Source organism: Molossus molossus, unplaced genomic scaffold, assembly GCF_014108415.1.
Source record: "Molossus molossus isolate mMolMol1 unplaced genomic scaffold, mMolMol1.p scaffold_m16_p_18, whole genome shotgun sequence".
NCBI lineage: Eukaryota > Metazoa > Chordata > Mammalia > Chiroptera > Molossidae > Molossus > Molossus molossus.
Genome location: NW_023425353.1, coordinates 55357624 through 55645981, shown reverse-complemented (window position 1 = coordinate 55645981; position 288358 = coordinate 55357624). Strand labels below are relative to the sequence as shown.

The following is a 288358-nucleotide window of genomic DNA, read 5'->3' as shown; positions in this document are numbered from 1 at the left end:
CTCTTCCGAGGTGTGCTTCATATGAAAGTATACTTTATTTATGTTTGTCTACGGCTTTTAATTCATCTGACATGGATTTTGGTCTATACTTGTGAAATAAAAATCCAAATTCATTTTATTTCCAAATTAGTGACCAGTTGTTTCAATATGGAATAAAAATTGTTTTTACCTTCCTCATTAGTTTGCAATGATCTTTTATTATACGTTACATTCTGATGCGGAGAAGTACCTATTTTGGGGCTACAGTTTTCTTTTTACTTAAATCCAGCTACTTTTGTATAAGTACCGAGATGTTGTAATTATAGCTGTGTAATATATTTTACTATCTTTATTAGTCATTACTCATTTCCCTGCTGTCTTCTCTCAACAATTGCATTAGTGCTTAAATTGCATCAAACCTACACATTACAATGGGAAAGAATCGATGTGTTGAGCTTATTAGGATTCACCTTTCTTGCTAAAGTCATTCCTAGGGACTCTTTATACGTTGACATTATACATGTTCCTATTCTTCAGCTGTATTTTCCAACTGGTTATTGCTGTTATATGGGAAAGTGTAATATAAATATAAATGGTTAAAAAATGTTTGACTTTACAGCTGTCCACTTTCTGATTATATTTTGAAGTAAAAACATATAAAGCTATTTCATGGTGTTCCATGTACTCTAATAGCCTTTCCAGGTAGCTCAGAATAAATAAATGGAGACATCCTAGAATTGAAATAAAGGCAGGGAGGGAGGGGATAAGGGACAGAGAGAAAGGTATGCAAGGAGCTGGGCCTGGGGTAGGAATCAGAGGGCCCCACCCCACAGTGCTGGTGCGGGTCACAGACACCCTAACAACAGACAGCTTGGGTGCATCCTCTTCTCTCTTTTAGACATAATCTCTCATGCATTTCAACTTTGCTTGTGGGTGTCTCTGACTGGTCCTAGACATCACTAGCCCCGACGTCACAGTCTTCCCTTAGCCGACTGACACTCGTTGGTTAGAACAGGTTTGTATTTGAGCCGGATAATAAAAGATAGTATCAGGACGCCAGCTTGTCAGTGATGCTGAAGACAGGCCTGGCAGGTCGGACTGGTTAGTGTAAACCAACACAGAAGGAAGACCGAGCCCTGCGCAGGGTCTCCCCTTGTGTTCGAGGAAGGAAAGCCCCAACCATTTGACATACTCACTTAACAAGAAAAAAGAAACAGAGAGAAGCTGAGTGCATGAGATTGAAATGAAACTCCTTCTTCTTTTTGGAGCTGGGAGTCGACTGGTGCCCCAGGGTGGCAGAACCTCATTCTGAGGACGAGGGTACACGTGTGCTCTGTGCCGGCCATCAGAACCTTTCAGTCCTTGCTCTTCAATGCCATTAGTACTAAGTTAGAACTCAAAGGAGTTGATCGTCTTCTAGAAGAATAACTGAAAGTGTTTCACTGGTTGAGGAGATGATGATCTTTCCCGAAGATGTCCTGTAAGGTAAAAGGAAACAGGAGTCCCCGCGCACGTGAAGGAGAAATAGAGAATAAATTAAAAAAAACAAACAAACACACAACAAATCCCTGAGAACTGCCAGGGTGACCCTGGGGTTCCCATGTTTTCTGCAACATTTGTGAGCTATTTGCTGCTTCCCAGTTGCTTCATCTACATGACAAGCCAAGGCTGCCGAGGTGAGGTGCCAGGCTCTCTTTATTTCAGTTGAACTTGTTTTCATCACAAGCACAAAGCAAGTGTGTTTGTGAGCTGTTTTCTTAGGAAGGAGAGGAGCGTCCGTGTCGAGGTGGAGAGGGGTAGGTTAGGAGACAGCCGGGTATCTCTTTATCTTGCCCCCAGCGTGTTCCCCGGCCATAAACACGCTGTGTGGGGGTTTAACTAGTCTGAAGTGAGCATGTTGACAAAGAGAAGAAATACATGATGGATTTTTATTCTTTTGAGAAGAGGGAATGGGGCTTTAAGTATCTGCCCATCTCAGGGGAGAAAAATGGAGAGTTTTATATTTTTCATGCTGCCTTCAATTAGTGTCAAAAATTCTCAGCAGTTTCTGGCTATCTGGAGGCTGGCATTGTGTTCTTGTAACCCACAGTCACTACCACCCACTAGAAATCCCTGCAGTAATAGTTGTATTGTTTCATAGCGCTAAAAATTAAGAAAAATATTTTATTTTTTAGAGAGAGAGAAACATCAGTCAGTTGCCTCCTGTATGTACCCTGCCTGGCAATCGAACCCACAGCCTAGGTATGTGCCCTGACTGGGAATCAAACCCACAACCTTTTGATGTACGGGATGTTGCTGTAACCAACTGAGCCACCAGGCCAGGGCTAAGGGAACTTGTTCTTAAATGTTCCTACAGTTTTTTTCCCTGCCCTTGAGAACATCAGTGTTTAGTGTAGAAGTTACAAGATTAGATATTGGGGAATCACTGGTGATCACCACGAACTAATCTTTTATTCACTCACATGTATTTATTGAGTGTCTACTGTATGCCACAGTGGCAGGCACAGTAGTTTTAAATAGTTTAAATTTAAATAGAAAATAGCCCCAGTAGCTAGTGGTCAGAGCTGGAGGGCTGGGGAGTCAGAGGGAAAAGCATCAGTGACCCTGTAACACCAGTGGTGATGAGTGTGCTGAAGAAGGAGGCGGGGCAGTCGGGGAGAGGGGTGGGCATGGTGGGGATGAGAATCTTCAGGGAAGGCCCCTTGGAGAAACGATTTTAGATCACCCAGAGCCCTCGACAAAGGTAGGAAGGATGTGTGAGAGAAATAGTGTGAGGACACTCCCTGCATCTCTGGGTAATTAATTGCCTTTGTTTTTAATGAAATGCAAGAGGAAGGTGGCTTCTACTTATGAATTAGAAAAAAAAAATGCCCCAAAACATTCAGTGCTCATTCTTAGTTGTTGTTGTTTTTTTAAATACGTTTTTAGAGAGAGAGGAAGGAAGAGAAACATCGATGTGAGAGAGAGAGACATCGATCAGCTGCCTCCTGCACGCCCCCTCCTGGGGATCAAGCCCACAACCCAGGCATGTGCCCTGACCGGGAATCGAACCAGGACCTCTCAGTCCATGGGACGACCCTCGATCCACTGAGCCACACCGGCCAGGCTGTTTTTACTTTCAAATGTAAAGGCCTTTCATAATTTTGGTCAATGGTGTGGATCTAGGTTCCCTAGAAGCAGAACCTGAGATTTTTGTGCACGTGATTTTGGGGGGATTGCTGTCAGGAGAAGAGGAGGGGAGCAAGGTGAGCAGGGTGTAGTCACAACCACAGGAGCTCTGGGACATGAATTGCACCTTGCAGCCGGTCCCACCTTGGGGTGAGGGGGCTGGTCTTTTGTACCCTTCCCTGTGCCCATCAATCAGCCATTGATCATGGGCTGCCCTGTGAAGGTGAATTGGGTGTGTGACTTCCTGGGGGGGCGGTAATTCCTCTGGGATAAGTGAGCAGTGGTGGCCCCTTAATAGCCAACATTCCTAAGGGCTGGCGGGTGGGAGCCACTGCCTGGTGCAGGGAGGTGGGTGGGCACCTACAGCGTCTGCAGCTGCGCTAGCCCTACAGCGTGTTCATGCCTGAGTAGCTTTAGAGAGAATTGGGGCAGAAACAGAGAACTCCTGAGTACACGGCTGCCCTGATCACCCAGCACATTCTGATGATTATGAGCTCAGCTGGTAGGCTGTTTTCATGAACCGTGGATTTACCTGGCATCAGGTCTGTGTGTTTGGAATCTTGCCAAGCAAGACCCATTTCTTTAGAAGACTCCATCCCTGCAAATTACATTGTTTGGGCAAATGCTGGAGACAACATCGCAAGGGGTCCTGCAGAAGCTGAACTGCAACCCCGGAGAAGCCAGAGGCTGCCGAGGTTTCCCTGAGACATTCACGCGGCTGGAGAGGGAGAAGCCGAGGCGCAGCGGCGCTGTGGAGGGAGCTGTGCGGGGTTCTGCCCCCCGAGGCTGGCCTCCCAGCAGAGCGGGCTCACCTTGGCGCCACTGTCGGCCATCTGATTTAACCTCGAAGTACTGATGCTGCCCGTGAGCAGGTGACCTCAGAGCATTTGTTGTAGTCTTCGCAGCCATCGGGGAGGCTGGGCTGGTGGTGGCCACGCAGGCGCCCACGGCAGGGAGGACCGCCGGGCGCATTTTGGGATGTAGGCAAGGCCCCTCTTGGCTCGGGCACTCAGGGTGGGCACTAGGCGTCTGCTAGAGCTTTGTGGTGCCTGTTGGATGCCTTTGCAGTCAGGGTCGTGTTACCATTGGCTTTCCTATTTTTATTTTATTTTTGTTAATTTTTTTGTTTATCCTCACCAGAGGTTTTTTTTTCCATTGATTTTTAGAGAGAGTGGAAGGGAGGGGCTGGTCGGGGGGCGGGGAGAAACATTGATGTGAGAGAGACACATCAATTGGTTGCCTCCCGCATGCTCCCCAACTGGGGCTGGGGATCGAACGTGCATCCCAGGTACGTGCCCCGATTGGGATTGAATCCGTGACCTGAAGGCTGACACTCTAACCGCTGAGCCACACCAACCAGGGCAACTTTCCTACTTTTAAATTAGAGGAAAGCCAAGTCCAGTTTGAATTTCCTAAAGGAAGAAAAGTTTGTACCGTAATTGGCTTTACCCCAACATCACTCTTCTTGTTTGGAATCTTACAAAGTTATTTTTCAGATCACACTGTCTATGGGGCTATCAGAGAAAAGCTCCCTCATTTATTGCCAGCTGCGGGAACACTGTGTAACTTTATTTTGTCCAGTTGGGGTGCTGACTGGCTTAACAATTAGGGCAGAGCTAAACTGAGGCTGCTTTGCTTGGGTACTGATGCCCGTTGTTGGGTCTGAGTCCTGCTCCATTTCCTCTGCATGATCTTGTGAGCTTTGCTTTATTCCATGATTCAGATGACACCCCTACACCTGTCTGAGCCACCGCTCAAAAAGATTGAGGATGTAGAGGATTGTTTCAGTTCTTACTAACTAGCTGTGTAACCTTGGGCTGACTGCTTACCCTCTCTGGGGTACAGTTGCATCTGAAAATTGAGGGTGGCGAGCTACTGGCTCTTTCATTTCTAATATGCAAAGATTTTCACTCACACAGCCTTTGTGTCTAGAACATGGATCCTTCTTAGAATTTTCCTTTGCATTCTCCTTAGGTTGGATTGTTGGCCTTAATTTTGTTTACAAAGGATACATATTTCAACATAAGCAATTTTCCCCCCATAAAGCCAATTAATCATGTAAATGACCATGCCTTGAATATTTATGGAAAGTTCTTCCTCAGTTTGGTGTACCTAAATCTCAGATAAATAGCACAGTGGGCCCTGGCCGGTTTGGCTTAGCGGTTAGAGCGTCGGCCTGCAGTCCAGAGAGACCGTGGTTTGGTTCCCGCTAAGGGCACGTGCCTTGGTTGCAGTTTGTACCCGGCCCCATTTGGGTTGTGTGGAAGGCAGCCACTGGATGTGTCCCTTTCGCATCGATGTTTCTTTGTCTCTCTTCCTCTCTGTCCCTTACACTCTATCTGAACAAAAAATGGAAAAATGTCCTCGGGTGAGGATAAAAAATTATAGCACAGTGGAACTATTTATTTATCTCTTCTCAAGTCAACTTTGGTAATATGTATCTTTCATAGACTCCATCTGTTTTATTTAAGTTGTCTTATTTCTTAGCATGAAATTATTCATAATATTCTCTATTATTATTTTCCATAAACTGCCTCAGTGTTTTTCAACTGTGTCATCTCTTCTGACTGTGAATGAAAACTATATATTTTTGGGACACATTTTCTCTCTCAATGTTTAACTTGCTATTTAATTATATGTTGCACATGAAGGTCGCCTTTTTTAAATCCTCACCCAAGGATATGTTTTTATTGATTTTAGAGAGAGAGGGAGAGGGAGGAGGGAGGAGAGAAGAAGGGAGAGAGAGAGAAAAAGATTTTTCCCATTATCTGAGGATATTTTTTCATTGCTTCTTAGATAGTGAAAGGGAGGGAGGGAGAGAAAGGGAGCGAGGGGGACAGAAACATCAATGTGAGAGAGACACATCAATTGATTGCCTCCCGCACGACCTCAAGAAGGGCTGGGGATTGAGCCTGCAACCCAGTACATGCTCTTGATGGAGAATTGAACCCGTGACCACGGGTCGATGCTCTAACCACTGAGAAACTGGCCAAGGTGAAGTCAAAATCATTTAAAAACCACTTTCTAAAGAACCCACAGGGTCTTTGCCTCCTCTGTTCTGTACAATTATAGGTGGTAGAGGTGTCTGCTTGCCCCTCATAGCATCTGATCAATGAGGGACGGGAAGGTTCAGGGTTCAGGGTGGGTCAGCTACTCCTAAGGTCTCTACATTGTCTGAGATCCGTCCAAACCAAGGCACGAAGATGAAGAAATGTGCTCAGTCTTTCCAGAAAAAGATGGAGGGTTTACTTTTAGGTGATTTCTCAGCCTCCCCTGGAGGGATGGCTGGAGCGCGGGAAGCTCCAGCTGGCCCAGGGTTTGAGTGTTGTGTGCAGGGCGACGGAGGCTCGGGGGCTGGCGGAGGCCCTTGGGTGCTGTGACCAGCTGCAGACTGGTCCCCCGGGGGTGTGCTTCGCTGCTCCCCTTCCAAATGAACACATCCAGAGAACCAACCTGGACGGCACCGGGTAAAGCAAAACTCAGCCAGATCGAGGCTATTGCGAATCTCTGAGCTGCAGCAGACAGTTGGGATTATAGATCCAGGTCATAGGAAACACAGCCGGCCCACGAGCCCTGCCCTCTTGGAATTTTACTGAGTGAGTGGTGGCCCCCGCCCCCCAGGGAGGAGATCCGAGCTGGGAGTGTTGGGAGGAAATATTGAACCCAGGGGCGAGACGGAAGATCAGCTGTCCCCGGGGAAGCTCGGTCGGAGCAAACCAGCATCCAGAGTCGCAAAGGGCAGCACCAGGGACAGGGCGGCACCTGGAGAGGTGGCCCAGCGGTGGCAGCAGACCGCAGGCAAAGAAGGAGCATCAGGGCTTCGGTGGCAGGAGGGTCGGAAGTGGGGAGAAGCGTTCCTCTGGAGGAGAAGGTGGGAGGGACGGTGGTTGTGTGGTCACCGGAATGTCGGAGGCCTCACCAGCCCTGGGAGCCAATGAGGCCGCATTAGTATTAATGCTCAGCTTGGGGTCCCAGGGGCTCCACCTGCCCACACAGGACCGCAGCCGGTGTCCTCGGAATGCTCAGGGCGGGATGTCACCTGTGTTCGGGTACAGCGTGGCTCCTGTTTTTCCTTAGTCATGATGCCAGTCCTCTCACTCCCTCCCCTTGCTGTCCCTGGCTGTCAGTGTGTCCCCAGGGCTCCACATTGTCGCCCCAGCGGGGCCCTGGGGCCTGTACTGCTTGTTACCTGGGTCCCAGCGCCTCCCACAGGCCTTTGAAACACAGCTCCCTCTCATCCATCCTTAACCCCATGCTCCAAGGGCTGGAAGGACGGGCACAGCTGCCACGCCCTCCCCTCTGCTGTCATCACCTCCTATGCTTGTTAAGCCCTCCCAGGTTTCCACCGGTGCTCATGCACAAAACACCCCCTCCTTCCCCTCGACCACCCCCTTGCCTGCCCATTTGGCAACGTGTGCACGTAGGCAACACGGAGAAATAAACCCCACCGGGCCAAAGCCAACCCTGGATTGCAGTTTGGATGTTGTGGGGTCACCTGCCGCACTTCCGAGCTTAATCAAACGGATGTATACCAGTCCAAGGACCTTCTGGTCTCTCCCCTGCCGTCTGCAGAGTTTGGTTTGCTAACCACTTTGGTGAAGCAAGAGACAGTCTATAGCAATAAAATAAAACAAAAGTTACCTGACTCCAGAGCTAGCCTCTTATCTGCTCCATACACAGGTCCCAGCAGGGTGAGCCTTTTGAACTCTTGTGGCAAAAAGTTATCTTCAGTGGCAGAGTGGACACACAGCCTGTAGGGGACGTTACCAGTAGACACCCCGATACCTAGGCCAGAGTTTCTGCACATGCCTAATAAATGAGACCGAGGACCGGGGATTAGGATGTTTAATTGTTATGATCTATACCTTTGTTAACTACTTACTGTTGATGTAGGGACACCGTAGGGGTTACCAGCCTAGATCATGTTAGGTTGAACCATATGAAATTTCCATTTTTTGTAGGCCAACGTGGGTAGAACTGTCAGCAATCTCACACGATGACATTGACTCGATTTCGTGAGTCATTGGAGATGGATTGGTCTTGGGCTACCTGGTCAGGCTGACTGGGTAGGTGCCCAGATAGTGCTGCCTATGGTCAGCCTAATGGCACTCGGGGTGCTGTGGACCTCGGGAGACAAGGCTGTTCCTGGAGACGAGCCCAGGGCCCCGTGGGTGTAAATGTTCCTTCTCTCTCTCATGTTTGCTCTCCTTGACCAAGCACCAGGTATTCAGTCTCCTGATTTTATTCTCTTACCTTTAAAGAAGAAAACTTTGCTCTAGACTAAGAATTTAAAGGTGTGTGTGTGTGTGTGTGTGTGTGGCGGTAAGGGGGAGGAGGGCTTGTGGAAGAGAGATAACAATATTTGCATCTTGCCCTGGCTGGTTTGGCTCAGTGGTTACAGCGTCGGCCCTCGGACCAGAGTGTCCCAGGTTTGGGTCCTGCTTAGGGCATGTACTGAGGTTGCAGTTTGTCCCCAGCCCTGGTTGGGGTTGTGTGGGTGGCGACCAGTTGATGTGTCTCTCTCACATCGATGTTTCTCTCTCTCTCTCTCTTCCCCCCTCTCTCCCTCCTACTCTACCTGAAGATAAATGCAAAACAAACATACAAACAAATGTCTTTGGGTGAGGATAAAACAAACAAACAAACAAAAAATATTTGCATCTTGAGGTTTTTACCCCAGCACTCCCAAGTGGTTTGAAGCAGACAGAAGCCAGTTATGTTGGGGAGGTGGAGGTCTGAGTTCTCACTCTGGCCCCAGACCGCAGAGGTGTTGAATGAGTTTGTGAGTGCCTGGGCAGTGGACCGAGCCTGCCTGATGGCGCTGAGCCCGCCTGAAGGTGCTGAGCCCGCCTGACGGTGCTGAGCTTGCCTGACGGTGCTAAGCCTGCCTGATGGTGCTCTGCCTGCCTGATGGCGCTGAGTGTGCCTGATGGTGCTGAGCCCGCCTGACGGCACTGAGCCTGCCTGATGGTGCTGAGCCTGCCTGATGGTGCTGAGCCCGCCTGACGGTGCTAAGCCTGCCTGATGGTGCTGGGCCTGCCTGATGGCGCTGAGCGTGCCTGATGGTGCTGAGCCCGCCTGACGGCGCTGAGCCCGCCTGATGGCGGTGAGCCTGCCTGATGGTGGTGAGTGTGCCTGATGGTGGTGAGTGTGCCTGATGGAGCTGAGCCCGCCTGATGGCGGTGAGCCTGCCTGATGGTGATGAGTGTGCCTGATGGTGGTGAGTGTGCCTGATGGTGGTGAGCGTGCCTGATGGTGCTGAGCCTGCCTGATGGTGGTGAGCCTGCCTGATGGTGGTGAGTGTGCCTGATGGTGCTGAGCCTGCCTGATGGTGGTGAGTGTGCCTGATGGCGGTGAGTGTGCCTGATGGTGGTGAGTGTGCCTGATGGTGGTGAGTGTGCCTGATGGCGGTGAGTGTGCTTGATGGTGCTGAGCCTGCCTGATGGTGGTGAGTGTGCCTGATGGTGCTGAGCCTGCCTGATGGTGCTGAGCGGGCCTGATGGTGCTGAGCCTGCCTGATGGTGCTGAGCCTGCCTGATGGTGCTGAGCCTGCCTGACGGTGGTGAGTGTGCCTGATGGTGGTGAGCGTGCCTGATGGTGGTGAGCGTGCCTGATGGTGCTGAGCCTGCCTGATGGTGCTGAGCCTGCCTGATGGTGGTGAGTGTGCCTGATGGTGCTGAGCCTGCCTGATGGTGCTGAGCCTGCTTGATGGTGCTGAGTCTGCCTGATGGTGGTGAGTGTGCCTGATGGTGCTGAGCCTGCCTGATGGTGCTGAGCCTGCTTGATGGTGCTGAGTCTGCCTGATGGTGGTGAGTGTGCCTGATGGTGCTGAGCCTGCCTGATGGTGGTGAGTGTGCCTGATGGTGCTGAGCCTGCCTGATGGCGGTGAGTGTGCCTGATGGCGGTGAGTGTGCCTGATGGCGGTGAGCCTGCCTGATGGTGGTGAGTGTGCCTGATGGTGGTGAGTGTGCCTGATGGTGGTGAGTGTGCCTGATGGTGGTGAGTGTGCCTGATGGTGCTGAGCCTGCCTGATGGTGCTGAGCCTGCCTGATGGTGGTGAGTGTGCCTGATGGTGCTGAGCCTGCCTGATGGCGGTGAGTGTGCCTGATGGCGGTGAGTGTGCCTGATGGCGGTGAGCCTGCCTGATGGTGGTGAGTGTGCCTGATGGCGCTGAGCCTGCCTGATGGTGGTGAGTGTGCCTGATGGTGGTGAGTGTGCCTGATGGTGCTGAGCCTGCCTGATGGTGGTGAGTGTGCCTGATGGTGGTGTGGCGGAGGCCGAGCCGCTCCATCTTCACATCCTTTGTGTCTGTGCCCTGAGATGGGGGCCAGGCTTGTAGAGCCTCTCCTGGGTCAGGGAAGGGGTGTTCCCAGATTGTTCCTCTAACCGGCAGGAATCAGGGCTGGTTGTGAGGTTGGGTCTGCTGACACTGGCTGCACTCAGCCACCCCAGGGGGCATTTTCCTTTGGGCCGTGACTCTGGCTCCGTGGGCCCAGTCATCGGCCGTCACACCCAAACTCCACAGTTTCACTGTGTGGGACCTGGCGGCCAGTGGTCTCATCATGTTTGCCTCTCTGTCCTCCTAGGTCACCACTCAACGTGCGAGCCCCCAGAGTGCCTGTCCTGTTCACCGAGTATTGCCCTTGGCCTCCCTAACATCCCTTCCCGGACCTTCCTCTGGGACCTTCCCGATCCCCCTTCCACGCCACACTCTCTCTGAGCACTCTCTCGTCTTCCTGGTTCTCCCTGGAAAATCCTCTCTCCTCTCCCTTCCCTGGACTAGAGATTTCTTTTCAGTTTCCTTAGCCTGACAAGCATGTATTGAGGGTTTCACTCTAAGGAGCACGTTAGGAATGACAAAAGAGAACATTGTTTCTTCGTACACTTGCACTTGAAGGTCACCTTCAGTTCTTCCGGGAGGAAGCCGGCAGTGTTACTCCTGTGGCCCTCGGTCTCGGCATCCACTCTCTCCGGCAAAAATGGAGGCAGATCACAGAGAGCAGGAGAAGAAAAGGAATCACAGACGTTCCTAAATAGTTTCACGAAGACGTGATTGCTAAGCTCGTAACTCATGGCATGTGGGAAGATCGGAGCCACCACCGGTCACCTCTCCCTTCCTCTCTCTCTAAAAAAAAAAATCAATAAAAACATATTTAAAAATTAACAAAACAAAACAACAAAGCAAACAAACAGAAAACTCAACATTCTGGATTAATACGCTTGGCCAAATTGCCCATCCCGGCACAGCTGTAGTTTTTCAAATGCACTTAAAAAGTTACTTGCAACTTCTTTTTAAAGGAAGCCTAGAAGGCAGACTCCTACACGTAGGACGTGACATGGATCTCGTGGGGCAACTTTAATAACTCGCAGCCCAGCCTCATGGGCAAACGGATCCGCACGTCCTGTCATTTTCTTATCTCCTTTCGTGACCCGGACAGAAATGGCAACTGAACTGCTTTTTGCTTCATCTACTTTATTCTGGCTGAACACAGTTGATCAGGAAACACAAGGTCTTGTTTTACTCACTCGGTTTATCTGGAAATGCAGTGAGAATGAACACATTCTCAGTGCTAAAGCTCTGAGTGTTAAGGTGGCCTTGATTCCTTTCCTTCCTTTTTAAAAAAATGTGTTTTTATTGATTTTTAGGGAGAAAGAAGGGAGAGGGAGAGTGAGGTAGAAACATCGATGAGAGAGACATCGATCGGCTGCCTCCTGCACGCCCCCTGCTGGGGATCGAACCCGGGCATGTGCCCTGACCAGGAATCGGATTGGTGACCTCTTGGTGCGTGGGACAACGTTCAGCCACCGAGCCATACTGTCTGGGTATCTTTTCCTTTTTTTAATAATGAGAGAAAAAACCTTTTAGAGAAGGAAGTTTCTAGAAGTAGACTGAAAGCTTCAACTTTAAAAAAAAAAACCCAGGGTAAGAACATCTCGGTCAGAGCTTGAAGTGCCCACCGTGTCACGTTCTCAGCGAGGGCTGAGAGGCCAGGTGAGGCTGTGCACGGTGCGGTTCTACCGCATCAACAGGGCGCACCACCACCAGAATGAAACGCTCCTGCAAGAGGGCGTTAAGGTCGTGCGGACAGGATTGGTAACTGGCGATTACTGTGCCGGGGTGTCAGGTGCCCTAAGCACATTGTAACTGTTTTCTCATTTGCTCTTCACAAAAGCCCCGGGGGGAGAGTGTTAGCCCCCCTACTTCATAGACGAAAAGGCAGGTGTGAGCACTGTGCCAGGTTCACACGAGAAGTCGGCGGCCGCGCCAGGATGCCAAGCCAGGCCCGTCTCACACGCTGGGACCATGACCTCGTCACAGATTGCCTCGCCTGGAGTGGGGCGAACGTCAGGCTGAGAAAACCTGAGGTGGATGAGATGAGGGTTCTTTAAAGTTCCAGAGTGTTCTGACCTCTCGTTGGTATTTCCTGGGCAGCAAACCCTGGGCCTTTGATCTCAGTTGTAGATTCTTGAAGGCCACCTCACTTTAGGGCAGGAGGCGCTGGGTTCTCGGGGCCAGGCTTTGCTAGAATGGGCTCCTGATGTGTGGCCCAGCCTGGGGGTCCCTGGGAGGCCTAGGGGGGCCCCCTCAGGCCCAGCACAGACTGCATTCTCGCCATGGTCTCTCACAGAGGGGACTGGGTTAGGCCTGAAGTGTAAGGGCTCCATCCCTTCAAGCAGATCCTCAAAGATCACCCTTATAAACGCTAACGGAATCAGTCACCTTCGGTAGAGTTGTGCTGCAGGCCAGAGGGCTCTTTGAACTCACGTTGACTAACACCGCACTGTCATTTCCCTCTTGCAGGACATCGCGGCCTGTGTGACCATCCACTGAAGTATCTCAGCTCGAGAATCATGGAGCGGAAGCTGCAGGGCGCCTGGCTGCCCGCTGGCCGAGGACACCTGGAGAGACCGTTCCCGGGCCCCTGCGGCGCCGCGGTGCCCGAGCTCAGCCCCCGGAACGGCCTCCACTGCGCCCATGCTGACAGCGGTGTCCTGAAGCCCAGGGTGGTGACCGTGGTGAAGCCGGGGGCGCACCCCCTGCGGAAGATCACCCTGCTCCTCAATCGGCGCTCGGTGCAGACCTTCGAGCAGCTCTTAGCGGACATCTCGGAGGCCTTGGGCTTCCCCAGGTGGAAGAACGACCGCGTGAGGAAACTCTTCAACCTCAAGGGCAGGGAAGTCCGGAGTGTCTCTGACTTCTTCCGGGAAGGGGACGCTTTCATAGCCACGGGCAAGGAGCCGTTGACCTTGAAGAACATTCAGGTGGCCATGGAAGAACTGTACCCCACCAAAGCCCGGGCCCTGACGCTGACCCAGCACAACAGGGTCCCTTCTCCGAGGCTGAGAAGCAGGCTTTACAGCAAGGCTCCGAAAGGGGGCCACCACTGTGGGGACACCGAGATGGCCAAGACCTGCAGTGAGGCTGCTGGGTCCCAGGCAGCCCTCGGACGTCAGGGGAAGGCCCCTGTGGAGCCGGCGCAGGAGGACAGGGTGAGGGGCCAGACGTGGGTGAGGGGGAAGCGGGAGCCCGAGCCCGGTAGCCGGCTGCCCGGGGAAGCCGCGTTCGAGAGGCATGCCAGCGGAGACAAGCACCTGGGGGTGGCGACCGAGAGGACCTCAGGGGACCTGATCAGGTGTGAGAAGTGTCAGAGGGAGAGGGAGCTCCGGGAGGGCCTGCAGAGGGAGCCGCTGTCCCTGGGGACCCGCGAGCTGCACATGGGCACGTGCCAGCGGTACGACAGGGAGAAGCTGGCGAGGACCAGGAGCTGCAGGAGGTCCCCCGAGGCCCACCCTCCGGCTGGGGAGGAAGGGGGCAAGGGTGATGGCCTTCGGAGCAGTCCCAGGAACCCCGCTCAGGAGCTGAAGAGACCCAGCAAGGGCACGGACAAGAAAGAGGACAGAGACCCCGCAGGTCAGGAAGGTCAGCCACAAGGAGCAGCTAAGACTAAGAAGGACGTCATGGAAGCTCAGCCCGTCAGAGAGGAGGGGCCGAGGGACGGGAAGAAAGACCCCAGGAGCAAGGCTGGGGGCTGGTTCCCCAGGGAGAACCCGGCCGACTCGGAGAAGCTGCCCAGGGCCCGCGGGGAAGAGCTGGAGGCAGAGAAGGAGAAGAGGCCATGTGCATCCGGTGGGAGAAAGATGCTTCCCAGAGAGGACCAGCCCACCAGGGTGGAAAAGGAGCCCAAGATGAGGACCGGGGAAAGCAAGCCAGAGAAGCCTGGCGGCGGGAAGCGGCGGCCCGCCGGCATCATCTCAGCCAGCGTGGAGAAGCGGTACGACACCGGCCGGGTCATCGGGGACGGGAACTTCGCCATCGTGAAGGAGTGCTGGCACCGGGAGACCCGGCAGGCCTACGCCATGAAGGTCATCGCCAAGTCCAAGCTCAAGGGCAAGGAGGACATGGTTGACAGTGAGATCTTAATCATCCAGAGCCTTTCTCATCCCAACATCGTGAAGCTGCACGAAGTGTACGAAACGGACTCGGAAATCTACCTGATCATGGAGTACGTGCAGGGCGGGGACCTGTTCGATGCCATCATAGAGCACGTGAAGTTCCCAGAGCGGGACGCGGCCCGCATGCTCACGGACCTGTGCAAGGCTCTCGTCCACATGCACGACAAGAGCATCGTCCACCGGGACCTCAAGCCGGAGAACCTGCTGGTAAGCCCGACCGCGCCGCCTCCTGCTGTCTCCTTTCCAGGCCGGGCAGCACCTCTATGCTGTTTTAACCTACTTGTCCCGGTACTTAAAACTTTGGTGGTTGTCCTGGCTGGTTTGGCTCAGCCATCGGCCTGCGGACCAGAGAGTCCCGGGTTCGGTTCCCTCTAGGGGCACGTACCAAAAAAAACCCACAAACTTTGGTTGTCGTTCATAAGTTGCTGACATACATTGGTTTTTGAGGAGATTATTGAAAAAGGAACCTTCCGATTTAAATAAAATGGAGTGTGTTTCCGCATCCCTGGGAGAAGAATACCGTCACCTCGACATTGACCAGGTGGACTCATTTCTTGAGCAGGTGCAGAAACTCTGGCCTAGGTGTCGAGGTGTCTTCTGGTAGCAGCAATTTCCCCTGCAGGCTTTGTGTCCACTCTCCCACTGAAATCACCCCCGACTGTTTGAAGATAACTTTTTTTTTGGTTAATCCTCACCCAGGGATATTTTTTCCATCGATTTTTAATTTTTTAGAGAGAGTGGAAGGAAGGGAGGGAGGGAGAGCGAGGAGAGAGAAACATCTATGCGAGAGAGACACATCAATTGGTTGCCTCCTGCACATGCCCACTGGGGGCCAGGGATGGACCTTGTAGTCCAGGCACATACTCTTGACCAGGAATTGAACCTGTGACCCTTTGGTACACAGGCTGATGCTCTAACCACTGAGCAAACTGTCCAGGGCCACTATTTTTTTTTTTATCCTCACCCGAGGACATTTTCCCATTTTTTATTCAGACAGAGCAGGAGGGAGAGAGAGAAAAAAAACATTGACGTGAAAGGGACACATCTAGTGGCTGCCATCTGCACGACCAACCAGGGCCGGGGACAAACTGCAACCGAGGTACATGCCCTTAGCGGGAACCGAACCTGGGTCTCTCTGGACTGCAGGCCGACGCTCTAACTGCTGAGCCAAACCGGCCAGGGCTACTTTATTGTTTTTTTTTAAAAATTGAATTCATTGGGGTGACATTGGATAATAAAATGATATAGGTTTAATCAGATAACCTACTTTGAACCCTGGCTTTCTTCGTTGCCTGCTCTAGGGTAAGGCTTTTACCTCTCTGGGCTGAGTTTCTCATCTGTCAAAGGGACATGATAGCAGTACCTGTCTTGGAAGGTAGAATGAGGACGGAGCACAGGAAGCAGAGAAGCAGCCCTGAAGGCTGGGAGCCGGCCTGGCATTCCCTGAGCTGTGGTGCTCTCCTGTCCGACGTGAGCTGTTCCACAGAACAACATCTGACGGGCACTCTGACCATGATGGATCGGGACAAGTGCAAGATAGAAAAAAGGTGGTCCAAACCACACACATGGCCACATCTCCCCCTCGGGCTGCCAGGAGGGACACCTTACTTCTAGACAAGAGTCACTGAGATGCCCAGTCACAGAATTACTCTCTTATCCTGACAGCATTTGATTCAGAGCAAAATCCTGCTTTTTTGAACCCTTCCCCAAATCATCGAATAGCCCAATTCTTACAATAATTTCCTTAACACCCTCTTCCCAACGGTGTGTGTCTTCCCTTGTTGCAAATGAGTCGGTAAGCCTGGTGTGTTCCTGAGCCCCAAGTGTGTTCCTGGTGGTCTTGCGAGGATGGCGTACTTACAGAGTCACCCTCCCGCTCCCTCCGCCCACTTTCTTCTTCACAGCCCTGGTCACCCGCGGATGCAGCCTCTATTCCGTCTTCTGTTTTCCTTCTCCTCTTGTTGGGAAGAAAGTTCTGGGACAGTAGGAGCTTTGTGTTATTCAGATCGTACCCCGAAACCTGGAACAGTTCTGTCACACGGCGGATGTTCATTAGATGTTAGCTGGATGCGTGAATGAGCGCAGACAGGTCGTGCTCCCGGGAGTAGCCAGCTTCCCATCAGAGGCGGCTGCCATCATTGTTATCACAGCAGAACCCAGCTGATACGAAGGTGGGGGTCATGACTAAGCCCTTGAAGCCAGGTCGCCGTAGATAAAGTGACAGCGAATGGAGACAGTGATCTCGGTGGGACACCTCTTTCTTCTTCGGTGGGGGATTCAGTCTGTTTCCTTTCGTTTCCATGGCTGTGGACCTAGCCGGGAAACATTATCCCCATGCACCCCTCTGTTCGTAAACTGCTCCCGCAAGGAGAATGAGACGATGAGTGAGTCAAGCTAATTATCTGGTGAAGTGATAATTACTTTTTTTTTTTTTCTTTTGGCCCAAGTTCGTGGAATCTCAGGACTTGGGTTGCCTCAGTCGTCTGCATTACCATCAAATAACTCTTCTTTGAAATATGTCGTTTTTAATGAGCTGCGTGTCCTCCTCTTGCTTTTTGTTTCTGTCTTCTGGGTCTGAGCCTAAGTAATGTCCATGTGATGTGCTGTCCGTCGCTTATCACAGCCACTGGGAATGGCAACAGAGCGGGTTCTCAGTGACGTCCCCCCAACTGTCTCAGCAGGAGACGGTCTGCCTAGAGGCGCAGGCTGGTCTCGTGAGCCGACACGGCGGGCGTGCGCCTCCTAAAACGTGGTCACAGCTGCACAGCTGCCCAGGGTGTGGAATGACATCGTGCACCCTGCAGGATCGCTTTCTGCTGGGGACGGTCCTCTGAGCTCGCCCTTTTCCAACAAGGTCCTGGAGCCAGTCTGTGGAGCTGACCCCTCTCCTGAGCAATGGGGACCCTCCCGTGGGCTAAGGGACTGACTTGTCCGCGATGTTTAAAACAGACAAAGTCAGCCACGGGTCAGACTGGGGAGAAGTTCCCTCCGGGAAGTAGCGAACCGCAAGGTGTGCGTTTCGTGTGGACAAGCTGACTGCCTCGGAGAAGCCACTGGGCAGCTCTTCGTGGGTTTCGGTGTCAGTAAATATGTGTTTTTAGTGCCCTGAAGGGCAGGGAAGCGTGTTTCTGTGTCATATTATATGTGTGTGTGTATGTTGTATGTGTGTATGTGTTCTAAGAGAGACAGAGGCAAAATGGCAGAGTAGCTATAATTTTTCAGTCTGAATACACGAGGTGTTTATGTGGACTAGGTAAAAGTCTTTTCTCCCCTGTGGATAATTTTGCCAGCATTTATCAAAATGAATAGACCCGTCACATTTATGAACTATTCGTCCTTTTCCTGGGTCAGTAAAGTTCAACATATTATTATATCAGAAGTCTAAGTGCTACCTAATGTCAGCGCGTTTCAGTTTTCTAGAAAGATCTGGATGGTGTTGGATTTAACAACGGGCTCATTGTCTGGGTTTAGAAAGCTGTCTTCCCTATTTTGCTGATAATGATAATGATATTGAAAACTCGCTAGGTCGTCTAAGGTTTAATCTTCGTACATATCACCATGGTGACGACTGTCCGTCAGTTAATATGCTCTAATTTAGTGTTCTGCACTGGGGTTGAGCTTTGTATTATCAGAGTACTTGTTTCTTCCTTGAATAGATGGTTACTGTCTTTGTGAAGGTCTGTATTTGCTGAGCTTGGGGAAATGATTACGTGAGAACTAACTCTTGATTACATGGCTGATTGCAGTTGTTGCTGCTCTTAGAGACTTTCTGAATGTACTAAGAGCTCTTCATGACCACAGCAAGCTTATTAGGCTGTTTTAATAAAAAACATTTGTATCTGATAATTGGGCCCTGGATTAAAATTGTAGGTCTGTATTACTGGATTTATTTCTACAGATTGCATTTCCTGATAAGACGCTAGCCCTCCTTCTCCCTTCGGGTCATCTGGACTCCTGAGATCTTGCAAAATAAGTTTTAATTATGAGAATTTCCAGCTTGCAGAAATGTCCGTGTTAATTACTTCTCTGCCAGCGTGTGCTCCTCGGTGGGGGTGGGGTGTGCTGCGCTGTTGACTGGGCCCTGGGAGGAGGGAGGAAGCAGACAGGAGCCGGACAGCTGATGACCCGCCCAGCCCACACAGGATGGGAAGTGCACGGGCCAGGTTATTTATTGGCCAAAAACCCAAGGTACTCCAGACAGCAAAGAAAGCTCAGTGAGTTATGGGGCGGAGAGAGACGGAAGAGATGCCACACAGGAGCAAGGTCATTTGAGAAAATCTGTCCCAGAATAAGGGACTGTGAGGGACATGTTCCCACTCTGGCGACAGGGCGGACAGGAATGAGACGTGGGCAGGCACCGCAGCTCAGGAGGGCTTGCAGCAGAGACCCCCGGAACCCAGGCCACATGGTGGTGGGGAGTGTGGACACAGGTCACAGCTTGGTCAGGGACACAGGTTGTACCCTCTTCGGCCCTCTGGTTGGTTGGAGGAAGGAACAGACTTTTCTAGATTTTTAACTGCTGAATGTGACTAGGGCAGGGCAGTGACCAATGTCCCCAAGGTGGCAAGGAGAACCTAGAAGAATAGAACATGGCCAAGCACACCCCTTGCCCATCCTTTCTCTGAAATACAGTTGTTCATTCATCGTGTTCATTTTAATCCCGTAAGTTTGAGTTCCAGTTCTGCTTGGATGTACAAGGAGGACTCTGGTCGGGGCTGCGTTCGTCTGCGGTTCTGCGGTGCGTGGTCCTCCGTGGTCAGCGTGGCTTCCTTCCTACCAGCTCCACTTCCCGTCTCTTTCCCTTAGCTTCTGAGACAGGTGTCCACGTCCCCCACGGTCCACGCACGCACACATGCGTTTACATGCCCGTGACATTCGTTAAAAAATTGGTGACAACTATGAAGCCTAACTCATTAAGGTACACTTCATAAAATCAAGAAACATGCATTTCACCAATAACACAGAATCACTAAGAAAAGAACATGTTGTGGCCTTTAGAGCGATAGTGATCAGGTCAGCCAAGGGACAGGTTCATGAGACAGAACTCATCTGGACAATGTCAGGCTGAGTTCTGTCAGGAAACGTCACAGTGAGGACTTCAGGGTTACATCGGAGAGAGTGGCCCCAGAAGCCAAGTTAGCTGTTTCTGGGGAAAGAAAAAGTACCTGTATAATCAGTGAACCCGAGTATTGTCCACATAGCCAGAAGTGTCGGGAAATTTCTTCATGTCTTCGAAATTCTGGATACCGGGTCATCTCCATAACTGAGGTTTTCTTTCCTGTCAGTTTCTTTGGGAATAGTCACCTCCGATATGTCTGATAATTTACTCTCTGCAGTCAATGATCACAACAAAGATGACTGTAAGGCATGATTCATACTTACCAACCTTGTTGAATATCTTCTAAAACTGTGTCTTCATTTCCCCAAGGAGCCCTGCCGTTCAGCTCATTGTAAAGGTAAATAGCAATCTCTTGATCTCTAAATACCTTGGTCACCTTCCCAAGAGGGTGATTTCCTTCCGGTGAGCCATTTGAAGGTCTATGTTTACGTTTCTTCAAACTCTTTATTTTCAAAATGCCCTTCGTTTGAGGAAGCAACTCAGTAAATCTCTTCAACAAGTTTCCAAGGCCTTAGGTCTAGTTGTCTAATTGCATTAACACGAAACCCCCTGGTTCTGTTTCGACTTCTTCCCGACGTCGTGTATGTTAGGGGTTCGGTCAGGGTGAGGGGAGGAAGAAGGGGAGACTGAAGCAGAGTAGAGAGAGTGAGCAGAGAAACAGAGGGGAACTCAGCTGGGGCCCTCACTTCTTCCACTGTTTATACATCAACCCTCACCAAGTTGATTGCAGGTTCCGACGGAGCCTTCTGACGGACTTCTGCGTGGACGTGGACGTGCTGTTAAGGGCTTGGTGTCCTGTGCAGGCTCATTGTCTTTCCCAGCAGTGAGCCGGGAGCAGGGCCGTAAGGTATGAGGCCGTCACCTGTGTCTGTATCCAAGGGAGCAGGATGAGGTGAGGGCTGAGAAGGGGACAGGGACGGGCAGAGGATCCCCTTGCCCCTTCCAGCTGCAGGAGCACTGCCCGACTAAATCAGGCGGGAGAAACCGGCACTGCTCAGACTGCCCTGTACACGGAGTCACCGGGATGCCAATCAGGAGGTCTGCAAGGGGCCTGCGATGCAGCATTGCTGACAAGCCCCCAGCTGGCGCCGACGGTCTGCAGAGCACACTTTGAGGAGCAAGGGCCCAAACAGTACGACGTCTAGTGATCTCATGGGACAAGCAGCCTGGAGACGGGCCATTCCGGGGGTGGTCAATCGAGCAGGTCAAAGATGTCAAGACAGTTTTTGCAGTTTCCCTCATGACCCCAAAATGTCTCCCATACTTCAAGCATCACCTTGTCCCATTCATATAAAAGGCAGGAGTTTCTGCTGTGGCTGGGCCCACCTTCCGTGCTGCATGGCTGCTGAGGGCTGGGTAGAATCTGGGTTCTGCGGGCAAGGAAGGAAGTCGTGGGAAGGCACCATCAGTGACTTCCCTGCAAGTCGAAGTGAGCCTGAGAACCGCTGTGCTTGGCGTCGGGCGCGAGCCCGTCTGCTTGTCTGTCTCCGAGGTGGTACAGACTCCTGTGTCCTCAGGGCGGGCTGGGCAGGGAGGTGATGGCCGAGGGGTGTGTGGGCCCGATGGTGGACTTGTTGCCTGTTTACCTTTGTCTGCCAGCCAGTCGGGGAGGTGCTTCGATTGTTTGTTTAGGTCTCAGGCGGCCCGGTGGTTAGTACGGTTCTGTGGCCGAGGCATTTTTCTGCCCCAGGGCTTATACTTCGGCCTGTATTTTAGGCTTATCTTGACCCTTCTACCAGGTACAGTGGGTGAGGCACAGGACACTTTCAGACACATATTTTCCAAGATAGGACACTTCTGAGATGTTCATTTGTGTTTTCTCGTGGGGGCTCTAGCCAGTGGCCAGGCCTTTTGGTGCCTCCTCCCTGAAGGTTGGGGACAGAAGTCGAATTGCCTGCCAGCTGTTTCTCAAGGTCACTGAGGACAGTGGACCTCGTGGAGTGGGAGGGGAGGCGACGACTCTGCCCACACGGAGCCTCGCCTGGGTTCCCTCAGCCTGTCAGCGTGGGGATGACTTGGGGCCAGCAGGCTTCTGCTCAGGCCTTGGGCCATTTCTGGGGTGGCCTGCCACCTCCTCCCTCACTCCTCTCCTTATCTCCATTTGGGGCCATAGGGGTGCTTTCAGGGGTTCTGGGGGACTGCTTGGAGGGTGAACCTGGGAGATGGCAGTCTTCAGGAGACCGGGGATAAGAGGTATCTGGCTGGTTCTCTTGGATCTTTCCTAGCCCCTGACTCCACAGAAAGGTCTGTTGACCTCCTATCCGATGGGACAAGGCGTCTCTCCAAAGCTTTTCCTTCCTCCTGGTCCGTCATCATATACACAGACCGTACTATCCCCAACTTAAAGCAAAAGCAAACCCTGTTTTCTCCACATGCCCCTTCAGGGACGGCCTCATTTTTATGATCTCCACACGCGTACATGCACACACACATACATGCACACACGCGCGCGCACACATGCACAGACACATGCATGCACACATGCACGCACACACGCGCACGCACACACACACGCCTGAAAGAGGTGTCTCTATTCACCCTTTGCAGTTTTCCACGTGTCATTCTGTCTTGAGCTCCAGCCAGGCTCTTGTCCCCACACTGCACCGAAACCACCCTTGTCCACCAGAAAGGCAGGGTCACCACTGACCCAGGGGCTCGGAGGGTCAGGAACCCCAGTCACCCTCGAGTCTTCTCTTTCCTCATCCTCACATTCAATCCGTTCTCGAGTCTGGTCTTTACCCTTAGAGCGACACTTCTTCACACCTGCACTGCACTGCCCAGCACCAAGCCACTGTCCCCTCCTGCCAAGACTGTGGCAGTCACCACCTCGCAGGTCCTTCCTCTTCATCTGAAGCCTGAGTGCCCGTCTCCAGCTGTCAGTCAGAACCTGCGAGTCCTCTGTCCAGAGCTGTCATTGGTTTCCTGTTACACTTAGAATAGAGGCCAAGTTCATTTCCATGGCCCAGGAGTCCTGCATGATGTGGCCTCTGCCTTCTTCTCCAAGTCCCACTCCAACCACCCCTCACTCATTCCACGCTGCCCCATTTGCTGTTCCTCCTCAGGCCACACATGCCCCTGGACCTTGGCACTTCTATTTCCTTCACCTGAAAAGCTCGCTGCTCAGATTTTAATATGGCTCACCCCTGATTTTTTTCAAATGTTACTTTCTCAGCAAATACTTTAACTATTCTATTTAAAATACTTCCCCCCACCCACCCTCACACAGCTGGTGGCTTAGTGGATTGTGCATCATCCCTTGGACTGAGACGTCCCAGTTCAATTCCCAGTCAGGACACATGCCCAGGTTGTGGGCTTGACCCCTAGTAGGGAGCATGCAGGAGGTAGCCAGTCGATGTTTCTCACATCTATATTTCTATCGCTCTCTCCCTAAAAAAATCAATAAAAACATGTAAACAACATACCATCCCCAGCCACTGTCCAGTAGAATGTTCTGTGATGAGGATATTGTCCTATATCTATTGGTTTCTAAGATCAGTTTGGTCCCAGTACGGGAGCCACTTGCTCTATGAACATTTGAAATGTACCTTGGGTGTCTGAGGACCTGAATTTTACATATTATTTAAAAAGAAATAACAAATGTGGTTAGTGAATACCATCTAGGCAACAGTCTTTATCCCACATTTTATTTTTTTTAACACTTATCATACCTGAAATTGCATATTTTTTGAAAGAGAGTTTCATAAAATCAAGGAGTTTATCTGTTTCATTCACTAATCTATTTTTTGTACCGAGGACAGTGCCTGGCACATGGTAGGCATCTAAATAATATTTGTTGAGTGATTATAAGATGTTAAAAAAAACAACTGGCGTGATATGTAGACTCCAAAGGCATGTCACAGGCCTGTTATGTGACAGGTCTCAGAGAAGATTTTGTCTGTACTGATTTTTCCAGTCATTGTTTGTATTACAGTGTATTTGCTGTAGAAATGTAAATTGGTTTCAGGCTTTTTGATGTGAATTGGTTTCTAAGATCAGTTTGGTCCTCATAGCCAGTTGAAAATGGAGCCGTGGAGGAAAAGGCCAGAAGAACCAAGCAGGATCAAGTAATAAATAAGCCTTACCCACATCAAAGAATCTTTCTTAGGGCGACTCTTGCTGTTTGGGCTGTATTCTGCTGCCATCTTGTGTTCAGAGATGATAACTACAAGATCTGTACAGTGCTGTACCAGTGAAGGAGAGAAGGGAGGCTAAGTGTTGGGAAAACAATGGCTCCTCTTGAAGCTGTGCGACGATCCAGATGTTACCTGGGTTCCTGTGTAAATAATCAAGACCACCTGGATTCAAAGCAGGGTACTCTGGTGGCTGGAAACGGGGTGATGGATGCAGATGGGTTGCCGGTCATGACAGTTCTGTGCCAATTAGTCTCTAGCACCCTTTCAGTTAGAGGTCATTGAAAACAGCCTCTGAAGGACCCTGGTCCTGAGCAGGGAGTTTACAGGGACCAGAAACTAGAGGAACGGAGATATGGGTGAAGGCAAGGCAGGCGTGTGCCCTGGGGCTAGGGGCGGCCCTCAACCAAACCTGGCCCCGGGAGGTGTAGGGGAGGGGGGCGCGCGCACACACACACACACACACACGACACACACCTTTCCCCTTTCCCCTCCTGGGTTCTGGGACTGGGGCCCTGGAAATTGTACCCACAAAAGACAGGTTAACAAGAAAACAACAGTTTATTTACATGCTGCGCATACATGCAGTCGAAAACTCAGTGGTGGCAACTCAAAGGGGTGGTTAGAAGTTGGGGCACATATAGCTTCTTAAAGTATTTTTTCTTTATTGATTTTAGAGACAGAGGAAGGGAGAGGGAGAGAGAGAGAGAAACACTGATGAGAGAGAACATTGACCAGCTGCATCCTGCATGCCCCCCACTGGGGATTGGGCCTACAACCTGGGCATGTGCCCTGACCAGGAATTGAACCGGCGACCTCTTGGTGCCTGGGTCGATGCTCAACCACTGAGCCTCACTGGCTGGGTGCATATAGCACCTTAGGAAAGAAAAACAAACTCTCAGAAGTGACAAAACAAAGTAAAAGGGTCTTAGGCTTTTGGGGGTGGCAAGCTGGGGGGGCTAGCTGCGAGGGAGAAACCAGAAGAAGATGAGTTGTTTTAGTCGTTAGTTATGCAGCTTCCTCTCTCCGTGCGTCTCAGTGCTGCTAGAAGTCTCTGGTGGTTTAGGGTGATCTCCCCTTCCTGGTGCAGGGCGGGCACCTGCCTCACCAGCAATGTTACATCCGGGTTTAGGTGGAGAGGAAGAGGTCAGGGCCCCTTTCCCATGTCTGCTGTTTCTCGTGTCTTCCAGACAAAAGGGTTAATATGTCAGAGTAACATAATTCGGGCTGGCATGCTTTCTGGGAAAGGGACATCAAAATGGGATATTCAGTGGGATCGTGGCTGCCTTGATGGCCACCCAGCGCCTGGTCAGCTGAGGGGCCCGAGGTCCACCACCTTGATCAAATCACAGCTGGTGCGCGGGCACTTCTGGGCATTCTGTGTTGAAAGAGGCTTTGCTGGAGTGGGGATGATCCAGAACTTCACTGCCTCGCCCTGGGGTCTCGTGGAGATGCGGTCCTGGTTCAGTTCACCGAGGGCAGCCCCAGAGCGCTCGTGAGCTCCGGGTGCTGCTGCGGGCTGAGGCGCTGCACTTGCGCAGGACGGAGACCAGGTCCTGCGAGACCCGCTGGAGGATCCCCAGGGTGAACTCAGCGAAGCCGTAGGCAACCTGGGGGACATGGCACTCGTTCCCCATCTTTGGAAGAGGTGTGTCCTCACTCACTGCCACCCCGGAGGGCAGATTTGGAAATGGGGGAGGGTAGGGGTACAATTCTGAGTCAGCACAGGGGTGGGCCGGCGGCTGGGAGAGCTTTGAGATGACCCTCAGAGGCGAACGGTCGTCCAGGGGGGAGGCTGTTTTCCACAGTTTCCTGTGTGGGTGGTGAACTGGATGGTTTCAGAAGTTCCACCCGTTCTGGGAGGAGGCATTATTCCAGGAGGCTGTCACTCCGTTGGCTTCAAGGGTTCAGATGGGAATGGTTCTGACTGTCCTGCGGTCGAGCACGTGAGGTCCTTGTTGAAAAAACAGCACGGGACGAAACGCACAGTCAGAGCCTGCGGAGGTGGCGAGTACCCGGAGCCCGGGCACGTGGACAGCACTGAGGGCTGTTACCCAACTCCTGACGCCACACGCTGGAGGCGCAGGAATAGAAAACCCACCCACTTTCCCGACGGGGCAGACAACTCCGTGCATCTTAGCCACCCCCACGGTCTGTCCCTGGTGCCCTTGGTCCCAAAACTCAGAGAGAAGAGCTAAACTGAAGAGGCAAGAAACAGCACACTGTTTTAGAAAGGCCCTACAATGGGGAATTGGGGATTTGCAAAATGGATCCATCAGCATCTGGACGTTGAACATAATACATATTCAAAGTAAAACCCAGCCCCCACCACGCGTAAACTGCAGGACCTCCGTGGAGCCTGGTTTTGGAATCGGGGGGTTTCTGTGAGGAGGGGAGTTTTGTTATTTCACATAGGAGTACATGTTTATTTTGGTGCGTCAAGTCAGCCAAATGCTTCTAATGCTGATCATTTGTTTGGAAATATTTGCAAATATTTGTGAGGGACCAATTTTTTCAACGATCACCCAGAAGATGTTATTAATGTAGACGCCCCATCTGGAAACTGTAGGCAGCACACTGTTGGTTTTGTTTGTTTGTTTGTCCTTCTCTTCCAAACTCGATTTTCTAATTAAATTATTCTAATAATCATCTCCCTTGTCTGCTTTCAGGCCGTGGTCGCCTCCACTCGCACACCGCGGCAGAATCGCATTTTTGTTTTCCGACTTTCCCTTTGGTTGGGTTAATCATGGAGACATTGATTCGATTGGCCGAGGTGCCTCAGACTCAGTAATTAAGACATATTCCGCTTACAGAGATGTAAGCTCACTGGCAGGAGCCGGAGCAAGTCGTGTGGGGAGAATGGGGAGTGGATGCTCCCCTGCCTTTTGGGGTGTGGCTGTGCCCATGGCTGTGATGGGGCACAGGGGGAACCAGAGTGCTCCCCACTGTCCCCCGCACCCCAAGTGCAGGTGGGACCTGGGGGAACCTCGGCCCAGTTTTGTTAGCGATGTGAGAACACGTGGCTGGAGACAGGTAGAGAATTTCTCCTGTAGCTCTGGTGGCCCAGACGAGTCTCTCCCGTGGATGATAACCTCCAGGCCCAGCCCAGTACCTTCGCCATCAGGCTGCTTTCCCTGCTCGGGCGCCGCTGGTCTGAGCGTCCGCGTCTGTGATGAGGTCGGTCAGGTAAGAGCTGGGGAAGGGACGGAGCTTTGACCGCAGACGATGACCAGGGCCCTGCCTGATAAGGAGGCTCCGGTTGGAATGAGGGGCTCCTGGAAGTGCAGCAGGGAGGCAGCAACCCCGGCTTCCTGTGCTGGCCTTCGGAGGGGCACTGTTCTGGGGTGAAAGAATGTGGTTTACTTAACAAACACTGTGTTGTGCTTTTTAGGTGCCAGGCACTGTGGAGTGCACCTTACAAATACTAGTCCATTCAGTCCTCCTCCTAGTCCCATAAGGTTGCTCACACCCCATTTTACAGATGAGGGCACGGAGGTACACAGCGCGCGTTACTCGACCAGTTGCCCAGTAAATGGCCAGCTGGAGTCTGGACCCCGACAGGTGGGATTTGAGTCTGTGCTTGTCACTGGTACATGACACCGAATATTCCAGCTGTTTCCTTCGCAAGGGATGGGGAGGCCTCCAAGAGAGCCAAAGGCAGGTGTACCCGAGGCAAACCTGGACCAGCAGGAGGCAGAGCCAGTGAATTTTACCACGTTGTTACAAAAAGAGCTTTTGCTACAAATTCCTCAGGCTATGCAGGGTCCAGAGGGGCACCGATGTGCCTTTTACCTGCTGTAAGATACGCTAGGTTTGCTCCGTCATTGTTTCCTTTATTTCTTTATGTGAAATAGATCTTAAGCCTTATTATTTTTGCTTGGCAGTCTAAATACTTGCTAAGCTCACCTCTTCAGATTTATTTCTTTTAGGTTAAGATCCAGTTTTTCCCAACAATGGTCTTGCATGCAGATACCCTGAGGGTGAAGGACAGGGCAGATGAACTTGGCAGTGGGAAGGGGTTGACCAGAGATCAGAAAGCCAGCCAGCTGGGCTCATGGGAAGGGGGGAGACTGGTCGGGTGGGACCTGTTTTGATGAGAACATGGGAGAGCAGTCAGTTCTCTGTGTTCACTTCAGAGTGAGGGTAGCTGTCTTTTCTGTTTGAAAATATGACTAGTCTACCCTTCCTAAAATGCGGTTGAAGTGGGATCTAAAGGAACAACCAGACAATTTCTTTCACCTTCATGCAAAAATATTAAGCATTGGAACCCAGTGCTCGCTTCAGCAGCACATACACTAAAACTGGAACGATACAGAGAGGATCAGCAGGGTCCCTGAGCAAGGTTGACACGCAAGAAGCGTTCCATGTTTAAAAAAAAAAAGAATTAGAACCCAGCTTATCAATTCCAATATGTAAGAGGATGTCTCAGTTCAATAGCATTAACTTTTTAAAAGATGTATTATGTGTAAACGAGGATGACCACCTTAGACTGTTGTAAAAATGGAAGTTTTAAATGGATGTTTTAAAAATGAAAGTTCGCCCTGGCCGGTAGGCCTGCAGAGCAGAGAGACCCGGGTTCGGTTCCCGCTAAAGGCAGGTACCTTGGTTGTAGTTTGTCCCCGGGTTCGGTTCCCACTAAAGGCAGGTACCTTGGTTGTAGTTTGTCCCCGGTCCCAGTTGGGGTCGTGTGGGTGGTGGCCAGTCGATGTGTCTCTCTCACATCCATGTTTCTCTCTCTCTCTTCCTCCCTCTCTCCCTCCTGCTCTATCTGAAGATAAATGCAAAAAAAAAGTCCTCGGGTGAGGATAAAAAATAAATAAGTAAAAAATGAAAGTCCCACATCAAGTCCCACATCCTGGGAACCCCCTCTGTGCCCCCGGTAGTCAGGGACTGTTGGTTGCTCTAGGGCTAACACTTTGCAGAGTAGATTACAGACATCCAATGGAACTCCTATTTACTGGAAATTGTCAGTGTGCCCCCTACACCCCCTTTTTTAACAAATGAGAAAATAGAGGCTCAGATTGGTAAAGAAATTGTCCAAGGCCATCCAGGTGTAATCTTGGAACTGAAATGCAAGACTCCTGGTTTGTTTGATTCTTAACTCACCCCTTTCCCTTCATCCCCCCAGTTAGGACCTGTATTTAACATCCCTCCCTTCTTTGTCTACTTCTTCATCCTAATTCCTCCCCCACCCCCACACCTGCCCAGACTTCGCATTGCCCACAGGCCTTTTCTCGTCCTCACTGAAACTCTCTGTACTTGAAGTAGCATGGGTCCTTGTTCTAGGTCTGCGGCCCCGCAGCACCCCCTGGTGGTGGCAGTGCTCTGTATTTGCACCGTCTGGGAAGGTAGCCGCTAGTCACCGAGGGCCCTGGAGCACTGGAAGTTGGGTAGAGCCTCTGAGGAACTGAACTGTAATTCAGTAGCCACCTGTGGCAGGAGGCGTATAGCTAGCTCATTAGTGCTTCACTTGAGAATGCGAGCGCCTGTCACCGAGATCGAACCGGGTTCATCAGTGTTGGGCTCCAGTGTGAGCGCGTGTCGGTTCCGCGTCTGTGATCCTGACCTGTCGGGCTTGTTGTCTCACTAGTTTCCCTTCTTTGGTCTCATCCTGCTTTTCGTGGTTTGGGGATTTTGGTTTCTTACAGGTTCAGAGGAATGAGGACAAATCTATGACCTTGAAGCTGGCTGACTTCGGCCTTGCAAAGCACGTGGTGAGGCCAGTGTTCACTGTGTGTGGGACCCCGACTTACGTTGCACCTGAGATTCTTTCCGAGAAAGGTAAGTGTGACGTGTTGCTCTGGGGACTCGTGCTCACTCACTCACTGATGTTTCATTGTTCACTATTTCCGGTTCACACTTTCCGATGCGGAGCGGTCAGAGCTCCCAGAGTGGCGCTGAGCTGGCACTTTGGTGTTCGTGGAGATGTTTTTTTTTTTTATCCTCACCCGAGGACATTTTTTCCATTTTTTGTTCAGGTAGAATGGGAGGGAGAGAGAGGAAGAGAGAGAGAGAGAAACATCGATGCAAAAGGGACACATCGAGTGGCTGCCACCTGCACGACCCAACCATGGCCGGGGACAAACTGCAGCTGTGGTACATGCCTTTATGGGAACCGAACCCGGGTCTCTCTGGACCACAGGCTGACGCTCTAACCACTGAGCCAAACCGGCCAGGGCCATGGAAATGTTTGAAGCAGTTCTCCTCGAGTCAGGCGTGAGAACTTTGTGCAGATCAGGGCTGCCCTCATTACAGAGACGGGATCACAGCTCGTGCCACACGTGACTCACCCCGTGTGCTACCCAGCCCCGAACTAACCTGTCCCCTGTTCACTGTGCATCCATTGATCGTGCACCTGGACGTCACAGCCATGTCAGATAAGAGTTTCCAAATGTCTACTTATAATTTCTGGGCTTATTTCATCACAGACCAGTAGTCCAGTGGCAGTGGTCTGAGGTCCTCACTTCGAGTGACCCTGGCGCGGACCCCATGCTGTAGGAGTTGGCGGTCACGTGTTTGGACGTGGCTCTGCTTGCTGAGAGCCGAGGTCCTCTGTGACCCAGAGCAGTGGTTCTGCACTGTCTCCCTCCTTGGATCCAGCCTGGTCTCAGCGGCGCTGTGTCTCTGCCTCCGCTGCACAGGTTACGGGCTGGAGGTGGACCTGTGGGCCGCGGGCGTGATCCTCTACATCCTGCTGTGTGGCTTCCCGCCGTTCCGCAGCCTGGAGCGGGACCAGGACGAGCTCTTCAGCATCATCCAGCAGGGCCACTTCGAGTTCCTGGCCCCTTACTGGGACAGTATCTCTGAGGGTGAGACTTGGGGCTTTCAAGCTCGGGAATGGGGGGTGTGCAGCGGAGCCCATGCTGGGTTCTGGCTGTGAGCAGGTCTAGGTCAGGTGTGGGATAGGACTGCGGGGCTCACTCCTGCACCCGGCACGGAGGTGGACTGTCGACATGCGCTGCATCCTTCATTTCCCGCTCCGTCAGTCTGTGCCTCAGAACACGACCGGCTTTGAGATGTGATGAGTCACCAGAGCCTCTTCTGTAGGCAAATACAGAATATCAGAAGGGACAAGAATGTCAAAAACATATGGCCCTCATCTGTAAAGATCAAAACCACCTCATGCACAGAGACACATTTGTGAGTTGAATAGACTAGAGATGCTTGTTTTGCTTGAGAAAAACCAGGGGTCTTGTAGGGCAGACAGGGGCTCTGCATGCAAAGGCGCGAGGGTCTCCTTTTCGACCCTTTCAAATGGAATCTTTCCCTGGTTTTTCCCGATTTGCCTGTTCTACTCGCTGCCCTTGTGAGATGGAGAACTAGATAATTGGGGACTTTGAGTCTTGAGCCTAAAAAGTAGAATAGGAATGATAATCCCCCCCCAGTTTCCCCCAGACTTGTCACTTGAGATTAGTGACTGAACTGCCCTCATCCCCAGCCTCTGCCTCTTCTCTGGGGTCGGGGATGCGGGACAGGAAAAGCGTCATCTCCCCGCTTGAATCGGGAGCAAGAGGCGTGGTTTGCTGCAGGCGGAGTGAGGGTGTGGAGCTGGTCGAGAGCATAAAGATTACAGGTCATTTTAGAAACCCTCTGCAGCCCTGCCCTTGCATCTGGGCATGGTGGCCTCTGCTCTGGCTACACCCCTCTCCACAGAGTGAGGAGGCTGTGGGGCCACGGGGGTGTCCCCAGAGGCCGGTCTTCCCTCCTAGACCATTTCATCAGGACCCCAGACTTCCCTTCCCAAGTGGCCCAGCCTCACTTCTGACGCTGGTGCGGCCTCCTTTCCTAATGCTGCAGGGAGGCCGAGGACGGACTTCGTCTCGGGGGTGTGGAGAGAGAGTGGGCATGTTGGCGGGGCGTCCAGCGTCCACACATGTACACAAGAGTCCGAGAATTCCCAGTCTAAACCTGCGCCTGGAGCCCTTTGAGGACCCGAGGGGGCGATGCTGGTTGGGTGGGCACCGGGTGCCACGCGGGAAGAATTTCCTGTCTTACTTTCTCCTTCTCTCCCTCCAACAGCTGCCAAAGATCTGGTGAGCCGGTTGCTGGTGGTAGACCCCAAAAAACGCTACACGGCCCACCAAGTCCTTAAGCACCCCTGGATTGAAACTGCTGGGAAGGCCAGGGCCGCAAACCTGCAGGAGGGGTCCCCCGGCAGCGAGGGCCCCGTCCAGGGCCAGCACGCGCGGGCTGCAGAGCAGGCACCCGAGTCCCCGCCCCCGGCCCCCCTCCAGCCCCCGTCTGCTCCAGGACACAGGGAAGAAGTTTAGGAGAAACACAATGGAAAGGACTTCTTCACACAACTGGAGAATCAGGCGAAGGAGAGATGCTCAGTCTATTTTAAAAAATAAACTCGAGTCTTAATGTTAAATGTTGTAACATATTTTTAGATGTGTATATTTGAAGCCTTTAATACATGTTTTTTTTGGGGGGGGGAGGAGGGAAAGACTTGTTATCAGTGAGGACTTTTCGGTAATGATGTGTTTTGCTTCCTCTTGTAATCCAGTTCATGGTATACATTGTGAGTGGCGCTTCGCGGGGTCTCAGCGCCCCCGTGAGGCGAACGCGTGAATCAGAGTCTGTGTGTTAATAAAACGCGCTCCGAATGACGCACGTGGCCCTGTTCTGATTGCTTCCTAGTGCGGGTGGAGAGCCAGGGAACCATAGCAACCTGTGCCTCCCGAAGCCAGTACCGCCACGCATACCTGTTGTGATGGACACGGGAGGAACCACAAGGTCTGTTTATCGAGGATGTGCTGGTCTCAGTCACTAGCATTGGAGTCGTAGCTGAAAATCAGAATTGGTGCCGTCTGAAGAGTGGAAGACGAAATCATTGATTCCTTCTTGCCCTCTTGATGCCCATTCACCCTGCTTCTCAGCCAGTGGTCCCCGAGCCGAGGGACTTCTGCCTGAAGTTAGGCACCCAGGCTGCGGCCCCCTTAAGGTCTTCAGACCGCGGGGGAGCCGCTTAGTGTCTGCGTGTGTCAGACGTGCAGTAAGGGGTTGCACGCGGGCTCCCAGGAGCTCACCGTGTTCACGCCCGTTCCCACTGCAGGGCAGACACACGGAGGGCACAGAGGGCAGCTCCCTGGTTACTTCAGTCCAGGTTTCTGTGCCGAAATGCTGGTGTCCCCAGATGACTCGGGAAGTGTGCATGAGCCGAGAACAAAACATGATGCTGTGATTTACCTAGCTGACCTTTCTGGGTTACAGGCAACCTGGTCAGTAGGGTACAGGATCAGTCACGAAGTGGGGGTTTCTCAGCCCTCCCCTCCCTTCCCTGCGGTGCTGAAGTCCTCTGGCTGGGGGCGGGGCGGAGTGGGTCAGCCAGGAGCACTGGGGAGTGGAGGAGAAGGAGTTGTTTCGACGTTGGAGAACTCGTGCAAAGAGGCTCTGAAGAGATTAGAGACACTAACTGCGGAAATGACGGCCACTCCTGGGGGAGCCCAGGGAAGGGGTTGGGGTGATTAGAGCCTAGATGGAGGAGAAACCCCTTGTCGTGGGCACTCAGTGTGCCGCCCAGATCCCGCTTCAACACTGAAGGGGATGGGCTGCTGGGTGCCAACGGCTGACAGTCCTGAGCGGTCACCGTCCACGGGAATGTCTTTAGCTGGGAAGAGTCCGCTCACCCGCAATCATGACGCCCTCTCCCAGGGCAGGTCACATCCGATGACTGGTCCACACAGGGTGTGATCAGCGGGGTCAATGCCGATGGGCTGTTGTTCTCATAGGGTTGGCTGAGCCCTGGGTTGAGACAACATTACAGCCCAACCTCTCTGGCGCCCAGTCCTGCTTCTTTCCCGTCTCTTCCAGAGGGGATGACCTGGGGCCACTCTTTGGCATGCTAACCTTGACCTTGGAGTTGGCTTCCCAGGGAACAGAGCCCGTGACCCAGCCCCTCGAAATGTGGAACTGCTGGAAGGGGTGCTTTAGCCTTGGGGGCTTGGAAGAAGGGCCCCGGGGAGCTGGGGCTCACACGCGCAGTGCTGCCGCCCAGCGGGCAGCACAGTGATGCTCGTTCGGAAACCACGGAAAGAGGTGAAAGTAGCTGGAGTTGCTCCTGGAGCCAGTTTCGTGATAAAGTCACCACAGGCTGACATCCAAACGAGAGCCTTCGGTCTTCAGGTTAGTAGCACTGAATTCTGTGGACCACTCTGTTTTTGAATCATTTCTCCTGTTGACTTCTGTGATCCCACATTTTTCGGGGTTTCTTCCTGCATCCCTGTCTTCTTCTTTGGGTCTCCTGTCCAGGTTCACTCTTCTTCCACTTGCTAAAAGTTGTCATTCCATCGTTAGTCACTAGGGAAGCGCAAATCAAAACCACAGCACAATAGCGCCATACACCGAACAGAAGGCTAAAATGACACGTCTGTGATGAAGAGACTGAGCATACCAAGTATTGGCGAGGATGAGGAGCAACTGGAATTTACGTACATGGCTGCTGGGGATGTAAAACGGTCTCCCCCCTCTGGAGAATGACTGGGCAGGCCCTTTATCATCCTCACCCGAGGACATTTTTTTTTTTTTTTCATTTTTTGTTCAGATAGAGCGGGAGGGAGAGAGAGGAAGAGAGAGAGACAGAAACATCGATGTGAAAGGGACACATCGAGTGGTCACCACCCGCACAACCAACCAGGGCCGGGGACAAACTGCAACCGAGGTACATGCCCCTAGCGGGAACCGAACCCGGGTCCCTCCGGACCGCAGGTCGATGCTCTAACCGCTGAGCCAAACCGGCCAGGGCTGGGCAGGCCCTTTAAAAGTTAAACATGTACCTACCCTATGATCTGGCCATTCTAGGAGATTTTTACAAGAGAAATCAAAGTATCTGTCCTCACAAATATTGTACACAAATATTCACAGGTGCTCTATTTGTGGTAGCCCCAGAGTGAAAACAGCCTGGGGGTCCCTAAATTGGCGGGTGGATAGACAATGAATACTATTTGGTAATAAAAAGGCTCAAACTCTCGATACATGCAACAGCATGGACAATACTCGAAGTAAGAGACCAAAAGGAGTTAGACCAAAAAAGTTTACATTCTGGATGATTCTATTTGTGTACAATTCTAGGCAATGAAAACCAATCTAGAGGGACAGAAAGCAGATCAGGGGTTGATTTAGCGAGGCAGGTGGGAGGGGTTACACGGGAAGACCAGGTAACTTTGGAGGCGGTGGATATGTTCATTACCTTGAAGGTAACACTGGATGCATGGGTGTAGGTATGCCAAACCTAACCAAAGTGTACACTTTCGTATGCGCAGATTACGGTGTGTCCATTACAACTCAAGGCAGCTGTTAAAAATACTACCCTTGCAGTACCTTCAGGACTCGGCCTCGACTTTGAGACCAGTGCCCTTCTGTTCCTCTGTTCTCTGTCGGCAGCTTCGCCTGCACTCCGTCCGTGTGCCTCTTCCTCCCTCCCCGCCACACTGTCTCCCGTCCAGGCTTCTCTTCTAGGCTCAGACCATCTGTCCGTCCACAAGTCGGCATCGGAAGTTCCTCCAGGGCAGTTTGCCATCAAGCCCACACCCACGCTCCTCCCCTGCTCCGTCTCGGGATGGTTCTGCTGAGCACACTTAAGACATGGGCGCCATCCTGGACACCCCTGTTCCCCATCTGCAAGCTGGTCCATCCCCACTGGTTTTACTTCCTCAATGGTTGTTTGAATCTATGCACTTGATGTCCTAGTTCCCCTCCTGGTGGACAGTAAGGTTGTTTCTCACTCATTCTTTGTTATGACAAGCACACTGCCCTTGCCACCCGATGCCCTTCTCCTGGTGCACACGTGGGGGCGTTTCTCTTCTTAGACATAGAATAGCTTCAACGTGACCAGAGAGCGCCACCTTGATTTTGTATTAATTTACCTTCTCACAAAAAACAGTTAAAGTTTCCTCCTTTCCATCACGGTTTCCCGCAAGGTTTTTCTTTGTCATTCCTAAAATGTTCATATCTGGATATAATCGAGAAGTAACAACACAGAAGCTGCCTTCTAAACTTTGAGAATTGTGTGGCTGTTCTGAAAACAATGGCCCAGGAGGGCGAGTCACAGCCCCACTGCACAGACAGGGAGGCTGCAGCTCAGAGCAGTGACCTGACTTGCCCACTGTCACTTGGATTATCCAAGACGCCGCTGCCAGGTGTGGACCCCAGCATCCGATGGAGGCTGTGGCTGTCGGGAAGCACCCTCTGGTTACTTAATGCAATGTATTCACTGGAATGAAGGCGGTGTGCAGTTTCATGTCTGTTATAATCACTAGTGGTCATTTAAGAGCACACACGAGGGGCCAGGCACGGTGCCAACTCCTTGATATTTTCTCAGTGAATCCCCCGACCACCGCATGGCATAGGTATTTCATCTCACCCCAGCATCTCTCGCATGAATGACCATAGCCAGAGTGAATTTTAATTTTAATTTAAGTTATTTATTTATTTATTTATTTATTTATTTATTTTATCCTCACCCGAGGACATTTTTCCATTTTTTGTTCAGGTAGAGTGGGAGGGAGAGAGAGGAACAGAGAGAGAGAGAGAAACATCGATGTGAAAGGAACACATCGAGTGGCTGCCACCCGCACAACCGACCAGGGCCGGGGACAAACTGCAACCGAGGTACGCGCCCTTAGCGGGAACCGAACCCGGGTCTCTCAGGACCGCAGGCCGACGCTCTAACCGCTGAGCCAAACCGGCCAGGGCATAATTTTATTTTTTTTCTTTATTGATTTGAGAGAGAGAGGGAGAGATAGAAACATCGATGAGAGAGAACATCGATTGGCCGCCTCCTGCAAGCCCCCCACTGGGGATCGGGCCCACAACCTGGGCATGTGCCCTGACCAGGAATCGAACCGGCGACCTCTTGGTGCAGGGGTCAATGCTCAACCACTGAGCCACACCGGCCGACAGAGTGAATTTTTAAAACAAAAATGTAATCTCGTCCCCTCAGTTTACAATGACTACCCATGACCCTGAGAACACAACCCAACTCCTCACGGTGGCCTGGAGGTGCCGCGTCCACTGGCCCTCCCCACAGTGCCGATTTCATTCCCACCCCTCTCCTTGGCTGGCTCTGGGGTTGTCCCTCGGACACTTGTGTGGCTTCTCAAGTGTGCCAGCTCCTCTGGGGGCCTTTGTGCTGGCTGTTCCCTTTCTCCGGAATTACTTTCTTCAAGCTCTTTGAGGTCCGAGGTCAAATGCTGCCGCCTCAGGGAAGCGGCCTCCTGGAGGCGCTGTCCCATGTCCCTGCTTCATTCCCTTCAACGCACTTCTCTTTACCTGGGCCGATCTTGCTAATTTTGTCTGTGTAGTTAGTTTTCTGTGCCCGCCCCTCCCCTCCACCCCCACTGCTGAATGTCAGCGCCAGGAGGGCAGAGACCTTCTCTGTCTTGTTCCTTAGGTCTCATCAGTGTTTACAACTGTGCCTGGACCATTTTAGACTCATAATAAAAATGTGTTGCATGAATGAAGAAATCCCTGGTTTACTGAGGAGGACACTGAGGTCACCCAGGTAGTAAAAGGCAGAGCTGAGCTCTGAACCCATAGTCACCAAAGGCCATGCATGGCTCCTCCCTCCACGGGACCTTGCCTGGGGAAGATAAAAGCACCCTCCTCCCCCTTTCTGTATCCTCATCCCAAGTGTTAGGACCTTGCCTTTGGCAAACACTAGAAACTGGGTTGCTGTGAAACTGAATCCTCATGGCTGTTTTCATTTATTCTAAGATGGGTGCTTTTTCATATTTTAGCATTTCTTCAATTAGAGTGCACTTCAAATTGACACGTACTTAATGGAGTTTCCTTTTCCCCTTGAAAGCTCTTGTTAACCTAGGGTGTATATTAGGCATGGTGTCCTGGAATCTGGAAATAAATCACAGTGCAAACTCTAATTATTTTCCAGAAAGCAATCATAGTTGGAATAAATGGTGGACATTTCTCATTCCCTTGGGTTGTATGCTTCCTGTTTTACACGGATACTGTACAAAGAAGCCTCAGATACGTATTTTGTTGTTAATGCTATATTGTTTTTCTCCTTGTCTTTTTTCCTGATAAGAGTGTGGGAATTGAATAATATGAGAATATAAAGATACATCGAGATTTGCTCTGACAAGTTTCATATCACTGACAATACCTGGAGCAGAAAATTTGACCTTAAGAAAAATTACATGGAGAAATCCAGCTGCTATTATGAAAACTGTGCAGCAGAGAAAATGAGGCTTTGCCTTTTGAGATACCTGTGTAATTTATGTCAACAGAAAGCCAATAACTTCATCATGATCTGAAGGGAAATTTCACTTGCGAGATCTTGGTCTCTCCTCTGACCTGACAGAAGGAAGCAGGCTATATAAGTTCTCAGCTCCAACTTCCCAAAAGAACTCTGGTGGGAGGTGGGGGTGGGGGACGCCCTGTGGCCCTGTGACAGCTCTTCCTTCACACCAGCTATCACCTAAGGCTGCCAGGCAGCTGACACAGAGAGAGTTATTCCAGAGCATCATGGAAGTAACTCTGGAAACAGAAAAATAGGATTTTAACGAGCATTCGTCCTGAGACCAAGGATGGCATTTGAAATTGACATGTTGAAATTGATATGTTTCTCCATCACATGTAGATTTATCCACTCTTTAAAAATTAAAAATCTAATCTTAATGTAAGTTGCCTAGTTAATCTTTTATTTATTTTTGTTAATTCTCACCCAAAGATATTTTTTTCCTATTGATTTTAGATAGAGTGGAGGGGAGGGAGGGGGAGAGAGAGATGGAGAGAGAAAGAGAGAAACATTGATGTGAGAGAGACACGTCGATTGATTGCCTTCCGCACGACCCAGGAATTGAACCTACAACCCAGGTATGTGCCCTTGACTGGAATTGAACCCGAGACCCTTCGATTCGAGGGCCAACCTTCTAACCACCAAGCGAAACCAGCCAGGGTTAGTCTTTTGACTTCTGTTTCTCTACCTGCATATGGCAGATATTTATATTAGTCTGAAACCACAGCTGTGCAACCATTATTGAATAATTTTATTTTCTGTCAAATGAATTATCTTTTGATTGTACTCACCCAGCTCTACTGTCCTGTGAAATGCCAAGTCACGGGTGCATCCTTCAGTGATCAGTTCCCATGGGCTTACTGTGGACATGCCCACAGCCCTGCAGCGGGTAGAGAAACAGAAGTCAAAAGACTAGCCCTGGCTGGTTTCGCTTGGTGGTTAGAAGGTTGCCCTCGAATCGAAGGGTCTCGGGTTCAATTCCAGTCAAAGGCACATACCTGGGTTGTAGGTTCAATTCCTGGGTCGTGTGGGAGGCAATCAATTGATGTGTCTCTCACATCGAAAAATATCCTCGAGTGAGGGTTTAAAAATATTATTTAATCTTGATTTGCTATGGCTTACTTCTTTTTTCTGTCTTGCCACGTGCCCTGAAACCAGCTTGAATTGAGGGGAAAAGAGGGGAAATGCAGGAAGGACAAACCATCGATTAATATCTCAAGATGTATCTCGCCACACAGAAGTAGAGCGTTGGACTCTCATGTCTGTGCTTCTAATATGCAGAGAGGGTGAGACTGCGGTTGATGGACAGATGTACGAAAGGAAGACTCCCGCCCCCTCATCCACCTCAGTCAGCAGCAGCAATTAAAATTGCTTCTCAGCCCAGATTCTGCTGGAAACATGGTCAACTGACAAAGCCTCACGAGCTAGAAAAATCACAACAGAAGTGACGGTGGCCCTGACCTGCAGGACGTCTCTTAGCCTCATTTTCCTTATTTCTTTGAGGCTCAACTGCTCACTTTCTGGCCATGGCCCTGGGCGGCCCTGCACTTTTGTACTCATTAAAAAACAAAAACACTTTTTCAAGACAATCTCCATTCCCCAAAATGCGTTGAACAAAGTTTGATTCTATTTTTATAAAAGGCCCAGCTTTTGCCCAAGGGCACCAATAAGGCACTCTCATTATGAAGGGAGCCGAGCCTCCCAATTGGAGGGCGATTCCGGTATTGAGCTTCCTTCTTCAGACTCGACCTCAGGGGTAGAAGGCCACGCCAGGGAACAGCAGAAGGCTGGCCCCCTGCCTGGCATCAGAGGGCCCGGGCCTTTGTAGGGGTGTGTGTGTGTGTGGGGGGGGCAGTGGCTTTCAAGCTGCCTGGCTTGGCTTTTTCAGCCTCATAAAAATCGTTCAAGGGTTGAGTGTCACTGTTTTCTCCGCTCTGCCGACTCTCTTGAAAATGACAGAAGCGAATAAGCCAGTCAGAAAGACAAGTGCCACATGATTTCACGTATATGTGGACCCTAATGAATAAAATAAACCGACAACAAAAGAGAAACGGACTCAGAGAGAGAACAGACTGACAGCTGTCAGAGGACAGGGGGCTGGGGGACTGGGTGAAAAAGGTGAAGGGATTAAAAAAAACACTTCGGCCCTGACCGGTTTGGCTCAGTGGTTAGAGCGTCGGTCTGTGGTCCAGAGAGACGCGGGTTCGATTCCTGCTAAGGGCACGTACCTCGGTTGCAGTTTGTCCCCGGCCCTGGTTGGTGGTGCAGGTGGAAGCCACTCAATGTGTCCCTTTCACGTCCATGTTTTTTTTTTTCTCTCTGTCCCTCCCACTCTATCTGAACAAAAAATGGAAAAGTGTCCTCGGGTGAGGATAAAAAAAACAACACTTCAGAGACACAGACACCAGAATGGTGATGACCAGCGGGAAGGGGTGGGGGAGGGAGAAGAAGGTAAAGGGGTTAAATGGTGATGGAAGGGACTTGACTTTGCGTGGTGAACACACAATACAATATACAGATGATGTGCTATAGAATTAGACACGTGAAACCTATACAATTTTATTGCCCAATGTCACTCCGATAAATTCAATAGAAGTTAACGCAGAAAATGACAGAAGCACCATGGGACATTTTGTCCCACATTTGCTGCTTTTGAGTGTTTCCCCAGCGTTCCTGCACAGCCTTCCCTCCCGAGGGCTCTGCGTGACTGCCCGTGGTTTCCACTCATGATTTCCCCAGCTCGGGCCTTCTCTGCTCCCTCGGTTGCTCTCCAGCAGGACAAGTCGCAGTGGCTTCTGCACACACACCACCCTCAGCTCTGCTCTGTTCCGTCCTTAAGGCATTTGATCCATAGAGGCGTCTTTGCAAGGAGGACGAGCAGCCCACGCTACGCAGGAAGAGAGGGGCTCATGGCAAGGTTGTGGGGGGACGTCTCAAGGGAAAGGGTTCCTGAGAACCACTGGTCACCTGCACTGACTCTCCAGCCTCGCCCTCTCTCTGAGGCCCTGTGGCTCTCAGCTAGGCCTTGAACTCGCGTCCTCCTTTGTTAGTCTCCTGCACATAAGTTTGCTTCACACCAGCTTCCTGGGCCTCGTTCCCTCACGTTTGTGGGGTCCTGGTGCCCAGCCTGGCTCCTGTACCTCCATTACCTCGAAGCCCATCTCCTCAGAGCTAATTGGCTCAGTCTCTCAGGGATGCATTTCCAAATTCCTGGGGAAAACTCTGATTGGCTGAGCTTGGGTCAGGTGTCCACCTCTAGCCCAATCAGTGGTGTCTGGTTGTCTGACAGTGGGGGAGGTCCCATGGTACATGAGCTGCCCCTTTGGAGGACAGTGAGTTGGGGTTGATTTTCTAAGAAGGAGAGGGTGGGATTGGGCAGGAGATCGTTGGCATCTCTAGTGCCACCCTCCAGTGCCACTGTGTGCCTGCTGCCCATGGCTCTGGGGGCTTACTCCTGGTGAGCTTCCCTTCAAGGAAACATGATCCTCTTCTGATGATCTGGCTGCCTGGCTTCTCTGCCTTGGGTTCTGATGTCAACATATTGCTGAAGGCAACATATTGCCTTCCCCACACCAAGATGAAATATTAAACATTTTTCTATGTATATCCTTATTAAACATTTAAATAGTAAATATTTTATCCATCCAGAATTTATTTTGGTGCAAGGAGTTAGGGAATTTAGTTTTATTCCCCGCCCCCCCCCTCAAAGTGATTAGCTAGTTATCCTGAAGTAGTTTTTGACATCCTTTTTTTTTTTTTTTACGTTTTAAAGGATACCTTATTTATAATATACTACATTTTCTCATACATTGTCTATATCTAATTATATTAACCCATGTGCCAGAACCATCCTATTTTAATTACTCTGGGCTGTTTCTTTTGAACTGCAGAGTCATTCTGCACGTCCTGTGATTATTCTGATTGCTCAGCCTCATAGACCAGTCTGGCCACGTTCGCATGGTATCAGCCACTGGGCAGTCCCGTGAGAGTCAGTAGAGGTCTTCCTCTCTGTAGAGGGAGGCGTCTTCCCGTGGTAGTGCCTCCTTTGTGTTGGGCATTTTCCCCTCCACGTCATCTTCAGCAGACCAAAGCTGCCAGGGGTCAGGGTCCCCTCACCAGCCAGCCCAGCCACTTACAGCAGGAGGCATTCTAGCAGGGCCTGGATGCATGGACGGGCATGGTGCACGGTGGGCTCTGAGAAGCGAGGTCACCCTGCAGAGGACCCTACTCCATGGGGCGTTGGCAGCAGGTTGAAGGCATTCCTGTAGAGTTTTGCTTGTGGTTGACTGCAGCACCACTCACCCATCTCCAGCCACTTTGGTTTAGAGCCAGCGAGGTCCTGGGATCCAGTCACTTATTTTCCAGTTGGGTGGCCCTTCTTCGGAGTTCAGCCGATGGTGACAGGCTGACACTTCTTCTAGGGTCCCCTTCGTTTGCCATCTCAATTTTTAAAATTTTAGGCATGTGGTTGCTACTCTCTCTGGCTTAGAATTTTTGCCCCCAAGGTCATTCAGTTGTTTTTATGGAGATTTCAGAAATAAAAGGTGAGAATAAAATGCATCGACTTCTTTACCACTCGGATCCGAGGTTCTACAATTTTTGTAAGGGAGTGATGTGAATGTAAATGACCCCGTTCCTTAAAGGCAGTGTTTCTAAAGTGTGGGTCTGTAACAGATTGTACGATCTGCCCACAACCTGACCTCTCCTTGCCCATGTCCTGGCTTCTTGTACCCTCTGTGAGAGGACAGACTTCCTTACGCCGTTGGTGTTGGCCACGTGACTGACTTTGGCCAACAGAACATGAGGAGACATGGTGGGCGCAGAGGTCTGAGTGTGCTGGCCTGTTTCGCTGGGCTGTCTCACAGAAAGGGCATGCCCTGCTCAAAGATGAGAGACACGTGGAGCAGGTCTGATCCTGGCCTGTGGTCCGAAGCAGAGCGACCCTAACTGACCTGCACACCTGCACATTAGAAAAACAAATGGCTGCAGGTGTAAGCCATTGGGGTTTTGGGGTTGTTACACAGCACACCACGAGTTTTATATATTGGATCCCTTGTAGAGGAAGAAAACTCTAGCAAAGCTTCTGTGTTGAAATAATTTTATTCATTTATTCAATAAATAACAACCGTGTGAATGGGGGGGTAGAACGAGGGAGACAGACAGATTAGAAGTTAGAAGTAAATCATTTTATATAATATAATTTAAGTATTTCAAACAATACGAGATATATATTTCTTATCCTTATAATTCATACTCAACTATAAAATAAAACAAAATTACAAATTAACTTAAAAAAAAAGGCGACATCAATAATCTATACCAACTCAATGAGACGGACGATGTTTTACTCCTACCACATCGTCTCTGCATTGAAAAAATATATGCTCCCCACTGTTCTCAGATTCTGCTGGGGTAGGTGTGCAGCCCTGGGACACTCAGTTCTCTCCACTTTCCCACAAGTGCCATGGAACTCACAGCGGAGGTCGGCGGCCTCTACCTAGTGGAAATGCTTCCTTGAGAAGTCAGTTCACCTGTGCTCTGTGTCATTAACATGCCACAGTGAAACAGCAGCACCTGAAACAACCTCCCAGTCATATCCTAGCAAACGCAAAACGAAGGACGGTCTGGAATCAGGTCTGATGACTCGGCATCTGTCTGTATTAAGTTTTTAAGGTTATCATAAAAACGAAAACAGGGACAAGCAGCTCACAAATCTTGGAGAGCCCTTCGGATCCTCAGCGTCCTCGCCCAGGGTGGGACCCACCACACCGCAGCACGTGGAGCTGATGGTGTTCAAGAGAAACAAGCAGCCTTTTCACCGTCTGGGCAGCAGGTGGTGCTGTTGGCACTTGGAATCGCAATGGCGCCACAGTGAGTACTAGGTGCATTGGTGAGCTTTGGATAAAATTTGCTGGTGTTGTATTGCAATGTGTTTATTGGTTTTTAATCTTTTGAAAACACCCCTCTGCAATGACCTTATCTGGGCTGAGTCGGCCAAGGTTGTCCAGGCAGGTGACCAGGCTGTGGGTTGGTCTCTGGGACATGTTCTGTTTTGTCCTAGGCTGTGAAAGCGCCTCCCCTAGATGCAGGCGGTGGGCTTCTCCAAGCTGGTTTACTCCCAAGCTCACACCTGCAGGCTGGTGGGTTAATTCTGGTGCTAAGACAGGGGTGTGAGACCTTTGTGCTCTGGTCCTTGACCAGATGGTCAAGGAGTCTGCAAAAGTGCAGTTGTGGTGGTTTCACCTTTAGCAGCATGGAAACCCAGCTTGCATTTCTCTCGAGGGCCTGGCGGTCATCAGGTGCTTCCTGTTGAGTTTGCTGCGTGGTCTCCACCATTCTGAGCCCTGGTTTTCTCTCTAGCAACTCGGAACAGCAGCATCTTCCTAGGGCTGGTCACTTACAGGATTCCTCACTTACATGATTTACAGCGGAAGTCACCCGAGCGCCTCCGGGTAGCTAAAGTACAGACTCAACCAGAAAAGTTAAGGTGTAGAGATCTTACTCCTTCCTCAGTTGAACATCTAATTCCCAGGGAGGGCACATAAATGTAGTTCAGGAAGCACAGTGAATCGTACTCGAGATGAGACATTTTCTTTCCCAATCAGTGGGAAAAAAAAACAGAACAAAAGAACCCTAATGGATATGTTCCCCCACCACGGGGCCAACTCTGTGTCCTGCTGTGCCAGCATCGTGTCGGGGGCTGCTCATGGGGTCTGTTTGGCCCAGGTAATTCCTAGTGTTGAGAATGTTGGAGCTCATACTCTGGAGCAGTTCTCAACCTTCCTAATGCTGACCCTTTGATACAGCTCCTCATGTATGGGCGTATCTGCATGTGGGCGGACCCGCCTGGAGACAGACAGAGGAGCTGTCTCGGTTCCTAAGACCATCGGAAATACGTGTTTTCCCATGGTTGTAGGCGACCCCTGTGAAAGGGTCGTTTGACCCCCAAAGGGGCTGCGACCCACAGGTTGAGACCGCTGCTCTAGAATGAGAATGTTACAGTATTATTCAGTCTTCATTAACCTAACCCAAATCTGGGGCGTCCCAAAGTGTGGAAGTATCACTTTTTACAAATTGAAGATGTCTTTGATGACATATATATTTGCCTGTGTTTCCAGATTTTATGAACACCCCGTAGCAAGTATTGCTTTTTTTTTTAGGTGGAGGGCTATTTAACATACAGTGAAATACTTACGTATTCAGCTTGATCTTAAGTTTCAGCTCGATGAGTTGTGACAATCAAGTCATTGCTTTTTGAGAACAAAACTGACTACAGATCTAGTCTTAAGGGAGATGGAGTAACATGATTTGCATCTGAGGGGAAGAAAATCTCTCTGTTAAGGTCTGCCTGGAGAGGGAGAAAGACTGACTCCTCAGAGACCTGTCCGTTCTCCTGGGTGGGTGCTACCCTCTTTGATTTCTTGTCATGTTCTCCCACAGAGGGAGCAACCCTGATGGTGTCTCCCTGGAAAACCCACTGGACTACCTACAGCTGTGGGAGGGGATGCTCAGACCCACTTCGCTGAGATTTCAGAAGGCAGGGTGACCACACAGGCCCTGATTTTTGCCTCTAGGGGGTCCTCACTGACCATCTGGGAGCCATTTCCCCATCGTGGTCACACACCAGGCCTATTCATTCCCACCGCAGGGACTCTGGCTCCGGGCTTTAAATGATTGGGTTTAAATTTCTTACTTCCGGGTCTTTGTCTTTAGTCTGCTAGTGGCAGGTGTCTGCAAAGTCTGTTCCTGCCCTGTGGTCAGGGTGCTGTACACCTGAGATTAATCTAGGGTGTGCAGGCAGAATCACCATTCTTTATTTTCCAGTGCTGAAGTTTCATTCTGTGGTGTGGACAGAAAATTTCACCTCAGGTATTACTGTGGGCCTCTCTCCACCCTGGGGTTGTGCCAAGGTCCTGCGGTCATTCCAGAGGTTAAGCAAAGGGGAGGCCCCTCCAGTCACCAGTCATGGGCTCACCTTGGTTAATACTGAGATACTTTTTGTCCAGCCGATTGGGCCCATTCAGGGTCAGCTTGGAGCACCAGAAGTGTTCACGAGGCTGGGAGCTTTGGGTCCTTTGGTCTAGCCCCTTGACTCTAGTATCTCCTTGAGGTCTTGTGACCACCCCTGGAGTGCTGTCCCCACGACTCACAGACTCACAGTCATTCCCAACATCATAGACATGGGACTCAGATATTCCCGGCCCTGCATGCTTCTCTCCCCACTCCCCCTCTGAGACACCCGTTTCCTCACCAGGGAGCCTTACACACGACAGAAGACACACAGGCTTGGAACTTCAAGTGGCTTCTGCATCCTGGTCTGCAAAACATACCCCGAGGCAAAGAGTTACAAAGGCTACTTGCATGAACCCTGAGGGGATAAACAGAGCACCTCACAAACCACACATCTCAAAAACAGTATTCTGCCAACACTTTACAACACCCCTTGGGCCTGCTTTGGTTATGATGCTTTAGCGTACTCTCCCTTGCTCACTTTTCCAGAATGTTCTGTGTCCCCCTTGTCTGCTGGGATTTCTCTGGCACCATCAGGATTATCAGGACAGGAGCACTAGTGACTGTTTCTACCTGGAAGTGGTCACGTCCTGATCTGGGTTGAGCTGAGAGGACACATCCGGGCAGCAGCATCCGTCATCTCTGAAGCACCTGTGTCCAGAGACGTCCTTGTTCAGTTACCCTGTCCGTATTCTTGTTTACAGTAAGACTTTGGGGGTGAGCTGGGTATTGTCTTTTCACGTGGTTAAACACTGAGACGAGTGTTAATTTGAAAGCGGTTTGGAAAAGGCAGAAAGAGGCTCTGTGCGGTGCCCTGGCCCTGCGAACAGTTTGGCGGTGTAGACACTCGCTCCGGGCTGAGGACAGCAGGCTAAGGTGGCCCCGCTGTCCCAGCAGCCGCCAGCTGAGGCTCCCCCCGTCCTCATCTCCTTCCTTTTCCAAGTCGCTGAGGCGAGGGGACACGTGGGGGACAACCGCACACAGAGCTGCGTTCCACCCTGGGCTGGCACTTTCCACTGCGGCTTCTGGCTGCTTTGATGTCTCGTGCACCCTGACCAGCAGAGGAGTAAATTGCTTTATTCCAAATTGAACTGGGGTTTGGCAAAGTTTTCCTCATCATGCTCATGTCAGAAAAATCTTGACAATTAAACAAGAGTGAGCAGGAGGAAGAAAGAATTAAAGGCAAAGCGAAACTGACTTTTCTGAGCTCTTTTGGTGATTTTGCCGGTGCTTTTAGGCTCCACAGGCTGGCACATCTCCAAGGAGCCACCAGATGGCGCTGTTAGCAACATGCCGTGGGGCCTCTCCCAGGTGCGCCAGAGGTTATCAGGAAATCCATCCTGGTGGCCAGGGCACTGTGGTCCGGGCCTGGGACCTTAGCTTTCTGATGAGGGAGTGACCTGAGTTTCACAAGGCCCGGCCCCTGCTTCTTGATTGTGTACCTGAGGGATTTGAGTTGTATTGGCTTCTGATAAATGCTTTCCGTGACAATCTGGGTTTGGTATCTTTCTCATTTTCTGCCCTGCTAGGTTCAGTCTCTCAAAATGGGATCTTGCTACCTGATAAGAGAAGGATTGTGTCACTGTGACAAGATGTTCTTGCTGATGGCAACGAAGCTTCATGGATAAGCTCTAAAGTGTGCAGTCCTGCCCCTGCCCCTCACCTTGTCTGCCTAACTTACTTCCCCCCATCCCAGAGGTCAGAGGGAGAAACCTCTTATGTGGACAGACCAGGCCCAGCAGTGGGCTGGATCTTGGACAAAGGGATGGGCTGAGGCTGTCAGGTGGTGGGAGGATAGGTTGCTAATGGGAAAAGGCTCAGAAGCCACGTGATGCTGAAGGACAGGGCGAGGCTGTGGGAGGGGCTTAGGTACACACTTCTACCTAAGGGGAAAAGGGGTGCTTTTACACGCTGATAAGATCCATGTTGCTATGGGTGCCATAAAAGGCTGGAAACAGTGTCCGAAAGGTGAGAAAAGACTTGTCCTGTTGCTGCTTGAGATGTCCTGATTCATCAGATGGACAACTCCAGCCACAGGGAGCATGTCTTCCAGGCTGAGGCAGGACACACGCTGAGCTGCACTGGCTGGGCCAGGACCTCTGAGGGCTGGTGGGCTGGGGCACACTTGAGGGTGCAGAGCAGTCTGAGTTCATTTCTGCTGGAATTTTGTCTGTGAGAAAGAGACAGTTTGCTAGAATCTGAATGTCAGTTCTGGGGACAGTGAAATGTCGCTCTCAACAGCGAACAGCCCTAATGCCTGGCTCAGGGAAGCAGCAAGCGCGTAGGGCCGCCGAGCCCACGGCTGTCTGGAACCAGCTGTCATGAAGAGGCGATAGGATCGCAGACTGCGATGTTCAGACTGTACAGTTTTCCCCTAATAACAGGGTTGCTGACAGTTGCCAGGCCTGTACCACTCTAACCCTTTAAAATTGCTAAGGATCAGCCAACATTTTAAACTCAGAGAATTAAATTGTGTTAAATATGCCTAAGACACACTATTGGTTATGACTTCAGAAATGTACGTTTTCATATGTCAAGGAAGATCAATTTATTATAAAAAGAAATTCTCTCTGTATGATGAGAATGTGTTTTTACCTGTGCTCACCGCAAATATTTAGAGTTGGAGGTTGTGTGTGTGTGAGTCCAAAGTTTTGGGACTTTTCTTTTTTCTTTCTTTCTCTTTTAATCCTCACCAGAGGATATTTTTCTATTTATCTTCAAATAGAGTGGGAGGAGAGAGGGAGAAAAAGAGAAACATTGACATGAGAGGGACACATCGACTGGTTGCCTCCTGCACGACCCCTAACAGGACCAGGGACCAACCCCAGCCGAGGTGTGTGAGACGCATGTCTGCGTTGTGCACAGGACCAGTGGCTCTCATTACCTTTGGGCGGGCACTTGAGTCTACAGGACTCTTTCCTTTGCCTTCCTCAGTAACTTCTTATAGCCCAAACGCATCTTGAACGGGTCCACCTGTGCCTGGGTGGCCCTGCCCTACTCCACAGTGGGCTGCAGGCTCGCTTCCTCTGCGCAGCCACGCCCTGGGCAGACCTCTCCTTCCGAACCTGGACTGTCGCTCACCTTTCTTGGATGCTGGGCTTGGAGCCCTTGGAGACCTGTCTGACCTACCGCAGCTCTGAATCCCACATCCAGCCTACATGCGTGCGGGGTGCTAGGTTAATATTTTTTGGGGGTGGGGGCAGGAGCTGGGAGTAAAAAAGGAAGAAGGAAAGTTAGTTTTCCAAAAACTGGGAGGAGCCAGAGCTTCTGCTCATTCTGCTGTCAGGGTTCCCTGTGCCCTTTATTCTCACACGGCCTGAGACAGAGCAAGTCAGTTCCAAGTCCTCATCACTCTGGACACCTCAGATAATCAGTCTCCTGTGTCAGTGCCGATGCCGGCCTCATTCACCTTCCTCTGTGAGTGCTCTCGGGCCGATCAGCTGGTGAGACATCGGCTGATATTAATGGGGTAATAAAACACATGTTTACGAGCTGCAAAACCGTTTCCTCATAGTGGTGGTCCCATCCTGGAGGGCTTGTTTCAGGAGGTTGGTTCATGTTGCTGGAACGCCTTCACATTCCCTAGAAGTCAAGGTCCAATTCCAGCTGGGCCTCTTCTTGAGGCCTTTCTTCGGACCAGAACGCTCAAGGGAAATGCTGGCTCCGGCCCCCTTTAGGCGAATTACTTTTTTACTTTGACTCTTAGATTCTTCATCCATAAAATGAGTTGGCTTTTTAAAAGATTAACATGATAATATACAAAACGTCGAAGACGGGCACCACACATAATGTACTTCAAAAAACCCAACACCACCCTTCTGTTGTGGAACATTTCAGACATAGGACATTTCAGAGAAGACATATGCTTTCATGTACCCAAGACCCAGCTTTAAATGAGCAACATTTGCCAATTCTGTTTCATCTGTCCTCCCACTTTTTGCTGGAGAATCTCAAAGCAAATCCCAGATGACGTATCATTTCACCCTTGAGTACAGGTAGCGGCTTGTTGACAATGTTCACCCATCCTGTCCCTTTTCCATCCTCTGTAGAACCCTAGGCTCCTCTTGTTTCGGTTCGGTGTATTTACACCCAATCACGTAGCTCCGTAGGTGCTTCCTTTGTTTCCCAAGGGAAATGGCAAACGAGAGAGGATTGTGTTTTGCCTTGCCCTGTGTTCAGCGACGCACCTGTTGTGATAGTATTCGAGGGGCACACGTCACTGTGTTTCAACCAATAAATAATGAAGGGGGGTGGGTGCCACAGAAGGTCACTGAAGCCTGCCGAGGGTCAAGCAGTTGCCTTTGTGCTTGGAGAATGAATGAGGTCAGTTGTGAATAAAGTCAGCAGGGTTGCTGCTTATCATCCCATGTAGTCCTCAACTGTTGGTTACTGAATGGGGTAGCCCTGCCATATAAGAGAGAAATTGGAATCTCAGGGCCCAGGGAGCCCCGTCTTATAGGTAAGTGACATGACTAACTCTGGTTCACAAGTGGATAGAGGTCAGGCTGGTGGAAGCGCCCAAACCTCCAGCATTCTGTCTTTTATTTTGATTTACTTCTGTGCTCTGCAGAGTTTGGGCATTCTCGGAGAAGTCTTAGGAGCTGACTGAGGCCATGAAGTTGGTCCCAAGCAGGGGAGGCTCTGAGCCTCATCTCTGCTCCATTTTCCCATAAGATTTCACGTGAAGAAGAAAAGGGTTCCGTGACGAGGAGTTTGCAAACCACGGCTCCCCGGGATTCTGCACATCGCTCACGATGGTCTGCAGTTGCAGATAACCCCCCAAGCCCCATTCTGCTGTTTGATAAAGTGAGAAATAGGACTTAACACATTCTCTTTTGTTTACAAGATCATAGAAATACATCGAGAAAAGATTTAAACAGTATTGTTGTTTTTTTTTAACATGGAGAAAATGGCCGTGTGAGCCCAGTTCAATATTTCTAACCCCTTCGAGTCTCCGTTTCTGCCTGTGTAAAACAAGGATCGCCTCCAGTGGTGCAGTGTCCAAGTCACCACCTCCTTGGGCCGCCTGGTACCCGTGTCTCTGCTGGTCCCACATACTTCACCAGAGTCCCCCAGTGAGCACCCTGGAGAGTGTAACTCCAGATGTCTGCCTACTCTGCCGTCTGAGATTCCTCGGAAGCTGTGGGAGGTTGATCACCCTCATGCAGACACAGTGCCAAAGTGCAGAGAAGTTCATACCCAAGGGACAATTCTCAAGTCAAGAGAAATGAGAGTCCACTGCCAGTTCTCCTGTCTCTCATCCTCGGGTGGTACAGTTCTGAGATGCGGTCCATGCAGGGCCGCGGGGTCCACAGTGGGTCTGGGTCCGTCTTCCACACTGCTAGGAACTCACGGATACACCTTTTCCTGGAGTCAGTTCCATCAGCCAAGGAGCACGGCGCTGTACCTGAAGTCAAACAAAAGTGAGGTTGAGCCCGGCCAGTGTGGCTCAGTGGACTGAGCATCGTCCCATAAACTGAGAAGTCCTGGTTCGATCCCTGGTCAGGGCACCTGCCAGGGTTGCGGGTTTCGGGCTGGATCCCCAGTAGGGGGTGTGCAGGAGGCAGCCAATTGATGTTTCTCTCTCACGTCGATGTTTTTCTCTCTCCCTTCCTCTCTCTCTCTCTAAAAAAATCAATAAAAAAATATTAAAAACACAAACAAAAACAAAGTGAGGTTGATTTGTTTGCTGCCACTGGAGAACGCAACCACGGGCCACTGTAAGAGACTCCAGGGACACTTTTATAGGGTGTGGTTTTGTGCTGCGTAATTTTTAAAAGGATTGTAGGAAGTAAGTTTTTTCTTTTTCCTTTTTTCCCCTGAATTGGGGACAATCGGACAACTGGTATTTTAATGCTTTCTATCAAAATGGGCTCACTGTGTTAGAAAGAAAGTCCTGTTGGATAATTTTTGGGGTCGTCCGGTGTCCTTTGTGCTCATCCGTGATGATGGAGGGTCTAGCTTTTGTCTTGTTCTTTCTTCATTTATTTATTTTTATCCTCACCCGAGGGCACTTTTTTTTCGGTATTTTGTTCAGATAGAGTGGGAGGGAGAGAGAGAGAGAAACATCGACGTGAAAGGGACACATCGAGTGGCTGCCTCCCGCACGACCCATCCAGGGCCGGGGACAAACTGCAACCGAGGTATGTGCCCCTAGCGGGAACCGAACCCGGGTCTCTCTGGACCGCAGGCCGACGCTCCAACCGCTGAGCCAAACCAGCCAGGGCTAGTTTTCGTCTTGCTCTGTCCTAACTGGCCTTGTCTGATTATTTTTGGTATTTTACAGAAAGTTTTGGCTGTCAGCTGCCAGTTGCTAGGTTTCAAGCCCTTTACCCCGCCTGTGTTGGTTGTCCTTCATTTCCTGCATCTCCTCCCTTATTTCTGCTTGGGCTCACCCCTCAGTAACCTGCCTGTGCCTAAGCCTTTGCCCCCTGAGACCCCAAAGTAACACGACAGTCTTCAGCGACCAGACTCCCCGGGTCCTGGATTATCCTACAGAACCCAGAGCAGGTCTGGCTCTCAGAATGTCAAGATTTTGTCCTGATGCCATGGTAACTGTCACGTTCTGGGAGCCTGGACACACTGTCTCCTGCCGACCTCAGGCGTGTTCACTCATGAGTGAAGCTCACACACATTAAACGACAAGACAAAACATGACCACAGGAGCCTCTCACAGGTCTTTTCTGTCACCTGCTGAGAGTATTACCAGGAAGAAGTCCTCCCACCGCTAGGACCTTCGTCCTTCATTCACAGCTGATTAACAGGAGGTTTCCTTCATTTGCCCCACTGAGCTCTTAGTAGCCAGTGACCCGCAGTTGCATCTGGACACTTTAGTGTTGGATCATCCCCCATGTCCAGAGTGACAGACCAGCCACACAGTCCCAGTCACCCGACCGTCTCTACCCCTCAGTATCCGCAAGGGAGGGGTCCCAGGAGCCCCTATAGATTGCAGAATCGAGGGTGCTCAGGTCCCTTAGTCAGTCCTCTGTGTCCGCGGGTTCCTCGTTCTCGGACTCAGCCAACCGGATGGGAGTTGGACTCCGCCGACAGGGGACCGGGGGCTCCGAAGTCCACTGTTCTCCCTTGTGATAAGGCCAGGGCACGTCACAGCAACAGGACAGGCAGAAGCTCGGTGAGTGGGATTATTAGGACTATAATTTTAATAATTATTATATTTTACTTAAGTTTTTTTTCTTTATTGGTTTTAGAGAGAGAGGAAGGGAGAAGGAGAGAGAGAAACATCGATGAGAGAGAACATCGATTGGCTGCCTCCTGCACGCCCCCCACTGGGGATTTGGCCCACAACCTGGGCATGTGCCCTGACTGGGAATCGAACCAGTGACCTCTTGGTATATGGGTCGATGCGCAACCACTGAGCCGCACCAGCTGGGCTATATTTTACTTTTTTAGTACAGTCTATATTTACAGAATAATTGAGGGGATAGAGAGTTCCATATACCCATTCTTCAACACCCCGCCCCCACCCCAAGCTCACAGTTTCCCTATTATTATCATCTTGTATTCATGTGGTATATTTGTTACAATCAGTGAATCAATACTGTCTGTTACTATTGACTATAATGAATAATTTACATTAAGGTTTACTCTTTGTGGTGCACTATGGGCTTTGACAAATGCCTACAGACAAGCACCCACCAATACAGTTTCCTGCAGTGCAGCTCACCACACTAACCATCGGTGCCTCTCCTATTGATGCCCCCACCCCCCTTGCTCTGTTTGGTAAGTAGATTGGGAAAGGCAGGACAATGTTCGATGATCCTGGACTATTGCCTAGAGTGGCTTTGTCTCTTGTTTCCTCAGGAAGGTTCCCTCTACCTGTGGTCACCCTGCAGGGCTATGGGGAGGGTCATCCCAAAGGAGACGGTGTGCGCAGTGCCCAGCACATGGTAGGGGGCTCCGTGCAGGTTCTCGGCTCTCCCCTCCCTCCAGTGCAGTTTGGCCGAGGCTTGACTGATGGGGAAAAGGGTGAGGCAGGCCTGGACACCCAGGTGGTTGTATTTGCTCTAGATAACTCTCTTCCCTGCCTGCATCCCTAGGGAGAAACAGCAGGCTGCTCTGGCCCTGGTTAGAGGAGAGATCTGGTGGAAAATTTAATTTTCTTTGTGAGTTTAAGGAAGTCAGAGGCCAAGACTTTCATTAATCACCACGAGAACCTCTGCAGCTCCATTGCTGTGGGTGTCACCTGTCCTGATCCATATCTTCCTGGGGCTGGACATTCAGAACAACCCAAATTAACCCCTCGCAATCGCTTCTGACCCACCCTGACGCCACCTGCTAACGGCTGGCTCCCTCCCCTGCCACCGTTCCCCTCTGACCTTGGAGTACTGCTTCCTTCATGCAGACTCAGTCCTCCGGGGCAGGATTCCACAACAGACACTTCTCTTTAGCACACGCTTTCACAGTGCTGATTGGAAGTGATGGGATAGATTAGTTAGGAAGCCTGGTTTGCCGCATGGAGACAGATCCTGGTCTAGCATGGTGCTTGCTTTTTGAACACAGGAGAAAAGTGTTGCCCACAACTCACATTCTTTGTTGGAGTGGCTCTGCCCTCGGTGTATCCTAACCGTGGTGGGTGGGTGAGGGCCCTGCAGAAAACAGATGGTACGTGCAGATATAATTTGGGAGAGCTTAAGGAAGAGGTGTTTGCAAAGGCGTCGATAGGATGAAAGGCACCAGCAAGGAGTGGTCAGGCACCACAGTAACCAAGTTGGTGGGCAGCCATTGCCTCTCATGATGGGCAAGGGGTGGGCATGGTCGTGGGAGCTTGGCAGGAGCTGCAGGTCTTGTGAGGGGCTGTCTGAAGAAGCTGTGACCTTGGTAGAAAAATACAGACCCTGTGTAGCAGGGAAGGAGCACAGAATAAACACGTAGCTTCCTGCCCCTCCCCTTCAGTTGCTTAATGGTACCAAATTGCCAAATCCAACCAGAAGCCAGAGAGCCAAAGAGGCTGGGTGATGCATTCTACAAAAGCTGGCCTTCTGGGGCCCAGGGCAGGGCAGGGAAGTGTGGACAAGAGCTGGGGAACGGCAGGGGGAGAGTTCCCAGCATATGTGATTGGGAACGGGAGAGAGGTGATAATGTGTGAAGTGACCAGGGCTAATAAATGTGCTGGTGGTGAAAGAAAGATGTGATATTAGTGCCCCACAACAGCCCTGTGAAGGAAAATCCTACGTGTGCTCCGTGATGTTTGATTTTGCAACTACTGGATAGACTCTACAGAACTTCTTAGTAAAATATTTATAGGAAAAACAACTCATGAATCTATAATTCTTGAAGCCCTACCTCTTGGCCACCTCCACCCCTGGCATTATATTTTTATTGTGCCCAAAACACATAACATAAAGTTACCCTCTTAACAGTTTTAACCATCTGTGGCAGTAATGTTAACTATATGCACATTGTTGTTAACAAAGAGCTTTAGGAGTTTTCCAACTTGCACTATTGAAACTTTTTTCTCATTTAACCACTTCCATTTTCCCTCTCCCCTAACCCTTGGCAACTACCAGTGTACTTTCTCTTTGTAGGATTTAATTATTCTGGGTGTCTCATGCAAGTGGAGTCATGTAGCGTTTGTCTGTGACTGGCTTATATCACTTAGCGTGATGCCCTGAAGGTTCATTCCTGTTAGAGCATACCTCATCTAAGCCCAGAGATCATTTGACCTCTTCCATTCCAATGTGGCCTTTTTAAAAAATGGATTTTTACAGAGGGAGGAAGGGAGAGGGAGAGAGAAACATTGATGAGAGAGAACATTGATTGGCCACCTCCTGCATGCCCCCCACTTGGGATCCGGCCCACAACCTGGGCATGTGCCCTGACCAGGAATTGAACTGGTGACCTCCTGGTGCCTGGGTTGATGTTCAACCACTGAGCTGCACTGGCCGGGCTCATTACTTTTTCTTACTGAATTGCTCTAGCTAGGATTTCCAGTATTACGTTGAGTAAAAGGGGCAAGAGTGGGCAAGTGAGTACTAGACTTATTGGGGTGATTGCTTTGTAAGTTATATAAATGTCTGACCATGTCGTACACCTGAAACTAACGTAATAGTCTATGTCAACTGTAACTGAAAAAAGAAATTCAAAAAAGGAATGTGTTGTTAAATTTCCACATATTTGAAGTGAACAGTTGTCCTACTGCTGTTGATTTCCAGTTCCATTCCATTGTGGCTGGGAAGATGCTTGGGTGATCCCACTCTGCTTAAACTGGTTAAGACTTGCTTTGTGGCCTACCCCGTGACCTTCTGGAGGACGTCTGTACGCTCGAGAAGCTTGTGTGTTCTGTTCAGCAGCGAGAAGATGCAGGGGACCTTCCAGGGGCACGGACAGCAAGTGCCCCCTCAGGCTCACGTACCGAGAGAGCACGTGGACAGAGGCAGGATTTCACACTGCGACCGTTCTTCCCATTTCATTTCTCCGTCCTGGGCCGAGGTGGGCCGTAGCCCCTCTCCTCACCCTACCTGATATAGGAGACACGTTTACTTTGTAATGCTTTGCATGTGTCCTCTGGCAAGATACCATAATTCCGCTCCGTCCTTTTATTTACCAGGTCGGGGCTGCTTACTTCACCTCACGTTGTCAGAGCCTAAGACTTTAGATGAGCACATTTCTTATTTCAATGAACAGTATTTACTGGACATATATGCAAAGTATATTTACAAAGAATATATTTTGACCAGAAGGTGATGATTTTTCATTTTTAGATCATCCATGAAGTTTGACACCATTTTACGTTTCATTATCACATCCACGAGGGACCCGAGAGGTGAAAAGTGAGAAGCTAAAACTCAGATGGACCTAAAATTCAAATAAGCTTGGCAAGTAAGAGGCTCCTTATTATTTTTTATATGTTGTCCCCTTCTACCTAGTGTTTGCATTATTTGACTCATTTAAATAGGACACATTTCCCTGAAAGTAGTCATAATTTGCAGTGATGTCATTAGTAAGTTTCTAATTGATTTTGGATGATGAGAGCCAGGCGGTATCACCGATCAATTCTGACGGCCGTGGATGCATGACTCCTTTTCCGTCTGGAGGAGGGTAAGGAGGAGCAGGGCCTCAGGTGTTCTTCCATCCTTACCTCCACCTGCTTTCCTGCAGGTAGACAGGACACTGCCAGAGGCAGCTGGGCTGATCCATCTGTCCCGCATTCCCCTCCTGCCCGGCCGGTTCATGTAAGTGGTGCACTGTCGCCGCTGACTTTGTGGTGTTACAGCTGACTGGTCCCCGCCATTCTGGCTGCTGCAGGTGTCCTGCCAGCAGCCAAAGCAAACACGAATGAACATTTGTGCATGTTATCCTAGCACAATTATAATGCAGATAATCATTGTTTTTCTTAAGGACGTGTCCAGGACAATATGGGTCAGTTTGAGAGGTTTTTTTTTTGGCTACGTTAAGAAATCAGACCTCATGCCGAAACTCTGCCAGCAAGCAATTCTCCAAACGCAGTTTAAATTGGGTGTCTGTTGAGATCTGCTAAACTTCTATGCTCCCGTGAAGATAAGGTTTGCGATGCTACATTGTGATAATCTGTGTTCAATGGTCATCTAATCCAGTTAAAAGTCTCTGTTTTCCATTTGCTACTATATAAACTTGTAATGAATGGTTGAACGCTGATATTATGCAGCGAGAGCATTCACGCAGGGCTGAGGGGTTTCCTGAGACATTGGACTTTCAGTGCCCAAACCAGAAAATTCCCAGGCAAATCAGGACTAGTTGGTCAAGCTGGACCCCTCAACACATGGACTCACAATTCAAGTTCGGCAAAATCCTCACCCTGAAACGCGGGCTTCTGAGTTCATGCTGACTCAGCTGCTGTGGTCCATTGGATGACTCCATTCTTCTCCCACTGGAGGGTTCAGTGGACTCACACCACAATCAGACGTGGAAACAAACACCCACGGCTTCAGTTCTCTCACTACAGGTTCAGCTTTGCTCCAGAGCATCCTCCCATGCTAAGTACGGGTCTTCCAGGGCTGCAGGCCGGGCTTCCTTCTCCCTTGTTGGGCACGGACGCCCCTCCCTCAAGTCCTCCTCTGGGCCGAAACAGCAATTTCCCTGCTCTCTTTCCAGGCCCAGTAGATGTGTTGCAGCAGAGGAACTGGCTTAAGGGTCCATGAATCAGGAAACACTTAGACAAGTTTAACTCATTATATTCCCTCAATGGACCGCGATACATTTTTGCTCTTTACTGGTACTACATTCAAATAGAACAATGTGGGACAAAGACATCAATTGCTTGTATTGTATAGCTGGATGGCTCTTGTGGAAGGAAGTTAAGACCAAGGAAGATTAGGACGGAGGTTTTGGGAGGTCCTTTGATCTCGCAGCCGAAGCTGCCTGCCCTGTGAGCCAGCTCCCCCTCCTGCCTGTGTTTCTGCATCTGGGAAGCAGACACAGGGCTCCTCCTTTGCACTGCCTGTTGCGAAAGCGTCTTGACCTTAGCAACATATCTGTTGTTATCGATACAGAACCCTCATCTCTCACCATCTGTGAATTGGTCATGTACGAGTGGGTTTAAACTTTCCTCCGATGGAATGAATACAAGAAAGTTTCACATTTTCCAGAGGATACTTTCACGAAGGCCATTTCTGTAAAAGGCACATTTTTACAGTTAGTGGAATTTATTATCCCAGTGGTGACAGTTAAAAATAGTTTCTGGGAGAGATGCACCTTTCTCTCTGCCATTCACTGCCCCATGGGTAAAATTGGAGATGTACAACTGGCATCTATTTTTCTGTTTTTTACGTATTTAGTGTTCTCTTTTGCAACACGCACCTTTCAGAGGAGATGGTATATGAGGTTTGGATGTAAGCATGACAAAAGCAATACTCTTAATGACTCCTGTTTTTCAAATGCAAATGTGACATACAGAACAAAGCCTGTTTTTTGTCCTCTTTGGTTCTAGAAGCATTTAATCCCCCTGGAAGTTTTTCTTCCTGCCTCAAAAGTTCAACATTTATAACTATAAGAATCATAGAGTGGTGATCATTAACTGCATATACTGCTTGAAAGCAACTATGTTTCCTCAACAGATTACCCCTTCCCCAAGTCAACTGTAGCATGTCCAGGGCACCGAAGTCCATGTCCAGTCAGTTAATTACCAGGAGAAACACAATTTTGGGGGAAACTTTATTCCTGGTCTTGTTCTCTTTGTATGAATATCCTTATTTTAAATTCAGGCTGGTGTACTGGTTTACTATTGCTACATAACAAGTCACTGCCACGTTAGATGTTTAAAACAAGACCAGTGTATTAGTTCATAGTTCTGTAGGCCAGGAGTCCAGTAAGGCTGAATTGTCTGCTCAGGGTCTCAAAGGCACATTCTTATCTGGATGCTCTGGGGGAAGAATCAGTTCCCACGTGTATACAGGTTGTTGGTAGAATTTAATTCCTTGTGGTTGTAGGACTGAGGTCTTGTTTTCTTGCCTGCTGTCAGCTGGGGGTTACTCTCAGCAACTAGAGATTGCTCTTAGGTCTTTCTCACATGGCCGCCTTGACTTCAAGTCAGCAGTGACATGTTGAATCCTTCTCATGTTTGAAGCCCTGACTTCTCCTTCTGCTATCAGCCAGAGAAAACTTTCTGTTTTTAAAGAACTCATGTGACTAAGTTAGGTCCATCTGGACCATCTCCTTTTCTTAAAGTCAACTGTGCCCCATACTATAACCTAATCACTTAAGTAATTTCTGATCATGGTCACAGCCTCCACCCACTCGCCAAGGGTTAGATTTATATAGGGGCAATTGTCATTTCAGGGTCATCTTAGAAGTCTGCCACCCATGACTGGTAGTAACTTAATGATAATATAGTGATTGGTTTCTTTGCACATTGAAAAGATCTCTTGAGTCTTGAATCTCATGATCAGCTACATGGAAGATTATAATGAGGAATAAAAATGTTTAATTTTTAGAAAATAGAAAAGCTACGGCACAATCATATTCTTTCCATAGAAAAAAGAAGGAATAAAAGAAAGGGAAGAGGGAAGAAAGACAAAATAAATTGCTGAAGGAGTGATATACTTTAGAACGCATAGACACAGACAACAGTATGGTGGTTCCCAGGAGGAAAGGGGATAGGAGGGAGGTAGTGAAGGGTAAAGGGGACCCAATATATGGAAGGAGAGTTGACTTAGGGTGGTATACACCCAATGCAATATGCAGATGATATAGAATTAGACACTTGAAACCTATATAATTTTATTAACCAATGTCACTCCCAATACATTGAATAATAAAAAAGCAAAAAAGCGCTGGCCGGTTTGGCTCAGTGGTTAAAGCGTCAGCCTGTGCATCAGAGAGTCCTGGGTTCAGTTCCCGCTAAGGGCACATACCTCAGTTGTAGTTTGTCCCCGTGTGGGTGGCAGCCACTTGATGTGTCTCTCTCACATTGATGTTTTTCTCTCTCCCTCCTACTTTATCTGAAGATAAATGCAAAAATATCCTCAGGTGAGGATTAAAAAAAAAAGAGCAAAAAAAAAAAAAAAAAAAAAAATCCCTGTAAAACCAAAACCAAAACAAAAAAATGTTATATTCCTCTATTTTAATTTATGCCCTTGGATTGTAACAAAAGCGAAGCATATCTACTTTGTACTCTGTGCTTGTCACGTTGAAGTGAAGACGGGTGAACATCTCTGCTCTCATTTCCAACTAGTGACCTTGGAAGTCACCTTCCGTGCTGCTCATAGGACCCTTCTTGACTGGAGAAGGGAGAGAAGGCGGCTTCAGTTTTCCCTGCTTTCGGCCACCTTGACGTGAGCCTGCTCTCAGCCCCTGGGGCGGAGGACCTCGGCCTCTCTCTCCACACTCCTTCCAAGTCCCTCAGCTTTCTAAACCCTCCCTTCCCCGTCCCCTTCACCTCCTGTCAATCATTCCATTTTGTTTCATGTTCCTTTTTTTTTGGATGAAATTCTGAAAGGCAAAATGTCCATCAAGGTAGAAGAGCTGAACGACAAAGCTTTTCTGGTGAGATAATCAGAGTTTTCACCGACAACAGAGGTTTAGCAAAATGCCTGGTCCCGCTCGCCTGTTACAGGACACAGTTCCTGTTCCCAGTGTGATGCCGCGTGCCCAGCCCTGGAACGGAGTTGGTTTGGGTTTATGTTGGGAATATGATGTCATTTTCTCTGTGCACAAGCTAGTTCAATGGCTATGCAAACACCGGGTTTCTTCTCCACGCCTGTGGTTTAGCTTCCTTGGACTTGGGATGCTGTTTTACTCACAGACAAGCTCAGCTTCTCAAAAAGTTGAGCCACGACTTGCACGTACCATCGGGTGATTCCATTACAATGGTCAATATTAATAAATCCATGATGTCCAGTTGCTATATTGTGAAAAAGGATGTATGATGCATAACAAACATGTAAAGGTATCACACAAGACTCCTAGTAAATATTATACGGCAGGAACCCACAGCCATGCCCTCGGAAACTCTGGGTGCTGAGTGCACCCTTCTCTGCCACTTGGGCGTCTTTAATAACACGTTTGACAAGCCTGTTCTAAGGGTTTCCCCTGTTGAAGGTGGCCCTTGTTGTCACGAGGCATCCTACATTGTGCCTACATTGTGTATTGTGAGATGTGGCCCTCGTGTGGTCACGCTGCGGGCCCCTGTGCCCGAGGCCGTTCCAGACACGGTGTTGGGAGGAATTTGCAGAGTTTGCAGCAGTTTGGGAGGGTTTTCTTCTTGGCTGACATTCAATGGGGAACTTTTTTTTTTTTTTTTGCTTGGGTTACAAGGAGGTCGATATCTCATTAACACTGATGACAGATTGTAGGGGCTCTAAGACAGCCTCGTGCCAAATCTGAATCAACCAATATGTTTATGAAATCATTTAATCCATAATCACAACACATAATGAAAAGGGTCGGTGGCTTGGCATTGGCATTGACAAAGCTGACACCGTGATATGTTTCTGAGTATTACAGATTCAGCGAACTGTGTAATCTATGAGTCATGGGGGGAAAAAAAAGATCCATCTAGAGCAGTTCTTGAAGCCTGTTGAGGCAGGTGACGTCTTTAATCAATCTGAATATAAAAATCACACGTAGCTGAGTTATTTTGTTATTCTGTGCAATGTTGTGTTTCCCTGGCTCTTAGTATTTTCCGAGAGATTTGAGAAGCAGAGGGGATATCACATTCTGTTCAGTTTTGCTGATTATAAATTTTTTATTTTCCAAAGATGCCAAAGATGAGCTCCAATTATTTTCTGTTGCCACTCAAGGGCAACAGAGCCGCGACTTTCAGTGTGCTTCTCGTATTGACCTTGAAAAAGGACTTGAGTTACCTTTCATCCGATAAACCGAGAGCCATAATTTGGCCCTAAATCTCACAGAACATCTGTGAGATTTCTATGGACTCTGGGGTTTCTCATCATTTTCCAGAGTGGAATGCAACCTCTCTCTGAACTCTGGCCACACTGATCTCTATTTCAATGGGTCATTAACTGTGTTCATAGCCATTTATCCCTTTATGGCTATCTTAGAAAGGATCCGTATATCAGCCTCCATAATAGTATAGCTGTGTTGTGTTTGGGACTGCAGGCCAAATTAATATATATTCAACAAATCCATGCCTACCGTGACCTTTAGTGTCTTTATCTGGAAGGTGATGCTAACAATATTAATTTTCGTGTTGGGCACGAGGATAAAATGGTCAGTAAGGATGAAGTACCAGCACATTGGTGCTCAGTTAATGTCAGTTCAAGTGCTTTCCCCCAATGAAAATACAGAGCCAGCAGGTTCAGGGCAGGGCGAAGGTGCTGGGGCATCACTGTATGCTCTCTTGGATCTTATAGATGTGGGGTGATGCCCAGAGCTAATCAAACCAAGGGTGTAAGCTTATAGGATGAGCCTCCAAAGAAGCAGACAAGTGTTGGCTGCATGTCATTGTTGTGTGGGTTACATATATATTTTCTCCTGCTATTCCGTATTCTTTAAAACCCACAGATGGAGGAAGAAAGGTATCCCTTTGTCTGTTAAATGTCAGCAGCTCCTGTGACCCTCGATGCATTGCTGTCTGCAGTAGCATTTTCCTATACAATCCTGTGGGAGTTTAGTATGAAAGGTAAGATGTGTGTGTTGAAAACGTTTTCTGTGAGTAGCTGGAGTTCACAGGGTTAATGGGCTTGGCACTGGTCCCAGTTCTAGGTTTTTACTATGTCTGCCTCCTCCCAATTTTTGTTATTATTTTTTTTTATCCTCACCCGAGGATATTTTTCCATTTTTTTTGTACAGATAGAGTGGGAGGGAGAGAGAGGAAGGGAGAGAGAGAGAGAAACATCGACGTGAAGGGACACATCGAGTGGCTGCCACCCGCACGACCAACCAGGGCCGGGGACAAACTGCAACCGAAGTACGTGCCCTTAGCAGGAACCGAACCCGGGTCTCTCCGGACCGCAGGCCGACGCTCTAACTGCTGAGCCAAACCGGCCAGGGCCCAACTTTTGTTATTTGTTATGTTTAGGATCTTTGAATGATTTGGGCTGTGGTTAGATGTGGCCAGGGGGCCTGAAGATAACACTTCACACACCTTAGTGTGACCTTGGTATTCACAGATACACCCCTTCCTGGCATCAGAGGCTTGCTTCAGCCCCATGACCTAGTCCTGGGGTCTATACAAATAGAAATATTAGATCTATATATATATATATACACACACACACACACACATATATATATTTTATTTATTTATTTTATTTTTTTATTACAAAGAAATACCTCCCCCATTATCCGTAGAGAAATGATGTGTACACAGATACGATAAGAATACTCATTGCAGCTCTGTTTATAATAGCCAATAAATAAAAAATGAAATGATTTATGACTTTCATTGAGATATCAGTTGTTTTGTACCCTCCCCCCCCAGACAATAACCCCACTTCACATGTCAGTGCAGGAGGAAGCTCTGAAGCTACGCCGGTCCTACAAACTTCCCTCAAGCATTTCCCCGAACATTTGAAATGGCCTCAAGTAAGTGGTCAGTGGCAGAGCCAGAGGGAAAAGGGCCACATCTGTAAGACACGGAATCTGCTCCTGTCCCAGGAGCCGCCGCAGCAATGGGAAACCATCTCAGGCCGTCTCTCCGCTGTTCTCAGGGATCAGTGGGCAGAGCAAGGCCTGCATTTGGGGACACTGCCTACAGCTGGGGGGAGGGGTCTGGAATCAAGCTAATATTTTCCACCTGCATTTCAGAATGTCCTGGAAGTCTTGGGTTTTCTTTTTAAAAATTATATGCATTCTGTATTTTACTCCATAAGCATCCATCTTTTATTTTATTTTATATTAATTAACTAACTAACTAACTAATTAATTAATTAATTAATTAAATCAATCCTCACCCGAGGACATTTTTCCATTTTTTGTTCAGATAGAGTGGGGGGAAGAGAGAGAGAGAAACATCGATGTGAAAGGGACACATCGAGTGGTTGCCACCCGCACGACCGACCCAACCAGGGCCGGGGACAACCTGCAACTGAGGTACGTGCCCTTAGCGGGAACTGAACCTGGGTCTCTCTGGGCCGCAGGTTGACGCTCTAACTACTGAGCCAAACTGGCCAGGGCCATCCTTTATTTTAATATTTAAGAAGTTTTAAGTTAATGCTATTAAGTTAAAATGGATGCCCAAGAAGCTTCGAAGAGTCATGGCCATCTGCCAGGGGTCAGTTACCCCGGTGGAAAGCCTGAAGTTGGGTGCAATTTCTCTTTACTGGGCGTATTCTCTGACACCCTAGCGTAGAAAGAGCTGCTCTGACGGTCCTGAAGCATTGGCATCTCTCAGCGAGGTGGGGGCTCCGGCTATGCAGAGTGTCAGGAGCAGAGGGAAGTCCCTAAGAGCAGATGAAGAGGGCAGATGGTGGGGGTACTCTCAGGAGAAGCACAGAGACAGCTTGGCACACTGAAGTGGCTGGGGTCCCACTGAGGGTCAGCCAACTCAGCTTTGTCACAGCGAGGTCATGGTCACAGGAAGAGAGTCTGACTCTGGGGAAGAAGGCAGGTGCAGTACAGATAAGAGGTGAGGATCAGGTAGCCATTCAAGCTTTAGCCATAGGGGAAAGAGGAGAAATAAGTCCTAGTCCAAGTACTGGGCTGTCTTAAAGACTGTGAGACAGCAGGGCTGCCTGTCAGTCACTTGGGGCCAGAGTAGAATTTCCTTCTTGGTTCCAGACACCTAGACGGGATAGGGAAAAGTCGGGTCAACAAGAGACCCTTGCAAAGGGGCAAGTGAGGATTCCATTCAGCCTTTGCCCAAGATCAATGGGTTTCTACTTTTCAATGACGAGCTTCAAAAGATGGTCTCCCAACTCCGTGGCATTCCCTGAACTTGTCTGGTTTTAGGAGGAGGATCAAGAATGGCACTAAAGCCCTGGACAGTACGGCTCAGCTGGTTGAGCATCATCCTGTACACCAAAGGGTTGCTGATTCGATTCCTGGTCAGGGCACCTGTCCGGGTTGTGGGTTCTGTCCCTGGTCAGGGTTCGTGCAGGAGGCAACCGATTGATGTTTCTATCTCTCTCTCTAGTTAAAAATTTTTTTTAAAAATTGATTTTAGAGAGAGGAAGGGAGAAGGAGAGAGAGATAGAAACATCGATGAGAGAGAACATTGATTGGCCGCCTCCTGCATGCCCCCACTGGGGATCAGGCCCATGACCTGGGCATGTGCCCTGACTGGGAATTGAACTGGCAACCTCCTGGTGCATGGATCAATGCTCAACCACTGAACCACACCAGCTGGGCTCTCTTTCTTAAAAAAAAAATCAATAAAAATGGATTAAAAAAAGAAAGAATGGCACGGGGACCGAGACCACAGATGGATGCTGTGTGCAGGGCTAAGGAGGGCCGGCAGAAAGGGGACAAAGAGGAAAGGAAATTAAATACTTAAAGCAAGAGCCTACTCTCAAAGGCAGAGGAGTTCGTGACTGATCACTAGCCAAGGAATAATGCAAGGATTACTCAGAATCGACTATGTTCCTGGCAGTTGTATTGTCAAAGGAAATCGTGAAGTTGGCCGAGCTCCCATAGTGTCAGCATGGGGTAGCGATGCAAGGTTTGGTTAAGACTCAAAATGTTCAGGCATAGACTTACTGTGCACAAGTCACACCCAGATGATCGATTCGAGGTTGAAAGTGGCTTCAGGATTTCTCAGAGCTTCATACTTCGTTAGAATGGCTTGTTCTCCCACGGAGATAGACCAGTCCTAATTTTCCACGATCCATGTTTGTTTTTGAACAGGAGTCCTGGTTCCCTTCTCTTTCACTACTTTTAATTTGGCACATAGTTCGACAACTACTGGTCAGAAAAAATGGGATGCAGGAGATAGGTAGGTAGAGGCTGAGGAATTTACGACGACGAAATTTCTTTGACATTGCATTATGGCAGGTGTTCATTTTACACGATAAAACGCGCAAAAGAACTCTTTTTGGATGTAAAATAAATATTCAAGAATTATGTCTAATGCCATGTGAAAAGGATTATATTCTGCACCTAACATTCCTGTCAGGTGGGAGAAGAGGTATCAGCAAAAGGAAACAGGAAGGCATTGTCCAGGGAGGAAAGAGGAATATTCACCAAGTGTGGAGGCTGCAAAGAGGAGGGGATTATAACAAGATGATATTTTCAAGGATTTCGAGAGGTCAAGTAATATGAGAAGAGAAAAATACTCACTAGAGGGTTCAGCACGGAGCTCTCTGATGACCATGGCAACAGCAGCTTTCTGGGAGGGGTGCGGATTGGAGTGGGTTAAAGAAAATGAAACGACTCTTTGGAGAATGTTCGCTACAGAGGACACAGAGAATTTACCTCTCTGGCTGCCAGTTGCCTCTCGGGCTGCCAGTTACGTCTCTGGCTTGGTACTCGATGTCCTTGGACTTGACACAACAGAACCTGAGGCTGCTTCCCTTTGGCTGTGAGATGTCTGCAGTGCTCAAAACTGGGACAACATGGGAGCTTCTCAGTTCAAAAAATGAATTCTTTGACTTAATTTTTAATAATAAAATGGCTGCATTTGACCTAGTGATCCCACTTCTAAGAAGCCTGAAACACCAATCAGAAAGAATAACATACCCCCATGTTCATAGCAGCACTATTTACAATAGCTAAGATCTGGAAACAGCCCAAGTCTCCATCAGTAGATGATTAGATAAAAAGCTGTGGTACATTCACACAGTGGAATACTATGCAACTGTAAAAAAAGAAAAATCTTTTACTCTTTGAAAGGACATGGAGGGACCTGGAGAGTCATATGCTAAGTAAAATAAGCGAATCAGAGAAAGACAAGTACCACGTGATCTCACGTATTTGTGGAATCTAATGAATAAAATAAACGAACAAAATAGATCCAGTGACATGGAAGTAGGGAACAGACTGATGAACCTTAGAGGGGAGGGGGAGGGGGAGGCAGGAAGACATAAACCAAAGAACTGATATGCATATATGCACAACCCATGGACACAGACAATAGTGTGCTGAAGTCCTGGGGGGGGGGGGGCGATGGTGAGGGCTGGGTGAAGGGGGTCAATGGGGGAAAAAGGGGGGACAGCCGCAATACTTTCAATAATAAAGATAAATTAAAAAGAAAGAAAGAAAATGGCTGCATAGGCCGCGCTTCTTGGCAGCGAGGGTCACAGCCTGTGCGTGGTGTCTGGTCCTTACAGCTTGGCCGTGAGGATGAGCCTGCGGACAGGGCGCGTCCCTGCAGGTGGCCACGCCCAGCAGGGGTTTAGCACAGTGTTTTCCAGGCTCTTACTCCTCATTGTCCCTTCCGGCGCCTGGTTGGACATTTGTTCCCTACTTGCTCCTCCCCCGTGAAATTTCTCAAACCACAGATATGCTGTGTGTCTGTTTATGTACTATCTGTATATCTCTGCTTATACATAAAATGAGTAAAAATTTCCCACTCCCCTAAAAATCATTTTTATGGCAAAATCACTCACGTGAGAATGCATGGTCTGAGCATAACAATTTTTTTTATCCTCTATAGTGGGGCTTAGCAATTTCTCCCCGCGAAGAGCTTGATAGTAAATAACCTGGGCTTTGCAGGCCACACGTGGTCTCTGGTCTCCGCCACCTGTTCTTTTCTTTCTTTTAAAAAAATGACTCTTTAAAAATATAAAAATGATTCCTAGCCTGCTGGTTGTGTACCAAAACGGGCTGTGGGCTGGTTGGACTCACATGCCATTGTTTGCCAGCTCCCTGGTTGGTAACAATAGAAAAGCTTAAATTTCAGAGTTTAAATATACTTAATTCGCAGGCTTCTGGCATGGCAGTTTGAAATATATGATTGTGTTACAGATTTAAAAGCCTACACAGAATTCATTCATTTGTATACCAAATAACGATCGACAACTTCTGGTGTACAAAAGGTAGGAGTAATTTTTGTATTATGGTGAAACAATCAAGTAAGGAACTAAGATTTAAAATGAGTCAAAACAACCAGCAGTGAACAGAACACACTGTGGGTGAAACTGGGGGCAGCCGCGAGGGGTTGCAGAGAGACCTGCTCAGGGCCGGGGTCAGATAGAGGTGGGTTTGTGTCTGCACTCACCTTGCTCTTCCTGCGCGACCTTGGACAAGTCCCTTAACCTTTTAGAGGCGCAGTGTCTTTCAGTGACAATAGGCCACCATTACAGGGTGCTGGGGGATGAACTGCAGTAGGAATGCCAAGTGCACCTTGAGCGATGACTTCCTTTTCCTTCCCTTTGAGGATGAGCGAACCGAGGGAGTTCACAGGAACGTCGTTATAATTTATGTCAGAAATGCACATGTATACCCATTTCCAAGACGGAGACGACAGTGGCGAGCTGTTTCTGTAATGAGGATGCTAATGAATTTAGGAAGTACGTACAGAGCAGCCGACAGTCGGCTTTGGGAGGTTTCAGGGGCACCTGGGAATGTTCACTGTTAGAGCATCCTGGTGATTCTGATGCAGGTGGTACTTTGAGAGATGCTGCCCTGTTATTAAACAGAAAGGCTTGGTTGAGGTTCCAAGACCCCAGAAACATTGCAGTTTTTCTATCAGGTTTCCTGAGACTTCAGAAGCAGAAAAAGAGGCAAAACGCCAGGGTCTACGGTCTGACCTGGATATCTAACTGGACTCTCTGTCCTGGGGTGACCAGTTTAAACAGGCTTCAAAATGAAACAAAGTCTGGCTTGATCTGGGACCAGGTGGACTTGACATCCTAGGTGCTTGGTCCCAGCGGGGAGAGGCCCCCCCGGCCCTCTGCATGGTTCTGGGAAGTCTGTCTAGTTTGGGGCAGGGTGTTGGACACCTGGCGATTCAGGGAATGGGATCAAAGTCAGGAGGGCAGAGATGACAAGAACTAAATGGGGTTTCAGGGTCTCAACTCAAGAACCCTGTATGTGGGGGGTAAGACAACCAGTTTCACTGTTCGCAAGCTGTCCTCATTTTTCAAATCTGTAAAATGGGTAATAATTCCTACTTTAGAGTGATGCTGTGAGGATGACTAGGTATCAGGTGTTTTAAGGACCCGGCATGGCATCTGCCTACTGTATATCCTTAACATACAGGTGATACAGGGCGGAGTTCTGGTTCCTACCGAACCTGAGGAACTCAGGGAATCAGGGTCAGAGCAGTCTGGCAAGGGCTGGGGGAAGTCCCCTCCTGAGCTGCGGAGGCAGCCAGGCGAATCCGGAACGTCCCTAATAGGGGTGTGTGACATTGTGCAATGGCTTCACTGCCTTGGACAAGAGACCCGGGGTCCGGGCAGCTGACTTTGCAGGTGGCCGGCTCATTCCCTGCTTGGTGAAGGCTTGGTGAAGTGGCTGTGCGGAGCGGGGCTTCAAGGTGCAGGCCAGCAGGGGTGACCTGCCTCACTCGGGACTGAGATTTCCTCCCGATTCCAGCCAGAACCACCGGTGTGTGGGGAGAGTCACTCTCAAAGACTCTGATTGTTTGGATTGGGGTGAAAGATGAGAATCTACATTTCACAGCATCATTTTCTCCTTCCCCAGGACCATCCTCCCCCCTCTGGCTTCCTCCCCTGTCCTGGAAGTAGGAAGAGAGATGACTGGAGCAGGAGTCCCACCCTTCCATGTCTGGGTATTTGGCAGTACGCTCTGTGGGATCATGGAAATCAATCTGGCATGAGCAAGCCAGCAACCACCCCAACAGAATCCCACCACCGTGTAACGCGGTCTCACGCCACGGGAAGCATCCCCAGTAGTCTCTGGTTTGCCCCTCAGAATCATGCTTCAGCTCAACTGCTCCTGCTCCGACCACACTCTTTTTATTTCATCCTCACCCGAGGACATTTTTCCATTTTTTGTTTAGATAGAGTGGGAGGAAGGGACAGCAAGGAAGAGAGAGAGAGAGAGAGAAACATCGATGTGAAAGGGACACATCGAGTGGCTGCCACCCGCACGACCAACCAGGGCCGGAGACAAACTGCAACCGAGGCACACGCCCTTAGTGGGAACCAAACCCGGGTCTCTCCGGACCTCAGGCCGACGCTCCAACCGCTGAGCCAAACGGGCCAGGGCGCGACCGCCCTCTTGAATATACCCAGGAGAAATCCCCTCACATTCCTCCTTTGACTTTGGGTCTGACTTTTTGCTGTGTCCCCCACCTCTCACTCCTAGCAAGTTGTGTTCCCCTCTACGTTGTCCTGCGTAGCACAGTCACCTGATGGACCCGAAGGTGGCCCCGTTGTAGGAAGAGTGGGTTTTCCACAGTGGTCAGTGGTTGGAGGCATGCTTGTGTGGCAACTGTTTTCTGGGGAACAGGGATTGAGAGCCATTGGCATAGAGCGGTGGGAAGAGAGAGACATCCAGAGCCCCGAAGTCGGAGTTGAACTGGAGGGGGGGGGTGGGAGGGAGAGAGAGAGAGAGAGAGAGAGGGAGAGAGAGGGTGAAGGAGAGATGGGCGACCATTCAGTGCTGCGAAAGAGCAAACTATTTCCACAAAAGCCTTCTTCACAGGAGTCCGTGGTTGCGAACAATTTCCAAGCCGAGTTAGTCTCCACATCTTACTTCCCTGGCGTCCTCGGGGCAGAGGGGCATGTCCCACGCGTGGCCTGACTCCATGCACCTGTGCGTTGGCTGGGTCGCACAGCATGCTGGGGCTTGCGCCAGTGGCTCTGGTGTCAGTGGGGAGGGTACGGGTGGGAATGAGCCTTTGGAATCCACTTGCTTTCCCTCTGGGGCACCGGAGACCAGCTCCGTGATTTTTCTCTCTTGTTCGCCAGTGAAAGCTCAATGTGTTCACGTTAATAGGATTTGTCTGGCTGAAACTGTTTCGTGCTGTCATTACAAATGTAAAATGACAGTTATTATTTACCAGTTTCACACTTAAACATACTCCTTACAAATGAATGTAAAGCTAATGTTGTATGAAGGTGGCATACTTCTAAAACTGGAGACGCACTGGTCTGTCCGTTCTTTTGCGATCTGCATGGTTTTGGAGGCATGAAGCAGGTGAATGCATTGCCCCAAATATGCTAACTTTCCACAGGCCTTTGAGTGAATCTCTGGTGTTTAAAAGAGGCTGTGTCCATTTGCTTTAAGTTTTTGCATAATGCAGTACGGACAGGCCAGTTTTTCAGGTCCTCTGGGTCAGTGTTGTTCAAAGTGTATCCTGGGGGCCATGCTAGTTGGCCACCTGTTTATGATCGGCCCATGGGGAGACAGGTATGCAAATGAGAGGATGTGTTTAGAATTTTGATAGCAGTTTAACATTGTGGCAACATCCAAGCAGTGACCAAGTCCTGTGTCCTTGAATGAAACATAGAGCAGTTCTGGTGATAAACTTCCTGGCGAGTCCATGTGGCACGAGCTGCAGAGAAGTCGTGGCCAGTAGGGCCATGCCAACATTTAGGAAAAGGCGTCCTGAGCTTACTGACGTGGCTTTAAACTCGCTTCTTCCATTTCTGTCAACATACCTCTGCGGGATGGGTTTACCTGCTAGGAGTCTATGAGTGTTATTAAAACAGAACACAGAAATCATTTAGATATTCTGTCTGGTTATTCCCTGTGAGTCGCAGTGTCAAGCCAATTTAGCAAATGCACTTGTCATGTAAGCCCTTTAAACGCTGATACACGTGGTGTTCACTCAAAATGTGCACTTTGGTGCTCAGTGTGAGGACTTGCTAACTCACACTTTTTAGTGTAGTGATGAGTGTGAAAGGACAAAAAGTTATGACTATATAATGATTATGCTCACTGGGTCTATGAACACTTTCATTGAATAATAAGCACAAATTTTGTTCTTTTCCTGTATCATATTCTGATTGTATTTATTGATGAATTGATGGATTTATTGATATGTAGTTTTGTACCTGCTGAATCTAATAATAAAAACCTTGGACTTATATTTGTATATAATTATTTTATTTTCATAGTAATTCATTTTTGTTATCTTTTATAAAGCTATAAGTCTGTGATGGATCGGGACATACAGAAAAAGTGGTTCTATGTAGAGTAGTTGTGTAGTAGAATTTCTCAAAATGAGTTCTGTGGAAACACATACATTCCAATAGCTTTGGGGGGATTTATGTAGATCCCCTGAAGCAGAATCTCTGGGAACAGGCTTGAAAATCAGCATTTAAACAAGCTTCCCAGGGTATGCTGAGTCTTACTGAAATTTGAGGACAGACCTGACTATAACACTAGCATTTACTATGTGATAAGCATGGCACTAGGTACTTTTGTATTTTAGGATGCTTGGAGGTTGGTGCAGAAAGCAAAGTAGTATCTTGGAAGTATCACACCCATCCCTGATTGCTTTTCTCTGAACTAATGATAAGGTCGTTTTCCAACTCTGGACAAGAACAGAATCCAGGTGCCCAATAGGACATTGTCTCAAACCATAATCTTGCAGTTTTCATCTTGTGACAGTGGACAATTCTCGATGCCCATCACAGTGGTCTATGGTCAGGTTAATTGACGAGTAATAGAGGAGAATGAGCGTGGTGATGTCATGTATTCATTAGTGTGATGTGCTCTTCTGCCTTGACAATCTCAAGGATTGACTCAAATCAACATTGTGGCCCTCTTGTGGCTTTTTTTGGACAGTTAACTGTTGAGAAATGGAAATATGTCTAAAACTGAATTTAATAATATCCCCTCCTCAGTCCAAACTGGGTCATCCTGTCAGATTTCTCACTTTTATATTAAAAAATCATTCCACCATCCTTGGATTTGGTTAGCAGTCTCCTATTTCAGTAGTTTTCAGAATTTTATTTTAGGAGTGAACCTTAAGATATGTTTAACCCAAGAGTGGTTTAACGTCCCATGACTATCTCCTAGTGGTAACCAGTTTTGGTAAATAATACTCTATTGGGAAAATAGACATTTCATTCATAGTCTTGAGTAATGAAGTCTAGTGTTAATCTTTAAAATTTCTCTCTCTCTTTTAGTTATTTACCCTTAACTTTACTTCTTCATAATTTTTTCTGTAACAACATTTTTTAAAATAAAGTTTTTATAAAAGGTTTCTAAAAATTTGTTTTGGAAATAGATTTACTTTCTATCTTGAGGGTACAAGTTCAGTATATATCAGTAAGGTCTTCTATTGCTCTATTTGCCGTTGGTCCAGCAGACTTTTGGTGTGTGATATGACTATCGAAGGACCAGAGCAGGGCCTGGTATAATAACACCACTATTATACACACATCAGAAGAGTATCAAAAAGACTGACAGTACTAAGTACAGGTGAGCAGTACGGCTTCTTCTACTCTTAAACACTGATGGTAGTAAATTGTGTGTAAATTAATATAAATATTTTGGAATGTTGTTTGGCAGCATTTGCTAAAGTCTATGACAGAGATTCTACTCTAGGTATATACCCAATAGAAATGTGCACATTCATGTACTAAAAATCAGTACAAAACTACTTCTAACAGTATTGTTCATAGTAACTCCAAGCAGCAAGCAACTCAAAAGTTCATCATCGTTGGACTAAATACATTGTGGTATATTTATTCTTTCCATGGAATGCTATATAGAAGTGAAAATGAATTATCTACACACATCAATATGGATAAATCTGACAAACAGTGTTAAGCTCAAGAAGCTAAACCCAGAAGAATATGTTAGGTATAATTTCATTTATATAAAATTCAGACACAGGCAAACGCATGTCTGGGGACAGAAATAATGATATCGGTTGCTTTTGAGGAGGAAAGGGGTTTCTAATTGGGGGCACATGAAGGTAATGTTCTATTTCTGAATCTTGTTGGTTGATAGCTAGGTGTATTCTTTTGTGATGAGCCATCAACCTGTACATGTTTAATTTTGACCTGTATACATCTGCTATAGTTCAATTGGAAAGATTATTTAAAAAAATAATTGACAGACATATCTGTTGGGTTTTTCCTAATCTGGGATAATCAGCCTTCTTTGTCAACTCTTCTGACTCACCCTTTTGTGTTTTCTTGCTTAAGGAACTAGGGAAGTGGAGGGGTCTCTGCCTATATTCCAAGAAAGTTGAGAATGGATGCTGCGGTTATATATAAAATAAACTGCCACATAGCTCCTTCTGGTAGGTCTGGGAGGACCATATAACCCAGGCAAAGAGGGCCAGGTTGTGATTAGTGGTCTCACTGAAAATTGGATGGACTTACAGAGCAAGTATAAGCCTTTGTCCCAGGTAGAGCAACGAAGTCCAGATAGGAGTGGTTGAAGGTCTGGGAGGTGAGCACTAATCTGGAAATGGGAGGTAAACCAGCAAGTCATGAGCCAGGCAGAGCAGGGATGGAGCTGGGCAAGGATGAGGTGATACATAAGGGTGAGTACTACCTCTTGGTAGGTGTATGGTTCCATTAATGGAGAAGAGCTTAGGATCGGGAGCTGGGAGAAGAAGCTGATCCAGTGGTACCTTCCACATTCTGCAAATGGTCTTAATGATATTTGTTCCAAGTTCAGGCTTCTGGATGAATAAAAACAAGTGCGTAAGCATTGCAGCTGGCATGCTACCCATTGAATGGAACACCTGGAGGTTCGCTGTCTTCTTCAAGGACTGAAAAGAAAGGTTTTTCTGGCAAGGTGCTTGTACCAACTGCTACCTATGGTGCAGTTAGAACTTAAAATAGCACAAGGCACTAGAGGAGGCGGGGGGTGGGGGTGTGTTGTATTGAAGTTCTGTTTTCTTTGAATTACTGTTAGGGCCACAATAAAACACAAGGGGGAAATGTTTTGCAAAAACCAGAAAATTCTAAAGTACTTTTTATTTCAGAACAATTCAGTTGTGCTAAAATTTCAAATCAGCAGATAGTTAGCTATTCTTCTTTACAAGTTCAATGACATAATTTCAGAATTAAAAAGGCTGACATGTCCTATATACATGCATTCCATCTCTTCACATAAAGATATAAGACATGTCGTTCAAGTCAATTTTATAAACATTTACCTGTTACCCCACTCCCTGGCAATGAACTAGCCATGGGGTCCAGGGCACCAGCATGACTTCATATAGTTTCTTTTGGTTCATCTAGATTATGATCTCAGCATTTCAAGCACATGATGTGTGTGTGTGTGTGTGTGTGTGTGTTTAATAGCATTGAAAATGAAAGATATGAGAACAGTAAACCTGTCTAAAGTCACTCAGGTAGGTAGGTATTGGCAGAACAAGAACTGGGATTCAGGTATTCTTGGTGTAGCCACTGAAGTCTTATTCACTGGATCAGACCCACATGAGGTCTTGCTCAGATACACTTGCTTAGTACTTAAATAATAAAATCACAGAAAATCATTGAACAGTCACTAGGCCAGGCAGATAATGACAGGGCACACTGACAGAAGCTCGTGTGACTTCTTTATTGGTGTTTAGACCTAATTTGGAGATAGCAAGAGAGCAATAGGAGCCCCTTTCTCTGACAGAGGTAGGGCAGGGCAGGCCAACAAACTACGATAGAGAGAGAAACAACCAGGGGCATTGGTCTGTCTGGTTCTCTTTTTATTTATTCTTGACAATTGTGATTTATGAATCCTGGTTCTTTTGTCCCATTATACAATGAAGCTATTGGCTTTGTGCCCTGACACCATAATTTTGTTCTAAGCTGTTCTGTCTATTTGTATGCATTTCCTGGCCATGTTTGCGCACCCGTTTGTCAGTTCCATAAATCATTATAGATAAGCAAATCCTTCTCTTAGCCTTTTGGAAAGATAACATGACCAATATTTTCTGAATGTTTTTTTCTAGTCTTTGAGGAGATAAAGGTGGTCCGCCTTGATGGTGCATCAGTGATTGAACAATAGCATGATTTATGAGGAGGGGCGGGGCTTGTTTATTGTAGCTTACCCCAAAAGACTTTTTGAATGTCTTCTTCTTGGAAGAACCATGGTGAATTGTAAGAAGACATGGTAAAGATTTTGGAAAAATCCTGATTTCTGCAGCAGTTTCTATACACCAAGGTGTGGTACAATGTGAAAGTTTAATACAGTCACTTGAATGATCTAGATATTCCTTTGGAAGGATGTGAATCTTACTTACATGTTTTCCTGTATATTAACATAGACTCCACCAACAAAGTCTCAACCAAGAAACCTGATCTTCATGCCCAGCTCATACTCCATTGTACTTTATTATTTTTGAAATTAATATAACTTTTATTTAATGAAAAAGCAATTCATTTTATTAGATTTACATAAATGAAAAAGTGACCCAAAACATCAACAACCTTACTATTTGCAGATCACTGTTAACTCCCTGATGAACATTCTTTCAGAACTTAAAAAAAATACATTTATATTTATAATTACTAAAATAAGGGATCATATCTTAATTTATTGTGTCCTGATTTTTCACTGAATAATACATAATAATCAGATTTTTATTTCCAAACCACACACCTACAGGATTATTTTATTTTATTTTTATTTATTTATTTATTTTTATCCTCACCCGAGGACATTTTTCCATTTTTTGTTCAGGTAGAGTGGGAGAGAGAGAGAGGAACAGAGAGAGAGAGAGAGAAACATCGACGTGAAAGGGACACATCGAGTGGCTGCCACCCGCACAACCAACCAGGGCCGGGGACAAACTGCAACCGAGGTACGCGCCTCTAGCAGGAACCGAACCCGGGTCTCTCAGGACCGCAGGCCGACGCTCCAACCGCCGAACCAAACCGGCCAGGGCTACAGGATTATTTTAAATGTAATATGGGTGTATTGTACTTTATTTAATCCTTTCCTTATTGTTGGATATTTAAGTTTGACTACGTCACTGTGAAAACTTTACCGTTATTAAAAATAGTGTTATAAGAACATTCCTGATCTAAATCTTAGTCTACTTTCTTAACAAATCCCCCTTAATAAATTGTAGAGAAGTTAATTAAACTCTCATGCTTCAGTTTTCGCATTGGTAAAATGCGACTTTTAACAGCATCTATCTCATGGGGACATTATGAGGATTAAAATAAATGTTCTGTGTGCATGTTGAGATCATTGCCTTTTACTTATTACTCCAGAGGTGTTGGCTATTAGTATTTTATTGCCATCCTTTATAATTTGTAATCCTACTCAGTTATTCTCATTGCCTTTGTTCACCTGGTTCCTCAGATGCTGTCAGAGTTCTCCCCTCTCCCAGCAGATCCTCTTCCATGGTAAAAATAGCCTGCTTCGGTGTAAGTCCAAGTCAGCCAAGTTCTCTGGGAGCCCTGGAAGGGGCCTGGCGATTGTAACTGTCACGGGTGCACCGCAGCCTCATACACATCAGCAGGGACTGAGCCACCAGGAGGACTTCCCAGTCAGCCCTCCACAAGACACACTGGGAAGGGTCAGTATTGGCGGTGCCCTGCTCGCTTTAGCTTCTCTCTCTGTAAGAGGAGAAAGACAGTGTGTTTGCAGAGCCCTGTTCTTCCTTGGTGCAGACTGCTCTTCCTAATCACAACCAAAAACATAGCCGGGGTGTAAACTGGAGGGCTGTTTTACCCCTAAACCCAGACCAGCCTTGTGCTTGTTTTGGAATCTCTTCATGCAAACTGCGGGAGTCGTGTCTGGGAGGTCACGGCACTTCTTACTGTGATTAGACTTGTTATGTTGAAAACAAACTGAACCTGGGGCCCAATCTGGCTCTAAAGTTGCTGCTGGAGGTGAAATAGTCTCTTACTCACACTCCTGGGATGACTTGTCAGAAACCTGGGGCTTTGATCTCCCCTCTGGTGTTCAAGATCTGCCGATGGTCTTCCTCCCAACCCTGAGGATCAATCAGCTTCACTCGGGTCTTTGTATTTTTACTTTAGATTTAGTTTCAGCACATGGAGGAATGTGGATGGCTTGCCAAGTCTTTGTTCAAGACCATATTTGAACTGAAAGACTTGGTTCCAAACCATAACATCAACCTGTTCTATCTGGACCTCTCTCTTCAAGCCACCAAATGGCTTGTGGTAAATCCTTCCTGTCTGAACAGAGGACCTCTGTCCTTCCTGTCTGTGTGTGTGTAGTCATCCCAGCCCCACCCTTCCTTACCAAGAGTTCTTTCTTGCGTGTGAACATTTAGTAATAGAAACAAAATAACCTCTCATTCTTCTACGTGTATGATCACATCATGCTGTTCTCCCACGGTAGATGGGTCAGATCCCACCTATAGGTCAATTATTGGTGATCAGGGGAACTGACAGTGGCAAACATGGCAATACCCAGGGGAATCGTGGCTACAGAGTGGTGAGTGGTGGGGGGTGGGAGAGAGGGAATTTTATGTAGCAGGTGGTAGTCCTTGGTTTGTCATCCCTTATTGGTATTACAGTGGGGATACTTAGGTAGGTAGGAGAACAAATGCTAGCTGGGTATCAGTCAGCTTTTGCAGCAGTAACAAACAACTCAGTTCTCAACAGAATAATACCAAACACTTATTTCCTTCTGACATTAAATGAAGGCTGAGGTTGGCTGTGAGTCTGGAGGGCTTTCCTGGGTTCAAGTCATCTTCTCATTCCAAGACTCAAGGAGTAGTCTGTATTCTCCATACTGTTCTCATGGAAGAAGGCAAGAGTGCAAGAGGCCACAATGAAGGGAATGAGCACATTCAAAATTTCTGCTCATAAGTGGGAAATATATCCATCCTCATTCTACTGACCCACCTCAATAATTTGGCCAGCATGTCAGTGGGGTAGTCTGGGAAACCTTCAAAGTCACACGGCAAAGACTGTTGATGAGTGATTCTCATCACTTATTGTGAGGGAGGGAGCCTGGAAGTGGGAGTGAATGGAAGTGAGGGCAGGACCACACATGCAGACTTCCCTTTCAAGGAACTTGGCATTTAAGGATATGGAGGTGTGGTAAACTGTGAGGGTAAATGGTAGATCAAGTTCCCTTCCCTTCCCTCCCCTCCCCTCCGCTCCCCTCCCCTCCCCTCCCCTCCGCTCCCCTCCCCTCCCCTCCCCTCCCCTCCCCTCCGCTCCCCTCCCCTCCCCTCCCCTCCCCTCCCCTCCCCTCCCCTCCCCTTCCCTTCCCTTCCCTTCCCTTCCTTTTCTCCCTCTCCCACTCCCCTCCCCCTCCTTCTCCTCCTTCTCCTCCTTCCTCCTCCTTCCTCCTCCTCCTCCTCTATTTTTTTTTTTTTTTTTAAATGGAATAGAGTAGACTTTTCTGCATTGAAGCCAAAAAGAAAATACAGGGAGATTATGATGAAATAGTTTAATACTTTTAGGCTATACTCTTTGAAAGATTATTTCCTGTGGCCACTTGTCATCTTATCAGTCTTCAACAGTTTATAAGTCAGGTACTACTTATTATCTTTGTTTTACCAATGAGGATAGCGAGGCTGATGTTATATAACTTGCTTAGTCACAGAGCAGAGTTGGTACTTCAGCCAGGTAGATTGACTATAAAGTCCTGGTTGTTTCTTATTTAATAAATGGAGATGAAAGAAACATGTCCTTCTCCACTGCCTCCTCTACCCCATCATCCAAGAAACTCAATGTGCATGTAGATGGTTCTTTTCATGTTCTGGAGCAGCTGGCAAATGTTTGAGGTCACTGAGAGGCACAGAGTGAGATCACCCTGCTCAAATGAGCATTTCGCCCTTCTAACTGACTCCAGGTGTGCTATAAGCATTGGGCAGCTTTGCAATGAAAACCCTGGGCCTTTGGTAAGGCTTTCTGCCTCTCTGCTAGATGTGGCCAAATCATCCAGAACTCTTGGCAATTGCATCCAGATGTTGCCTTTAGCTGCAAAACAAACAGAGTCTACCTCAGCCTCCCTCTCGATCCAACAGGAGAAGTTTTGGGTTTAGCGTACTTCTTGGTGGATTTGCTAACACATTTCTTTTTATTTGGGGCCAAATGTTTGCAAAGCAGAGTCTGCATTGTATTTGCCAAACATGGATAAGAACACAAAACAAAATTTGTGTTTACAAGCCCAACTAAATGCTTCTTATGCCTCAAAGTGCCTTTTGGAAACCACCCAGCTTTCTGAACAATTCTCCAAAATTGTGTATGCAAACGGTGTATATTTACAATTGTGTGAATGTCTTTAATTGCCTTTGATTACATGGCACACTCTGTTCTGCTCTCTTGAAACGAGGTTCTTTATATACCAATGGGTTTATATAATTGATAGGGGCTCCTGTGGAGTTGAATTTTGTCCAGCGAGATTTTCTAATTGGAGCTGGGGTGAAAGGAGAGGGAGAAGTAATGGAAGGGGACACCGACTTCTGAACAAATAAAAGTTCAAGTGTAAATTGTTACACCCCACCACTCTTTCCCCACACAACTCTGCAGGGGGAAATTAGCCAAGTTTGCTCTGGGTGGTGGACAGCCATAAACAGCATCTGGTGCTTCTTAGAGTCTTGTTGGGTAAATGTAAAGTTGAAAAGGGCCAACTATAGACAAGACAGAAGAATACGTGGGGGAAGTGTATTTCATACTTCCCATTCCCACCTCCGTGCTCCCCAGTATTCACCCTCACCATCCATGCTGGAGATGAGACTGAGCCAGCCTTATGAGGGACCCTGATCATCAGTTGGTGGTTAATTTATATATAAGTACATACAATATGGATACTTTGTAAAAGGGCTCATCTACTCATTTCTGATTCTATTTTCACTTAAAGTTTGGTTAGAATTCTTGACTAGATAGTCTCAAAACCAAATACTGTATGCTTTCATTTATATAGGGGATCTGCAAAACAGAACACAAGGGAATATTGTCTCTTGCCATCATCCAGTCTGGACTTCCTTTTCTTTCTTCGTCTGTGTTCTGCTGAGTGTAAATTGCTCCTCATGGCCGTCTCCATTTTTGTCTTTTGCAGGTATGTATATACTTGCTGGAAGTTTATTTTAACTACTGTCAAATGATTGGAAACATGCTTAGTGCTAAATCCATATTGTTGGGAAAAAAGTTTCTTCCCCTGTTTTGGGGGCCTCTGCTCTCTGCCTGAAGCCTGTGGCCACATGCTTGGGCTTTGCCAGTTTGTTCTGCGTCACACATGCCTTTTTTCTCTAAAATGATCCTGATTGGAGTCTGAGCTGAAAACCGGTCCCTTTGGGGTTGAATCAGGCACCAGAAAAGTTCCTGTGTAACATCACTAAACATCATTCTTGTTGCAGGTTAGAGGGTCCAACTGTTGAACTACTTCGTAATTGCATCTGCTATATAGTTTTTGAAGTCTGCAGGTTTCTGAGAATGTTGCCCTTTCATGGTTTAAGTCATTTTTTTTCTTTCTAAATGTGTCTTCCTGATTTTTAAAATCCTTGAAGAAGGGGAAGACAGGAAGCTAGGAAATTAACATCTCTCTCTATTTTCTATCTACTTTCCTGATGTTGGAAAGCAATCACTGAGCTAGGCCATGGGCTGGTAAAGTTTTTCTTCTTATTTGCAAAGTTGCTTCATCATCCCCAACCCCCGGAGCTAATTCTCAGTGATGTGCCTTTGCTCCTACCAACCCCTCTGCTTGAATGCTTCCTTCAACCCTTCCTTCCACAAGCCCCATCTCATCTATATTTCAAGCTCACGTCTCACTCTCCTCAAAAAGTCTCCTCGAAGTGTCCCATGCTCATATCATTTCACCCTCTTTTGAATTCCTAGACTATGATCTGTATAAACATAGCATACAGATGTCATTGCAGTCGCCTGCGCTGATTGGCGTGGCTCCCAGGTCTGCTGGGTTGAGATGCTGAAGTGAGGCTTCATCCAGGCTCATTGGGTGTAGGAATATATTGACAATGTCAGCCAAGGATATCAGGGATGGGAGTGGCCCTATGTTTGCCATACTTGTTCTACACCGTTAATATGGCAATTTTATACTTCCAGCTTTGTTTTTTAGTTACCTTTTAGAAACATCGTCTCTTCCTTCAGCTAAATTTTATACTCACTGAAGAAGAGGACCGTAGACTTGTCTGTAGCCACAGAGTTTGGTTTCTGGCACATAGAAGGTTTTCATCATTAATGATCTGTGCTAGATAAATAATATTTATAGACCCCTAAGGCTTCGCTGTTCTCCAGATAAATAAGAACTACTCTTGGAGCTTCTCTTGACTGTTTAACCCACAACCAGGCAGGAGGTATCAATTCAAGAATTACTGGCATGAAACATGGTTTTACAAAGTTGAAAGAAAGAAGGTGGGACTCCAGTTGACCCAGAAACATTAGACACACAGTCATTTACCAGGGGGATGTGAAAAAATTTTTTTCCATTGCAAACAATGATTTGCAAAAGAAAACCGCTAATTGAAGTGAACTTTAAGCTCAAACTGGATCCTTTAATGGAAAACCAATTATGAATTGCATCTTTATTAAATACATGTCCACAAACACTTACCAGATGAGGAATTTATTTCCTTCATTAAATGTAAATCCTAGGAGAGTTTGCATCATTGTTTCAGGGGAAAGACAAAGAATATGTTCAAAATCCAAACTTATTAAATAACATAGGACAAGGGTCAATAGCTGAATAAAAGATTTTATTATTTAATATTTTAATTCTCAAAGTTTATGATGTAGCATATGGGTGGCTGTGTCTTTGGGGGTGAATAAGTAGATAGATCATTACCACCAAGGCTTGGACATTAAAACTTGGATTGATCATCTAGTGGAAAGTATAGAAATTATCAGGATACTTTTCAAAATCAGCAGTCAAGAAGCTCAAGAAATCATAAAGATACATTTTTAGAATGAGACTCTCCAGAGAAGGAATTGACACTAGAGTTTAATACAGTCTAAAAGACACGCATAGCAGGTGTCTAATGTTGCCAAGCATCGTGCCAGGCACGGCATACCTACAAAGATGAATCGATGCCAAGTAACTAGAAAGAGGGTGTGTTTCGCTCAATATAATTATGGATGCATAGCTGCCACTATAACTGACTACTTCTAGGAACCTGAGGAGGTCGCTGACCTTTTCTGAGCTTCAGCTTCGTCATCGAATGACGCTGACTTTGAGAGCTGTGGCATGAACTAGGTGACACGCGATGATGTAGATTAAAGAAAGCTGAGACAGAGAAGCCGCTGGGCTAAGCCTTGGATGGGAGGTTGTCCACTGTGGGAAGCTGAAGGACTGTAAAATGTAGTGTGGATGTCCTTCTTGATATTAGTCAGAGATTTTCAGGGGGAAAAACCAACAGGAGACCTATCTACCTACCTACCTACCTACCTACCCACCTACCTACCATCTACCTGTCTCACACCCGTATGCCAGCATATACTTACATACATACACGCACACATAAATATACACACACACATACACATGCATATACATACATACACATGCATGCATACATACACTCATACATATACCCATACATACGTACAACCTTAGTAAAACCGTATTTATGGACAGTTTGTCAATGGTAGAATTGAAAAGAGAACTTGGTCTTTCTGCCTTTTCTTCCTAGTAATCTCCTTCCCTGACAACCTAGACTGTTCTTGCTCTGGCTTGAATATTCCATAATCTTAGCTTAAAGTTGAAGCGAATTTCAAAGTGATGTTATATTTCTGTTTATAGTAATGTGGAAAAAGAAGTAACTTCTGTTTTAGAAGTCCAACTGAAGGCAAACACATACAAACAGGAACATAAGAATGATTTTACATCTATGGATAAAACCATTTTAAATTTTCTTCTTTTTTTTGGTATGTGCCCCTAGCAGACACTGAACCCAGGACTCTCTGGTCCGCAGGCCCATGCTCCAAGCGCTGAGCCAAACCGGCCAGGGCAACACAACCATTTTAAAGGCAGGGAGAGAGGAATTGTCAGTTATGGCAGAGAAAATGTTCTTAAATTGTACATTACAACTTTTATGAAAGAAAACAGAAATGTGATCTGTTTACTGGGTCTTAATTTCTACGTAGTTTTAAACTGCTTTGGAAAAATAAACTTCCAAAAGCCAAAAGCAGGAAAGACATTTCTCAGCATTTACTACCTAGGCTGTTATATGATTCTACCTTTTGGAACAAACGGACTGTATTACAAATGTGGGTGAGTTTTACCTGAATTGCTAAAAATTGTCATAAGGCTTTATTTTAAAAATACCCATTTTAGTTTTTCTGAAAACATATAATATCACATATTAATCCCTTGCAAAACACAGAAGTTTCATTTTAAAAAATTTAATTATTTTTATTTATTTTTGTTACAGATGTTTCTCCTTTTCCCCCCATTGACACCCTCCTCCTAACCCCCCTTCCACCAGCATTGTTGTCTATGTCCACTGGTTACGCATATATGTATATAAGTTCTGTGATTTCTGAGGTTTGTCAGTCTGTACCCTAAGAAGACTAATTTTTAATGATCAGGAATTATAATGTACTATATGCATTGATTTTATACTATATCTTATATATGCATTGATTTTCTACTATATCTTATATATTTTAGAGTATTTTTAGGAGGATCCAAATGAAGAAAAAAGAGTTAAGTATTATTAAGTGTTCTCATATCAGGAGCTCATACTTTCCTTTCATTAGCTACATTAGTTATGAAAGAGAGGAAATTAGCCTGTTTTCCTTAGCATCTGGCATATGTTGTAATTTAGCCAAAGGAGCAGGTACTTGATCTTTTTCATGAGGGTTTAAGACTATTTCAGAAATGTAAGAAGAAAAGAAGGAAAAAAACCCCTAAACTTTCTGAATTTTCATCTTTACTGGTGGGCAAGCTCACCTGCATCCTTTCATGGGGATAAAGTCATTCATGGTGCAGATGAACACAGATGGAACTGTTCCTTTAGACCAGGGAGTGAGTTATGAGACACCTCCTTTTTCCATTACCTATTATTTTTCATAATGGTTGATTGATTCTTTTTTTTTAAATTAATTAATTTATTTTTGTTAAGATGTTTCTCCTTTTCCCCCCACTGATTCCCCCTTTCCCCTCCCTCCCCTTCCTGTCCCCTGCTTTGTTGTCCATGTCCATTGTTCATGCATACATGCATATAAGTTCTGTGGTTTATCTCTCTCCCCACCCCCTCTTCTGGGGATTGTCAGTCTGTACCCCACTTCCACGTCTCTGGGACTACCCCATTTCTCAGACTGTTATGTTCATTATATTCCACAAATAAGTGAGATCATATGATACTTGTCTTTCTCTGTTTGGCTTGTTTCACTTAGGATACTTTCCAGGTCCGTCCATGTTGTTTCAAAGGATAAGAGATCTTTCTTTCTTACAGCTGCATAGTACTCCATTGTGCATATGTAACCACAGCTTTTTTTATTCATTCATCTACTGATGGACATTTGGGTTGTTTTCAGATCTTAGCTATTGTAAATAGTGCTGCTACAAACATGGGGGTACATATATTCTTTCTGATTGGTGTTTCAGGCTTCTTAGGGTATATTCCTAGAAGTGGGATCACTTGGTCAAATGGAAGTTCAACTTTTAATTTTTTGAGGTAACACCATATTGTTTTCCATAGTGGCTGCATCAGTCTGCATTCCCACCAGCAGTGTACTAGAGTCCCCTTTTCTCCACACCCTCACCAACACTTGTTTGATGATTTATTGATGGCGGCCATTCTGACAGGTGTGAGGTGATACCTCATTGTTGTTTTAATTTGCATCTCTCTGATGATTAGTGACACTGAGCCTTTCTTCATATGTCTCTTTGCCATTTGTATGTCCTGTTTGGAGAAGTGTCTATTCAGTTCCTTTGCCCATTTTGTAATTGGGTTCTTTATCTTCCTTTTGTTGAGTTGTATGAGCACTCTCTATATATTGGAAATTAACCCCTTATCTGATATATCATTGGCTCGCCCATACAGTGGGTTGCCTTCCATTTTGATGATTGTATCTTTTGCTGTGCAGAAGATTTTGAGTTTGATGTAGTGCCATGTATTCATTTTCTCCTTTGTTTCTGTTGCCTTAGGTGATGTATCAGTGAAAATTTTGCTGTGTATGATGTCTGAAATTTTGTTGCCTATATTTTCTTCTAGGATTTTTATGGATTCATGAGTCACATTTAAGTCTTTTATCCATTTTGAGGTTATTCTTGTGTATGGTGTAAGTTGATGGTCTAGTTTCATTTTTTTTGCATGTAGCTGTTCAATTTTCCCTACACCATTTATTAAAGAGGCTGTCCTTACTCCACTGTATGCTCTTGCCTCCTTTGTCAAATATTAATTGGGCATATTGCCTTGGGTCCATTTCTGGGTTCTCTGTTCTGTTCCACTGGTCTATATGCCTGTTCTTGCGCCAGGCTGTTTTGATTACAGTCGCTTTGTAGTATAACCTGAAATCTGGTAATGTGATCCCTCTACTTTGCTCTTCTTTTGCAAGATTGCTGTGGCTATTTGAGGTCTTTTTTGGTTCCATATGAACTTTTGAAGTATTTGTTCTAGTTCTGTGAAGTATGTCGTTGGTATTTTGATGGGGATTGCATTAAATCTATACATTGCTTTGGGTAGTATGGACATTTTAATGATGTTAATTCTTCCAATCCATGAACAAGGTATGCGCTTTCACTTTTTTATATCTTCCTCTATTTCTTTTTTCAATGACCTGTAGTTTTTTGCGAATAGTCATTGATTCTTAATGAAATTATGGGTCAATCAGATAGAGAAATGAGGATTTGGGCACAGGACAGAAATAACCCCTTACTGTGGTGACTCAGTAGTTGAGGGGGATGGTCAGGGAGGAGTCTAGACGACCCCAGAATGCAGTGGTCCTCTGAGGGGTCGTAGTAAAAGCAACAGGGTGTGCTTGTAGTGAGCCCTCCACAAGGTCAGCTTAAATGTTGGCCTATCTGCCACTATTAACAGATCTAAAAGGACAACAAGGGGGCAGAAGAGTGTCTGCGAGGTCAGGAAAGGGGGTCATAAGCACCAGTGTTCTAGTCCTCGTGGCTACCATGTTGCTTTTGGAGCATCAGACACTGAGATCTGCCACAAACTCCTCTTTTCCTTGCATTACACAACCTGATGATTATAGTTTACATCCCCATGTGAATTTGCCGGTGTGGGAAAACATGTCTACCTGTGAATAGGAATGTTAATTTTTTGTAGCAGTCACCATTTATAGAATGTCTGCCATTGTTCCACTATTACATCAAGCATTTAATATGCATTATTCTAATTTATCCCACATTAACCTTACAAGGTAAGTATTTTGACTGTCCCCATTTCACAGATGAGGACATCAAGGCTCAGAGGAGTTAAATCACTACCCAGGATCGCACTTTTGTTAGGGGTAGAGCTGAGAGCCGAAACCAGTTGTGTTAATCTTCAAGGTGTGGGCTCTTCATAGGGTGAAGAGGGCTGCTGGTGGTTTTGGTACTCTGAGTTTTCATTATCCTGGTTATTCAGATGCTGATGAGGTTGATTAGTCTGAGTGAGTGCATGAGAGCTTGATCAACTTGGGAGCAGGACACAGCTGAGTTTCTGGTCTAGACAGATGACCAGCCTCTTTACCTCCAGCCATCTTTACCAGAGGAAACCCCAGCTTTGCCCTCTCTCTGTAGCTCCAACATCACACACCTACAGAGGGGGGATATGGCAGGCAAAGAAGAAAATCACCATGGGAGAATATCTGTAGTGCTCCTGGAGCAAGTGATAGTGGTTTAAGGGAAGTTTTGTAAGGAAAAAAAAGAAGTTATTTGTCCTCAAATCCACAAAACCTTCAAGTTCACAGTGAAACTATTTACTTTTAGAGATTTGACCATCTGCACCACAAAGAATACATCTGTGTGTGTGTGTGTGTGTTTATTATGACAAGGCATGTTCTTGAGAGAAGTTCCTGATGTCTAGGCTCCCTGTATTTAATATGTATACATATAAGTGGTTATTTATTTTGAGCGGGTAGAACACTGGTCAAAGGTTCTGGGTTGTCAGCCTTCAGGTTCCAAAATGCCCTGTTTGACTGCACGGGAATTTGAATGGCCTCTCCTTTGCCTGGGGCATGCTGCTTCTGTCCTTTGAGCCGGACTCCCTGGGAGCACGGCGCCCTGTCCTGCCTTGCATGTGACCCAGCACTGTGCCCTTGATGGTGAATAATTGGCTCTGCCAGTTGCTTTGTCTGAGGCTAAGTTACTTTTCACTGAGCAGTATTTGGTACACAGAGGGCACCTAGTAAATGCTGCTTGAAAGAATAAAATAACCAGAAGTTTCAGAGAAAGTGGGGGAGAGGAAATAATATAAGAAATGAAAATATAACATTTATCTGGCTCAAGAAAGACACAAGTTTCGGACTATAATTTCCTACCTGGTGCTAAGGAAGATACATTTAATATAGTTAGAGTCTGGTAAAATTTTAAGCCTTTAAGGGGAAAGAGGAAATCCTAAAACTTTTGGCAGAGAAAAAATAAATACTTCAAAAGGAATTAAAAAAAATTAGACTGACATTAGGCTTTGCATTAAGAACTAAGTGCTAAAAGGCAAATTGTATAACAGTCATTATTGGGACAAATAGGGAAATTTAAATAAGATCTGATGGTTAGATAGTAGAATTATGTCAATGTTAAATTTCTCAATCTTGATAACAATATAGTGGTTATGTAAATAAGTGGCTTTGTTTTCAGGAAATTCACGATGAAATATTTAGGGGTGAAGAAACATCTTGCCTATAATTTATTCTCAAATGGATGAAAAATAGAAATAAAATAAATAAATGTAGCAAAATATGACTTAGTAAATATGTATAAAGATTACATAGATGTTCTTTGTACCATCATTGCAAACTTTTTGGGAGTTCAAGATATTGTCAAAATGAAAAGTTAAAAAAATTATGATGAATAAAAGTAACTTGAGTTCAAAATACTATCATCAGAAAATAATGTTAATTAATTGCAAGAAAAAAATTAAGATATTGTTGCATGTCCAAAAAGAAATAATGAAATTTGTCATCCATCTTCTATGAAATACTTAGTGATATTAGGCAAATGACATGAAAAAGATATCCAAGACAGAGGCTTGGAAACGACACAACACGGGTGAAAGAAATTGAAGATGATCTAAATAAATGGAGAGACATACTGTGTTCATGGATTAGCAGAATAAACCTAGTAAAAATGCTAATTCTCTTGGAACTGATATATAGGCTTAATGAAATTCTTATCAGAATCCCAGAAAGATTTTTTGTAAATATAAACAAAATTATTCTAAAATTTATGTGGATAAAACTAGAACAGTTATATAATTTTGAAAAAGCAGAATAAAGTAAGAAGGATCAGTCTATCTAATTCCGTGTTTCCTGAATAGCTACAGTATTCAAGACAGTGCAGTACTGGCTGAGGGATCAATGGAGCAGAGTGAAGAAGTTAGAACTAGAGCCACAGAAATGTGCTCAACTGGCTTTTGACAAAGGTACAAAAGCAGTTCAATGGAGGTAAAGTAGTCTTTCCAACAAATAAAGCTAGAGCATTCATATATGTATAGGCAAAAAAATGAACCTGAACTTTTCTTACATCTTATGTAAATGTTAACTGAAAATGGAACATGTAAAATTAGAAAACTTCTTAAAAATCATAAAAGAAAAATTTTGAGCTCTAAGGCGGGGCAAAGAGTTCTTAGAGTTGATACATCAAAAACATAATACAGAAAAGAAAAAATTGGTAAATTGAATGCCATCAAAATTCAAACATTTGCTTGTAAAAGACATGTCAAAAGGATGAAAAGACAATATGCAGACTGGGAGAAAACATTTGAAAATCACATAGCTAATAAAGGGCAATTATCCAAAATACATAAAAAGCTCTCAAAACTCAACAGTAAAAAATAATCAGCAATTCAATTAGAAAATGGGCAAAAGACACAATGAGATATTTCATCAGAGGATATACAGATGGTACATAAACACATAAAGAGATGTTCCACATTATTAACTATTAGGGGAGTGTCAATAAAAACCACAATGAAACCTATCAGAATGACTAAAATAAAAGTAATGCCCACACCGAATACAAGGATGCAGAGACACTGTCACTCATATGTTTTGAATGGGAATATAAAAGGATACAGACACTCTGGAAAACAATTTGACAGTTTAAAAACACTAAAAATGCAACTACCTTTTGACCCAGCAATTGCACTCCTGGTGTTTTATCCCAGAGAAATAAAAAGTTATAGTCACACAAAAGCTGTACATGGATGTTTATAGAAGTGTTATTCATAATAGCCAAAAAGTGGAAATAATTCAGATGTCTTTCGATGAATGAATGGTAAACAAATGGAGGTGCACCCGTATCATAGAACACTACTCAGCAATAAAACGGAGCTATGGACGGATATATATATATCTATATATCTATATATCTATATCTATCTATCTATCTATCTATCTATCTATCTATCTATCTATCTATCTATCTATCTATCTATCTAGGAGAATGAATCTCCAGAAGACTGTGCTGATTGAAAAAAACCCGTCCTAAAAGGTTATACACTCTATGATTCCATTCATATAACGCTATCTAGATGATGGTAGAAATGGACAACAGATCAGTGGTTGCTAGGGGTTGAGGTGGACATGGGGCTGGAGGAAAGCGAGTGTGACTATGAAAGGGCAACAAGAAACATCCGTGTCATAATGGATGCTGCTGACTTTGTCACTGTCAACATTCTGGTTGTGGCATTGTGCTATGGTTTTGCAAGATGTATCACTGGGGAAACTGGGTAGAGAATATATGAGATTTTTCTGTATTATTTGTTACAACCGTGTGTGAATCTAATCTCAAAATAAAAAAACGTAATTGAAAAAACCCTCAAAAAGGCACTACTGGAAATTTTAGTGAGGCTATTCTACGTTGAAAGGACATAGACTCAAGGTAATGAGTCAAAGACAACAAAAGTTAATTTCTCACTTATGTAACAGTGTCAGGTGGGTTATTCCCCCCAGGATAAATCAGGATTGTGGTTCTTTCTGTTTTGTGGCTCCACCATCCACTAGGGTGTTGTTATAAGTAACGGAGGCTGGGTTGCTATATCCAGGTTAACACTGGTGGAAGGAGAAATGATGCATGGAGGTGACTCATGATCTCTGAAAGGCCTTGACCCAGAAATGGCTCGCATCTCTGCTAATATTATGTGATGAACGTGGCCACATCAGGCTCCACAGAGGACTGGGAAATGTAACTTTGGTGGAGAAGGCAGCTTCTGAGATACAACAATGGATGGGATGAACACATTTTATTGGACAGGTTTCTGCTTGAAATAAAAAAATATTCAAGCCATTTGGGAATATACAAAAGAAGAAAATGAATGCTATGGCATTGGTGTTCTTGTTCTATTCTTCCTATCCCCAGAGGTCACCACTATTAATGGTCTGTAATACTTCCTTCCAGACTTTTCCTAGGGATACATGATCATAGGTAAAGAGACCACCACAGAGAGACTCACCAAAATGAATGCATGCCTTACATAGCATCATGCAAATTTCTTTTTACTTAGCAATATTTCTTTCTATTTTTTCTCTGTCTCTGTTTCTCCTCTCACCCCTTTACTCTCTCTCTCTCTCTCTCTCTCTCTCTCTCTCTTTCCATTTTTTTAAAACATGTGCAATATATTTCATAGTAGGGATGTGCTGTGTTGTTTATATTGTTATAGAACCAATCCCCGTTAGCCATATATAGACTGTTCCCAATTTTATGCTATTACAAGTAGTACTTAGTTAAACAACTTTTGGGAAAAAGCTGTTTTTCCTTTTGGTATTTTTCCATTTACAAGATTCAGAAATAGAATTTCTGGGTCAAAGATCATTGGGTTAAAGTCCTTTAAGTTTCATTTTTTTCACTCTCGTCTCTTTTTCAGACGCCTTCATAAGTTTCTTGTCAGCTAAGTTTTCCTCTGCAAAGATTTACCAGATATACTGAGGCCAAAAGTCAAGTTTTATTTCTGTGTCTGGTTTGAATTTTGTTGTTTACTTTTTGGTGTTTATGACTGTCATATTGGTATGTATGTGGAAAAATAGACACAAGACCCTGTCTCATTCTTGGAAAATTGTAGGTTCTCATTCCCAGGGGAACACCGGGTGGAGGGGAGATTTTTCAGTGAAAGGCAGATCCCTGGATTGGTTACCCTGGACTCTGTTCTCAAGAGTGGTTGAGGTCATTGACACATGCAGTTCATGCTTCTTGACTTAGCAAAGTTTCAAAGAACTTAGCAGGTCCTTCCTGGGTGACCATTTCTTTTGAGTTCACAGGACAGATACTATATCTATTTCTTGAGTTTCTGGCTCAGCCCAGTTCCAGCTGCTGGTTTCAGGATGAGTAACATCTGCTCCTCTCTTAGTTCTGTATCTGTCATTAGTTTCATATTAAAACTTCTTATTGCTCAGTCCAGTCTGTGGATAATCCTGCTGTGGTCCTTCTGACTCCTCTTCTCTGGGAAATCTTTTTTCTTTCTCTTGTCTCCATCGTTTCTGACCTGGCCTCTTCATTATAAAAGCATCTTGGACTTTTATTCCCCACTGTGGGAGTTTATTTCTGTTTTAGAAGATTTTACTGGGTTCTGCCCTGCTCCCCAGGTGCCTTTTCTGTGGTTGACTTTCTCCATCTCCCCTCTTTTGTCCTGTCTCTTTTTCATCTGGTCTTTCTCTTATTGTGTGCTTTATGTTTGATTTCTTCTGTTTTACTATTATAGGGTAGCAGCGGTAGGGTTCTGGAAGCCCCCAGTGGGAGATGGAAGAGGTCTGGGTTAGCAGAAGGGGCTGATGGATCACTGTTGCGTAGGCAGCCTGAAGACACGAGCATGCAATCTGGAGCCAGAGTGGTATGGTCATACCAGGGCATGGGTGCATGCATGTGTGGTAGACAACAGCAGAGAGCTACTAAAGGAAACAGAAAATAAAAATTTGGATAGTTGAAGGTCAGAAATAAAGAAAAATATTGGGGGCTTCACAAAGGTCTAGAAGAAGAAGAATGGAGGAAAGTTTTCTGAAGAAGTTTTAAAAGTGTTGAGAATATTCTATTAAAAAAAAAAAAGTGGTGAAGACAGAAGCCAAACTATATGGAATTAAAGATGAAATAAGTAAAGAGTTGAAACTTAGGAATCAGATGGTCTCTGTTCAACTCCCAGTATCACCATCTAAGTGACAAAGGACCATCTTCTTTCTTAAGTTCTTCACCTGTGAAACGGATCGTGATAGTGCTCATCTTCTAGGGCTCTTGTGCGGATTAACCAAAACAATGCACGTGTATCAATCAGGATTCAGAGAAGCAGAAGTACTCTAAGTAATAGAGAAAACATTTTTATTATAAGGATTAGATCCTGCAATTGTAGAAACCGGTGGAGGAATCAATGCTGCTGTGGTCTCTTTATGTATTGTTGAGTCTAAAGCAGCAAAAGGCTGACCAGGTTGGCATTTAGAAAAGAAATCTGGGTGTGGTCAAGAGCAAAGCCAACTGGAACCCTTGAGGACAAACTGGAACACATATCTGTCTCTTCACCTACAAACTCAGTGCCGTGGCTGACATGCAGGAGAAACTGGTGCCCTTCACCAAGATGCCATTTATGCGTGTGGAAGCTGCAGGAGGAGACAGATCAGGAGTAGGAGGAACTAACGGTGACAATGCGAGCCAGCTGTCATGGGGCCTGTGCCTACTACTGACCTTCAGAGAATTAAAAATATGGTGGTTGCTTTACTCACACACTCCAAGGCTTATGCACAGTTTTTCTTCACTGACATGGATCTAGTTGAAGAAGGGAATTCTGGGAGATGTAGTTCCAGCATAGCTATGTTGTCACAGGGCAAAGCCTACAGAGCTACTATACCGTGTTAAAGACTGGGTGTCGAGTAAATGATAATAGGTGTTGACTAATGGTATGATTGAATTAAGGGTCTGCTGGAGGTGCATGTTTGAGATACAGGTGCTTACTCTGCAAGGGGAAAATCTTTGTGCTTCTTCTTGTCATAGTTGTGACCACCACCTCAAGCTGGCTCTCCCAGCTGCTGAGCAGAGCGCGTTCTCCCTCCCTGTGCACCAGGCTCCCCTCCTTAGGCCCTCCTGAGCCATTTTTTCCTTCTGAGAAGAGGCTCACTCTAATCACAGAAACTTAGTTTAAAGTAGGAAATTTATGGTTTTCATGGCAGGTGCTACAACCACCCACCTTTGGAGTTCTGGCTCGTCTGCCTGTGCTGACATCACTGACTCAGACTCTTTACCCAATTAGGGCAACCCCCCTCCCCTTGGCACCTTCCTCCCCTCTATCTCCCATAACCCTCCCAGCCTTGTTAAGAGAACGATAGGCTGTTTTCCCCCAGGAAACCACAACCATGTTCTCTGGGGGAACCTGCGGACACTCCATGTGTTCCCACGAAACACTGGTCTTCGCATATAAAATAAGAGTGTGCATAAGAAGTCAAGAATCTATAACAAGCCTTCTGATTTATCCCCTCCATGCCTCAGTTTATTTGTAGGAAAGATAACGTTGTCAGCCACCTTCCTCAAAAGGATATTCTGAGCTTTCACATCGGAGACTTGACATTTATTAAGTAGGATCCTATGAAAGCCCTGATTTAATCTCCGGAAAAAGGCTTTGAGTGTTTCAGACTTAAGGACCATATAAGCATAAAGAATTTTGCCCATAGCTCTGGAAGGAGGCGGCAGCCAGTCAACAGGGGTGTGGGCCAATCCTTGGTGCATTCTGTTTACAGTTGTATCTGGACAAGTTTAAATGGAGGATCAGAGGAGATTAGTATATAATACTCTGGTTTATTAACTATTCATATATTGAACAAAGATACTTTGAAAATATTTACTATATAATATAATAAACTTTTAGTTAACAGGTTAAAATAGGGCAGCAGCCTCTCAGTAGGATAGTACCACTTTTGGGGACAACAATAAAATTTTTACAGTCTTCTGTGTGTCAGTTTCTATACTACACCCTTTCATATAAATATTTCCTTTAATTCTCTCAATTCTTCTGGCAGGTATTAATATCTTTGAGGCTCAGAAAGGTTAAGCAATTTGTTGAAGGCCACAAGCCAGTAAGAAACTAAATCAGGATTTCCAACCTAGATTGTTTGTATTTTTTAAAAAAGTTTATGCTAGTCTGGCCCATGTGGCTCAGTGGTTGAACATCAACCTATGCATCAAGAGGTCACTGGTTTGATTCCCGGTCAGGGCACATGCCCGGGTTGTGGGCCCGATCCCCAGTGGGGGGCATGTAGGAGGCGGCCAATTGATGTTCTCTCTCATTGATGTTTCTATCACTCTCTCCCTCTCACTTCCTCTCTCTCGAAAATCAATAAAGGGAAAAAATGAATATCATTAAAAAGATAAATAAAAAATAAAAATAAAAAAGTCCATTCTTTTTTTCACTATATTATAAAAAACTAACAGTTGCCTTCTAGGTCAATAGCTGGATTTATAAGTATTTATTATTTATGTTCTTTTTTGTGATGAAGTGGTGATATAAGTAAAGATAAAACAATCTTTTGCAGACCATAGCTGTTATATTTTAGATTTCACAATCAGGTTAGGAGTCTACCTAGATTTATGGAAGAACAAATACTGTTGTTGCTATTCCTGTGCATTGTGAAACAGATTATACTCCTTGGAAGAAGGATGTGTAAGTGGGACCAATAACAGATAATTCTTGCCAAATACATGCAGTTCTGAACGAAGTTTCCAGGAACTGAAGAATACACATGTTAAAGAGGAGCCAGAAATATGATTAAAAACAACAACAGCAAAACCAAACCTACTTGTGCAGTAAAGTTCTGGTGTTTCAGGCCATTCCATGTCTGCTGTTTGGCTGGGGGTATACTTTCTATTTCTCTAAGAGTGAACTATCACCAAGAATCCCTCACTGTTTGTTTTCTGTAGTATTTCTAAAAGTAGTCTATCTGCTGTAATTATCCAACTCTCAAATCAGAAACCCAATAAAAATCACTTTGTGTTTGGCATAAAAGGAAGATGTTTATAAATGAAAGAGCATGCATTTCACTCACATCAACAGTCAGCCAAGGAGCTGAATTAGTGAGACTTTCAGAAGCAGGTGCCCAAATGACAATGTGAATAAAGCAGAGAGAAACTCCAGTTGGCTTGGCCACATTGCACAATTGAGTGTTTGAAGACATGTCCTTCTGAGATGCTGAAGATGGAATGGCGTCCTCTAGAAAGATACCAGGGCAGGAGCCTGGAGGGAGAAACCCTTAGAGCTACTCCAGTACCTACTTCTAAATGGAAGCTTCTCTTGGTAACTAAAGATGGTATTTTTGTTATGAATAATTAACTGTCATCTAAGTCCTTCTGCAGAGAGTAGGTCTTGTGTGCATTTGGGTGTACAAAGTGGACGAAGAAGCTGAAGAGAAGTAGTTTGCTATCAGGGAAGGAAGCAAGTTTGGAGCTTCTGGGGGCGAGGTGGGAGAAGACAGAGGAGCAGGGAAGAGGTGTGTGGGGCTGGACAGTGCGTTGGTGGAAACCCATATGCTAGGATTCCTCCTGGACCTCTTACTGACGTCACCAGGGCACGTCTACCAAACTCAGCACAGGATTTATGGGAGTGGATGTCTTATAAACAATGGTGAGAGGACTGAGTTTTTCATCTAGCCTGAGATAGGGCAGAAACAGAAACCGTTTTCAAGGGAGTAGGAACAGGAAGGCAAAGGGGATCCAGGAGAACATAAGTCTTTGGAATTTCTTGAGACTGTGATGGAGGCTTAACTAATTAATTAATTAGAGATTGGAGTTAATAAATTGATACAATGATTAAAACATAATCAATATTGGCTACACAATTTTCTTTAAAACATTTTTATTTTTCAGCTTTATTGAGATATAATTAACAAAATTGTAAGACATTTGTAGTGTACACTGTGATGATTTGATATACATATGCCTCAGGAAAGGATTAACACATCTAGTTAATTAACACATCCATCACCTCACATATTTATCTTTTTTCTTTTTCTATATTCTGTTTGTGTGTGTGTGTGTGTGTGTGTGTGCGAGAACATTTAAATTTTACTCTCTTAGCATGGTTCAATTATGCAATACAGTTTTATCAACTATAGTCACCATGTTATACATTAGATCCTCGGACCTTATTCATCTTATACTTGGAAGTTTGTACCCTTCAACCTCTTCCTGTTTTCCTTCCCCCAGCCCCTGTTTTCCTACCCCCACCCCCAAACCATTCTACTCTCTAAGTGTTTGACTCTGTAAAATATTCCTCGTCAGTGATAACATGCAGTATTTGTCTTTCTCCGTTTGACTTATTTCGCTTGGCATAATGCCCTCAACGTTCAAGCCTGTCAGAAATAGCAGGATTTTCTTCTTTCTCATGGTGAACAGTATCCCATTGTACATCACAATTTCTTTATCTGTTTATCCATTGATGGACCCTTAGGTTGTTCTCACATCTTGGTTATTGTGAATAATGCTTCAGTGAACATGGGAATACAGATATCTCTTTGATATCCTGTTCTCATTTCCTTTGGATGTATACCCAGCAGTGGGATTTCTGGATCACATATTAGTTCTATTTTAATTTTTTGAGGAACCTCCATGCTTTCCATAGAAACTTCACTATTTACATGGAGGCTTTAGACTTTTTCAGGCCATGAACTAGAGACTCCCGAGTAACCCTCTCTAGATTTCAAGAGTTGAAACGACCCCAGATGACACCTCTGTTTTTGAGAAAATTTCAGTTTCATCCCCAAACTAGTTATTGAACCTTTATAATTAGTGAAGAACTGTGTTGGGTACATGGGAAATAGAGAGATTCAGCTAAACATTCCACCAATGTGTGTTATTGAAACAATGAAAAAGATCAGTCCCTCCATTTAAGTTGCTTAAAATCGAGAGAGAGAGAGAGAGAGAGAGAGAGAGAGAGAGAGAGGAAGGAGAGAGAGAGAAGCAATCACATAGCTTAAAAGCAGAATGAGCCCTGGCTGGACAGAGACAGCCAGAGAGCAGTCAGTTATATTGGGATGTAGATTCAGAGAAGTTATTCTTGCCACATGCTTGATGTACACTTATAGATATGTTTCACTGGGTACTTATTATTTCATTCTTTAAACAACCCCATGACATGGGATTTATTTTTTTTTAATTTTATTTTTAACTTATTTATTTATTTTTTAATTACAGTAGACATTCAATATTATATTAGTTTCAGGTATATAGATATCATAGTGTTTAGGCCTTTATATAACTTATGAAGTGATTTCCCAATAAGTCTAGTACCCACCTGATGCCATGTGTAGTTATTATAATATTTTTGACTACATTCCCTATGCTGTGCTTTATATCCCATGACTATTTTGTAACTGCCAATTTGTAGTTCTTAATCCCTTCACCCCTTCACCCAGCCTCCCCAAACCCCGTCTCATCTGGCAGCATTATTTACAATAGCCAAAATATGGAAGCAACCTAGATAAAGATGCATTGATAAAGATGTGGTAATGAAATATTACTCAGCCATAAAAAAGAATGAAATCTTACTATTTGCAACAGCAGAGATGGACCTTAGAGGGTATTATGCTAAGTGAAATAAGTCAGACAAAGACAGAAAGACACCATATGATTTTACTTATATGTGGAATTGAAAAACCAAAGTAAATGAACAAACAAAACAGATGAACTCATAAAGAGAACAAACTGATATTGGTATTTATTTTACGGCTGAGGAAATGGGCTTTAAGTTCACACAGTGGGTAAGTCATGAGTCCAATCTGAGTGCAGAGCTCACACCTGTCACTACTCTGCATGGGGACTGGGACAATTTGTTAGAATGTCTGAGCAAAAGGCTCCCAGTCCCTCCTTCCGGATGCGAAGGCAAGTCTTACAGTTAATCTAAGACACAGACCTACTCAATACACCTTACTTTTAACATCATTCACAGCTTGAGACTTAAAGTCATAAAATGCAAACCATTCCTATTCTTCCCTCCCAGCCCCACCTGGCCTGAGCTGCCTCTAACAGCAGTAGAGGTGGAGAGGGGCAGGTGCACAGAGGGGCAGGTGCAGAGAGGGGCAGGTGCACAAAGGGGCCTTGTGGAGGCAGCCCTGCCATCAAATGCCCTTTAGGTTGTTTTTATGGAGGTGGTGATGGATCTGGAACATCACACCCTCACCTTGTGACTGGAGCTGGAGTTGCATGCCCTGCCAAGAACATGACAAAGCCCAATCTCTAGTCCAGGTCTTAACCTTGATCACTATCTTGGTGGGCTTTGCTGACTGATTGACCCTGCCAAGGCAGAGGTCATGGGAGATTGTGCTGCTCAGGACAGACAGGGCTGGGGATTTTTCTGACGATGCCAATACTCCATGGTCTTCTGAACTTATCACAAGATGGTGATTTCCTTCCTCTAGGCAATCCAGTGCAGCACTGTGACCTCAAGGAGATTAGAGGCTATTCACTGAAATAAAATTTAAAAATGATTTCCAGTCAAACATGAAGTGGTAGATGTCAATGGAGTGGTTCTGGTCGGCGCTGAGCAGTTTTAGAGCTGCTGAACTTGGTCGGGGTCACTGGAGAAGACCCCACTGCAGGGGCTGGGCTGGCTTTTTTTTTTTTAATCCTCACCCAAGGATATTTTTCCATTTTTTTGTACACATAGAGTGGGAGGGAGAGAGAGGAAGGGAGAGAGAGAGGGAAACATCGATGGGAAAAGGGACACATCGAGTGGCTGCCACCCGCACGACCAACCAGGGCCGGGGACAAACTGCAACCGAAGTACATGCCCTTAGCGGGAACCGAACCTGGGTCTCTTTGGACTGCAGGCCGACGCTCTAACCGCTGAGCCAAACTGGCCAGGGCTGGGCTGGCTTCTTTAGAATGGGGGAGCCAATGAGGGTTTTGAGCAGAGAACCAACAGGAGCAAAGTGATGCTTTAGAAAGTGATTCTGGCTTTGAGATGCTCCAAAAAGCCACCACCACCACCACCACCAAAAAAAAAAAAAAAAAAAAAAAAAGCTTTTGCAATGGTGGGGGAGCTGTGAGCACATGAGGTCAGGATGCTGCTGCCAAGCAGGCTGGCTGACCTTGCTGCACTGCCTGAGTCCCTCCCTAGTTGTTGCCCTACATGGATATAGACTCTGCCAGCCAGGCAAGGGCCTCTCTTGTTTCTAGCCTGCTTCCTCTCTTGTTCCTGAGAGTGTCTTCCATTCAGTGTTGGCTTTCTCAATACTAATTCTTCTTCCATCCCAGCCTCTATAGAATATGGATTTCACGCCATCCCAGAAGCCTCCTCTTGTTTTTGTTTACCCTAAATCACTCCAAGCATTATTTTTTTCTTTACTGATTTTAGAGAGAGAGAGAGGAAGGGAGAAGTAGAGAGAGAGAGGGAGAGAAACATCAATGAGAGAGAACATTGATTGGCTGCCTCCTGCATGCCCTCCACTGGGGATTTGGCCCACAACCTGGGCATGTGCTCTGGGAATCAAACGGGCAACTTCTTGGTGCTTGGGTTGACGATCAAGCATGGGTTGACGATCAACCATTAGCCTCACCGGCCAGACCCAAGCATTTTATATCCTCTTTATTCCCTGTAATCTTCTCTTGATTAGACATCTCTTTCCTCCATGCTTTGGCAATTACTATGGATCTGTCTTGAAATAAAACATAGTGTATTTCAAAGACAAATTGCATTTGGGGGTGGAAATGCTCATCATCTAACCACCTCCTTATCATTTTGCGCCAGAGCTCATCTTTGATCTGCTTCCTTATCACATAAAACCAGAGGTCACTGAGACCAATATTCACCCTTCCCCTCTAGGAGAAACAGAAATTGGGAGGAGAAAATAAATCATTTATATGCATCTCTTGAGGCTATGACATTGATAAGATACAAGAGAAGCATTATTTCCTTAAGGAGGCTGGATGATTTCTGCAGGAACTGAGTTGTAGTGCAGGGTGGTGGGTCAGTGGAGGAGGAAAGGATTAAAGAGATACAAGAAGAGAGAGGTTTATGGAGACCCCTTCCAGAGGCCTAGGCAATGAGACTTTGCTTCTTGTATAAAAAAACACAAAACAAAAACAAAAAACAAAACAAAACAAAAAAACAAGAAAAGAATAGCTTTGAAATCAAAGACCAAAAATCTGCTTAAGTCTTCATCAGGGCCCAGGATAAATTCCGCCTGAGAATGTGTGCGTGCGTGCAGTCCTCGGATGCAGTTCTACTGGCCAGACTCAGCCGTCTCTCCTCACTTTCTTCATCCCCAAGGCGAGCTCGCTCTATTTCCCAAGGATGGAATAACAGCTTTCCACACTGGTTACACATTACTACTCTGCTACTGGATTTTTTCTTATTCTCTTTGCTTGGCTTTCTCCGAGTTTGGGGAGCTGTTTCTTCGGTTCTAACCTGTGTTTTCAGGCTTCGGTCCTCCTTGGCAATATTCTTCAGACACAACCATGAGGTTCAGTTAGATTTCTCCCATCATTCCTCCACCTTCCCAAGTGGCAGTGTGACACTGTGTTTTTTACTGGTGCTGTAATAAGTGACCACAAACTTTGTGGCTTAAGCAATACATATTTATTATCTTTTTAAAAATTTTTTAAAATTTTTAAATCTTTATTGTTGAATGTATTACAGATGCTCCTCATTTTTCCCCCATTGAACCCCTCCTCCCCACTCCCGCCCCCCTCCTGTCTTTTCCCACACTGTTGTCTGTGTCCATTGGTTATACATATATACATATAAGTTCTTTGGTTTATTTCTTCCCTCCCCCAAACCCCCTTACCTTTGAGGTTTGTCAATCTAGCAACCAATTTGTACTTAATCCCTTCACCTTTTTCACCCATTCCCCCAACCCTCCTCCCATTTGGCAATCAACAAAATGTTCTCTGTATCTATGAGAATGTTTCTTTCCATTTTGTTTGTAGATTCCATTCGATAGATATGTATTCATTGCCATTTTGTTTGTTCATATATTTTATCTTTTTCTTCAAAAAGACTCTTCATCATTTCATATAATAATGGTTTGGTGGTGACAAACTCCTTTAACTTTTTCTTGTCTGGGAAACTCTTTATATGGCCATCGATTCTAAATGACAGCTTTGCAGGATAGAGTAATCTTGGTTGTAGGTTCTGGCTTTTCATCACTCTGAATATTTCTTGCCACTTCCTTCTGGCCTGCAAAGTTTCTTTTTTTTTTTTCTTTTTAGATCAGCATGGACATTTATTTTGATTTGTCATTAAAACATAGAGAAAGCTTCCTATGATTGAAAGGGCTACATTTTTAGAACATTTAAATATCTTCTTCAACACATTTTGTTAAAACATCTAATGTGATGCTTTGCCTTAACTTTATTTTCTTGAGAATTAAAAATGGAATCATATCTTAGAGTATGATAATATAAAGCCTGTAGTTTTCACTTAAACCGGAACATTGATTTTTTTTTTCAAATCTTTATTGTTGGATGTAAACTGCAAAGTTTCTTTTGAGAAATCAGCTGACAGCCTTATGGGAACTCCCTTGTAGGTAACTAACTGCTTTTCTCTTGCTGCTTTTAAGATTCTCTCTTTGCCTTGAACCTTTTGCATTTTGATGATGATGTGTCTTGGTGTGGACCTCTTGGGGTTCATCTTGTTTGGGACTCTCTGTGCTTCCTGGACTTGTATGTCTGTTTCCTTCACCAAGTTAGGGAAGTTTCCTGCCATTATTGTTTCAAATAGGTTTTCGATTTTCTTGTTCTCTCTCTTCTTCTGGCACCCCCAAGATGCGAATGTTGGCACGCTTGAAGTTGTCCTAGAGGCTCCTTACACTCTCCTCATTTTTTTTTTTTTATTCTTTTTTCTTTTTGCTGTTCTGATTGGGTGTTTTTTGCTTCCTTATATTCCAAATCGATGGTTTGCTTCTTAGCTTTACCTACTCTACTATTGAATCTGTGTAAATTATTCTTTATTTCAGTTAGTGCCTCTTTCATTTCTGACTGTGCATCCTTCCTTTCTGACTGGTCCTTTTTTATGCTCTTGAGGCCCTCACTAGTTCACTGAGGTTCTCACTAAGTTCATTGAGCATCCTTATAAGCAGTATTTTGAACTCAGCATCTGTTATGTTGCCTGTCTCCATTTTGCTTAGTTCTTTTCTTGGGGTTTTGTTCTGTTCTTTCATTTGGGACCTGTTTCTTTGTCTCCTCATTTTGGCTGCCTCCCTGTGTTTGTTTCTATGTATTACTTAACAAGAAGTATGGGGCTATCTGAGACTAGATGCTGCTTGTTTGAAAAAATGTAGGAAAACCTGAAGCAGGATCCAAGACAGGCCAATCTATGGTTAAGCAAGTGGCAACAGCTTGGGTGGGCCTGAAAGTTGGGTGGGGCGGGGCCTCAGGGAGTCACCAGGGCGGGGCTACCAGTGTGAGCCAGGTTGCTGGAGTCCCAGATATGGTGACTGTCTGCCGCCCCAGGGAAGGGCTCACCAAAGGAACAAAGGCCTCTGACAGCACGTTTGTCCCAGAGAAAGCCCCCTCTCCAGCCCTCGCTCCAGTGCCAAACAGCTCAGTTCTTCCCTATATGTCTCTGGTGCCTCTGCCTCCCCTCCGAGCTTAGAGGGATCAAGTCCGAGTAAGTCTGTGCGTGGGCCCTTTAAGGAGCTGCCTGGGGCTCCAGCCGCCTCAGCCTCCCTGAGCCTCAGTTCCCGCTGGTTTTTCCAGCCAGAAGTTATGGGAACTTTTCTTCCTGGCACTGAAACCCTGAGTGGGGTGCCTGGTGTGGGACGGGAACCCCTCCGTCTTCAGGGAGAATCTTCCCAGCTGAGGTGTCCTCCTGATTTTTATCCACCGCACGTGGGTGTGGGACCAGCCCCTCCTCCTCCACCTCTCCTTCCAGTCTGGATGTGGCTGCTGCTTTAATTCCATAGTTGTAGGACTTCCATTCAGCTCGATGTCAGGCGGTTTTGAATGATGGTTGTTCTGTAGTTTGGTTGTAACTTTGATGTGGTTGTGGGAAGACGCGATACCGCATTTACCTACACGCTGTCTTGACTGGAAGTCCCACATTTATAATCTTATAGTCATGGAGGTCAGAAGTCCTGAGTGAATCTTGCTGGGCTAGAGCCCAAGTTCTCTTCTAGGGTTCAAGGAGACTCAGGTGGGGTCCAGCTTGCAGGCTCCAGCAGGCAAACTCCTGCAGTTTACAGGACCCACCTTCTCTAAAAGTCAGGTTAGCATCAATCTGTTGTGACTTCAGCTGGTCCTGTGAGAGTCTCATATTCCAAACCCAGGGCTCTTAAAGTATTTTGTTTTTTAGCAACACCTCCCCCAGAGTTCGAAGCAATACAGCTTGCTTAGCCTTGCTACTGGGCTCATGATCCTTTAGTGCCAGGTGCTGCTCCAGTCCCACCCCAAGATTGCCAGGAATCTCTTCTGAGTCCAGCTCTGCTTCCTGCTACCGCCCTCCTGGCCAATCCTTGCCCCCTCACTGCCCCCCCCGCCTTGAGATTGCATGGCCCTCCTCAGAGGGCTGATTTTCTTTAGTACAAATAGCATCTCTTGGGCCCCAAAGCCACAGTGTTACATTTCTAGCACTTGCTCAAGATTTGCTTTGCACTGCTGCATTGTATTAAATTACATAGTTTTATCATCACATGCCCGCAAGAGTTATGGCTTCCATGACACTGATTTCTGAATATTTAAGATTTGAACTTTTTTCTCTATGATTGCAAGGGGAAAAGCAACTTTTGCAGCACCCAGGCTAAGCAGGTTCTTTTTCTGACCACTTTATAGCAGAAAGGTTCTTGTGAAGTTCGTCATAAATTCTAGTGAAACGGAAGTGCTAAAAGTGTCGGGGAAATTACGAAAGAAAGAGCTGAAAAGCTTCCTGATCGTTCTCAGCCTAATATTGCCATTTTGGAAAGTGAGAACATTTTTGATGTGAGAACTTTAAACCTTTTTAGACCCTGCTCCTAATGAGACCAGTGTAGTTGCCGTATATTCTTGTGCTTTGCTGTTCTTTCTCGTGGTGGCACTAATCATACATTTTTGGTATTGTTTGATTAGTCTTTCCCAGTAAGTTCCACAGATCTTTATTGATTTTACTGCAAAAATAATAACCATCGTAATGGCTGAAAGAAAAGCTATGGTTTGAAACCTGTGGCGTGTGACACACCATGTCTGGTTTTAGACTCCTAGGTATGAACATGTTTCATAAATTCACTGTGTGATTTCCTCCCTTACTAGATTGTAAGTAGCACACACTGGAATTGTAATGTGGTCCCAATGCGACAGTGATTGCTGATTTCATTACGTAGTTGCTCTGTCTAAGCTCCCTGACCCAATATTGAAGATTTCCAAGAATATGTTTGAATTCTCTTCACTTAAAAAGTGGTTTCTTTACAATTTTCTCCAGGGAATTGAAGAGCATGTTTATTTAGGAAATGACCTTAGTGATTCATCCTAAATGTGGGAGGGGAAGAAGCTGTGGGTGGGGAAGAGCACTGGCTGGCATTTCCTTCCTCCAAGAGCTGGCACTAAAGAAGCCATTAGAGGTCCTTGCAAGGTGTCTCTCATTTCAATCCCACTGTTGCCTGCTCTTGAATTTCTTGTCTCTGAGAGATCACACCAGCAAAAATAAGTGAGAACATGGATGACCTGAATACTTCAAGCATTTATTTAGTAAATACATATTGAACTTCATACACTGTGGACATGACTTTTCCATCGGCATTTATTGAACATTTATAGACTTACTCATTTAATGGAGCACAAAATAAAATGGTAATGAATTCCTCAAAGTAGAAACCAGTATGAACCTTATTTTCTGACCACAACACACAATGATTTTAATCTCTCTCTCTCTCACACACATACACAAAATAAAATATCTAAAAGAAAAATGAAAACTATAATTACAGAGTATTTAAAAATGAATGAAAATGGGAACACTTTAATATGGTCAAAGCTGAACTCAGAGGAAAATTCATAACCTTGGGTTAATTTTTTACCTTAACAAAGAATGACAGTAAGTGAACTAAGCACATGATCTTCAAAAAGCTGGTTTGAAAGGAGGCAATAGACAAAGAAAAATATTGCCAGGCATAGAAAAAGTTGAGGTCAGGCACATAACCTGAGAACCTGAGTAAATGAGGCCAGTCAAGGAAATCTAAAGATGATCTACCATTTTTCTCTGAAATAGGTATTATACTTTTCCAGGGTGTATTTTCAGGACTTCAGCATATCCTGACTTCCAGAAAACACAGAAGATGTTCAATAGCTTTTTAAACTTGATGATGCGTTGATAAGAAAATATTTGCCTCTTTCATTTATAAAAAGGAACTATAAAATGAATTGCTATTATTTTGCTAAAATTTCAAGGTGCAATTAAAAGTTTCTACAGCCCACAGGAAGACTGAGGACTATTTAAAACTCCTAATAAGAAAGCTGAGAAAAACAAAACAAAACAAAACATGTTCTAATGGCCAGAAACACCAGGTGTTGTACAAAACACACAACAGAATGGCAACTGAGCAGAATCCAAGTGACCGTTACTGGATGTCATTAAACTAGTTTTAATTTTTTTTGTCTGTGTTGTTTGTAAGGGTTTTGTTTTGGGATAAATCTGTGGATTATACTTGCTCACTCAATTTCCTGAAGATGTGATTTTGGGCAATTCTGAATTTTCTTTTATTCCCCGATTTATACCAGCCTATGTCCTGCTGGTCAGTAGTTGCTAAAACTTTCAGAGCAAGATAAAGTTACTACTGTTTCTCCTGCTTTTTTCATCCCTTGGGGACACAGATCCCATGTTCACCTCCTCTCTAGAGATTCAGATTCCACAGTAGATGATCTTTTAGCTTTTATTTTTACTATGATTGTACACTTCGTTCTTTTCAATATTTCACAGGTGTCTTAGTGAAATGCAGGAAGAGAGGGGATATTAGGGAGCATTGGAGCTATTAGTTGGATGCAATGTTATATGAGAATTCTCTACTGCAGCATTTCCCGAACTATATTCCTTGGGATGTCATGAGGTGTTCCATGGTTCTAAGTCTCCTCTTAGAGATTCACCATGAAAGTTACCAAGTTAAAGGCTCTAAAAGTCCTGAGTGGAGAAGTCTGGTTCACTTTATCTAAATCAACGCTTCTGTTTGAGCGCGTAACACTTTCTCACAGTGCATGGGCCCAGCTCTAGGTTGGGTTGACCAGTAATTTCCTCCTGGCTCTCTTCTCCTTGGAGCGGCCAGTGACCTGGACCTGCTTTTGGACTTTCGTGGGTCTTTTTTTGGACTTTTAGCAGGACTTGGCACAAGGCTATTTACATATGTTGTGATCTTTTTATGGATTTTATTTTTCTCTCTTTAATAGCAAAGAGGACTAACTACTAAGCTCCCCCTAGCTGCTTTAAATATGTAACCCAGATGCTGGACTCTTCCTCTTGATGGAAGTGTGTGTGTGTGCTTGGTGTGTAGTTACAGTGGTCTGTGCTATCAACCCTACTGGTAGCCAGCTGGACAAATACAATGGGTTCTCTTTGCAGCCCCACTGCCCACACTAAGGGGGCTCAGTCTGCTGGTGATGGGGGTAAAAGTCTGATCTTGACCTTCTGGATCCCTGAGGAAAGCTCAATCACTTCTTTATTTCAAATCCACCATGATCGAACCCACATCCTATAGCATTGGTGAAGTGTCGGGCATGGCTCCCCGGGTTAGGTATACGTACACCATGGCTCAACTGGAGGCAGGGCCAGGAGGTGAGGGGGTACACGTCTGTTTGCTCACACTGCGAAGAATACTTCCCAGGCCTTTGTTCTTCCTCATATTAGCACTTTCCTCTCCTTCCCTGTTCCCTCACCGGAGTTTGTCTCCTGAGGCCCTCATGTCATCCCCGTCTTGGAAACCTTCAAGACTTTGGTAAGTCATAGCTGTCCTTGTTCTTGCTATTTCTGCAGACAGGCGAGAGAAAAAATGCTGTGGCTTCTAAAATCTCTCTCTCTCTCTCTCTCTGCATCTGTGGCAGTCTGTACTATGAAGAACACCTGTCTTTTTCTCTGATATCTAGATGACCAGATCTCCAAGGCACACTAGATATCTTGCATTTGGAGAGCATTTGATGTTTTCAAAACCTTTTGGGCCTTAGTGTGTATAAAGCATATGTTTTCTCCTTTCTAACATTGGCTCAAATTACCGAGTCCCTGTTCCAGTGATCTATTTCTGTATAAAGCAATAAATCACTCCAAAACTTAGTGACTTACTGGAGAAGTGTGTGATTTCTCCTCTGGGCCCCTCCTGCATGGTGGCTCAGAGTAGACAATCTTACATGGTGTCTCAGGATTCCCAGGGTGAGTGTTCCACAAGATCAAGGCAGAAACTGCAAGGACTTTTGACCTAGCCCTGGAAGTCATGCAATATCACTCCCGCTGTATCCTGTTGGTCACATAAGACCAGCTCTGATTCAGTGTGGAAGTGGGCTGCTCAAAGGCAGCAATGTCTGGAGGCAGGGATCACTGGGGGCCCCGTTGGAGGTTGGCTATCACAGCCTCCTGTTCAACTTCAAAAGACAACCTGATTTTTTCTTGGTTAATCCTCACCCAGGGATATATTTTTTTTCCATTGATTTTTAGAGAGAGTGGAAGGGAGGGAGGGATGGAAAGAGTGAGAGAAAGTGAGTGAGAGAGAGAGAGAGTTTGATGCGAGAGAAACACATCAACTGGTAGCGCCCGGCATGTGTTCCAAGTTGGGAGGGGATCAAACCTGCAACCTTTTGGTGCGTGAAGTCGGCAGATGCTCCAACCATGGAGCCACGTCAGTCAGGGCCAAACTGATTTTTTAAAATGCAAATTAAATTTGCATACAGTGTGACAACACCTTACCCAAGAGCTTCAGTGGATATTCTACCAGAAAGAAGAGATCAGGACACACACGTTTTCTATGCTCCTTCCAGCCACTGTGTTATTTTTATTGAATGGAATATTGAATTAGAGGCAAAGAGAGTTGGTACTTCAGCATTCCACATTACAGAACGGCAGTCATATTACCCACCCTGGCTCTCAAAGAATCCATTTGACTCTATACACTCAGTTTTGCACGTTGTATCATAGAGGGAGGACATTTTGGAGGCTGGCGCTAAACCAAGAGTAAGGCATCCAAACTACTGTGAATCCAGCAACCATCCAATTTCAGCTCCCAACTTCATGCTGAGCAGTAACAAAGAAAAAATACATGGAGACAGATGATGCTTTGGTTTCCCAATGATGCTTGCATGCACAGGATGCATCCACGAAAGTCTTTTGAAAACCAATTGTTCTAATGGTTTTATTGCTCTGCAACAAAATGCATCAAACTGACATTGATTCCAAGGTCATTGTGAAATGAAGTCTAACCTTATTAAAGAGGAATAGGATGCAAGTTTGAATGAGGAGGAAGGCATCACAGTATATTGCATTCTTGTAAACATTAGTACAAGTTCAGAGTAGCAGGGACTCCCCTAGTTGATGCTAAATAGGCCCCAAGTTACTTTGCTTTCAGAGGCTGAAGCATTAAGAATTCTTTTCCATTTTACATCTGCTAGGGTATAATATACTGTCCTAAAGAAGAATGGATTCCAATTTGGCTACTTTTCTCCTAAGATGCTGTTGGAACTCCTCCATGTTTCTGGTCCTTTGCAAGGTGGACACAGCCTCTAAGATGGAGTCTTACAAAATGGCATGATGGAAAATTGTTCCCCTAATACAGAAGGTGTAAAAGGAAAGTGAAGCTCTTCATGGAGGCTTTTCGCCACATTCTCTTCCCCAGCTCCATCTCCTTGGGGAAATAACTTCATTACGGAAAGGGCTATATAATCTTCAATAAATAAGGGCCCTTTGCCCTACCTTACTCCCACTCTGCCCTTTGTCTCTATGCTTCCTGTCCTGCTCTGTCACCTGTCAGTCACTAGAGCAGCAGGGGAGACTGCCAGCTGTCTTTGGGTGGATCAGGTCTTTGCAGTTGGTGCCACATCAGCTGAGCTCTCACATGTAATGCACACCACTAGGACTTACTCAGAGGACAGAAGAGACAGCACAATCACAAAGTGAGGGGTCCTGAGGGAGCCCTGGAATGTTGGGGGCTAGGAAGTAGGACTTCCTCGTGCTCTCTGCAGAGGGACTGCTTGGGGACTCAAATGTGATGAAGCTCAATGGTTGGTATTGAAGACAAAGGCCTGGAACAAGAATCACACTTGGCTACATAGATCTGAACCTCGTACTGGGACCATACCGCAAACTGGAGTACACTCCATTGGGTTACCTTATACCACATGGACAGGGAGGGAGTTGAGTCCTGGGGGACAGCTGTGGTGGCTACCCTGCTATTGCCACCAGGTATGGTCTTCAGCTTTGTGAGCGACTCTCTCAGCCTCATCCCCACCTTGGGCAGCCTGGACATGCTGTGCAATGGACCCTCTGTCTTGTGGCTGACACTCCACAGTCTCAGATCCTTGAGTCTTGTCTCACTGTTTCCTGGGTGGCCGGGTCAGTGTGACAGCTCCTTTGGGTTGACACAGTGTGAGATGAGGCATTTCAGTAGAGCTTGCCTACTGCAAAAGGAGGAGGGGCCAGCAATCAGACATTTTCTAGGACATCTAGGGGGACAAGGCCTCTCTTCTTCCCACTGAGGACTCTGATGAAGCCATCTTGTTCTTCTTCAGAAGTCAGGCAGATCTGAATGCCAAGGAAATAAAAAACCAAGTGTCAACAAAAAAGAAGCTAGAACCTGCACAATGAATCACTGCCAACTGAGGTCAGTGGGACATCGCATGAGAACAGAGAGATCAGTTAGGTTGGAACTTGTGGCTCTGTGAGAAAAAGTTTGATAAAAAATTAGGCAGCCCTGCCCTGGCCGGTTTGGCTCAGCGGTTAGAGCGTCGGCCTGCGGTCCAGAGAGACCCGGGTTCGGCTCCCGCTAAAGGTGCGTGCCTCGGTTTCAGTTTGTCCCCGGCCCTGGTTGGCGGCCACTCGATATGTCCCTTTCGCGTCGATCTTTTTCTCTCTCTTCCTCTCTCCCTCCCACTCTGTCTGAACAAAAATTGGAAAAATGTCTTTGGGTGAGGATTAAAAAAAAAAAAAATTAGGCAGCCCTGACCTGGTACCTCAGTTGGTTAGAGCATTGTCCCAATACGCCAAGGTTGTAGGTTCAATCCTCATTCAGGGCACGTAGAAGAATCAATCAATGAAGGCATAAATAAGTGGAACAGCATCTCTCTCTCTCTCTTTCAAAACAATAAAAAAAAAAAAAAAGGGCAGAACCCTGGGTTTGAAACTAGGTCCAGGCATTGAGTGTTTTCTGAGATTCAGCTTGATGAATGAGGATCAAGGAAAGCTTGAGAACCTGCCATGTTTGGAAGCAGGGCAGAGCTGGGAACAGTTCTTTTCACTTAGAGGTGGAATGGAAAGACCAGCTCAGAAGATTAATTGTGGGTAGAAAAGGGTGGGAGTTGAGGGAGAATCAGAGGGACTCCTTTGGATTGAAGGATCATGAATAGGGTGACCAACTTGTTTTGGTTTGCCTGGGGCTTTCTCAATGTTAGCACTGGACATCCCCCATCCTGGGAAATTCCTTGGTCCCAGACACACTGGTGGTTTATTATCCTAGCAAATATTTAACTCATCAGGTCAAGTCAGAGATACCTCAATTGTCTAAGGACCATTAATTGCCTGCTTTCTGCATTTATTCATTTGTTCATTCAACACATTTTCACTGGCTGCCTACTATATGCTAGATATCATTCCAGAAACTGGGAAACTAGTAAAAACAGACAGATTCCTGCTCTCATATTGCTTATTGAGCAGAACTGGGAAGAAAAGACATTTCTTTGAGTAATTTCATGTGTATCAAGTGCAAGGACCATGCCTATTTTAATCACTGATCATCCAGTGAGCAACACTTAGTAAACTTACTGACAGTATAAGTAACTAATACTTTTTTGAATGAATTAATGAGTAAAGAAAAAGGTGCCAGTGTGAAAATATATGATAATCTGATCTAGCCTAGCAGGTAACTTTGTGGTGCTTTGGAATTACTAGGTAGAACAATGCAGCCAGAAATGGAGGTTGTGAATATTGTGAGATAAAGCCAGAAAGGCACCAGGGCCAAGAATGTGAGGACATACAGCCATGCTAAGCCCTGATAAGTCCCTCAGCTGACCGGAACTGGGACACAAGCCAACCACTAAAATAATCACCAAGAAAGAGAATAGGACCCATTTCGTCAATTCAGTTAGGATTTACCTGAGTCATAGAAGGTACAGATGGACAAGAGAACAAAAATCAGGGCTCTGTGGCATGGGAAAAGGGCAAAAATAAATGTTGGCATCAGTCAGCAGTTGGGTGTTAAATTATGTATGTATGTATGTATGTATGTATTTATTTATTTATATTTTTTTCCTATATTGATTTTAGAGAGAGAGGAAGAAAGAGGGAGAAAGCGAGAGAGAGAGAAACATTGATGTGAGAGAGACACATTGAGTGGCTGCCACCCACACGACCCCAACCAGGGCCAGGGACAAACTGCAACCAAGGCACGTGTCCCTAGCGGGAACTGAACCCGGGACTCTTTGGTCTGCGGGCCAACACTCTAACCACTGAGAAAAACAGGCTAGGGCTGGGTGTTAAATAATTTTAAGTGGAGGAAGAAGAGGATCAGATTTATTTGAAGCAGTTTTTTTCCCCCTCCTCCCTTCTCCCCTCTTCTTTTTTTTGTTACTTCTTGTTATCCTTCCCTCTCTGCTTTTCCCTTCTCTTCCTTCCTTCCTCCCTCTCTCTCCTTCTCTCTTTACAGCCAAAAGACTTCAAAAGGCTGAACCAATTTTCTTCCCACTGCTGACCAATCCTGACCTGTTCACCCAGCTTGCTGACATTAGTGTGGACCTGACTTTGATCCATCATGTGTAGCTATAGTAAGCTGGGTATATCATTACCAAGGTGGGTGCAGCATGTACAGAGCAGAGCCTCCCCCGCCCCATACTCAGCACACCATCTCCAGCCAGCCGAGTGCTCCTAACTATTGAGCCCAGCTACAGCCATCCCTGCAGCATCACTCAGAGACTTTGCCTTCCTAATATAAAACAGATACAACTTATGGTTTTCTATTTTAAGAGATTTACCCCATTTCTTCCCTGATCTCATGCCCCAGAGCCTAGAAATTTTGCTGGGTTGCAAGTTCAGCTTGGTAGTTAAACTTTAACATTTAGCATTCAATCTTTGGTCTCTTAGTCTATATCATCATTGTTGTCATCATCATCGTCATCATCATCACTACTACTACTTTAACACCACTCATCCATGTTTCTGCTCCAGTTTCTGCATTTGTAGCTCTACCATCCTCCTGCTCTCACAACCCCTAGTTCTTAAAGACCATGGGAGTAGATTGGATCTTCCATGCTCTTGCCTCCACTTGATATCTGTTTGCTGACCCACTCCCTGTCCCTCTGTTTCTTCTCCTATGTTGCCTAAAATTCTGTTGTATGATGGTCAAGGGTCCCTGTTGGCTTAGTCCCATTTGGTCAATGATTGTTCCCTGAATGGCCTCCAAACTCATTAACATTGAAATGTGCTGCACATAACTCTTTCCCAATCAATGACTTTCTTTCTACATTTATTAGAATCTGTGGCCCTCCTAGAAAAGGAAATGACAGGAAGTAGGACAAATGAGAGGTGGCACAAGTGTCTTCTGGGAGTTGAAGTCCCAACAAATAAAACACAGTGAGTGGGAATGGAGACAAAGATTATAGGGGTCTCACACAATGCAGAAAGTAGTTTTTAATGTACTTTCAGTAATTTTCAGTAGTTTAGAATGTTGGGGGAAATAAATAATGGTGAATGAAGCAAATCCTAACTCAATCCAGCAGACCAACATTGGATAAATGCCTCTTAGATACCAGAACTTACTGAGTCATACATAATTACCTGCTCCTCCTACTGAGTAGATATGAATGTACCTGAGTGGACCCTGAGCTGAACTCACACTGATCCATTTATCCTTTCATCTGGGGAACCCCAGCTGCACCTATCACTCTTTGTTCTAGGATAACTAAATTGCTTGAGGCAGACACTATTGGTTGATATCGACAATCATTTCTGCTATTTTCCCATACAGCAGAGTCCTGACTTTTGTTCTGTTGTCCATATCTCTGCAACATGATTTAGGTAAATCCTAATTGGTTCAAATCTGCTTCTGTTCTCCTTGCTAGTGATTCTCTTAGTGGTTCCAGTCAGTGAAACAGTATGTGAAGCTGTATTTTCCTGTTAAAAGAATTGGACTAGGAAGTAAAATCTCTCTCCTCAGCTGGAAGGGATTCTTGGAGTGGTTGCAGCCATCTCTAACCATGAGGGGAGGTGGCTAATATTTCAAGGGTGGTAGAGCAGAAGGGTGGAAGAATCTGGAGCCCTGGCCATGGAATCCAAGAACTTCCTTGATTCCAGGTCTCCTATTATATGAGTAAAATAACACTTTGATTTTGACTCAATTTGAGTTTTGTAACTTGTGATGTGTATTAGTTTGTTATTATTGTTGTAACAAATTACCATAAACTTAGTGGCTTTAAACAACACAACTTTCAGATATAGTGAATGGAGTAGGCTGAAGGAAGACTTGGCCTAATATTTTAAGGAGAGAATCTCTTGAGGTTAAGAGTGATGTAATGAGATATAAAAAGAACATGCTGCAGAGGAAAGAGTGATAATTGAGAAGAAAACACTAAAAAAATGATCACTAAATTAAAATCTATGTGAGAAGCAACAAAGGACTGAATTGAAACTTCAGAAAATTAAAGCGAAGCGGGTATTTTGAAATTTTCTTTTAGGAAGAAGTGGTGAGTGATAAAGTAGAAAGCCATAAAGAGATGAACACTCTAAGGGAAGTATGATAAAATGGAGGCGGTTCAATCAAAGAATTACTAAGTTGCTGAAGGGAGAAGCATTAAGATTAAAAGCCAAATGATAAATTGGAAAGCGCTGGCCACATGTGGTAGACCAGTTGTAAAATTCTTATATGATAGAAAACTTTTTCAATAATGTCAAAAAATAGGCAAAGTACTCAAATAGATTATTACATAAAAAAAATATAATGCCTAATACATCTGTGATAAAATTTCAACCTCTCTAAACATCTTGGAAATTCAGATTAACATGAAATATTATCCATCTACCAAATGATATATAAAAATACTAATCTTCAATTCTGGCAAGGATGTGGTGACCTGAACATTCTCATAAACAGTTGATGTGAGTATAAATCACCCCAACCTTTTTAGAGGCAATTTTGTAGTATGTGTCAAGAATTGTAAAAATCTTTTATCTGTTTTTCTATAAATTCTAAGGAAGTAATCAGAGTAATGGAGAAAGGTTTAGGTTTAAAGATATTCATTGCAGCTATCAGTAATAGTTAAACAAATAAAAACTCTGAATATCCAACAATAGGGGAATACTTACATTCTTGTACATCTAGATTAGGGGTTGGCAAACTTTTCCTGTAAAGGACCAAATAGTAAATATTTTAGGCTTTTCAGGACATATTTTCTCTGTTGCAATGACTCAACCCAGCTACTTAGTGTGAAAGCAGCCACAGACTACATATACGTATGCCTATGTTCTAATAAAACTTTATTTAAAAACCGGGCCAAATTTGATCCATGGGTCATAGTTTGCCAACCTCCGATTTATATTATGTGTTTGTTATACAACTGTTAAAAATTGTGTTTTCATAAACATTTAATGACTAAGTTAAAAAAAGTTGAGGACTAAATAAAACATGATATCAAAATATGAATTAGAAGAAAAGTTTTGTTAATAGGTTGATGATTAAATTACCTGTGATCTTTATCATCTTATTTATACTTTTTTTTTGGATCTTTTCCAAAACTTCTCCACAACAAATACAGTTTAATTTATATAAAATTATTTATTTATTTATTTATTTAAAGTGATAGAACACAAAGAATCAATAAAAGCAGTTCTGTAGGGATGACAGAACAATGGAATGAACTAAAAGTATTTTTATGGTGTTTGAAGTTGATTTAATAAGGATATTTTTTAAATTTCAAAAATAAAGAAAAGATACTCATGTCACTGCAAACTCTAGTTGTGTTCACAACAAAAGGGCAACTTAATTCTGTATGGAAACAAGGGCTCTGTGAAAAAATAACATAATGACTGTGAGACAAATTAACCCCAGAGGCAGGAATGTGATTTAATCAGAGATGCATTGCATTTATTTTCAGAATCAAATTTCTTCTATTCCCCTGCTAATGACCATTTGTCTTTTTATATTTTTAGGGTTAAAAAATATCACAGTAGCTATTTTCTGATGCTCAGTAGGTAATTTTAGGTGGTATTGGCCACTGCAGATGGATTTCCCATTTAGGCTTAATTCTGAAAGAGGATGGTGGCAGGGAATGACCTTGCTCAGCTCCCATCATGGCCAGGCCCTGGGCTGGGGCTTTACACAGGTGATAACATTTAACCCTCACATCCAATCAAGAGGGAGATGCTCCTGTACTGACTTTACAGATGGGCAGGTTGATATTCACAGGTGACTCTGCCAAAACCACGTAGGATATGGATCCATTTCGGTGGACACTAGAATCCGTGTTCTTGTTACTACATTATACTCCCCTCCATTAACAAGCATGTTTGGAAATTTTATACCTAAAATAATTTAGTGGAGGCAAATTAAAACACGTTTTTTCCCCTCAATAACAGATTTTTAAAATGTACATTTCCTTTCAAGTGGCTGACATTGAAATTAGTTGCCACATTGACATTAGAGAGTTTCTGTAGCAGTAAAGACAGCTCAGTGACTTTTGTTGATGAATGAGTAATTAGAAATAAAAATGACTTCAGTTCTCACAGAACTACTATAGGAACATGAAGCGATGAAAATGAAGGTTGACTTCCGGTCAAGACGGCGGGTAGGGAAATGCGGTATCGCGTCCTCCCACAACCACATCAAAGTTACAACTAAACTACAGAACAACCATTATTCAAAACCGCCTGAAATCAAGCTGAATGGCAGTCCTACAACTACGGAATTAAATCAGCAGCCACATCCAGACTGGAAGGAGGGCGGAGGGGGCGGGCTGGGCCCACACCCACGTGTGGTGGATAAAAATCAGGAGGACACCTCGGCTGGGAAGGTCCTCCCTGAGGACTGAGGGGTCCCCGTCCCACACCAGGTGCCCGCTCAGGGTTCCAGTGCCAGGAAGAGAATCCTCGTAACTTCTGGCTGGAAAACCCAGTGGGAACTGAGGCTCAGGGAGGCTGAGGTGGCTGGAGCCCCAGGCAGCTCCTTAAAGGGCCCGCGCACTGACTTACCGGACTCTCTCCCTCTAAGCTTGGAGGGGAGGCAGCTCCAGGGGCGCCAGAGGCATACAGGGAAGAACTGAGCTGTTTGGCACTGGAGCGAGGGCTGGAGAGGGGGCTTTCTCTGGGACAAACGTGCTGTCAGAGGCCTTTGTTCCTTTGGTGACCCTTCCCGGGGGCAGCAGACAGTCACCATATCTGGGACTCCAGCAACCTGGCTCACACTGGTAGCCCAGCCCTGGTGACTCCCTGAGGCCCCGCCCCACCCAACTTTCAGGCCCACCCAAGTTGTTGCCACTTGCTTAACCGTAGGATTGGCCTGTCTTGGATCCTGCTTCAGGTTTTTCCTAAATTCTTTCAAATGAGCAGCATCTGGTCTCAGCGAGCCCCATACCTCTCATTAAGTAATACACTGAAACAAACACAGGGAGGCAGCCAAAATGAGGAGACAAAGAAACAGGTCCCAAATGAAAGAACAGAACAAAACCCCAAGAAAAGAACTAAGCGAAATGGAGATAGCAACCTAACAGACACTGAGTTCAAAATACTGCTTATAAGGATGCACAATGAACTTAGTGAGAACCTCAGTGAACTTAGGGAGGGCCTCAAGAACATAAAAAAGAACCAGTCAGAAATCATAGATACACAGTTAGAATTGAAGGAGGCATTAACTGAAATAAAGAATAATTTACACAGCTTCAATAATAGAGTACGTAAATCCAAGGAGGAAATTATTGATTTGGAATATAAGGAAGCAAAAAATGCCCAATCAGAACAGCAAAAAGAAAAAAGAATCCAAAAAAAATGAGGATAGTGTAAGGAGTCTCTGGGACAACTTCAAGCGTGCCAACATTCACATCTTGGGGGTGCCCGAAGGAGAAGAGCGAGAACAAGAAATCGAAAATCTGTTTGAAACAATAATGGCAGAAAACTTTCCTAACTTGGTGAAGGAAACAGACATACAAGTCCAGGAAGCACAGAGAGTCCCCAAAAAGATGAACCCCAAGAGGCCCACACCAAAACACATCATCATCAAAATGCAAAAGGTTCAAGACAGAGAGAATCTTAAAAGCAGCAAGAGAAAGGCAGCTAGTTACCTACAAGGGAGTTCCCATAAGGCTGTCAGCTGATTTCTCAAAAGAAACTTTGCAGGCCAGAAGGGAGTGGCAAGAAATATTCAGAGTGATGAAAAGTAAGAACCTGCAACCAAGATTACTCTGTCATGCAAAGCTGTCATTTAGAATCGATGGACATATAAAAACTTTCCCAGACAAGAAAAAGTTAAAGGAGTTCATCACTACCAAACCGTTATTATATGAAATGATGAAGGGTCTTTTTGAAGAAAAAGATAAAATGTATGAACAAACAAAATGGCAATAAATACTTATCTATCAACAATGGAATCTACAAACAAAATGAACAGGTAGAACAGAAACATTCTCATACAGAGAACATTTTGTTGGTTGCCAGTTGGGAGGGGGGTTGGGGGAATGGGTGAAAAAGGTGAAGGGATTAAGAAGTACAAATTCATTGCTAGACTGACAAAACTCAAAGGGAAAGGGGGTGGGGAGGTGGGAAGAAATAAAACAAAGAACTTATATGCATAACCAATGGACACAGACAATAGTGTGGGAAAAGGTGGGAGGGGGGTGGGAGTGGGGAGGAGGGGGTCAATGGGGGAAAAATGTGGAACATCTGTAATACATTTTACATCCAACAATAAAGATTACAAAAATAAAATAAAATAAAATAAAATAAAAAAAGAAAAAATGAAGGTCATGCCCTGCTGGTTTTGCTCAGCGGTTAGAGCATGGGCCTGTGGTCCAGAGAGACCCAGGTTGGGTTCCCACTGGGGGCACGTGCCTCGGTTACAGTTTGTCCCCGGCCCTGGTTGGTTGTGTGGGTGGCAGCCACTCGACGTGTCCCTTTTACGTCGATGTCTCTCTCCCTCTTCCTCTCTCTCCCTCCCACTCTGTCTGAACACAAAAAATGGAGAAATGTCCTTGATTGAGGATAAAAAAAAAAAAGAAAAGAAAATGAAGGTCATTCTCAACCATTAACTTTGATCAAAACACTTGGGGATCTGTGAAAAAGACAGATTCTCTGCCTTTTACCCTGAAAGGTTCTGCTTCAATGGGTCTAGGGTAGAGTTGAGAATCTGCATTTTCAGAAAGCTCCCAGGTGATTCTGATTCAGGTTGTTCAAAGACTGCATGCTAAGAAATACCAGGCTCGCCCTGCTGGTGTGGCTCAGTGGACTGAGCCTGTGCTATGGACTGAGAGGTCCCTTTTCGATGCCCGGTCAAGGCATATGCCCGGGGTTGTGGGCTTGATCCCTGGTAGGGGGTGTGCAGAAGGCAGCCGATCAATGTTTCTCTCACATCAATGTTTCTATCTCTATCTCCCTCTCCCTTTCTCTCTCTCTAAACAAAATCAATAAAAACATGTTTTTTAAAAAAAAGAGAAAAAGAAACACCAGGCTGGAGAAATATCAGGGTTATGTCACTTTCCTACAGAATTACAGGCAGATCTATGTGGTTCCAAGTTCAGGCTGAAATGCTATGTTGTGTCTTAAACATGTCTAAGTGAAGAGGCTGGATTGTATGCTTTACCCCCATCCCACAGATGGCCAGTTCAACCATGAGAGGGGAGAATGCAGGTGTGAGCCCATTCCCAGAAAATATTTTTTTAAGGAAATATGGCCAAGGAATTTGTATAAGTCATTGAGCTTGTTCTGGTCCTGGAAATTGATCAACATGAGCAAATTTTAATTTGCCTTCTGGTTTTAATGATTTGTATATTAATAACACGAAAACAATGTTTCATCTCCAACAGGGAAGCACAAGATTATTCTGAGAGAAAAAAATCAAACATGCTAGCAAAATGATTTAATGACACTTTTCCAATAAAGATGAACATCCTTCCTGAATTTATTTCATTCAAAAGACTTTCCAAATTTTTGGAACAGGAAGGATACAGCTGAGTAAACTTGGAGAAGTGTGAAGCGATGGCATGGAGTCCTGCTGGGGAATGTGCTTGTTTGGTTTGTGGGGTGTGTGTGGCATGAGAACGGGGTCTCAGTCTGATGAGCATGATTCCATTGCCTGGAATCAGAAATGACTCAGTAGGGTGCTTAAATGAGCTAGAATTTGTTTTCAAGGGGCTCTCTGGTCCTAGGACACTTGCCTTTATGATGCTTTCCTTCCCTGGAAGCTGCACTAAGTAAATAGTGCCTTGCTGGTCAGTTTATTTCACAATGTCCGGGGCACATGGCTCCGTGGAAGGCACTGACATTGACTTGGAGGTTGAAGACTATATTTAAGTTCCAGCCTGGCCCCTTACCAGGATTTTGTCCCTTTTAGCAAGGAGGTGACTTCTACGAGCCTTTGTTTCTTCATTTATAAAATATAAATAGTGACAAATTAATCTATAACATTCACAGGGCATGTGTGGCACCTCAGATAACATGTTGTAGGTATATATAAGTTTTATAAGTATTATATAATATACATGTATGAAATTTAAAAATAATGACCAATAATAGTGATGATACTTATAATAATTGTTATTGTGACAATATCCAGGAGAGTATTAATCTGTTCTTTCCTTCTCTGTGAATCGTAAACTAGAGATAAAACGTTCTCTCTTATGAAGCAGACTCCAAAACAGGTCATCATAATCCAAAAAGGAATAGCCATGGGAGTTTCGCATACATTTTATGGGAGGGAGAGTGGTTTATGCAATCTGACAGGGATAGTAGAGGTGGTGGGGTTCCCCAGGAGTGCTATTGTTAAGGGGTGTCTTTCAGATACCACTGCTCTTTATAGGTAGATGATGGCTTCCACTATCTCCAGGGAGCATGTGGGCAAGTGATGCGTTGGGCAGACACCAGCTTCAGGGAGAATGAGCAACTTTGGGCAGAAAATGAAGTAGCAGATCTTAACCAAGGTATATTTCATGCTGACACATTGATGGCTTTTGATTTCTATAAACATATATTCTGTTTTTACAAGGGACCAGGTAAAGGAGAGGTTGTGTAACTTACCAAATGAAATCTTTCCCAAAGTGGGCATACTTTGTAAGCAATTTTTATGAGTGGGAAGAATGTAAATTTCAAGTAAAACTGTAAAACCATAGAGTTCAGTGACCCAATTTCCTAAGGATATTGGAAATTTTAATAATAAAAAATTACTAGGTGAGGGTGCTTACATTTCTATAAGCTATGGTTACTGCAATTAGATGCAGTAATGGTGGTACGTGGTAGTGTGTTGTGTGAGCATGTGTGTGTGTGTGACCTGGGCATGTGCAAAACTGAGGCCCAGGAAAATCACAGCAACCCTGTGTACTTTTACAGTATTAGACTCAAAAGATAACATTGAGTATTTTTAACATTGCTTCTTTTAAAATTCAGTTTTTAAAGATTTACACCATGAAAGTAATTTAAATAGAAAAAAAAACACCTTAAAGCTTCCAGTTTTTTCTCTTTTCCCTCATGTCTGTATTAATTTTTCACTAGTGTTGTATCATTAATACTTCACTTATTTCTTTACTGTTTATAAAACCATCGTTTAAGATGGCAACACAATATTTGAAGGTTTCTATCCTCTCTCTTAGGTCTGCCCTCACTTCTGCAAAGTGAGGAGGTGTGAATGGAAATGTCCCAGGGGTCTATCATCATCTTCAAAGGCTTCTCCTTTTTGGCCCCTCCTGGGAGGTCATTAGGCCATCTTGTCTCCTCTGTCAGTTTTATCACACTCCTTCCTGACCCACTGTTATCCCGCAGGCCATCCGATGCTGTAGGATCCTGAGACTCAGATAAGCCTGTGTAGTAGTGGTGGCAGAGGTGGGTGAGGTCCCATCTGATTCACGATGTTTTCAATAATAAAAACGGGGCACCAGGCCCCATTTATCACCTCTCCCTTTGTGTTTACCTTGGGAGAGTGGTGAGGGGGACCTGGGTCTGGATTCCACTGAGACTTTATTAAGAGAGAAAATAAATCTCTAATGTTTAATTTCCAAAGATATCCCCAAATGAATCAAGAGCAAACATGGAGGTCCGAGCACATTACATATTTTAGTCTATAGTGAGGACACAGGGCATGGCATAGCATGAGGGGAGTTGCAGTTAGAGAAGGGGCAGGAGGAAAACTTCTCTCTGCTAGGTGAAGAGCTAAGCTGTGCATGTCTGGTCTCTGCCAACATTCTAGGCGTGAGATGAGGAGCATGAGGCAAGGAGGCTGAAGACATACAGGTACAGGAGTTCTTGCCTCACTTCTCAGGAAATCGATGTTATCACAGTGAACCCCACAGTCAATATAATGCTGGGGCAAGATGGTACCAGACACCTCTAGATTAGATGCAGGGAGATATCCAGGGCATGGGCCCGAGATAGTCCTTGTTATGGACTCTCATGGTTTCCATTGAGCAGGCAGAAGCTTGGAATCTGCACGAGGAGACTTAAGAGGGGTCTTTATGACTGAAAGCAAATGCTGTGGAACACAGGAACAAATAACCACAAAGTATTCCCAAGAGACCAAGGAAAATGAACCATACATTAGTGGAGACCAGCGCAGAGCCCAAACTGGAGTAGCTGCCCACATCAGAGGCCAGTGATCCTCAGAGAACAGCATGGGGACCAGATGTCCTCACCCTGCTGCCATGATATTCTGTACACTTCCTCTGTGGACAGATACCACCTAGTGAGCTCCCCAACATTCTGGTTGTGCATGTTTTTTACTACACTAATATTATTGGAGTAAGTATATCTTTTCTCAAAGTGAATATTTGGAGTGTGACTCTATTCACTCAGATTTATAGATATTGCTATGTTTGTCGAAATGACTGTTGCTCTGTTTTGGTCATACTTGATATTACTTACCTGATTCTCTTTCAGTGTTATCTGCCCCTGTTCCTTACACCCAATGAAGGTTCTAACACATCTAAAAATCTTCTCATTTTGTTGTACTCTCTGAACAAAGTTGGCTGGAAAGAAGCCAATCCTGTCTTGAATTTTCCCCTGAAAGGAAAAAGGAGGCATGCATCCACAATTCACTGAATTATAGTAACCAAATGATTTTTGTTTTTTTTTTAAGAAAGAGAGGTACTTACTTTCCACCAGTCTTCGTTGGAATCTTCTAGAAGAGTAATCATGTCTCCTGGTCTAAAACAAAGAGTGAATGAGTTGAGTGAGGAAGCAGAGGGGGATAAAACAACAACAACATGATACTTAACAATTAGAAGTAACAGTTTTTCATTTATACAAATAATCCTAAAATAAATAGAATAAAATAAACATGACTTTTACCAGTTCTTCCCACCCATGAAAATAGCTTTGTTGCATATTGAAAGCAAGTATAATTTCTATGCTATATTAAAAAAAATAATCCTTAGCTTTATTTTTATACAGAGATAATCATATTTGCATTGTTAAAAATGCCAAAATTTGGATGGCGGTCAGTTTCAAGGTGCAAGCTGCCCTTCATATTCTGCCCTACAATCCCCTCTCATTGCCCGGAGGAGAACACTGTTAATGGTTTCCCGTGTTTCCGCCTATACCCTTTCCATATGGTTGCATTTATAGGTAGATACGTACAGGTATTTTGATTTTTCTTTTGTTTACTATTGATATCTAAAATTAGTCATTATCATACTCATCATATTTTCTCAGTCCCTTCTTGAAACTTATTATACTTTTGCTTAGCTCTACTTTCCTGGCCTACCACCTTTTATGTGGGTATAATTTGGAATTTTGTTTTAGGCTTGTGTGTGTGTTACATCATTCATGAAGAATTACTTGAGTTTAACTGAAGACTTACATGCTTGTGTTGATGTGGTGGTGATTTGCCATGTCTTGTTTGATTTTCATATCCTCATGTTTGGATGTGTGGATGTGTGTTTTAATTCCTTTTACACATTGTCATTTCTGCCTCATTTTATTGGGCAAAGCTAGTCATGCAACCAGCTCAGACTCAGGGACAGGGTAATAGGCGCCACATCTGTGGTAAGAGGAATTGCAAAATCTCATGGCAAAGGGCATGGATACAGGTTGGGGCGAAGACTTCGGGTCTTTCATGTCTTGATTAGCCACCAGAGACACCTCATGCTCTTCAGTAAATTTGCTGTGAGTTCAGTGTCTCTTTGTGCTCTTATGTCTAAAGTTGTTTGTCTCTGAGTATTTTTTGGTCTCTGGTCATCTTCATTGTTCTCAACTCGTTTCTATTTCTTAGGCTGCCAGGAAACTCCCCAAATTTTGGGGTCTCTGATAGCATTATTTCTTGTTTTCTAGTACTGTTATGGACGCATTCTTTAAAAAAAATTTTTTTCTGACATCATAAGGGATTATAGAAAGAGGGGAAGTAGATTTGTGTGCTCATTTTACTCTTCTGATTCAATCTCCTCTGCCGTCATCTTTAATTTTCAGTTAATATTTATCTCCAAATAGAACAGGCTTGTTGCACCTGAAACATTAAACACAACTGGCATTTTCGTAGTTCAACAGTCCCCATTTCACGCTGATGCCACAGCAGCAAGGTGGCTGAAAATTACTCTTTTCCCAGATGAGAGATTTAATTAAGCTGCGAGGATGAAAGTCAATGTAGAAACATCTTTCTAGCTCCAGCAGATTTTATTTAACCTAATAACCTGAGAAACCATGTGTTAGCATCAACTACAAAGACTTTGCTGATGGTTCGGTAGAAACTTCAAATAGAAAATGGAACTGGAGCTTGGGGGAGCACCTTTTCCTAAGGGTGCAAGAGAATGCTGCCTAAATCCAACCTCTGTTTTTCCAGTCTAGCTAGAGACTCATTCTTTCCTGTGCCCAGAGGTGGACTGTCCCTGCATGCATGACCCATGGTAACCAAACTACACACTGGAATAAGGCACTCCCTGGAACACAAGTTATAATTTTATGAGAAATACCAGACATACTCCTGACATTGTGATGGGGATTCTTTCTTTTCCTAAAAAAGGGCTCCACCAGAATCAGAAAATTGCTTGGTGAGTAAGGAGAGTTACATTCATCCACTTTTTCTTTCTTTTCGTTTTTTTTTCACCTACTCTTTTTAACAAATGTTCTAGAATGCTGATTCTGAAAGAACCATTTTACTAGGCACGGGCTATATTCTGGTGACTAGAGTCCCACTGGAGCTAATATTCTAGTGAAAAGATGGATAATAAACAAGCACATACATATATAGTAAAACACTTCAATAAATATGTAAATGATAAATATGTAATTTGTATAATTGCAAATTGTCTTAAAGGCAATGAAGGAAATAAACAGGATGCAGCTGTAAAGAAGAGTAGACTCCTGGTACTAGTCCCTGCTCCAGTCATCTGGTGGAGCTCATGCCTCTTTCTCACTGTGGGGCAGCCCTTCAGTCCAAGGCAGCAGCTCTCTGACATCTGGGTCAGCGTGGGAGTTGTGCTCCCCACCCCCCTGCCTGGCATCACCCATCAGTCTCAGCAGGCTCCATGCTGAGGCTGCACTCGGAAACTTTCCTGACACTGGGCTCCGAGCAGTGGATCTGAGTAGGCATGCAAGATAAAACCGCCCTGTGTAATATAAAGTTTATAATTTATTTTTTAAAATGTGTCTTGACCCAGTTTTGAAACTCTGGGTAGGGACTATAGAGTTCCGCTTAAGGACCTGATTAAGTCAACACCCCAACCACTTGCCTTCGGGCTCTCAAGCTCCAGCCACTGTGCGCCACCCCCAGCCCTAATTGCACTGGGGGCCAGGTATCAGCCAACCAGGCAGAGCTCTTGGGCCTTGGAACCTGTGAAATTATTCAAATTAGCTAATAACAGGGAGCCTGGGAAATTAGATCTAGTGATTATTACTTTTTAATTGAGTGTCCTCTTAGGTTTTGGGAGGGACAGTTGGTTAATGGAATAGACTTTGAACTCTTAAGTGGCTTCAGACATTAATCTCTGGGGGGTGATTCAGAACTTCAGAACAGCTCTTCCCTCTCTTTACATCCCCCAGACCTGTTTCCCCTCCACTGTAGGTGATGCTGATACAGGTATGGGAAGGCTTGGGGGCCCACCACCCAGGACCTGATTACAATAAAGAGGCTGAAAAGAAGTCCCAGAGACGTGGAAGTGGGGTACAGACTGACAATCCCCAGAAGAGGGGGTGGTGGGGAAGAGATAAACCACAGAACTTATATACATGTGTGCATGAACAATAGACATGGACAACAAAGCTGGGGACAAGGCAGGGGGGGAAGGGGGGAATCAGTGGGGGAAAAAGGAGAAACATCTGTAACACAAATAAATAATTAATCATAATAATAAAAAAAGAGGCTGAAAAGAGGGAGGAGGAACCCCAAATAGACTGGAGGGGGCAGCAATGTTCACTGAGTGAGGTGGGCATGACATGTTGCATTTTCACACGGGAAAGAAGGTTCAGAGATACTTCTCCACTAATAGTCAGGATTTGAACCCACTACTGACACTGCTAGATCAAGCTGACTCTTGTACTACTCAAGCCTTGGGAGAACTCGTCAGAACCGCCCATTTTACTCTGCAAGTACTTTGAGATATCTTTACTGTTTCTCACTCTGCCCCATTCATTAGGCAAAAAGAACCCCAAATGAAGCTTACAGCAACCATGGTCACTCAGCCAAAACAGATGTCCTGGAAGAAACAGCCTAAGGGGAACAGAAAAATGAGCTCGCCGAACCGCTCCATTAATTTTAGATTTGCTTCATTTTTTGCCAGACCCGTTTCTCAATTTCCGTACTTTTGGTCCAGAGCCTCGCACAGTCTGAGGACACGGGTAGGTAGCGAGGAACTCTGGAACGATGCAGTATGATTTTGTTTTAAGACTGATATCTGCTTGCAGTGTCCCCAGCTCAGAGAAGCAGCGTGCAGCTGAAGGGCCCTTTGGGTGGGAGCTGGTTGGTGAACGTTCCTGAACTGTCACGGATCATGCTCCCCGGAACCTAATTCAAAGAGGCATTCGAGTGCGAGGGAGGCTGCTAAACACATTAGTGACATTCGGGAAGATCTGGGTTTCTTGACACAGTGCAGCATCAGAACGTAATATGCATCAGAGACTTTCCTCAAATAGCCTTAATTACATTTTGATGTCCTGGTGACTGTGAAGATTATTTTTAAATCAAATTGGTGCATTAGGATTACATTTAGTTTTAATTAAGTTGATGCATTTGCCAAGCGGTAATGTACTTAGAGAATGGAAATGAGACACCAAGGGAGTCTTCTTCTGTCTTACTCTGTCTTAAGGGCTCTCCTGTTTTTATTTTATGGCAGGTGTATAAAGCTTTACAGAGTGAAGGACACCGTCTTATAAGTTACGGGACCAAAATCCAGTGAAGACCAGTGTACTGAGCCTCAGGACTGAGAATCAGGAAGCCTGCATTCTGGTTTAGGGTCTGCCACTGACCCACTGTGTATTTTTGGATATGTCCCAGTTGTTCTCAAATCTGGAAGATAATTAGAATCTAGGGAAACATTTAACATACATATTTCCAAATGGGATTTGACCCTCTAGGCTTGGGTGGAGCCCAGCAATCTCTATTTTAATAATATTTTCCAGGAGATTCTTATGGTTCATTAACAAGTGTGAACCATCTTAACCATAGGGCCCTCCTCTGTAAAATACTACTTGCATGGGTAACCCAACAGATTTGCTCAAAGAACACAAGGGGGTGTCAGGGAAAATTGTGAAAGACTTTGAAATGGGCAAAAAAGATTACTGTTCTGGGTGTCTAGCTCACCTTCCCGGGTCATCCTCTCCCCCTCTCCCCTCAGTGTCGTTGAGCTATTGTTTTTCATCACTGCAAGTTGTACAAAACTGATGATAATGCAAATGACTCTTGTCCACAGAAATGCGAGTGAATTGTGCCCGGTGGAATGTGATCAATTTTACCTGTGACTGTGGACCCGTTTTGCACATATTTGTGAATTCACATCAGCACTCCGGATTGCCTACACGCGTGTGACACTTGAATGCTCCTTTGAACCAGATGTGACTTATTACTGGTTCTCTCATTAATCAATGAGCCTAATAAAATTTTTGATATGTGTTCATTTTATATTTGTATAAGAGTCAGGCTTTTATCTTAATTTAAAAAAATTATCCTTGAACAGGAGTGACTTTTCATGAACACATTCTATAGATCCCAAACTTCCTGGTTTTATAAATGAGCTTCACAATCCTAATAGACTTGTAAGAAGTGATGTGAGTGGCTGACACGGGATGAATGAATACACTGTCTGTATCTGCTGATTAGAATATAATTGTCAGCCTTCTCAGAGAGGAAACCTACCACAATCAGTATAGTTTGGAAAACTGGGGGTAAGAGGAAGACGAGTGGACTCGAGTAATTACTTTCTACCTGTGCGTTCTGGGGCCTAGTTCTCCCACTTTATCCCCCCAAATGTAAAGAACCATAAATGGTCTCATTTGAATATGAACTACACAGCTACATGTTCATTTACTAAGCTTTACTGAATTTTGAGACGGTCTTTTCAGAATGAAGACTGGAATGAATGAAATTACTTAAATATGCCCCTGCTCCCTGTCCGTACTACTTTCTATAAGAAAGTTAAATTAAACAAATAAACAAACACATAAATAAATAAGCCCCTGCTCCTGCAATGATGACGCAACACTTCTTTTGGTAATGGAGTTTGCACTGGCCCTATTGAAGTAATTCTCTCGTTCTGTTATTTGACCTATTCTTCCCTTATCCTTCCCTCACTGTAAAGATAGAGTGACTGCTCACTCGCCACGCTGACAGGTCCCATGTCCCCTTTCCAGAAGCCCTGGCAGGGCTGTGATGCCACCTCCTTGCAAAGCGTTCTGTGACTTCCCAAGGCTGCTTGGATGCCCCCTTGGGGTGCTGCGCTGGACTGCCTCCTCACCCACAAGACCACACCTGAAGTGCACCTTCTTGCCTAACCCCCATCCCCTGCCCTGTGCCCACGTGAGCTCTCTGAGGACAGGGTCTGTGAATTGTTCCCCCAGCAGAGCAGATGCTCACTCACGATGTGACAAGTGCAGGATAGATAAAACAAGTTCTGGAAACAGCCATACGAAGGTTAAAACCAGTTTTAACTCAAATTCAAATGGTGCTTTAAAAAAGTCAGAATGAGATGACTCCAGGCCACCCCATCTCCAGAGGTTCTTAGGAGTATAAGCGAATGTGACAAACAGTGGCTTGGTCCCATTCGGATTCACCCATGGGAAAATCTGAGCTGCTTCCGGGAAAGAGTCTGATGATTCAAGAATCTAAATCCTTATTTGGGGTTACAAAAAGATAGGTTTTTCTTTGAAGCTCCCCAAACTTGGGTGTTCTGACACACAGTGAAGTGGCAATTAATATGTGTCTTCCTTAGAATTTAATAATCTTGAAAAAGCAGTTCCTGATCTTCCTCTCTTGGCTCATAAGCTTTTTTTTTTTTTCCTTTCTCATTTTTTCTCCCTTATGAAACATGGCCATTATCATATAAATCTGTTTGGGGAGAACTAATAAAAATGAAAATGACTTAGATGTGGGAAGCCAAAATGGATTCTTTGGAATCGGCATTATATGGTTACTAAAATATGCATTTGAATCTTTAAGTCTTTTATTTACTCTTGATTCTTTATTTCAAAGTTCTTAAGATGTTTAGGGTTTTGCGTTTACTTGGAGTTATTTACATCTGCTGATTACTTGTGGGATATATCAACTAATGCCTATTGGTTTTTAAAAGGTATGTTGGTGTGAGTAATAGGCCAATCTTATTTGCAGGCTTCTGAACCCAAACGCAGCGAGAATAAGGGGTCTGGTGACGTTGTACATATGGAGGGTGGGATTCACTTTCTTTAAAAGCCAAGCATGTATTATCGAGCTCGTGCTAATGATATGTGTGTATGATGTGTGCACATGTATGTGCGTGTGTTTGTGCAGATATGACTGTGTGGGAATGCATGTGCATATGTAAGTATATCACACACACACACTCACCCACTTGGCCGAGAAGGTGATTCGACCCATGACTGATGTGACAGCCCTCGGCACTGTGGGATAATGATGATGTCAATACTGATTCTAACAGGGTTCTCCAGTTTGTATTGCAAGTAGTACTTTAAAGAATTTTGCACACGAACTAAGCTGGCGGCCCATAAAGTGTAATTTCCCATGCTCTTGAAAAAGCTTGATAAAAAGGGTTATTGGTGGAAATTGTCTAAGACCCTAATTACAGAAAGGTTACCTACTTGCTCATGCAAGCTCATTCCACTCAAAGGAACCTGGGTGGCTCTTTAGTGTCAGGAGACTGCATAATCATCAGCAATGACCTGGAGGTCTCACACAGGATGGCATCATCTCTTTCATGTCAGTGGTAAAATTTCATACCTTTGGTGTGTCACATCAGCATCTGTAAAACCTGCTCAGACAAGGGACAGGGTATCACAGCCTCCTTATCACTGGACCAGTTAGATCAAGTCTCACTGGATGTGCTCAATGGCCAGAGAGAGTCTTTGCCAGTGTTTTTTGTACTATACATTCTTAGGGCTGGGTTAATGAGGTTGTTCAGAAGATAAGGAAATGAAACATTATGTAAAGATGCAGATTATGAACAGAAGGTATCAAAAATATATTGTGCACCTTGCTTTGTACTGGGGATGAAACCCTAGCTCTCCTTTTCAATATCTTATTACTCAGTCGCTGTAGGAAGGAGAGAACTGAAGCTCTAAGTGATTAAACATGTGCTCAAACTAACGTAGCTAGTGAGGACCAGAGCTGGAAGGCAGGCGAGGTCTGTGTGACTCCCAGATGTGGCTCTTTGCTTCCCTCTCCCCTGTTGTCTCCTACTCTGTGCCCACGGTGGTGGAAAGATAGAGCATTATCATGGTATGTGAGCTCTGGGGATTTGGGAAGGTGAAGGTGGATGCATTTAGGAAGGAAGTTTATTTTGCACTGAAACTGTAGCAAAGCAGGTTGTGTGAAGCCTGTCTTGAGATAGCATTTGGTGACTAATGATGAGACCACACTTCTAAGAGGAGTACTCACTGCCCTAAGAGTAAGGGGACAGCACCTGGCTTCTCTTTTCTGAAGCCCGATCTTCTATCCTCAACTGAGAGTGCTCAGTGAAGAAACCCTCAGTGCAGGGCTTCTTCCAGATTGTCTTCAATCCTTGTTCTTTGTGAATGTGACCACGGGTTACTTGTGGTCTCCTTTTCTACAGTTTCTTCTTGACAAATAGGATTCATCATGGGGTCAAGGTCCCTCTCTTCCAGGATATAGGTCCTGGCTAACCCCTCTGAGCTTGGTTTGTTTCCTCTTTTATATTTTCCATAATATTATCCTGTACTTGACGTGCCCACTAATTATAGATGCCAGGTACAACATTAGTTCATTTCATTTCCACAACATTCATTCATTCCTTCCTCAGATATTTACTAAGCATCTACTATATTCTGAGAACTGTACTTGGCTACACGGATATCAAGTTTGGCAAGTATGGATTTTTTCTCATGGAGTTTATAAGGGAAATAGAGGTCAACCAAATAATACTGGAAATATATGTGAATATATATGCATTCTCTTTCTCTCATTCTTAAGTCTGAAAAGAAAGCATCTACTTCTAGATTATGAATAGAACTGATCGGAACTAACATTATTAAGCTCCCACTATGCACCAGATATTGTTGTCTTATTTAATCATAGCCATCCTATAAGGGCAGGCCTTGTATTCCCATTTTCAAGATGAGAAAACAGAGGTTCAGAAAGTTCGCTGAAATGATCTATTGTTAGAGTAGCTGGTTTGAATCCATTCTATCTGGCTCCCAAGTGTAGATGACCTCTGCTCCCAAAGTGGATGGAGAGAGGACTGGGAGGCAAGACCAGAAACACGGAGACCAGGTAGGGCCCTGCACACATCCAGGAGAGAGATGAGGTGGGGATGGATACCGTAGACTTCAGGCAAAGAGAACCAGTAGAATTTGAACACTGAATGTACTTTCGGGTAAAGGGAAGCCTCGGGTGGCTGGCTTGAAGGCTGGGCAGATGGTGACATCATTCACCTAAGGAGCAGGTTTGTGGGAGCGAGGGGAGGGCTGCTATGTGTCATCCACTTCTAGGGTAGGCAGGTAAGGATGTGCAACTGGAAGTCGGTTGAGAGAGCTGGACTGTTGGCTGTTTGCAGAAAAAGCTTTCTTTAGGATTGGCAGGTATATGACAAACGCTTTCAGAAGTGAAGTTTCATCTGCTCTCATCTATGACTGTTGGCTTTGCCACTTGGATTTTCTTTGTCCAACATTGTCTGTACGCTCACTTTTGCTCTCTTTCCTGAGGACAATACCCTGCGTGTCCCCTCCCCCACCGATCAGAATGCAGGTGGATGAGAATGGTATTTTGTTAAAAAGGAGTTTGTTTTTCGACTTTATGGTTTAAGAAGAAAGTGATAATTCACAAAGCCCCAGTTCATTCACGGAATTATACCAGATCCCCAAAGCATCGCCTTACCCATTCTAAATCAACCTCCTGGAACCTAGAATCTCTTGGCAAAAGGAAAAAAATGTAAGTATGATTTATCACTCCAGTCTTGCGGTCTACGTAATGCAGACTTTTCACTCCTGGGCACGAACAGTCCTGGGTGCCTCGATGCAGGCTGTAAACGTTTGCTTCGTGACTAGACGATTTGGCTTTTAATGGCCTGCGACCGACTAAAATAAGCACAAAAATATGACCACCACCAGGCCGCTAGACTACATTCCTCAGTAACGTTCTATATTTATCAGGAATTGTTTTTTTAATCTGATAATTTTCTAATATAAAACAAGGAGATCTGCACAAAAGGAAGTTGTTAAGTTTTAGATACCCGGATGACAGTCTCAAGAAGAACAAAATAGACTGTATTTGATGCAGGGTAAATATATGGCGCTGTCTTTGTCAGTAGATAGTTCATTGTGGACCATCCGCTGAAGGCATGCCCCACCCCGGTGATGAATCCTTTGTGGCTCTAACCTTCGGGGCTGTTATATCTCAGACAATAGGGCTGCACTTGACAAATGCCACCTCCTCCTCCTGCACCGATGCCAGACTGCTCGGGGGGTGTTCACAACTCCAGCCAGTGACTTCCGAAAGGCACTTCTCACTCAGTGATGGAGAAAGCTTGGAGTCTAAATGTCTGCAGAAATCGAAGGAGCCGGGATCCGGGATCCAGGATCCGGGATCCGGGATCCAGGCCCTGAACTCTGCTCTGCAAAGGTCCAAGATCACTTGGAAGCAGACCAGAGCGAATGCGGAAACAAAGCTGACCTCAGCAGGGAGCCAGGAGCAGCTAGGAGGCTCCACCCATCTCCTGCACCCATCTCCTGCGGAGGCTCGTTGAATGCTGCACCCCGAGGGCTGCTGAAATGGACCCAATGGCCCATGGAATTAGGGAAACAGGTGTAACTGGAGACCTTTTGGCAGCTCTCTGCTTTTAAGAGCCTTCGGGGAAAGTGGAGGAGGAGAGGCAGATCCCACTGAGGTGGAACCATAGTCAGGCCTGTGCGAGGGGGACTACTCCTGGGAAGTCGCAAAGCCCAAGGAGGGACAGAAGCCCAAATAGCCGCCGGGAGGAGAGACCAGTCCCCCGGGACGCCATCCAGAGGGAATGGCTGGTGACTGTGACTTGGCCGGCATGGCATTCAGACAAGTGGGGTCCACCCCAGATGGAGGCTACTTCACTAATGCTCTGATATTTTAGTAGGTTTTAGTGTTAATTTCTCTCTCCCTTCTCTTCAGACTTGGGAAGAACCATCTCTAAGGGCCCATTTGACTTGAAAAGCAGCCCTTTCTAGCCTGCTCTAGGATTGGGAAATACCAAGGCCTTCTCCCCAGATTACTTATGTCTTAGGGTCACGAATGGAGGCGGGGAGTAAGACAGGCCGGTGAACACACCGCATTATGAAGACTGTAGTAACTACCAGTTACGGAGCGTTTCCGACGACCAGGTACTGTGCTGTATGCTCTACACATTACTCATCGCCTCGCCAATACCGTCGGGGGAAGAGGTCATTCTTGTTCTTTCACAGATAAGAAAACCAGACTACTGAGATGTTTATAAACTGCTTAAGGTCACACAGTAAGCAGGATGTGAACGCAGAACTGATTCCAGCTTAACTACCCCTGAAACACAAGGAGCCAAAACTGTGGTCAAGAGAAAGTTACGATTTCATGAGGGTCCCCAGAGCTCACCTTACCACCCCCTGGTGTCAGTTAACATCAGTGGGATGGGTCCTGAAACCATCAGGGTGTGAGCCAGGGGAGGTGCCAGTCTCCGCAGGAGAAACAAGTGGTTTTAGTTTGACGCGATGCTAGTTTGGGGATGAAATACATGCTTTTTTATTTCCTATTAGACCCCACAGGATTGCCAAGTGCATCTATCTGATGCTTAACTGGCATGAAAACTCCCATTAGCGGTTCTGTTGGCCATGGACTAAAACTGTGCATCTTAAGGCAAGGTCCCGGATCAGCAGCATCAGAACAACCTGCAGACCAGTTGGAAACACAAATTCTCAAGCCCTGAATCAGGAGCTGCAGGGCGTGGCCCAGGCAGCTGTGCGTGAACCAGCCCTGCAGGTCCTCGGATGCACACTGAAGTTGGAGAATTGCTCTCAATCTCCTGGAGGTAACACCAATTGAATGAGTTTTTCTTTCTTTCATTTTCGCTTTTTTTTTTTTCCTTTAAAAATTGTTTTTACCTCATTTCCAGATCTTCATTCTCCTGCGGTACAAATTTGTACAAGGCAACATAGGTGTTCATCTGTAATGGGTCTTTGGAAAGAGGTCCCTGAAAGAGAAAATGGAGAAAAATTAGAGAAGAAGGAGAAAGAAATGGAGAGAAATAAGAAAAAAAAAACTTGTGACGTTAATGCAATGTAATTCAGTGCATGGCTCTTACGTGTTAAAATATCTAACCATTATTAAGGACTATGTTTCAACCACTGGTTTATTTTCAATTTCTTGGCTGAGACTGATGTTATTACAGTCCATTTGAAAACAATTAAGTGGAGGTCTTTGTCAGAAATACTACAATTTTTTTCAAATAATATTTTTTATATAGTTGTTCATAAAAGGTGATACAGGCTTGGCCCCGGGAATGAGAATATTCTCTCTATAAAAAGAGGGACATGTGAATAGGAGTAAAAAATATTCACTTCCTAAAATTGAGTTTTTTAAAAAAATGTATTTTCAATTACAGCTGACATGCAATATTATACTAGCTTCAGGTGTACAGCATAGTCATTGGACATTTATAGAATTTGCAAAGTGATCTATAAAATTGACTTTTTTTTCAGTTAGCCTAAAATTTGATGTCTAAAATATCAAAGAAATCCAGGTATATTTATGTGGCAATTAGTTCATTCAGGCTGTGAAATAAGCGCAAATTTTGACATGAGACAGATTTTGTTTATATCATGGAAACCTTGCAATAATGATAATAAAAGCTACTATTCTGATAGCTTACTGTGTGCCAGGCAGTATGTTACATGCATGAGCATACTGGAACCTCACAACGCAGTTTGTTATTCCCCAACTTGTAGACTATAAAGAGTATTATAAGTGTTTATAAATATTAGCTACTATTATTAACCAATTAAATATTAATGCTATATAAATGTTTATACATTATAATACCTATACATTAAAAAGCATATAATTATATAATATAGAACATAATTGTATAATATATACACATATAATATAATATGTAATAATACACAATTGTACACTATAAATACATAATAATGTAATAAATATGTGCTATATATAAAACAAACAAAAGTTGCACACAACTATATACTTTTTGTTTGATTCACTCTGCTTGCCAAAGCTTGAGTACCTTTATTTTGTTCTATTGATTCTATTGATTTATGCTATTCTAGTCTATGGATTCTGTTCTAATTATATACAAATGAACATAAAGATATAATAAATACATAGTTATGTACTATAAAATACAGTCACTATATTATGTAATTATATAATTTATGCACTCTAGAGTATATATCTACTTGTATGTAACATATATGTGGAGTGTGGAGACAAAAGCTGGTCTGTGACATCCATAAATACCTGGTGGTCTGTGTTCTTTGCTTGGTCTCTGAACTCGTCAGTGCCATTTTCCGGATACGTAAACACTGAAGGAGACAAGAGGAGAAGGCAGGAGCTTTACGAATCCGGACACCATGTTTTGGAAACATGCTTGAAAGCTGGGGCTTTATTATTTCCCGTACCCTAGAATCTACTTCTCACTGGCTTGTCCTGTTCTAAGTGACCCACGTGATGCTTCCCTGATTCCCTTCGGATTGCCTGGCGGTCGTGTGTGTACAACGCGGTATCACTGGGCCGCGCTCGGGCAGAAGCCATGCCATTTGTCTTTGTGAGATGTGTCAGATCGTGTGATGGGATGGACGGTGCCGGAGGGCCCAGCTTCATTGCATTTGAATTGCCTTTTCTAAATATCAGAGTCTCTGATCTGTTTTCAGTGTCTTGGCTCTAGTTTCTTAATGATATCTTATTCTATTTTGCAGATTAAAGCTTTAGTTTTAAATTTCAAGATAGTTCCTTGATCTCTTATTGTCAACGCATTGAGGCAATTATTCAGATTAGAAAATGAAATCATGGTTTCTCATTTATTTATTTTTTAAAATTTTATTTTATGTTATTTTTCCCATTACCATTTATCCATCCCCTCTATGCCCTCTTCCACTTCCACCCAGTCCCTGCTACCCCCGCGGTCACCACACTGTTGTCCATGTCCCTGAGTCTTTCTCTTCTTTTCGGCTCAGTCTCTCCACAACCCCCAGCCCCACCCCCACCCCAGAGCTGTCTGCCTGCTCTCTTATCTGTGAATGTCTCAACATTTAAAAACAACACATTGCTGCTCTATTCTTCCCTCGGGTCTCCCTTCAGGTTAAAGAGGAAATATCAGTAGAGGAAGAGAAACGCTGCAGAAGGCTGTCTCCTGTTTCAGGGAGTGCACTGACTGTCCTTTACACGGACTCGGAACTGTGGTGTAGGAAACACACTTCGGCACAAGCGCCCTGTAAGTGCGCCGACACCGAGTCAGCGTCTGCGCTCCAGGGTATCGCTCCAGAGCCTGCGGGCGATCCCCCGTCCCTAGGAGGCCAATACGCCCTGTTGGAGGAGCTCTGGGTAGTGGGTAAGTGGAAAAGGAAGGCCCCGTCCTGGGGACCTTGTCTGCCTCCATATTTGGCCCCTCAATTTAACAGCTGAAAATGAGTCGAGGCCAGCAATACTTCTCTCTGGTATAATGTGGTTACCTAAAATCCTGGTGTAAATACTCGATTCCATCAGTAGAAAATTGGATCCTTCTAAAAGAAGATGAAATTATTGAATGAAAACACGCAAAGGGAATCTTCCTAGAAAATTCTTGACTGGAGCTAAAAACGGGAACTACACAAAGTACATATGCAATGATCGGTTGGGACTGGGTTTATACTTTTGTAATTCTACACTATTTTAGCTTTTTATTGAATATGTACCCATTAAGTATCTGGTTTGAAAAGCGTATCATTTTGGTGAACTACATTAAAAAATTGTTTGAAGTGACCCCCAAATGTGCTTTGCTCTATATGGTTGCAAGCAGAACTGAACAGTGCCAATATGATTTTTTTTTTTTTCTCACCCAAGGACATTTTTGCATTTATGTTCAGAGAGAGTGAGAGGGAGAGAGGGAGGAAGAGAGAGAGAGAGAAACATCAATGTGAGAGAGACACATTGAGTGGTTGCCACCCCCACGTCCCCAACGAGGGCCGGAGACAAACTGCAACTATGGTACATGCTCTTAGCAGGAACCGAACCCAGGACTCTCTGGTCTGTGGGCCGACACTCTAACTGCTGAGCCAAACAGGCCAGGGCAACAATCAAATTATTTTTAATAAAATAAATTTAAAGCACCAAACATAAAAGTTGTATGATATATTTTTGATAAAATAGTTACTTTTCTTAATTCCTTTCCCCTCAAATCAAAGTCTTAGACTTGATTCTGGAAGGAATGGGTTTTTAAAATCATTTTGGGCCCTGGCCAGTTTTGCTCAGTGGTTAGAGCATCGGCCGGTGGACCAGAGTCCCAGGTTCGGTTCCTGCTAAGGGCACGTACCTCAGTTGCAGTTTGTCCCCGGCCCCGGTTGGGGTCGTGTGGGTGGCAGCCACTCGACGTGTCTCTCTCACATCGATGTTTCTCTCTTGCTTCCCCTCTTTCTCCCTCCTGCTCTATCTGAAGATAAATGCAAAAAAAAATTTTTTTGATTGTTAATTTCATCCGGGATAATTATTCTAAGACTATGTGCCTTATGCAGGCCTATTTTCTTTAAAAAAATTAAAAATGTATTGGGGTAACATTGGCTAATAACATTATATAACTGTCAAGTGTACAATTTTATAATGCATCACCTGTATATTGCATTGTGTGCTTAACACCCCAAATCCAGTCTCCTTCCACCCCTGTATATTTGACCCCCTTGAACTTCTTCATCTTTCCCACCTTCCCCTCTAGTAACCACCACACTGTTGTCTGTGTCTGTGAGTTTGTTGATTCGTTTGTTGCTTTCTGTTTTATATCCCATATATGAGTGAGATCATATGGTTCTTATCCTTTTCCATATGACTCATTTCACTTATTTTCTAATGTTATAGATGCAAAATGGATCTTTCGTTTTTGCTACGTCCCCAAAGGACTTCCTTCTGTTCCCTTTCCATAGTCTGTCCCTTTTGCTTTTCAGTCCTGTAAGGCCCATGTGCACCACTGTGTTTTCTAATGAAATGATTATTTCTACCTTTAACCTGATAACGCAGCCAGTTACATTATTGGCTTATCTGACATTGACCCAAATTTACGTCCCTGGAATAAGTCCAACTTGTAATTATGCATTACCTTTGAGAAATACATGATTACATTTTAGTTGACTAAGATTTTGTTTCAGATTTCTGCATCCATGTTCAGGAGGGAGACTAGCCCGTGATTTTCCTTTCCCATCCTGTCTTTGTTTGGTTTTGAGGACAGTATTATATTAGACTCATAAACTAAGTTAGATGCTGCTGCTGTCCTTTCTCTTTGCCACTTTTTGCTTTCCAGAAAGAACTTATGTAATAAGAAACTTTCTATTCCTTGCCCTGGCTGGTTATGCTCAGCGGTTAGAGCGTCGGCCTGTGGTCTGGAGAGACCTGGGTTCGGTTCCCGCTAAGGGCATGTACCTCGGTTGCAGTTTGTCCCCGGCCCTGGTTGGTCGTGCGGGCGGCAGCCACTCGATGTGTCCCTTTCACGTCGATGTTTCTCTCTCTCTCTTCCTCAAAAAAAAAAAAAGAAACTTTCTATTCCTTAAATGTTTGGTAGCGTTTACTTGCAAAGTTGACTGGGCCTTATATTTTCATTGTGCAAACATTTAACATATATATATATATTTTTTCCAAATCTTTATTGTTGGATGTAAAATGTATTACAGATGTTCCACATTTTCCCCCCATTGACCCCCTCCTCCCCACTCCCGCCCCCCTCCCACCTTTTCCCACTATTGTCTGTGTCCATTGGTTATGCATATAGGTTCTTTGGTTTATTTCTTCCCACCCCCCCAACCCCTTTCCCTTTGAGGTTTGTCAGTCTAGCAATGAGTTTGTGCTTCTTAATCCCTTCACCTTTTTCACCCATTCCCCCAACCCCCTTCCCAACTGGCAACCAATAAAATGTTCTCTGTATCTATGAGAATGTTTCTGTTCTTCCTGTTCATTTTGTTTGTAGATTCCATTGTTGATAGATATGTATTCATTGCCATTTTGTTTGTTCATACATTTTATCTTTTTCTTCAAAAAGACCCTTCATCATTTCATATAATAACGGTTTGGTGGTGATGAACTCCTTTAACTTTTTCTTGTCTGGGAAAGTTTTTGTATGTCCATCAATTCTAAATGACAGCTTTGCAGGATAGAGTAATTTTGGTTGTAGGTTCTTGGTTTTCATCACTCTGAATATTTCTTGCCACTCCCTTCTGGCCTGCAAAGTTTCTTTTGAGAAATCAGCTGACAGCCTAATGGGTACTCCCTTGTAGGTAACTAGCTGCCTTTCTCTTGCTGCTTTTAATATTCTCTCTTTGTCTTGAACCTTTTGCATTTTGATGATGATGTGTCTTGGTGTGGGCCTCTTGGGGTTCATCTTGTTTGGGACTCTCTGTGCTTCCTGGACTTGTATGTCTGTTTCCTTCACCAAGTTAGGGAAGTTTTCTGCCATTATTGTTTCAAACAGGTTTTCGATTTCTTGTTCTCTCTCTTCTCCTTCGGGCACCCCCAAGATGCGAATGTTGGCACGCTTGAAGTTATCCCAGAGGCTCCTTACTCTATCCTCATTTTTTTGGATTCTTTTTTCTTTTTGCTCTTCTGATTGGGGATTTTTTGCTTCCTTATATTCCAAATCGATGGTTTGCTCCTTGGATCTACATACTCTATTATTGAATCTGTGTAAATTATTCTTTATTTCAGTTAATGCCTCCTTCAATTGTAACTGTGCATCCATGATTTCTATCTGGTCCTTTTTTATGCTCTTGAGGCCCTCCCTAAGTTCACTGAGGTTCTCACTAAGTTCATTGAGCATCCTTATAAGCAGTATTTTGAACTCAGTATCTGTTAGGTTGCTTATCTCCCTTTCGCTTAGTTCTTTTCTTGGGGTTTTGTTCTGTTCTTTCATTTGGGACCTGTTTCTTTGTATCCTCATTTTGGCTGCCTCCCTGTGTTTGTTTCTGTGTATCACTTAATGAGAGGTATGGGGCTCGCTGAGACCCAATGCTGCTCGTTTGAAAGAATTTAGGAAAAACCTGAAGCAGGATCCAAGACCGGCCAATCCTATGGTTAAGCAAGTGGCAACAGCTTGAAAGTTGTGTGGGGCGGGGCTACCAGTGTGAGCCAGGTTGCTGGAGTCCCAGATATGGCTTCTCTCTGCCGCCCCCGGGAAGGGCTCACCAAAGGAACAAAGGCCTCTGACAGCACGTTTGTCCCCGAGGAAGCCCTCTCTCCAGCTCTCGCTCCAGTGCCAAACAGCTCAGTTCTTCCCTGTGTGTCTCTGGTGCCCCTCGAGCGGCCTCCCCTCCGAGCTTAGAGGGAGAGAGTCCGATAAGTCCGTGCGCGGGCCCTTTAAGGAGCTGCCTGGGGCTCCAGCCGCTTCAGCTTCCCTGAGCCTCAGTTTCCGCTGGTTTTTCCAGCCAGAAGTTATGGGGATTCTCTTCCTGGCACTGGAACCCTGAACGGGGCACCTGGTGTGGGACCGGGACCCCTCAGTCCTCAGGAAGGACCTTCCCAGCCGCGGGAGCCTCCTGATTTTTATCCACCACGCTTGGGTGTGGGACCAGCCCGTCTCGCCGCTGCGCCGCCCCTGCGCCGCCGCCCCCCCTCGCGCCGCTGCCCCTCCTACCAGTCTCGATATAGCTGCTTTTTTTTTTTTTTCCTTAGTTCCGTAGTTGTACAACTTCCATTCAGCTTGATTTCAGGAGGTTTTGAATGATGGTTGTTCTGTAGTTTAGTTGTCACTTTGATGTGGTTTTGGGAGGACGCGATACCGCGTTTACCTACGCCACCATCTTGACCGGAAGTCACATTTAACATATTGATTCCATTTCCATCATGATTGAAAGCAAATTCAAGTTTTCTATTTCTCTTACTTCTTGAGTCAGACTTTGCTCAATGATATCTCTTGGTATCTGCCCATTTAAAAATACTTTAAAAATGTATTGGCATGAAGTTGGTCATGAGATTCTTTTATTTTCTGTTTGATCTCTATTATATTCATTCTGTTTATTATTGCTTTTTGTTTTATCTTTTTTTTTTTTTACCCTCACCTGAGGACATTTTTCCATTTTTTGTTCAGGTAGAGTGGGAGGGAGAGAGAGGAACAGAGAGAGAGAGAAACATCGATGTGAAAGGAACACATCGAGTGGCTGCCACCCGCACGACCGACCAGAGCCGGGGACAAACTGCAACTGAGGCACGCGCCCTTAGCGGGAACCCAACCCGGGTCTCTCAGGACCGCAGGCTGACGCTCTAACCGCTGAGCCAAACCGGCCAGGGCTGTTTTATCTCTTGATTTTATTCTTTTTTTTTGGTATGTGCCGCTAGCAGAAACCGAACCTGGAACTGTCTGGTCCGTAGGCTGATGCTCCAATCATTGAGCCAAACAGGCCAGGGCTCTTGATTATATTCTTAAAAATTGTTAAAAGTTATACACTTAAATTTTTAAGAACCACTCTTAGGATTTATGATCTATCTATAATTGAATCATTTCTGCTCAAATCTTTATTTGCCTTCCTATTGCTCTTTTGGCTTTATTCTATTTCTTTTAAAAATATTTTTTTCCTTTATTTATTTTTAGAGAGAGAGGAAGGAAGAGGAAGAGAGAGATAAAAACATCTACAAGAGAGAACATTGATTGGCTGCCTCCTGCATGCCCCCCACTGGGGTTTGGCCCACAACCTGGGCATGTGCCCTGACCGGGAATCGAACCAGCAACCTCTTGATGCGTGGGTCAACGCTCAACCACTGAGCCACACCGGCCAGGTGGCTTTATTCTATTTCTTTTTTCTGACTTCTTAAATAGGATGCTTAGATGATTACTTTTGAGCACCTCTCATTTTTAATAGACTAGGTTTAAAGGTAAATAGTCACAACTTTAGCTGCATTTAATAAGTTTTGATACATAGTGTTTTCCCTATTACTTAATTTTATAAATATTCCAATTTCATCATCAATTCTTTTTTTAACACATAAGCTTTTGAATGTGTTTTTATTGATTTGATTTTTTTTTTTTTTTTTTTAAGAGAGAGATAGAAACATCGATGTGAGAGAGAACATCAATTGGCTGCCTTCTGCACTCCCCCTACTGGGGATCGGGCCCATAGCCTGGGCATGTGCCCTGACCTGGAATCAAGCTGGGACTTCTCAGTCCATGGAATGGCACTCAGTCCACTGAGCTATACCGGCTGGGCAATGCATGAGCTTTTTAAAAGTATGTTTTAATTTCTCAAATTATGGGTTTTCCTGCTTACCTCTTGACTACTGATTTTTTTGGTAGTCAGAAAGATATTTTCTATATAATATTAATTTATGAAGCTTGCTTGTGGCCTAGAAAGTGATCAATTTTTATAATTGTTCAAGTGTTCTTAAAGAATGTGAATTGTCCATTTGTTAAATGGAGTCTTTTAAAGACAATTAGAATCGTCAAATGCGCCCTCATTTCCTCTATGTCTATACTAAATCTCTTCGTCTATCCAACTTGCCAATGACTGAAAGGCATGTGAAAATCCCTCCCTCTGAAGGCGAATGTCAATTTTCCTAATAGTTCTATCAACTCCTCTTTGAGTTTCTCTAATTAAAGGCTACATATTAGGTGGATGGAAGTCTAGAATTTATATCTTCTGGTGGAGTGAGCATGACCATGTAATGATGCTATTCTCTAGTGATGCTTTTTTTTTTGGTCTTAAAGTCCATTCCCCCTCCCCCCCACATTAATATAGCACTATATCTTTCCTTTGCTTAATATTTATCTGTAGCATCTTAAAATATTTGCCCTGGCCGGTTTGGCCCAGCGGTTAGAGCGTTGGCCTGCGGTCCAGAGAGACCCAGATTTGGTTCCCGCTTAGGGTACGTACCTCGGTTGCAGTTTGTCTCTGGCCATGGTTGGGTCGTGCGGGTGGCAACCACTCTATGTGTCCCATTCACATCGATGTTTCTCTCTTTCTCTCTCCCTCCCACTCTATCTGAACAAAAAATGGAAAAATGTCCTCGGGTGAGGTTGAAAAAAAAATTAAAATTATTTTTCAGTTATAGTTGACATACAATATTATATTAATTTCAGGTGTACAGTACAGTGATTAGACATTTATATAACTTTTGAAGTGATCACCTGATAAATAGCTCCCATCTGACACCATACATAGTTATTACAATATTATTGACTATATTCCCTCTGCTGTACTTTATATCCCCGTGACTATTTTTTTATAACTACCAATTTCTTAATCCCTTCACCTTGGCAACCATCAATTTCTTCTCTGTATCTATGAGTTTTTTCTGTTTTGTTTTCTTTTGGATTCCACATATAGGTGAAATCAGATGGTATTTGTCTTGCTCTGTCTGACTTATTTCACTTAGCATAACAGTCTCTAGGTCTATCCATGCTGTTGCAGATGGTCTAGATACTAATTGTGCATTGTAAAAACACACCATTATATTTGCATCTGTAATATGGGAATTGTCCACTGGAGGGGGACCAACCAAAAGAGCCATTAGAATATTTGCTCCCTTTTTTTTTTTTTTTTTTTTTTGTGTGTGACAACTCAAACTTTGAGTTATAGAACCAGTGAATACTAAAGGCAAGGATACATTTGACAAACATGAGCTTGCCATTTTTCTTTCTGGGCAAAATTTCTTCGCTTTAGTGCAACGTGAGGTATTATTGGGCTTTGTCATAACCTCAAGTGAATGTGATTAACCCAGTCCTTTTAAAGTAATATTTCTAGGAATCTCTCTCGCTTATGTTCTTTTCCCTCTGATTCTCTTCTAGGAAAGTTATGATCACATGCAGTCAGATTGAAATGCAATTATTGAAAGCAGCCAGTAACATCATTCTTTGGCATTTCGAGCTGAAATGCAGCCTAGATTTTTCTTCTCTGTTTGCTCATTACCTTGCTTCCAGTGGACTTGCTGCCAGTTGAAGCAAAGGTGAAGACCAACAACTCTCCCTGTCTACATTTCTGATGCATAGTGTTGCAAACAATGACCAGAAACACTCAGCCCTGCCCACGACCTTCTACAATGAGAACACAGAGACTGCACCTTTAACAGTAAATAAATGAACATAAATCATTCCTTTTTCTAAGGTGGCTTTAGAAATATTCCTCCAGGATTTGACATATCACTTGGCTTGGAAGAAATAATATCTGTGTGCACTGGGCATGTTTTAGAACGTAAATGAAACATGTCATACAGAACTGCTTGTGACTGTAGCTGCTGCTACAAAGTCGGCACCGTCTTTGCCATGTGGTGAGAAGACTACTGGGAACTGAGACCCGAGAGGCAGAGTGTTTTCTCTACGTTGTTTCTCAAACTGCATGGACAGGGAATTAAATCCAATCAAAGAGAATGTTTTGAAGCGTACTGCTGCATAATTAATCTCTCTTGCTTCCAAGGGTGCGTTATGAAGAAAACGACTGCTGATAAAAGGAATAGCTAATAGATCTGCAAAGCGTTTTAGAGGTTGATTGCTTGCTAATTTCTTTTAACAGATTTCTTTGAATAAGCCAGTCAAAATGCCCCTTAACAAAGAAGAGATGGAGAATAATCAACTTTGAGTGTTTGAGTGTATTACTCAGTATCTTAGTTTCCTTATCTAACAGTATGTGGGGGGTGTGTGTGTGTTGGAGTGAGCAGCATGACTTCTACGTCTCCTTCTTGAACTCTAATAAGATGCTATCACAGATTCATATACAGATTCTGATTGTGCAGTTGTTCCGGAGCAGCCTGAGAATCTGCATTTCTAACAGGCTCTCCCGTGGTGCCCAGGCTGCTGGTCGATGGGCCACACTTGGAGTCGTGAGCCTCCAAGCTGCATCTCTGACACTTTATGTTGACTTAATTAATAGCAACCGTACTTCAAATGGATGATTTCTATATGAGTGATGATTCCTTCATATTATAAAACCCCATGCAGACCACTTTTCAAGTAAAGGAATCTCCAGGGTGAACAAAGACCTTAACTACTACAGGAATGGGTGAAGAATAGCATCACAGAGCTGGGCCAGGGTGGCTGAGGCAGAGAGGTACGTGGAGGGCACATGCTGGGCAAGATTTTGAAAAGCAACAGATACGATCTGCTGACAGTGAGATGTGGGGCGTGAGAAGAAGGGGGCGTCAAGGCTGATGCCCATGGTTTTGGCCTGATCAGCTAGTGGAATGGAGTTTCTATTTACTGAGCAGGGACCTGGGAAGAGCCCGTGTAGGTGGGTGGGTGGGTGAAAGAATCAAGAGTCTAGTGTTGACTTGAAGACGCCTGTCCCACGTTTAGATGGCCGTGTCCAGTAGGCTGAGGTGTCTGGAGGCAGCAAGGAAGCCTAGTGCTGGAAATGAGGTTCCAGAGCCATCAGCGTATACGTAGTATTTCCACTCATTATCTCATTGAAAGATCACAACATCCTATGGATTCAGTGATATCATTGTTCTTATTTTACAGATGAGTTGATAGGGACAGACAGAGGCTAGGTCACTGCTTCATGGCCCCACAATCACCAAGAGCAAGGAGGGGCCAAGGACCAAATCTGTCCATTGTGGTTAGGGACAGGAAGGTCATCCCCTTGGAGAGAAGTGTCAAGTAAGGGGTGCAAGCCGAAGTCAGACTCAGGGCCAGAGCAGCTGACCAGACGTGAAGCATTAAAATGCAGACACGTCTGGTTTATGTACCAGTCTCTTGTGAGTTTTTTCCCCAGATGCTGAAGAACTCGGGGTTGCTGACCCAATTCAGTTGCTGGACCTGCAGTGCTGGACAGACTTGGGCAGGGATGGCCCTGCCCTGTTATTGCTTGTTGTGAGGTTCCCCTGGCCGCCGGCGCTCTTTAATGTGTCTCTAATGGCTAAGTGCTCAGTGCGTGTTTGCATTGACCTGACGTGCGGTTTCCCCACCTGATGCAGAAGCGTCCTCACCCTTGCCGCGTGCTTTAGCGGATGTGTGCAGGCTTGGCAAGGGGGGGCCGTGCTGAGCGTCGATGCTTATTTAGCAGAGAGAGTCACCGGCAAGCTAAGCACCTGCTACCTTCTGGGACTCACTGAGGCACTGTGCTAACTAGAGAAGGGACATGCATGAATTCCTGGAACTGAGGAAGTGAAAGTGATACTTGGTCAAAGCAGCTACAGGATACTGTTTCCAGTTTGGAAAAGGCAGGGCAAACAGGCTAGTGGGAGCTCCCCAAGGGGCACATCCTCATGCTTCCCATGCAGGCATGAGATCCGGAGGGGTAACCTGGAGGATGCGCTGTGCCCAAGAAAACCACTCAAGTCAGGACATGCAGCCTTGCTAGATTGTGAGCCACCTGGAGACAGCAATTGTGACATAGGACCTTGGCTGGTGATAGTCAATGCTTCATAAATATATTTTTTAATCAACGAGCAGAGACTAAGTAGGTGTTCATGTTAGAGAGGCTTGACAAGATGAATTCCTAAGAGACTGGTTATGTTTCCTAAGCTCTGGTTTAAAGGGCAGTTCTTTCTTAATGTTAGCGAGCAGTAGCCTGTGGTTAGCATTTGATAACTGTCTTAGAAATTATTGTAACAGGGCTTAAGCTATTAGAATATTAAAGAGTATTAATAACAAATGTTGACTAGATTGGACAAACCAGAGACTTAGTTATCTGTGCTGGGAAGGAGCCAAGTGTGAGGTCCCTACTCCCTGCCCTGGCCCCCCCCCCCCGCCCCACCTGGTTGGAGGTGGGTGCGTAGGTGTAGCATGGAGCAGCTTCTCTGTGGCTTTGCTGATCTTATTTATGTAGGTTAGTGGAGGAAATGGTGCATTAACGAAAGGTCTGGAAGTGACTTCTAAACCCCATTATAGTTAAGTCCACAAGGCATGAGATCTCAGGAGACAGAACTCAGGGAACATTATAGTCAGATCACTGAAGTCCACCAGCAATGATGCCCAGTTTCTCTCCAGAATGTTGAGTACTTGCCCAGACTGAATTCCAGAGCTAGCAGGGAAAGCAAGGGGACTGGAAATCTACTCCCCCCGCCAGCTGACCCGGACTAGTGCAATCGGCACTTGTGCTGGGGCCTGATTTCCCACCCCTCACTCACCACTGTTGCTGCGTTTCCGCAGGTCAAACTTGCCTCCGTCAGCCTCTTCAGGAACCTCCACGAGGTCTGAAGTCTTGGAGAAAAGAGGGAACAGCATGGAATAAGCAATGTCATATCAGGGCCAATGGAAAACAGATTTCCATATCAGCAGAATGACTAAGGTAGAATGTGCTTGACACTGTCCTAAGAATGCAATCACTGCTGTCTTCTCTGGCTAACTTCAGAGAGGCTGTGTTTTCCCTCATGGGTACTGTCCCCTTTTTCAGGTGTTTGTGGCGGGGTCAGGGCTTGGCATGTGGTAGGTACTCAACGGGTGTTGGATGAGATGCCTAATAGGTTAGGGTTAGGCTTCTTCTCAGGAAGAGACAACAGAGAGAAGTCAGAATTCCAGCTCGTATCCTATCAATAAGAACCTTGGAGGGAAGGGGAGGAGGGCTGGAAGAGACAAACCAAAGAACTTATATGCGTAACCATGGACACAGGCAACAGTGCAGTGAAGGTGGGGTGGGGGGCTGAGGGGAGGGAGTCAATGGGGGAAAAAAAGGAGGGACATCTCTAAATCTGTATACTTTCAACAATAAAGACCAAAAGAATTTTCAATAGAACTATAGCTCTTTCTATAGGTGAGTTTTAAATATTCATTATAGAGAATAAGATGCACTATTGAGGGGTGCATTACTTAAATGATGTTTCCAGTGCTGCAAAAATCAACTGTTTTTGCAATATTTATTTTGCAATCCCTCCTTTTAAATAAGAGAAGTCATAGTCATTCTTCCATTTAGGTTACAGAATAACAACAACAACAGCAACAATAATAGCACTTTAAATATTCATGGTTTCTGATAATTTATAAGTTCTTTATATATATCATCTCATTTATTCTTCACAATAATCTTATAATAGACCTATTTCTCAGATAGCTATCTGAAGCCCAGAGAGAATTAATAACTCTACTTGAGGCCCCACAGCTAATAAATGGTGGATCTGGGGCTCAGACCCCAGGGGCTGTCTCTTAAGCACTCTGCTTCCTGCAGTGGTGTGCGGGAATGGCTCACGTGGTCTGCTGAGAGCCTTCGGACTCATCACCCTTGGCATCTCCAAACTGGTCACAGTAGTATTTACACCATGGGAATTGGCAAATGCTACATATTAGGGTCCAGCCCCAGCAGGTGGTTAAACATTTACTAGCACATCACTGATTTTGGATCAACTCTTTCAAAGGGTCAGATGCCCCCAATCCCATCTGCCTGGCCTCATCAAAGAGGAATTTCACGGGCCTCAAAGGAGAGTCACACTTTCAGAACATTTTATTAATGTCTTATCAGAGGAGACAAGGTTCCCTTCTTACTTCTCCTAGCCAGCTGTAGAGCACTTTCGCCCCATCCTCCAGAGACTACCTTTTATGACAAAAAACTCGACTTTAAGATTTTTTTCAGCCATTCTTACTTTCCCGATGCATCAGAAATAAGAAATGTCACGGGGTTTCTAAGTCATCTGCATCCTGCTCCTTTGAAACTCACTATTTCTGAACAAAAGTTGCTAGGATGTTAATTTAGTCTTATAAAACTGAAGATTATTTATAAATGAGCCAACCAAGTCCCAGAAAGCTCTTTGAGTTTGGTTTCGGCAGGCCTTACCCAACCACCAAGCCTTTTACACTCGGGGCAGCGGTTCTCAACCTTCCTGATGCTGCGACCCTTTAACGCAGTTCCTCATGTTGTGGTGACCCCCAACCATAAAATTATTTTTGGTGCTACTTCATAACTATAATTTTGCTACCATCATGTCTTAGGCGACCCCTGTGAAAGGGTCATTCGACCCCCCAAAGGGTCGTGACCCACAGGTTGAGAACTGCTCTTCTGGAGCATTTGAAAGGCCATTCAAGGAAACATCATAATTTAGGGGCAGACAGGCAGTGACTTCCCGACAACGTAAAGCAAATGCCGCTATAGCCCTGGAAGAAAATCGACCTGTGGGGCTGAGTTTTGCTGTGTGGGAATGTGTTAGCCTTAGGATATGACACCACAAGATTGACAAAAGGCTGAGATGCATTATAATTTGCCCCTGCAGAAAAGAAGCAAAATCATTTTAAAGTACCAATCAATTGTTTCTGTTTTCTTCCACCGAGTCTAGTTGGACTCCGGGGGCAGAGTAAAGTGACAGTTACTTAAGCACAATTGGATTAATCTTTGTCTCCCTGCGGGTCTCAGAACAACGCTGCCACAGAGCAAAATTCCAAGAAATCTTCACTGACGGAACCAGCGCCAGGACGCCTAAGTGGACTGTGACAAATGGCCACCTGACTGACACTTAGAGAACCATGCTAGTTTTTTGCCCCTAAAACCAGCCTGTAGGGTCCAGACATTGCTAGAAACAAAGCTATTTCAGACATGAAAGTGAACTGGATAAACCGCCACTCTGATGGTCTTGCTGCTGCTGAGCCCACGCTGTGGAGGCTAAAATGGTCAGTGCCCGCTGTGAGCGTTTCTGAGGCCGCCGCCCCCTCATCTGCTCAGCAGAGCTCCCAAGGAGCAGCCTCCTGGGGCTGCGGTGGGTCGGCCGGGCCATCGCTGGGGAAGCTTTTCTGCTCTTCCCTCCCTGGCTGGCTTTCCACCCATGCCAGCCCAGGCGGGCTTAGGGGAATGCGTGAGCTGAGTGGGATGAGGACAGGTTGGCTCACACCAGAGGTGTGAGAAAGGCCCGTTGGGGTGCAGGTCCAGGTGGATGGAGGTCTCCCTGTTCTGGCCAGCACTGCCTGTGCCTTTCTGTTGGATTGCTGGGTGATGTCTACAAAAAGTCTTGAGTTGCAAGGAAGGGGTGACTGCAGGCTGAGAGCCAGCTCTGCAAGACTTCGGGGGAAGTGACTTGTTGGCAGCAATGGTCCTCCTCACTCTCCTGAGGAAGGGATGTAGCGTGGTGCGTGGCGTCAGGGATGGGGTTAGCCTCTCATCTCTAGACCTCAGATCCAGTGGGAATGTGCGGATGTGTCACTCAAGGGCTGTTCACACGGAGAAGGAGTAAGAACCTTGCGAGCAAGCACGAGAGAATATGACAAAGAAGGAGGAGGGGCTGGCAGGGGCTGGTTTCTTGGAAATAAACTTAAGTCCTTTATTTTAATCCAGTGATTCTCAGATGTTAATGTACATCAGAATTACCTGGAAGGGTTGTTCAAACACGGATTTTTGGGCTCCACCCTCAGATTTTCTGATTCCGTCGTAGGTCAGAGAAAAACACACATTCTCCTTTCTAACAAGCTCCCAGGTAATGCCGCTGTTGCTGATCCTACATTGAGAAACTCTGATTGAACTCACTGCCGGCTTTAGGTTCATCTTAGAAGTGTAGAGAGTTTGACTTAGGATGGTGTTCATTCAAACATTCACCACATACTTCGTGAGATTCTACAACGGGCTGGGACTCTACAGTTCAGTGGTTCTCAAACTTTGGAGGGTATCAGAATCACCTAGAGCATTAATAAAGCACACAGAGGTCCAGGCTTGTTGAATGAGGACAGGGCCTTGGCCTTCATATTTTTACAAAACTCTTCAGGGAATTCTGACACTCACCAAAGTGTGAGTGTCACTGGCATAAAGTAATGGAAATAAGAAGTGGATCAGAGTCCTTGCACTTAAACAGCGTGTTCTAGTTGAGGAAGGGACTGCAGAAGAGAGAAATGAAACCAAAAAGTGAAAGTTTCCAAGCAATATGCAAATCATTGTGATTAATGAACTGGTTGCAATGGGAACCCATGGAAGGCGGTGCTCAGCCCAGACCAGGAAGAGTCACGATGTTTTTGCACAGAGGCAGAGACACGCTGTGGGCACTGCTCAACGACTGGAGAGGGTGTGGTGATCCAGAGAGTCGCAAACTGTCCCTGGAGCTGAGGGCATGACAATGAGGTGTTCTGAGGTCAGTCTTCAGGGATCCCTTCTTAGTTCTTCCTCGTTAGCCAAGCATTTCTCAAGCACCCACCAAGTGCCAGGCCTCGTTATAATGATATGAATAAGGAATGGGGCCCTGATGTAGAGAGGCTCAGCATTTAGTTCAGGAAGGAGATGCAAAAGCAGAAAATTGCATTGCAATGGTCTATATCTTATAAGAAAGAGGTTTTTGAAGGCTTGTGGGAGGAGCAACTCACCATGTTTGGGGAGTCTGAGAACTCTTCACAGTTTGTGTAAAAACCAAGTAGGGTCTTCAAGAATTTCAAGTGGGGGGAACAGCATGTTCTAAGGCATGCAGGTGTTAAAGAACTTGGTGATCCAGAGGAAGGAGGATCTTTAAAGTAGTGACAAGCCTCATTTGCCATGCTCAAAAGTTGGAGCAGAAGAGAGTCCATAGAGTGTTTTAATTCCACCAAGTCTTTCTTTAAAAGATAATAACACTGGACGTATTGCTAGGAGTAGACTCAAAAGGAAGAAGATACCTTTGTAATCTGGGTGAGAGATGATGAGGTTCAAACCTTGGGCATTGGTGAGAGAGAGAAAGGACCCTATTGATACACATTTGTGAGTTCTGAGTTATTGGACCAAATCATCGATGCAGCATGAGTTTAGTTTGGACATGCTGATTCTGAGAGATCTGTAGGACTGGTCTGGTCTGGCACTTGGAAAAGAGGTTGGGATAGGAAGTATCTAAGGGAGGCGTCAGCTTAGAGATTTATGGTGGTTGGACAAGAGGAATGTGAAAAAGGTAACCAGGAAGAGCTTGTAGAACACAAGTCTAAGCCAAAACAGACCCCTGGGGACACCCCAACAAAGGAGTGACCGAGGACATGACAGAGGAGACAGGATGAGCAGAACAGAGCGTAACCCTTGAGTGACACAGGTGTTTCCTACAGAGCTGAGAACAGACCTCGGTAAAGGTGGCCCTGGGAAATGCGCTTCTCAGAGAACATACTGACCTTTTGAATGGATTACAACCTTGTTTCATTTAATAACTCCAGTTCGGAGAAAACCCAGTAAAGACCTAGATGCTTAATGAAATTAAACAGCAGCTTCCACTTACTGAGTGCCAATATGCCAGGCCCTGTGCTAGGAACTTTACTTATACTATTATTATTATCCAACCCACACAGCCATAAGGTATTCGTATATAATATAAACCCTATCCATATGCACTTTGCATGTTTTCATTATACTTAGCCCCCTTTCTAGCTTCCATTCAGTAGGTGAATTAACGTTATCATTGGGACTGCCAATTTGATTTATAGCCTCCCTAGGGAGTTCATCAGGATCCAGAGTCATAAAATATCACAAATTATACCCTCACTGTTTTGAGGCAATGTCTCCTGAAGCTAAACGTTTTCCATCTTTACTATGAAATCCTTCAGCACTTATATAACATAGTTATTATAGTACCCTTAGCACATAGATGTTATGTTCTTTTTCCTAATAAACATAGGATAAGGCATATAAAACTGTATTTAAAAAATGCTAAATAAACCACCATCATTAGCTTTCTTCTCTATCAGTTTGGTTTTCAGAAGTAAGTTGTGATTTCTAAGGGTAAAGAGCCATGTCCTCTGCTTCTTTTGTATTTGTTTGATTACTTCCTTTTATTTGTTCCTTTTCATTTTTCAATGATAGTTGACATGCAATATTCTATTAGTTTTAGGTGGACAACCCAGTGATTAGACATTAGATAATTTACTAAGTGATCACTCCAATAAGTCTAGTACCTATCTGACACCATACATAGTTATTACAATATTATTGACTATCTTCCCTCTGCTGTACTTGACATCCTTGTGACTATTCTGTAACTACAAATTTGTACTTCTTAATCCCTTCATCCTTTTCACCCATCTCCCAATTCCCCTTCCATCTGGCTACTGTAAAATGTTCTTTGTATCTAAGAGTCTGTTTTTGTTCTTCTTGTTCGTTATTTTGTTTTTTAGATTCCACACATAAGTGAAATCATCGGACATTTCTCTTTCTCTGTCTTACTTATTTCATTCAGTACAATACCCTCTAGGTCCATCCATGTTGTTGCAGATGGCAAGATTTCATTCTTTTTATGGCTGAGTCTTATTCCCTTGTATATATGCGCCACTTAATCATTTCATCTACTGATGGACACTTAGGTTGCTTCCATATCTTGGCTATTGTAAATAATGCTGCAACAAACATGTGGATATATATGTCTTTTCAACTTAGTGTTTTAGGTTTCTTTGGATAAATACCCAGAAGTGGAATTGCTGGGTCCTTCTTTTTCTCTTGTTATATAGCCTTTGTTTTACTGTTTTGTCTGGTGTAAGTATTGCTACCCCAGTATTTTTTTGTTTGTTTTCATTTCAATTAAATATTGTTTTTCATCCCTTTAATTTTGTGTGTCTTTTGATCTGAAGTGAGTCTCTTGGAGATAGCATTTGTAACAGTCTTGTTTTGTTATCTATTCAGCCTCCATATAATGTTTTGATTGGAGCATTTAAACCATTTGCATTTAAAGTAATTGTTGATAGATATACATTTATTGCCATTTTATTATTCACATTTTCATCTTTTTCTTAAAGAATACCTTTTGCCTGGCCTGTGTGGCTCACTGGTTGAGCATTGACCCATTCACCGAGAGGTTGCCAGTTCAATTCCCATTTAGGGCACATGCCCAGGTTGTGGGCCCCATCCCCAGTGGGGGGCATGCAGTAGGCAGCCAATCAATGTTCTCTCTGGTTGATGTTTCTATCTCTCTCTCCCTCTCCCTTCCTCTCTCTCTAGAATCCATAAGGAAAAAAACAAAGAATATCTTTCAACATTTCTTGTGATACTGGTTTTGTAGTCATGAACTCCTTCAGCTTTTTCTTGTCTGGGAAGCTCTTTACCTGTCCTTTAATTCTAAATGATGGCTTTGCTGGGTAGAGTAATCTTGGTTGTAGGTCCTTGCTTTTCATCACTTTGACTATTTTGTGCCAATCCCTTCTGGCCTACAAAGTTTCTGTTGAGAAATCAGCTGACAGCCTTATGGGAGCTCCCTTGTAGGCAACTAACTGCTTTACTCTTGCTGCTTATGTGTCTCTCTTTGTTTCTAACCTTTGGCATTTTTTGTTGTTGTTGTTAATCCTCACTCTAGGATATTTTTTCATTGATTTTTAGAGAGAGTGGAAGGGAGAGAGGGGGAGAGGGAAACATCATCGATGTGAAAGAGACACATTGATTGGTTGCCTCCCACATGACCCCGGGGATTGAACCTGTGACCCTTTAGTCCGAGGGCTAGCGCCCCAACCGCTGAGACAAACTGGCCAGGGCTAACCTTTGGCATTTTAATTATGATGTGTCTTTTTGTGGGCCTCTTTGGGTTCATCTTATTTGGGACTCTCCATGCTTTCTAGACTTGTATCTATTTCCTTCACCAGGTAAAGAAAGTTTTCTGTCACTATTTTTTCAAATAGGTTTTCAATTTCTTGCTCTCTCTCTTCTCTTGGTAATCCCATAATGTGAATTTTATTATGCTTTACATTGTCCCAGAGGCTCCTTATACCATCTTCATTTTTTTTTTTTTATCCTCACCCGAGGACATTTTTTGTTCAGATAGAGTGGGAGGGAGAGACAGGAAGAGAGAGAGAGAGAAACATCGACGTGAAGGGACACATCGAGTGGCTGCCACCCGCACGACCAACCAGGGCCAGGGACAAACTGCAACCGAGGTACGTGCCCTTAGTGGGAACCGAACCCGGGTCTCTCGGGACCGCAGGCCGAACCGCTGAGCCAAACCGGCCAGGGCCCATCTTCATTTTTTTTTTGGATTCCTTTTTCTTTTTGATTTTCTGATTCATGTTTTCTGCTTCCTTATCTTCCCAAAATCTGATTTGATCCTCTGCTTCATTTACTCTCCTGTTGATTCCCTATAATGTATTCTCTATTTCAGTTAATATATTCTTCATGTCTGATTGATTCTTTTTTATGTTTTCTACCTCCATTTTTATGTTCCCTATCTCTTTGTTGAAGTTCTCACTAAGTTCATCTACTTTTCTCCTGAATTCATTGAGCATCCTTACAACCAGTGTTTTGAACCCTGCATCTGGTAGATTGCTTATCTCCAGTTGTTTAGTTCTTTTCCTGGAGTTCTGTTCTATTCTTTCATTCGGGACATTTGTTTTTCTTCTTCTCATTTTGGCAGCCCCTCTGTGTTTGTTTTCATGAATTAGGTAGAGCTGCTAGGTCTCCTGAGCTTGGTAGAGTGTCATTATGTTGTAAGTGTCCTGTAAGGCCCAGTGGCACAGCCTCCCCAATCACCCTACTGGGCATTCCAGGCAAACCCCCAATGTGGACTCTGTGTACCCTCCTTTGTAGTTGAGCCTTGATTGCTGCTGGCAACCCCAAAGGGAAGGATTTACCACAAAGCTAACTGGCTGTGAGGACTGGCTGCCACTACAGTGGAGATCAGCTGTGCAGGGGTTGACCCCACAGAGCGGGACTTAACTTCAGTGGGGCTCTGGTGCCTGCTGAGTTTGCCCCTTCAGTGTGTTACCTGTGGAGGTGGTTGGGTGATACCTTGGTATAGTCTGAAGCTGTCCACCAGGTATGTTGACTCTGAGGCCTCCTGGGAGTGTAGGCCAAGGTCGGCTGCCACCTGTGCCCTCTCCAGGGCCACCCTGTATGAGCTATAAGGCAATATAGAGAAGGCTGCCACTTGTACTGGGATTGGAGGTGCCTGGGAGAGGCCAAGGTGTGAACTAAGGCCAGCTGCTGCTAGTGCTGGGCTTGAGGCCACTTGGTGAGAGGTACAGGACACACCAAAGCCAGATGCTGCTTGTTTGAGAGATTTAGGCAGGTCCAAAGCCTAAGCCAGTGGTTCTCAACCTGTGGGTCACGACCCCTTTGGGGGCCGAATGACCCTTTCACAGGGGTCACCTAAGACCATCGGAAAACACATATTTCCGATGGTCTTAGGAACCGAGACACCGCTCCTCTATCCGTCCCTGGGCGGGTCCGTCCACATGCAGATACGCCCACAAACAACATGAGGAACTGTATTAAAGGGTCGCGGCATTAGGAAGGTTAAGAACCACTGGCCTAAGTCAAGACAGGCCATTTTATAGAAAAGCCCCTGGAAACAACTTGGGTGGGCTTGCAGTTGGGTGGGGCAGGGGCTCAGGAAATCACTAGGCTACCTGTGTTAGCCAGGTTGATGGAGACTCAGATTTGGAGCCCACCTGCTGGCCCTGTGGGGAGAGGGCTCAGCAAAGGAACAATGGCCTCTGCCACCACTTCTCTCTGGGAGAAAGCTGCCCCTCTGGTCCTCATCATGATGCCAGACAATTCATCTACTCCCCAGATGTCCCTGGTGCCTTTTGAGCTGCTGCCCCAGTGCGGTAGCTTAGAGCAATGAATTCAGGTAAGTCCATGTGTGGGCCCTTTAAGAGGCACGCCTGGGACTCTAGAGCCCTCTGTCTCGCTCAGCCACAATCCCTGCTGATTTGCACAGTCATAAGTTATGGAAACTTCTTTTCCCAGTCCTGGAATCCTGGGCTGGGGGACCTGGTATTGGGCTTAGTCCTCTTGCTACTCAGGTGGAAACTCTGCATCCATGATATTCCCTCCTGATTTTTAACAATTACATGTGGGTGTGGAACTAGCCCTTTCTGTATCTCTCCTAGCAATTTTGATGTGGTTTCTTCTTTAGATCTTTAGTTATAGGACTTCTGTTTAGCTATATTTAAGCTGAATGATGGTGGTTCTGTAGCTGTAATTTTGATATGGTTGTGGGAGGTTCGAGTAGTGCATTTACCTATGCCACCAACTTGACCAGAACCCACCATCTGTCCTCCACTACTTTTGGGTCCTGTACATTGGTACTAGTTGTAAGTACTTAATTCACATCTAATAACTGAGTAGTAAAAGAAAGAACGAATTAATATAGAAGTGTAAGAATAATTTTTGGTTTTTCCCTCTTAGGTGTTAGTGGGATATATGAAGAGCAGGGCTTACTGTAAGTTTAAAGATGGCTTCTGGGATACCCTAGTGGCGTCGGTCAGAGGACCTACAGACCTACTTACTCACCCACTTGACCTGCATACCCACCACAGACTGCAATCCGTTATCTTGCAAACTGACCCGCACCCAGTGAGGGAGCTGCTTCCATTCCGCCCCCGAGAACCTCTCCAGGGGTCTGCTTGCCCTTCTCTCACAACCCACCTTAATCTCTACATGCTGAGAGGACCCCGTGGGGCAGACCCTTTGAAGGCTTATCTGTGTCTTGCCTGAAAGTCCCCAGTCCAGCAGAGGCTGCAACCCAGAATTGTGTGCAAGCTATCCTAACTGGAAATGTGAATCGGAAGGTCCTTGTCCTTTTGCAGAAGAGTTTGTAGCTTTCAGCGTGAGCTGTAGAGTTGTGTGGCACTTTGGGGGCATTTACAGAAATTCTGGTTGGGACCTCCAGACACAGGATGGTGATAGCAGGTCATAGACATGCATGGAGCAATCATTTTAGTCAGGTAAAACATAGGAGAGGTGCTTGGGAGGGTTGAGTGTCCCATGGATAGAAGCCTCACTAAGTCACAGGTCAAGTACCTCTGGGGAGGGTGGTTTTTGTGTGAGACCAAGGATATAGTTTGCCTTGAGAGACAGGACTGAGGAAATGTGAGAAATGGCTGTATTGTTGAACTGGGAAGTAGCTGGAGGGAGAACTGGGCACTGCTGGGACTCCCTGCTCCTGCTCATTGTTTGAGTCAAACCTTTCTGTGTTGACTGACATGTCATCTAACATTGGTAGGAGGGTGATGGAGAGGGATCGATGGAAGAGGGAATCAAGGAGCAAGAAGCCAAGAGCGAGGTCTCTGAGGGGGAAAGTTAAATAATTCCTGGCTGTTGGCAAGAGAAAGTTAATCTTTAGTTGTCCAAAGCCCTTTGGGTTTCCCTTTGAAGGCTGCTGATTCCCAGCAGGTCTGCCCTCATGATGCACTGAGGTGGAACCCCTCACACTGCAGTGCCTGAGCCCCACCCTTCCCAAGAGCACCAAGAGGACAATTACCGAGGTTCTGTGAGGTGAATCAGACCCACTGCCAGAGCTGCTCTTCTTCGTCCTCTGAGCCAGGGAGGTGCCGAAGCGTAGGGCCTCGTAGACAGGGTCCACCTTATTGCCACAGGCTGCAAGAGAAGAGAGGGCTCGTCTGAGAGAAAGGTTTCCTCAACTCAGGGTCCAGAATGTAGCCAATCACCTATCACACATCCTGGTTTGCATCACACATCACACATCCTGGGTTGCATCACGCGTCATCTACCACATGCACCTGAGGAGCAGGGTCTCAGCAGCAGACCCACTACCCCCTGGGAAAATGGGGCTCTTGTGGTCAAGCTTTACTCACATATATGCCCCGCCCCTGACATGTGCCCTTTTGTCAGGCCCCTCCACTGCACCCAGCACCCTCTGTTCCCAAATGCTTCCTGATGGATTGGTTTTCCTCTTTTGTTATCCATCCCCAGGACCCCAATTTTAAGCTTCTTCTCAGAGATCAGCTTTACTTCCTCTAGTGCAAGGCGAGGGTCTCCCAGGTATGAAGCCTTGAGACACAAAGTTTGCAGTAGGAAGCAAGTGTTTCTGAAATAATTAGATATTCCCAGGCTTCATGAATTGTAATGCAAAACATTTTAGTTTATACATTTCTAGTTTAAAACTTGCTCCCCTCCTGCCCAAAGGCAAACAAACATTGATGTAGAGATTTTGAAAGTGAGAGGAAAAATAAAAGTACACTGAACAACGTTGTTAAAGAATAAATTCAGGCCAGAAATATCTATAAATGTAAGGCATTTTTTTTTTTTTGGTCCTCATTAAAGAATAACTGGTATTCACTGAGTTCTTTCCCAGCATTGGTCTATAATTTATATTTATTTTTTACAACAATTATGAAAAACAGTCATTACTGTTCTCATTTTATAGGGTTTGACAGGTTGGGTGGCTCATTCACACACACACTGATCAGCAGGGAAGCTGGGCTTCGAACCAGGTCAGTGGGATTTCTCTTTCTACTCCACCACGCTGCTGACAGGTGGATAGCATATTAGCAGCCTTTGGGACTTGAGTGTTGTACAAGCTTCATCAAGGAGAGGATGAATGTTCCTGCAGAATTTGGTCCATCTTATGTTTCCCTTCCAGCAAAATACACACACAATCATAATCCCATCGGCCACGAAACAAATGCACAAACACAATCCATGGGTTTTTGCAGTCCTGGGAGAACAGCAGCCATGAATGCTGACACTGCTGCTCAAAACCTGACTCAGCCCATCCAGTCCCAACTCACCAATGGGCATAACTTCTTTAATGCATCCAAACTGTTCATGAGTGAGCAAGGGGGAGCTGTAGTAACGCCGAAACCCCTTTGGCTGGGGAGAGAATGAGAAAGAGAAGGACTTAATGTCACTGATAGGATGCAGAAAACTGCATAAGAACTCTAAAAATCAAATCAGTTGGTTTTTCTAGGGGCACCTCCTTGTCTCCCTTTAAGATGCTGACTCGTCCTATAGTTTACCTCTGGAGGGTGGCAATAGGCAAGTCACACTCCATCCAGAAAGCAAACCCCAGCCCTGCCCTTCCTCATTCTGCTTCTCCCTTCTCTGCAGGCTCCTGCAGGTCAGGGCTCCTCGTTATCTCCCAGATACAAATGGACCATTGTGCCTCATTCCACCACAGCTTATTACTGTATTGTGATTTGTTAAAATCATAAAAGGCCTGGGAATAGAAAATCAGATCTCATAGATCAGCTTAAAGGCCTTTGTATGTCTGATGAACTCTACCCAGAACCATTTGCTTTGTGTTCTAGAGCCCATTCTGTTTTTCTGACCTCTCATCCATGGTCTGTGCCTTGGCTTGTGGGAATCGCCATTGGAGGAGGAAGAGGGGAACAGGTGAGGTAGGGTTTCAGAGAAGAGAACATTGTCAATCAGAGTAAGTTGATGAACTCTCAAGAACCTCAACTTACTATATCCCAATATTGAGAGAAAACTTAGTGGCCCAGCATCTACTAGAATTTCATAGTCCTCTCCAATGTTCTTGGCAACAGTAGCTTCCTTTGTTTGGACATTGCCAGTGATGGGTGTAGGTCTTTGATGACTTTATCTCTCATTTTAAGACTTGATACCTACTGACCTAAGTCTTTTTGTTCTGGAGCCACAGAGGATAATAGAATCCCTCTTCTGGGTGATGTGTCTTATTTATTTACTTGAAGACAGCTGTCATGCCCTAAGTATCTCTAGGGTAGAAATTTTTGGTTCCTTCTACAATTCTTTGGCCATCTTAGTTTTGAAATCTCGTCGGGTTGCTTTTTAATGGTGTGAGGCACCAATACTGAAGCCTATGTTCCTGAGACAGTATAATCAGCCCAGAACGGGCCAGGGTTACCCAGCCTCCCTTGGTTTGGCCCCATTATTCTATTAAAGTGCTGAAGAATTTTATTACTCTCTCCACTTTTGGAGGTGGCTAATCCCTATCCCACTCATGATATCTACTGAGCAGTCAGCCAATTAAGTACTAGAGTGATCAATCCAACCACCCTAGTTTGCCTAGAGCTGGAATATGGTTCTTAGGGTGCTTGACTCGAACTTTTAAAACCTGGAGAGTCCTAGCATGTGGGACGTCCAGTGCTAAAGCTGGGGACAAGTCAGTCACCACGTGGAACACCCATCTTTTAGGCTGAAGCTCCTCTGCTCTTTGCCAACTAGGAAGCCAAGTTGGCAGGCCAGGGATTCTGAGGCTGCCTTCGTAGGCTCCAGTTCTCAAGGGTGCTGCAGGGAAGGAGGTTAAATGGAGTGATCTCATGGGGGCAAGCCCTTACCAGCTTGCCCATGCACCGCTGGGGTGCTAGGCCATCCATGCACTTGTGGTGGATGCTCATCTTGCAGGCTTTGCAGCGCAGTCCATGCTTAGCGTTTGTTCCTGTCAGACATACAGTAAGCTTTGGTTAGGATACTAGTCACACTTTGCTGGTGACTAGTCTGAAATCACTAGAAACAGTGATCACTTCCATAACCCAGGAAATTCTTTTTTTCTATGACTTTTGCATGAACCTTTCAAAAGGGGCAAAATATTACGTTAGATTCTTTTACCTTCTCCCACACTTTCTACCTGAGGTATCAGCTTTGGTTCTCCACCCCCTCCTTTTCTATTCATTACTCCAGAAAAATCCTAGCTGCCTCTACTTTCATTGGTCTCTCAATTCAAGCTGGCAAATTCCACTTTCTTTGCTCTTTGTATAGGTCCTCTGTTTCTGCTCTTCTGTATGCCCTGCTGTAGGTATGAGTCCTGAAATTTTGCATATTTAGTTATTTATTGTATTAAAAGTCACCAAGGATATTTTTCCACTTATTTTTAGATAGAATGGAAGGGGGGATGGGTGGAGAGAGAGAGAGAGAGACAGAGAGAGAGAGACATTGATGTGAGAGAGACACATTGATTGGTTGCCTCCTGCATGACCCCGACTGGGGCTGGGGTTGAACCCTCAATCCAGGTAGGAGTCCTTGACTGAGAATCAAACCCGCAACTCTTCAGTTGGTGGGTCGACCCTCTTTAACTGCTGAGCCAAACTGTCCAGGGCAGAAATTTTGCACATTTTTACCCAAATTCCTATCACCGACTCTGAATTATTGGGTAAATGCTCAGAAAAATGACCAGTAAAGGGGGAACAGAGAGCCCATTGTGTATCACCGTTGTCTATAGATGCCAAGTTAGTTTATCTCAAGATATGTACATTCCACCATCTTCTGCACCATTGCCTCCTCATCTAAACCACCTTTATCCCTTGTCTGGACTAATCCTCAAGTGAACTGGCTTTATCTATTTTTAGCCTTCCTCCAATCTTTGTAGAGTGACCAGACTAATCTTTTAAAAATGTGTTTGAATCACCTGCTTCTCTTGTTTAACTGTCTTTCATAGGTTCTCTTTGCCTTCCTGATGTTACATAAAATGCTCACCATGGTGGCAAAGTTTTGGTGGGAACCTACTTCTAACTTTATCTCAGGCCAAACCTTCTTGTTCAGTGTGCTCTAACACATGATTTTCTTCAGGTTCTTTGAAAGCACAAGCTCTTTCATGTCTCAGGGTCTGAGTACATGCTGCCCTGTAAGCCTGGAATGCCGTTTCTATCACTCTTCACTTGTCTTGCTACTCCTCATGCTTCAAATCACGTGTCATTTCTTCAATGAAGCTTTCTTGGAACCTTCCCTTCCACTGCCTAAATTATCTTTTTCCTATTATTCTTTCTCACAGCACTCTGTCACAGTGTTTTTAAAGTCACAATGATTTATTTGAGCATTTATTTTTGTCTGCCCTTTCCTCTGGACTATGAACGCAATGAGGCTAAGTTTATTTGTCACTGTATAACCAGCTCTGAGTATGATGATCAATGTATCAAATAAATTAATAAACAAATCCTTCCATGGTCACACATATACTGAGACAGTGGTGCCTGATTTAGATAATAAATTGAGGTTGATTTATTCATGGTTTAGAGATGACATTCAAGAGCTGAAAAAGGACTTGAAATCATATATACATATGGCATCACTTTACAGATAAGCAGCCTGAGGGTCAAAGCAGTAGAATGATTTGCCCCAGATCAGAGAAGGTCCTGCCTGGTTTCACTCTTTCACTGCTTGACCCAAATGTTTTCTCCCTTTATTTGGGTTGCTGAACCTACATGAAGATGTACTTGAGGATAATAAGATGATAAAATAATAGATACAAAAACCTGACATTCAGTGGAAAAAACAATGGGTGAACTTTTGACTGGGTAAGGACCTAAAAACCTGTCATCAGGTATTACCCGAGAAAACCTTTCAGAAAGGATTCATTTAACACAAAGCATGTCTGTTGTTATAACCACAGAAAGTCAAAGTGATATATAAACACACCATAAATTACTGGCTATGTGTGCTTGTTCATAAATACTAGTTGGAAAGTCTTTTTTTCATTTTTGAGAAGAACAATTTAGCTGAAAAACTGCAGTGCCTTCCAAAGACTGGACTTCGAAAGCAATCACTTTTTTCTTTGAATTAGGGAATGCTATTTGTGCCCTTTGTGAAAATGTAAGTAAAAGCTTCAAAGAAGAAAGTTATTTCATTGTGTGTTGGACTCTGAAATAGCACCATTATATATTAAAGGATGTTTTTCTTCAGACCTGAACACCATAATTTCAGTTTTCCTTGTCTGTTCTAATATAATCTATTGTTTTGTATGAGTCAGACCATCAGCAACTATTTGGTTTTAGGTGTTTCAATTTTTACTCTGGAATAGCAAGAATGATTGACGAGGAAAGTTTGCTGTGGCTCAGGCAATAGTTCAAAAGAATAACTCACATCACAGCAGTGGTGTGAGTTTAATGCAATAGGATATGGGAAAGCTATGGTCTAACATGTGCTATTAATAGTTGCTTCCATCACAAAGACATGACTGACCATGACCCCGATGCCTTTGTAGAGTGAGAAAAACATGAATTTAAACTCCAGTCTGTCCTATGCTGGCTCTTTAAACTTAAGAAAACTACTAATATTCCTAGAGCCTCAGTTGTTTCTTCATCAAATGGGAATAATACTAACTACTCCCAGGATTTCTAATAGTTATAGTGTCAAAATATATACAAAGGGGATTATACGGGTTGAAATTCTTGGGAACATAAAGATGTCACTGGACTTTGAGTAAACATGATAGACTGGCCACATGATTTTCAACACTATTCGTACCAAAACTCCATTAAAATTACAGTCCATCAATTAAGAAATGGTGTAAATCCCAAATAGCAAGGTTATTGGGAAGAGCAGCAAGAGTAGAAGAGAGTTAACATATATTTGGAAGATAGTGATCGAAGAAATGGCAATAAGTTTAGCAGGAAAGAGGAAGATTGGATTTCCCAGTAGCAACTTGAAAACTAGAAGGTCATGGACCTTCAAACTCTGTAGAATTTCAAAATTCTGAGAGAAAATAATTTTAAACTTAGAATTTTATATCCAGTCAAATTACCAATAAGTATGAAGGCAGAATAAACACATACTCAGATCTCCAGGGATTCAAAATATTAACTTCCCACATACCCTTTCTTAGAAAGCTAATGAAGGATGTGCCTTAGAAAGATGAGGGGATAATCAAGGAAGAGGAAATTGTCAGATCCTGTGCACAATAGACTAGCTGACACAGAGAAGTAAATAATATGCCCACATGAAACTCTGCAATAGCCCTAGAGAGGTGCTGCAAGATGAGGTAAAACAGTAGACTTGGGAATATAAAATGGAACAAACTTTAAAGTTTATTGATGCTTTTGAGGTTTGGATATTATGAAAATATGACATTTGACAGCTGTATGGGAATATTTGGGGAAAAATAATTATAGGTTCATGGAAGTCAAGAAAATGAAAAGGTAATTTTAAATTTGAGGAAATATAAAACCTTTGTAAGGAATGAAATGTAATCACAGTGCAATGCCTGAATCAGAAGTTTGCAATAGTCAAACAACAAGTGCTGGCGAGGGTGTGGAGAAAAGGGGACTCTAGTACACTGCTGGTGGGAATGCAGACTGGTGCAGCTACTATGGAAAACAATATGGTGTTTCCTCAAAAAATTATAAATGGAACTGCCATTTGGCCCAGTGATCCCACTTCTAGGAATATATCCTAAGAAGCATAAAACACCAATCAGAAAGAATATATGCACCCCTATGTTCATAGCAGCACTATTTATAATTGCTAAGATTTGGAAACAGCCCAAGTGTCCATCAATAGATGAGTGAATAAAAAAATCATGATACGTATACACAATGGAATACTATGCAGCTGTAAGAAAGAAAGATCCCTTATCCTTTGAGATGACACGGAGGGACCTGGAGAGTATTATGCTAAGTGAAATAAGCCAATCAGAGAAAGACAAATACCACATGATCTCATTTATTTGTGGAATATAATGAACAAAAGCTGATGAATAAAAGAGACCCAGAGACATAGAAGTAGGGATCAGACTGACAAACTTCACAGGAGGGGGATGGGAGGGAGAGAAGAGATAAACCAAAGAACTTATATGCATGTATGCATGACCAATAGACAGACAACAATACGGTGAGGTGGGGGGTTGGGATCGAGAGGAGGGTGTCAATGAAGGAGACAGGAAAAATATCTGTAACAAAAATAAATTAATAAAAAAAGAAAGAAGTTTGCAATAGTCATAAAAGTGGATAAATGGACTATCGAGTGAGCACGAAATCGTGATGAAACCACTTGGGCAGGCGAGAGCAAGGGAGTGAAGATTGTGATATATCTTTTTCTGGGAAGGTGAGAGTGAGGATAAGGGAACAGGTGAGAGGTGTAGGAGGGGTGAGACCGAATGCTCATCTCCTGTTGCAGAAAGGCAATGAAGGTTTGGTTAACCAGCAAACACGAGTAGCAGCACAGTGTTTGGAAATACTGAACTACGTGCCAGAAAAAACAAAACAAAGAGGTTGGAAGTGGTTGGTCTTTGGAAGTTAGTCTGGGTTATGGGATAACATTGTTTCCATTGTAGACCTTTTAGTACCATCAGTACCATATTTAAACTGGTCTCATGGACTACTGTGACAAAAAGCAAATAAATAATGTTGCTAGAAACTGGGTCAAGTCGACTCCTTGGAACAATGTGGTCCTTGGGTCGTGAAGATGTGGGATTACAGGCTCCACTGCTTTAGAGCACAGTGCAGGCCCTTGAAAAAGCAGAAGAAAAGTGCAGAAGATAGAGGGTCCTTCCCATGGCAGACTTGATTGCCAAGCCCTCCAAGCTGGTGATCGCTCACACAATCAATAATGCATTAGGAGACAAGGCCACAAATGCATTAGCCGATTTAAGTGTACACGGCTATTTCTAGTTTTGATGAGCACTTATTCAGGGACTTACTTTTTTTTGTTTTGAAAATGACATTGATGTCATAAATGTCTTTAATAAAAACAGTGTTCTCATCTCGGTTGATTTTTTTAAAAGGAAGAGTGGAGCTGGAGGGGAGAAGGACGAATGGAAGAATACAAAGATACAAGAGCAGGGCAGCTGTTTTACAACTTATCACAACTTCCATGCAGAAATTATACTACATTTGTAGGTTCATATCTGGATATGTGTGTTTGTACTTGCATGTGTGATATATAAAGACATCATGGGGGTGGAAGAAGTCAGGCTTAAGGCATCGAAATGTTTAGATATTAGTCCTTAGTTCTAAGATGCTGGACAGGGCACCTTAGTTCCATCTCTGAGCCTCAGTCTCCCCATCTGAGAAAGGGTGTCATGAGCACAAAATGGGAAAACCAAGGGTCCCTCTCTTCAGTAAGCAAAGCTTACCATGCAAAAGTAAGCAGTGATATGGCTGGAGGGGTATCATCCGCATTTCTAAACAGTGACTTCCCGAGGGCATGATTTCCAGACTTCTTAAGGCTTAACTGGATGTTTGAAACTCAGTACTGTACCAGGCATGACCCAGGGTAGGGCACAGTCTATATCCTACTCTTGTGTTACCGCATCCAAATCCCTCCCCTATAACTCAATTTACAGACAAGTAAGTTGATCTTTGTTTTGTGAAAGTATATTTGAATTTAAATATGGCATAAAGTATTAAAGCAGTATTTCTTCTATAGAATAATTCACTCCATAGGTCTTTTATAAATAATATTTATATTTATCAATTATATTAATTTTTACATAAATATTATTTAAACATTTATATGTAATAATATAATAATTATATATTATTTATGCATTAATGTGATAAGGTAACTGCTTAAGGACCTTTAACAACCTGAGGAATACCAAAATGATAACTTAAAAACAATTTTTTTTATTTATTGATTTTCTTATTTATTGAGAGAGGAAAAGGGGGGGGGGGAGGGAGACAGAGAAACATCAATTTGTTGTTCCACTTATTTATGCTTTATGCATTCATTGGTTGCTTTTTGTATGTGCCCTGACAGGGGATCAGAACCTGCAACCTTGGCGTATTGGGACGACACTCTAACCAACTGAGCTACCCAGCCAGGGACAAGATGATAAGTTTAAAGAGCCATGGTCAAATGGAGATCATTAGAACTGATGAGACTTAGAACTATGCCCAAGCCCAAGTGAACTATTGGGGAGCAGAAATTGATCCCTCAGCTTTCTAGGAATATATCTGCAGGGCAGGGTTGGGCCTTCTTCTGGACTGACCCTCCAGGGATCTGGATCAAAAAGCTACACTGGGACAGGTTTGGGAATGAGAAGAGAATAGGAATAGGTACAAACTCTCATTCGTGTTATGGAAAAATGGGCAGCTGAGACATCAAACAGGCTTCAGATCAGACTAGGATTTGGGAAGCTGGAGCAAGGATTGTGGAGAAGCTGTAGGACTGGGAGTGATGCCTCCCTTCCCCTCTTTCCCACTTTGATTTTAAGAAAATGGAGGAGAAAACAGAGGCCGAGGGCTAGAGAGGACCATGGGGGTTAGCCTTCTCTGGAGTTGACCCCTCCGGGGGGAGAGGGGACAGGATTACTCTTCTGTCCTTGCTCGCCGCTACTCATCTCTCCCACACTGAGCACACCACCAGTGTGACATTCGCCACGGCGCTGGAAATGCTTTCTCATCATCTAGTAGACTCTTTTCAAACTACACTTTGCAGGCTCCTCAAGCGAAGCCATAATCACCAGGAGAAAGACACATACTTCTCGATTCCTTCTTTGCAAAACACCTACAAGAAAGTGGAGATTTTGGCCACAGAATGGAGGCTCTCTCCTGAAGAAAACCCTTCAACAATGCCGACCTTGGACATACCTTTAGGAGGTGTTTTTGTTTTTTCCTTCTGAGGAGTTAGAGTAGGAGCCAGAAAAGTTTCTCCGTAAAGGGCAAGAGAGTCAACATTCCAGGCTTTGCAGGCCACGTGCTTCTGTGGCATCTGCAGCTCTGCGCGGGCGGTACGGACACTGCCACGTCACAGTGATCCGAAGAGGGTTCTCGCTTTCACTGACAAGTCTGTGACCACACGAATGTAGGTCTTTCTTAAAGTCAAGTGGCACAAAGCAAACTTCTGGAAAGTGTGGGGTACTCCTCACTTCATTCCGTTTCGGCTTACATAGGAACATAGGAATGAACCTACTCAACCCAGAGTTCCCTCGTCTCCATTGACGGCAACATGAGGCTTCCAGTCCCTCGGACCAGAAACCTTAGAGGCATCCCTGTGTTCTGCAGGCAGCCCACATGTAGAATACTGTGTCCTGCTGGGACCCTGGCCAGTTTGGCTCAGCGGTTAAAGAGTCCTCCCACAGACAGAAGAGTTGTGGGTTCGATTTCTGATCAAGGGCATGTATCTGGGTTTCTGGTTTGATCCCCGGGTCCTGATCGGGGTCGTGAGGGAGGCAACCAATCGATGTGTCTCTCTTACATTGATGTGTCTTTCTTTCCTCTCTCTCTCCCTCCCTTCTCTCTATCTAAAAAAAAAAATCAATGAAAAAATATCCTCAGGTGAGGATTAACAACAACAACAAAAACCACACAACAACAACAAAAAGAAAATCCTGCTGGGTACTTTCTTCAAAATATATCATGAATCTGGACTGTTCTCAATTCTTCCTGCTGTACCTTCATCTCTTACCTGAATTACTGTAACAATAGCCTCCTAATTGTCTTCTCTGCTTCAATCCTTGCCCCCATCCCAGCAGTCTGTTCTTCAAATAGCAGCCAGAGCGACCCTTTGCAAATACAATTACATTCAAGTCCTCTAGTTACTTTACAGCATAAAAGCCCAAATCCTTACAATGACCAACAGAGTTGCACAAGATCTCTGCCTTCTCTTCCTCTTTGCTCTTCATTAATTCTGCTGCAGCCGACGCTGGCTACCTGGCTGGTGCTTAAACACAGCATGCGCCTGCCTTAGGCTTTGCTCTACTTATTTTCTTCACTTGGATGCTCTTTCCTCAGAGTTATCTCACCTTCAAGTCTTGCTCAGATCTGATTTTACTCTGACCATCTCTTGTAATACAGCCTCCTTCCCCTTGCCTGGGGACTTCTGCTCTTTCTCACCTTGCTTAACATTGTTCTTTGTTCCATATCACCTATCACCTTAGAAAACTCCATCCATCCATCCATCCATCCATCCATCCATCCATCCATCCATCCATCCATCCATCCATTGTCTCTCCAACTAAAATGCCAACTCTACAAAGGCAAAGATATTTGCCTGGTTTGTTCACTGATGCAGTCTAAGTGCTTAGAGCAAAACCTGGCCCAGAGGAGATACCCCATAAATATTTGTTGAATGAATGCCTATTTAAGTTGGAAAGAAGACAAAAATGTCTGATGTTACTAATACTCAGCACACTATTATTAAATAAGAAAAAAATCCATTGAAAGGATGCCAATTTTCTCCAAATAGTTCTGTAAATATACCAAAATTCTAGCTGAAATCTCAATGGGAGTTGGGTGGGGGACTTCACAAAATGATTCTAAAATTAATGTTGAAGAGTAAATGCTCGAGGATAGCAAAATATTTTTGGAAAAGAATCTATTGTAAACCATGATAATAATTAAACCAGAGAGCTATTGGTGCTGAACTAGCAAAATAACCAATAAAGTAAATTGAAAACCTAAAAATATACTTAAGTATCTTTAAGAATTTAATATTTGATAAAAGTGACTTTCAAATCAAAAATGAAAAGAGAAATTATTTAACAGATATTGGTGAGTCACCTGGTAAATTATTTGGGGAAAACATTAGATACCTAATTCATAGCATATTCTAAACAAAAATTTGGATGGGTTAAGGAATTTACATAAAAGTTGAAACTATTATGTTAATTGAAGAAAATACAAATACCAGCCTATTTATTCTTGAGTAGAGAAAATCTCCTTAAGTAAGATTTTAGGAGAGAAAACAATATATCAAAATGTTGATAAATTTGATTATATAACAATATAGTGACTAGTACAAAACTGAAAGGCAGATAAATTGGGGAAACTGTTTGCCTTATAAAACTAAAGGTATTATACTATATTGTATGAGAGTTATGAGCATTTCTTACATATTAAAAGGAAAAAAATAAATAAACCAAATTATATGGTTCAAGAGATAAACTGATGGCTTATAAAAGAAATGGTATTGAAAGCTAAGCACTCAATGCAGTGATTTTTCAACCTTTTTAAATCTCATGGCACACATAAACTAATTACTAAAATTCTGTGGCACACCAAAAAATATCTTATATTTTTTGCCGATCTGACAAGAAAAAAATAGATATAATTTTGACTCATTCACACTGATAGCTATTGTGTTGGCTGTTATCATTTTTCCTATTTGACAATCTAAGGGAAATGAGGTCAGTGCCCCCGACTAAATAGTCAGGTATTGCATATTTTACAAATTCTTGTGGCACATTGGTTAAAAATCACTGATTTAATGAATGGCAGATATAATTAGTAATCAAAGAAATGGAAATAAAAATGGCAAGATATCCATTTTTTTTTGTATCAAATGTACGAAGATGAAAACTAGCTATAAGTAATTGGATGTGCAGTGAAGGCGCTCCCAGACTGCTGCTGGGATCTGAAAATGGTACCATTGTTTTTAGGTTACCTTGGGGATATACATCAAAAACCTTAAAGATGAGCATAATTCTTTGACACAACAACTCCAATTTCAGAATTGGGTCTTAAGAAAATAATGAAATCTGTTTGCAAAGATTTAACTACAAAGATACTACAGCTTTGTAAGTAATATTGGGAACTGGAAAATGACTAATATATCACAGAGTAAGATATTAGTTAATGAAAGTTGGGTACATCCATGAACAAAATACTTTTTGGCTACTGAGATAATTTTTTATTTAATAATGACTGACATAACATGATGTTCACAATAAAATATTAAAGTGTCAACATCAGGGTAACTACAAAATATTTAGGTAACTCTCCTTAAAAATAAGCATATACATGCATGTAAAAAAGTCTGGCCAGGCATATGTCAAGACATTAATAATATTTCTATCTGGTTGGTGGCATTATAAATGCATTTTAGTTCTCATTTTTGTTTATTTGTATTTTCTCATTTTCTAGAAAGAACATATTTTCCTTTTGTAATGAGGAATAAGATGCTACATATTTTTGAAAGAAAGCGTTTTCGGTTTTGAAGAATTACACAGTCATGTTGAGATGAGAGGAACCACTTGGGTGGTTTTGATTTTGGAGTTTCTGATGTTGGGAATTTGTGGTTGGGTCCGTCCAACAGCTTAGGAAAAAGGGGGCAGCAACTCCCCTCATCTCCACCGCGGTGAGCTAGGACTTGGGTAGAGTGTTGTCCTGGACACCGCGTCCTGCTGTCATTCTGCATGGCCCCGGCCACCCCCCCCCCCCCCCCCCCCGATGCTGCAGGCCCTGTGCGTGCTGACGCACTCAGCCGACTTCTTTTCCTTTCCTGGAATGAGGTCCTTCAAGGCTGGGCCTTCCGCAGACTTGCTCGGAGGACGTTCTGTACAGAATGTCAAGCTGACTTCACGGCTGTTCCACCTCAATTGCCTCTGATTGACAAGGGAAAAGTGCCCATTTCTCTTTAGTTTTTCTTCAAAATGTAATGGACAGCTTTCAAGGCTTTAGAGATTTCAAAGCACTTTTGTTTTTAAATCCAAGTTTTCAGAGCAGAGTTTCTCAGCCTCTGCATTGTGGACATTTGGGGCCTACAAATTCTTTGTCGTGTGTGTGTGTGTGTGTGTGTGTTTAGGGGCAGCTGTCCTGTGCCTTGGAGTGTGGTTGCCAGTAGTACCTCCAACAAAATACTCCCACAAAGCAGTAGTACCTCCTCCTGAACTGTGAGAACCCAGAACATCTCCAGATATTGTCAGATGACCCCAGGGGTAAGGTTGCTAGATTAAATGTAGAGAAGTCCAGTGAAATTTTAAGATAACACATTATTTTTTAGTCTAAGAATATCTCAAATATTGCATGAAATAATTGTGTCCCAAATACTGCCAATGACACACTTATACTAAAAAAATTATTGGTTGTTTTTCTGAAATCCAAACTTAATTATTGGGTGTCCTGTCTCCCCCCCCCTTTTTTTTCCCCACTAAGTCTTGAACCCCTACATGGAGGCAAAATCATTCCTGGTTCAGAAACATGGATGTTGAACAATTATTCCCAGCTCTCTTTTACAGCTGAGGGAACTGAAGCTTGAGGAGGGACGTCCATGGTCTAAGACCACTGGAGAAAGAGTACAAAGATGAGATCTGAACCCAGGGATCCCGATTACAAATTCCCTCTTCCTTCTTGACCACAAAAGAACTGCTCATTTTTATTCCTGGGAGGTTGAACACTGAGGGACCATCATGATTAGGGCCACTAAATATAGGAGCTAATGCTCAGGATCACCAGGAATTTAGAACTTGCCATGAGTTCTCTCTCACACAACGACTCCTTAAATTTAGTTATTATTTCACATTCAACAAATGGAAAATTGAGCATCAGAGAGTTTAAATAATTTATCCAGGATTATTTAGTTGGTCAGTGATAGTGGTGGAATTACAGAGCAGGTCTGACTTAATCCACACTGGACATTCCATCTCTGGCTGGTGTTCTTTGCTGATGTATTTCTTCCCCTCAATCAACTAGGTTTGACTGAAATCTTTTCTGGTCGCACCAAGGTACCAGACCTTTGATCCATCACATTTGGAAATCGAGGATGAAGGAATGAAATGGCCCAGAACTCTTCTTAAATACTGTTTTAGACCCAAGGCAAGTAGTGGAGCCACCAGATTCAGGCAGCCTTCTCATTTTACAGATGAAGAAACTGAGGCTCAGAGAAGCAAAGAGCTTTGACAAACATTACACTGCTCCTCCACGGCAGAGCTGATATTAAAATACTAGTGTCCAGTCTCTTGGGCTAATGGCCATCTCATTGCACCATGCTGGGGAGGTAAGCAGACATGACTCATACCAGGGTTTACAGTGTCCTGTTCTCACCACCCTAAAAGGAGCCCTAGATTACCTGTCTCTGTCCTCATGGTGATGTACTACAAAGAGCTGGAGCTTGGGATGAGAGCAATACAAAGTACACTGCTCCCAAACTTTACCACTTGAGAGTGAGAACATTTTCTGCTAAAGGGGAAAAAGGGGGAACATATTTTCCATTACACTTGAACTCTAGTCATGGAACCTTAATTAAAAATAACCCATTCTATCTCCCCCCTACTATGACTTCAACTGAACAAGATGGTTTCCAAGTTTTCCGGGAAATTCAGTAATGCAGTAATTCACCAGTGAATTGAAATGCCATCAAGCAAGCAGAAAGGACCATTAAAAATTGTGAAGACCCCTGGGCCATCTTTCCCTGCCTAATAGTCCCCACTCCTTGCTCCACTACAACGTTTCCAACCCTTCTTAGCTTAAAAATATTAATGGCATTCATTGTTTATAAATGCCTCTGTTGATCTTTCCTATTTCGGTTCCTGACTACTAGTGGAAAAACTCTCCCTACTTCCCCCGCCCCTCACCCGCACTGAACTTTAAAAATAGCAACAGGAGTAGGGTTGGCTCAGAGATTTGAGTTTGGAGCCCACAGCCTTTACCCCCTGGGTCATCAGTTCACATGGTTATATCATGGCCGCCAAACTTTTCTTCTGTTCTATGTGTTTGGCTTAAAATTCTGAGAGGAGATGTCCTTCGGGATGATCACTTTCTCATGACCATCTGGGAAATATCTGGACTTGACACCCCTGACCCTGGTATTAATAATCTCTGTGTTCTGCCTTCTTTTCTCTGAGGTCTGCAGTTTTCACAGTCTCATTGACTTTCTTCACAATGATTCTTCTAGCTTAAGGCTCAAGAATTTGTATTTATCCTCATGTCTCTCAAGAATGAATTGGCCAATCTATACACTACCCCTTCTCTCCATCCCCAACATGCTTTTCTAGAAATTTGGCATACTATTAGTATCAGCCTTTCATGAATAAAGATAGCTTTAATAATAGTGAACAGTTCTTAAGTTTTATAGATCACAAAGAACCTTCATGTATGTAACTTTGTCAGAAATTCCATGAATTAGGTATTGTTCCTTTCAGTGTTCTTTGGAAGGCTCAGGCATCTAAGAGAAGTAAATTAGTTTTCCAAGGTCAGTTGGTCTACTAAGCACAGAGCTGGAATGCAAGTATCCACCTCTGACCCCTGTTGTACCACTCCAGGATCCCTGTTGCAGGTCTGAATTTTGAATTTGTTTGTAATGACCCACTTTTAGATGCTCACCAGTGCTATCCATGATGACGGTCAAGGGTAGTGAACAAAGCTTCACCATGTACAAACCAGAAGGAACAAAGCCGTTACTTCTTCACCTTTGTCAGCTACTAGAGGTTAGAGAATAAGCAATTCTTTAGGCAATGAAGTAGTGCATGCATTCCTGAGCAGAGCAGTAATTCCACGTCTGTTTGCTTTCAGAAGAGGTTTGGCAGCGTGTGTACAGTGGATGAGAAGGTGGAGATGGACAGAAAGTACATTTAGGAAGTTCTTGAAGCAGCACATGTAAGATGTGTTGAAGCCTGGACTGGGGAGGGAGCAGTAGGGGAGAGAGGAGAGCCTGACACAGAGAAATCACAGGAGTAGAATCAACAGTTTCTCTCTGGTCTTTCTGGAGAGAGGGGGAGGGAGGAGTCCAAGATGGACTGGAGGTTCTGGCCAGGTGCCATCTGCCCCGGCAGGAGAGGACATCAATGAAGTGGCAGGTTGTATGGGGGAAGAAGATGCTGTGTTTCACTGTGGACACGTTTATGGATTTTGGCATTGACAAGGTATCTTGGCACCAAAGTTCTGGCAGTTGACGTGAGAGGCTAGACCTTGGGAGAGAGGGCAGGCCCACAGCAGGACAGGAAGATGGGCAGAAGCAAAGAGCTTTGTTACCACTAACTGAACACTACTGTTTTTCTTTTTTTAAATCCTCACCCAAGGATATTTTTTCCATTTAACTTCAGATAGAGTGGGAGGGAGAGCGAGAGCGAGAGCAAAAGAGAGAGAGAGAGAGAGAGAGAGAGAGAGAGAGAGACTGGTTGCCTCCCACACAACCCCAACAAGGGCCAGGGACCGAACTGCAGCCGAGGTTGCAGAGTCAGGTTGGTTCATTGTCCCTCCTCAGTTTTAATGCTCTGCGACTTGTTATTTCTCTCGAGGGCATTATGGACAGGGTGAAGATAGTGCTTGGATCTTAGATCGCAAGGGATCCGGCACAGGCTGGAGTGGACGTGAATTCTTTAAAGCATGGTTCTGCTTTGCCAATGGAACACTTCCTGCGTGTTGAAAGGGGGGTACAGGAGTGTGTGTGTGTTTGGTGTGCCCATGTACACACATGTATGAGTGTGTGTACTCATGAACTTGTTTGTTGTTATGTTGCTGAAGTAGGGAGCCCAGGGTAGCTATAGGCTTTTATGTTTTTCCCAGGTAAACCTAGCATGTTAAAAAATAATCTATGCTTGTTTTCCTGGTTGTGCAACCAGGCGGTGTTGACAAGCTACAAAGAAAGTGCTTTAGTAGGACTTAACCATGTATTTCTCTTGCCTCCATGCTCTTTCTCTAATGGCCGGGTCACAATGTACAGGTGTCTCCCATCGGCACACACACTCCCCTTTGAGCCTCAGACACATATAGAGGGATGTCCCATTTTCTACTACTGGCCCAGTTCTGTCATTTTATGATGTGGTGTCCATCTTGGCTGCACAAGCAAGATGGTCATCCTAAAGTAGGTCAGTGGAACATTCCCTGTTATGGCAGCTGAATGGAAGTGCAGGATTCACAGGTCTTATCTCCCTGTGTTTATAAGAGGAGATGGCCTATTCCTATAGATCCCTACCTTCCACCATGGATCTGCTCATGGGTCCAAAGACAGGAAGTCTACCTACATTTGTCTGGCATGGCTTGGTCTGAACCTCAAGCAGGAAGACATGAAGCAACAATAGCACAGTCACAAAAAGGCTTTGCAGCTTCATGTTTAGAAAACTCTCCAAGTGTATCCAGGATTCACAATAGTGTCTACGTTCTGTCCCCAAGCTCCATCTTGAATGATTTCTCCTTTCTTTCTGCCTAGTCACCATTTTTATTTCTTGGTAGACAAGGAGAAAATAAATGAAGCACAAGAAGTTGGGAGAATGTGGAACTATATATATATATGTATATATATTCAGTATATCTTTGCTATGATATTACTAAACAGCACCAAGCTAGTGACCTATAGGGAATGACTAAAAATTTAACAAAAGACCACCTTAAATTATCATGACCTCCACTCGTACGCAGCAAAAATACTTTCCTATTTTGACATTTCTTTCTGCTGAGGCTCTTAAAATACAAACTTCTTCTTTGGGGCACCCAAAACACATAATTTTTCTGAAAGAGCCCCTCTATGTCATGATTCAGGAAATCACCAAAGCGCTTGCAAACATCATGATCTATAATTTAAGAGGGACAATCTCTTTCCTTTAGCTGACTTTTAAAAAATGATTTTTCCCATGTTTGACCATTAAAGTCTTCAATCAATTACTCGTAAAATAAACAGTTCACAGGAATGAAGTCGCACATTTTCTTCCTTACATTGATAAGATAGCGGCAGTGGCTGGCAACTTGGAAAATTTTTATTTTCTGGAAAGTTGCACACATACAAAGATTCTCTTTTCACCACTTGGTCCATTTCTTATTCTTTTTTTTTTTTAATTTCTTTATTGATTTTTAGAGAGTGAGGAAGGGAGAGGGAGATAAAAATATCGATGAGGTAAGACATCGATTGGCCGCCTCCTGCATGCCCCCCACTGGGGATCAGGCCCACAAGCTGGGCATGTGCCCTGACTGGAAATCAAACTGGTGACCTCTTGGTGCATGAGTTGATGCTCAACCACTGAGCCACACCAGCTGGGACCCTTTCTTATTCTTAATAGTCATGAAGTGTTTAATGATGGGGTGGAGGCAAGAGGCAGTGTCTTCCCGGTGTTAGCATGTGTGTACATTGAGGAAAACAGAATTAGGAACATATGTGGAAGTATGACCAACATCATTGAGACTAACTAGACTTTAACAGTTCCTCTGGCTTCCTGACTTCCCCAAACTGGTCCCCAAATGGGGTTCAGGACATCCCGGTCTGACCACCTACCTTAATGAGGTAGCGGGACAGCATGGCTTTGGAGAAGGTCAGTGAGAGCATCCTGATCTGGAGTCTGCAGAGTCTGTCCTGGAGGGAGGCCTCTTAGGTCTCAGCTTAAAGTGACCGGAGCTCCTTCCCACTTCTCCCAGCTTCTAGATAACTTCTCTTCCCTTTTCCTTTGCAACCTCTCCTCATTTGAATTGATGAAGATGTTGGATATCAACCCAGGGCCTGGCACACGGCTGGTGCTCAGTGTTTGATGGATAATTGGTCATTGAGATGATCTCAACTTCTACCCGCTTCATCCTGATTATTTTGCTATGTGTTTAATAAAAACAATGCGAACCCTGATTCTGACAATGTCCCTCCTTGGTGGAGCACCCACTGAGTTATTCATTCACTCACTGAACAAATTCACACCGAATAACCATTCCTGGTGCTGCCGGCCCGGTGCTGGGGATGCTGCAGCCTCCGCCCTCCGGGGCTGACGCGGTCACATCTGCCATCTGCCTGGTCGGTGTGACTGCACCCATAACCCGTCCTGTACTCCTGGCAGCAGGCCAGCAGAGGAGACAGTTTGTTTAATTATGTTAAATAAAAGACAATTACTGACAGCATCTGTTTTTTTTGTTGACAACAAAATACCAGAGAACTATTACGATAAAGAAGTCAAAGGAAGAATTATGTTTTTAACTTTTTTTTTTAGAGAGAGAGGAAGGAAGAGAGAGATAGAAACATTGATGTGAGAGAGAAACATCGATCAGCTGCCTCCTTCACGCCCCCTACTGGGGGTCGAGCCCACAACGCCGGCAGGTGCCCTGACCGGAATCGAATGGGGACCTCTCAGTCCATGGGACCTTGCTCAATCCCCTGAGCCACACCCCCTGGGCAGGGAGAATTATTTTTAAAAAACCTGAAAGAATATATGGGGAACACAGAGAAGCAAAAAATACAATTTCACGATCAAAATCCAGATTAGAGGTAGAAATGAGGGCAGAGATGACTACAGATGATTTAATTCCTGTCCCAAGGCAGCAGCTCCCAGATCTTGGGATGTCACGGACTCATTCAGAAGGGCAGAGAGCGCACTAGCCGCTGTAAGAGCGGAGCGGGGGTGGGGGCACAGACCACGGCGGAGGGACACTGGGCAGAGGCGGCAAGCGGGCTCGGACTCGTCGCCAGGCAGTCCCAGCCTGCGAGGTCCGGGAGCCAAGCAGGTGGCCTGTGGAGCGGACCACGCCGCTGGTGCTCCTGTTCCCTTCTTGACGAACAGGACTCACGTATGTACTGAATGAGACAAAGCAACAGTCAGGGCTCAAGTCAGAGATGTTCTGTAACAGTTGAACTGGTGGGAAATGTTGAAATCAGTTAAAACTAAGAATGTCTACATAGATGTTTAAATCTTGTTATAAAATGTACATCTATCTGAAGATTTATTCTCAAAAGTCATTGGGAGTCATTGGGATAACAATAAAAATCTGGATTGATAACCGTGCTATATTTAATTTGCAAAAGCAATAAGTAGAAATACTGTTGCTGGTGGGATGGACGTTGGGATTAAAAGTTTGGTGAGCCTATCTGGAATAACAGGGCAATCAAAATACCATATTTGTTTTTACTTTTCAGTAACTTGAGAAATGTAGAATAAAGTGTTTTTTGAAAACCTTAGAGGTAATCACTAGGAGGAAAAAAATATCTTTCAAAGCACAGAAAGTTATAAAAGTAAAGAACATATAAACCACACATGGTTAACACACACACACACACACACACACGAAGGAAACAGAAAACACAAAATAAAAATCATATAGTAACAGACAGAAGAAAAGCCAATGATTCCACTCATACCAATGAACACAAATCCATAAATCTCTTCTGTTTAAGAATAAAAATTCAGGCTGGGGGGAAAAAAGCAACCTAAAATCCAATTAAATATTTTCCAAAGAAGCAGTTAGCTAACATGACAAAAAGGTTTAAAGTTAAAGGGTAGATAAAGGCACATCAGGCAAATAGAAAAAAACAAGCTAAGGTGGAAGTGTTATTTAACAGTGGAATTCATGACAAAAGTATTAAACGGGATAGAATGTCATTTCATTTGCATGTGGATATAATTGCCAATGAAGATATTTCTGCAATGGCCCTTAGTGCACTGAGTAACTTTGCATTAAAACATGCAGCACAAAGGAGAAATAAAGAGAAAGATGACAGGTGAGAAGATAGCGCCTCTGTGTCCAGCTTCCTCTGGGGCAGCTGGAGCCTTGAGACACGTGGGAGTGACTTCCAGAAGGATTAGAGATTTTCCCTTGGTTTCTTCTCTCTTGATTTAAATTCACTTAGATTTGTGTTGGTTCGTATTTGAAGGCAGACTATTTCCCCCTGCTCATTAATTACTATTTTTAAAATGCCGTCTGGTTGCCAGGTGTGAGCTGTAGGCACATGAATCAGACCTGGCCGTGTCTTTTTTTTTTTTTTTTTCCATTTATCTTCAGATAGAGCGGGAGGGACAGAGGTGGAAGAGAGAGAGAGAGAAACATCGATGTGAGAGAGACACATTGATTTCCACCCACACGGCCCCAACCGGGGCCAGGGACAAACCACAACCGAGGTACGTGCCCTTAGTGGGAACCGAACCCGGGACTCTCTGGTCCGCAGACCGACGCTCTAACCGCTGAGCAAAACCGGCCAGAGCAGACCTGGCCATGTGTTCAAGAAGCTTACCGAAGTCTAGTCTGTTTGGGGAATGACATGCAAATTTAGAGAAAATAAGTGGTCAGCCAGGACCTGGCCAGAGCATTTTCACTGGGTCTTGATCAAGGGGAGACTGGAATGGATGGAGAGGGGCAGGAAGGAAGGGCACTCCAGGTGATCCAGAAGGAGCAGCCAGGCGCCAGGACACAGGACACAATATTAGGACCTTCCACAGGGAGTGGGGAGTCCGAGGGGGAGGGATGAGAAATACGGTACCACGGGCAGTCCACTTCACCTCCCCCGTCATCCTGTCTGCTCTTTTGGTGGCAGGTCAAGGATTTTTATATTTTCCAAGTGAGGACCCGCGGGTCCCATTGATGCCCCAGAGCACAGCGCTGACCCCTAACAGGTATTGCATGTCAGTGTGAGAGTCCCAGACACCTCCTTCCTTAGGGCCAGCCAACAACATCCGCTTCTGCTCCGTGTTTGCTGGAAGGAATGTGGTTTGCTTTTTCATTTAGGTGATTTTCGGTGAGAGATTTCTTAAAATAAACAGTACTTGGCAGCAGGCATACAGTTTCAGGAAACTAATAGAAGATGCTAGCTTAAAAGTATTTTGTGTCCCTTTAGTTGAACCACGCTGGGTACGATGTTTTCTGAGAACACTGGGCCTGAACTGAAGTCTTAATAACTCTTGAATGGATTTGCTTTTGCAGGCTTCGGAGAGGCTCTCTGAATTGTGCACATTACAGAGATGCATGCCAAACAGTGTTCAATAGCAGTCAGAAAGAATTAGGGAAAAGTGGATGTTAGGAGGGTAAACTCTTCAGTTATAATCCATTTGCTCCACTGCCTCTGTTCTCCACTGATAACACTTGGTAGTTTGCAGGATAAAAGGACTTCAAAATGCTAGTGTGCTAAGAATAGCCAAAGGGAGTACAGTGGACAGCATTTTCTAAGCATATATTTCACCGTGCACAATCTCCTCTCCCCCAGTGTATGGTGCCTATTTCTGCAATTACCTTTCGAAGCTCTTCCTGGTAGTCTGGAGCTCTGCCTCACTGGACCATCCATCACTGCACTCGGGACCCTGGGTGAGTCTAATCCCTCTTCCAGACAAGATCTCTGCAGCTATTCGATGACAGTGATCACATTCCCCCAAGTCTTCTCCAGGCCAAACATTGCCAGCTCCGGCAGACATTGCTCATCGGTCAGGTCACCGTCTCCTTGTCCCGACTGTGCTCCAGTGTCTCTTCCTTTCACTTAAATTCAGTCCCCGGAATCAACATGAGTCCCCCAAGGGGACCAGATGAGCAAAGAATACAAAGAAATGACTTCTGTCGAACTGGGCATTACATGGCTTTTTTGTCCTCTAGTGAAAAAGTAGCAGTTAAGTTACTTTTAAGCAGTTCAAACCCCAGAGATTAACAATCCTGTTGGACAAACCACTGAAGTCTAGGCACTGCATTTTAAGATAGACACATACCAAGGCTCAAAGGAAAGTATCTATTTGAAGTTAAATAAAATGTTTCTAGAGAGCGTTTGTGTTTTTCTATTTAAGCTGGGCTCCTAAAACAACTGTCCAGTTAAATGATTGATGGCACTTCAGAGTTTTAATTCCATTCTGAGAATACACAGCTTTAACATTTGCTTTTTAATATCCCCTTTGATTTCTGTTTGGCCTTTCCCACCAAGAGACAGCTTAATTGGTGAGTGAACACTGCTTTGTCTTTTTAGGCGTGTGTGTGTGTGTTTTCTATTCAAGGTTTGGTTGATCTGGCTTTTTTGAGCATTTGGATGAGGTCAGAATAGGTCAGGAAACAATTAAACTGATGGTCAAACAAGAGCTGAGCATTCCTGGACCCAGTGTGATGTAATATTTCTTCATGTTCTAGTATTCGTTATAATGGTAATACCATGTTACCATACAACAGTTCCAAAGGTCCACCTGCATCTTCAATTCAGTCCTGGTGGAGGATGTTTTCATATTGCATCGTATAGTGATAGAGTATGTTTACAGAGGTTGCGATGCTCTTGGTGCCTTGTCCAGATCTTATTTTCATGCTTGTGCTGTTGGCTGCTAATGGCTCCTGGGTGCCCCTCCCCACCTTTTTGTAGAGAATTGTTCTCAGCCAAATAGGGTCCTCCCTGCCTGGGATGTCACATCCCCACTGCCTCCTGGGGGCAGCCATGGCCAGTGACTGAGTGACAGGACTATACGGAGGTGGTACCAGTGGTTTATAGGATCTGTATTCCCGAGCTCCCCGTGGGTGGGGCCAGCTGAATCCAGTCCCGACTGAGACCACATCCTTGCTTAGCTCCTTCCCCTGATGCTCCTGCTTCTCTGACTCCTTTTCTCCTCACAACAGACCACATTCACAGCCTGCTCTGGGGATTTTTACCTAAGTCAAAGCATTATTAGTTCCCCAGGAGTTGCTATTGGGAAGTTTGGAAGTGAATGATCCTGGGACTCTGCCTTGACTGTATAAGGAAACATGAAATTTTAGGTGATGAAATCCAGCCACTTAGCTAAATGTTTGCATAGAAAACATGAGCTCATTTAATATGCTGTCTTCTAATTGAACATCAACTAAAAACATTTAGTTAACTTAAAAACACTTTTGGAAACAAGGTATCTGTAAGTGGAAGAATGGAGTTCCTTGGAAAAACCTCCTTAATTTATGGAGTAGACTCATGCATTGTGTTAGTTATGTTAATAGTGCATGTTGATTTATTCAGCCTTGAAATTTCAGTGAGGTACAGATTACCACAAGGAAATCCAGTACCCTCTCTCTCTCTCTCTTTTTTTTATCCTCACCCGAGGACATTTTTCCATTTTTTGTTCAGATAGAAGGAGGGAGAGGAAGAGAGAGAGAGAGAGAAACATCGACATGAAAGGGACACATCGAGTGGCTGCCACCGCACAACCAACCAGGGCCGGGGACAAACTGCAACCGAGGTACGCACCCTTAGCGGGAACCGAACCTGGGTCTCTCTGGACCGCAGGTCGATGCTCTGACCGCTGAGCCAAACAGGCCAGGGCCCAATACTCTCTTGAAATGAGTCATCATAGATAGTTAATGCAATAGATGGAATATGTTTAGTTGATGCATAATGAAGATGAGGCCCTCACCCTCAACTCCTATTGCCAAGGCCCAAGGATGGCAAGAGCGGATGTGTTTGTTGGAGGAAGTACATTCATCTAACCAAGTTCAAGAGGATTCTCCTAGTCTAAAGACTGAGTCTTGAGTCCTGTTGACTCAAAGACTGGGACATCCAGCCTCGGGGTAGACAGGCACACCTGAATGCCTGTTTCTCTCAGGTCTTCAAGAAAGCTTGGGTTGATCACCTTTGGCTTGCATCAGTGACCACGTTTTCTGGAAAGGGATAGTTTAAGGAGGATCATAAGCACATCAATGTCCTAGAGGCAAGACTTGATTAGCAGCAAGGCATGCCACAGTGCCTGTGTAACCCAAGTAGCGTGGGAGCCAGGTCAGTTGGGGAGCAACAGTCTCAGGTGTCACGTCCAAGGGCAAGGACGAAGCTGGCAATAGGAAATGTGTTACAGAATAAAGGAACTAGGGCATTATAAACAGACGGGCAGGGACTGAGGCTGGGCTCCAGGTCTACTTTTGTTGGTCACTTTTTTGTGGCAAATGTGTAGCCTTTCCCACTTCAGGGCACAGGCAACCGGGCAAAGCCCAGTGTGAGGCTTTGTAAACTCAACTCTGACTGTCTATTCCCACTTAGAAATCCTAGACAGAGAAAAGGCCAGATTCCTTTTATTTATTTTTTAGCAAATATCTACCAGCTAGAAACTGCAGAAATGAGATTTGAGTATTCTCACTGAAAGGGAAAAGCATCTGCCCTGATTTATTTTCTAAAATGTCATTCTAAGAGGATAGCAGTAGGTAGTCTTTGCCTAGAACTTAGAATATAAAGATGACCCGTGGCTTGAAAACACAAATCTTGGAGTAGAGACAGGAGGGTAGGTTTGAAGAGCAAAGAAAAAGTGGGGAAGTGGGGGAGCAAGTGTTCTCCATTGTCACCGATTCCGAAGGCCTCTGCACCATTCCAGGAAGTTAGAACAAGTATCAGCCTGGACTTCCCCTCACTTCCCCTCCCCCTCTTGCCTTTTCTCTCCCCTCGCTCCCTCCTGCCTCTCCATCCCCTTTCTTCTTTCCCAGAAGGAGCCTACTCTTTTCTTTGTTTTCATCTTTGAAAAGAGCAGCAAGCCTTGTTGACTATTTTTGTTCCCTCTTTCTTTCCTTAAGCTAAAGAGGCAGCTACAATGTAACTTGAACTCTGGTGAGAGCAAAGCATAGGGCATGTTTGCTGTGATTTTTCAAAATGAAGTCTTTCTTCATGTTTGCTGTGCTTGAGGTCTACCTAGAGTCCTCTTTAGGGTAATGATGGGGACGTTCCTCGGGGCGAACTCATTTCCCTTACTCATTTTAAAATACACCTGTTCTGTTTGTCTTTTCACATTGGTCACAGCGAGACTTAAAATAGAGACTCATCATTACCCACTTAAGGGTTATGAATAGCACTGCCTTGAAAAGGCCTGGTGGAAATGTGTGTGGAAATTGAAAGTGATACGTCAGACTCAGAAGCTAGGGAGGCAGACACAAAGACTATGTTGGAGGCCAACTTGCCTAAATATTCTGAGCATGGAACATGGTGTGACTCCCCCCTGGCCGTGCTCACGGTCAGATGCCCGGCATCAATTCTAGGTGGAGAAGTGAATTTGAAGGGTGATGTGGCTCCATGACTTAGCAGAGTCTAGCAAACAAAATAGGGTAGTAACCTGGAGGCCATCCTCAGCACTGTGGTAGGTTGTATTATTGACCCCATTCTTCACCCCTCCCTGTACCTGTGCCCTTGGCCAGGTGGCTTTGAAGTCCCTGATACCGAGGCAGAGTGTACTTCTTCACCCCTTGACATGGGCTTGGTCCACCTTCTCCTGGTGGAATGCCAGTAGAAGGGACGTGTCACCTCCAATCCAAAGCCTCGAGAAGCTTTGTATGCTCCCACTTGTCCTTGCCCTGAGAAGAACATGATATGGCTAACCCTCTGTTCAGGAAAGAGTGAGAAATAAGTAACAGAGAGAAGACAAAGTAACTGAGCTGAGGCTGGATCAGCCAAACCCCCACTGATCTGAAGATTTCTGAGTGAGAGTAAAAGAAAGCTACTTTGAGCGCTGGAGTTGGCGCGTATTTGTTACGCAGCATTACTGTGGGAATCCCTGACCCATCCTAAACGTGGCCTGTCTGAAGGAGGCACACGAATAACAGTGACGAAAAAGGAGAAAGCGAGTAGATACGGTTTTCTGAAGATGAGGTAAGCCCTGTGTGCACGGCCACACGAAGGGCTGGCATTGCTCCCCATTTTGAATATCCCACCCCTTAACTGGGTCTTGGTCAAGGGTGAAGGGGGTTGCAGAATTCTGCCTGCAGAATTCCTGGCCATATTGGAAACCACAAGTTCAAGTTCAATGATGACAGGCATTGGCTTCATTGGGAAGCAACAAACGTGTGAATTTTCATTTCAAAGGATGTCAGGTATTTAAGTAAGAAAAGACCTTTGAGATGACCTACGCCTGACAGAAGTTGAATCACAAGCTACTCACAAGGCAAGCTGTTCAATGACAGGTCGAGTGCATCAGTTGAAAGGTTAGATTCTTGCTGAAATTTGCCTTTTAACTTTACCCCTTGTTCTCAACCCCTCCTTCTAAAAGCCAGAGAATGAGCCTCTTGACTCTTCCAGTATGGTATGTGAAAACACAGCTGTGCACCTGCAGTCTTTCCCACAAAAAACTCCGAGTTTCTTCACAATTTTATGTTGACATGCCACGCATCTTTCTGATCCCTCTCTTCCAGACACTCACTTGCTGGTCCATACCCTCATAAAACATGAAGCGCAGCGTTAGAGACAATCCTCAAGGTGTCTGTGCAACACTGCTACGTAGACGACAGCCTAATTACTTGTTATCTGGGCATATTATTCGCAATCACTTATGCGTATTAAGTGAAACACTTTTTTCTTTCTGTTAAACTAATTTGGTTTCCCCTCTGAAGATCTTCCTTTGCTTCAAGGAGAACGATGATGAAATCCAAGCCATCTAATTCCATGCTCATGGTCTTTCGACCATCCTCACTCCCTCATTTCACTTCATTTGGGAAGGGAAAGGCCCATTTATGTCATAGGAATAGTCATGGGTCATTGTTCTCCCATTCTGTACACCAAACACAAAGGTACCTTGTTGCCCACTTTGAGTGAAAATGGCTCTCACTATGTCACGTTACAAATGCATCAGCTGGAATATAATACAACAGTCGCAGGACAGGCATCAGAGCCAGGAAGAAAAGGAATCAACAGAGGCCAGTCTTGTGATCAGCCGAGGTTTTCTTCTGTTGTTGTGGTGGACACTGTCCATGCCCTGCCTGGATACCCTGCCCTGCCCGGATACCCTCTCCTGGGTGTGCACAGGCAGAGAATGCCCTCCCAGAGACGATCACTTCCTAATCCCCAGAACTGGTGAACATGCTACGTTACCTGGCCAGGGAAAAATCAAGGCTGCAGGTGGAAGTAAGGCTGCTCATCAGGTGACCTTGAGATGGTAAGATTGGCCTGGTTTACCCAGGTGGGTCCACTGTAATCACAAGGGTCCTTGGGAAAGAGGGAGAGTCAGGACCAAAGGCAGTGTGAGAAAGACGTGACCTGCCATTGCTGACTGAATGTGGGAAGGGGCCACAGGCCAAGGCGTGGCAGCCTCTGGAAGCTGGAAAAGGCAAGAGGTTTCTCCCCTAGAGTCTCCAGAAAGGAAGCCAACCCTACTGACACATTGGTTTTAGCCCAGTGAGACCCATCGAAGACTTTTGGCCTCCAGAACTGTAAGGTGATAAATCTGTGTTGTTGTTAAGCCACTAAGTGTGTGGTCATTTGTTACCACAGCAAAAAACCACTAACGCGTTGGCGGGAAATGTATGTGCTGGTTGCTAATGACTCAAGTTACCCTCTTCTCCTGAACATTTCCGTCAGCAGCACACGCGCCACCTCCAAAGCCCAGAGAGGCCAGGATACAGAGGCTGGTCCCAGGGTAGGACCACCTGGCAATTCACAGGCCAGAGCGCCCTGCTTATCAGGAGTGAGACCTCAGCTGAGACCACGCCCTTGTTCAGCTCCTTCCCTGCCCTGTCACGTCCCCCCTCCCTTCTCCTGACAGCACCCCCCCAATCAATTAGGTGCACTTGGATCCCCTCTCAGGCTCTGCTTCTAGGGAGTCTGACCCAAGACAACTGTCATACTCAGAAGAGATGCCAGGGCCACAGGAAAATGGCGCTGAGGGGAAACGGGGGGTCAGGAGGAGGGCTGTGTGTCAGGGTAGGGGGAGGGGAGCTGGCCCCTGGCCCCCAGGTGGACCATCTTAAGTGAACACTCTTGATCATAAGTGTTCTTCCCGGGACCATTCACTGCCAAGCCCGCAGCTGGAGCGTCCAGGCTGTAGGTGCGCAGGAGCCACCACGCAGGCCTGGCACGGGGACCACGGCTGGGAAGGCCTGCCTCCGGCTGCGGATTTGAATGGTTCCACGTCTGCAGTATCAGGACGGTCTCAGGAAGACAGTCCACAGCTGGATCGGCCTGGTATCTTCTGATTTTCAGCCTCATTTTCCTCTCCTGATCCCAGGCTCTGCCCTTTACCTTCTCCTAGTGGGGTTATGAGGCGGGTCTGTCCTCACACCCCTGAGAGCAGACATGCGCCTGTCTCCTTCCCTCTTCTCTCTTGTTCTGCGGTGACGGGCCAGTTACCAGGATATACCGCTGTTCCTGGAGCCCCTGGTTTAAATCCACCGAGTCCCGCCCACGTTCCCTTTACGTTTGCCTCCACCTGTTCGGTCATCTTGCCACGGGGGATGCAGAAGGGGGTGAACTGTGGCATCTCCATGCCGTGGCTCTGAATGGCATGCGTTTTCCTTCTAGCTGGGACATTGTATAGGTCACTCTCTTCTTCTGGGTACAACCCCTAAGACCCTCCGGCTACCACCATTTCTCCGAGATACCACAAGAGAGTTCTTTCCAGGTCTAGAGTTATAATGGTGGCTGGACCACGTTTTCTGCCTGGTTCAGTACCTCTCCGAGGTCCCCTAGTTCTAGAATCACCCCCCCCCCCACACACACCTGCCTGTCTGGGTCATTCACCTGTAACTCACCAAGCAACAGTCCCCTCCCAGGCTACCCCAGATGGACATCCCGTGCACACAGCAGGGAATGCTGGGATGCCCACTTAGACCCCGCCGCCTCCTACTGTTTCCCCTCCGCTAACTGCCCTTGGCTAAACAGAGCTGCGTTGTTCAATGTCCCTTCCTCGGGGCCTCCCATACTCACCAAGAGGTGGTGCAGGGGTACAAAGTCCTAGACCTCCCGCCTCAATGCAAAGGGGACTATAAAGGGTTAGTGCTCCCCGGGGGAAAGGCTGAAAGTTTTGTTACAACTATTTCACAACCCGACTTCTCCCGCTGTTCCGACCTGCTTCCCTTACCTTTTCACAACACTGTCCCCCAAGATGCTCCGGAACAACCTCCCCTCACATGCATCTCTGATGCAGTCTGTCTGCGGGAACCTGGACCCATGCTCCACCACCCTCCCCTGGCTTTCTGGCTGGGGCCTGAGGAAGCAGCAGGGGAAGACTTACCCACGATCATGTGGTTGCAGACGTCACAGAAAGTGGGCTTCTTGAAGATGTGCTCCTGAAAGCCATGGGCCTTGCTGCCGCCGGGGTGCAGGCCAGCCCTGGTGGGTGTGGACGTCAGGCTCCCTGGGGCGGGGAGTGGGCTGGAGCTGGGGCTGACCTCAGCCAGCTTGTCCCCTTGCAGCTTCACGTCGCTGTTCGTTCGCTGGAAGAAGTTGTCAGCACTTTTGCTCCGTAGACTCTTGGTCTTGAAAGAAAGTGATCGTTTTAGTTTCTGGAGCTGCAATGCAACGACAGAACAGACGCTCTTACGATCGATCGTGCAGACTCATGCTGGGGTGGTGGCCGCTCCATGCACTGCTCTGGTCCCCCTGACTCCCTCGGCCCCCCGAGGCTCATGACGTCCCTGTGCTGGAGGGAGCTCGGCAGCCAGACTACAGAAAGAAGTTCTGTGTTGCCTTAGCTTCTGCTCCTGTCCCTCCTCCCTGCCTCCTTGAGGGCCCTCCAGTGTGCTGTCAAAATGCCCCACGACATTGGGTTTGAACACCATTTGCCTTTCGAATTTGAATCATGGAATTATTACATGTACACACTCTTGGGCTCAAAGGCCGGGTGTGTAATGCCAGGGCCTCTGCTGGCCTTTCTCTCTCCTGGTCACTTAGCAGCCGTTTGTCTCTTTACACAGCAAAGCGACTGTCAGACTCAGAATCAATCTGGCTAAGTTATCCAGGGAATACAGACCAGAAACTCTCAGGCCTGCTTGGGTCTGAAGCATATGGATAAGTAACGTGTGTGTGCATGTGCATGTGTGTATGTGTATGTGTGTATGTGTGTGTATATGTGTGTGCGTGTGCATCCGTATATGTGTGTGTCTGTGCATGCATGTGTATGTGTGCATGTGTGCATGTGTGTGTATATGTGTGTGCATGCGTATGTGTGTGTCTGTGCATGCGTGTGTATGTGTGTGCATGCGTGTGTATGTGTGTCTGTGCATATGTGTGTGTGTCTGAGGAGGACACAACATGGAATTATCTATTTGACATTCTCTGCTCTTTCCCTTGCCCTGCTTGTTTTTGCCCATTTGGCAAACTAGACTCTTTCCCCTTTGCCTTTGGGACTCATGAAGAGGCTTAGAAAAGTTCTAACTTCCAAAAGTCTGGGTTTGGCCCAGTCCGAACCTCCAGTCCAGTCCTCGCATTGGAGCTGAAAGGATCTTTTGGAAACACAGCATTTAAAATCCTTTATGAAGTTTCCTTTGTTCTTTAATTTAAAGAAAAGCTCATTGTCATGGGCTCCAGCGACTGGCAAATTCCGGATCCCAAATGACAGCAGTGGCCTTTTAAAAGTCTCTGGTATTTACTATGCATTTTTATCACCAGCCCCTAGCACACAGTTTTCCCTCTGCCTAGATAAAAGAAATGAACCACTTAATAGCTACCTGACCTGTAATAGGTCACTTTGCCTTTAAGATGGTTCCTTTTGTAATTGAATATCCATGGGGACTTGGCCTATTGACTGAAATGAATGGCCATGGCCTACAGCTGCAGACAAAAGGTGCTAAGCACATCACTCTAATAAAGGCCTGCATCAAGTGTGGTCAAACACCCGACAGGCACAGAAGGTGGTTGATCGGGCCTGCCACGCCTAGCCACTTCTGCACCAACCCCTCATCTTCTCCCGAAAAAGATCAGGAAGATGTGATCTTTAGTGCTGGCGGGTAGACTTCAAAAATGCCACAGTTCTCTACCTTCCCCTTTCCCGTTCCCCTCTGCACTGTGACTTTCCAGCTCCTCCATCAAAGGCGGTGCATGTTTCCCCACTCCTTGAATCTTGTTGGTTTGGAGAATTTGATCAATAGCAAGTGGCAGAAGTGACTGTAAGCCGGTTCCAAGCCCAGACTGCAAGGTGCCTTGCATGCTTCTGTCATCCCTCTTGGAGATGTGCCAAACTGCCGTATGACAAACCCAACTGAGCCTGAAGGATGATATGAGACACATGGTCCAATCCACTGAGACCCCAGAAGCACTTGCTTCCCTGTGAGGACTGACGGAGTCTAGACAAGACCCGAAGAACTATCTAGCTGGGTCCCACTCAAATGATCAACCCACAGAACCTTCAACTAAAGAGATGGCTAGTCTTTGAAACCATTACGCTGGGTATATGTTGTGTGTACACAACACAATGCTGTTCTCCCCACTTTCCTGGTACGTCATGGGAATGTACCTTGTTGCTCATTTGAAGTTGACTGTGGCCGTGCGAGGCCAGCTCTCCACCCCAGGTAGCACACAGAGGGGAGGCCCTGCAGGGCACCTCTAGAGAAGCCCACTGGGGCCAGCGAGGGGACACGGCCAGCAGAGACTGTTCTCCTGTCTCTTTCCCTCTGCCTTACAGCCAAACCTGCCAGAGAAGTTGGGTCTGTTGAAGAAGCAGGAAGAAGGAGGTGCTCCTGAGTTATTGTGGAGTTTGTTACCGTACCATAACCTAGCACATCCTGGCGGATACAGGAGCCCGAAGTCATGAACCCTGGGGCACAGCACTTATTTGGAAGCAGACCCTCCGTCTCCAGCAGAGGTAAGTGAGGGGGGTACGAGACAGTCACTGGTTGAGACCAAGCCACACCGAGGTGAGGACTTGGGAGCAGCCAAGGAGCAGAGCAGACCTTGTACACTTCAAGCCCTTCGGCTCTTTGCTGGCCTGGTGCTGGAGGGAGGGAGGCTTCCTGAGACTGGAGTTTTATTTTAGACAGATTTGAATAAATTAAAATGACCAGGAAGTTAAGGAATCTGCCATGGTTTTGTCATGGGCTGTGCAAACCAGGGTAAGGGAGGTTTATCAAAGCCAATGTCATCACCTAGCAAAATAAAGTTATTTCTTGCCCCCCCCCCCCCCCCATGCAGCTCAGAGGGTTCAATAAATTGGCTACTGTTGTCTCAATAAGAGAACAGTAACACCTACCCTGATTATATTCAGGGCACAGTTGTGAAGGCAGCAGAGAAAAACCTATGAGAAAGCTGAAAATTGTTCTTTTTAAAATTTTTTATCCTTACCCGAGGACATATTTTTGTTTTTTGTTCAGGTAGAGTGGGAAGGAGAGAGAGAGAGAGGGAGAGAGAGAGAGAGAGAAAGAGAGAGAAACATTGATGCGAAAGGGACACATCGAGTGTTTGCCACCTGCCCGACCCAACCAGGGCCGGGGACAAACTGCAACCGAGGTACATGCCCCTAGCAGGAACCGAACCCGGGTCTCGGGACCGCAGGCCGACGCTCCAACCACTGAGCCAAACCGGCCAGGGCTAAAAATTATTCTTAAAAAAATGCTTATTTTAATTTAATTTTTCAGTGATAGTTTACATTCAATATTATTTTGTATTAGCTTCGGGCATACAGCATAGTGGCTAAACAATCATATACTTTATAAAGTATTTTTCTCCGATATTTCCAATATGCACCTGGTACCATACATACTTATTACAATATTATTGACTGTATTTCCTATGCTATAATTTACTTCCCCACGACTGTTTTGCAACGACCAATATGTACTTCTCGATCCCTTTACGTTTTCACCCATCCCCTCAACCCCTTCCCTTCTGGCAACCGCCAGTCTGTTCTCTGTATTTATGGGTCTGTTTCTATTTTGTTTGGTTATTTTGCTCTTTATATTTCACATATAAGTGAAATCATATGGCACTTGCTTTTGAGAGAGCTGAGAATTCTATATGATAGAAATGGAGGTGACGGGACAGACGGGGTAGGGGGGAGCTGGGGGTAAGGGGGAGGGAGCTGGGAGTGTGGAGCTAGCGGCCTAGTGCTCCACCGGGGATCCCTCTGCATCTTCCCAACCAGTCAGTGAAGACTTTGTCATTTTTCCCCTAGAGAAATGGAAGCTCAGAGAGGTTCAGAAACTTGTCCAAGGTCACACAGCTTGGGTGAGTCAAGATCAAGGTTCAAAATTCAATCTGCCTTCCTCTAAACCCCATGCTGGTGAGTTGACCAAGGTGGATGTGGGGATGGAGAGAGCTACCTCCCCACAGGGGGATGGAAGTACTGGGTTAGGGAGGGTGGGAAAGGGTGTGGAGTGGGAAAGCAAATACGCTTTACGGGAGCTACTTCCTTTATTTCATATATTTCAAATTTCCTAAAAATATCAAGGGGCATGCCTTGTCGATCGAAGTGGAGCATCAGACATCACTGATGGTCTTCCGCTGCCCCCACGGGGGATGGGATGGGGGACACCTGCGTACGTACAATCTGGTCTCCGCCTGTGCTCCTGGGCTTCTTTTCTCCCTTCACACCTTCCACCACCTGTGGCTTCTGCATCCCCCAGAAGTTGTGTATGATGCCGAGAACCTGTAGCATTTTCCTTACCCTGAGGGGTGTGGCTGGAAATCCTGCCAGACCTTCGGAGCCTGCCTGCCTCCGGAGCTGGGGAATCGGCCTTGGAAGCCAATGGGACATATATTATTCAGGTGGACAGCTTAAGGGAAGTGCCTACAGGTTAAACAAAGTCTGAGCAGTGAGCTCAAAGGAATATGCTTTCTCCAGTTATCCCAAGAGCAGAGGCCAGAAGGGAACATACAAAATGCAGAAATAGAAGCAACGTCTGATAACAGCAGATGTCACAAAATGATTAGCTTCCATACACCACTGCCATAGCCCATCGATTCTATTTATAGCAGTGATGGTAAAAGGAACATATCATCTTTAGTACTTTACCATGTGTTAGGATCTGCTCTAAATACTTCCTGTAATTATCCTGCAGTCCTGTGACTAGAGGATCATCCAATCATTTATTAAAATAATTCATTCAATGAATACTTATTGGGCTACTACTATGAGTCAGACATAGCTCTTGTTCTCCTTCAGGTTTTAATGTCTATTGGGTAGAGATAGAAAATAAACAGATAACCGAAGACATATAATACTACAAATGTGGGCAGGGATAAGGGCCAGAGCCAGGCTTTAGAAGGTGACAATCAGGGCATCGTGGACAGGTGACACTGGAGTGGACACATGAAAGAAGTGAGGGCGTGAGCCACTTTGGAGAAGAGCATTCTGGGTAGTGGGAAAACCAAGGGCAAAAGCCCCTATAAGAGAGCAAGATGAGTGTGCTCGATGAACTCTAAGAGGTCGAGCAATGAGGGAGAGAAAGGACAGAAAGGTCAAGGGTTTGTCAGGAAGATTAAGAACAAACAATGTAGACGTCAGGAACATTAAGGACAAACAAATCTGAGATGAAGGGGCTAGTGAGGAAGGAGAAGGATGAAAGGGAGGGATGTTTTAGAATCTAAGGGTAGACAGTGATTCAAGGAAGAGAGAATAACCGGCAGCATCAAATGAAGCTTGGATGTCAAGTCCTAGGAGGTGTAGGGGTTGGCCAGTGCATTTGGCCAAGGGAATATCTTTGGGAGACCTTGATAGTAGCCTTAACAGGACCTTAACACATTCAGTGGAGTGGTGGGGATGAAACTCAACTGACCAGGTTCAAGGAAGAATGGCTGGAGGGGAAGTGTGTGTGGGCAGGACATGGGCAATTTTGCTATAAAGAGGAAAGGTAAAAACAGGCATTTGTGGTAGGGGGATGTTCATCAGAAGAGGTTTTCTGTTTTGTACTGTTTAAAGAGGGATGATTATTTCAGCATGTGTTTAAGGACTCAGGAGAGAAGAGGGGACATGTTGGAGGGGTGTCCCCGAGTAGATGAGAGACAGCGAGGCGCAGTGCGTGGGAGGAAGGGTTGACTTCATATTGGAATGAAGCAGTTTATCCATAGCAGATACATAAGGAGACAGCTGATGCTGATTGGATCTTTTCTTTTGATTGCTTCTGGTTTGTTTGTTTTTTTTTTTTTTTATCCTCACCCAAGGACATTTTTCCATTTTTTGTTCAGATAGAGCAGGAGGGAGAGAGAGAAACATCGATGTGAAGGGACACATCGAGTGGCTGCCACCCGCATGACCAACCAGGGCCGGGGACAAACTGCAACCGAGGTACGTGCCCTTAGCGGGAACCGAACCCGGGTCTCTCTGGACCGCAGGCCGACGCTCCAACCGCTGAGCCAAACCGGCCAGGGCTGATTGCTTCTGTTTTTTAATCACTGAGAATAGCGACAAGTCTCTCTCTGAGTGACCAGAAAGAGGAAGTGGAGGGAGGGGCTGTTGGAAGTTGGAAGAGAGAAGATACAAAGGATCTGTTTTGGAGAGTTGAGAGAGAACAGACTAGAGCAATGCCCAGTAAAAGGACGGGAGGGTCGGCACAGAGGGTCCATTCAGGTTATCACCTCATTTTACAGATGAGACAACCAAAACCCAAAGTTAAATGGCTAGACAGTTGCAGAATGATGATCTACATAGAGGTCTCTCTAACTCCAAAGCCCCTTGCACCAAATGGACTTTCAGGAGGTTTTCTACCCTGACCTCTTCCTAGTAAAATCCCTCTGCTTAGTGTGCATTAGAGCCAGCTGGAATTTTAGCAATAACACATGTGGTTGCCATGTTGATAAGCACTTCTATGGCAGCTAATTGGGGGAGAACAGAAATCACACGTCATTAGAGCAATGGAACACAGAGAATTACAGCCTGGAGGTGATGGTGGCGGCATGCCTATTGATTTACCAGTCTGTTCTGCAGTGGCCCATAAAGTTAATTAACCAGCACGCGCTTGATCATTACAGTCAGATCTAAAGTCTGCAGTGTGTGGGAAAGGGGGGAGGTCTGAGAGCAAGCGAGTCTCTGCCCACACAGGCATATACCAGGAGGCACAGTCACATGCCAGTTCAGTTTCCTGTTGACATTGAACCATGAAGTCAACCCTACAGATATTTCCTTCGCCACTGAAGACGAAGACACCAATAACACGCCGGCTTTTGCTTCTGAATTGAAATGAGGTAATCAGAGAACATTCGATAAGCAAATGTCCAAATGTCTCACCCTGGATGCTCACATGTGATTTACATCTTAGATTTTAAGATGAACATTTTTTGTTTTTTCTTTTTCACATTTTAGGTTTTCTATAATAGGGCTGTGCCTTCGATTGAAATGCTCATTCTTTTTTTTGTTTTTGCTTTCCTGAAGAGGTCTCTTTAAATGAATTGATGACAAGGAAATAGATTATTTGTCATGCTGCAGTAAGCAGAGCAGCGCCTGTGGATTGCCTCCCACACTGGCTCCCTTCACACTCCGTCAGCCACGCAGATTCTCTTCTGCTCCTAGTTAGCCTGTGGTTTGTCAGAGCCCTTCCCACACTCGCCCCCAACACTTTGTCTACGGCTCTACAGGCAGAGAATGAGTATCGGGGTCTTCAGAAATGCAATGCCCGTATGAGGACTCTTTTTCTTACCCACATTTGTAGCCATCCACAGCCTCATTTCGTTTAAGGCAAGCACGATATACCCTAGCTCCTGATGGGCTTTGGTTTGGATGGAGACTTCAGGTGAGCAGTCGTCTTCTTGCATCTACCTGGCTATGTCACAACCAGCCGCAACAACCAGTTGTTAACGAATATATGGGCAAAGCAACTGTGAGTGAATATGACCAATTGCATGCTCTGCCACCAACGAGCTGTGTGTCTTGGGCAGGTCCCTCGACCTCCTTGGTTTGGGTTCCATCAATTAATGGAGAGGATGAACTCAGTGTTGCTGAGTCCCCTCCAGCTCTGGCAATGCAGCACACTGAGGTGAACACTTTGAATAGTCTCTACCTATAGGAATTCGAAGATCTCATTCTGGAGACAAGTAGCGGTGCTTGAAGCTAGCTGAGGGTGACACAAGACCCTATCTGTGTATTATCAAGTGATAAGTAGAGTGCTTTGATTGCTGCCTGCGCTCATATGTCAGAAAAGGGAGCTATCAATGGAGGCTGGGATCGTCAGAGACATTCTTTTAAACCTTGAAGGATGAATCAACTTTAAAACATATAATTCAACTGTTTTTGTGCTTTAATTCAACCCCCTCGTTTCTAGGTTATATCCAGGCTCCTTACTGTGAGAAATAAGACCCTTCTTGATGGATGGGGGCACCCCCTGCCCACCACTATGTCTAGTCACTCCTCCTTCATCCAAGGCTCACAGACACGTTAAGATCGGCCCCCATATTTTCAGTGATTTTCAAAGGCCTTCAATGCCTTTGCTTTGCCTGGAAGATGCCTGATTCAATCCAGGTGGAGAATTCCTGCTTCTCCATAACTACTTAGCTTCTCTCTGGCATCCTGCCTGACCTGCCCTGCTGCTGGATTGGGACCTTCTCTCCTGTGCGACCGCAGTGTGCAGCAGGCTGGTCTGCAAACAGGTGAGCGTCTGCGTGTGACCCTGAATCCTGAAACCAGAGGAAAAGTTCCATTCGTCAGGTTGAAAGGCACACAGTCAAGGTAGGGAGCTGCCATGGTGGTCAGGCAAGACCAGTGGTGGTGGTCAGGTTAGACCTAGAAAACCCGGGGATGGCCCCAAGGTGGCCTGAGGACTTGCAGAAAGAGAGAGCATCTTCTAGGGTACAAATGTCAGCCAGAGAGAGAGAGAGAGAATGATGAGCAGGCTCTAAAATGCCCCCTCCATTCCCAGACTTCCTCCTGCTGGTGAATAAAACCAGAGTATGTGCATGGTGGGACCCTGGCTGGTCACAGGGGGCCATCTATCTGCTCTGGGTACCCGCTCATGAGTTCTATGGAGATGGCACTGGGATCCTAGGTTTACAGTGGGACCCCAGCAGGTCATATGGAAGAATTGAATTCTTATAGAGAAATCTCCTGAATTGAGGGCCTTCACGCCTCTGAGTGGCCTCAGGAAGCAGCCCTTCACCTTGCTTCCTCATCAGACAGACTCTAAGTCGGTAAATGGCATCCCATTTTATCCAATTTATCTGATCTCAAAGCTTGAACTCATCTTTGACTCCAATTTATCTCTCACACTTCATATGCAGTCCATTAGCCAATCTATTAGTCAAAAGGACTTCCCACATACATGCAGAATCTGCCCACTTCACAGCACCTCCATCACCACGAGCCTGCTCCAACCTGACATCCTGTCTAGGCAACTGCTTTCTCAACGTCTCCCTAACAAATATATCAATTATGTTCCATTGTCTTGCTCTGTTATACTCTATGCAAAGAAGACAAAAGTGATTAAGATGGAAGTCAGACGGTTTTTATCACTGCTAAACACCTTACAATCGTTTTTCATTGCACTTACAATGACATCTAACATCCTTTCAATGGCCTCCAAGGCCTAAATGATCGGACCCTTCTTATCGCCATCCTGTATCACTTACTCTCTTTCAGTCCCTCTGGACTCCTTGCCGTTCCACAAATACACCAGGAATACAGCCACGTCTGTCTTCCTGCAATGCTCTCTTCACAGTCTGATAACTTCTATCAGGCCTCTACACAAAGGTCATTTTACAAAAGACTTTCCCTAACCCAAATGCTCTATCTCCCCGACTCTCTTCAGAACACTAACTACTTTTGTTTAAAACATTTTAATTTGAAACTTTAAAAAAATATATATATATTATAGATTTTTTAGAGAGAAAGGAAGGGAGAGAGAGATAGAAACATCAATGTGAGGGAGATACATTGATCGGCAGCCTCCTGCACGCCCCCTACTGGGGATTGAGTCTGCAACCCGGGCATGTGCCCTGATCAGGAATCAAACTGGGACCTCTCAGTCCATGGGATGACGCTCAATTCCCTGAGCCACACCGGCTGGGCTGTTTTGAAAACCTTTTAACCCACAGAAAATTGGCATGAATAGTTTCAGGAGTGCTGATAATACCTTTCACCTAGATTTGCCAATTACTAATGTTTTGCAAAATTTGCTTTTTATTGTTCTCTCTAAAATATAGTTATTATTGCAATTGTTGTTGTCACTGCTATTATTATTATCATTACTGAACTATTTGGGAATAAGTAGCAGACATCATGACCCTTTATCTCTAAATACTTCACTGTGTAGCTCCCCAAAACAAAAGTATTTCATGGAAATACAATACAACAAATTACCATTGATGGAACACTATTATCTAATATGAAACTCATCTTCAAATTTTGAAAATTATACTAATATTCTTCATAGCATTAAAAGGTCTGTTTCTAATATATGATGAGCATTGCTTTTCATTTTCATGTATTTTTAAGTCTCATTTAATTTGGAATAGTGTCTCAGCTATTTTTTCTCTTTTGTGTAATTTTTTATCTTAAAGAGTACAGAACAATTGTACTATGTTCTTCAATCTGGGCTCATCTGTTGTTTCTTCACAATTAGATTCAGGTTAGATGTTTTTGGCAGACATATCACAAAAGTGATGCCTTGACGTTAGTATATCATATCAGGAGGCAGATGATATTTATTTCTGACCTTGTATTTTTTTTTTTTTATCCTCACCCGAGGACATTTTTCCATTTTTTGTTCAGGTAGAGTGGGAGGGGGAGAGAGGAACAGAGAGAGAGAGAAACATCGATGTGAAAGGGACACATCGAGTGGCTGCCACCCGCACAACCGACCAGGAGGGCCGGGGACAAACTGCAACCAAGGTACGTGCCCTTAGCGGGAACCGAACCCGGGTCTCTCAGGACCACAGGCCGACGCTCTAACCGCTGAACCAAACCGGCCAGGGCTGACCTTGTATTTTATATCATATACTCATTTACTTGTTTATTGATCATCTGCCTCCCAAACTAGATTGTAGTCTCCCTGAGGGCAGAGGATTTTCACTGTTCTATTAACTTCTGTGTCTCAGAACCTCAAACAAAGCCTGGCACATGTTAGGTGCTCAATAAACATTGAAAGAATGAGTGCAGGTGTGACTAATTCTAAAGCTCAGGTGAGCTTAACCACAAGACAAACTGCTTACCACAGCATCCTCCAGAGAATTCCAGAAAAACTTCCCTGTGCTGCATATTGTTGAGCCGTCAGTTACAGCATGCCGGGCAGTCTGAAGGTGCCCTGAGCAGACAGAGTGAGTTCTGTCATGTCTCCTTGGGGGCTCCTAGGCACATATTTCCGAGACGGGCTCGGAGAGCATATTGCAGCGGGCAGCTGAAGGCGGTGCAGGACAGAGACCTGTGGTACGGCTTGTTGGTGGAGGCCTTGCAAGGTTGTGCGGGCAGGATGTCATGCCAGAGGGTGCTCACTGAGATGTGGAAGAAGGCGGAGGTGTTCACAGGCTCGCAGACTTCTCAGCACAGTCGCATTAGCCCTAGGAGCACTGCTCGTTACCTAGCCAAGGTGGGACATGATGGAGTCCTAGAGCTCTTGCTTGTCAACTTCCCAACTGATTCAGAAGGGGGAGAGTAGTGTGAAAGGTGGAGAGGAAAAGCAAGGCAGCGGCCGAGTGCAAGAACAGACCACAGCCCATTTTCCCAAGGCAGGTTCTCAACCTAAGGGTTAGGCCAGAGCTGGGGTGTTTGTAGATCGAGGCAAGGAGGAGGTTGGTGGTGGGGATGAGAGGAACAGCAATGAATTAACTGTCAGGCTACCATTTTGCTTCAGATGGACTAGACTTTTAATACCTGACAACGAGATGCTCATGATCAACAAGGAAAGCTATGACATATGCCCAAAATGTTGTTAAGAGGCAATGAGCAAAATTCCAACCAACCACATCAGAAGAGTATGAGAGGAGAAAAATAAGGCTGGTAGCTGAGGGCACCACACCGAGTTCAGGCCCTTAATAAACTGGTTTCCTTTTCTCTATGTAAGAGTTATTTTCACATACATTAGATGATTTAGGGGTAGGAGCAGAACTTGAACCCAAGCTTCTACGTTCACACTTGGAGACCTTTCCCATAGCCTGGTTCTGGTATTCTGTATTATAGTAACTCCTAATATTTATGTCTAGAAAAAACGTGGCTAATAAAGTCAGTTTATATGCCGAATCCTTTGTGTATCTCGTACACCGTGTATGATCGTTGACTTCCTTTTCAAAGCAGGCAGAACACCTCTAAAGCTTAGATTTACAGGAACCTAGGAAATGGTTTTCGATTAGACAGCTTGCAGCTTTCAAGGCTGCTTTGAGCGTCAGAACAGCAAGTAGAATCTCATCTCTGTTTAGAGGCTCATCAGGCCTGGCTCTGGTTTTAACAACCTATCTCGCTAAAGATAAGGGCAGTGTCCTTTGCCAGATGAACAACTCTGCTTCTTCTAGATAATTAAGCAAACAAACCCAGTGTCAGATGATACCAAATGAGGGAAAGAAACTACAGATTTTAAGTATTAGCTATTAGATGATGGAGAATTATTCTGAACTTTCAATTTAGTAGTCTCTGGATCACTTATCTGTGAAAGAGCAACCCAGTGATAAATTGCACGATTTATTTTTTTTCTCCAACTTTTCATTTTAAAATAATTTTACTCACACAGAAAAAATTGCAAATGACCTTTTCACCTACTTTTCCCTAAGGCTAACAACATCTTACAAAAACAGAGTAAATGAGTAGCAACCAAGAAATTAACACTGATATAAAACTAGTAACTAATGTACAGACCTTATCGGAATTTTGCCACTTGTGTCTTAATGTCTTTTTTTTCTGGTCCAGGATCCAATCCAGGATTCCATATCGCATTTAGTTATGTTTCCTGTCTCTTCAATCTATATCCGGTCCTCAGTCTTTCTTTGTCTTTCATAACCTTGACCCTTTTGAAGACTACTAGCAACTATTATTTTTCTTTTCATTGCATTGAACTTTACTTTTTAAAATATATTAAAAAAATTTTAAATTACAGTTGATGTACAATATTATATTAGTTTAAGGTGTACAACCCAGTGATTAGACATTTATATAACTTACAAAGTGATCACCCTGATAAATCTGGTACCCATCTGACACCATATATAGTTATTACAATATTATTGACTATATTCTTTATGCTGTACTTGACATCCCTGTAACTCTTCTGTAACTTCCAACTTGCACTTCTTAATCCCTTCACTTTTTCCACCTATTCCCCCCAACCCCCCTCCCATCTGGTAATGGTCAAAATGTTCTCTATGAGTCTGTTTCTGTTCTGCTTGTTCATTTTATTTATTTAAAATATGTTTTTATTGATTTTTTTTAGAGAGAAAGGAAGGGAGGGAGAGATAGAAACATTGATGTGAAAGTGATACATCAATCAGCTGCCTCCTTCATGCCCCCTACTGGAGATTGAGCCCACAACCTGGGAATATGCCCTGACTGGGAATTGAACAGAGACCTCTCAGTCTATGGGACGATGCTCAATCCACTGAGCCACACCAGCCAGGCTTATTATTATTATATTTTAGATTCGCATATAAGTGAAATCATCTGACATTTGTCTTTCTCTGTCTGATTTATTTCACTCAGCACAACACTCTCTAGGTCCATCCATGTTGTTGCAGATGGCAAGATTGTATTCTTTTTTTTAATTTTTATGGCCGAGTCATATTCCCTTGTGTATATGCACCAATTCTTTATCATTTCATCTACTGATGGACACTTAGGTTGTTTCCATATCTTGGCTATTGTGAATAACGCTGCAATGAACATATGATGTATATGTTTTTCTGATTTAATGTTTTGGGTTTCTTCAGATAAGTACCCAGAAGTGGAATTGGTGGGTCCTTCTTTGTCTGTTATTGTAACCTTTGTTTTAAAGTCTATTTTGTCTAGTGTAAGTATTGCCACCCCAGCTTTTTTGTTTCCATTTTAACGAAATATCTTTTTCCATCTTTTAATTTCATCTGTGCGTGTCTTTCGCTCTGAAGTGAGTCTTTTGTAGACAGCATATGGAAGGGTCTTGTTTTGTTATTTATTCAGCCACTGTAGGTCTTTTGATTGGAGCATTTAATCAAAACTGGGGCAACTTAACAAGATGTTCATGCATGCTGAGACCAGATGCAGCTTGTTCGGGGGTTGCAAGCCTTTGAGTGATTTTAGGAAAGTCCAAACATGAGCCAAGACAGGCCACTTGTATGGAAAAGCCACTGGAAACAGCTTGGGTTTGGACTGCAAGTTGGGTGGGGTGGGGCCCCAGGGAATCACCAGGGCGGGGCTAACTGTGTAGGCCAGGTGGATGGAGTCTCACATCGGGTGCCCACCGGCTCTGTTGGAGGAGGGCTCAACAAAGGGGCAATGGCCTCTGCCAGCACTTTTGTCTGAGAGAAAGCTGCCCCTCCAGCCCTCCTGCTGAAGCCAGATAACTGAGTTCCTTCCTGGATGTTCCCGGTGCCTTTCGAGCTGCTGCCCCAGCACTGGAGCTTAGAGCAACTGAGTTCATGTAAGTCCATGTGTGGGCCCTTTAAGAGGAATGCCTGGGACCTCAGAACCACCCCCATCAAGCTCAGCCACAATCCCCACTGGTTTCCACAGTCATAAGTTATGGGGGCTTCTCTCCCAGCCCTACAACCCTGGGCTGGGTGGCCTGGTGTGGGGCTTGGACCCCTGGCTCTTCAGCTGAGATCTCTCTTCTGATTTTTATCTGCCGCATGTGGGTTTGGGACCAGCCTGTTCTGCTTCTGGGCCCCTCCTACCAGACTCTATGTGGCTGTTCTTTATATCATGAGTTGTAGGATTTCTGTTGAACTAGATTTCAGGTGGTTCTAAATGATGGTTGTTCTGCAGGTTAGTTGTAATTCTGACACAGTTGTGGGAGGTTCCGAGTACTGTGTTTACCTAATGCCGCCATCTTCATGGGGAGCTCTACTAGCTGGTATTTTGTAAAATGTCCTTTAATTTGGGGTTGTCTGATGTTTCCTCACAGTTAGATTGAAGTTATATATTTTTGGGAGGAATGGGACAAAAGTGATGCGTTCTTCTCAGTGCAGCACATTAGGAAGTACCTGATGTCAATATGTCCCATTAGGGGTGATGTTAGCTTTGGTTATGGGGTTCAGGTGCTGTTTACCAGGTTGTTCCTCTTTGTAATGAACAAGTTTCATGTAGGGGAAATATTCTGAGATTATGCAAATATCCTTTTTGTCATCAAACATTTTCCCTATAATTTCAACACCCATTGATGATTCTTGCCTGAAAAATGTATTACCTGGTGTTTGCCTAATGGTGATGTTCTATTTCCATTAGTCCTTCTGTATTTATTTGTTCATTTTTGTTTTTGTTTCCCTTCCTGTTGAAATCAAATTCACAAAAACATCTCTACGACTGATATCCAGAAGCCTGGCATCTAAGTTTTCTTCTATGAATTCTATGGTTTGAGGTCTTATAATCAAGTCTAATCCATTTGAGTTAAGTTTTGTGTATGGTATAGGGCAATGGCCTAGTTTTGTCCTTTTGCATGTGATTGTCCAGTTTTCCCAACATCATTAATTGAAGAAATTCTCCTTTCTTCATTGAATGTTTTTGGCTCCTTTGGCATAAATTAATTGTCCATATATATATGCGTGCTCTCAATTCTGTTCCACTGGTCTGTATGTCTGCTTTTCTGCCAGTACCATACAGTTTTGAATACTACAGCTGTATAGTATAGTTTGAAACTGGCAACAGAAAGAATAAAAAACCTAGGAATAAATTTAACTAAAAAGGTGAAAGACCTATACACTGAGGACTACGAGACATTGTTGAAATAAGTTGAAGAAGATTAAAAAAAAAGGGAAGATATTCTGTGCTCATGGATTGAAAAAGCTAACATGGTTAAAATGTCCATGTCACTTAAAATAATCTACAGGTTCAGTGCAATCCCTAGAAAAATCCCAATGGCCTTTTTCACAAAAATAGGACAAAAAAATCCTAAAATTTATATGGAACCATAAAGGACCTCAAATAGCCAAAGAAATCCTGAGGAAAAAGAAGAAGGCCAGAGGTATTCCTTCATATTTTTTTTTTTTTGGTACATGCCCCTAGCGGGAACTGAACCTGGGACTCTCTGGTCCACAGGCCGATGCTCCAACCACTGAGCCAAACTGGCCAGGGCTCTTTCATATTTATTAATTAGCATTCTACTGCAGAATTCTCCATTTATTTATTCAACCATTCAAATTCATTTTTATTAGTATATCCTGATGGCTATTTACTTTATTCTTTAAGTTACAATTAGCTAGTATTGTTATTTATATTGTTGTTCAAATTATCCCAGGTTTAGTCATTGGCATCTCCATTAGGGTGGTATATATGTCCTTTATGGCATGCTGCAATTAGTTTTGAACATTTCCTTACTTTCTAACAGTACAGGATTCTCCAGGCTTATCTTGTATATTCCCTGTTTCCATCCTGCAGCCAGAAATTTCCCCAAGGAGCCCTGGTTAGTTTTATTGGGGCATGATACTTACAAACTGAGATCTGGCTACTGGGGTGTCATTGACTCTAGGGTCTCTTAGTATACGGTACTAGAAGATGTACAATGTGCACTCATACACACATATCTACATTTATTTTTGTGTCAATCTGTATGTATAACTGTTAAAAACCATGAGTTCACATCAATGTACTCCCTTATTTACTAAAACATGTTTCATTTTTCCCTGGTTGTTAGGTGCATAGTTGGACTCTAACATTAGTATTCTTTAAACTACACCAGAGGAGGAGGGGACAGAAATTAGTTGAGAGTAAATACACAGGACAAAATGAAAGAAAAAAAATCTGCGGAGCGAAGAAGCTATGTAAAAGAGGTATCATGCCATCACTTAATAAATGTTGTTTAAATGAAGTAGGTGGGAGGACCTTTTCAGTTCAACAAATACTTTTTGACTACCTGCTATGTGTCATCCATGCTGCTGGGGATGAGGAGGTGACAACGTGGGCCTTGTCCTTAAGTTTTCATCTCCCTGGGGGAAACATTGACCCAGGATATTAATTACAGGCCACTCAACTCACTCTGCAAGCCGGAAAGAAAAGGAAAAGAAGTAAAGTAAAACACTGGGTAGCAGGGATTTTGGAGGAGTATTTGAGGCAGATAGACTATGTAGACGCAAAGGAAGGAAAATGAGCAACAGCGCAGGGAGGGAGCTTCAAGTTCAAGGCACGAGAGGGCAGACAGGGAGCCGACAGGAAGGGAGCTTGAGAAACATGTCAGTAAACCTGGACACTATCTACAGCAACTGATAATTGCTGAAGAGCATTAAGCAAGGAAGGACTTATTTATATTTACAGATTTACATTTTACACTATTAATAATGATATGTAGGGTAAAAAAAAAATCATTCAATACAAAAAAAGAACTTAGTGAAAAGTAAGTTTTTTCTCACATCAGACCCCTAGTTCTACTCAGAATTAAACCTCCATTAGTAGCTTCTCCCAGAAATGCTTTGGGCATATACCTGTATCTAAATGTATAGACTTATCCTCTTTTCAAAAACACAAATATAAATATGTTATGTACAATTTTTCTGTATCTTTCTTTTTAATTTTATAATCTATATGGGGATCTTGCTATTATCTGTATCTAACAGAATGGGATATTTAACTCATTCTTCTTTTTTTTTATTAATTTGTTTTTGTTACAGATGTTTCTCCTTTTTTCCCCACTGACACCCTCCTCCCCACCCCCCTGCCTCATCCCCAGCTTTGTTGTCTATGTCTATTGGTTATGCATATATGCATAGAAGTTCTGTAGTTTATCTCTCCCCACCTCAAGTTCCCCTTCTCTGAGGCTTGTCAGTCTGTACCCCACCTCTATGTCTCTGGGTCAATTTTGTTCATCAGTTTGTTTAGGTCATTATATTCCACAAATAAGTGAGATCATGTGATATTTGTCTTTCTCTGGTTGAATTGTTTCGCTTAGCATAATACTCTCCAGGTCCTTCCATGCCATCTCAAAGGATAAGAGATCTTTCTTTCTTACAGCTGCATAGTATTCCATTGTGTACATGTACCACAGCTTGTTAATATACTCATCTACTGATGGACACTTGGGTTGTTTCCAGATCTTAGCTCTCTCTAAAATCAATAAAGTATGTTAAAAAAAAAAAAGCCCGGCTGGTGTGGCTCAATGGTTGAGCATTGACCCATGAACCAAGAGGTTGCTGGTTCGATTCCTGGTCAGGGCACATGCCCAGGTTATGGGTCTGATCCCCACTGTGGGGCATGCAGGAGGCAGCCAATCAATGTTCTTTCTCATTGATGTTTCTACCTCTCCCTTTCTCTCTCTCTCTCTCTCTCTCATCAATGAAGTTATGTAAAAGAACCCCCCAAAGACCCCAAAAAACTCATTCTTTAATTGCAGTCTAATATTTCACCGAACAGAGGTACCAGATTAATCAATTATTCCTCTTTTGATGGACATTTGATTGTTTCTAGTATTTTTCTTGAGGCAGAGACCTGCAGTTGTTCACCAAAATACATTTTCATTTTCTTCCTGGCTATATGGTTAGATTATACTTCCCAAAGCTTTTGTCACATAAATGCAGAAATGAGACTGCATACTTGCTAATGAATATAATGAAATAAATGTATCACTTCTGAAACTAGGCTTAAGACTGCGCTCATGCTTGGGCATAAACATGTCAATAGGTGGGAGAACCTCCCTTCCCCAATGGATGTGGTGTTGATCCCTTTCAACCACCGTAATTATAACAACGCCCTTGGGGATGTTAGAGAGATATCTCAGAAGAAAATGGGTTCTTGTGGAGTCCAGCTGCCCTACCAACATAGTTTACCTGAAACCTATGTGAGAGAGAAAGAAATGTCCATGTTTTTTGAGCCATTGAATATTTGTTGGGTTTCTTTCTTACAGAAGCATGTTTTTTTTCTTTTTATTAATATACTTATTTTTATAAGCAATACTAGAACAAACAATTTGTACATACATCTTTGTATATGCATCCAATGATATCGAAGAGCTATAGGGCTAGATATGACTTTTTTTTGGCCAAATAAGTATTATTAAATTCACAGTCCCATTGGTTTGCATTAGGGAAGGTCTTTTTCTCTACACCTTGGGCAATACTTGTTATACAGGGTGGGGCAAAAGCAGGTTTACAGTTGTGTGTACATGACAGTTTCTTCTTGTATTATTTATTAATTATTGTAGTATTTTCCATACAAACAACTGTAAACCCACTTTTGCCCACCATGTCATTAATTTTAGGCAATAGGTAAACAAATGGTTTATGAACTTTCAATTTCTTAATTATCAGTAGGGTCAAATCTATTCTTATATGTGGATAAACAATTTATGTGGCTGACATGGGCAGAATCTAAATCCTCAAAACTTAATCAGTTTTTCTAGTAAGTTAAACATCTTTTTATTGATGTGTAAATATTGTATAGATGTATAAAATCTCTTCCATTTGCGTGGGAAATAGTTTTCTAAGTTTGTCATTCATCTTTGACTTTATTCACTGATGATGTTCACAGTAGATGGATTTAAAATTTTCTGGAGTCAAATTTATTGATGGTGCTGCTGCTGCTAATGACAGCCAGCAGTGTTTGAAGATTTACTCTTTGCTTATTCTGTGACAACCCCGAGGCTGCTGTGTCACTCAACTGACATTATAAACTTAGACTTCCCGTCTGACTTAAGATGCAATACAAGAACTCTCACAACATCCACATGAATACTGAAGTGATCGCAGGAGACGTTCCTCCCAATATTTAGACACAAATCCCAGCTCTTGGAAACCTCTTTTCATTTAGAAATGAAGGAACATAAAACACACACCGATAGTACGATGCCTGTGGAAACTTCTAAAACATAAAGTGAATAAGGATCAGAACACTCAGGTAGTAAAGGGAGGACATAATTATAAAAATACCGACTATTGGAATAAAAAGTAAAATTTATGTACTCTCTGCTTTGTGTTCTCAATTCATTTGAAGAAATGTAATTTTATTATAAAAATATATAGACATAAAGTAAGATAAGAAAGCACAGATGATTGAAGTAGGTTAGAAACGGAGGGATCTAGAAGGGAAGAATCTGTAGCAACAGTGATAGCCCAGTAACGTTTAAGACAAGAGGGAAAGGCGAAAGGAAGAAAATCCAGTTCTGCAGAAAGGTTATTCAGTAATATAGAGGGCATGATTGAGAAGCTCTCAATATACTCTAAGAAGCCTGAAACACCAATCAGAAAGAATATGTGTACCCCCATGTTTGTAGCAGCACTATTTACAATAGCTAAGATCTGGAAACAGCCCAAATGTCCATCAGTAGATGAATGGATAAAAAAGCAGTGGTACATATACACAATGGAGTACTACGCAGCTGTAAGAAAGAAAGATCTTTTATCCTTTGAGACGACATGGAGAGACCTGAAAAGTATCATCCTAAGCAAAACAAACCAAACAGAGAAAGACAAGTATCATATGATTTCACTTATTTGTGGGATATAATGAACATAGCAGTCTGAGGAATGGGGTAATCCCAGAGACGTGGAAGTGGGGTACAGACTGACAATCCCCAGAACAGGGGGTGGTGGGGGAGAGATAAACCGCAGAACTTATATACATGTATGCATGAACAATGGATATGGATAACAAAGCTGGGGACAGGGGGGGAGGGGAGAGGGGGAAATCAGTGGGGGAAAAAGGAGAAACATCTGTAACAAAAATAAATAAATTAATTAAAAGAAAAGAAAAAGAGAAGTTCTCACAGAACACCGAGTGAAAATACAGTGAGTTGAAAATCATTAGAGAAGGTAATATTAGAGATATAAAGAGAGAACTGGGTCCTAAAGAAGACGTCAGAAAGGCCAAAGTAGAAACATTCAAAGATAAGGGAGTTCCTGGGCTAAATGGGGAAGAAGACCCCATCTGTGGGGAGGGAGCCACCATGTGTCAGTCAGCCCGGTGAAAAGAAACATCTTCTTTCCTGCCAGCATGTTCAAGTGTCCTGTCAGAACCTCAAGGTGTCAAAAGGGGAGAAGGACATCCCAGCACACAGGCAGGAAAATGGGTCATCCACGGAGAAAGAAACCTTGGACTCACTTCAAGCTTCTCTTCTGTAATCTGAAACAATGTAAGACGAAGTCATGGCCCAAGGATTCTCAACCCAGACAAATGACCATTCACGAGCAGAGAAAACAAAAGACTGGAAACTATGGAAAACATGAAGCATAAAAGGACTTGTGCTTGAAATAATTTAAACATGGTTGAGTTAAAAATGACTGCTATAAACAGTTCACAAAGAAAATTCACCTGTTATAAATACTTAATGAAACAGATGACACATAATTTAGAAGAGTTTTAACAGTAATAAAAATACCATGACTTGTAGTAACAAAACACAAGCAGTGGAGGTGGGGGTGGGGGTGGGGGAGAAGGGGATTGGCTGGGGTGGGGGTGAGGTGGGGGGATGGAGGAGGAAGTCAGGTTGTGCTAATTTCCTCATTTTATATGGAGGACAAATAACAAGGATAACAATAACAATGGCACTTATAAGTTATAACTGGCATTGGAGTACTTTATGTGTTACAAACGGCTGAGAACTTTAAATGGATCATCTCTTTTACCCTCTAATCCACCTATTGATAAGTCCTATTATTATTACCCTCATTTAGGACCTAGGAGGAGACAGATATGCTATTCCATTCTCAATATTAATAATTAGGAGCACATATTTGCAGTAAGTGTTAGTCAGATTTTAAAAGTAGCCATTAGCATATCTAAAATTGGATTATCTTCAACTTATTGGAAAAAGAGTTCAGATAGCAAAGAATAGTTGGAAAAAAAAAAAAGAAAGAAAATAAAAGAGTAAGGAGCATGAAAACTTCCAGAAACAGAAAATAACAACAGATAAAATCAAACATATGACAGTAAAAGTTAATGATGATGTTCCTCATTAAGTAACTTTAAAGTATAGTTTAGAAGATCCCCACTAAAACCAAAATAACTCCTAGAGATGAAATAGGAGGATGAGCACAGAGTGACAAATACTGGCAGAGGAGAGGGCTTTGCAGTATTACTATTATACAGAATAGAATTTAAGTTAAAAGAAAGTGGGGCCCTGGCCAGTTTGGCTCAGAGGTTAGAGTGTTGGCCTGTGGACAGAAGGGTGTAGGGTTTGAGTCTAGTCAAGGGCACATACCTGGGTTGCAGGTTCAATTCCTGGCTCCGGCCAGGCTCATGTGGGAGGAAACTAATTAATGTGTCGCTCTCATATGGATGTTTATTTTTCTCTCCCCCTCTCTCCCTCCCACTCTCTCTAAAATTCTATGGAAAAATATTCTTGGATGGGGATTAAAAAAGAAAAAAAGAAATTAGTAGGGAAGTTAGTCAGTGGTGAACGGTGCAATCACAGTGGAGTTTAAACAGTGGTGAGCTGTTATGCATCAAAGGACAGAACACTAAAAATATATAAGATCAAACATTTAAACTGTAAAAATGAAATAGAAAGAAATGAATCCGTAATGAAATACTTTAACTGATTTCCTTCAATCCATGATAAATCTAACATCATAAAAGAAAGTGTAAAATATTTGCACAGTTGAATTTATAATGTATTTTTAATCACGAGTATCACGCTCTTCACACCTCAGTAAATACATACTCTTTTCAAGGGCCTATGAGACACCCACCAAAATTACCTTATAAGCCACCACAAAGGAATCCTCCATGAGTTCCACAAAATAGATGATTAGACAGGCTACATATGATGAGCACAGAGCTATAAAACAAGAATTTAATAACCAAAAGGCAAATAACACAAAAACGCCTAACCACTTGGAAATCACCCCCACCTCCTCTCCAGCTCGCTTGAGCACACACACACCTGCTTCTGGTTTAGAGTACTCAGAAAATAATGAGGGGAATAATAATCATACAGTTTTAAGAGAGATTATCACAGTTGTATTCAGGAGTGATTGCAAAGCCATAAAAGCTTTCATTGTTACAAATGACAGGATGAAAGCTGGTGAACTAAAAAAAATTATGAAATAACCCTAGCCGGTTTGGCTCAGTGGTTAGAACATTGACCTGTGGTCCAGAGAGACCCGGGTTCGATTCCCGCTAAGGGCATGTGCCACAGTTGCGGTTTGTCCCTGGCCCTGGTTGGGTTGTGTGGGTGGCAGCCACTCGGTGTGTCTCTCTCACGTTGATGTTTCTCTCTCTCTCTCTCTCCCTCCTACTCTATCTGAACAAAAAATGGAAAAATGTCCTCAGGTGAGGATAAAAAAGAAAACAAACAAACAAAATAAATAAACAACAAGGCAAGTCCAAGAAAATCAGGGGACAGGGCTAAATAAATAAAAGTAGAAATTAAAGAAAATCATAGAATAGATAAACCCAAGAACTAGTGTATTGAAAAAAATATATTAAAATAGAAAAAACTTAGTTTAATCAAGAAGAATGAAAAATATCTCTACTAAAATACACAAACGTTTGAGTGACAAAGGAGGTATAATCACAAGTTCAAGTGATTAAAGATCTTTTACAGATATACTTGAAATTTTAGTTTAAAAGAATAACTTTCTAAGAAAATATAAATTGCTAAGATTAATTTAGAAATGGTAGAATAGCTGATTAGCTCAATTACTATAAACAATAAGAAATTATCTTAAAATAATTATATGCAAAAATGTGGCTGAACCAACTGTTTAATGGGCAAGTTCCCCCCCAAATTTAGGGAACACAAATTCTAGGCATAGATACAAATGAATGACGTTCCAAATTCATGCTTTTGTTCAATCTAAAGTAAACACCAATGCTAGAATTCAGTGAAGACAATGTGCCCAAAAGTATAAAAACATCCTCATTCTTCAAGCCAATTTCATTTCTGATCATAGAGAAAAACATTCTAAATACAATACTAGGAAATCAAATAAATCTATGTATTGAAATAATTATATTCCACGGCCCAAACGGTTTATCTAGGAACAAAGACTTATTTACATTGTTCTGTTTTTATTTCCCTATGGCACCCTCTTTTAGCTGCATACCCAGCTTCCAATCTTTGCTTCTCTTTTTCTTACAAAAGCTCCACTTCATTTGGGACAGCATTGCATCCAACTTCCCTTTACAGCTGAAACCACTGCATGATGTACATGCAATGTAGATTTCTCCAGCAACTAGATATCCTGACCAAAGAGAGAAGACTTAGTTGGTCCTGCCTTTCTCTTTTTCCTTGTTTTCTTGAACATAGATGTGATGTCTAAAGCTACAGCAGCCCTCTTGCCAATTCAAGACAATGAACAAGAGGACATAAGCCAATAGGCCCAGGTGGCCGAGGAGAGACAAGGAAGGTTCATGTGGCTTTGCTGAGTAGTGAGCCAAGGCCAGCAACTTACCACTTCCAGGCTACTTGCTATAGGAGAACAACAAAGCCATAGTTGTTTAAATTACTCTAGGTTGGAAATTTTGGTTATTTTCAGTCAGAATTATCTTTAACTAGTACAGCACATATATGCTACACACCTAAGGGTATATGCAGATTTTGAGAGTCAAAATACTATTGCAGGAAAGTCAATCACTGCAAAATTGTGAAATATGAGGAGACTGAGACTCAGAGATGCTAAGTGTTTGTACACAGTCATGCTGATAGTAAGTGATGAAGTTGGGAATCAAATCCAGGTCTCTCAAGATTCCAAAATTAATGCTTGTGCCTATCCGTGTTGCCTCATCACAGGGTGTGTGTGCTGCCCACTGTCACATCCTTTGGCCTAATGGAGATTCTGGGACCTCTCATCACGGCCCCTCAGAGACCATACCCTAGAGGAAGACTCTCTCCTGGGCTTAGCTGCCATGGTCTCTCACTTCTGACAATGGGGTGCAACTCTATTGGCAAAATATAGCCTGTCTTACTTGCATAATTCTGTAAGAGTTGCTTTATAACATCCCCTACCAGCACCCTTTGATCCTGGTCATGCTCCCAACCAGAGATGGGACTATGTTCTGTGTGTTTGTAGAACACTAAAGAACTTGGCTGTTCAATGACTGGAACAGACTGAGAGAGGAGGAAGCAAAGACTAAATGTAAGTAAGGCTGGATCCTGTAGGACTCCAGAGGCCTTGTTAAGGACTTTGGATTCATTCTCTGTGTGATGTGAAGTCAGTGCCTGACTCTGAGTGAGCTGTGTATTAATAAATGATTGCACTAGCTTATGTATGGAGAAAGGACCAGCATTCTGTAGACAGATGATGGTTTGAGCCAGGGCCATGGCAATACAAATGGTAAAAAGTGGTATGTTTTGGACGTATATTGAAGTAGCATCAACAAGATTTTTTAGTGAGTTGGATGGAGGATGTGAGAAGAGAGTAACCAAGGATAATTCCTAGGCTTTTGTTCTGAGCAGTTGCCATGGGAGTGGTGGCCATTTACTGATATGATGGACAATGGGAAAAAGCATGTTTGAAGAAAGGAGGGGATGGATACTGGGCAATTATTCTTGATGAGTTAATCTTGTTATGACTTTAGATATCCATGTGATGTAAAGAGACTTTAAATCCTCTAAATTTACAGTCCTACACACCACACCAAACTGTTTTTATAAGCCAGAGGCCAGGTGGCAAGGCACCAGAATGAACCATATGAATTATGAGATATGTTTGAAGATGAAGATAAAGATCAGTCAGGAATTACAACCCCCCTGAGAGTCTAGCTTTTCAATCTCAGTTTGCTGCGGAACCCATCAATATGTTACCAAGAAGATGGGTGTGTTTATTTGTTTGGTTAATTATCTCAGCCTGAGATATGTACCAATTCTATTTTAATGCAGACAATAGCGAGAACTGCTCCCTTTAAAGATTTTCTCCAAAGCAAACAAAAAAATATATACACGTGGTTGTTATGCAGCATGGTAATATAATCAAAGGCAAAAGGCTCTCGGGAGCTGATTGTCCCAAATGGTCAAGCTGCCTGGGTTTGAGTCCTGGTTTTGATTCCTAATAGCTCTATTAACCTCTTCATGAATGGAAAATATAGGGTGTTGAGATAATTCAAAGAGATAGTCTTCATAAAGCTCTTAGCACAAAGTCTGGGACATAGTTTCAACCCAATAAATATTAGCTGTTATTTATTAGATTCACAGAAGCATGCACTACAGACACACAACCCACTGACCCCGTATCTTTATACCCACGCACTGATAAACACACAGTAGTAAATCTACAACTATGCTACATGCACGCATATGCTATAGAAAATGCCTTAGATTTTCTCATTCCCTCACTGCCTGTCTTGCCTGCCTTTGACTTGATAACAGTCCCTTTTAATGCTTTTCAAGAATGGAAAGATTATTTTCTTTTCCAAGAGGTGGCTGTTACTATGGATGTCTGCCATGGCTCACAGCTGGCTGTCCTCCTGAATGAATGACAAATACTCTCAGTAAATCACTTTCTCTAAAAATAGACCACCCCGATGATCCTTAGCTTCAATTCTCATTTCCATACACTTGAAAAGAAAAGAAAAATTTCATTCTTCTTAGAGACTTACTGCTAATCTATCCCAAGCAATGTGACTTGGTGAAAATGGACAAATCTCTCCCGTTTTGCAAATTGCCCTAGTTTTGTCTCATCTGTTTATTGGATTTATGTAAAATAGAAGTGGGACAGATTTCTCCCAGTTCTGTCAGTTGAATGTTCATTCTGTTTGGCTTCAGGGAGCCTTTTACCTGGAGTACTTTACCTGGATAATTTAATGCATGACTTGCCTGCTCTATATCTTCCTCCAGAGGCATGTGAATGAATCGAGTGGGTACAGGATACCTTTCAAATCAGAGCCACTGTGTAGAAGCAGATGAATTGCTCTCAGCATATAAGCCAACTAAACTTTTGATGGACACTATTCCCCAAGAGTCCACTTGTCTTTCTGGGGCAAGGACCACTCAGTTCACATAATCTATATGGCTGCAATGCATATTTTTGGCAATAAATACCTAAATAAAATAAAAATTAAAACACAAAACACTTAGAATGCACTGTATATTGGAAAAATTAATATTGTTGGCCCAATGCCAATGGAGCCTAAGCATGAATTCTATTTATCTCCTTACAACCTTAATATCCATAAACCAACTAAATTCTGATTTGGACCACCCTGCTCCCCTGATTTGGATTAGAAAGAGGCAATCAATCAAGATCTTAAGAGGAGCATTTGAGATCTTGCTCTACAGTGTATGTCATCAGTTTGGCTCAAATACACTTATAAAATAAAAAGAGAGAGAGAGAGAGCTTAATACCAAATCATTAACAACTTCCTAAGGTCTGTCTTGGCACGCTTATTTTGGATCTTCCCACCGGGGAGCACAGAATCCGGAAGACTACAGGAAACATGTCAAATCTACATTTATATCCCAAATGTCATTCAGTACTATCAGGGACAATGGATTTTGCAAATTTCATGCTGGTGACTATGATATCATTCCCTGGACAGAGGTAGCTCCTCTCTACATTACTGCTGTTATTATCTTTATTGTAATCATCATCATCATCATCATTAATATTTCCAACCATAGTATGTGAATAAGGAAACCATGATATTTTGCACTGATACATGCACACAGGCACACACATAATCATATAGGTACCTACAACTGCAAGTATTAAAAACACTGAGTCAACCTGGCTTAAGCAATAAGTTATTGCCTCATATAACAGGGAGACACTGGAGGTGGATAATTCAGCAGCAGAATGACATCACGAAGAACTCAAGTCTTTTCCATCAATTTCCTTTGCCTTCCTTATCCCAGCCTTAAAAGCTGGCTTCCCTCCCTCATGCTCTGAAATGGATACCTGTTCGCAAATATTCGGTAGCAGAAGGGTGATGGCTCCTTCCCTTATGTCTGTTTTCATCAGCCTGGGAAATCTTTCCCAGACTTCCCTTCTGTCATCGACCGAAACTGTAACACATGTTCTTTCTCAACCAATCACTGGCGAGGAAAATGAAACCACCATGATTAGCTTAGACCAGTCAGAATTTACCTACTTGTTGTGTAAGTTCACAACAATGTTTCCTGACGAATGTGGCCAAACAGAGAAGGGTGGAAAACCCCGGAGCAGTGTTAACATTTTGTAAGAAAGAAGAAAGGAGTACATGGCTCTGGGGTTGGCAAGCAACGATGTCTTCCAAACTTACGGAGACTCTGGTGAAGAACAATAGTGGTAGCGAAGGAGCAGCTGGAGGAGGGAGAAGAGGAGACAAAGTGAAAGAAGACAAGAAGGACTTAGAGAGAAAGGGTATGTAATTCCCTTCCCTAGAGTGTGGGCAGGGCCTGGGAATGTGAAGGGATAGTCACTCCCTTGGTTATTTTACAGGACATGAGAAAGGTGAGGGAAAATCACTCTGATGATTGCTAGGTTATCTAAAACTCCCTCCTAGCAGACTGGGTGAGACCAAAAGGTAAGTTTTCATGTTATGAGAGGAGGGAGGCTAACGTGGCAAAGACCCGAGGTGGCCTCTATTACTGAGAGCATTCCTGGCCTGCAGTTAGCAAGAAAACAGGAACCTCGGCCATACAGCTGCAAAGAACTGAATTCCTCCATCAACCAGTGAGCTTGGAAGAGGATCTCAAGCCTCAGATGAGATTGCAGTGCTGGTTGACACCTCAATTTCATTCTGGTAAAATTCTAAGCAAAGGGCTTGTACCTAGAATCCTGACCCACAGAACCTGTGAGATAATACATATGTATTGTTTTAAGGTGGTAAATTTGTGGCATTTTGTTATGCAGCAATAGAAATCAATACACCCATTGTGGACTATTGGGTGAGTGAGAAATAAGCTTATTCTTTGTCTCAAACCATTCAGCTTTGGTGGTCCATAGTAGCTGGTGTTACCTTAACTAAATACAATGGCATGCATAAGGATGCTTATATAAAGACAGTAACTGCCCCATCAGATGTGCAGGGACTGTTTCCTCTGGAAATCTTGTCCTAGAGATGGTCTTCTGGGGCTGGCCCACAGCACAGCTGCACCTGATAATGAAATGGAATTCTGAATAGCAATGACATATTAGTTGTCACCTCCAAATTACTGCACTTTTCATTTATGGGATCTGGCATGCTCCAATTAATTAGAATCTGGGCCAGATACATAAAGCATGATACCTCTGAGAACAATCAAGACTGTCTGTCACATTTGTGCAGTAGAAAAGGCATTGTATTTCTGGCAGGATCTACTTTTTTTTTTTTTTTTTAACCAAACAAGCACACTAACATCTAGTTTACTCAAATACGGGAGTAGGAGTCCAGCCCTTTTCAGCCTTAAAATGTCATACAAGTTTTAGAATAGACCCAGTGGCTCTCATGTAAGTGAACATAGAGTTAATACCAGATACTGTGCTAGGAATCCATCCATGCTTTCTCATTCCGTGTTTACTACACCTTGAAAAGAGTGTGAATGAAAAAGGGGCTCTTGTGTAAGTTCAGTGACCCAAAGTGACCTGACAGGGTGATCTGCTCATACAGTCCTAACCGGGCAGGCCATGGTGGGTAGTCAGACCCCAGGTTTATAAAATATTTATTTTTACCTAAGCAAGCCCTGTCCATTCTCGTGCATCTAGGTTAACGCCCCTCTGAAGGGCCAGAAGTAACCCTCTGTCCCTGACCCCTTGGAGGCGGAACCACCTCCAGGGAGCACACGATCTTGTTAAGGATCCTGAATCCAATCATAGACGTCCCCTCACCTTGCTCTCGCCCACCTCTGTGTAATGTTCCTTGTGTTCCCTCCTAATTTCCAAATGTATAAAAAGAAACTGCAAAATTGTTATTCTCCAGAGCATTTGAGATCTCACTTTCTGACATATCATCAGTTTGCCTCAAATAAACTCATAGAAATTCATGACGGGTTTTGACTTTCTTAGGTTGACAAAAGTAATATGAATCCTGCTTTATTGATGAGGAACTTGAGGCTTCTTATTTTTTCTAAAAATTCATTCCTATGCATCGATTGTCCCGTAAAAAAGAGACACCAGTTTTTGATATGATTACTATACTTCTTGAATCTTACTGAAGATACCAAGTAGAAAGTTTTAAAATGTAGTCATAATCCTTGTGTAATTGCTCATTTGTCTTGGCTTGTGAACACTGGTCCTTCTCATTCATGCTTTGTCTGTTCACATTTACGTGTGAAGAATTAGCTTGGTCCTATAGGTGCTGGGGTGAGTTTCTCCTGTGGGCAAGGCTCTGAGTTGAACCCTCCCTGAATTGTCTGAGTTGAGAAGCTGACAGGCAGCCTCTGCTTTAGGACATAATTCGGGTGGGGATCAAACAGGCTGGATGGAGACCCCACAAATACCAGTGTATAGAGGGTTTTGCTTTGAGATTTGAATGCTTGCATGTATTTTATTCCTGGGTAGAGCTGCCTTCTAGTACAATTTCCTTCAGTTACCATTTTTGAAGTCTGGATTTACCTTGAGCTCTGGCCCCTGGATCCATTCTGGGTGACCTCCTAGGCTAATGTTCTAGGTAGTTTAGACAGAAATTGTGAGGTGTTAGCCTCAGGCGGGAGCCTATGCTTCTAGCTCTTTGTATCCTTGGGGAATGAGGAGGAGGCTTCTGTTCTGTGGGAAGCTCTTAATTACTCATCTGGGTAACTGCCCAGACCACCCTTGCTTTGCATCTGCTGATCTTAGCTCGGGTGGTCCCTGCAGCTCTGCCGGGACATCTGCTCTCATGTCTGCCACCAGTAGTGCCAGAACCTGCTCTGGACAAGAGTTTTCTCTCGTCTGGTTTCTCCATTACTTCGGTGCTCTCTGCTTCCAGTCTTCCTGTTTCCTCCCAAGTTCTGCTGGTGGTATCTTTCCTCGTTTCCCCCACTCTGTTACCGATGTCATCTTTCATCGTGTATTTTCTGTTGTATCAATCGGATTTTGTGAGCAAAGGCAATCAAATCCCTGTGCCCGGGCTGGAGTCTGCACGATGTCTCGAATGATCTTGACAGCAGGGCTGCGTGCTCGCCTGGGTAGTCACCTCCCCAGCCTCAGTTTACCCACCCATTGTTTGGACTGAATATTAACCTACCACAGAGAGATTGCTGGGAGGGTTAGACATGGGAGTGAAAGTGCCTAGGTGGAGAGCCGGCAACGGGGAAGAAGGGACTCAGGAAATGGCACCTGCTATTACTATTTGCACGGGAGTGATTTCACTGGGCCTCGCTGGAGGGAAATACTATGGATGCCACTGGGTGGACCAGGAGACACGCCCTGACACAGGACACACAGCTTGCATTTCTCTCCTCCAGACGAGCAAGAGTGAGCAGGCTTCAGCTCCCAGCTGCAGCACACAGGGCATGTGTGTGCGCGCGCATGCATGTGCAAGTTAACCAAGTGCTGTGGCCTTCTGATCCCTCTTCTGTAAAGTGCGCATAAGAACAAGATCTGGTTGGGAAGGTGGTTGTGAGAATTACATAAGGCCCGGGAAACGGTAGGCAGTGATGGGTCAGTATTGCTCGCTTTCCTTCCTCCGCCCTTTCTCCCTGTTCTTACCCACTCTGCCCCTCCTCCCCTCCCTCCCTCCTCTTCTCTTCCTGTGTTTCTACGATTATTATTATTACTCTTATTGTTGTTGTCATTGGCCCAGGATCTGGACCCTTTATTGATCCTTTTCACTCATTAAAAAACTTTATGAAATGTTGACTCTTCCTTCGGACTCTTCCTTATTTTGGGAATAAAATTTAAAAACGGATGTGCTTTCTTACAAAGCCATTACTGCTTTAGGACTGTGGATGCAGAAAAGGGGAAACAAAGAAACCAACCAACCAACGGGGACGTAGAGCCAGAAACGGAAATGAATTTCAGGGTAGATCCGTACCAGCCACGTGTCTCCAGAGAAGCCGCTTCACTCTCCTGATTTCAACCTCTGCGGTTTCCCCATCTGTACAATGAGGATTGAATGACACGATGTGCACGGATCACCTGTCACGGCAAGTCCTAGGGAGAGGTCATCCCCTCTCTTTTCCCTTTTCTCTTGCCCCGCCGTCTGCAGCGGGGCACCATGCAGGGCTGGTTCGTGGGTGCGGGACCCGCGTGTGGTCACACAGACACCTGCACTTAGAGGGGACCTGTGTGTGGTTTCTCTGTTGTTGCTGTCTCGAGATTCTTCACATTGAACAAGGAGCGTCTGTTTTAGTTTTGCACTGGACTCCATAAATTATGTAGCTGACTTTGCTTACTGTGAGACAATGCATGGAAGCATTCGTGTTTCTGTCCTCCCAGGAGACAGGATGCAGGTTCCCAGTGCCTGGGGGCAGCACCTGTAACGCGGGGCTGTCGGTGGCTGCACCTCCCCCACGTCATTCTGCCCAGGTTCCTAACGCAGCCGGTGCAGGCTGCCCTGGGTTTCCTGCAGGCGGTCTAACTACAGCTCTAACGTGACAAACTTGCTATATTCTCTCCAGGTCCTTCAGCTAGCTCTGTGCAAGCTGGGAAAGGGATGCAACTGACCACCTTTTTCTTAATGACGTTTAAAGGAATGAGCCTTGCCCTGGCCGGTTTGGCTCAGCGGTTAGAGCGTCGGCCTGCGGTCCGGAGAGACCCAGGTTCGGTTCCCGCTAAGGGCACGTACCTCGGTTGTAGTTTGTCCCCGGCCCTGGTTGGTTGTGCGGGTGGCGGCCACTTGATGTGTCCCTTTCACTTAGATGTTTCTCTCTCTCTCTCTCTCTCTCTCCCTCTCTCTCCCTCCCACTCTATCTGAACAAAAAATGGAAAAATGTCCTCGGGTGAGGATTAAAAAGATATTAATAAAGGAATGAGCCTTTTTTTGAGCATACAAAAACCTCTTGGAATATGCTGGAAAAGGCTCATGCTGTGCATGAACTAGTGTGTGTCCTCGAATGTGAATCCCAAGGAAATGCATAGCTGGGAATGTCCCCTGCCTCCTTCCCGAGCTGCAGTTGGCTGTCTGCCCCCCCTTCCCCAGAGGAGACAGACGGTTTTCACAAGCCAACATGGCTCCAAAGGGAGGCACCTTCCGGAGGCTTCATTTCTCGTGGTTTCAGAGTGAACACAAAAGGCTTTGGTGTGTCCATGACTTCATAGTCTGTTAGGGGAACTTTTCTAAAAACGTGTGAATGTATGTGAATCAGTTTAGCAAAAGTCTTTCCAAGAGTCCTCAGTTAGTCACCCCTAGCAGTAGGTTTCTCAGAGGTCTTTACCCTAAGGTTGAAGGATGGCCACAGTAGAGGTCAAGTTGACTTAGGTTGTCTCGAAGGAACGAGGCAGTTGGACCACCTGTTCTGTATGTTAAATTGGCCAACTGAAACCTCACCAACTGCTTTCCCTGTCCTTAAAACGTTTGTTTGGTGTGTGCGCGCGTGTGTGTGGAAGATCCCACTCCTTCACCGAGATCCCTGGTTTACTCCCCTTCTTCTGTGTGAGGCAGAGACGTGTTAGGGGAGAAGCAGCAATTCCCAAGGCCAACAGCTCTTATGTGTTTTCATCAGGTGTCTTTCAAACTTTTTCCAAATGTATCAGTGTTTGGCCAAACATTTTAGCAAAAGTCCTAATTGTAGAGCATGCGGGAGGGAGGCGAATACTCCGGCTGAAGCAGAGCAGGTAGAAACCTGAGGTCGTGGACGCTTTTGGGGCCCTGGCGTCCACTGCCCAGCTGCTTTGGTCTGCAGATCACTCTTCCTTGCAAAGATTGCCCTCAGCTAATGGCAACTATCTCCCCTGAGATATTATGCACCCCCCCCCCCCATGTCCTGCCACATCAAACTTTGGGCCAAAGACTGATACAGAGTGACAGTCCTGCCATAGTGCCTCAAGGCAGGGACAGCCCTGGAGGAGCCTGTGGATCAGGCCAAGACTTCACCTGAGGCCGCATTCTTGTTCAACCCCATCTCCTGTCCTATCGTCCTTCCTTTCCTCCTTGTAGGTTTCTCCTGAGAGCACAACCTCCCTAAATGACATGCTTCTGAATCTCAGGCTCTGCTTCGAGAGATCCCAGCTTATGGTGAAGGATGAAGGAATAAGAAAAGATACAAACTCAGTACCTTCTGCTGTTACAGCAACTTCATATGTAGGAAGCAGACTTTCTCGAGGTTGAACCCATGTTCTGATGAGCATGACTCTGTTTCTCTCTCTCTCCCTACTTTCTTTTCCCTCCCTCCCTTCCTGCCTAACATATTTTCATAGATGGTAATAAGACTGGAATAGTCTTATTACAGAGCTTAAACTGGCAGGTGGCGTTTTAATCTGTCCACTGGAAACGAGGTCAAAGCTGATACCCTCTGCAGGGGCATCCATGTGTCTCCCAGCTGCTGTCCGGAGCCTGGGAACCAGGGACACGAGCTGCAAGTGCTGGATTCAGGCTCTCGGTACAGCTGTCCAACCAGGCTGCAGACAGACTCACAAGTGAAGTTCCAGTTAAGAACCAGAGAAGGTCCTGCCATGAACTTAGATGGCTTGGCACTTCGCTCTTGGCTCCTGATATCCAAGTTTAAAACATCTCCCGTCTTCAACCCCACGATTTATCACAAATGAGAGTATCAGGTCTTAGTTTTCCTGCTATCTGCAAAAGTCACCTCATGGGCCATCTGTGATAGGAACTGTGCCAAAATAATTCTAACCACAAGAGCAAACAAACAAATCACCTATGAAAGAATGTATAACGCTTTCTGAGACAAGTTCATAAAAATCTACAAAATCCAAGCATTGGGGTAATTGGCACCAGATTGAAGTTATTCCTTCTGGAAGGAATATCACTCATAATGATTAAGAATCAGAGCTTTGAGGGGCTACAGTCGGTTGAGTGTGGTTCGACACGAAGCCACTCCCCCTGGCTTTACATTGTGTTCTTTCTTGTACTCAGTAGAATCATAAACTGCATGTTTCAATTTTGTAAGCTGGATTTTTTCCCCCTTGCCCCCCCCACCTCTTTTTGCCTTATGCAACTTATTCACCAAACACTTATTTTGATCATTTCACTTACAGACTATCTACCTGAGTAGAAGAGACAGAGTCCAATATAGCAGTTAGAGAAAAATTCACTCCATAACAACTGATAGTAATGAAACCTTGATAATATTTAGGGTATTTCAAAATGTTATTTGGGAGGTTGTGTCCATTGGGGGTGATCACTAGCGAACTGATCAGCATATTAAGCATCCAGTAAAAATGTATCAATGTGAAACCAGCACCTTCAGCTTAATCTGTCTCCCTTTTCACTAAGAATGAAGAAATAGCAAACCTATCTGGGAAACTCAGCAACTGACTTACAGGAAATGCAGCCAAGAACTAGGAAATGTAAGCAGAAAGTCTGATAAATCACTATCAGACGAGTCATTAAGTAAAAAATAAAATAAGATGAAGACACTAAAAAGACCCCACCCCATCCTCTAGTTACTTCCCTGATATTAGATTCACTTTCTATCTTGTTTTAAGGATCATAAAATTCCAACTAGTTTGATGAATTATTTTCCAGTACAAAAGCAAATTACAAGAAGCAAATTAGAAGTCTCTAAGTAGCCTGGAGAGAGAGAGAGAGAGAGAGAGAGAGAGAGAGAGAGAGAGAGAGAGAGAGAGAGAGAGAGATTTTGTGTAGAGAGAGAGAGAAAAACGTTAAATCTTATAGCAGTATGAGTCAGTATAAGGGAAAAGAGTGCAACATGCAAAAAGTTCAATAACTGGTGTTTAAAGGGCAATCCTGAGTAATCAGGAAAAGGAAATGACAAAAACAATAGAATTACTTTGAAATGTACACAGCATCTGCAGTTCTATTGTATATGAATGAACTTCCATGTGGCTTATCCTGCTTTTGAAAGCAGGGAAATAGAAATCAGATTATAGAAAAATTTGCAAGCGAAATTCCCAGCTGGGAAATGTTTGGAACATAAAATGACATCTTCTCTGTTGTCAGGAAGGCTTGACTCTCCAAGATGAGTTCTGCCTTGAGCATCCTTGCCTGATAAGGTCTCCCTGGACTTCTTTGCAACAGAAAGAACTCATTCCCCCCAAATATGCAACTCCAAGGAAATGTTTCAGGAAGAAAAGTAGCAACTAACTTTGCTTAGTAGTAATAATGTGTTACCAGAAAATTATTTTAGCAATTTTCAATCATGAATCTCATTTAAGAGATTCATTGCATTTGTGCCATGTGATTTTTGCCATTTTTCCAAGGAACTTCATCTGAAATTTCTTAATGAAACTCAGTAGGAAAATATTGTTCAATTAATGGAGATGCAATTTGTAATAGACTTTTTGTATAGATATCTAAGTCATATATACCACACTTAATGAAACTTTGGTTCAATTACTGCTGAAAAGATATAAAGAAATCAATCTAAAAATCTCATTAAGCTTATTAACCCCCAGGGTGGGGACTTCTATTGTACTTTTAGAAAAAGAATCAGGGGAGGAAGAAACAGACCTCTGCTAAAACTATGATCAGGGAGGTTTTTCTATCACAGAAATAATAACTACTATTTATCAGAAAGACTCCCTGACTGAAGGAAATTATTCCAATCCAAGGTCTTTCTCCTTGACCTGCACCCGGTTATAAATTTTGTAGTGAGCCCTTGGCCAGTTTGGCTCAGCAGTTAAGAGTGTCGGCTCGAGGACCAATGAATCACGGGTTCGATTCTGGCCAAGGTCACGTTCCTGGGTTGCAGTTCGTCCCCGGCCCTGGAAGGGGTCGTGTGGGAGGCAGCCACTCGATGTGTCTCTCTCACGTCGACGTTTCTCTCTCTCCTCTCCCTCCCACTCTGTCTGAAGATAAATAGAAAAATACCCTCAAGTGAGGATTAAGAAAAAAATATTTTTTTGCAGCGTGATGGCCTATGCTTATATAAACCAAAAATCAAAGTATTTTCTTGTTGAATGATTTGCGTCTTTGTTGCCATGTTCTTGCCACATGAGGAGATATAAATATGGATTACGGTGACTGACAACCAATCCTTCTTACTAAGGGTCGTCTGACAACCACCATGGACCAAACACAGCAGAGAAGAATGTCAGTAAAACGTGATGTTCACAGTCTGAATGCTTGACGACTTTGTTTCTGCCTCCTTCTATTCTGCTTCTTATTTTCTTTATTGCTAACACTGGCTCTTATGCTCTCTTGCCCTCTTACTCCACCCTTTGAGAGTTTCCTGTCTCCAGGTTGCTCTCATCTTGCCATTCAATTATCCTGACCATTGACTCTAACGGCACAGTCTCGGCCAGGCAAGGGCCCTCCTGGTTGAACCGGCGTCCACCCCTTATGCAACCTCTGTGAAGATGACCCTCTGAGGAGGAGCTGGGGATTTTTACTTGTCTTGGAAAGTCCTCACCTGCATGCTCATTCTTTTCTTTCCCGTTTCCCTTCTCTCATTTCTTTTTTAAGACTGAATTGGTCACCTCCTGGCTTTAGGCTCTTTCTATGACAATCCATCCTTCGCTTCAGTATTACAACATTAATGGTTCCTCTTATCCTCATCCTTCAAAGTGGATGTGTGAGCACTGCTGTTAAACTCTCCTGACTCCAAATCCAGACCTAGGACACGAATGTCATACAGACACAGAGAACTACAAAGGAGGGTGTTCGCAGGCTAAGGGCGCCAAGCAATCCTGCTAGAGAAAGTGGTGATGAGTTGAGGTTGATGGCAGGTCCTAGGGCTGTCCGACTATAACTCATCCAGGGAGGGTACAGAGATTTAAATGAGATGGATAATTTTCGGGCAAAATACAAGTTAACAAAGCTGACTTGAGCAAATCTAGCAAAAAATGTAGAATAAAAAAGTGGAAAGTTTTCAAAATTTATTTAAAAATAGGTGCTAGTTTTAGATATTATTGACAATTTTCCTCCCCAAACATTCAAAGAGGAGATATGGGTTCTATAAACTGTTTTGTAGGAAAAAAACAGAAACAAAAGCAAAACAAAAACACCCATGGAATCATTTCAACATAATTTTTTAAAACTTGGCATCTTCTTAAAAATAAAATCTGACCAAGGACACAAAGTTACAGTCATAGAACAATCTCCCTTATGTATATAGATGCAAAAATAATAAAGTATTGGCAATCAAAACCCAGCAGTTTATTAAAAGAAAATCCCCATGGCGAAGTAAGATCTTTTCAAGGAATGTAAGGAGTGTTTAATATTAGGCTATCTATTAATATAATCCATCACATACAGAGGCCACCTCCCCCCCAAATCACATGATTACCTTGATACTTGCCAAAAAGAGACTAAAGCCAATTTGAAACAATTCCACATCCATTCCTGATGGAAATTCTTTGTAAGCTAAGAACACTTCTTGCACATAAGAAAGCTTGTCTCAATTTAATTGCCATATGAGTGGGAAGTCTGGACTTTGTGTACAAGGGGAGCTTAAGGAATGGGTTAGCTGGAAATGGATTTGTCTTGAAGTTAAATTTGCAAAGTACCACCTCATGTTTCTCAGGCTGTGTGTCTAAATGGGCAGTGGTTTCCAGAGTGGTTTGAAATACAGTAGAGCTAAGACCACTCCTTAGCACCAACACTGCTCAATGTACACTTACAGAGAATGTTCACTTTCAGCAAAACATCGATGGCGTTTAAATTGAGTCAGGTATAACAGCTCAGTCCCTCCGCTAGTACTTAACCATATGTTGGGAGTTAATATGATAAACCCTTGTCTGTGCCAACTCTACTCCTCTCCACCTCACCCTCCCAAATAGGGAGAGAAGGAGAAAAGAAAAAGATAGTATTGAGGTTATTATGATAATCTAATATAACAGCTAAATTTACTTACTATGTACCAGGTGCGAGGGTGAGCACTTAGCACACACTAATGAACTTAACCCTAATGACAGTGGCTTCAGAGGGCATTATGCTCACTTTGCAGAAAGGACAGTGCCACTCGGGGGAGTAAAGGATGGAGCAGCTTGGTAAGTGGCACCCCAAAGTGGCACAGTGGGATTGCAGTATGGCTGTGTCTGACTACAGCCCATGCTCTGAACCGGTAAGTGACCCTATTCTTTTACTAATGAGTAAGAGATGAATTCTAAAGAATCTTAGATTATAAAATTATTACAAAGCAAATTTCCTATGTCAGCCATAACCAGTTAGAGAATACGAGATGGTTCTTAGAGCAACTCAGAGTATAAAACACCCTGGAAAGAGCTAACAGAGAATTAGGCAGGAATTATTTGAAGAAAATCCCCAAGCGTGTATGAATGACATTACAGATATTTCAGTAACTAACTGAAGAGATATACTGTGTTCTTGGATGAGAAATCTCAGTATTTGTAAAGATTTCACTAAAATTATCTTAAAAGTTTGATGCAATTACTTTCAAAATATTAGCTTTATAACTTGATGGAAAAACAAAAAGGTGACTTCAGCTAAATAAATAAATAATAAAACTCCCAGGAGGGTACTTGTATTGTACCCTCATAACTGACTTATGATCAGTTATCAGTCTATTATAAAGCTATAATAATGAAAACATTATAATAGTAATGTAAAAGTACAGTACAGTAATAAATGTAAAATCATTAGAATATAACAGATGACTCTAAAAGAGAACCAAGTATATATTATGATTTATTACATAATCAATGTAACATTTCAAATCAGTGAAAAAAGAATAAATTATTCAACACATGGTTTTAGAAATACTTATTAATCATTTGGAAAAAACAATTTAGATTTCTTCCATACCACACATCAACATAAATTCCAGATGGATCGAGGTGATAAAAGTAAGAAATATATATTAAGGATCTAGAAAACCATATTGGTTAATATTTAATCTATTCCCAGGGTGAGGAAGACCTTTCTAAATATAACAGAAAAGAAGAAATCATGGCTGAATATATTTGTGACATTTAACAACATAAAAAAAGAAATCTTCTATGTTGAAAATGTAATAATATTGAATACAAATTTTAATTTGGGAAAATGTTAGCAATGTGTATGAAAAATCATGGTTTTAATATTTATAAAAATTCTAAAAATACCAATAGGAAATGGATGAATGGTTTACTGAAATGTACAAGGACATGAATAAAGAATTCACAAAAGACAAGACAAATAATTTGAAAAATAGGAAAACAATCTTCTTTAGTGAATAAATGTAATTAAAATAATAAGAAAATTATATACATCTTTGTCCTTCAAATTTGCTGACCTAAAAGGCTATCATACTTCAACTCAGTAAGAAAAAGTAACAAACAATCCAATTAAAAAATGGGGAAAAGCCTTGAATGGATATTTTTCCAAAGAAGATAAACAAATTTTGGGGCTCAAATTTTGATCTGGGAAGCCCCTAAATGCAAAAGTAACACAACTACATTCTCAGCTAATAAGACATCTGGCAGAAGAAAACACTCTGGAGTGGAATATATTATTGGAAGAATTTGTAGTATAAACATGTCCATTCATTCCTAATGGATTTATAGATTTATTGCAAAACCAATCAAAATCCTAGTAGGTGTTTTTGTGGAAACTGATTAGCTGATTCTAAAATGAACATAGAAATGCTAAGGGCCCCCAAATAACCAAAAGAGTTTTGATAAAGCAGAGCAAAACTGGAAGACTTAATCTGCCAGATATCAAAACTTTTTCATAAAGCCTTTACATTAAGACAGTGCTGTACTGGTACAAGGATAGACAAATAGACCAATGGGGCATTGACGAAACCACATACATCTGATATCTGGTCACCTGATTTATGGCAAAGTTGGTGGTAAGTGCAATAATGACTCTTGACCCATACCTAACACCATACCAAGAAACCGATTCTAAATAGATTATAGACCTATGTGTGAAAGGCAAAACAATAATATTTCCAGGAGTAAAATAGGAGAATACCTTGAAGTCTTTGGGGTAGACAAGAATTTCATAAGCAGAACACAAAAACACTGATAACTATAAGGGAGGGAATTGTTAAACTGACTATATTAAGTTAAAAATTTAGGTTAAAAAGAGAAGAGGTAAGTCACAGAGTTGAAGATATTTGCAATACATTTATCTCTCCAAGTAGCTATATCCAGACATGTCAAGAGTTCCTACAAATTAAAAAAACAAAACAAAAAAACAACAGATTACCTAATAGAGAAATAGACCAAAGATTAGAACAAAATCCTTTGCTTTGTGAAAGATGATATTAAAATAATAAATATAAAAACTGCTGAACTCATTAGTCCTTGGGGAAATACAAATGAAAACCACAGTACAATACCACTAATCACCTGTGAGACTGGCTAAAATGAGAAAAACAGACAATGCCATGTGTTGGCAAGATGAGGAGAAGATGGAACTCAATCCATTGCTAGTGGGAGTATGAATTGGTACAGCTATTTAAGAAGGTTGACAGTTGACTGCTGAATATATGTATATCCTACAACCCATTAATATTGCTCTGAGGTTTACACCCAACAAAAGTGCTTTATATGTGCCACAAAGGATGTGTATGTACAAGAATGTTCACAGCAGTACTGCTTATAGCAGCCAAAGCCAAGAAACAGTCCAAATAAGTATCATCAGTATAGTAGATAAAGAAATGTTGGTCTATTCATACCATGAAATACTATATAGCAATGAAAATGAAAATGATTGCTACCTGCAACAGTGTAAATGAATCTCACAACATAATGCTAAGTGAAGGAAGCCAGGCATAAAAGAATACATGCTGTATGATTCCATTTCTATAAAGTTCAAAAATAAGCAAAATCATTCTATGTTGTTAGAATTCAGGATATTGTTACCTTTGAAAGGTAGTGACAGAAAAGGGTATGAGGGAGATTCTGGGGTTGGTAACATTCTATTTCTTGATTTATGCGGTGGTTATACACAGATCAGGAGTTTGTTTTTTTTTTTGAAAACTCATTAGGCTCTAATTATAATGTGTGTAATTTTTGGTATGGTGTCATACTTCAATAAAAAGTTTACTAAGAAAAAAAAGCTATGTTATAATCTTTCTTGAGGGCACTGTGTCAATGAGAATAAAAGACTTTAGAGGTGTTTATATCCAGCCCTACTAATTCTACTTCCCATGAAAGTTAGCAGAAATATATAAAAATGTTTATGTATCAGGATGTACATTTTAATATTTTTCAATGTGTGAAAGCTGAGAAAGAGCCTAAATATGCAATCAGAAGAGATTGATGAAATAATGTGGTGTAACAATGAAAAACACAGAATATTATGCCATCCTTATTATTCATGTTATTGATTACAGTAAAATTATTTATGTATAACATTAGGTGGAGAAAAAGCATGCTGTGCATTTATGTATACACTATTTTAATTCTGTTTTGTGTGTGTGTGTGTGTGCAAAAGTGGAAATGTATACAAAGAAAATACAGCTAAAATTTTAACCATCCTTATGTTTAATGGTTGTATGGTAAATGAATTTTTCTTTATATTTTATATTTTATCTGTTTATTTTGTTAATCCTCATCAGAGAATATTTTTCCATTGATTATTTTAGATAGACTGGAAGGGAGGGAGGAGGGAGGGAGGGAGGGAGAGAGAGAGAGAGAGAGAGAGAGAGAGAGAGAAACATCGATTTGAGAGAGACACATCAAGTGGTTGCCTCCCACACGACACTGACCAGGGCTTGGGATCGAACCTGCAACCCAGGCACATGCCTTTGACCCAGAATCAAACCGGTGATCCTTTGGCCCATGGGTCGATGCTCTAACTGCTGAGCCAGACCAGTCAGGGCAATTTTTCTTTATATTTTAATGTGTTTTCCAGTTTTCTACATTGACCACTTATTGCTTTTAGAATCATGAAGATAACTTAGTGAGACATAGTTGACTTTGTAACTACAACTGCATCTGAGTAATGCCTAAGATTCTTTGGCAACGTGGATGAGAACAGCAGGTCACATTTGCCAGAGCCATTTCTTTGGATTAAACAGGAAATGAAGAAGAAGAGAGAGAGACAATTCAAATGATTCCTTCAAGTACCTAGGGTGGAAGGGAAAGGATCTTGCTTTCTTTGACATTCTACAATCTTGTAGTCTAGACAGATGTTTCTCAAACTTGGCTGCACAATGAGGTCACTGAAGAAGTTTAAAAAAATATTGATGCCTAGGACCCTGATTCAGCTCTTTCAGTTTAGCAGCTCTAGCCTACGGCCCAGACTCCCCAGGAGATGTGAATGCAAAGCCAAGGTTACATTGTCTTTCATCTTCTCCCCTGCATCGAAGTTACATTTCTTGTCAATAGTAGTAGTTTCACATATATGTGTAGGATGCACTGGGCACAAATAGGCATTCAATAAAAAGTTGCTGATTGATATCACAGAAACCTTTCCAGGAGATGCAAGGCAAGCCCTCGTGGTTAGGGATTTCTTCTCCCTAGCTTGGAGAGTGGTCCAGGTTCAGAGAGGACTCTCCTGCAATGATGGGGCACCTTGGTCCATGGTTCCGATGGGGCCCTGGGTGGCTCACATACTGGCGAGCCTATGGCTTATCTTCTTGGGTATGCAAAATAGTTAAGGTGAAATCTCACTGCAATCAACAGCATAACTCAGATTCCAAAGGGAGGGAGACGCAGTGATGTTATTGGAATATCAATTTTGATTACTGAACTTCTTCCGATGATGACATTTGGGGTTGGCTAGTGACAGAATTCCTCTAATTTGAAGCAGGAGGAGAAAGTAAAAATGTTTTAAGTTTATACATGCTGGTAACACAGCAACTGCTTTACAGTCTCAGGCCTTGCAAAAATCACGCCAGTTGGGTATTAGTATCCCCATTCTAGAGATTGGAAGGGAGCTGAGGCTCAGACAGCTTAGGCAACTTGCCCAAGGTCACAAAGGTGGCAACTGATGAGCAAAGATTTGAATTCTTGTCTATCTGACTCAAACCTATAATCCCTTCATATTACCATAATGTGACCTTGGGTCATATGAGTGTTGGTAAAGGGCATCCATACAAAACCTTCATATTAGACTCCAGTAAGATTTCTATGTTGTCAATAAGTTGGTAGGAGCAAAGACAGTCATTGAAATAAAGGTTGCTAAAATGTGAATTTTTTTGTTATTATTCAATGTTCTCTGTCAAGCACTTAGAACGTAAATTAGGTTGTGGTTTTTCTGGAATAGGTAGCGGAGATAGATGGGCAAGGTTCATGGCCTTCAAACTCTTTCAACTCAACTAATTTTATGAAAAAGAAAACCATATAAACTACATCGCCACTTGTACTACAGGAATGTGCTCTGAGGAAATTGTACTGGGGTACCCAAAGTTCAAGACAAGGTTCTTAGAAAGGGGTATTGCCAGTAACTAGCTGTGCGATCCTGGGCAAGTCACTGTCTCCATCTGGCCTGGATTTACTCAAGGGAGAAAATAAAGGGGGGTGTTTAATAAACTTTGAAGGTTATAGACACTATACTGATCTGATATAAGCTAATGATCTGTTCTGGTTGTTCATGGATATTTCAAAGACCATTCATGAACCTCCAAAGAATATACTGACCTTTGATTTAAACACCTGGAATGTGTGAAAATGGAATTGTACTCATGTTTCAAAAATCAGCCCTTACCTTTTAGAGATGTGACCTGAAATAGTTGTGGATTAAGTAATTTGATGTCTGGAATTTGCTTAAAATTTATCCAGCGTGTGGAGGAAAGGGTAATAGATGAAACAAGATGATGATTGATAATTGATGAAACCAGGTGATTAGGTACAGGATGATTTTTATACTGTTTTCTCTATTTTTGTGTATGTTGAAATTCTCTACCATAAAACAAATATACAGAATAAAAATTATCCATAATTTAAATAATACTTGGAATGGTGTTTCCAATTCTGATATCCCATAATTCGGCATTCCAAAGACTCTGCAAAAAATGCACTTCTGGAAACATTTTATGTGCTCAGGGCACTGAATCACCATCCTTCTCCTTCTCCTCTTCCTCTTTTTTTTTTTGTTAATCTGTACCAGAGTGTATTTTTTCCATTGATTTTTTAGAGAGAGTGGAAAGAAGATGGAAAGGGAGAGCGAGAGAGAGAAGAGAGGGAGAAAGAAACATTGATTTCCGCACCAGGGCCAGGGATCAAATCAACAGCCCAGATACATGCCCTCGGCTGGGAATGGAACCCAAGACCTTCTGGTGTGTAGGCCGATGCTCTAACCACTGACCCACACCACCCAGGGCATCTTTCCTCTTCTAATGAACCCTCTGGACCAAGGGTTTGTTGTGACCTCATTTTCCAGGTTATTCTGTGATATTCCATTTAATTACTTCCATAAACATATTTTCAAAGAAAGGGCAGCAAAATCGAAAGCAAAGAAGCTGGACAAGAATTGGTCTTGAATCATTTCATGGGATAATGTGGCTCCATTCATTTTCAAATATTCCTTAAAATAAGAAGACTAAAACTATGCTAAGGGACTTTTAGTGGCACATAAAATATGTGGTTAGGATGTTAGGTGAAAGGGGGGATGTTAGGTGAAATGGTTAAGAATTCACACTCCAGACCAATGCCACCTGGGTTCCTGTCCTTGCTGTGTCACTCAACTATGTGCCCTTGGGTAAGCTGCCTTTTGAGGTTTCACTTCCTTACCCATGGAACAGAAATACTAGAGCAGTTACCCTCACAAGAGTAATCCTGAAGGCTCAAGTTGTGCCTGCTGTGCAGCAAGCATTCAACAGATGCTCACCATTGTCCTCTCAACTGTGCAAATATACAAGAGATGAAAAAAGGCATAAGATAGTCCTGGCCAGTGTGGCTCAGTGGTAGAGTGTTGGCCTGTGAACCAATGAGTCGTAGGTTTGATTCTTGTCTAGGGCACGTACCTTGGCTGTGGTGCAGGAGGCAACCAGTCAATGTGTCTCTCTCACATCCATGTTTCTCTCTCTCCCTTCCTCTCCTCTCTCCCTCCACTCTATCTGAAGATAAATAGAAAAAAAAAAATATCCTCAGGTGAGGATTAAAAAAAAAAATCATAAGATATAGGTCAAATATTATCAGTAATTGCCTGTGAATTGTGACCAAATGGGCGATCTCTTTCTTTTCTTTATTTCTGTTTGGACTTTTCAGATTTCTACAAAAAGTCTTTGTTACTCTTGTAAGCAGAGAAAAAGAGTTTTATTAAAAAGTTATTTTAAAAACGTTTCTTGAGAAAGTTTAATGCCCATGCTTGTCCCCCTCGGTGTTCTGACAAACAGACCACTTCAGAGGAGTAAGATGCGTGATTACTAATGCCTGGCTCACCCCCCCAGGCTCTCTGTGGGAAGAGTCCTGTAAATGCCACTGAGCCTTCAAATGTCCTGGTGCAGAATGGATAGAGCCGTCCTCTGCCCCCGTTTCTTGCCATCCTGCCTCCTCACCACACATTCCCTCACACCAGAAGTTAGCCTTTTGGAGGCACATGGATTCTATGCCAAGAAAAGTTCATTCAGGCACACTACTTTGTATTCAGTTTCGGGGTTCATGTCACCCCCACCCAAGGTATAGCCCTTCTCCACTGATGAAGAGCACCTAAGCCACGACAGCAACATTCGGGAATGCATAAACACACTTCAGGCGTGTTTGAGAAAAGTTGACATGCACAAATCCAAAACCATAAGCCAGATTAATTGGTGGATAATTACGGGTATTACATAGGTAGTTTTGCTTTGCCAAAGAATTTACATTAGGATATCTATAAATAGCAAGCCCATGTGGTGAGCTTGAACCATGCTGCTGTATATCCAAAAGCTAAGCCCTTTCCAGAACATACCTACTGCAGAGCAACAGGCCCAATTCAAAAAGTTTAATGCCACCCGGCCTGGGGGCTAACTTGGTTGGAGCATGGTCCCATGGACCAAAAGGTTGTAGGTTCAATTCCCAGTCAGGGCACATACCTAGGTTGGTTGTTTGATTCCCAGTCTGGGCACCTACGGGAGGCAACTGATTGATGTTTCTCTCTTCTTTTGATGTTTCTCTCTCTGTCTTCCTTCCTCTCTCTCTAAAAATCAATAAAAGCATATCCTCAGGTGAGGATTAGAAAAAAAGTTTAATGCCAGCTTTGCTCTTAAGTTTGGCTGCATCCATTTAGAGTATTCTAGATCACCTCTGAAATGGCCACTACGCCACATCACTTAGGTGACTGATGGTCAAGGACAGACAATGAGACACCCAGAAACTTCTGGTCGGAGGAGAGGGGGCTCCTGTGTGGGGGTTGTGAGGCTGCTTTGGAGCGGCTCATTTGCGGTGAGAGAGATGCCATCTCCTTTTCTCAGGTAGGAATATTCCAGGCTGGACCTTAGGTCATCTCAGGTGTTTGTAACCTTACAATGACTGGAAAGTGAGGCTTTCGCTCCTATTTCCAACTGAGTTTTAGAAAAGTCGACACACATGCACCAGGTCAGACATATATCAGAAAAAATTACATTGAAATAAAAATAACACAAAACACTCTGTCTTGGATTACCATCTAACTTCTGGAGGCTGGGCTATGGACAGTACCCAGTGTCACTTAAACCAAGGGCCACTTAGCTGTGATTTTGCTCCTGTTGATGCATCATTGGGTTCCAGGGGTGTGCCCCATCTGACCTGCCCTTCAAACTGGCACCCCTCTTTCCTTCACTCTTACATAGCGCCCCCCTCCCCCAAACTGTCGGGGAGAACTCACTGGTTGATTTGTATAAAGATCCAGGAACTGTGCACTTTTAAAAAAACCATGTAACTACCTGCTCCATCTTACAATGTTCACTCCAAATGGCACCCCACTGCCCGCGGTGGCAACTGGCTTGATCCTCTTCTAAGATTTCCAAACCTGTGCCCGGCCCCACGAGCATCTCAGAGCGGCAGTGACAGCAGAGGTGCGGCGGGGTCGCTTTTGTGGCCGTGTGAGAGTAACTTTCACAGAAGCAGATGAAAGTTCCTGGAGTATTAACTTCCAGCAGAGGAGCACCCACGTCCCGAGGCCGCGCGGCCCCTCGCCTAGCTTTGCGGAGATAAGCGGCAGGGCATCTGGAGTGAGGGCTGCGCCCCGGAAAGCGAAGGGTCTCTGAGACCCTTGGGAAACACACACCCTTTGCCGGCCCACAAATGCCCTAGCTTTCCTGGAGGAGTACCCCTGGCTCTCTGTCCCTGCGCCTTCAGAAGCCGCCCGATACCTACACACATTTGGCGTTTGGGGCACAAATAAGCAAAGAACCACCAAGCCGCCGCCACCACCCAGGAAAGCGACCTCTGAACCGGAGCCCAGGTGCACTGCGTGCTCGCGAGGTGGAGCCCAGCGAAGCCCCGTGTGTGGAGCGAGGAGGCTGGGTCCCCAGAACGTGGTCAAGCCGGGCATTCGAGTCCGAAGGGAGGAACAGTCCTTGGACCCCGATCCACTCGGGGGCAGGTCCCAGCCTCCGAGCCAGCGCCCGTTCAGAGGAACAAAGGTGGACAGAGAGGGAGGAAGGGGAGTTTGGTGTTCTCTTGGGGCAGTGTGCGCGTACCTTGGACTCCTGGCTGCCGGTGGATGCTGGGGAGGGCGGCTGCTGGGCGCTCGCCGCCTCCCTGGGCAGCCCGTCCACGCCGTCCTCGCGGGCGCCGCTCGGAGGGATCATCGTGGCGGCGCGGGAACGGTGTTGGCTCCCGGAGGAACAGCCAGGCTCGCTTCCTCCGGAGCGCCGCGCGCCGGGTCGCTCAGCTCCGGGTCCCGGGGACTCCCATCCTCCGCGAGGCGCCGAGGCGCCCTCCACTGGCCTCGTCCCCACCCCGGCCCTGCCCACGTCCCCCGCGCTCCCGCCGGCGGAGGAGAGCGCGCCCCGCCGCGCCCGCCACCACCGCGCTGGCGACGGAGCAGTCGTGACTGCCATCGGCCGCGGGTGAGCGGGCTCAGGCTGGCTCGCTGGTCCCGGAGAAGCGGGAGGCGGGGAGGCAGCTCCGGGCGGGGCTGCGTGGCCAACGCCGGGCAGCAGGGCAGGCAGGGGCCGCCGGGTGAGAACCTGTGCTGGGGGCTGGGCGCGCACCCACGGGTCGGGATGACTCTTTAGCAGGAGTAGGGAAAATTCAGACCAAACCCCGAATGAATAGAAAACCCGTGAATGATTCAACCCAGAGGAACCACCTGCAACAACTCCCTCATTCCTCACCCGAAGAAAGACTCAAAGGGAGGCAGTGACTTAGCCAAGTTATTTATAGGGTTCAGTGACGGAGATCAGGAACCAAAGCTGGGGTTCCCCGGCTTGAGAGCGCTCTCTTTCCCCGGTTCAGCTGTGGACTGAAGCAGAGAGAGAGTGCCCTGCGCGCATGTCCTCACTTGGCTGTGCATTTCGGCTTACTGAAGCCTCCCAGTCTAGCGGGCTAGGTACCCCCACTTCCATTTTATAAATGAGGCAACTGAGGTTTTAGGCAGGCTGAGTAATTTGCTTTAAGTCACTGAACTATAAATGGTGGAGCTGAAATTGGAACCCATTTTGGCTTCAAAATCCATGCTTTTTGGACTGTGGAGTTTCAAATCTCGCCAGACCTCCATGGAGCAAGTGGGTGTTGCAGTGTAGCAGTGAGTTCAGGGCTGTTCACGGACAGGCAACCCATTCTGGCTTAATAGATCTTTTGGAAATATAGACATGGACCCATTGGATCAAGGGGCAGAAGGATGCAGTATTTTTTTAATTTTTATTTTTAAAATCCTCACCTGTTTTCTATGTATCTTCAGATAGAGTGGGAGGGAGGGAGAGAGAGAGAGAGAAACACCCATGTGAGAGAGACACATTCACTGATTGCCTCCTGCACAATCCCAACCAGGGCTGGGGACAAACCACAACCGAGATACGTGCCCTTGACCATAATTGAACCGGCGACTCTTTGGTCCCTGGGCTGACACTCTAAACCGCTGAGCCAAACCGGCCAGAGCAGGATTCGATATTTTTTGAAGATACAACCTCTACATAGGAAAAGGAAATACATCTGGATATTGAAAATACTTTTATTTTATGAGTACAAAACTCTCTCTTTAGTTTTCTGACAGAACATTGTGAACTTAAGTTCAGGTTTTCTTTATTAACAGTAAATGTATGCAAGGCCAGCCTCATGGGTCTGCAGCCTGTGACCTGATACAGGGCCCTACAGGTGGTTTAATGCTCTTCTGTTGCTGTCTTGACACTTTTAAACATTTTTGATCACGGGGTCCTGCATTTTTATTTTGCACTGGACCCTGTGAATTCTGTGTTTGGTCCTGTATGTTTGTTTTAGCTCATGTCCTTTGAAAGGAACCCATTACTTTTTCTACCTGTTGAAAACTCCTTTTCTGAGTGACAGCCTCTTATTCAACATTTCGCTCTCAGAGGGCACTAAATAGTGTAGAGGCCTGCAGACTCTCATTTGACCGGGCTGGGATGGCTAATCCAATAGCCTTTTCCCTCTTCAAAACATGATTCCTGTTTGCTCCACAGAGACAGAATTCTAACAGCCGAAGTCACAACAGCAGCAAACAGAGCACGCAATGACAGGAGCAGCAGCTTCTACACGTCTTTATGAAGCATCTCTTCTGTACTGGGCATGGTGCTAGAAGCTAATGATCCAACAGAGGGAAAACACAGATTAAGTCTGTTCTCTGGGAATTTAGAGCCTGGTGAGAGAGACAGCGATTAATTAAATCACACGTGCACAGGCGCGCACACGCACACACATGTTTCTCATGAACTGTGATAAGGAAAAGTACAGGGCTCAAATGAGTCTGCACAGATGTGAAGCCTGATCTAATGTGAGGCCAGAGAAGGGTTTTCTGAGAAAGTGAAACCCCCAGGGTCTCTGGGTAATTGCAGTCTCGGTGGGCAAGCTCACTGTAGTTTACAACAAGGAATGTTTCATCCTTGGATTTTTACTTTTAAAAAAATTCATACTCGAAGATATTTTTTCCATTGATTTTCAGAGGGGGGGGGGATGGAAAGAGACAGAGAGAGAGAAACAGAGAAACATCTATGTGAGAGAGACACGTGGATTGGTTGGCTCCCACATGACCTCTATTGGGGCCGGGGATTAAACCTGCAACCCATGTATGTGCCCTTGACTGGGAATTAAACCTGTGACCTTTCGTTCCATGAGCCAATGCTCTAACTACTGAGCCAAACCAGCCTGGACTCTAGCTAACATTTCTAATTCTTTGAAACACATCTCCAAACATTTATTACTCTTGAAATCTCCTTCCTTGACCCCATTAGTCTGATTTAAATTCCCAAACCATGTTCTCATGGCAACCTCTCCTAAGTAATCAATGGTGAGGCTGCCTGTCCTTCCTCTGGGCTATGAGCTGCACTAGGGCAGGGTGCAGGCCGTGCTCATCTTGTTTTCTCAGCTCCTGGACCATGTTTGTTAGCTCAATGCTGAAAGGAGACTGCCCTTCCGCCCCCCAAGACTTCACGTAACCTTGACGTGACATCTTCCAATTGCCCTCCAAGCACGAAATGGAGAAAGACAACGGATGTTTCTAGAAAGCAGTGGGATTTAAAATTACACAAGCTCCTTGATTGTAAGGATTTTGTCTTTATTGGACTGAGAGGATCTTAAACTGAAAGTCACGGCCGTCTGTGAATGTGGGTTCATTCGTTTGCATGCAGGTAAAAGGTCTGCGATAAGGACATTAGGTTTACAGCTCATCTCTGGGAGGAGGCGTGGAAGTGGACAGGATGCTGCTTTGTCTGAGCCTGTGGACGGAGGGCTGCTGGCAGAAATGGATGGCACTCTATTTCAGTAGGATGCCTCGAGGCTTGGGTCACACGCACTGCTTCTTTGGGACTAGATGGCCATGCTCATTCTAACGCCTGGAGGGATGCGAGTCCTCCCACGTTGTCATGAAAGCCAGCCCTGACCTGGTACTGCGGGGACATTGATATATTGATAGTGATACTCAGATAGTGGAGAGGACTGGCGTTCTTCATGTACTGGAGGTGAGTGGATGGTAGACCAGCAAACTGGGGAGGGGACACCTGATAAAGCACGGACATCCCTGAGCAGAAGTGTCCTTTTTCGTGGTCCCCCGTGAGGTAGCCTCTCAGGACTCCCAGTTGTGCTGGGGGTAAGACCTCAGAAAAGACGGGAGGTCCTACCTTAGCAGCTGCAGTGACATGTGAGCTATAACGGTCAAGATGACCTCATTTGTAAGCTGGTGAAGCCGGGAGAAATTCAAGTTGCAAATAATTATCCTAAGTCTCGAGTTTGTATCAGGACCCTGTGATTTTTGTAGCTTCCTTTCATGGTCCATTTCACTCTGGTTGCTGGTTAAATATCAAGCCAGCAGAAGTGTGAGGCATGCAGGAATTTATCTTCACAAACTTGAACTGGAAGCTGCCACTCCTGGTTCATTGACTCATTCATTAATTTGCAAAAAGGGCAAAGCCTTCCTCCTGATCGCATTCAACTGCTATTCGCAGTCAGACTGCTCAACAGAAGAGTGGTTGGCGCTTTCAACTTTCTCCCATGGCTTTGCTCCAGATCTGGATTAAAGACGGGACTTTCCGTCTGCGGACTTGGGCTTCTTCCGGAGCCATTTGGTTAAAAAGGTATTATCAGGACTGCTTAACTCAAACAGCCATACGCATGAAAGGTACAGAAAGAACACCAAGGAAATGGAAGACAAAAAAATAATCAAAATGTTCCAGGGGATGGAGCATTGGCAAGAGTCAAGGAAGGAGGGTCTCAGTAACGGAATGATTCTCAATGGCTGGCGCATCAGTCATCATGGTAACGAGATATTTGAGAAGGGTATAGGGTTTGGCAATTAGATTGTTGATAATAATAAGAGCTTGCATGGCCGGTTTCTTTTCTTTGTAACTTTTTCTGCTATGTAGGCAATGCTTGAACAAGTACGAAAGAGGACAAGGCTGAGCTGGAGACATTCTTTGAGTAATAGTTTTTTATTTTTTAAATCTTTACCCAAGGACACTTTTTCATTTTTTATTCAGATAGAGCAGGAGGGAGAGAAAGAAACATTGATGTGAAAGGTACACATAGAGTGGCTGCGACCTGCACCACCCAACCAGGGCCGGGGACAAACTGAAACTGAGGTACTTGCCCTTAGCGGGAACCGAACCCGGGTCTCAACTGAACCCGGGTCTCAACCGAACCCGGGTCTCTCTGGACCGCAGGCCAACGCTCTAACCTCTGAGCCACACTGGCCAGGGCTCTTTGAGTAATAGTTTCAAGCACTTTCACAAGTGGCCTCTGGGGAAAGCAGAATCTCCGTTAGCCTGGGAAGCCCGTTTTGATTAGTAACGGAGGGAGTTAAAAAAGCCTCATGAAGATTTCTGAAGGTTTGCATGGGTCACAGATTGAGGAGGGGCCAGCATGCAGAGTTCTGACAGACACACAGACTCTTCCTGCCTGGCAGCCAGACACAGAGAACCTCAGTTCTCTGAGAGGCAGGAACCCACTCTGTATATAGGGCCCTGGAATTCAAACTCACGTGTCACCTGCCCATTTACAGTCTCCAAGGGATCATGAATATTCAATTTGTTCACCATTATGTATTTTTTTTTGTTCTTTTTCTTTTTTGTTAATCCTCACACGAGAACATTTTTTTCTTTGATTTTTAGAGAGTGGAAGGGAAGGAGGGAGGGGGGAAAGAGAGAGAGAAACATCCATGTGAGAGAGACACATCGATTGGTTGCCTCCCATACAAGCCCCGACCGTTTGAACCTGCAACCCAGGTACTTGCCCTTGATCAGGAATCGAACCCATGACCCCTTGGTGCATGGGCTGATGCTCTGACCACTGAGTAACACTGGCCAGGGCCGTCATTATGTATCTTAATTGACATCCCTAGAAATCAGTAGTAGGACTGATTTTCAAAAGAGAGACCAGGAACTCGAGCCAAGAGGGATAATAGTTCCCACTCTCCATCTGTAAAACTTTGCATGTCCTTTGAAATATGTCCCAAAAGCTTGTAGAGTCATGCTGGGGACAAATGAATCTCAAAAACTCTCTTTACAGTGTTTTCCAGGGATGGAGTATATCACCGTTTGTCCTTCTGCCTTCTGTAACCCTGTGTTCCTCCAATAACTTGGCAGCCCAGAGACATCCATCAGGCACTTGACAAGTGGCCTGGACAAGATGACTCAGGCCTTAAGCCTCAAATGCCATTTTCTTCCCTCCAACGCTGAGAAAACTGACCCATGAAGCCTAGACTTAGGAAACATACGCATTTCATCTGTCTTTATTAGTGCACCGTTGGCCAGAAAATGGGGTTTTGTCTCTTTCGTTAATAATGGTAACTTATCAGATGCAGGGTACAGAGGGAGACAGTATCGATGGGGCTCAGATGGGGTACAGAGGTGGCTTTTGACTGCATCGTAGTCTCCTTCTTCTCCCTGAAATGCAAGCTGCCACAATGCCCAAGTCTACCAAGCCATGCTCTCATACTTTGAGGAAGCCAGCTCTCTAGTGAGTCACCATGGCATGTTGCTTCTACCTCTTGTGTGGGGTAAGGGTAAGGAGTGATTATTCAGTTTAGGCTATTTGAGAACATTGCAGAATAAGGAAGCTATGTGTAGCTAAACGAAGTCCTTATTTTATTTGCTGATTTATTTATCAACAGTTGCTGAGACCTGCTAGGTACCAGGTACTTTATAGTTCTAGGCATATAAAGACATATATGCAGACTCCCCAAACCAAAGGAAAATTCAGCTTAGCAAGGAAGGCAGAATTGGGGACAAATAATAACCACGAGTATGAAGAGAGGGCCATAGTAACCAGGGGAGGAAAGAGCTAATTCCACTGAGGAGTGAGGGGAAGATTCACCGGAGGAATAAGTTTAACAGTGACAGGTAGGTAGCCGTGTTCCAGAATAGGAGGAAGGTCATTCTGAGCATCTTAAGATGAGCATACTTTGCTGCTTATATGTTCTGTTTATTTATTTGTTTGTTTAAACTAGGGTTGAGGACTTTTTTTCAGTTCTCACCCAAGGATATTTTTCTATTCATATTCAGACAGAGTAGGAGGGAGGGAGAGAGAGGAAGAGAAAGGGAGAAAGAGAGAAACATTGACGTGAGAGAGACACATCGACTGGTTGCCTCCTGCACGACCTGAACAGGGATGAACTGCAACTAAGGTACGTGCCCTTAGCCAGAATAGGACCTGTGACTCATTGGTCCACAGGCCATTGCTCTACCACTGAGCCAAACTGGCCAGGGCAGTTTATTTATTTTATTATTGTTACTTTGTATGTAGTGAAGGGACCTAGAATTGTCTTCACCATTCCTTGCAAATTCCCTTTCTCATTTCAATTCATTTTATTAATTGTCTCAAATACCCAATTTCCCACTCATAATCTCCTTCATTGAGTAACACCCACTATAATATTTTAAAAATATATCTCTTACACATGTATGGATATTTATATGGCTATATGGAAAATAATGACTTGCATTAGTGTGTTTTAAATTGCATAAAACACGCTGTAGCATATTTCCTCTAACTTATTTCAGGAAAACAGTTTGATTTTTTAAAACTACATTAAAAGTAAAATATGCAGAGATCATTTAAAATGAATGAAGGCCCACGCTGTTGAATGTATTCTCTTTCATTGTTGTATAGAATTTCACTGCATGAATCTGCCATAATGTATTTAATCCGCTGTGTGTTGATGGACTGGTAGGTTGTTTTCATTTCTCACCTGTCATGAACAATGCTGCTTTGACTATTCTTGAACATGACTGTTGGTACTAATGCATAAGCATGAATTATGGCTGCCAGTTGTTTTCTCCAGCCTGGATACTGCGTTATTTCTAATTTTATCTCTCTGGCTTTATTTACATTTCCCTGATGACCGGCAAGGTTGAGCACCTTAAAGTGATGTAACTTCTACTTAAAAAAAAAAAAAAAAGAAGCCCTGGCCAGTTTGGCTCAGTGGTTAGAGCGTCGGCCTGCAGTCCAGAGAGACCCGGGTTTGGTTCCCACTAAGGGCATGTACCCTGGTTGCAGTTTGTCCCTGGCCCTGGTTGGGTTGTGTGGGTGGCAACCACTTGATGTGTCTGTTTCACGTTGATGTTTCTCTCTCTCTCTCCCCCTCCCACTCTATCTGAACAAAATATGGAAAAATGTCCTCGGATGAGGATTAAAAAAAGAAAGAAATCTAACTTTTTAGATAATCTGATTGGGTAACCTATTTCTAAGTATATGAATAATTTTCACTACATTTACTTTCTTGTAATAGTGAAAACTCCCAGATTCTTGTATCTATCCCAAAAATTCTTAGGAACCTAGAAAAATCATTTCTCTGTTTGCATAATCTTTTTCTATTTTCTGCTGTTTCTTCTTGGGACTTACTGTCCCCTGATTCCACATCACATAGTCCCAAACTTTTGGGATTTGAAATGACCTCAGACAGGTAATCAGTCCATGGGAAACTGAGCATGTGATTTCCCTCTCCAACGTCAGCCAACCCTCTAACCCCAGTCATTTTACTAAGTGATATCCCTGTCTTTTTTTTTTTTTATCCTCACCTAAGGACATTTTTTTTTTTGCATTTATATTCAGATAGAGTGGGAGGGAGAGAGGGAGAAAGAGAGAAAGAAAGATTGATGTGAGAGAGACACATCAAATAGTTGCCACCCACACGACCCCAACTGGGGCCGGGGACAAACTGCAACTGAGGTACGTGCCCTTAGCGGGAACCGAACCCGGGACTCCCTGGTCCGTGGGCCGATGTTCTAACCGCTGAGCCAAACCGGCCAGGGCTAAACATTTTCTTCTCAATAGCCAGCCTTTACCACCACACCCCCTAGCCTTGTATTATAAGAAATAAAGGAAAAAAGGACCATGAAACAAAGCACCTGCTGAGGAGGAAAAAAATTAAGAAAACTGCTTTTTGGGGGATTTTGGAGAACATTTTTTAAAACTACATGTGCTTCTTTTTTTCTTTTAAATTTTTAAAAAAATTGATTTTAGAGAAAGAAGAAGAGAAAGAGAGAGAGAGAGAGAGAGAGAGAGAGAGAGAGAGAGAGAAACATTGATGAGAGAGAACATCGATTGGCCACCTCCTGCATGCCCCCCACTGGGGACTGGGCCCACAACCTGGGCATGTGCTCCGACCGGGAATCAAACCTATGACCTCTTGGTGCGTGGATCAATGCTTAACCACTGAGCCACACCAGCCAGGCTACCTGTGCTTCTTGCTTCATAAAATTTCCCCTTAGGGACCACATTGCTATTTCTTTACATGTTGTACACATGTATTCTTCGTGGGAAGTCCTACTGGAAGTGCTTGGCCACTCACATTGTATTTTGGGGACATGTAATGACTGAATGGATTATTCTTAATTGTTATGATATGTGACAAAGGAATTACAAGCCTAAAAGAGAAATTATTATATAAAAACAAACTTTTAAAGGACATTTTAAAGCTACTTTTGTTGAGCATCCATGTGCTGTGGTGAACCACGTCATGATTCCCTCGGGAATCAGGTTAATGATAGTGCAATCACTGACTGGGGGTCCTGGTGAACCCTGAAAGTGAAGGTGTTTTCATCACAGCATCTAAGCCAGGAAGACTAGCACCTTCGGCACGTCCTCAGCAGACCACTGTCTGGAAGGTGGCCTGGAGGTACCGGGACAGGGAGGGGCATGTCGCTGCTCCCCTTTCTGGAAAGTAAACCCTTAGAAAGAGGATCATTGTGAGAAATCAGTGAGAGAACAGTGCTCTCACACACAAAATATTATAATTGTGAAAAATGATGTGCAATAGGAAAAAAGCATGTGTATTTTATACACAAGAAATACATGTGTATCTAACTAAAGAAAAAGCATGTGCATTTCATATATGAGGAATACATGTGTATCTAACTAAAGAAAAGCAGGTGCCTCAGAAAAGGGGGTAATTTATAAACCTTACTCATTAGAATATAGACTAGGTTAGTAGCACGAAGCTACCTCACACTAAGAGATGACCTCACTGTTTAAACATCCATGTGGCCATCAACAACAACAGCAGCAATTTGCTATAGAGTTTTTCCAGAATGCTCTAATGTAATTCCTTAACGCTGTCCTCTCCTTTTTAATAAATACTCTCTCTGATTAATGGCTTCCATTTCTTTTATATGCCTCTTTCTCAATTTTTTTCTTCAAAAATGTTAGTTACCCCCTATCAAACACACATCTAATATTACTTCACCATTTAAAAGAACACTGATAGAATAAAAATATCTCATATTACAATTCCCCAACCTAAACCGTACAAAGTGTGGATTAGACAAATCTTATCTCTTCTAGGGGACCATCTCTTAACTGGACCTAATTGCTGACTAAAAAAGAACAATATTTTGACCTCTCTCTTTGTTCCCTAGTCCTAAACTTTGTTACAACCTCGCTAATATGGTTCCTAATTATAAGTTCCTCTAACGACTTCCTAACATGGTTCAAAATTGCTATGTTATCTTCTCTAATTAAAATTTTTGTTGCTCTTTACCTACTTAGGAGTTGAATGGCTTATTTCTTCTCTTCCTTTTTATTTCAATGCATGCTGGATTGTTATGAGTAAACTCTGACTAGAATAGTTAAAAACAGTCTGGACTACTAGGTAGGAACAGAAACAACCAGTGATTTAGATAGTCTGTGACTCACTGGTTTTTCTACGCACAATCTTGCACTGTTCCCGTATAGGCACCGCCACACTCTAATTCCCACATTTGCAATGTTCCTTCCATCACTAGCCACTCTTACCTTTCATTGGTAATCGGATCTGGGGTTGGCCTGTGCAAAGGATGGATAGAAGGTATTTGTATGTTGCATTCTGCACATGTGTTCAGGCACTTGAATTCATCACCTTTCCTTGGCAATTGCACTCGAATCCAGAATGCATCTTACCTTAGCTCCTCTTTTCTTCCTGGGACGTTTTTTTTTGGCCTGATTCCACATTGCATAGTCCCAGATTGTATATAGTATTATATACTATATATATGGGATAGTGTTTGGTCCCAGACAGCTTGACATGTGATCCCTCAGTATTGTCAACCTCTGTCTTAGATGAGGGTCTACATTGACTATTATGACCTATCCAGAACAGTGGTCTGAGCCTTACCATCTCCATCACAGGACACATTCAGCAAGGGTCAAATGCACTAGCCAACTTCAACAAGCATGTACTGAGTGCTGATTATGCCAGCCACTGTTTTATGTGCATTGTTTTGCTTAAGTCTGGGAGATAATATTATACTTTGCAAAGAAGAACCTGGGCCCAGAGAGATGGCACATCTTGCCCAAGAGCACGGAGCTATGAAGTGAAGACATTCTGATTGCAGTCATAGTCTTTTATGTTATACTGCTTCCAAATTGAACACTCTATGAGGATTCAAAATACCGGTGGGAGATTCAGAAATATTCTTATGACTTAAGTACCGTATCTTTTATTTACAGGCACATATAATTAGAACCTATGGCATAAATCAGTTCAAACAAGTGGAGGGACTGATGCTCTGACCATAAGCAAGACTTATTGAAAGTTCCTTCATTAATTGCCTTTGCGGCTGGAGATTTGGTTTTGTAGCCCTTATGTATGTTCTCACAAACATTCATGTTTTATGTTCAGATGGAACTTAGACTAAGGATATAATAATACTGTTGCCTACCAGGAAACTCTATTTTGTAAATGCATCATTGAAGTTTCTTTTGATAATTCTATTTGAAGGATATACGTGTTATCTTCAGGAAAGTTTTGCATTTCAGGATTACTACAATTGAGGGAGGTGGAGCCCAGTTCAAAGGTGTGACATATTAGCATACAACTAATTCTAAAAATGGAAACATTCCAAAATGTAAATATTGTACAGTAATTTGCAGCTAGTTTAAATTCACATCAATTTCTGACTTCAGTCGACCTATAAACACTCATGTCTATTAGATATTACTTGAAGTTACTTAAAAGAAATTAAATCTACATTATTGAAAAGGGAGCATTCACATAGGTTCCTAATTGTGTTGCATTAGGACAGAATTTTAATTTTTAGAAAATTAATTCTGTTAGCCTTGATGTTTCAGATAGAGAAGTGGAAAGAATCGAACCACTTAGCACTTAATTTTTTCAGAAGGCCATTAGCAAACCCGCATATCCTTCCTGTGATGTAGTCAAGTATGATTTTCTTCCTCATGGGAGATGAGTCAGGAAGACATTATGTTCCACTGAAGTCACAGAGAACAGAAGATTCAGCTGCTCAGACTTTGTTGTGCAGAGGTAACGGTTAAAAATAAAAAAATGAAATAAAAACATTGAATTTAGGAAAAAGAAAACCCACAAAAGCATAACATTTCACCAAATAGCATTTTAATTCTAGTAACTACTACATGAAATGTCCAAATAAACTGACAAATCAAACAAATAAAAAAAAATCCCCATTGTTTACTTTTATAACATGCCCCAGGAAACTTTATGACCCCCATAGTTACAGAGCATAGAGCATCCCATAGGTCCACTTCTGATCTCTGGAAAAATTAAATTCTGGGCATAAGCATGCAGTCATACTACTAGTCACTATCTAGTGCTAGGCACGGTAAAGTATTTTCGTGCATTATTTATTTAATACGCTCAGCAACCTCGGAGACAATTACTATTATTATTTCTGTGTTATAGATGAGGAGACCAAAGTTTAAAGAGGTGAAGTAAATTATCCAGAGCCACGGAGTACCACCAGTTAGATTTTGTTCTGTAACAAACCACGTTGTGATAGTGCCTAGGATAGCGATCACTCTATCCCTGTGAAGCCGGTCAGTGACATGGCAAAGCCAGATTCAGTGGGTAAGGAAATGAACTCTGCCTCTTGACTGCGAAGGGCAGTGGAAAGATTCCAGCTGCTGTCCAACACCCAGCACAGGTGTCACAGAGCCAGGCTTTGAACTCTGATTCCGAAGCCCTTGTCCCCAGTACTGATCCTACAGTGCCTCTCAAACACGGATCCCTAGAATTTTGAAGAATACTGTCCCATTTTTCAGAGGGATCTCTGCCTTCTCTTTATTTTATAAGTCCCTGCTGTCTTCCAGCTCCAAGAAAAATGATTTCTGCCTGTGTACCTTGGTTGTACACATTCATTCACTAAAACATTTATCCCATTATAAGGAAGCATTTATCATAACACTGTGTTCACTCTCTAGACGAGACAGGGATTATGTCTAATCATTACCTACAGCCCTGATGGTTGGCTCAGTTTTTGGTACAGGGTTTGTGCTCAAAACAACTTGCTGAAGAAAAGTCATGATCATTTACCTACTTGTAATAAGCTGTTTCAGTCATAATGGACAATGCCATCGAATAGTTAGTAATGCTTACTCCTCACTGTAGGCTGCTGCTGGGATCATCCTGGCACACTCTACATGCATGTGCGGGCAACTGGGAGGATGCCAACAAGCACAGAGGGGTGGCAGGTTGGTGCCATTCACACAGGTGCAAGCGTGAATGAGACCTACAGAAAAAATACTCATAGATCAGAGACTTAACTTTTTCTTTAATGTCCCCACTACTGCCAAAAAGAAGGTATGGTGCTCACCCATCTATGCTCCCCAGGTTAAACGAAACAATATTTAGTCTGAACTGTTACATACGTAACACGTCTGTAACTCTGCACGTACCAGCTAGGGACCTTGGCAAAGGACTGTATGAGAGTTCCAGTTTCCTCATTTGTAGCCTACGATTCACAGTATTGTCAGGAAGATCAGCCAGCTCTATGCATGTAAAGTACTCAGCACCATGCCTCACCTGTGGCTGTGCTCAATAAAATAGAAGACAGCTACTACCATCATTGGTCTTACACAGGACATCGATATTCTCTGATCTAAATCCCAATGTTTAGCCTAACTTTCTGTATTTTATTATTTTTAAATTAAAGCCATTTTATTTTGAAAAACATTAAAATACATAGAAATAAAAAAGAATAGCCCACATTTTTATTAGAAAACACAATTATTTTCATTTCCCCATGTTCCCTTTCAGTCCTTATCCATAGATAATAGGTAGTTTTTTCCTAATTGCAGTCATCGTCAAGAAAATAAGTTTTATGTATGATTTTAAAAATTTCACTTAGTGTTATACCTTGAAAAGTATTTCAAGTATATGAATTTTAAAGGTATAAGTAACAAGAGTAAGGGTACCATTGTTATCATCTATAATAACGTTACGTAGTTCCTTATGTTTACATAATGGTTTGCAATTTTTCATATATGTATTTTTGTTTAACACAGTAATCTTGGGAGATTGTAATGACAAAGTACTAATTATTATAAATGACATTTGTGAGTGCTTACTGCTTACTATGTGCCAAGCTTGTTCCAACCATTGCTATCCCTATTTGACTCCCAAGGAAACCAAGTGGCTTATTCAACCTCACAAATCCAGCAAAATGCTGAATTAAGTCTAAAAAGCCAGATCTTCCAGCTATTGCTCCAGACCTCCTCCCCCCAATTTCCACCCCCTTCCAGAAGACCACAACTGGGTTTCAGTTCCTTTGCAGCATACATTTCCATAGGGCACGGATGTACTGCCATGTAATTGTCTGTTTCATTGATTCATTTGCATGCTTTTAATGCTTGCTTTGGCCACATGTCTTGGGCACAACCTTTTATGCTGGCTGGATCAGCTGGTATAACTTTTCGTAGGCATTTATTGTAGGCATTTACTGTCTGAAATCTTCCATAGAAGCCTGACCCCAGTGTTTGAACCAAGAGCAGGAAAGGAGAGTGCGTCAGCAGGAAGTCCAAGAGGAATCTCCTACCCTTCACTTTAAAGATGAATGCTTTTTCTGTTGGCGTCATTTCTGCAAGTACACATTTCTTTTTTCTGGAGCGCACTAAATCCAAGCATCTCCAGTTCGGATGCCCTTCTCTCACATGTGGGCATTTGCTCTGGCATTATTAAAACCTCACAAATCGGAGCCTTTGTCACTCTTGATGAAAAGGTTCTAGCTAGTGACTTAGAGTTGAGCTGGCAATAACCAGAAAGCCAAAGATAATTGCCAAGGCATGGCACAAATAACATGGTCAATGTATTCACTGATTTGGGTCTGTTTCCTATTTGGTCACATCAGGACCTTCAATGAGAAGTTCTTTACTATTCTACCTGAATCTTTGCCACACTATGATTCTGTTGCTGTTTCCTGATGTATTCACCCACTTACAACTAACTACTTTGTTGATTGTATAGTTGAAATTTTAAATATTCTGTATCATCACAAGGATATTTCCATGTGAGCATCTTATGTGTCCATTTTGTTATTAATATAACCACTTTAAAATGCTGTTTTTAAAATGGAGTTTTTAAAAACTTTTCTGTCCGGGTACCTGAATTACGTTATTTATTCACTGAACACATAAATATTAGCATTGCTAAAATGATAAACAGATGAGTAATGCCTAGAGGAAGATATATATGCAAAAGGTAGACACAGCTTCTAAAACTGAAACCAAAATGCTGACAAGTATTTGACTTTGCAATTCCTATTTTATGATCCTTGGAGACTGGCAGTTCTAGAATTTATCTTTTGTTTGTATGACCAGGAAATCAAGAGGGATTGTACTATTAAATTCATCAGGCTTTATTAAGCTTATCAATTTGGAAAGAATACAGGTGGCATAATTGTGTTCTAGCAATACTTTAAAATGACACATATTTATGTACCCTTAATATTGATAATAAGCAATTTATGTTTCAAACATGTTAGTTTTTATATATTCTTTATCTCAAAAATTACAAAAATTTTTGCAATCCAGGTACTGGGAATTCCATTCTAGAGTCTAGGAAGTTGAGATTTTGTGAGTGACTGAAACATTGTTCTCAGAGTTGATATCAAAGCGTAACTAAGTTTCCCACTACTAATTAGTATACAGAAAACAACCACTGGCTTAATTAACTGGTCATATTTTATTTTCTTAGGTGTATTTTTTGTCCTTCCCTCTCTCTCTTCCCTCCTTCCACGCTTCCTTCTTGTTTTCATAAATCAAAATAAGATATATAACAAATATTAATTCAAACACTCATGTACAAACAATTCAGTTAAAAATAGAACACCATCCACACATTCACTGTCGCCCCTCAACCCACAGCTATGGCTTCACGGGGAGTTTCCTAGGACTAATTAACAGAGAAGAAAAAGGCTGGTGTCTTAGTCCTTTTGGGATGCTATAAAAATACCTCAGACTGGGTAGCCTTACGACAACGGATATGAATCTCTCACAGTTCTGGAGGTGGTTTCAGAAAGGGCTCTGACCTACTTGGCATTGCTCATTGATGATGTGGCGGTCTTATCATCTTGTGCATTCCCTGTGCTGGAGTTTCAAACTTTTCTAGATAAGAGGAAATACTGGATGCATGGACACAAAAGAGGTGAGCCAATGGGTGTGTCAGACTATCTTGCATTTGCCTCTCAAGCTCCACTTTACACCCCTCATTTGGACTTTCCATTCTGCTGTCTTCTCGGGGGGACTGGCCTACGTAGCATTCACCAATGATCTCTCATCTAGGGTTGCCAGATAAAATGCAGGGTGCAGAGTTAATGTTTGCATTTTAAAAAAATACATTTTTTTAGGATATAGGGGCTCTGGAATATTTTAGATTCACTTATACCAAAAATTTATTTGTTGTTTATCTGAAATTGGAATTCACCTGTGTGTCCTGCATTTTTTATTTGCTCAATCTGGCAATACTGTTACTGTGTTCATTCCATCTGGTTTCTGGCTGAGAGCCACCACCAGGAGCTCCAGTAGGAGGCTGACGGGGCAAAACATTTATTTTCCTGCTTCCCTTTGTGCAAGGTCATCTTGGGCTGGCTTTGTTCTTGGACCAGAGCTCACTGCTCAAAGAAACTTTTTTTAATAGGACTCTCTCCTTCCAGGTCCTGGTGCTGGTACTTCCCCTGGACGCTGTAGCCAGGGATGAAAAGCTCTACTGTTGTTACCAGCCCTGTGTTACCCACTACCCTGGCGATCCCCCCAAATCTCATTATAGCTTTGTAAATGGTCCCTTTATAAACTAACCCTCCTTAACCCTTAAATGATCCTACTGAAGGAATGCCGACAAGACCAAGGTCAAGATTCTTCCGAAAATTAATTGTTGCCGAGTGAGAGATGAGTGAAATTTAATCCTATAATTTCTTATTCAGTTCAGTATCTTACTTTCTCTTTGGATATACTTGAATCTCTGATGGGCTTAGGCATAGGGGTGGGTCTCCATCCTCATTGAACTTACAAGCTTATAAAGAGATTGAATGGGAAGGAAACCAACTTTATTTTATTATGAGTTCAGCTGTTTTATGTACATTTGCTCAAGTAATTCTTCTACCAGTCCAGCGAAGAAGGTGTTCTACCTCCACAGACAGGAAGCGAGGTACAGAAAGGTTAATGGAAAGTTTTCAGCATCTTTCTTGAAGTCTTACCACCACAGCATACCAGAACCCTGGTTCTAATGAGGCTCACTTGCCTGGCAGTAGTCTAGCCAAGATTTATTGCACATATTAGAAGCCAGGCATTGTTCTCAGAACTTCACATATACTTACTAATTTTTTTCTTCCCTAAAACCCTGTGAGGTGAATATAAATATTAATATCATTTTACAGCTAAGGAAATTAGGCACACAAAAGTAAATTCCCCAAGTGGTCTCATAGGCAGGAAGCGGTAAGGCCAGGGTTTGAGTCCATCCGGATGAAATCCGGAGCTCACGTGCCTACTCATCATGCCACAGTGTCATGTCGTCTCAGTTGAGGGCTGTTCTTGATCTTGTGGCTCGACTCCAAGAAACACCCAAGATCAGCCAACTGATAGGGCCATCTGGAAAAGGGTTTGTGCGGCGTTGGGCAAAGGGTCTTCTTTCTGCCAAGTGCGATGCCGGCAATCCTGCTGATGGTTGTTCCTAGAGTTTGTCGAAACAGAGGAAGGGTGTTTTCTGGTTCTGGAGGGAGCAGCAATCGCCGAGGTCCTCATTTTTCTTCAGAACCTTGCACAAAATTAGAACATTGCCTCCAGCTCTCCCAGAAAGACCCCCCCCCCAGCTTATTGTTCAGAACCCGGCGAGAGCAGATTCTGTGCCCTGTCTTCACCCCTGACAGCCGCTGATAGGGAAATGTTGAAGTTTTCTTTGAGACTCAACTACCCCCTTTCCAACATCAAGAGAGCATTTTATTTTAGCAATATGAGACAGTTCAGTTAAGGAAGGCAGTGAGGGCAGAGATGTAAGAGGGAATGAAACAGGAAACATGTGAAATGAATAGCACTGTTATCTTCAGATGGCATGGTTGTCTACCTGAAAAGCACACAAAAATCAACTTGAAGACTTTTAAGACTCATTCGAGAGTTCAGTTGGGTGGTTGGTTAGAAGATTAAAGTAGAAATGGCAATAGCTTTCCTCTCTACCTATAATAAATGAAAAATATAATACAAACAAGGTCTCATTTAAACAATAAGAATACTTTTTAAAAACCTTAAGAAATAGACTCTATAAAATTATGCAAAATATATACATATATATAATAAATGAAATACAACAAAATAATAACAACAAAATCTACTATATGCCTAGTGCACACTCTGAGCTCTTAGTCTGTAACTGTCAAACCAGTAAATGGAGGATGAAACTTGAGATTGTAACAGATGGTCAGAGGTTTCTTGCTTCTGGATGGGACGACATATTACCAAATAGATGTTGAGTGTCACCAAAATAATTATCAATTCTATTCCCATCAGTCTGATGCTTGAGATTTGGGCGAGTTTGAACTCAGACAAGTCAGTGAGCTCTCCCGACTGTTCATTTCCTCATCTTTAGAATTTAAGTCATCCCATGAGGTTGTGAAAATGGCTACATAAATTGTCTTTGAAAGATGTTTTTATAATGTGACAGGTTATATACAGGCCCTTTGGTAATAGAAGTCAGACCTGTCAGTGAGTCATGCTACTGAAAGGGGTCACTTGGACAGGGTCAACACTGACAGCTTATTATTTCATGACAGGGACTCGGGCACTTCTCCATGATTGCAGGAGGTTCCGCAACTGAGCAGGCGGCCATGACGCCAGGTTTCTGGCTCAGGGTCTCCGACGCTGCTCAGAATGACCTGACTATGACATGCCACTCAATTTGATGACTCAATTTGAGGACTGCCTCCAGGATCTTTGTGGTCTGAGCTAAGTGTTCTTTCAGCCTCTACAGTGACAACTGCAAAATACTCTCTGGCTGACTTGTTACCCCATGAACTTTAAAAGGGGATTGTGACCCCACCAAGTTCCTGGGTTTAGTAGAAAGCTTAGGGGAGTATAATTATGTGGGCAGATATTTTTAACCTTAAACTAGGAGAAAAATGGATAAAATAATTTGATAGCCTTGTGCAGAGGTGCTGAAAGGAGTTTACATGACCCCTGAACTATGCTAGCCCCACCCCCACCTCCAGTCCAAATTCGTGGCCTGAGATTTGAGATGGCTGTGGTGAGCACTTCCTTGGAATCTGTTGTGAAAAGTAGCCACCCCGAAATCAACCAACCAACCAACCAATCAACCAACCAACCAACCAACCAGAGCACATCAAATGCAGGAGTACTTCAAATCAGTCTTGAAATTTAAAGCTGATAACGTAAATGGCCTTGGTAGGACCACCTAAAGGGAGCTTTCTTTGAAAAGTCTGTTTTTAGCTCAGAACAACAGAGACCCAGCAAAAAGACTGCTCCTGCTTGACAAACGATGGGATGCACGGACTGGGCTCTCCTCCCCTTCTCTCCAGCACCACACTCAGCACGATTAAGGTGGAGCCTAAGGATCAAGGATGTCAAGGAAAGATTGTCCTGCCCTGTGTCTTTCATGCTTGTGATCCCAATTTTTCTTCATTTTGCTGGCAGATTTCTCTATCTTAAGAGATTGAAAAGGCGTGGGGAGCATCGTAGCTGAAGCACCTTCTAAGCACAGCACACCCATCGGGACATTTATCTGCACAGCAGCTGCCCTGTTCTGGCCTTAGCTGCTTTCCTCTTCTGCAGGTGAAGGTCAATTGCTTTTCCCTGTGCGTAGCTGTGCTTCTCCAGCCCCTCAGCCTTCCCATGACCACCTTTCCTCCCACCTTCTGTCTTCATAAAAAGAAAGACAGGAAGAAAAAGAAAAGAACGAAGGATACCATCTCTTGCTTGGGCAGTTAAAATCAACTCCCAGATGATTTCTTTGTCTATTGTTCTGCCCATTCTTCTGCAAACGGCTGAAGGGATATTTCCAAAACAAACTGATCATGAATCCCTTGCAAGTTTATAGGCTCCTCGAAGAAAGCAATCATCTTTGTGACCTTGGTTCTGGCCCCAGTCCCTGGGACTTAGTGGATGCTGAACAAATCTTTGCTTAATTGGGCTAGAAGCAAAGGTCTGTCATTCATTAACATACATGACAAAGCTTTCTCCTAAGAGTGATTGGAACTCTATGTGTGAGTATCCCCCTCACCCCCCAAATTTCCACAGGCTGTATGACTTCACAGTCAGTCCATAAAACACTTTGTTCTATGAATGTTTCCCTGGCAAGGAGTTTGATTACCTATCAAGTCTTAAAACAAGTGGAAAGAAGCAAGCTGGGAAGCTGTTGAGTTCTGGGTAATAGCTTTTCATCAACCTGTGAATGATGCTCTGCTAAACAACCCATAAGTCAAAGGCGTGCCTCTAAAAGTTGTTTTTAAATTGCTGCTATTAGACGTTTTATGACAAAACAGCAACTTCACATAGTTCAACACGATATTTACTGAGAACCTACTATGTGCCAGGCTTGCAAGGAATATAGTGGGGAGTAGACAGACTCAGTCCCTGCCTTTATAGACTTTATAAGTCCCACATATGATACGTGCATTGGGTTTTGTGGTGGAGAAATGTCAGGTGCTATAGAAAGATATAATGGAGGGGGTGGAGAAGGGAGCCTTGTGGTAGAATCTGCTATCTTTGTTTTTTTTTTTTTTGTCAAAATCCAAATTCTCCTCCCCCTCTTGGGAATGCAGCTAGAGTGTATTTCCCAGTTTCCCTTGCAGTTAGGCATGGCCATGTCAGACAATGGACTGTGGAAAGATGTGCTATTGCCAGTTTTAGGTTTGACTAACGAAATCTCCCATGGGTGCTCCTCCATACTCCCACCCTATTCCAGCTGACCAGGGAGGAAATAATCATGGTGATCTTCAGCCATGTGCTGAAAAAGTTGGAGACGACATCAGTCTTTGTCCTTGAATTATCCCGCCTTGAACAGCTACACGAGTGAGACACACACTTCTATTATGTTTGAGCCATTTTTTTGTGTTGCAGCCTAACAAATTTACAGCAGCTAGCTTTATCCTAACTAATACCGAGAGTAATTCAGCTTAAGGTCGGAGGAGGCCTGGTGGAAGGAGCATTTTCCTTGAGACCCGAAAGATGAGTGGAGGTGATCGCGGCGATGTTTGCAGAGTGCACGGCCACTTAGGGAGGAAAGCTGATCTTTTAATCGTGTTAAATACATGACTGAAGATCTTATATAAAACATGAAAAAATAAAAGAATATGGGCCTTTGTTCCTGGGGGCAGTCAAGGACTTTTTGAAGAATGAGAACCAGGGGAGTGACCTGATTATGCAAAGCAGCGTGCAAGCCTTTTGGAGAAACTTACATGTGACATTTCCCCGAGTGGCTTTGGTCCTTGACACCTGCTCTTGCAAATTTCCCCCTAAGCCTGGAAAATGGGGGTGCTTGTGAAAACTAAACAGTCACATTTCCTTCCCCTCCCTCAGAGCTTGCAGCTTGGGATTTGTGAGATTTTAGGGATAAAAATAAGGCAGATGAACCTTTTGAGTAGGAGTTACTTCTCCAGATACAGGGTAGCAAGTCTAGGAAGACAGAGGTGGGAAGATTGCCTTTCTGTCCCTTTCTTAGTCTTCTTCACAGAGCGTAATTCTCTACTTTATTTGTTTATTTAAAAAATATTTTTCTTTATTGATTTTTGAGAGAGAGGAAGGGAAAGGGAGAAAGAGATAGAAACATTGATGAGAGAGAACATCGGTTGGCCGCCTCCTGCATGCTCCCCACAGAGGATCAGGCCCACAACCTGGGCATGTGTCCTGACTGGGAATCGAACCAGCGACTTCTTGGTGCATGGGTCAATGCTCAACCACTGAGCCACACTGGCCACACTGTACTTCCTCACTTTAAATGTATAGGGAGACACTATTTATTCATATTTTTTCATCTATTTACTTAACAAATAGTTGGTGAGTGCCTACTCTATGCCAAAAACTGCTTCTAATGATATAACAATGAATGTGACTGGCAAAGTTTATGCTTTGTGAATCTTAGATTCTAATGTATGAGATGGATAATAAAAAGAAATCATGTAATCATGCAAGTCAGTAAGAATGTTGTGAAAAATTAAAACTAGGAAGCAACCTAAGAGGAATTTGTGTTTTGTATAGATTTTCCAGGATTATTCTGTGGAAATAACATTTGACCTAAGATGTAAATGGAATGAGAAAGTAAGCCCTCGTAACATCTGGAGGGAGAGACTTCCAGGAAGAGGGAGAAGCAAAATTCTCTGAAATGGGAGTATTTTTGGCATACAATACTTAAAGAAATAAAGGAGGTAATGATAATAATGTCCCATTAAATAGAAAATATCAATGACAAGATAGAAATAATATTAAAGAACAAATGGAATTCCTTGAGTTAAAAAGTAGACTAAGTGAAATAAAAAATTTACTAGAGGGGCTTAATTGTAGTTTAAGCAAGCAGAAGAAAGACTTAGCAGACTTGAAGCTAGATCAATAGAGTTCATATAATCTGAAGAAAGAGAAAGAAAATAATGACGAGCGGTGAACAAAGAGAGCCTCAGAGAAATGCTGGAGTGTTAAGCATGTCAACATTCATGTAATGAAAATACCAGAAAGAGAGGAGAAGGGGGATCAGAAAAATATTGAAGAAGTAATGGATAAAAACATCCAAAATTTATTTATTTTTTAAATCCTTACTCAAGGATATTTTTTTATTATCTTCTGATAGAGTGGGAGGGAGGGAGAGAGAGAGAAACATCGATGTGAGAGAGACACATCTACTGGTTGCCTCCCACATGACCCTGACCAGGGCCAGGGACGAACTACAACCGAGGTACATGCCCTTGACTGGAACTGAACCTGAGACTCTTTGCTCCGTGGGCTGACGCTCTAACCATTAAGCATAACCAGCCAGGGCATACCCCAAATTTATTGGCAAACACTAACCTACACATCAAGGAAGCTCAGTGAACTTCAAGCATAATTAATGTGCAAAGTAATCCACAAATAAATACATCATAGCAAAAATGTTAAAAGCCAAAGACAAGGAGAAAATCTGGAGGAACAGCAGGAGAAAAATGAGTAATCATTAATTAGGGAACCCCAGTAAGATTAACATCTTATTCTCAGAAATAATAGAGTTCAGAAGGCAGTGGAATAACATAAAGTGCTGGAGGAAAAAACAGTCCAAAAATTCTATATCCAGCAAAACCGTTTTTGAAAAATAGAGGTGAAATAAAGACATTTTGAGATAAACACAAACTAAGAATTTGTTTCTAGCCAACTCATCTTACAAGAAGTACTGAAGAAAGTTCTGATTGAAAGCAAGTGACTCCAGACGGTAATTTAAAACAATGATCATTGATAAAGGTAACTCTATAACTGTAAAAGGTAGTATAAATGCATATTTTCTCCTCTATTCTCTTAATTTATTTTAAAAGTTTTATGTAAAACAATAGATGTATAATGTACTATAGTGTATTTATCAATAGAAGGACAAATGAGGTAGATGGGAACAAAGCTGTATTGGACTAAAGTAATGACTCCAGAAGGTCACTCAAAGTTACAGAAACAAGTGAAGAGAACCAGAAAAGACAAATAAGAACATTAATATCACAAAAGCTACAATATATACTTTCTTTTTCCTCTTTCAGTATCTTTAAAAGTCATAAAATTACAGACAGTTGTTAATATAACAATGCATGTTGGGTTAGTAACATTTATAGATGTAATATACATAACCAAATTATAAAAAGGGAGGAAATAGAATAGAGCTATTCGAAAGTAATATTTCTGTACTAATTGCAGTCAAGTTCGTATAACTCTGAAGCTGATTCTGATAAGATAAGATGCCTATGGAATACCCTAGAGCAACCACTGAGGAATAGATAAAAAAATAGCTAAAAATCATTAAATAAACTTAAGTACTGCATTAGAAAACATCTACTTAATGTTAGAGAAAGCCATAAAGGAGGGATGGAGTAACAAAAAACACATGAGACACTTAGGAAACAAAGTCAAAAGGCAGAAACAAATCCAATATATCAGTAATAACCAATTTAATATTCGGCAGTAACTTTATCTTTAACAGATTAATGCCCACAAAAATTGACAATACGCCCAGAAATATTTTTCCCATTCTGATTCAGAGCATATGATAAAGAATTTCTTAATATTAGCTCTCCATGTTTTATTAGACACTTTTGTGACACCTTTTAATTTGCTTGTTTCAATGAAAACATTTTAGCATTAAGTCTCCAAATAGAAAAATTCCCAATTTGTATTTGTAAACCTTTTTAATTTTTAAAACTTGCCTTTTACTAGAGAAGCTGTAAAATCTGTGACCACAATATGAGATTCTAAAAGAGGCCAAAAGACAGAAAAAATTTTCACCCAAAATTCAGCTAGGGGAAAATTGTGTCAACAACCATTGTTCTAAATATAATACCATTTATTAATGCCCGATCACTACCCTCTTTTTATCTCTTTTAGTTTTGGTCCAATGAATCTTCTCTTTCTGAAACAAATTTATGCCTGAAACACAAGAAATAATTATTGAAAATACACAGAACTCATAATTTTTAGGATACAATGTGAATAACAATGGTGCTCTAGTTAATTCCACTGTGCCCACTGCGAGTCAGTACACCTGAGGACGGCAAGCCATCTGGAAATAAAATAATCTCAGACATCCAGCCCAAACATTGCCACCTATTTATCCAGCCAGCTCACATCTACGTACTTGTTTCACAAAGAAATATCAGGAAAAAGTAGCTTATTTTTAAACAATGGAAACGGTACATTTTAAAAACATTAATTTATTTTTGTTATAGATATTTCTCCTTTTTTCCCCATTGACACCCTCCTCCCATCCCCAGCATTGTTGTCTGTCCATGGTTACGTATACATGCATATAAGTTCTGTGGTTTATCTCTTCCCTCCCTGTCCCCTTTTTTCTGAGGTTTGTCAGTCTGTGCCTTACTTCTAAGTAAACTCTGGTATCTTTGAAAATTATCTCTTTAAACTCACTTAACCATCAATGCAATTCATATAATCCTGTAGTTTCAAGAGCAAGACTTAACCTATACTGTCACCGATTAGTTGATTAAAATTTTAGGTAAAATAAGCTTTCCTTATCACATAATCAGTATATATTTATTGTATAAACTTAAAAAAAAACCCAACGTTCTGGAGGTATAATTTACATACAATGACATCCAAGTGCACAGGTTGATAACTTGGGACAAATATTAACCTTACGTAACCAGCACTGCAGTGAACATATAGACTGTTTCATCTCCCCAGAAAGTTCATTCATGTCCCTTTGCAGTTGATTGCAAACTCTTGTTACTACATACAACTACTTTTCCAAATCTGATGGTAACCACAGCAAACCCAGGGCCACACGGTGTCCCACCATTTCCCTGGCAAGCTGGCCCTTCCTCCGTTCTTCCATCTACTTGGTTTGCCTTCTCCCACCTGAGTCCTTCGTCACTGGCTCCGTTTCCGCTGCTACACAGTCCCTCCATGTTTCACAGAAACACCTCTGACTTGCCTTTGAAGGCGTAATTCCTTTTACTATGACAGGCTCTTTCCTCAGCTTCCCTTTCATCCTCTTTCCACATCCTCTGCTCCCCGACTGCTCCATCAGCCGTAAGTGCTGAAGCAAAACCCTTTTCATCTGGCAGTAACGTTAACCTTCAGGCTGGTCCGTCACCTTGGCAGTCCAGGTGACCTCTGTCTTTCCTGACGCCCTCGATGAGGCTGGTGACTGGATGCATGAGGTGCAGACATAGTGATCAGATAGCTACCTCCCAGTCACGGTGGTCTCCACACTGGTCCCCATCGTCCTCCCCGGTGAAGGGAGGGGGAGGAGGAGGCTCTCTCCTCTCTGTCCTCTTAAGCTTTCTATGGACTTGACTCTCAGCTCCCTCAATTCTCAGGTTAGTGCTGTACTTCAGGTCAAACAGCGTCATGGTCGACCATGGGTGAAGCCCAATCTTTGTAAACATCCATCTCTGCCCAGGACTGTTCTAAATTTCCTGCTTTCCTGGCTCTCATCTGGGGCCTCACCCCATCAGGCTTCAAGCCCAAGATGTTAATTTCATAGAAGCATCTTTGAATTCCCTCCAGGTGCCCTTGTTTTTCCTCACCCCCAGCCATCTCTAAACTTGGCCCCGTAATCGATCCAATGTGCACCGACTGTTGACGGAAGCAGTCCTCTGAGAAAGTTCATCCTGGGCGGGGGTGGTGCCCGTTCTGCTGGTCTGGTCAAGGGCATCCTCTGAGGCCCGGACCATCAAGCACTGCGGCCAGTTTGCCTGGGGAGATAGGCTCACTCCCAGGTCCCTCTCCTGGGCCTCTTTGCAGTGGGTTGGACGAGCGGTCACCTCTGTTAGGGTAACTGGTGACCATGGAGGAATGTGCCTTGTTCAGACCTGGTACAGCTTCTTAGACGCAGAGATGGAGGCAGGGACTTATGACTCAATGAAGGAGGGCTTTTCAAAGTGCAAACATCTGGTAGGGAGAAACTAACGCAGTAAGAATGGAGGGGGAGGAGCTGAGCAAAGGTGTGGTATCAGGAAAAATCTGCCCTTGGCCTGACCCACGGGAGGTGATGGGAGGCAGCCCCGGAGCCCAGCTGTCATGCCTTGAGGCACAGGGCAGCCTCCAGTGCCCCTGTACCAGTTATTCATCAGCGCTGGGCTGTTCCTGACCAAGGAGAATAGGATGTACCTTAAGGTTTTGGTCAAGGGTACTTCTCCCGAGCAGGGCCATCACTCACAGACATTTGAGAATGGGCACATCAGCCTGCTGCAGAGGGTCTGGGGGAAGCATCGCAGCATCCAGCACACTGAGGTGTTGTGACCATGCACACAGGCAGCCGTAAAGAATACGCCTGGGTAAGGCATAGGAGCCCTTGCGCTGAGCGATGGGGCTAAGCCTGCCTGCTGAGTTCTCTGTGCTTTCAGCAGTGAGCAACTGGGGCAGGGACAGGGGCTCATCTCATCATTTGGCCTGAGTCAGCAGTTAGACCAACAGCTGCAGCGGTGCCCTGCCTTCCACCTCGTCCCCACTGTGGGGATGCTGGCCAGGCTCTCCAGGGCTCCTCCTCCGAGCTGGGCAGGAGCCCGTGCTGGCCGGAGGTCTAGCCTGGAAGCACATGTCCAGTGAGAGGCACGGGCAACACTAGAGGATTGTGTCCGGGAAGCAAAGGCTAAACCCAACCATCTGTCCAAAATACATCGTTTCTTTCAGCGAGCTAGACCCAAGAAGTGTTGTAACAAGTTGCGGGAAGCAGGTCTACTCCTTACTTTTCGATGGTTTTGTGGTCCAGACCACAAAATGAACTGCTGGAATCCATCTGTCATGCCTTCCCCATGGCCCTTGCTGGGACACTGAGAGAGGACAGGGACATTTATTAAGTGCTTGCTTTATGGTAGGTACGGGGCTAAGTTTACATGAGTCTGATTTTATAGACAAGGAAACAGAATGAGGATGTTCAAATGGCTTATCCACGAAAGACAGCGAAGAAAACCAGAGTCGAGGTTCACACCCAAGCCCAAAGCCCTGAGATTTGTACTAAACCACACTGTCTTCTATGATAAATTAAGAAAAGTTAAAAAAAAAAACAAAAACAAAAACTAATTCAGTTTATTCCCCAGATGTCTGCTCATTGAAGAAACTATATTTTTTTCCAGCCAAAACACATTGCATGCAAAGCCTGAACATAAGGCAGAAATTGGCAAACGTTTTTGTAAAGGGCCAAATAGTAACTATTTTAGGCGTTGCAAACCTTACAGTCTCTGTCCAAACTACTCAACGCGGCTGTTATAGCATGAAAGCAGCCACATTGCAGACAATACGTAAACACACAGTATGGCTGTATTCCAATGAAATTTAAGGACATTGAAGTTTGAATTTTCTATAATTTTCACTTGTCACAAAATATTTCTTGTTTTCCTTCTTAACCATTAAAAAAAGGGTGGGGGGTAAGAATTATTCTTATCTTCTGAGCTGTATAAAAAGAGAAGAACAGGCTTTTCTTTGGACCATAGGACACACACACACACACACACACACACACACACACACACACACAGCTTGATGGTACTTTGAACTTTCTGAATCGAGAGAAGAAATTTTCTCATGCTGAATTTTTCATCTTAATGTATCACACAGTAGTGAAATAGCAGTGCGTTAGCCTATGCATAGAAGATATAAAATATGATCACAGCAGGAGAAAACAACACAAGTAATGAGCTCACACATACCCTTGAATAACAGTTACGATTGGGTAAAATACCTAAACCTTCCTGAGTGCCTGTGTCCTTGTCTTTAAAAAGAATTATAATGATAACTTTTTCATGGGGTGATTATGCAGGTTCAATGAGTTGATGCACTGAGCCTGGTATCTGCTATATGTAATTGATTGTATGTAATTGATTGTATGTAATTACTGAATTATACATAATTGTTTCATAGCCACAACATATACCACATTACACAGCACTGGCAAATCCAAGCTCTTCGAAGGTGAAGAAACAATTCAGGGAAATGTTAATGATTTTCTCACTGTCTTGGGCTCAGTAAGAGCGCGGGACACAGATTTCAGTCTTCTAAACCCAAGGGCACAGTTTTATCAGAACAAGAAAAAGGAAACCAGATATCTATTTTGATACTAATGTTTGAATAAAAACTGGAAGATCGGGATCTTTCCATAGATTTTTTAAAAAGAGATGAAATAAACATCTGAATATTCGGCCAGAGTGGGGTGACTGGATGGCATTTTTGCGTATCATCAGTCTGAGGGTTATGTTGTCCTCTTTGAAGAAATTGATTTTAACTCCCTGCATGGCGAAACCACTGATCTCACTTTAACTATACCATTTGGAAGACTTGGCGCTGTTCCATTTTGCCAGAAAATGATTAAGACAAGCTCAAAGAATATTGTGAACTTTATCGGGAAAATCAATCCCTTTAACAAGGAAGTGGATCACTATTGATTTTTTTCTCTCTCTCTTAATTGGACTCCCAGCCCTGATAGCTTTTCATAAGTGGTGGCAGTTGGCTTTCAGCAAATGCATTTTTCACTTTGCAGTGGCGTGCAACAGGCCCTCAGAAACCCGTGGCACTCATGTGTCCTCTCTGCCGAAGGTTAACATGGAAACGCTTAGACCTCTGCTGCTCACAGTGACATCATGGCCATTAGGCTCTTGTTGCCCTAAATGGACAATGTCTGTGTTCCTGTGAGATGTAGATACTTGGGGGTGGGAAGAGGCTGGACTCACAGAACAGGGGACGAAGAGAAAATGGCTAAGACGTAACTAAGGTGATGACTGATGCAGCCAGCCTTACGTTTTCAATCTAAGACACCTACATGAATGCGCTACATAGTTGATGAGTCTGATAGAGCCAGCAACCTTCCTAGAGAAAGGGGGGCACCTAGCATATACCTGAGGACTCTGAATAGGTGGCTTCTCAAACCAGGTGAGGCCCATCATGACAGGTGCAAGAGCTTAGGACACTGCTGGGCATGTGAAGTTGGGAGAGAGGTGGAGGCTGGAACGCATCTCTGATTCTCTCTTCTCCATCACCAGCCTCTTCGATGAGAGCTTTCTGTTTGCTTGTCTACAACCAACGTCTCTCACTTCTTTTGTTTCCCTGTATCATTATTTCTATGGAGAATCTTGGCTTCGATGTAATAGATTTAGTTACTGAGATTTTTAAAGTGTCGTTTGTATTGATGCATGCAGCTGTAGTTCTTTCATTTTCACATATACCACAACGTGTTCACCCATTTGGCTCTGGATAGATATTTGTGTGAATTTCATTTTTCCCCTTCCTTGAACATTCTTGTACATATCTCTCAATGCATGCTTTTCAGAGTTTTAATAGTGTATATGTGTGTGTGTGTGTATCTCTATCTCTATCTATCTATCTATCTATCTATCTATCTATCTATCTATCTATCTATCTATCTTTGATAGTGTAATTGTGTTGTAAGATATATGTATGTCCAAAAGGAAAAGTCAACATTTTTTGGTAAGTGCATGTACGATTTACACATTTCAGCAAAAATGAGAAGTGTTGTTGTTCCCTATCCTTACCAATATTTGCTACCATACTTTTAATTTTTTCCACTGGGACAGAGTAAAATTGTATCATGTTCTTTTAACTTACATTTCCTTCAGAAAAAAATGAAGTTGAAACTTTTTTACCATATCTATAGGGGCCCCTTGAATTTCTCTATCTGTCCATATCTTCTGCACATTTTTCCTTTTGAGTTGTCTAATTTTTTTCTTACACTTTTTTTGAATTATGATAATATTCTTTTACCAGTTTTTGAATTTTCAAATACATTCTGACTTTTTTTATTATTGTTGGAGGAGGTCATCAAGAGGATGTGACTACCACTTGACCCACAGCTGGACCTGGGTGATTGGAGGTTCCTCATCCCCTCCCCTGCCCTTCGAGTGTAGTAGTTCCATCCACCATTATCTCACTAGGAACCGTTTTCAAGGCCGGAACCTTAACAGAGTAGGTGTTGTTGAGACCATCAAGATGGAACTTGTGACTGAACCACGTTTAGGGCTCTGTATAAACTTGTAAGATTCTGGTAGGTGGTTTGGAGATCTACTCGTCTTGCAGCTGAGGGAGACAAGCCTCCTAAGTAAGTTCTCTCGCTTGTTAAACCTGCGACCTAATCTGGAATGGCCAGATTCTATTTCGTCTTCCTTGCCCTCTCTGTGTGGGGGACTACCAAGAATACAGAAAATCTTATTTTTGAATTAGTTGATTTTACCTTTTGTTTCATTGTGTTTCTTTTTTTTAAAAATCTTAAATCCTTTTCTACTCAGAGACCTATGTAAGTTTCACATGTTTTACTTTCATATTTATATATTTAAGCTACTTGGAATTGTGTCTCTGACTACGTTATGTGATTATGATCCATTTTCTAATGTGACATACATATCTAATGATCCCAGGGCCATTATTAAGTGATCAGTCACTGTTCCTTTGGTCAGAAATGGTCTCAGTGTAATAATAGAAGCTTCCGCGTGTTTGAGTGTGATGAATGGACTCTTAATTCTTTCTTTTCCCTCCTCTGTTATTCTGTTCTATGTGTCTGTCTTTGTACTTTTATCATATTACGCTCATTATTAGAGCTTTAAAATCTGTCTTGATATTTAATAGGGCGAGTGTTCCTCTTGTTCTGCAGACTGTCTTGGCAGATTGTGAACTTTGTTTTTCTTGTAAATATTGCAGTCGCTTATTGAGTACCTGAGGGTAGGGGGACCTTTGGGATTTTGACCTGAATTGTAGCAACTCTATTAGTCAATTTGGAGAATTGACATCTATGGCATTGACATATCTTACCCAGAAACCAGGTGTCTCTTGCTGTTTACTTAGGTCTTTAATGCCTTTCACTCAAGTTTTATATGTTCCTCTGGAAATTAATCAAACAACTTCCCTATATATATTTATAATAATATTTTTGGTGTATCTGTGAATGTTTTAAAATTATATTGTCTAAGTGTTAATGGCATAAAAATGTAGTATTGTTTTCATAGGTAACAGCCTTGCTAAACATCTCTTATTTATTCTAATAACGTATTTGAGTTTGGCTTTTATACATGTACAGCTCCTGCCATCTGCAATGGTGTCAGGATTGTGTCTTCTCTTCCGGTCATTACGCGTTTGGTTTCTTCCCTTTCCTTTCGCCACTGATTAGGACTCGGAGTAAAACAACAAGTAAAGGAGGTCATGGCAGTTATCCTTGCCTTGCTCCTAACATTTGTGGAAACGCTTTTGATATTTCAACATAAAGTAAGGTATTTGCCCTATTTAAAAATATGGTGAGTTATTTTGCTAGGGCTGCCATAACAAATCACTGCAGCCTGGGCGGCTTAAGCAACAGAAACTTGTTTTCTCTTAGGCTGGAAGTCTAAGATCAAGGTGTTAGCAGGGGGTTATTTTTTTTTAATTTATTTTTCTGTTTATTTTTTCCTGCTGAGGCCTCTCTCCTTGGCTGCCTCCTCAGTGTCCCTGCGTGGTCTCTCTCCGTGGAACTGAATCCTGGGAGTCCCTTTTGTATCCACATTTTCTCATCCAGATTAGGCGCACCCCAAGGACCTCCTTTTAATTTCATCACCTCGTCGAAGGCCGTATTTCCAAACACAGTAACAGGCTGAGGTACTGGGGGTTGGGGCTTCAGTGTGTATTTTGGGGGACACAATTCAGCTCGTAGCTTATAATTTCTTTTATACTTATTTTTTAAAAAATGTAAATCATGAATATATGTTTAATTTCAGAAATGCTTTTCCTGCCTCTGTTGGGGTGGTCTGTATTTTCTTTATTCTCGAATACCTTGTTGATTATACCCGTAAATTTCTCATTTTCATATTCTTTTCTGAAATAAGCTTTCATTCCTAGGTCTATTCCTAACTGAAATGCATAAGGTATGTATTAGAAACTGGACAAAAATGTTTGTAAAAGCACTATTCTTAATAGCTCCAAACTAGGAGCTACCCAAACACCAACCCGCTATTAACAATTGTCATATATTTACATACTGGTGTATTATTCAGCAGTGTAAATGGAGGATCTATAAATGTATGCAACAATACTAGTAATCCCTACCAACACAATGTTACGGAAGAAAATAGACATAAAAAGGTATGTAAGGCACGGTTCAATTTATAAAAGTATGAAAACAGCCAATACGACTCTGCTATTAGGAATTAGGAGAGTGTTACATTTGGCAGGTGTGCAGTATCGCCTGGAAAAAAGCACACGAGGGGTTCCCGGGGGCTGGTAATATTCTTTTTCTTGCTCTGGATGTTAGCTGGATGGGTGTGTCCATTTCATGAAAATTTGATAAGCAGTATACTTATGATACATACATACTCTGTTTGGTATTCGTGCATATGTTCAATGAAAAGTTTTAAAATGTAGCATTTGCACAATGGTTTTCAGTTTCAGATTTTCTCTGTTGAATTAGGACTATATTTTCATTTTTCAAGTAGAAAGCAACTGATTTTATATCTTTAACGCTGGATGAAAGACGGTGGGTCTTTCTTGAAAAAAAGGCACCTTTTCGCCTCTAATCTTTGTGATTAGATGATCTCTCATTGTAACTTTAATATGCATTTTTAAAAGTTCTATGGATAGTTTATTTCTCCGCTTAGGCTCTGCAAGAGCTTGCTGCCACACAGCTGTGCTGAATCAAAGAGAACGTGCCTTATCTGCTCCGTAAACACAGACAAAGCCAACACAGCTGATGTCCAAATGTTACAGAGGGTGTTGTACAACATTTAAGTCTAAAACTATGAAAAAATGGTACTGCACATGAAATTCTTCCTATGGCTGGCCGAGGACAAAAAGAAAATGCTTTTGTTTTCGAACAGATTTTTAAATGAGGCCGTACATATTTTGACTAGTTTATTTTGGATTTAGGAGGTGGTTTTGATGAAGAGGTGTTCTGGTCCTTGGCTGACTCTCAGTGGCCCCCAGGGCCTTACCCTAGTTATCCTACCCGGGCTCCCCAGGAAAACTACTCCCGGGCCTCCACAGTCCCAAGTCACATTTCTCTTCTGTTCAACATGGAGAAGTCTGAGAAAATAAGGAAGATAAAGCAATATTAATGTATACAATTATGTGGCATTTCACATTTGAATCTGCTTTTCAATAAGAATTTTTTTTTTTATCCTCACCCGAGGACATTTTTCCATTTTTTGTTCAGATAGAGTGGGAGGGAGAAAGAGGAAGAGAGAGAGAGACAGAAACATCGACGTGAAAGGGACACATCGAGTGGTTCCCACCTGCACAACCAACCAGGGCCTGGGACAAACTGCAACCGAGAAACGTGCCCTTAGCGGGAACCGAACCCGGGTCTCTCTGTACTGCAGGCCGACGCTCTAACCGCTGAGCAAAACCGGCCAGGGCTCAGTAAGAATTTATTTGAGTGCAGATATGGTGTAAGATGAGGTCCAGATAGTATTCTTTGTTTCATAGGGATATTCAAACCCATACAGTACCATTTATAGAAAGGTCTACCTTTCCTATTGCCCTGGAGTGTCATCTCTTATGTAATTCAAGTGACTGCATGTATTTGGGCCTGTTTACAGACTCTGATTTTAGTTTTATTTGTCTTATTTTTTTATCCTTATATCAAAACTATGCAGTTTTAATTATTATTGCTTCATAATATGTTATATCTTTATTCTTTAATATTGTATTGGATATACTCAATCTTTAGCATTTCCATTTTAATTTTAGAAACTATGTCAATTAGTGTAAAATAACATGCTTAGAACTTGATTGGGATTGCACCGAAGTGTTAGACCAACAACTTAGGGGACATTTGAAATATTTGTAATATTGAGCCTTTCAATCCATTAATATAGCATAGAACTCCATTTATGTTGGTCTTATTTACGTTGTCTCAATATTATTTTGTAGTTTAATATAGAGAGTTTCCAAATATTTTTACTGAATCATATTTGATAGTTTTGGGTATATTTTTAGTGATACCAAAATTTAAGATTTGTTATTGGTATATAATAATACAACCGATTTTTTTAAATAATGCCCATATCCAGCAACTATAATAGTTTATTTGTAGATTATTTTAGACATTTTAGGTACATTGTTATGTCATCCGTGAATAGTGACAGTTTGTTTTTATTTTGTAATCCTTATGCTTTTCTCTTGCCTTATTGCAATGTTGGCATCTCCAACAACTTAAAAAGAAATGGTGATGCGTGCATCTTGCCTTCTTCCCAATCTCGGGTAGAATGTTTTCAGTGTCTCACCACTGAGTATGATGCTTGCTATTAACAAACGTCCTGTTCCCGCTTTCTCACCAGTGATTGGTATTGTGAATTGTTCTGAATTTCAGCCATTTTAAAGGTTTGTGCTGATATTGCCATTGTGCTCTTAATTTGCATCCTCCTAATGGCATATTATGTTGAGGACCATTTCATGTGCTTATTGGCCATTCGTATAACTTCTTTGGTGAGATGTCTGAGAATAGTTTCACAATTCTTTCTCGTTTTTCTTTTTCTTATTATTGAGTTTTTAGAGAACTTCATATAGTCTGAATATAAGCTTTATTTTTTTTATTACATATATGTTTTGAAAATATTTTCTTCCAATCTACAGGTTGTCTTTTTATTCTCCCGACATAGTATTTCAATTAGCAAAAATGTTAAACTTTTATGAGGTTTAGTTAATCCGTTTGTTTTTTATGAATTGAGCTCTTAGTATCCTATTTTGGACATGTTTGCCTACATTGAGGTTACAAAGATTTTGTCCAATCTTTTCTTCTAGAACTTTATAGTTTAGCTCTTACAGTTTAGCTCTATTATCCAATTTGAGTTAACTTTTGTGTACGGTGTGTGTTATGCACCAAGCTTCAGTTTGGTTTTGCACGTGGATTGTTCCAGCATCATTTATTGACAAAACTATTCCTTCTTCACTGAATTGTTATTGCAACATTGTGAAAAATTAGTAATCCATATATTTATGAGTCTTTCTTTCTGGACTCTCCTTTTTATATCATAGACAGTTTGTGTTTATGCCCATGCTGCATTGCCTCAACGGCTGCAGCTGGGTAATTATCCTTGAAATCAGATGGTGTTAGTCTCCCAACTTTGTTCATCTTTGAAAAAATATTTTGACTATTTGCATTTCCAAATTAATTTTCCAATCAGTTTGTCAGTTTATAGAAGAAAAATCTAACTGACATTTTGATTGAAATTGTGTTGAGCCCTGGCCGGTTTGGCTCAGCAGTTAGAGTGTTGGCCCAGGACTGATTTAATTTTAATGTTAAACTTACGTTGCATTTCTTAGTTAAATCTAATTTGGTCATATCATTATTTTTATGTATTATTTGATTTGAATTTCTAAAATCTGTTTATACTTTTAGTGTCTATCCATGGGGTCTTGTAGAGTTGGTAGTTTTCTTTTATTGTGATTTTTATGTCTGGTTTTGATACCAGGATAATGCTTCCCTCATTAAATGCGTTGGAAAATATTTCCTCCTGTTTAATTTTCTGGAAGAGTTTGAGTTCAATTGCTACTATTTCTTCATTAACTGTTTTGTCGAATTAAAAAAATCTGTGGGCTCAGAAGTTTTCTCTGTGGGAAGATTTTTAGCTACACGTTCAATTTCTTTGACATAAGAGTATTCACACGACCTGTTTCATCTTTTTATTTTTTTGAATTTTAGGGGATGTTTATTGCAGCTCGGGGCAGTGAAACGAGCAAGGGCCTAGGGTAGGAGGAGGGGACTCATGGGGAAATGAGCCAGGGCTGGGCTGCTCTGGCTCGCTGAGGAGTCAGGGAAAAGGGGGCCTTGGGGACGCGTTCAGGAGGGTTGCCTGGGACAAACTGCCTCTGCCCATTGCTGCCCTGGTTGCAAGCTTCCTGGGGTCCCTTAGAGTTTAGGAGATGCGTGTCCGTGGGGGAAGGAGATGGGGAGGGAGGGGGAATGCCCGGGTGTGGTCCTGGGAGGGAGAAAGCACTTTACCTGCTTTTTGAGTGAGCTTTGGATCTAAGTGGCTTTTAAAGAATTTGTTCATTTCATCTAAATTATTAAATTTATGGGCATAAAATTGCACATAGTATTCCATTATTATCCTTTTAATAGCTTTAGGAACTGTAGTGATGTCATTTCTTTCATTCCTAATATTGGTAATCCGTATCTTCTCTCTCATTCCTGATCAGTCTGGTTAGATATTTATCAATTTTGTTTATCTCAAAGAGCCAGCTTTTGGTTTTACCTTGTTTATCTCTGGTAGCATTCTTTTCTCTGAAATCTACTTTAATTATTAATGCAGCTTATTTTCACCTTCTTTTGATTAGTGTTAAATGTAGCATATCTTTTCAATTCTAATTTTCACCCATATGTGTCTTTATATTTAAAATGCGTTTCTTGTAGCCCTGGCCAGTGTGGCTCAGTTTTTTGAGCATCATTCCATATACTGAAAGATGGCCGGTTCAATTCCCGGTCAGGGCCGATGGCCAGGGTTCGGGTTTGATCCCCAGTGGTGGTGTGTGCAGGAGGCAGCTGATTGAGGTTTCTCTCTCATATCAATGTTGCTCCCTCTATCTCTTTTCCTCTCTAAAATCAATAAAAACATAAAAACAGTATATGTTGTAAACAGCATATCATTAGATATTGATCAAATTTTTGAGATATAATTGACATCTACCATTATGTTACTTTTAAGTGTATAACATAAGTTCATAGTGTGAAATGATCACCACAATAAGTTTAGTTAACATCCATCACTACTCATAGTTACAATTATTTTTCTTGTTATGAGAACTTTTAATATCTACTCTCTTAGTAATGTTTGAACATGAAATACAGTATTATTTATTAGTTGTTGATTTTTTAAAATCCTCACTCAAGGATATGCTTATTGATTTTAGAGAGAGAGTAAGGGGGAGGGAGAAAGGGAGAGAGGAAGAGAGGGAGGGAGAGAGAGAAAAAATCATTGATGTGAGACAGAACATCGATCAGCTGCCTCCCAGTATGCTCTCCGACAAGGGATTGATCCTGCAACCTTTGGGTATTTGGGATGATGCTCCAACTGAACCACACCAGCTAGGGCCTAGAGGATGATTTTTAATCCAACCAGATAAACTCTGACTTCTTTTACTTTTTAAAATTAATTTATTTTTTATCCTCACCCAAGGACATTCCCACATTTATCTTCAGATAGAGTGGGAGGGAGAGAGGGAGGAAGACAGAGAGAGAAACATTGATGTGAGAGAGACACATGGAGTGGTTGCCACCCATACGACCCCAACTGGGGCTGGGGATAAACTGCAACCAAGGAACGTGCCCTTAGTGGGAACCGAACCCAGGACTCTCTGGTCCCCGGGCCAACGCTCTAAACACTGAGCCAAACCGTCCAGGGCTAAACTCTGACTTTTAATTAGATATGTAGATCATTTGTGTGTAATAATGATTTTCGATATGGTTAAGTATAAACATATCATCTTGCTATTTTTTTTTGTACCATTCGCTGTTTCCCATTTTCCTTTTCTTTTAGATCAATCGATGGTATTTTATGATTCCATTTTTTCTCACTTGTTAATTAATTATAAAATGTTGCTTTATTTATTTATTGTTAATCCTCACTCGAGGATATTTTTCTATTGATTTTATGATAGAGTGGAAGGGAGGGAGGGAGAGAAAGAGAGAGAGAAACATCCATGTGAAAGAGACACATCAATTGGCTGCCTCCCACAGGACTCGACTGAGATTGGGGATTGAACCTGCAACCCAGGTACATGCCCTTGACCAGGAATCTAATGCAAACCCTTTGATCCCCGGGCTGATACTCTAAGTGCTGAGCCAAACCGGCCAGAGTGATTTTGCTTTGTTTTTTTATTGCTTTTGTTTGATACCTCTTTAACTTCACAATCTATTTTCAAGTGATATTACATCACTTCACATATTGTATAAAATGCTTACAGGAGTGTATTTCCATTTTCCCTTCCCTGACCTCTAGGTTATCATTGTCATACATTTTCCTTGTACATATGTTCTAAGCCCCACAATGCATTGTTATTATTTTTGTTTATACAATCAATTTTATTTTAAAGAGATTTAAATGAGAAATGTCCTTATATAGTTACCCAGGTAGTTGCCATTTCTGGTGCTTTTTATTTATTTGGGCAGATTCATATTTTCATCAGGAGAACTTACTTTAACATGTCTTATAACACAGATCTGTTCATGATGAGTTCTTCAAGCGTTTGTATATCTGAAGTAGACCTTATTTCATTTTCATTTTGAAACACTTTTATTGGGTATTGAATTCTATATTGATAGTTTTTTTTGTGCCTTTCATTACTTTAAATAGTGTTTAAACAATAAATTTGTGCTATGGTAAAAATTGTACATCTTTATTAACGTATGAGTAACAACCTCTAGTAGTCAGTCTAATAACTACCATAATTTCAAAATAGGAATAAATGCAGATGATATTTCTAGATGTCTGCAACCATAATGTGATAGAAAATCTGTTATTTCTATCAATGTCAAAATTATAAAGCTATTTGAGACAAAGTTACAGGTGCAAGTGTTTTTCTTTTTTCTTTTTTTTTTTAATCCTCATCCGAGGACAATTTTTCCATTTTTTGTACAGACAGAGTGGGAGGGAGAGAGAGGAAGAGAGAGAGAGGAAACATCGACGTGAAGGGACACATCGAGTGGCTGCCACCCGCACGACCAACCAGGGCCGGGGACAAACTGCAACCGAGGTACATGCCCTTAGCGGGAACCGAACCCGGGCCTCTCCAGACCGCAGGTGGATGCTCTAACCGCTGAGCCAAACCAGCCAGGGCTTCTTTTGTCTATATTTGTAATAGAATAAAGTGGTGCATTTCAGGTTGACGTTAATGAATATTAAGATGTGATGTTTTCCCCCTTCAAATTCATGGATTCTCTAAATTCTGTCCATGGACCCAAGGATTAAGGACTTCTGCATAGAGGTGTGCATTAGGGTACAATTAGAAGCCTGTACTTCATAGCATTGTTTGTAATAGCAAAAAAATTGGAAATATTGTCAGTCTAATTTTAAGATAAGTAAGCCATAGTACATTCACACAATGGAATATTATTTAGCAACAAAAATTAAGTCTTCAGTTGTACACAGCTACATAAAATAATCTAAGCACACACACTCTGTGATTCCATATATAAAATTCCATATATAAAAGGTAAGTTAAAGTGTAAGGGTTAGATTGCCAACGTTAAGTGTTAAAATTATAAAGAAAAGCAAGAAATAATTATCTAAAGGTCAGTGTGTTTAGCTCTAAGGGAGAGGGATGATGTTGAAATTGAAAGGGGGTCATGTCTGAGGCTTAGGCTCAGGTTTTCTGAAAATATATGATTTATTGACTTGAGTTCTGGTTGTACAAGTTTTTTTTATTTTTTTATCCTCACCCGAGGACATTTTTGCTTCTATCTTCAGATAGAGTGGGAGGGAAAGAGGGAAGAAGAGAGAGAGAAACATCGACGTGAGAGAGACACATCGACTGGTTGCCACCCACATGACCCCAGCTGGGGCCGGAAAGAAACTGGTTGCACAAGTTTTAACTGCATAATAATTCATGAAGTTATGTATTTATATTTCATGCCCCTTATACCTTTCTATATGAGTATTATATTTTATAATTAAATGTTTAATTAAATAGAAAAATTACATTAAAAGTAGAAACATGGCAAGCTTATATGTAAATGCAAAATTTGATTTTTCTGGAAAAATAATGAAATTGAAAATAAAAAATTTTCTTGAGAACCACTAGCTAATTAAATTTAAAATAAAGTGAGAGAAAAATGCACAAAAATCAACAATAATAATAATGAAAAAATCAACATATATATAGGGAAATAAATTAAGAGACTCCTTGGAGACTATTATCTTCAGATATACACAATAAATTTGAGAGCCTGAAAGAATGAGATGCTTGTCTAGAAAAATAAAATTTGCTAGAAGTAACCCCAGTAGAGACAGAACATTTAAGCAAGTTTATTATTAGAGAAAAATAAAGTTATTAAAAGACTACCTCACTATAAAGTATTGATGGATTCAGAGGAGAATTATATTAACATTTTTAAGGAAGAAATAATCACAATAACATTTAAATTATTTCATGGTAGAAAAGGAAGGGACAGCCCTGGCCAGTTTGGCTCAGTGGTTGGAGCATCAGCCTGTGGACCAGAGAGTCCCGGGATCGGTTCCTGCTATGGGCATGTACCAAAAAAACAAAACAAAACAAAACAAAAACCGGAAGGGACATTTCCAGGTTATTTTTATAACATTGACATACATGTTTAAAAAGTCTGCCACAGCCCTGGCCGGTTTGGCTCAGCGGTTGGAGCGTCGGTACAGAGAAACCCGGGTTCGGTTCCCGCTAAGGGCATGTACCTCAGTTGCAGTTTGTCCCCGGCCTTGGCTGGTCGTGCGGGTGGCAGCCACTCGATGTGTCCCTTCACATCGATGTTTCTCTCTCTTTCTCTCTTCCTCTCTCTCCCTCCCACTCTATCTGAACAAAAAATGGAAAAATGTCCTCGGGTGAGGATAAAAAAATAAAAATAAAAAAATAAAAAGTCTGCCACAGAGAGCACAGTAGAAGAAAAACTACAGACAGTTGTAAATATCAATGCAAATGCCTTAAAGTACAGCAGATGTATTCCAGCATGCTTGCTGTGCTTGATGCTTCAGGAGTTGTAGTGATCGGCAAGTTCCAGTGCCTGCCCTCAAGTAGCCAACATTTAGAGCAGGGCATCAAAGTAGACAAGTGATTTTACGACGTAGTAGGGTAAGATAAGGACTATCACAGATGACCTGTATACTGCTTTGGAGGCTCAAAGGAAGGCACATGGACATATTTGGTTTGGATATATGGATAACAACTTGGAAGAGCTGCTCTTTGAGTTGAGTGGTGAGGAATAATGGTTAAGAGTCTTGCTCTGACCAAGTTGAAGTCCCAACTCTGGGACTTAATTATCATTAGCTACTAATTGTCTCAGCCTCTTATCTGGGCTCATCTTTAGAGGCTGGGTGACTTGAAGAACACAGGGTCACATTAGGTTACTCCCATTGGAACTGATTGCTTCCCTTGTACACGCGTAATAGGTTGCAAACATAGCCACAGTTCTTTATAGCGCCTCCTATCAAGAAGCAGAGTCTATTTCCTTATCGCTTGAATCTGGGCTGGCCTGTGCTTTGCTTTAACTAACACGATGTGGTGAAAATGGCGGCATACCAGCTCCATGCCTAGTCTTCAAGGGGTCTTGAAGTGGACGAGCCTGGACTGTCCTGCTGGAGGACGAGAGACCGTGTGCAAAGAAGATCCATCCCAGCCCAACTTCACACACATGTCATCCTGCCAAGCCAAGCCGGGCTGATGCCAAGGAGCCCCAATTTTTTTTCATTTTTTTATTTGTGACAAGTGACTGGATTTAAAAACTATTCTGTAATCTTTAAAGTGTCTAGCTGTGTGTAAAACACAAAGTTGATGGACTTATGTGAGCAGTTCTCTTTAAGACTGAGGCATGTGAAATCTACTCAACAGTGAGTCAGAATAACCCAGTTACTGAACTAATGAACAGTAGGGTTTAGAACAAGATATTTAGCTTCTAGGGCTTTCGCTCCCTCACCATGAAATGAGGGAGAACAGCTGGGTCCCCAAGGTCCCAGTGGGTCTGATGTGCTCTAATTTCAGTACCTCCTGTTGAGTCACCTCCTGGGTCCATTGGGCACCAGGTCAGTAGCAATTCTCTGCTATACTAGAAACTAATTTCTATCTTTAAATTTATATTATTTTATTTAGTTTGAATTATGCTAGTTACTCATATACCTATAATTTGCCAGTATTCAGAAAATAGAGTATTCAGATATTAAAAAAGTCAACATATTCCCATAATTCAGATATATTCACACTGTTTCCAGTGCATCCTTATTTATAATAATATTTGTATTAAAAACTAGAGTTTTATCCCGGCTGGTGTGGCTCAGTGGTTGAGCATCGACCCCATGCACCAGGAGGTCGCAGGTTCAGTTCCCAGTCAGGGAACATGCCCAGGTTGTGGGCCAGATTCCCAATGTGGGGCGTGCAGGAGGCGACCAATTGATGTTCTCTCTCATTGATGTTTCTATCTCTCTCTCCCTCTCTCTTCCTCTCTCTCTCTAAAAATCAATAAAGGAAAATAAAATAGTTCCTCCAATTGTCCTTCCAATTGATCTTCCTGTGTCAGGATATACACAGGTCTCTATGTTGAATGGCCGCAGTGTTACGGTGAACCACCTGTCTATGACTTCACACTTGGGCTATTGCCAATTTTTACTCTTATCAGCAATGTTGTGACAGACAGGACTGAATTCTCTAAATTTGAAAAACAAATATTTGAAAAGCAGAGCACCAAGCAGAGCTTTATTGTCCAAGTGATGAGAAATAAATCTATATTTTTATATGCTTCATTTGCACTCATGTGTTAGCCACTGTTTCCTAAATTCATGCCTGAAGTGGGACGCTGAAAAATTCTAAAGATAATAAAAGTGTCTAGAACCCCTACTGAATCTAATTAAAGCGAGGGTCTCCAGGGCAATCTGTAGATGCAAGCTAGCAAAAGTTTGCAAAGATAGCATTTCCTTAGCATATTTGTTTATTGACCTAATTAGAAAAGTGCAAGACAACAAACCACTTTTAAAACCGTGCTCCCATTAACTATAGATGATGAGATGTCCCCAAACTCTTAAAACACATTTGGAGATCAATAAAATGAGCATCTAGAGAAATCATTTCCTGTTTTATTTCCAGAAAGGCAGCCGAATTTCATTTGAGACACAAAGGAAGATTTAGAAGTTCGTCAGAAACGACGTAGGCAGGAGCTCTGCCTGAGGACAAACCATAAAATCTGACCACACACAGACTGAGGACCACACTGCTTCACAGACTGTTGCAAGAGGTGTCTTTCCATGTCCTGCAGGTTTTTTTTTTTTCCATCTTTCATTACTTTTTCTTGACTCCAAAATTTTTCTCCACCTCACATATACGAGGCCAGATAAATACCTTGAGTCAGATCTAACGTAAAATATACACACACATCCCTTTTCGTGCCTGTCTCTCTTTACTAGAGTGTCAGACCATTGAGAGCCAAGGTCCCTGTGTTACTTTGCTTCGACTGCATCTGGTACACAAGAACAATAATCATTGTTACTGTTTACTATGTATCAGGCATTGGGCTAGATGATTTGTATGTATATGGCAGGTACTTAGTTAGACTTTCTTCTTCTGCAGTCTCCCTCCTCAGGTAGATATTTGGGCAGCCAACTTTTCTGTTCTCTGCCTCCATCTTCACCGGCCAGCAAGCAGCTGTAGTTATCATTAGCTCTTCCTAATGATGATGACCAGAGAGCTTGTGCTTGGTGTCCTGGTTGGTGAGGTAAGAGAGTGGCGTGATTATGAGGGCAGGAGAGAGTTTTATTCCACTTCCCCAGCCCACGGTGATTGAAGATAAGTTAGGGGTTCAAATTCCCAGAATGCACCACAAAAGTCTCTGGCAAACTTGGGTGGTTGGTCACCCTAGATGGAGTGACAAGATCTGTAGCAGGTGAGCCTGTGATATCCTGGAGGGAGAGGATGAACATCACCGGCTCTCCTAAAGTCACCAAAGATTGGCCCCAGTGCAACCCAGAAATAACAGAGTTTGGACCAAGAGGCACCACGAAGCCTTTGACAACAGGGATCTCAGTAGAAACTTATGTAGAAGCACAAAGACTTTCCTTCTTATTGCGAAGTATTTACTGAGCTCCCGTGGCAGGTACTTTGCACAGTGTAACATCAGGTCTTGAATGTCTCCCATCTCAAACCATTCAGTTCTTGTCCAAGTTGTTCATGGAAAAATGTCTCAGTTCTCAGACCTGACATCCCTTTCATGATGATACATGTGTGATCAGTCACGTGTCTCTGAGGCCATAAAGGGGAGCATGTGTGAGTATGAGTCAGCTATGGTTAAACCTTGACTGTTAATATCTCAGGAAATTGTGCTGTGAATATTTTAGTGTTTTTTGGCTTTTGTTGCTGCTTATTGTCATTAAATACGTACAGTAAGTCATGATGAGTCCGAAGAAGGTTAGTGATAGCAGCGAAGTGAGAAGGAAAGTTGTGAAAAAGAAATAATTGCAAGGTCTGTTAGAGGTGTTCGTGTATCTGATCTGGCTACCAAGTACGGCACGGCAAAACTGATGATTAGCACAATTTTAAAACATAAAGAGGCCATCAAGAGAGCTGCTGTTGCCCTGGCTGGTCTGGCTCAGTTGGCTGGGCGTCATCCTGTGCACCAGGAGGTCGTTGGTTTGATTCCTGGTCAGGGCACATGCCCGGGTTGCAGGCTCAATCCTCAATGGGGGAATGGGGGGGGGGCATGCAGGAGGTGGCCAATAGGTGTTGCACTCTCACAACAATGTTTCTCTCTCCCTCTCTCCATTCCCCTTCTTCTCTCTCCAAAAGATAAAGAACTATTTTTTAAAAAGTGCTGATGTTGCTAAGGTGGGAAAGTGCTCACAAAACACTGATCACAGGCAACTGAGAAAGGTTAAAACAGAATCATTTGGGGGTCTGGAATGGGTTAATTCAATTTACATGATTTCTAATGGGAAAAAATGTTTTGGTTTTCAAACAAATTGCTCTTAAACAGACTTCCAGAATGAATTAAGTTTGAGAACCAAAGTTCCACTATACTAAACTGGGGATACAAGGATAGCTAACAAGTCAGTGCCTTTGAAAGACTGCGAAATTAGCCCTGGCCAGTTTGGCTCAGCGGTTAGAGCATCGGCCTTCTGTCCAGAGAGACCCGGGTTCGGTTCCCATTAAGGGCACATAGTTCGGTTGCAGTTTGTCCCCGGCCCTGGTTGGATCGTGCGGGTGGCAACCACTTGATGTGTCCCTTTCATGTCGATGTTTCTCTCTCTCTCTCTCTCTCTCTCTCTCTCTCTCTCCCTCCCTCCCTCCCACTCTATCTGAACAAAAAATGAAAAAATGTCCTTGGGTGAGGAAAAAAAAAAAGACTGTGAAATTAAAATAAAATTTACTCTACACTATGGCAAAAACTGCAACAACAAAAAAGGGAAGCGCCCTAGGGCACACTGAATAGGAGGAATGGATACTAGGATGCCATTCTAGATACGATGATGGCATTGGGTATCTGGTCAACCACTACCTCTGCAAGATTGTGTGTGAGGGAATAAAGGAAGCAAGTGTACATTCAAGTCTTCCTCAAGGAGCTCACAACGTGGATTATACTACCGATACATTCGATGACTTAGGGCAATTCCAAGGCATCAGGTGCTGTGCAAATCGATGTGACAGGAAAAGAATGGAAGTCCTTGGGGGCCCAGACAGAACCACTGAAATGAATTTAAATGAATGTGTCTCTGTACAATGAAGTTTTGAGTCCAGAGGTCATACATGGACAGAGAGAAACTGGAAAGTAAAGTGAGGATAGATTAGATTTTCTAACTTTAAAGGTTAAAGTAAGTTGGATGGAGAGCTTTCAGACAGAGTAGCAGCCTTCCTCCTCAGGAGGTGTACTTGGACCGAGGGGATGATACCTGGAGGAAGGGCGGTAGGGGGATGAGACCTACGTCATTATTTCCTGTCAGCAGCATAGTCTGGGCCACCATGCTGAGGTTCTTCGTTTTCTTCCCAAACCCAGGCAACATCTTCATCCTCATTCACCAGACCAGTTTCCTTCACATTTTGCTTTAAAGAGAGTGACTCCAGGTCTTACTCTCTTGCTTATATCAGAACCATTATTCTTTGTTACATTTTATAGATTTTAATCAGCTTTATTGAGGTTCCAAGTTAGACATTTGAACTTTACTAAAAATGAAAGCCACCACACCGGACAATGACTGCGTGGTCCTTGAGGGCAGCGGTAGCTCTGGTCATCACCTGTGCCCAGCACAGGGCCTGCCCTGGGGAGGTTCACTGCAACCCCTAAGAGTGAATGGGGCAGGTCGAGGCACATTGAACTCCGTGAGAAGTCAGATGAGTGGGAAGACATAGGGCTTGCATCAATCCTTTTAAAACCACTGGCCACAATTCGCAAAATGTTTAATAAAGTAGAGAGAGCAGCACTGTCCTCAGTCAGACGGAGAGAACTCATAAACAAGGCTGCCACTTAAAAATGCATTTCTTCCTCACAAGTTACCAGCTGAGATGGGCTTCCTGCAGGGCAGCTCCCAGGGTCCGAGAGTGACCAACGTGTCAGGAGAGCCTTTTCTCTAATAATCAGCTACTTTAATCATGTTATATTTGTTCAGAGAAAATATGCTGAGACTCACTGAACTGAATCATAAAAAAAACTCCCTACACATCTCAGAACTTCAGCCTTTTCTTCCCTTTTCCAAAATTCTTTCTCAAACCCACACAAATCATCAGTATATAGTACATTAATTTAGGGCTATAAAAGTAAAAATATGTAACCGAACACCCTCCTGGGATGTTTCATGGAACTGCCCTGGGCAGAATGAGTTGCTCCCACCTCTGAGTTCCCATCACTGTGGACATACTTCTAAGATGCACTTCTCATAATGTAGGTGGTGGTTTGGTTAACTGTCTCCCACACTAGCTCATGGGTCCCTCCAGCTAGCTCCAGAGCAGTGGATATGTTGAATGATTACCTGTGGTGTTAAGCAGTTTCCTATGTTGCCTCATTTAACTTAATCCATTCAAATACTCTAAGAGATCAGCGTTGTCCATAACCATTCTCCAGTTCTAAGTTGTTAAGCCGCTGGAAAAGGCAAGCAGCAGACTGGAGATCGAACCCATGCCGATGCCCATGTAAGACTCCACCTCCATCCACACACACCCAAGGCCCTGTTTTACTTCCTTTTATTCTCAGCACCCAGCTCAGTGCTTGCCTAAGTTCATAGGTAGTTTGGCAGGAAGTTAGAGTGCTTTGCATCTGCATTTCTGTGAGCAGTAGGTGGACAGTGAGAAGGTAGGTGTTGGGGTAGGAGAGCCGATAGTGGAAGAGTTAGAGCTACCATGGAGAAGAGAAACAAAGCGGAGCAGGGCATCGTGGAAAGAGAAGATGGCATCCTTGGTGTGAGGAATTTGAGTTTAGAAACCCCCGTCGGAGTGGTTGTGTGCTTTTTGTACCAGCAGTGAAATGGAGACAAAGACTGTGTTGGGAGATGTGACCAAAGGTCAGGGGCTGAGGGAGGTAATGACACGTGTAAGATGATGGTTCAAGTGGTGATGCCTGAGGTGAGATATATATATATATATATATATATATATATATATATATATATAATATTATACTATATATATATTTAGATTTGTTGAAAGAGTTCTGACAAATAAGGAAATAGGGGTTTAGAAGTGGGGATACAAAAGAGGGGAGGCATGGGGTGGAAGAGGGAGAGCATGGGGTGGGGTTGGGGGTTGTTAGGGGCAGGTGGCAGTAGTGTCTCCTTCACCCCCATGCCTGGTGTCGTCTCCTGAAGAGGGACAGACTGGCACATTCCAGAACAGTGGATGACTCCTTTACCGTGTCTGTTCAATGTTGGAGGAGATGTCTGTCTCATCCAGCAGCTCACTAAGATTGACCTCAAAGTGATGCTGAGGATCTCGGCATCATTCTCATTTGACATAAATGTGATGGCCAAACCCTTGGTGTCAAACTGGCCTGCTCTGGCCACCCCATGCAGGTAGAGGTCAGAATCCTCAGGCTTGTCTTAGAGACAAAGCTGACCTGCTCAATGTCCATGCCTCAGCTGAACAGGTTGGCGGCCACAAGAATGTGTCATTGAAAATCTTTAAACTTCTGATACTGAGAAAGCCTCTCTTCTTGGGGCCTCCCATGGTGGATGGTGATGGCTGGGACATTCTGCTCCACCAGGAACTGGGCCAGGGCAATGCAGCACTGCAAGGACTTCCCAAAGATCACCATGTGGTTTAATCTTGATAGGGATGTTATGAGAGAGGAGGAAAGTTCTAAAACTGATCAATGGAGTGAGTTTAAGGAACTCCTGAAGCCTTAAGAACTGAGTGGTAGAGCTGGAAAAGAGGGGTATCAACATCCAGGGTTCCAAAATTGAACTGAAGTGATGAAAAGGTCCAACCTGTGGTCAAAGGGACGTGAAGCTGAAGAGAAGTGCCGGGGAGGGCCCTGGACTGAACCTCTTGAGGAGCTGAGAGGACAGGCTCTTGCATGTGTCATCCGGGTGCCCACTGAAGTCACCCAGGGTGACGTCAGGGTGACGTCAGGGTGACGTCAGGGCATGGAGGGAGAGGGGGTGCTTTAAACCAGGTGGCGAACTCTTCAGTGGAGGAAGAGGCAGACCAGAAGTTCGTCCAGAACAAGAGGGACAGCTCTGGCTGGTGCGGCTCAGTTGGTTGAGCATTGTCCTATGCACCTAAAGGTGTCTGGTTCGATTTCCGGTCAGGGCATATGCCCCAGTTGTGAGTTCGGTCCCCAGTGGGGGTGTGTAAGGGAGGAAACCGAACAGTTTCTCTCTCCCTTTTCTACCTTCCACTCTATCTAAAAATTAGTGGAAAGATATCCTCGGGTGAAGGTTACCCTCCCTCCCTCAAAAAAGGAGATGAGGAGGATTTAACTAAGGAGGTGGAGTAGTGGAGAGGAAGAGGCCACAACAAGCCCAAGAGATACAGAGAGAGGGCCTCTGCCTGATTGGATAAGAGAGGAAGCAAAGGGTGGTGGGCGCCAACTGGCAAGAGATGTTGATATTTCCTGAGAGCAGGAAAGGTGGAGGAGCTGGTTGGAGTCTGGTAACCTTCGGGGCGTGGTCAGGAAAATAGAGCCACTGTAAGTGTTGCAGGAAGAAGGCACCTCATCGAACTTACATGAATGAGAACGTGCATGAGCCTGGCAGGGGTGGAGACTGGTGGTAGGATGAGAGGGGTGGGCACACATCCACCTGAAGCTCTAGCACACGTAGACCAGAGTTTGCTGGAAAATTCAAGAAACCTGTGCTTGTGGAGAAATGCGTGGCATTCTGCCTGTGGAAACAGTTGCCTCTGTGGAAGTATAACCTCTGTGGGCCCGAAGTCCAGGACCCTGTGATGGGGGTGGGGCCGCCGAGAGTTCGTAGGGCCCAGGGAGAAGGTGAGCTGGACGGAGCAGGTGGAGAGCATGGATAAACTGCCCCCCAGAACACTCATCTATTTGCCACCTTGTCTGGTCACCACGACCTTCTTAGCATGGTACCCTCACCTTGGGACCATTAGATTGATGTATCTAGAGCTTAGGAAAGAAATGGGTACTAGAAAAAATAGATGGTGTGAATCAGCAACAGTTGATCCAGGAAAAATCATGAAAGGGAGAGAAAGAGCAAGCTAAGGATAGGACAAAGGAAACCGAGTTTCTAGAAAGATCAGAGGAATCCTCTCAGGATAGCACCAGGTACCAAGGAGCCGGCTTCAAGGAGGGGCCATACTCAGAGGTCTAGGGAGGTGAGGCTCAGGCAGGGACAGAGAAAACAACGAGCCGGGCCACACCTCTGCCTGCAGCTCACCGGCTGCTCCGGTTCTGGGTCAGCTGTCTTCGGCAGATCCCTTCCAGAATTCAATATACAATGTAACCTTGCTAAGAGAAGACAGCAACATCAGAAGTTGAGGTTGAACCCACTGAATTTCTGCTACTGATAAAAGGCAGTTGAAAACATGGCCTGGTCTTTCCTTTCTAGTAAGTCAGCCCGTTGCTGATGCTATGCCAAAGCTCCACATAAAACTCCCTGATCCACAATTTCGGAGGATTTTCCTGCACCCGGAAACTCACTTACCCGTTCTTGCATGTGACGTAGACAAACACAACATCTGTACATACTTGCTCTCTTTTTGCTTTCTGATTTTTGTATCTCTGAGTTCTGAATTTTAATTTAAGTAAATTAAATACACACATAAATGCACAGACATATATATATATACATCTACACACATACAAAGGCAAAGAATGTGATTTTTTCATACCCATAATATTTCTCCGCTTCACTATGCCATTAAGATCATTT

The 288358-nt window shown here is 44.0% G+C and overlaps 2 protein-coding genes and 1 pseudogene across 3 annotated transcripts; 2 read left to right on the top strand and 1 right to left on the bottom strand.

Annotated features, from left to right (window-relative positions):
* Positions 1-12984: 12984 nt before the first annotated feature.
* DCLK3 (doublecortin like kinase 3) lies at positions 12985-32120 on the top strand. The gene is made up of 4 exons (XM_036266296.1): positions 12985-14808; positions 29499-29631; positions 30492-30659; positions 31870-32120. Exons 1-4 carry the CDS (start codon positions 13000-13002, stop codon positions 32118-32120), a joined length of 2361 nt encoding a protein of 786 aa, XP_036122189.1. The 5' UTR covers positions 12985-12999.
* Positions 28122-28222, top strand: LOC118633705 (annotated as a pseudogene).
* Positions 32121-110722: 78602 nt separating the features above from the next.
* STAC (SH3 and cysteine rich domain) lies at positions 110723-238284 on the bottom strand. 2 transcript variants are annotated; one of them, XM_036267308.1, is made up of 11 exons: positions 238037-238284; positions 189922-190198; positions 162254-162354; positions 160724-160805; positions 159454-159569; positions 148492-148564; positions 136729-136793; positions 135354-135442; positions 123755-123806; positions 123525-123662; positions 110913-111011 (listed from the first exon to the last, which is right to left on the bottom strand). In XM_036267308.1, exons 1-11 carry the CDS (start codon positions 238145-238147, stop codon positions 110913-110915), a joined length of 1203 nt encoding a protein of 400 aa, XP_036123201.1. In that variant the 5' UTR covers positions 238148-238284. The 2 variants fall into 2 exon arrangements, with proteins under 2 accessions (XP_036123202.1, XP_036123201.1); XM_036267309.1 differs by lacking the exons at positions 160724-160805; positions 162254-162354 and having other exon boundaries at positions 110723-111011; positions 238037-238274.
* Positions 238285-288358: the final 50074 nt, after the last annotated feature.

What these genes read in the sequence shown, in the direction of transcription:
- DCLK3 (XM_036266296.1), top strand. Translation starts at nt 13,000, where the DNA reads ATGGAGCGGAAGCTGCAGGGCGCCTGGCTGCCCGCTGGCCGAGGACAC. An exon ending in TCAAGCCGGAGAACCTGCTG is followed by an intron (nt 14,809 to 29,498) that starts GTAAGCCCGACC and finishes GGTTTCTTACAG; the next exon opens with GTTCAGAGGAATGAGGACAA. An exon ending in CTGGGACAGTATCTCTGAGG is followed by an intron (nt 30,660 to 31,869) that starts GTGAGACTTGGG and finishes TCCCTCCAACAG; the next exon opens with CTGCCAAAGATCTGGTGAGC.
- STAC (XM_036267308.1), bottom strand. Translation starts at nt 238,147, where the DNA reads ATGATCCCTCCGAGCGGCGCCCGCGAGGACGGCGTGGACGGGCTGCCC. An exon ending in CCGGCAGCCAGGAGTCCAAG is followed by an intron (nt 190,199 to 238,036) that starts GTACGCGCACAC and finishes GTTGCATTGCAG; the next exon opens with CTCCAGAAACTAAAACGATC. An exon ending in CCAACGAAGACTGGTGGAAA is followed by an intron (nt 123,663 to 123,754) that starts GTAAGTACCTCT and finishes TTTTCCTTTCAG; the next exon opens with GGGAAAATTCAAGACAGGAT.